Consider the following 230,332-nt stretch of genomic DNA (forward strand, 5'->3'; position numbering starts at 1 on the left):
AGTACTACTGTTGGTGGTAAATAAAGTATTCTGCATACAATTTTGTTTGTTTCTTAATATCTAATCTTGTTTTTCTTTAGTGTTCAGTATTGCTAGCTATAACTCTCTATTATCCAGAATATTTGAGTATCTGGCAGGCTCCCAGTCCCAAGAGCTGCCAGATATGAAAGAGTTTACTGTATTAACATTCTGCATCTACTTAGCATCTGCCATCTGAGGAACTCCAAGCACTTTATAACCATCAGTAACTCCTTGGCATGAATGTAATCCCTATTCTACAGGCAATGAAACAGACAGAATTTAATTTACTTGCTGAAGACTATACAGGAAAAAATCAAAATTCCCTCTCAGGAGTTCTTAACTCTCAGGCTCACTCAGTTCACTAAACACCACTACTTGTACTGTTATAAATCATGAACCTCTTAAAACCTGCCAGATGCCAATAATATCCTAATGCTGAATATCATCCTGCCTAAAATTGGTTCATGAAAATCAGGATCTTTATGATTATCGAAACTTTCAGAACTCTTTTGGATGAATTACAATCTAGAATATTTTCCTACACATGATTCTCAAAGCACAGGCAGAACAACTGACTGGTTAAAGCAGGGGATTGGGAGTCACCAGGACCCCTGAGCTCTATTTCCAATTTACCTGTGACTTGCTTGTAAGGCAAACTGAAGCAAACTACTTAGGTCCACATTTTTCAAAGTGGCCTCTAGTTTTTAATACCTGTCTAGAATTCAGCTGGAATTGTATGCAGCCAGCCTTCTGAAAAAAAAAAAAGCCACAATTTATGTGTCTAAAGCTGAACAGCAAAAAGCAAGGCACCTAAAACTATTTTTAGAAATGTGGGTCTTACTGAAGCAACGAAAACACAACCTTGCATGTCAGTAGAGCTGCTGTGATGAGACCTTTGGCCCACTGTGGCATGGAAGGGGTAAATAAATCCCTACTATGGCTGTTCAGGATGCAGCCAATAGAAAAGAGGCTGTGAGGAGCGGCCAACTGGTACCCAGAAGGCCCATATAAAAATAGCTGAAGGTCAGAGTAGGGTCAGTTACTCCCTAGAGCTAAAGGAGGAAGACCTAAGGGCCTTGCTGCTGGATGGAAGGTAGCTCTGTAGACAAAGCAGTGCTAGGCAGGAGCAAAAGAGAAATTCTGGCTGGCTGCTAGAACTAGTATGCTGTGGCCCTGAGGTAAGGGTGAACTTGATGCTGTGGATGGATGAAAGTGACCCAGGGAAATATACTGAGGAGTTGGAGGGGATGCAGCATGTGGTTGCCATCTATGGGGGTCCTACATTGGGAGCCAGAATCCTGAGTGGTCTAAAACCTGCCACTCACGAATGGGAAAGTGGCTGGATGATTGACTAGAGTTGCCACTGGAGAGGTGGTTGGATGGTAGACTGCAGGGCCTCTGGAAGCAGGAAAGCACAGATTATGATATGGCACCAGGGTTGTGTTGTGAAGAACATACAGCAGCCCTGAGAGTGACCTGGGTCCAAGAGCAGATGTGATGGTGGGTGAGGCACATGCAGAAAAGGGCAGAGCTAATATTTAAGAAAGAGTCTAGTTTTAAGTTAAAGATTATTTTTTGTTTTGACAAGCAGGGAGAATCCCTTTTCAACCTCTTAAGTGGATGGGGGAAAAAAATAAAACTACTGGCTAAAACCCATAAGGTCTCACACCTCCTACAAATGTACCCAAAATGTGGTTTAGACTGACTTTTTAATGCTGAAAGGAAGAGTTCACAACTAGAAACAGATACTTTTACACCCACAAATCCTTGTCCATATCTGTCATAAAATTATGAGCTCTGATCTTTGTAGACCCTGAGCCAAGAAAAATACCATCCTATCCAAATATCTCCAAGGAGAGAATCTTGAATCCCTTACAGTGCCATCATGCTATCCCAAGTTCTACCTACCCTTTTGGAAGCCTTGGTTCATCTTGTTAGGCTAATGGTACCCTTGAGCTAACCGTTTGGTTTGCGTAGCTGACTACAGCTCCCAACAGCTACTGGGACTTCTCATCAATTGCAGATTACTACTTCTACTAGGATAAAGTTCATTTTAAAGACCTCCTCAATGACAGCTGGGAGTTGTATTCAACTCTATGATTAACAGTCTCCTCTCTGGAAGGAGACACCATAGAGTGGTCAAGAACTTTGTTAGGTGCCCAGCATTCAACCTAATTCTGAGGGGAAGGGAAGTGGTGCTGAGATGTCAAATTATTACAAATATTAAAAATAAAAATGGGTAATTTTAGTTACAATTGAATTTAGAACCCCTTTAAGGAAAACTACACTTTTGAAAAGAGTGCAGGAATTTTCTACAACTTCATTCCACCGTGGGATTAATTTTTCTCTTATCCCTCATTCAGTTTGTAAAACAAAAAGGTACTGAGAAGATGTCAATCCACCAAACTAACCCTCAAGTAAAACTCTTTATCTCTAGTTCTTGAATGTGCGGGAGAGGTGAGTGTTTGAAAGGCAAAATAGGCACACCAAAACAACACTTATTACAGACACCTTAATGCCATGCTCATGCATTTGAGATCAACATATTCAGCTTTCATTTGTGCCTAGCTAACTGCATAATGTTCTATGACATACATTTGACCCTGCTGATATTAGTGCTTTTTTAAGTGCATGGTCATCTATTAATCTCCATGTCAGAAAATTCATCATTGTTATTTGAATTCAATTGATTGCCATTTTAAAAGTATGTTTTTGGGTTGTTTTTAAACTCCTTTATTCACTACACTTCCATAATTGCATTGTGAACATCTATTAATAGATTTAAAAATAATATGGACATACATAAAAAGCAGTTAAGCATAAACTTCAGGTTGAACCTCTCTAATCTGATACACTGAGGGCCTTACCAATGCTGGACAAGTGAATTTGCTGGACCATGGGAGGACAATATTGTTTAATAGCATTACCAACACTTCCACTACTTACCGAGCAATTAAAAGATATTTAGGGGTAAATTACAGCTAAATAACAGCACAAAACACTGAGCCAGGACTGATGGCTATAAATTTTTATGGGACTGCAGGAAACTTGGCCACACCTGCGATAGTGGTCATCCGGCTAACTAAAATCCTGCCAGATTATGGATGTTGCTGAACAAGAGAGTTCTGGATTAGAGAGGCCCAAACTGTCTTACATTCTTAGAGTGGCTTTCATTCAGTAGAATTTCAAGGTGCTTAACAATCTAGAGCTCGGTTTTTCAATAGCCTATGGAAATTAGGTACCCACTCATTTTGAAAGTAAATAGGCGTTGAGTGCCTAACATTCTTGGCTCATCTGATTAATTCTAACTTGTCAACATGACTCTGGGAGCCATTAATGCCCATGTATAGAGAACTAGAGAAAACTGCACAGTTCTCATGGAGAACTGGAGATTTTGATGGAAATGATTACACAAGTGATGGTAGCAGGGAGTCTCATTCCCCAAAGACACAGAATAGGAGCCAAATGAGAGAATAAATCATTTGCTCATTAATCTTGTGTGCTATATACAACTGTGTGTGAAGAGCAGCAAGGATCATCCTATGGCCTAAGTATAACAAAGATGAAAATAAGCCATCTGCCAGAATTGGTGTGTGAACAGCAGCATATTCACTTCTTCCTCAGTCAAACTTCCACTGGTGTCAAACTGGAACAAGCAACTAGGTAGGCTAACCTGGAAGCGGGTGGAGGTGAGAAGAAAACAACAAATGTGGTTAGTGGTGAGAAATTTCATCTCCTTTTCTCCGTTGAAACAGACATTTGGAACCCCATGCGGTATCTTTGGGGAACACTGCATAAAATTTAATATGATCTGTACAATTCTGTTCTACTCCTGAGGGTGTGGGTAGGTTGGGGTTGATGGGTACTGCTGCTCCTCCAGGAGTTGAAAATAATGGGGGTGATGATGGAGGGGTGATGAACCCATGACTTCTTTACAATCCCAGAGAAATATCATCCTCTCTGGTGGCCTGCATGCAGTGGTTCAGCCTGGATTTCCCAGAGATTAGGAAAGAAAGGGCTTTTGATATAAAAGAATGAGTGTGAAATGATGCACGGAAAAAAGTGTATTACCATTCTATTGATGGACAGGGTGGAGCCTGCAATCTGGGGATAATCAAAGAGGGCCTGATCTGCAGTAGGGGCTGACCCATATAAACAGGAAGTAGAGCAAGAGACAGGAAGCTAGAGTAGATGTTGAGCTGCCTGAAGCAGGTGGTAGTTGTACTTACTAGTATTAGGAAACAATCTGAACCTGACAAACCAAGGACTTTGACAAGGACTATAAGTTTGGGAGTCCCATGCTAAGGTCCTGATGAATTATCTGTTGCAGCAATTTTTGTTCTGAAACTTGATTGTAAATGTGTGTTGGCTTCTCCTTGTCCGGGGTGGTTAAAGTGAATCAGCTGTTACTCCACATGGGGAAACCAGCTAAAGTGAGGCAGTACCTGCAGTGCCACACTGGACTGCAGAGAGGTTCTGAGCATCAACCTACACCTTTGCACTAAGCTTGAATTAATTTGTGGGTTTTCCTTTGAGCCAAACAATGGACAGGCCTGTGGGTTCTAGAGGGAAAACCGTAACATCTGCTAAATGGTTGAAAAGACTGGCACTTTCTAGACATCTGGAGTTGAGGTGACCTCCGGTAAACATGTTAGAACTTGTATTGTCTTTTGTTTTCTGTTATTTTGTCTTTAAAATAAAGTTACTCTACTGTGAGCTGTGGGGGTCACTGGTAAAAATGCTCTTTGGAGAGAGAGCACAGCTGTGCTGCAGGCACCCTGGCTTGCTGGGGAATGGTGTGCATGGCAGGTGGCTGTGCAGCCTTAAACCTTCTCTCCTCCTTCAGAAGGAGTGGGACAAGGGTCCATACCTGGAGACAAGCGAGGGCTGGAGACCTGCTGACACCCCTCAAGAGGAAATGTATATAGTAACCCTGAAACTGGGACACTTCCTTCTATGGTAATACAATTCTGTAATTAAATGGGATGTTTAAGGAGAGTGTGAGATTTCCTGGCTGGTCTAGCTGGTGCAACTCACTTCACCAGAGATGAGCACCTCTGAAAGAAGTAAATCTACAAGTGCCCAACCTAGTCCAGGACTTGTATATAACACATCAGGTTCTCTAGAGGGATCTAGGAAAAACTCCAAGCCACACAGGCTCCTGCAGTCTGAGGCTAATCCTTGAATTCAGGTTCATGTTTTGAAATTAACATTGCCCTGTGGGAATCTCAGACTGTGCCATATTTGCAAGAAGAATGAAGTGGTAGGGTGATCCAGAACATAGTTTATTAAATAGTGAAGCAAGCAGACAGGATTATGGCTTACCTAGTATCTGACACATCTCTTGACCTCTCTGCTTTCTAGCAGCTAGACCACAATATTCTGTGTACAGGATTATGATTTCAGAATGGGTCAACAGAAATATTGAAAACACTGTCGCTGTTCTAAGCTTATAGCCATGGCATTTGTCTCTGCTGTTGAAGCAAGCAATCATATGCATTACCCTGTCTCTTCAGAATGAAATTCTTTAACCACCAAGAAAATTGAAAATTCAATAAGGCTTTTGCTTCAGTCAATATTTCCTCCTCAGCCAGAAGAGGGAAACAGTCAGAAATTAAAATCATAAGTGAAAAGCCCCTTCCTCTCCAGGGTAAGAGGAACAGAGAGCACATTACCAAAAATCTTTTTCCAGATCAGTGAAAATGCACTTTTGTTCCATAATATGAACTTTAACTTGACTGGGATGAGAGAGGAAACACTTCTCAGCTTCCCTAAGCTTCCTATTAACGTGGTAAAAAGATCTGCTGTGGGGGTGGCAGTGAGTGTGCACAGCCTTGTAGATTTCTGTTGCAGATCTGCCTTTAGTCTCTTGAATGTTAATTTTTTTACTTTTCTGGAATTCCTGTTAAACAGTAGGACTCTTCCAAATGCTCCGGCCAAAGCTAAACTAAAAAGACAGACCATTCCAATTCTCCACAAGGCTCAAATAATTGCTACAGTGATCTCTGTAAGCAAGGAGAAGCTCGTACTCCACACTGGACAGTCCTAAAGCATAAAACAAACATGATATCTACACTAGGGGGCACTTTGAAGCTGCTGCTTCACATCATTGTCTGTAGCAGCCATCATTTGACACAAATTACATATCCCAGCATGCTTGAATCATGATGGAGCATTGCCTGTAGTTTCTGCAAGGCAATGAAGATGAGGGCATTAATGGGCTATTCTATTCCATTTTGTGTAAATAAGATGACATTTGGGCTTTGGACAAGTTACCAATACAGCCAACAGTTTGGCATAGTTCCTCAACAGGATATTGACTAAGATCTCTTGAGCAATCTGAGCCTCCACGATGGTCCAGACAGACTTTCACTTGTCCAGCGTTCTATGATAAATAACATGTAGGGCCTCTTGGGCACATCTAAGGTCACACAGTACCACGGGAGAAATAAAATAGATCCAGCTCCATAATTTAAAAAACACAGGTCTGCTGAGGCAGGATTTCCATGGCTTCATAGATGATCCACAGGAAGGGGCAATTCTCACTCTAATGTGGCATACATGCCAACTGTGGGGACCCAAAAGTCTTGGGCCCCACCAAGCTTTGCTAGAGGCAACCGTTCCTATTGCCCCTGCATAGATACAGCTCTAAAAGCTTCACTAAAAGTTTTGACCTACTTAAAAAAATGCCCTGGATTTTTCTGCAAAATGCATTGATAGGAAATAATTAATAGATTATGTGTAAGGCCCCAAAATAGAAACTGCTGTTGTAGCAAGCCTGTTGTTGCATAATGTTAGCATTATTTGCCTAAGCATGGCAATACTGCAGCATCCTGTTTTCTGAACAATCCCAGGTGTCAGCAAATGAACAAAAAGGGTAATTCTTGAGTAATCCATCCTCTGTTAGCCAGGCCCACTTCTGGCAGTCCGATTTAGGTTCACGTGGAGCATGGGGTTATGTTCTCAATCATCTTGGCTAATAATGATATCTTCATGTGTAACCCTTCTGCCAGGTGGAGCCAGCAGCAGCCTATAGGTTCTTCACTATCCATCCTACACAGAACTGGCTCATACCTCAACTCAGTAACCTGGGAAATTCATACACCATCCCTGGGTGCTTCTGGGAGGCAGTGCTTCTCCACTTGCAAGCTGTAACAAAGTGGGATTTGTGGGGATTTTATTCCTTGTTATGTTGCATGCATTTCCTACTGTAGTAATGCCATGTGTGTGCCTCAGTTTCCCTAGGTACAGCATCAGTGAACAGTTGAAGATGGGAGTTTCGGTGCGATGACTTCTCACATGTAAGCAATGGTCCTCCATGACCTTTGTAACGTAGGGAACCAGGTGATGCTTTTTCCCTGGGAAACAGGACGAAGGTGGGAGGAAGGGCCTGGCTGCTTTGAATTTGAACTGGGCATTTGGAGAAGGGGCCAGTCTCTAACTTGAGAGGGAGGAAGGAGAGCCAGGGCCCCAGCTTGGGACCCCCAAACTCCATGACACAAGCACGGAGTTTCTTTCTTTCCTGAGGAAAGAAAAGAAACCCTTAATAAAAGGGAGGGAAGTAACTTGACATTAATTTGGGAAAACACCAGAGTTAATAAACAAAAATTATGAACAAGTGTCCCACCTACTTGAGATGGGAATGTCCTTTTCTGCTCAGGTTCTTAAGTACTGCACTCTAAATGTCCCCTTCACATAACAAACCATTCCCTGTACTCCATTCACAGTTGTTGACCTGCTCTGCCCAAGGACCAGAGGTGGATCCACAGAGTTTACCTCCCATCCTGAGTTGGGGTGGTGGGGAGAGGCAAAGAGGCATCTTATTCATTCCACTGGTCACTTGCTATTCTCCTGCTCAAGGCCACCACCCCACTGGCCATTCATCTCACCTCCCTGCTGCTGTCCTCCTGGCTGTCCATTATGCCTCTGTGCTGCTGCAGTGCTAGCTTCTCATCGTATCTCCCTGTTGCTCTGTCACCATCCACTGTCATACACTTCTTGGCTGCGACTCCATTAATCTCAAATTTATTTCAGGTCCCAGCAATTTCAACTCTTAGCAAGCAGGGTAGAAGAAACACAACTCCAACACAATTATCATAAGAGGCACTTAATGATGTCTATTTAGCTCTGCTCTTTAGATTGAGTGGGAGAGAACAGGTCAAACCAAGCCTGGGGAGAGCATATAGACTCCTGACCAGAATAACTTCCTTCACCTCATGTTTCTTAAAGCATTGAAAAATCAAGGCCCTGCATTAACAAGATTCTTACTGCTGTGAGTCCTTTCATTTGGAATAATTTAGCACAGTCGCACTCTTTCTGGATTTCCCCAAAATTATAAACACTGGTAACATCTTTTAGCTATCCCAAATATCATTCCACCTAAGCAAAACAGGAGCAAACTTCATTTACATAGACACATCCAGGGTCTCCCCCCACGACCCGCTAGATGTGAGAGATGCATTCTTTTAGATCCCGCTTATACATGGATGTATTTAATTCTTCTCTGAACCCAGTTATGCTTCTGGCCCTCACAAAATCCACTGGCAACAAGTTGCACATATTGATTGAGCATTGTATGAAGAAGTACTTCCTTACATTAGTTTTTTTAAAATCTGCTCCTATTAATTTAATTGGGTGACTCTGGGTTCTTGTATTCTGTGAAGGGGTAAACAACAACTCCCTATTCACATTTAGCTAGCTGTCCCTTTTCTAAGATGAACTGTGCCAATCTTTTTAATCTCTCCTCATATGGAAGCTGCTCCATACTCCAGATTTTTGTTGCCTTTCTCTGTACCTTTTCCATTTCTAATATATCTTCATAAAAGGTGGGGTGACCAGAATTACAAACAGTACTCAAGTTATGAGATAATGGATTTATGTAGTAACAGAGAGGAAGCCGTGCTAGTCTATATACTACCAAACCAAAAAAGCAGTCAAGTAGCACTTTAAACACTAACAAAATACTTGGCTTACTCTAATTCTTGACTCCCCGCCACTTTTGCCCCTCTACTCTCTGATTTGCTCACCTTGATAATTTTTTTCTGATTTGTTAACCTTGATTACTATTTTTGGTTCTCTGTGCCTTAAATATTGAGTCTGTTCTGGTATGGCTGTGGTCTGAAGAAGTGGGTCTCTCCCACGAGAGCTCACCTAATTATTTTGTTAGTCTTTAAAGTGCTACTTTACTGCTTTTTCTTTGTTTGGACTTATGTGGTGTCATATTTTCTGTCTTACTATCTATTCCTTTCCTAATATTTGCTGCATATTGAACAAACCTTTTCAGAGAACAAGCCACAATTCCATGATTTGTGAGTGGTAACAGCTAATTTAGAACACATCGCTAAGTATAATTGGGATTATTTCCAATGTCCTTTATTTTGTACTTATCCACACTGACTTCATTTGCCATTTTGTTGCTTAGTCACCCAATTTTGTGAAATATTTTGTAATTTTTGTCAGTTCTGAACTTACTGAATAATTCAGTATCACCTGCAACTTTGTCACCTCATTGTTTAACCCCTTTTCCAAATCATGTGTGAATACGTTGAACAGCACAGGTCTTAATATAGAACCTAGTGGGACCCCCAATTTACCCTTTTCCATTGTGAAAACTCATAATGTATTCCCACCCTGTTTCCTATCATTTTAAATCCTTTATTAAAAATAAATCACTAAAATTGATGACAGACATCAAAGAAAAGGTAAAAATGTCTCAACAGTTTGGTTTACAGTTGTTCCCCGATTACTCTTGATCAGCCTCAAGCAGTTTTGTGATCACCATCCTCCTGTGTGCTTAAGTAGGGCTGACCTAGGAGAGCCCTTAAAAATAAGGATGAGTGACCCAGAGGAGATGAAGAACAGCAGACTGCAAAAAGGGGACTTTGAGAAGGTGTTTGTAAGGGAGAATCCTAGTACAGTCAGGTTAAAAAGAGCTGTATTGCCTCTACCAACACTGCTCCTGTCTCTGCTGCCTATGCCTTTAGCCAGTTAGACAACTTGACTATGGATGCCTCTGCCCAGATCCTGATGTGGTTTTGCAGTGATTGTGGCCTGAATTTCCCACTTACAAAAATCCAGGCTGAGGGGAATGATCTAATGTGAAAGGTGCCTGCTTGTGGAAAGTCTCAGAACAGCTTGGAGAGCTATAGGAGGATAGGCTGAGGAGCATCTGTGCCCCCAAGGAATTCCTTGAGTGTATTCATGCTGCCCTGGCTATGTATACCCCCAGTTGCGCTACAAAGGTGTCTGCAAGAGAGACCTCAGAGAGGTAGACATCGAGCTGGACAACTGGGAAGAACTAGCAGACGACCGCAGCAGATGGAGGCAGGGGTTACACAAGGGCCTTCAGAAGGGCGAGATAAGGATCAGACAGCTAGCAGAGGAGAAGCGAGCGCACAGAAAGCACACTAAGGACTTGCCAGACACCCACCACATCTGCAAGAGATGCAGCAAGGACTGTCACTCTCGTGTGGGTCTTCATAATCACAGTAGACGCTGTAAATGAAGTCCTAAATTGAAACTATAAAGGGCGCGATCCCTAGTCTACGTAGACTGAAGGATGCCTACTACCTGGCTATGAGAGATGAGGACTCTCACCCCACAGTGGTGCAGAAGTTGTATACCTCCAAGGCTGAGAGGTTTGCAGCCACCACTCCCAAGAGGAAATGGCATAGTGGTGGTTGAAAACTCTCTTCTAAGGGGTAGAGAATTTCTTAACAGCTGACCTTTCAAGCGCAGGCATGCATACACAGAACCTCCTGCTTTCTAGGACATAGGAATCAGATTAGTCTTAAGAAGGCCATTTTATTAACAAAACAGAGATACTTGCTTCCTAGGTGTTGCAGAACAACTAAAAAAGCTAGATTAAGTGCAGAGAATTGTTTCATTGGGATTCAGTTTAGAAGTTAGTGTATGTGACAGAGATAGCAGTGTGCGCACACACACAAATCAGCAAGAGAAGCTCCACAAACCAAACTCTCAAAAAAAAATCGGTTTGACTAAATGTAGCCTTTCTCTCACATATCTATTATTTTAAGATTATCACTGGAAATTCCCTGCCTGGTTCCAGGCTTAATCCATCTTTCCTAGATCACATTGGCTCACATAACAGAAAGCAGCAGGCAGACTACAGCTCAATTCAAAAATCACATTCTCTTCCCATTGGCTCTCCTGGCTGCTTGCCAACACTTTCTGGAGATTCTCAGGGTTTAACTCCTAGAGCCAGTTTAGTTAACTGAATAGCTGGTATGACTAGAAAAAGGAAGTACCCCTCCCGCTTCTCATGCCTTGTGAGGAGGGCTTTAAACTAGGTGCAGTGTGGTAGGTGACCAAAGCCCACGGGTAAGTCATAAACATGGAGATGTGGGCAAAGGGTCAGAATAGGTGCAATTAATTGCATGGAGCAAGATACCTCAAGAGATATAATCAGAGCATGAGGAGAAGACAGTATGCAGGGAACATGAAGTCAAGACGTAGGAGGAGATCTTGAGGCTCACAGGGCAGCAGACAGAGCAGGTGAAGCACATGGTAGAAGCACAGGAGAAGCATCTGGAACACAGCCTCCCTGCTCCCTTGCCCTCCTCACCAAGTTCCATAGCCTGTTCTCCCAGGGGTCCTAGAATGTGTGTGTGTGTGTCGGGGATAGATGGGGAAGGGGAGGGAGAGTCAAGGGCAGCCTGGCACTCAAGTCCCAGTGATGTCACCTGGAACAGAATGCTATCAAGTATGTGATTGCTGAACAAGGAGATTTTAATATATCACTTGTCCTTGTTCCTCATGCCCTGAAATCCTTTTCTGTCTGTGCTCCTTGTGTTTTCCGAGTAAAAATGCACAATTTCTCAAGAAGGTCTCTCTTGCTTGTGTTATATGGTTTGTGGAGGGGCAGCTTACAGGCATTCACAAAACTGGCTTTCATAGCTTCTCTGATTCAGTGTCCCTTAATATGCTCTCTTTGTAGCTCTGTTCGACTGCTCATAATTAGCAGCTAGGTGATCTGCCTTGGTCCCCTCCCCTGGCACAAAACTGTCTCTCTTACTTTCACAGGTACTATGGAGCACACAGCACGTTGTCACAACAAACGGAGTGTTGCTTCTGATGACCTCTAACATAGTCAATAAACTACAAAACCTTCCTTTTAAACACCCAAAAGCACATTCTACCACCATTCTGGTCTTGCTCAGCCTGTAGCTGAACTGCTGCCCAGGCTGCCTGAGTTGACAGCTTCATGAGCCACAAGAAAAAGGGAGTAAGGTGGGCCTCCAAGGATAACTATTGGCAATAGTAATTTTCCAGTCTGGGAAGAAAGTTCTATCTTGCATAACATCTGACTAAATGTTTCCTTTCTACTTACAAATCTGTAAACCCAGTTGATATTGTGGCCTGAATACTTACTGGATTCATTAAGCCTGTTCAGGTTTAAACATCTGTCTCTCTGCTCTGGCCAGAGAAAAGAAAGACCCTCTCAGCAGGGAACTGCTTTAGTTCAAAAGATCCCGCTCTCTTCCCATTGGCCTACTTGGATTCTTGCTAACAGAGAACAATTCTTCTCTCTGGGCTTAACATTTGACAAGCATTCATTCAGGAGAGGGCAGGAGGCTGGGGATGTCAGGGGCTCAGAACAGGAGGCTTGTGGAGAGGAGTTCATGAAGGACAGTGGGGCTGAGCCCCATGAGATTCATATCAGGGCTGCTTTCTTTTTCCCTTCATGTCCCAGTCAGGGAGTGAAAGAAAAGTACACTGTTCACCTGCCCTTCCTGGCCTGAGGGAGTGAGAGGAATGCACTCTTTTCCCTTGCTCGCTGACAGAAATAATAGAGCAAAGCAGCATTCCCACTATGAACCTTGGGGTGGGGTGAGGGAGACCTTCAGCCCTCACACCCTCCCTAAAGGGTGCTCGGGGGCTTTGGGCAGTCCCAAACCAGTGGAGGCACCTCCTTGCCAGCCCCTTTCAACTGCCTGGAAGCCCTATGAGCCAGATTAGAAGAGCATTTCTTTTTCTTGCAGTTCAGCATCCCAGCTGTCTGGCTCCTTCTTGACAGAGCAGTGCACCAGGGCATATTGGCTTCCTTTCACTTCTGCTCATGGTGCCCCCTTTTGGTGGGCCACCCACAGTAGGGGCCCTCACCACCCACCCCAGAGGCCAGCCTTGCAAAGAGATATTATTAAGGGTACAAGATCAAACCATACCTCTATGTAGAAAACTTAGGAAGTACAGCAAGAGAGGAGATCAACCAGGAGATACTGAATGATCTAAAAATCAAAAGAGTCCTGCACAAAATGGAAAATAGGTCAAATTACAAAGGAGATAGCATAAAGGTAACTCTGACTATTTAAGGCACTTAAGGGCAATTCAGCATATAAAGGTAATGAATATAAAACAACACAAGTATGTAAGGGCAAAATTAGAAAGGTGAAGGCACAACATGAACTCAAACTTGCTACGGACATAAAGGCTGAAAAGAAAACACTTTACAAATATATTAGAAGCAAGAGGGAGACAAAGGAGAGGGTAGGCCCCTTACTCAATGAAGAGGAAAATAACAGAAAATCTGGAAAAGCAGAGGTGCTTAACGACTTCTTTGCTTTTGCTTTCGCCAAGAAGGTTGGGGGTGATTGGACATATAACATAGAGAATACTAGAGAAAATGAGGTAGGTTCAGCATTTAAAATAGGAAAAGGACAAGTTAAAATTACTTAGAAAAGCTAGATGTCTTCAAGTCACCAGGGCCTGATCAAATGCATTCTAGAATAGTCAAGGAGTCGGTTGAGGAGGTATCTGAGCCATAAGCCTGGCTGGAATGGCCCCCTCCAGGGCTACTGTGGATGGGGACTACTCCAGCCCAGCTGGAGCACTCCTTCCATTGACTGACTGGAGTAACCCCTGCCCGTGGTGGGTGGGGAGGCTGTTCCAGCCTCTACTGGTTAACCATAACCCTTTGGGTATGGCTTACCAGTTAACTGGTTAAATGTTACATCCCTAGCACTCAGTTAACACTAAAAGGAATAACTCAAAATAGCTTCATTTTAAATGAAACACAGACCTTCTGCAGGTGGTTAGAATGACCCTTTTCTAAATTTTAGAGCATGAGACTTAGTGAAACAACTATTCTAGAAATGTAGCCCATTCTCAGGACTCTCTTTTGCATTTATGTGGAAGTAAAGAGCAAGTGGCGTTTTCTCCTGCCTTGTGGTTTATTTGTATGAAACAGTTATCCTCTAACTTTCTGGGCTGCTATATTAACCAAGTTAAAATTGTTCTGCAATCATTAAATGCTGAGACGTGACTTTATGCATTGTTGAGGGAAGGGAAAGAAGTTTTTTGTTTTTTTTTTTAAGCGTTTGCCTGCTTTGCAATCACACACTGCTGATACTACTGTGAGTCATCTATCATTACTGTGCTATAAGTGACCATGCTGACATGAAGCAATCTTGGTTTGTTGTTTTGTTTTGTTTTGTTTTTTTGTGCAGCTCCTTCAGCAAGGACCAATGTTGAGGTCAATTATTTCATGATAATGGCAACTCTGCCAGATATTTGTGCCTCATCGAACAATCACGTTGTTATGGCAACTAGGGTTCTATAAATGATCTGAAAACCAGTCTGATTCACAAGTGTTGGGTGCAGTATGTGGAAAACACTGTTTTCCTTCTTTAAAATTTCACTTGTATTCACAAATGCACCCAATAATTAGCAACAATGTAATCCAAATGTGGCAACCATATTCATTTGCACAGTAAACATTCTTTGGGGGTAAATCCTCTCATTGGCACTTATCACAAGTAAATGGGCTTGATACTGGAGGCCCCAAAAAAGAGAAGGAATGCTCGAGTGGCAGCTGAGCCACACTGGCCGTTATTTTAGCTTCATCAGCATTTGGTTAGTTGATACCCCATCTTATGAAGCTATATATGCTATCTGCCTACTGCCAAATCCACTGGCTCCTGTCTTCACCCATCTTGAGGCCCCATCTGCAGCTATGTTCTGCATAATGCAGGCAGAATACACAAGACTCCTAAAATCTTGTCCTGTCTGTGCAATTGAAGCAGACTGGCTGTGTGGTGGGGCAAGGCTGTTTGTGGCTGTGGAGCAGCAGGAAGGATGGTCCCCTTTAATATTAACAGAAGAGGGACTGGAAAGCTCCAGGGATTGGTTATAGGGCACAGACAGGAAGAGAAAGGACAAAGGCTACTGTAATCTCACCTGGTGAGATTTTAAAATTTAAAAACCATATCTGCTCTCCGTTATAAATGGAGACATACTGACTTTTAAAAAGTCCAGTCTTCCTTTGCTCAAGTTAGATTGACACAGTACAGAAAAACTGACTCTAAGCCTAGCAGTGAAGGAGGGAAAATACATATCTGATTGTTGCAATATACTCTCAGATATCAACTCCTCCTGTATTACCAGTTCAATGATAAATCATAATAGATCAGATTTACTGGCCATATTACATAAAAACAAAATCACAGAAATATGATACTCTGGGATGATATCTTTATTCTGTAACAGGTTTGTTGGGGGATGTTCTGTATAAAGTACATACTTCCTTTCAATAGATGACAAAAAGAAATCTTAAGATTAAAAAGCTCCCTACCAATCCCTACTACTACATTGTACACTTCTAGATATTTTAGGAAATGTGCAAACCATATTTGTCATTAATATATTCTATATCAATTATCTACTTGCACACTGCTCCTGCACAGGTGAATTTGAGACTTGAGTTTCCTCAGTAGATTCTGTCTTTGTTGCCCTTTGTAAATTTACTGTAATTATTCTGTATAAAATGAGGCAGGCCCTCTCTCATACCAAATGAGGGTTATGAAAAAAACCTGCTGCATTCTCGTGTATATTATATCCTATAGCCCGCAGGTCGTACTCACTGCAGCATCTTTTTGCTTATACAAATTTAGAAGATTAAATTGCACATAAATAATGGAAACAACTATGTATTTGCACTACAGTATGGTTTATTTAGGACTTAGAAGTGACTTTGCAGCAAAAAATACTGTCCAACCCAAAGAGGGAGATCCTGCAATCTGGAAATGCTGTTGTGCCACTCATTTTTCTCACACTAAAAATCACCCAGGGCAGCTGTTGGGGGAGCTGTGTGTGCATTTGTGAAGGATTGGACCCTTGTGATTTTGATGAACTTGGTACATGCTTCAGTATATGTTAAGCCAGAGTTGCACTGCTCTCTGGGTGACTTACTGCCTCAATGAAAAAGTACAGTCGAAACAAACCCCAGTACTCTAAAAAATGGATGTGATGAGACTTTCATAAGCATATTAATCAGCCAAAATCTGTGCTAATTTTTTACTGATCTTTAGATGAGATCATTTGCATTTTTAAGGTAACATCAGTGGTTTGCAACAACTGGTTGTGAACATTCTATGTCAATCTACTTATTTTTCCTGCTCTAAAAATCAATTATTTTCTTCATATAGTGTGAGGGGTCTATTCTTTAAACATGTGAAAGTTTATTGAAATGATTAACTACTGTTGATGGGATTTAGACATATGAAATGTCTCAAGTTTGGATGAGAGGGAAAATATCCCTTCAATTTCCAACTTCAAAGATTGGAAAAGGCATAATTTTGAGGTCATTATGTGAACAATGAAAGCTTATCAAAGTTATTATATAGAATCTTAAGTTCTTTGCTTCTCAGGTTAGAAGGGGTTGTAGTGTTGTGCAAATGGTTTACTTATTTCTAGATGGAAGAGAGCCTGGAGTGCAATGTACCACTCCAGTGGTGCCCTATACAGGATAACTTGTATATAAAAGGGCAGTACGAAAGATGCCTGTACTGTTTACTTGCTTGCATACCATTGCTATAGCTTAGCCTGGCTCAAGGGAAAACCCTACATGAAGAACAGAATAATATCCTCTTACCTATGGCCACAAAACACAGAGGAGGAGAAAAATAACCTTGTGTGTTTTGTAGAAAATTAATCTGGCCCTGGCCCCTTCCTGGATCTCTCTCTCTCTGTTATAAAGATAAGTAATGGTCATTGGCACAACTTGCTTACTTGTCTTTTAGAACTGGTTCATAAAATTGTAAGGAGAATGTATAATAGGGGAATTCTATGACATGGCCAAAAAAGCATCTTCATTCTATCTACATTTCCAACAGTACTCTTAAAAATCATACTACTTCATATTCAACCACTAGATTAAATCTCAAGTGATAACGTGTACCAGAAATGATGTTTTAAGCTTTTGCAAATAGTAGTCTGAGCTGTCCTACATTAAGGAATTATTTGGAACTTAGGTTATGCACTCTATTAATACTCATATATGCACAGAATTGTTGGAGAATTAACTAAGTGCTGTTTAACTTAACTAATTGTTGCAGAATTGGGCCTTCAATGATCAGCTGCTGCAGAGAACCTAAGAACCATACCAATGCCTGTCTCCTGTCCTGTCCAGTTATGAAGTTATCCTCAATCTTGGATGACATGTAAGACACAGGAGCAGTCCAAACTGCATCGACAGTCAAAGTATGTAAAAGCAAATGGGTAGACGGAGCACTGTCTTGTACAGCTGAGATCTTACTCTGGTAAACTGGTGGTACAACTCCCAACTTTGTGGAGCACTAGCATTTTGCCAAAACGTTGAGGTACACTGTATTGGCTAAACATGTTTATCCAACAAAACATCACTGGATTGTCAGTATGAAGGGAAAAAACCTCCTTTCTTTATCTAGAGATTTATATTGTCACCACTGTAGCACTTGAACTCTTCATCACTTGGGATCCTGGTAAGCATGACCTGTCATTCAGCAGACCCTAAAAGAACACATCACAGAAGACTTCCAGACCAAATAAATTACACAAACAGTTCTGAAGACTTGCAGTCTGTCTGAACAATAACATTCCAGCATTCATACTTTCATTTTTCTGTTGTAATTTACTTCTGACAGCCCAACACTTAAAAAATATTACACTGTGACTAATGCTTCATTTTGAAAAGACAGCCATCCTAAAGAACCCCAGCAGATTTTGTTGCTTATTTTATTTGACCTGACTAAACTAGTTTCCTATGCTGAAATATCATAGTCTATGTTGGGAGTTACAGATTGGGCTATGTCAGGAAGCACAATATGTGAAGTGTGGGCGAGTGAGGGTACTTAAAGCTGTCAAGGAGAATCAATTATAGGAATTCTTGAATTGTGCATTGGATAAAAACAGATGACATAGATTTACACGTGCAAGTATGATGTCAGCTTTTTAATTTAAATCCAAAAAATTCCATAATATTCCTGACCATTTGGCACTAAATACTATAAATTGCCTAGGATAGTGGTTTTTGTACATATGAGGTACCGCAGTAATCTGCTTTTCATTTTGGTGTGCAGGAAAACTGTTCAAAGAAAGAAGAGAAACATTCCCAGTCTGAGAACAAAGTATCTTCTGCATAGAACTCACACAGATGTGGTCCCTAGGGAGAGACTGACACTATGTCTACACTCGCGCCCTTCTACGAAGGGGCCTGGTAATCAGGGTAATGAGAGATTATTAATGAAGTGCTGCAAATTCATTAGGCAAGTTCTCCCCTGTGACAACTTCATAGTGTCAGACTTTGAAGTGCTGGTATGCTGCGTAGCTGCAGGCATTTCAGAGTGCTCGTGCTACTTCGAAGTCTCTTTACTCCTGACATTGATGATGAAATCTACCACCAAATTTCCAGTGCCAGTGCAGCCACTGCTCGAGAGTGTTCCTTGCCAGAACTGGACTAATTTCCCACCTTCACACTCATCCTTCGTAGGTACCCAAGGGGAGAGTTTACTTGACAGAACATTCAATGTCTATCTGTAGAAATCAGCTTAAAACCCAATTACAAGTTCCAGTAACTTTTTCATGGTAGAAATGACTGGGAAGTTGAGACTTGACATAAATGAGCTCTTATTTTTTTTGATCCACAGCTCTGAATTCCTTGTTTTCAGATTTTAAAAACCCATTCATAGATGTGTGATCAGTTTTAAAAGACAAGGAATAAATGACATTATGTTACTATGGTTCTGTTCCTCAGCCACTCTCTAAATCTGACTAGGTTTTTAAAGAACAATCAAAACTTGAAGGCGAGATGAAAATATTTCCCAATCAATCAGATGCTTAGTTTCAGTGATGTTTTGTCTTCAGCTCTTCTGCAAAAAACATTATATTTTGTCCCAGCCTAGTTCCAAAATGACCACTTCTGTTTTTTTCAAACTATTTCTTTGCCCAAGGTTCAGAAAAGGGCAACAAAAATAATTAGTGGTTGGAACAGGTGCCATATGTGATAGGGTTAGGTCAGAAAGCTAATTCAGGGAGAGAGAGGCAATACCTGGCAAAGGAACAGAAGAATACATCAGGGCAGTGAGGAACAGCTGAGCTGGGGAGGCAGCCAAGGAGGGGCTCCTACAAATCAATAAGAGCCAGCTGAGCCCACGTGAGGCTGCCCTAGGACTGTTTAAAAGGCCTCCCCTCAGGGGAACAAGGGGAGGAGGGAAGAGGAGATTGGAGTGGTGAGAATGAGCTAGAGAACATAAGAAGAACATTCTAGGTGCCAGAGACAGCAGGGGAAGGGAGGAGTCCCTACAAGGAGAGTTTGGGGACCTTCCCCTCCTCAGGCAACTGGGGCAGTGTGGGGGCTACCCACCAGCCCCTTCAGCCTAGGGATCCTGAGGCTATATGTGGGATGCAGAGCAGGCAAGGGGTTTGGAGCCCAGGAACAAGGCTGACTCTACCACACATATGCAGAAAGATTAAAAAGGCTGGGACTTTTCAGCTTAGGAAAAAAAGGAGTTGAAGGGGGGATATGATAGAGGTCTATAAAATCATGACTGGTGTGAATAAGGAAAAGTTGTTTGTTTTTTCCCATAAGAACTAGTGGTCACCAAATGAAATTAATGGGTAACAGGTTTAATACTAACAAAAGGAAATTTTGCTGCATGCAGTGCACAGTAGGCCTGAGGATGTTGTGAAGACTAGGAATTTATTCATGGCTCAAAAAAGAACTAGATACATTCATGGAGGTTAGCCAGGATGGGTAGGAATGTTGCCTCTATTGTCTGTTTCTTAGAGGCTGGAAAATGGATGATAGGAGAGGGACCACTTTGATTATTACCTGTTCTGTTTACGCCCTCTGGGGCATTTGGCATTGGCTTTTGTCACAAGATAGGATACTGGGCTAGATGGACCTTTGGTCTGACCCAGTATGGCTGTTTTTTTGTTATATAATGCAACTTAGCCAGAGCAACAGCAACAATCAATTTTACATCTAGTTCCAGAAACATCTTAGCAACAAACAGATTTGGACTCTAAAGAGTCATATTGGTGTAGCAATGTGTATATAAATGCTGTTACCCCATCTAGCTATTTCCCAAATTAAACCACATCACTATACCTTTCTGGAGATCAGCCAAAGACAGAATCACACATCTCTCTCCCATTCATCAATATTAGAAAAGATATGCATTGTTTGGCACATCTCTGTCTCTGGCTGATGTCCAAAATGGATTAATCAGGGAAAAGCATACCACCTTCATTAACACATTTGTGGGATTTTCTGAGCATCCCTCTTGCTGTTAATTAAGTACAAGGAAGAAAGTCAAACTCCTACATTAGAAGCAGGACATAGCTGGCCAAAGTATGACAAGTTTACAAGAATCCTTATGGATCAAAATTGGCATCTGTGGACACAAGCCTCCCACAAGCTAGAAGAGGGATCAGGAGCCCCTGGCACGAGTGCCAAGGGTGGCACATGCGCTGATTTTCATCAGCACTTGAGGCAGGTGCTCAGCCCCACCCATCCTCCCCCATGCAGTCAGGAGCTTGGTCAAAGCAATGCCACCTGTGGATTAACAAAAGACCCACTAATGCTCCCAACCACAAACTAAATGATAAAGCTCGTCATCTTCACTTATGTATTAAGGAAGCTGTTGGAAGTAGGACTATTAGTGATTTTTACAAGGAACACCAGCATGGGGACCATACATACAGGTTAAAAGGTCAACGTTATGCACTCTCCCTTGGAAAAGTTGCTGATCCCTGGGCTAGAACAATAAGGGCAATGACTGTTAAATTGAGCTCTATCAAAGTGTTCTCTCTGTAGTATTTTGGTTTAAAGCAAGGAAAGGATCTACACAGGAAATAAAATACCCATTAGTTTGCAAACTGCATTTGTTCTACGAAAACAAAAGTGCCAGTTAGAATTAAAACTCTACCAATAAGTTTTAATTGTGCTGGCATTTAAAATTTGGCTGCTTTCGTTTTTATGATGTACACTGCTTGGTGAAGTCCTTCTGTTTAAATACTCTAAAGAGAACTTTACAATTGGTATCTTCACTTAGATCTTGCTTTCAAGATAACTGGATTTAACCATCTTTTAAAAATATTAATATAATAACTGAACTTAAGCTTTCTACATTTCTAGATAAAAGTAAACTAAAATTATTTTTATCCATTAGTGCAAGTTCATACTTCTACATTAGTTTTGCCTTTCAATGTCATTTTAATATTCCCCTTCTTTCCATGCATGTTTTCTCTGCCAAGCAGTCCTTTGGTCACGCTTTTCCTTTTAATAAAATAAAGCTATTTTGTCTTAAATGCCTCTGATACCCTGCCAATTCTGTTTTAATTAAGCCTTCTGTCATTTGTTGCTCTGCAACATATGATTCTCATTGTGTCATGACAGATCTAGTATTTAGCTGTTACACAGGATGTTAACGTGAACACATCGATATTCATGTCTTTTGATAGATCGTGAGGCTTAATAAATCACTTTTGCCAAGCCATTGGTGTTCTTGTCATAGCATAAAACAAGCTAGTGGATGACGTATGTAAAATGTAGCTTGTTTGTATCTGGTTTTCATTTTATAAATCAAACATTCTTCCAGTGGACTACTTGTTTAAGTATAAATATTAAGAAAATAAATCATTCTTACATTTCAATAGGCATGGGACTAGCTGCGTCTCTACCACTTTCTGGTTCCTTTGTGCACCAACTTAATCTGGCCTCTTGTCATTACCTGTGTCAAGGTAGAATTTAAGTGATTCTTAAAGCAGGACCCGAGTACGCTTCCATCTGTATATCAATCATGTAGACTGCAGGCCTCCTCTTTAGAAACCTGTACCCAATTATGTTGACCAACAACCTTTAAAAACTAAGTCTATTTTTATTTAGTATTTAGAACAAAGTGTTCAAGAAAAAAGATTAAAGAAAAGTAGACTTTATACTTTTAAAATCTAATTTTAAGCTTTACTACAAGTTATGTTAGGTAGACTTTCCTCTTATGTAACAGGAATGGAACCGAACAAATTTACTTTCTCATAGCCAGATCAAATCTTGCTGGCTTCTGTCAGACTCACCCTGTTAAAACTGGCTTAGATGCTCTCCACAACACCAGACTGGAACCGTTAAGGGTACTCCTTTTGCAACTGTCTTTTAATGACCCTTAAGTGTAACTTGTTAGATGACCATTAGAAAGGGCCTCTCCCCCGTTTCTCTAGGTGGGTAGGCTCTGCTATCCAGACAAACGTGTAGACCGGGGTGGGCAACCAAAATACCAAGAAGAGCCATTTTTCCCAATTTGGTAAAAATATCAAAGAGCCACAATGCATGTGAATACGAAATGGTCCTTAATAAATATTGTCAAACTATACTGTTTGTAACCCTAACTTAAGAACAGTGCACACACAATGATTTGGAATGAATACATGTGTACTGCAGAACATTCACAAACTTTTTACATATCCTATTTCCTCACGCTTTGTGTGTGTTTGTACCACTGTCTTCCTGACTTTCACTCCTCAACCTTCTCTTCTTCTGGAGAACACTAGGGGGAGTTATCTAACATTTTGAGATCACATATTGTTTGCTATTTAGACATGAGTTGTTCATTTTTGGGCTTTTAGATGTTCGCTGTTTACTGAAAATAATCAGGAGGGTGTTTTTACTTTGCAATTATAGCACTGACAGCCACAAAGGCGTACTTAAAGAGCCGCATGTGGCTCTGGAGCCACAGTTTGCAGACTCCGGTCTAGGCTGAAATATCTACTCCCAGTTATGGGACAAAGACACCATGCTAATGACAAATGCAGAAAAAGTAATGAAATAATCAAAGACCACCACCATATTTGTCAGTGAGTGTATGACCTTTATTGCAATGGGGGTGACACTCCATCGTGAGCCAAAAATGATTAAAGGGCAATTCAGTCACATTTAGTTCACCTGTTGGGTAACTAGTTATTTTTCAGCTAGAGACTAAGAATCAAGCAACCACTCAGATACTATGGCCTCAAATGTGCAGCATTCAGTTTGGAGAAAGAAGCCACAAGGTCTGTCTACATTTGGGAGTAAATTTGAATTTATTTAGGCTACAGTTACACTAGTGAGTTTTACCAACAAACACTGCGACACTAGAATGGGACCTGCTTTGACAGTTTACAAGCATGTGGTAATTGCTCTTTGGACGTTTGAAACGCCAGTAGGAAATCAGTCTGGAGTGGGCAAATCTACAGTGGGGGCTGCTGTTATCCAGGTAGCCAAGGTGATCAATAACCTTCTCCTGCAAAAGACAGTGACTATGGGGAATGTGCAGGATATAGTGGTCGGATTTGCTGCCATGAGGTTCCCTATCTGTGGTGGGGCCATAGATGGAATGTACATCCCCATCCTGGCACCAGACCACTTGGAATGAGAACACATAAACTGCAAGGGATACTTCACCATGGTATTGAAGGCGTTGCCAGATCACAAAGGTTGTTTCACCAACATCAACACAGGATGGTGGGAAAAGGTGCATGACACACATCTTTAGGAATTGTGGTCTGTTTAGAAAGCTATAGAGTGCCACTTTCTTCCAGTCCAGAATATTACAATTGGTGACATAGAAATGCCCATAGTGATTCTTGGTGACTGTGCTTAGCCCTCATTCCTTTGGCTGATGAAGCCACACACAGGCACACTGGACTGCAATAACAAGCTATTTAACTACACGATGAGCAGGTGCAGATTGGTGGTAAAATGTGACTGGCCATTTAAAAGCCAGGTTCAGGAGCCTTTTGACGCGCTTAGACCTCAGTGAAGACAACATTCTCCTTGTCATAGGGACTTCTTGTATGTCTCATAATATCTGTGAGGCAAAGGGGGAAAATTTCATGCCAGTGTGGAAGGCAGATGCAGATCCTATTCAACCTACTTATAAATGATCTGGAAAAAGGGGTAAACAGTGAGGTGGCGAAATTTGCTGACGATACGAAACTGTTCAAAATAGCTAAGAACAACGCAGACTGTGAAGAGCTTCAAAAAGATCTCACAAAATTAAGTGACTGGGCAACAAAATGGCAAATGAATTTTAGTGTTGATAAATATAAAGTAATGCACATTGGAAAAAATAATCCTAACTATACACACAAAATGATGGAGATTAATTTAGCTCTAACAACTAAAGAGAGAGATCTCGGAGTCATTGCAGATTAATGTGCTGCAGCAGTCAAAAAGGCAAACACAATGCTAAGAATCATTAAAAAGGGATAAAACTAAAACAGAGACTATCTTGTTGCCTCTATATCATGGTATGCCCACATCTTGAATATTGCATACAGATGTGGTTGCCTCATCTCAAAAAAGATATATTGGCATTGGAAAAGATTCAGAAAAGGGCAACAAAATGATTAGAGGTTCGGAACAGGTGCCATGTAAAGAAAAATTAAAATATTTGATGTATTGCATTGATCGTGTTATGTGTGTGGTCTGTATTTACTTCAGATTCTTTTAAAAAGAGAAGATTTTTATGGAAGTATGAGAATCCAAGCAAACTTTAAAATGTGTATTATTTACTGATAGGCTTTAATGGTCTACTGTATCAATGTAGGATAAAAACCTGGCTCTGCTAGAGTCCACTAGGTTTTGCCATTGACTCCAACAAGACCAGGATTTCACCCATACCATTTAGGCATATACAATTTGTTGCATGGTGAAGCAATGAAGAAGTTGTAGATTTGAGTGTGCTGTATAGTACACTTTTATATTAAAGTAATATCTGTTTTATCCAAAGGATGGAACTTACAGTATAAACACAATTACAGTGGCTCATTGATGCAGTCACGGGTCTTTACTTAGGCAAAACTACTGAACAGTTGTGTAATTTTTAAGGTGAACAGAAATGTTTTAAAGAAAAATCTACACAATCATACTTTACTATAAACAGCCAGAGGGCCAAATAGATATTACCAGTAGGCAATATTGAATTAATCTGCCATTCATCCTTTATTAGCCTACCAAGCTTTTGACACAGTTTCTTAAAATGCATTGGACAGGTGCACAGTTGTCTATCAAAGATGATATATCCTTATACAGAAGTCAGATTTTACACTGTAGTAAATCAGTAGTTGCTTAGCAGTTCTGACTTGTAACTATATGGTACATCATACGCATTAAAAAATTAATGCAGTGCAGACAGAGCTCCTCTTCCAAAATTGTATAAGAGCTAATTATTTATTATTATTAAAAGTACAAACACTCACTACCTGATCCACAAAGGAAAATAATTGAGACTATTTAAGCTATAGGGGCTTACATCCAATTCAGATTTAATCTACAACAGAATGATATGTGTACATGTCAATCCACTGATCACAATAAATACTGAGCAGAGGGCTCTTCATAAACGTGCAAGTAAAAGTCCTCTTTACGGTAAGTTTGTCAACAGTGCATCTAATTCCTTCCCTTCCCACCTGATAGCGAGAATCTCTGAGGGGTAACAGTACTTCCTCTATGCTACCACAGCCATCCATCACACCACTCTCAGTTTGGATTGGTAACTAGCTGTAATCATCATAAACTTAACAGAAAGAATTTCCCCATGTCCAAGCAATTTTAGACCAGGTACAAAAAATGGAAATATTTTTAGGAAAAAGAAATAACATCATAAATTTAGAAAACACAGCAATAGTGTGTATTTGTATAAATGGGATATAACACTCCTTTCTCTTTATAAATTCCTGACAAAGTATAAATTTTTTAAAAAGATATTTGGAAATACATTGAATGTTCTCAGAATGTCTGATAATTTACATTTTGCATATACGTAATTTCACGGAAATTCAGCAACAAAAATATAATTAATTTATATTTACTTAGTATTTTACATTCTGAAAAACTGAACTGCATCACAGCTATAGGCACACAGAATGTTTGGAATGCAGCCATCTCAGCACACTACCTAACAGCATGAGGAAGGAAAATTTTGGCCAAGGAAATCGAGGAAAACCCCTACTCTTTTCACAAGGCATGCTAAACAGATGGTAACCAATATAGTGCATGGTGAGATGCATGGTGAGATGTCAAAAAGTAAAGCTGTATACTGGGACCTACTGCAGAAGAAAAACTAACAGTGATTTATTCTGTTAAGTCTCTGAGTGACCTCTTAATTAAATTAATAGTTGGGAATAAGTATTTTGTTCTGTATCCTTGCAGCGGTTCTGCTGTTGAGCATTTAAATTAAACGAGACTAGGTACAATTTGGCCCTAAAGAAGGAATCAGTGTACTACCACTGCCCTTGCACCATGTAATTTAAAACTCTGTAGAACTATGAAGGAATCAATCCTTTAGTTATGAGGATGTACAACGATACCACCTTCAAAACCAAAAATAAAGCACACTTTATTCTTTCATGTAGAGGCAGTCTGGTTTGTCCAATATACAGGGCAGAGGAGTATTGCTGGCACATGATGACGTATCACATTAGTGCATGTGCAGGTGAATAAGCCCCTGATGTGGTTATGTCCTATGATGGAGTCAACAGGGTAGATATGTAGACAGAGTTGGTACCAGTGTTTGTTGCAGGGAGTGATTTCTGAGCTAGTGTTTCTTTTATGTAGTGTGTTGGTAGTTTTTGCTTCAGATTAGGGGTTGTCTGTGAGGACTGGTCTGCCTCCCAAGGTCTGTGTGAGCAAGTGATCGTCACTTAGGCCAGGTTGTAGATTCTTGATGATATGTTGCAGAAGTTTCAGCTGGGGGCTATAGGTAACCACAGTGACATTCTGTTGCTTTGCTGGGTCTGTCCTATGGTAAGTGGCTTGCTCACCTGCACATCTACTAAAGCAATGTATGATACCATATGCCAGCAATGCACATTGTACAAATCTGACTGTCTCTATTCAAAAGAATTAATGGACACAAATCAGACATCAAAAAAGGTAGCATATAAAAACCAGTAAAAGAGCACTTTAACCTCCTTGGACACACAGTAACAAACTTAAAAGTTGCCATACTTGAACAAAGAAACCTTCAAAAGAAGATTGCAGTGTGAAACTACTGGGTTGGAATTCATATGCAAAACTGATATTAGAATGGGTCTGAAAAGGGACAGGGAATGCCTAGCTCATTACAAAAAGTATTTTTCCCCTTTAGGTATTTTCACCTTCTCACCAACTGTTGGGAGTGAATCATATCCAACCTGATTAAATTAGCCTTATAGGCACTGCTGTAACACCCCCATCTCTTTATAAATCCCTACCAAACTGAAGCTTCCACTTCTTGCGTCTAACCAAGTAAGCTGAAGCCCTCAAACTTATGCCTTAATAAATTTGTTAGTCTTTATGGTGCCACAGGATTCCTAGCTGGTTTTACTGAAACAGACTAACATAGCTACCTCTCTGAAAGTTGTACATATACAACATTACTTCCAGATGGCTAATGGCAGCAAAAAGGGCCAGATTCAACACCTCTAGGGTTTCTCTTTACAAATAACTAAATCAGCTAAGAACTTTGGGAAACTAAATATGTCTGCCCTACATCCTCTTAAGAGGAAGAATTTCCCCACGTGCAAGCACTTTGAGACCACATAGAAACAATGGAAATCTTTTTTAGAGAAATGAAATGCCATCATTAACTAGGAAAACATGGCAATAATGTGTGTTTGTATAAAGAAAAATGTGCAAGTACAATTTCTCCTCTTTACAGTAAGTCTGTCCAACAGTAAATCTAATTCCTTTCCTTCCTACTTGATGGTAAGACTTTCTGAGGGGAAACAGTGCCTTCTCTGTACTACTTCAGCCATTCAGCAAACCACACTGGGTTTGGATCAGTAACTAGCTGCAATCCCAGTATGTCTTTGCGGGTCTATCTCTAGTCCCAAACAAGCTGTTTATCTGGTCTAGCCTAGAGCATCACAAGTGGTTAAAGTCATCTGTGTGGGGTTTTATTTTGTGAGGGTGGGGGAGGTCTATCACACCACAGGAATAGCAGTTTTGACAACACACATGCTTGAAGTGCATCATACAAAAATTCTCTCTATAATATTCTTGCCAGCTCTGACACCACTTTAGTGACTAGACCTACCTCCTGACCCATTTTAGTAAAAACTCAGCTTTACTAAGGTCCCAGAGAGAAAGGTGCCTCACCAGAATCCCCTCAACTCTGATGCTGTTATCCGCCTGTCTCTCACAGCAAAGTCCCAATTGCTTGGAAGCTCAGAGCGAAGAGAGCCCCATAGCTTCTTTAGAAGCTCACTACTTCTTCTCCCTCCACCCCCCAAATCCAACTTCGTGTACAGTGATGGTGACTTTCCAAGTATCACCAGAAAAAACTGTGACTAAGGAGACTATGCAATTAGAGCTCTCTGTGGCAGCACTTTTCCTATTTCACCTATACGCCGTGTCTACACTAACCCCAAACTTCGAAATGGCCACGCAAATGGCCATTTCGAAGTTTACTAATGAAGCGCTGAAATGCATATGCAGCACTTCATTAGCATGCGGGCGGCCGCGGCACTTCAAAATTGATGCGCCTCGCGGCTCGTCCCAACAGGGCTCCTTTTCGAAAGGACCCCGCCTAGTTCAAAGTCCCCTACTTCGAAGTAGGCGGGGTCCTTTCGAAAAGGAGCCCTGTCGGGATGAGCAGCGCAGCTGCGAGGCGCGTCAATTTTGAAGTGCCGCGGCCGCCCGCATGCTAATGAAGCGCTGAATATGCATTTCAGCGCTTCATTAGTAAACTTCGAAATGGCCATTTGCGCAGCCATTTCGAAGTTTGGGGCTAGTGTAGACGTAGCCATAGAGTGATTAGAATTCTTTTTTCCCTCTGAAGTTTCTGGCTATTAGGTTTACAAAGATATAGAAATATACATGACAGGCATATTATCTGCAAATAGTTTCCTGAAATAAGATTTAACTTTCTACTGCCCCTTAAGTAAAACAATGCTGGCTATCAGTTATTTTTAGTTCTTCCTCTGAAACACAACATTCTTGTTACAGGCAGCTTTTGAGTCTGCAAGAGCATCTACAACAATTTTAATAAACAGATATTTTGATTTAAATATTCCCTTGTAGGGATGAAAATATAAAAATCACAACAGTAAGGTAATTAATGAGATCTGGAAGGTAGAACTGACCAGTATAGGTTTACTGTTCAAGCTGAGTTTACTACCAATAACTCAGAAGTGCGAATGGTAGAAAACAAATTAGATTTAGATTAGATTTTAAAATTTTCAGTTTCAGTAGCTTGACATGAACCTAGACGTAGAATTAAATTATCTGTAGTGATTATCTTAATGGCATTGTTATAATTCTCCCAGGGGAAGGAGGGGAGTAAATCACTAGAGGAACTGTGTAAAAACACAGAGAAATGTTCTCTTTAGAAGAGCATTTAGGATGTATATAGATCGCTTAATCTAGAGAGTTCAAAGCAATTTACAAAAATTTAGCCTTGCGACTCCCTAATGAAATTGCATGTAAGTAAAATGACTTGCACATAGTCATGGAAAAACCACCACTCCTGTATTTTGCTGGGTTGATCCCCAGACAACGTTACTATAAGTGAAGTGGTTGATGGATGGTAAGACAAGGTGCTTTGTGGGAATCTACACAGCAATATGATAATTTTAGAGTTGGGCAGCTGCACGATCCAAGAATTGGCCAATTGACCAGTCAATGTCAAAATAAACCTCTTTCAAATAATTAATTACAAGAGGCAGAGTGTTAGCTACAGATGGATATTATGATAATTACAGTAAACAAGATACTTAACTGTTGAGTTATTTTAATTCAGATATTGTGAAACACAATCCAATTTTTAAAAATGATGGAATGGTACCATGATACAATCAAAAAGACATGCTGCTGCCTACATCACTGCATTCTTGCTGGAATATTTGATGGTCCAAAAGGTGGTCAATGTTTCCTGTAAGCTAAGCACTTGGTCTACCCAGGAGAGACTCACCTGCTGCCCAGATTTGCAGAGTGCCCACAGGATGTATGGTGCACATGCCTTGATGTACATAACATTTATTATGCTCATGGACCAAAAAAAAATGTAGTGGGAACACTGGTCAACTGACATAATTTCACTAGTCACCTGACCCTGTTGTCATGCACAGATTTTTTTTAAGGAATGCCACCACACTGCATCCTGCCACGATGCTACTGATGCTGCAGCACCCTCACTCTGCAAAGCAAATGCTGGGACGTTGTCAAAGGGGCCTGTTACCTTGGCCTCAGGACTTCACACCCACTGTCCCAACTGACATGGCCCTGCAGCAACATCTTTACACGAGCTTGGCCCCCTCGGCAGAGCACCCCAAAGAAGACTGGGAGAGCCCTCACGCTGCACTGCAGTATTTCCACGCCACCTAGAGAGTGACATTATTGAACGTCACGTCGCTGTGAGGGGGACCACATGTCCTCCCCTCCCCCCCGTATTTCTTCTACGCGCCACCGTCAGCTGGTGGCGTTGTCTCAGCGCTACCCCCTCATGCCAACACTAGCGGGGCCCAAGCAGGCCTTACATGCTGGGGTGAGTGGAGGGCGGCCTCCTCTGGCGACCACGTGGCTAGAGTCCGCCTCCAGCAAAGCCCAGTCCCGCTCTCCTCGGGGGAAAGGGAGCTGAAGATGAAGCGCGCGACCAGAGACCGTTAGAACCGTTAAAGCGCCCCTCCCCCCCGCCTCCTTGCGACGAGCGAACACCAGTCTAACAACCAAGTCCCACAACAGGCAGGGGCTGGGTTAACGCACAAACGTGCTCTACGGGAAGCACTGACGTCACCAGAAAGCACACTGGGGATTGGCTAAGATTGGACGTCTGTCTCACGTCACCGGAAATGATGATGCTGGGGCCGCTACCCTCGGCTCCGTTCAAACCTGGATGGCGGCAAAGCGGAGCGGTGGTGGGTACACTGGCCTCGGTGGACCGGGGGGCTGCTGTGAACGTGTGAGGTCTGGGCGAGCTGGGTTGTGCGTCTGGAGGGAGGTGCTCGATTCTTCCCCGCTGACTTTCCTGGGCTGTCCCTGGACCAGGGGCACTATTCCCTTTTCCTTCAGCGGCGGGAAGGCTCTTCCCCTTCCCCCCCGCGCCCCAGCTAGTCTCCATCTGTAGTTGTTGGGTGTCATTTTGGAGGGCCCCTTCCCCGCCTCGTGTTAGGGAATTGGAGGTCGAGCCCACGTCCCTTCCTTCGGCGGGAGCTGAGCTCTTCGTAGGGAGGGGTCAGCCTACCCCCAGCTCCTCTTTCTTGACAGCGGGGTGTCAAGTTCCCGCCTAAGTTCCCCCTCATTAGAGGATAGGGTCAGCCCCTTCCATGATGCTCCAGTGTCTCGTGAAGAAACTGGACCCTGTCTGCAGGTTGGTCAGGCCTCCAACATCCATTATGTTCTTCTGTTGGATGAAGAGGGTCAAGTCCCCATTATTCCTCTCCTTGTGATCCTACCTCACCCTTCAGGCAGAGGGTCGCCAGACCTCCCCCCACCACACACAGTGAGAGAGGTGGCAGCATTCAGCGTCTCCTTTGGGAGCAGAAGGCTTGGTGGTGATAGATGTGCTGGAGCTCCCTTTACTAGATAGCTGTATGGTCCTGAAACCATTTGGTTGTGAAATATTGCAGTGAGTGCAGTAGGCTAGCTGACACGTGGTAATCAAGCTGGTGGAGTAGATCCTCAGTTATGAACACGGGCATTACACACTGACCAGTCACCTCACCCCTCATTTGGAACCAGAAATACACAACCTGGCAGAAGCAGAAAAAAATAAAATGCCAAATACTGTACAGTACTGTATTAAACATAAACCACACCTCCTCGTGCCAAAAAAAAAGACACAAATTTTAAGGAGAATTTTTCTTCTGAACAGTAAAGTTTCAATGCTATATTAAGTCAGTGTTGACAGCTGTAATTTTTTGAAAGAACAACCATAATTTTTTGTTCAGAGTAACAAACCATTTCCATTCCTGAGGGGTTTGGAACTCTGAGGTTCTACTGTACTGCTAACCAAAAGGTTTCCTTGTCTCCTTCACTCTGTGAGGTGAGAATTTTTAATCTGTTTTAAGGATTTTGATTCACAGTTCTCATAAGTGGAGTGGGAGTTGTGCATCTAATTTTCCTAAGCAGCTTTGGAAATGTCCCCTTGTGGTTAAAGGCACAGTTTGTTTACAGATCCTGTTTCCATATGAAACCCTTATTCTTATGAGGAAAATTTAGATTAACTCAATCTGAGAAGTATTCTTTTTACTCAGTGGCTCTATTCTGCATGTTTGTATGATCTTTCTTGCTATATCTCTTCTAAAGCTAGTCAGTAACACTTTATGTGTACGAGGTGTGTGCTATGCTTAAAAATTAGGTCAACATAGCTATATCATTTGCATTGTGAAAAAATATTCTCCATTGTGTGATCTAGTTAGGTTGACTTAACCTCCATGGGGAGAAGAATTAATTACATAGATGGAAAATCACCTTCTATCAATGTAAGAAGAGTCTATGCCAGGGATGGGTAACCAGGAATAGTCGGTAGGCTGCATGAGTGGCCCTCCTTCAACTCAGTGGGCCTCAGCAGCTCTCCACCAGTGGCCCCTCTGTATGCTCCTCCTCCATGCACCTCTCATGCACTGTCCCACTTCCCTGCTCCTCACTGTCTTTCCCAGCACTTTCAGAGCATGTGAATCACCTGATTCTTGCTCTGTCCCTTTTCCTCCCTCTCCCTCCGAGAGCTGGAAAGTGACAAATAAGTGGCACCGTTTTGAAAGTGCTGGGAGGGAGAGGGGCGGCTTAGGAAGTGCAGGGCTCTGGTGCCCAAGAGGAATGTGGTGGAGGGGAGCAGCTGGTGGCCCGTGGGCCATAGGTGGAACCCCAATGGGGCACAGGTGTGCAATACTGGTCTTTGCTACCATGCTATAGCAATAGATCACAGTTGCAGCCCTGTAGCTGTGCCACTGTACTATAAATGTTCATGAATAACTCTGTGTGACAATAGTCTCATTTAGGTCAATGTTGCTGACATTTTTGTGTGTGGTATTTTGCACAATGACAAGGGAAATAAACATTAAAAATAGTAAGAAAATATGACTGTAGAACTGCAAAAGTTGGTGGATACATCTGCACTAGGAGATTAGGTCAAATTTATTAAGGTTGAGCTTTTAGCACCCAGTTTTGTAAAGTCGAGGGTGCATGGCACATGAAATGAAAGCAGTGCCTGCCCATTAGGGTGGGCAGCTTTGACTTTGTCGGCAATGTGCTCTGTGTATGTATCTACAATTCCTGCTGCCCTCTTGCATTATAGATTAAGCTCTCAGTGTCTGGTGGGACAAAAAAGTGCCACGGGTGGTTTTGGATTTGTGTCATCGGCCTCCATAGTGTGCTGTGTCCTCTTCCTCCCTTTGGAAAGCAATGGCAAAAACTGTTTTCATACCCATTTTTTTTACTGGGTACCCGTGCAGATGCCATTGCAAGGCTACCATGGACCCCGACCAGTTTCAAACTATTGTGGCAAATATTGTGAGCGCCCCATTATGCTGAGGTATGTGCAGAGCCTAAGCAGCCTTCAGAGTGATGAAGGTTCTGAGGAAGACATGGACATACACAGATATGAAATACTGGTGAGGAGGAAAGGGAAGACTCTTCCTCCCACAACACGCATTCTGGGGCACTTAGGGGAGGAGGGTATAGAACATGGTTAGGCAGGCATGTGGTTCAGCATGGGCTTCAGCGGTACTCCCTGCTTCTGTATCAGGCACTGCAGGTGCTCTGTTTCCTGCACCATGAGCTTCAGCATCTCTTCCTTGGTCTGGATGTCATACACTCTGAGTGCTCTTCTATCCTCTCAGTCTGCCCTCCTCTCCTCCAGTGTGGTTCTCCTCCCTGCATTTAACTGTTTCTTGCTGTGAGGGCAGCTTGCCTGTGCTCCAGGAATATATCTTCACTTGTTTGTTTTTGCCTTCTGCTCTGTGCCAGTGTAACAGCTGGAGGGGGTGGGGTGCAGTCATCAAGGAGCCCATTGCACCTACTGCAGCAAACCGTAAGTGAAGTCCAGATATTAGGTGATACATTTACTGTAAATGAGATAAGTTTTCCAACACCCCAAGTAATTTCATGAAAGAGCATATCTGGGAACCAATAGGGATGTGTTATGTACAAAGACAGATTTTTGCTTTTCGGCATCTTCTGTACAGCAGGTACTAAACAGAGATCTTAAGGGACCTGCTTCCAGTCACAGTGAGGCACAGAGGGGGGTGCTTTCAAGCCATGTGCAGGACCGTGGATTCCAAAAGCAGGAGTAGGGTTTGGGACCAAGTGCATTAGTTGAAAGTACTTTTAACTAATTATTTAAGAGATTAATTTCAAGTTAACTTTAGTCCTCACCACTGACTCATTTTTTATATTTTGTAATCTTCAACTCATGGATAATGAAAATAAATTCGTTACTTTCCTTTTTTTAAATATGGTTCCGCTTTTTGATTCTCAGACCCTAATATGATGTTCAGGTTCACAAAAGTACATCACAATGGTGAGAGGTAGTTTTGGAGATCTTGCCATTGAAAATGGAACTGCAGACTTCAGAGTTCAAACTCTGGCACTGCAGTGTATTTCTGCTGTGTCTTTGGTGAAATCACTGCTGTGTCTCACATATTTGATCTATGAAAATAAGGGTAGTGTCTTCTGGACTTCATATTGGTATTGTGAGTATTAATTACATAAGGTCTGAAAAGTGACTTGAACATTATAAAAGCTAAGGGTTATTGCTAGTAAACAGTCTCATTTAAAAAAATACATTCTTTTAACTGAAACAACACAATCACACATTTCTGTTGACATTATGAATCTTGGACTTACTGCTGATTGACTGTTTTTGGCAAATAGGTTGTTCACTAAAAATGCAAATCTGGATTGATTGAACCTGTTCATGAATTCAGGTCAAATTCAGGAAATTGTTTCAGTCAAAAATGAGGGGAATAATTTCTGATAAAATTGAAATGTTTCTTTTGACAGCTTGGAAATCAGACATTTTGATTTTTTTTTTTCAAATGACATTTTGTTGATACGTTTAGCTAGATTTAACTAGCTCCCTGCAAAAAAATTTAGTGTTGAGTCCAAAATAAAACTTTTTCAGTTTTTTATTTAGGCAAGGAGAAAAAATTGCTTCAGGTCAATCTGGACATTTTTCTTCAGATTTTTCTGTTTGGCCACAGGACTGAAAAATATAAATTACAGGTTGAACCTGCTTAGTCTGGCACACTCTGGTCTGGCAACAGTTGTGTTCTGGCATGATTTTGGTTAGCTGGCTGTCCACTTATGGGTGTGGCCAAATTTCCTGCAGTCCCATAAAGTTTGTTTACAACCATGGCTCTCAGAGTTCTGTGTTATTATTTAGCTCTAATTTACCCCTATGTGTCTTCTAAGAGTCTGGTAAGCAGTAGAAGCATTGATAACGTTGCTAAACAATATTGACCTCCTGTGGTTTGGCAAATTCTATGGTTTGGCATTGGTCAAGTCCTGAGGGTGTTGCACTAGAGGGATTCAGCTTGTATTTGCCTTGCCCTATGTACAGCTCTCTACTGCTGCCCATAGCTATAGTAGCTCAGAACCTTCCTTATAAAATATATTAGCAATAATGAGATCCCTAGTACACTTCATGGAGTCTTTTTCCCTAATTAGTTTTTAATATTTCTACAAAATTTAAATTTTGGCTTAAACTATCTGAGATTTCTTTTAAATATTCTTCAAAATATTTCCCCTTGACAACTCTTCCAACTTGCTTTCTAGGATGTGTGTTCCTGGTTAAACTGTGAAGATGTTGAAGTTTAAATATGCCATACGTAGTCTGACAGAGCCAGCCTCCATGGAGCCCATAGGCAGCCGTGCTTCTCGGCTGAACCTGCTCTTTCAGGTATAGGAAGCTGTCCTCAGACCTGATGAGCTGAATTTTGTTTGTGTCTATATTCGCTGTATAAAATGTTTTGTATTGTGTGGGTACACGAGCTTAGACCAGCTTACTTTTTGGAGGGTGGGAGAGAGCTTCTTGCTAGAAACTCAAAGTCTGCACCTAATCTGCATAAAGTGTAGATGATTGCAGCTGACGAACTGTTAATATGGAGCTGTTGCTCACATGACAGATTTCAGATTAAGATGGTGCATCTGACACTGTGTGGACTCTCCTGAGGTGAAGATGCAGCCTTGCATGCTGGGACCTCTAGTCATTTCAGGCTTTTCATGTGCATTTGAAGATGAGGGTGTTCATAAGCATCATTTGACTAACTAGCTGCACTTTGAGCACCTCTTTTTCCCAGATTCAAACAGTATTTCCATCAGGTAACACTTGATATGGTGATTGCCTAGATATCTCAGAAACACACAGTAAAATCCATGGGCTGCTATAAAAATAGGATAACTCCAATCAAAAGATTTCGAAGGACCTAGAAAAAGAGCACAAATGATATGATTTGGCCTTTTTGTTGCCTTTGGGATTTTCTTCAAGGGGAAGAAAAAAAAGTAAAACATTTATAATAGTGATTAGTGATGCACACAATGATTTGATATATTTAAAACGAATCTCTAAAATATTATTTGTTTAGTTTCTGAATCAGTGATTTTTTGTTAAGGATAATATATAATCTCTCCCTATACATATGTTATTGATTTGAGGCTTTTCATTATTGTCTCAGACTCCATCTGCTGTTGCTTTTTTTCAGGGGAAGCCACCCTTTGTGACTCAACAGCAGATGTCTCCTCTCTCCCGGGAAGGCATCCTTGATTCCCTATTCGTTCTTTTTGAAGAATGCAGCAATCCCAATTTAATGAAAATTAAACATGTGGGCAACTTTGTAAGAAAGTGTAAGTTTTCTGAGATTAATTCTAGAATTAATTTAATGGCTAGTGAGTAAAAGTATGGGCATTTAAATGGGAAACTTAAATGCATAAAGTACTCATACTGCTGTCTTTGATTTGATCCTATAATTGACTTTGGGCAGATTCTTGCATTTAGGTGGAACTCTACTGAACTTACCAGAGCTCCATAAATATGCAAAGAGCCACTTGCAGTCAGCTGAAGAATTTTAAATGCATCTTTTATAATGTGATATGTAGTAATGATGCTGCAGTTATGGTTGAGGAGACACTTGTATTCTAAGCCCCTCAGAGTACTGCATACAATCCCATTCTGGATATGAACCACTGACAATTGTGAAGAGATTGGAAGGAATTTGAGAACGTGAATAATTAAAGGCTTGAAAAGAAATGAGTTTAGAAGAAGGATAAATATTTAATTACTTCATCATATTTTGATATTTTAGATACTATGTACATTAGACTGTTTTATCCAGTATTTGATGAACTAGAACACTCAGATAACTGACATAACTCTCAAACCCCGAGTCATGACACTTCTTCCACTTACTCTGCTGGACAGCAGAACTGAGCCATGAGCAATGCCCCACCTCTTGGCTAGCCTGCTCTATGTCCTCTGCAATGCATGTGTGTGCATTTGGCTGGCTCCTCTCCTCTCCTGCCCAGTGTCCGCTGCTCAGAGTGGCTGCCTGTGCGGTGCAGCCATGTGCAAGCCCTGTTGCCATTTTCAAGTGGCTCTATGCTGTCCCCACCAACAAGGTAGGGACAGTGGTTGAGCTGGCGCTAGTGTGAGGGGGAGCTGAACTTTGTTACTGAGGGGCCCAGTGACTCCCACCTGTGCCTCCCCGCAGCTGCTTGCTATTAACTGGAATATTTGAACATCCTGACAACCTCCTGGTCCCAGTGTTGCTAGATATGAAAGAATTTACTGTATTATGCAAGGTGTAGGTGTGTGGGTGAGTATGTAGATATATCAAAATGTAGGTATATGCCGCGGCTGGCAATAATTTTTAAGCTGGGGGGGGGGGGGCACTCCAAGAATTTGGTAAGTGCTCAAAGGCTGCACTCTTCCATGATATTAATGGAGGAGATGCAGGGTCTGGAATCGAGATTGGGTGCAGAAGAGAGCTTGGGGTAAAGGATTGGGGTACAGAAGAAGGTGTGTGGGGTCTGGGAGGTGGCATATGTGAAGAAGGGGCTTGTGACCTGGGGTGGAAGGAGGAGTGCAGGGTCTGGAATTTGGTTGTGACCTGGAGAAACGGCATAGAAGGGAATGCACGGTTTGGGAGTGGGTTGTGACCTGGGGTAGTTGTTCAGGAAGGGCTGCAGAGATTTGGATTATGACTGGGGATAGGGGATGGGGTGCAAGGTCTGGGAGGAGTTATGGCTGCAGGAACAGGAGTGGAAAGGGTTTGGGTTTGTGTGGGGTAGAGGTAGAGGAGGGAGACAAAGTGTTGAGTGCTGGGGGAAAGGGAAGGACTGGGGTTCCAGAGGCAGGCTCCAGCCAGGAGACACTTGGGTGGTTCACAACAGCAGTCCAGCTGGTTCCTCAGCCAGGGTCCCTACCTTCCATGCCCCTGCTCTGGCTGCAGGGACTATGTGTGGCTGACTGAATACTGAGCACCCAGAGTGGGGAGGGAGAATTCATGCACTGCTTATCCTGCAAACAGGCAGCTTCCTTTGGCTGGAAACCAGCCAATGGGAGCTGCAAAATTTTGTTGGGGGCAGGGGCAGCATGCAAAGAGTCTCCTTTGCCTCCTCTCAGACTGGCAGCTTCAGAGAGCTGCTCTGAGGACAGAGCTGGTGCGAGGCAGGTAGGGAGCCTCCTGGCTCCTGCAGGCTGGCTCTGGAGGCTTAGTGTATTTTCCCTTCCCTGCTATATACTTTACGCAGCAGTTTGGCATCTAAGAAATTTTTTTTTTGTCAGAGTAAACCCATGTGTTGATATTCTAAAAAGAACAGCATTACAGTCCTCTAGTATTTCTTTGATTTATTTGCATAACATTCAGTTAAACAGAGGTTTATAAAACTAACTAAAATAATTTAATTAATAACTTTCATTCCATTTTTATCTATATGAAGATAAACCTCTATTGTTTGAAGAGATTTAAAATGATGAAGAGAGAGGAATTGATTTTCATGATCCAAAAAAGTATAACAAGGAATAACGTCATAAACTGAGCAAAGCAACATTTTGGAAAACTATCAATAAAACTTGCCAGTCATTTCTGCCAGATTATAGAATATGTCTCTTAGGGAAAATTGTGAGGAAGTGATGAAAACCCTGCCATTTGGCTTCTGAACCTAGACTGGACAAAGCACTCTTAACACAGTTAGAGATTAATCTTATACTGGTTGAGGATGGTTGAGATCGTTTAATAGGCCTTCATTTCTGATTTGCATGTTGCCATGAAAGGGGCTGAGTTATGTTTGCTGTGCAAACTAGTTTTGGATTTCCTGATGCTCTAAAACCTCAGTCATAACTTTGCATGAATATTTTTAATAATGAATTATGTTTTAGTATATGTAACGAGTGAATTATAAAGTGATGTAATAGTTTTTGAGGGCTGGGAGCTAAAGGACTGTTTCTTACTTTTCTGAAATGTCACTTGCCTAACGTAAAATAACTTCCCTTTTGTGCAGATTCAGAGATTATAGCTGAGTTACGAGAACTGCTGCCCAGTGTGAAGGATTTTGAAGTTAAAAATCTGGTGGGAAGTGGTCATTTTGCAGAAGTACATGTGGTGAGAGAGAAGGTGACTGGTGATGTCTATGCCATGAAAGTGATGAGCAAGGAGTCCTTGTTGGCACAAGAACATGTATGTGTATTCATCTATTGTGTAGTCTTTTAATTATGTTGTTAGACCTACAAGAGGTGACCTAGTGGCCATAACCATTTTCTTTCCTTTACTATTAAACTTTGATTAAAAACTCTGAGGGGAAAAATAACAAGCATTCCTGTAGCATCTTAAAGACCAACAAATGTATACAGTCATGAGCTTTCATGGGTAAGACCCAGTTCCTTAGGTGAGTGGAGTATACATGAAGGCTCTGTGTACACTAGAGAGTTTTGTTGACAAAACCTGCGGACTGTCCACATTCCCAAGACATTCTGTTAGGATGTTCCAGTGGGCCTTCTGTCAACAGACAGGGCTTCCAGGACACCAGTAAGCCCTGTCTGCTGTGCTTCCAGTTGGCCATTTTGGTGAGAGAGCGATGGGGCAGTCTGGCCATTTTCTGTCAACAGAGCGGATCGCTCTTTTGATCCACTTTGAAGTCTGGTCACAATTTGTCAACAGAAGTTTTGTCAGAAGATATCTTCCGACAGTAACTTCTGTTGACACATTGCTCTAGTGTAGACATAGCCTCCAAATCCAAGGTTTATGTAGCAGGGAGGGAAGGGAGGCGGAGGAAGGAGGGGGAAAAAAAAGTGTTGGGGGGATTCCCTGTCATCAGTAGGACCAGCAGCCGAAGCAAATTAAGTTAAGTAGGATGTGTCCCATTACAGAGAACATCAGAGGTGGGGAAATTACCATCATAATGCATAAGATAGTCAAGATCTCTATTAAGACCTAATTTAAATGCGTGAAATTTGAAAATAAATTCCAATTCAGATGTCTCCCTCTGTAATCTTGTGGTCAAATGTTGGATTTCCAGGAAGTGGAATACATGTAAACCTATAGGGGAACACTTTAACATCCCTGGACATCCAGTAATGGAATTAAAGGTAGCCGTTCTTCTATAAAAGAATTTTGCCATTAATCCTATGTAACTTAGTTTGCTTCATCTAGTGGTCCTACTAGTGACAGTTAACTCTCCCTGCATTTTTTTCCCATCTTTCCTTCCCTCCCTCCCTGCTATATAAATCCTGGATTCTAAGTGTCTACTCCAGTCATTTGAGGAAATGGGTCTTACCCTCAGAAGCTCATGACCTAACAAATTTGTTAGCTTTTAGGGTGCTTCAGGACTGCTTGTTGTTTATGAAGCTATTGACTAACAAAGCTACCCCTCTACGATTATTTACCATGATGGGAAAAGTGTGTGTAACTTGGAGTAAAATGATATAATAAAGAATTACACTAATATTTAAACAGTAAATTCTCTCTCATGGTGTGCAGAGAGGTTTGAGATTAGCTAGATTGATGGAAATCTTGTTGAATGAATTGCATTGAAAATAGCATTGCCATTTAATGTTTCACTCTGTATTTATTGCATAATCAATTGTGGGATGCTTGGTCTTAATGTGCTAGCATGTGTTCTTGTTCTTGTCTGATTTTGTTTTTCCTCAACCGGTGGTATTAGTTACTATTTTTATTATGGAAGTACCTAAAAGTTCCAAATGTATTGGCTGGTGAGGCTTGGGCTCTGTTTTATTAGATATTGTGCAAGCATGTAATGAGAGATGGTGTTGCCTCGGAGAGTGTCCTATAAATGAACAAGGCAATGAAGTGTAGGAAGGGAAATAGAGGTACAGAGGGGTGAAATGACTTTTCCGTATCACACAGCAGGTTAGTGGCAGATGTTGGTTTGTAAGTAATTTTTGAACAAATGGCACATTATAAGTTTATGAAAATGATGGATGTTTTTATGGACCTAGGGAATTCTAATCTATTCTTCTACTTTTTATTAGGAACTAAAGTAATCCATTTCCTTATTTGTAGGTGTCATTTTTTGAGGAAGAACGCAGTATATTATCTCGAAGTACCAGTATGTGGATCCCACAGTTACATTGTGCATTTCAGGACAAAAAAAATCTCTACTTGGTAATTCTAGATTTTTTTCTCTTCTGTGGTGCTTTAGTTTGAACTTTTTTATGTTTTTATTAAGCAACATTGTGGTGGCTGGAAGTTGTCTTTCCTTATGTAAATTCTCCTACACTATAAGCAGGCTTGATAGAATAGGATTTTATATAATTTTAATAGATAATTATGATTTTTAATTTTAAACGTATTTTCTACTTTTACCAACTTGCTTTTTGGGTCCTAAGCATTTTTAAAAGCTTTTTATTGATGTATATTTTTGCAGTTGTGGGGAATTATACAGCATCAGACAATGGGGTGCACCAGACATTAATTATTAATGAAGAGAAACTAAGATTTGAAAAGTTAAAGATTTACAAAAGTTAAAATAGAAACTGTCGATATTGTATGTCAAAATTTTAGCCTTAAACTTTAATCAACGTTTTTCTTTCTTGGCCTAGCTGCAAATTTCAGTTATATTTTTCCATAAATGTATGTATGGTGAAATTAATGTTTATCTATATTTACTGATGAAATATAATTCTTGTAAGTCTAGCTATAAGATTAACTGGCCACTATAGGATTTAAGGGTTTAATGGGATGTCTTTTTGTATATCTGAACTACAACCATGTCTCTAAAATTTAATGCAGGTTATGGAATATCAGCCTGGAGGAGACTTATTGTCACTCTTAAACCGGTATGAAGACCAAATAGATGAAAGTACGGTGCAGTTTTATTTAGCAGAGCTAGTTTTGGCCATTCACAGTGTCCATCAGATGGGCTATGTACACCGGTAGGTGGGAATATCTTTGAAATATACTTCTGATTTTGTCAGTATATTTCTGGAATGAGTATTGTAGTGGCAAACTCCAAATCTTCTGTAACATCTGTTTCAAGGACTTTCATACATGTTAGGAAAAAATTACAAACTAAGGCTGTGCCTACACTGCCATTCCCTTTCAGAAGATGCATGTAATCTTCCTAATTTTCTTCAGGAAGAAGGGTGCTTTCAAAAGTGGGGCTTCCTTTTGAAGGAACCCTGTCTACATGGCTATTTTGCATTTAGAAAACAGCACTTTCGATGTGGTGAATGGCAACCATTATGCAAATGATGCATTGAATATTCAGACCTGTGCTTCATTAGCATATTTGATCCACTGCATTTACATGCATCTTCTGAAAGGGAATGGCAGTGTGGATGCAACCTAATTGTATTCCAGCAGTAGTTGTCTCTGAAGACATTAAGTTTAATGTAAATTCTTAAACTAAATATGAAAGGATGGCCATAGATAAGTTGGGAAACTCAGTTATATTGTTCTGTTCTGTAGAAATATGAAGACATTCTGTAGCACTTGAGTTTGGATATTTTGGCTTCACATAATAAAATAAACTATCTGAACTGTTTAGAGATTATTGAAATGAGGTGAGTGTTGGGGATAAACAAGGCCAATACAGTATGTTAGAGTACTTGAGCGAATGTGTGTATTACAAGACTTTCTAAGGAAATCACCACCATTTTACTTGGATGTCATTCCAATTTGATACTCACCCCAACTATTCAGCCATTTGGACTTATTACATGTCTCAGCCCACAATAGCTGCTGAGTGTAGGACAGCAGGATACGGAGTTTTAACATCTGGAAAACTATTTGGCTTTGGATGGAGTTTGAAAGAGCACAAAATAAATTGGTACTATGGTTTTGGGTTGAGGTCAGTGTTTCCTGTAAGTTGTGTGCTTGTGTGGCTGCTCAGGAGGAATTAAAATGCCACCTAGCTGATTATCAGAGCACCCACAGCTAGGTTTTGTGTTTCTGTAGGTGGTGCACATTTGTCATGTCTCGATACACATAAAATTTATTCCACACATGGATGGAAAAGATTAGTGGGCACATTTGTTGAGATCCATATAATGTTCAATTGCCATTCGAGTTCAACGCACTGATGTGTCATGAAATGGCAATGCAACACCATTTCTTCTTTGAGATCTTCTGTCTGCTGGGAGAAATGTATTTGTGGGTTCTGCTACCCCCCGTTGGGGAAAACTCACTAGCTGACTGCCTAAAACGCAAGCCGTAAGTGGAGTAATAGCTGGAAGTCTGGACTGCACAGAATTCCTATGTTAGTTTATGAAGAACAATGTGCAATTGAGGAGACAGAGACTGAGTAGTAAGGAGATGTTATGTAAAAGTGACAGCAGGGAACAGCTACTGAGTGGCAGAGAGAGATTATTGATTGTGTTGTGCTTGCTTACAGAGATATAAAACCAGAGAATGTTCTCATTGACCGACTAGGACACATTAAACTTGTGGATTTTGGGTCCTCTGCTAAAATGACAGCGAACAAAACGGTAATAAAGTGTATATAAACTTTGTGTGTCTTGTTTGGATAGTTCATCCAAAAATGAAAACCAATTTCATGTCCATTCCTGACTGTTGATACTTTATTCTTTTGTTTTTTTCCCATTGATACTCCATATGAATGATCATATTTTTTGTCTTTGACTCTGTTCCATAGCTGTAGGTGGGTCTGTAAGCTTATTAGTTTATACAGGTTTTCAGTTGTAGACAGGGAAAGACGAGTCTTTTACAGTGCTTCCATTCTCATGATATAAAGGCTGTGTTACAATATGAATTCATACTTTAAAAGATCTTTGTTGCTATTGATTTTCCTTCATTTTTCTCTAAAAAGCCCTTTTATCTGGTACTTCACCAACCCGCAAGCTCAAAAGCGGCATTTCTGACCTGCATAGAAAGTCCACTTTGTAAGTGTAGTTAGTGTGGGGTTGGTTGGGGGCTGGAGTGTGGGAGAGTGCTGTGGGGTGAGCTCTGTGAGCGAGTTTGTGTCCAGAAGGTAGCTCGGGGCATGTGTTGGGGTATAGGAGAATATCAGGGTGCCGGATTGGGGGGGCACTCACCTCCAGGCACCCCCGCAAACGGTTTTCCATCCCTGCTGTTGCTGGTGGAGGGGTGGCCAGGCAGCTCTGTAGGCACACTGCTTGCATTCCCCCTCCTCGAGTGCTGACTCTGCAGCTCCAGGCCAGTTGCTAGGAATTGTCGCCAATAGGAGCTGTGAGGGGCAGCGTGCCTCCTTGCAGCAGAGCTGCCTGGCTGTGCTTCCATCAGAAACAAGCTACTGCTGGCAGGGCCTGCCAGAGATGAGCACTCATCCCCCATCAGTACGATTGCTCAGAGCTCCAGTATAAGGAGGGAGAAAATCCAGTTGAGGGCCTTTGGGTTAAGATTAGAGGCAGAAGTAAGAGAGGTGATATTGTAGTTGGTGTCTGCTATACACCGCTAGATCAGGGAGATGAAGTAGATGAGAATTTCTTCAGTCAGCTAAGTGAAGCTTCCAAATCACAGGCCCTGTTTCTCATGGAAGACTTTAATCATCCAGACATTTGTTGGGAGACCAATACAGCAGCACACAGATAATCCAGGAAGTTTTTGGAGAATGTTGGGGATAACTTCTTGGTACAAGTGCTGAAGGAACCAACCAGGGGCCATGCACAACTTGACCTGCTGCTCACAAACAGGGAAGAACTAGTAGAGAAAATAGAAGTGGGTGGAAACCTGGGCTGCAGCGACCATGAGATCGTAGATTTCAGGATCCGGACAAAAGGAAGAAGGGTGAGCAGTAACATACAGACCCTTGATTTCAAAAGAACAGACTTAAACTCCCTGAGAACTGATGAGCAAGATCCCTCGGGAAACCAAGACAAAGGGGAAAAGAGTTCAAGCGAACTGGCAGTATTTTAAAGAAGTCTCACTGAAGGCACAGGAACAAACCATCCCGCTGCAGAGTAAGAAACACAAACATGGTAGACAACCAGCTTGGCTTAATGGGGAAATCCTTAGTCAGCTTAAACTCAGAAAGGATGCATACAAAAAATGGAAACGTGGACAGTTGACTAAGGAGGCGTATAAACATACAGCTGGAGAATGCCGGCGAGTAATCAGGAAAGCAAAAGTACATTTGGAACTGCAGCTGGCAAGGGATGTGAAGAGTGACAAGAAGGGTTTCTACAGGCATGTTAACAATAAACAGGTTATCAGCGAAAGTGTGGGGCCATTACCTAGTGACAGATGATGAAGGAAAAGCTAAAGTACTCAATGCTTTGTTTGCTTCAGTCTTCACGGACAAAGTCAACTCCCACATGATGATCCTAGACAATGCAGTATTGGAAAGCGGAGGGCAGCCATCTGTGGGGAAGGAACAAGTTCTGAGCTATCTAGAAAAACTAGATGTACACAAATCCATGAGTCTGGATTTAATGCATCCAAGGGTACTGAGGGAATTGGCAGATGTCATTGCTGAACATTTGGCCGTTATTTTTGAAGACTCTTGGAGATCGAGAGAGATCCCGGATGACTGGAAAAAGACAAACGTAGTGCCCATGTTTATAAAAGGAAAGGAGGACAATCCAGGGAACTATAGACTGGTCAGCCTTACCTCAATCCCTGGAAAAATAATGAAGGGGATCCTCAAGGAATCCATTCTGGGGCACTTGGAAGAGGGGAAAGTGATCAAAAGTAGCCAACATGGATTCACCGGAGCAAGTCCTGCCTGACCAATCTGATTAGCTTCTATGACAAGGTTCTGTGGACATGGGGAAGTCAGTGGATGTGATATACCTTGATTTCAGCAAAGCTTTTGATGTGGTCTCCCACAACATTCTAGTCCATAAGTTAAGGAAATATGGTTTGGATCCTTGGACTATAAGATAGATAGAAAGCTGGCTTGAAGGTTGGGCCCAATGGGTAGTGGTCAATGGCTTAATGTCTGGGTGGCGGTCGGTTTCAAGTGGAGTGCCGCAAGGCTCAGTTCTGGGGCCAGTGTTGTTCAACATCTTTATTCATGACCTTGATGAGGGACTGGATTGCACCCTCAGCAAGTTTGCAGATGACACAAAACTAGGGGGAGAGGTAGATACGTTGGAGGGTAGAAAGAGAATCCAGAGTGACCTGGATAAATTGGACGACTGGGCCAAAAGAAATCTGATGCGGTTCAACAAGGAGAAGTGTAGAGTCCTGCACCTGGGGTGGAAGAATCCCAAGAATTGTTATAGGCTGGGGACCAACTGGCTCAGCAGCAGTATGACGGAAAGGGACCTAGGGGTTATGGTGGATGAAAGGCTGGCTATGAGTAAACAGTGTGCTGCTGTAGCCAAAATGCTAACGGCATACTAGGGTGTATTAGGAGGAGCATTTCGAGCAGATCTAGAGAAATAGTTATTCCCCTCTATTCGGCGCTGGTGAGGCCGCATCTGGAATATTGTGTCCAGTTTTGGGCCTCCCAGTATAAAAAGGATGTGGATGTGCTGGAGCAGGTTCAGCAGAGGGCAACAAAAATGATTAAGGAGCTGGAGCACAAGACCTATGAGGATAGGTGGAGGGATTTGGGCTTGTATAGTATAGAAGAGAAGACTTAGGGGTGATTTAATAGCAGCCTTCAACTTCCTGAAAGGGAGCTCTAAAGAAGAGGGTGAGAAACTGTTCTCAGTGGAGTCAGATGGCAGAACAAGGAGTAATGGTCTGAAGTTGAAGAGGGAGAGGCATAGGTTAGATATTAGGAAAAACTACTTCACCAGGAGTGTGGTGAAGCATTGGAATGTGTTGCCTAGAGAGGTGGTGGATTTGCCATCCCTTGAGGTTTTCAAGTCCCAGCTTGGCAAGGGGATGACTTAGTGGGGTTGATCCTGCTTGAAGCAGGGGGCTGGACTAGGTGACCTTCTGAGGTCCCTTCCAGCCCAATCATTCTATGAGGTCAGCAACCCCTGGCATGTGTGCCAAGAGTGGCATGTGAGCTGATTTGCATTGGCACTAAAGGCAGGAGCTCAGCCCTCCCTCTTTCCCACATGCAGCCAGGAGCTTGCTCAAAGCCATGCTGCCTGTGGATTAGCAAAAGATCAGTGAATGCTATCAACCACCACCACCTAAATGATAAAGATCTGCATCTTATTTTATTAATGAAGCTGTTGTAAGTAGTACTGTTTGTGACTTTACAAAATGTCGCTAGCACTCAGACTGTATGTAGAAGTCAAAATGTCAGATTTTGGTACTCCACATCAGAAAAGTCGCTGACTGCTGCTCTATGCTATTATCTAAATTACTGATCAAGATTTTGAACACAATAGGTCCCAGAACTGATCTCAGAGCAACCCCACTCTATATACTCTTCCAGTGTGACTGTGAACCATTGATAATTCCTCTCAGAGAATGGTTAGCCAACAAAGTTATGTACCTACCTAATAGTAGCTCCATCTCAGTTGTATTTCCCTAGTTTGTGAAGGAGAAGGGCACACAAAACTATCAAAAGCTTTACTAAATTCTAGATACATCAGATCTATCTCTTCTCCCCATCCACAAGGCTTGTTACCCTGTTTAAAAAAAAGCTGTCAGGGTGGTTGACAAGATATGTTCTTTCATGTTGCCTGTAACTTACCACCTTATTTTCTTCCAGTTGTTTGCAAACTGATCCCTTAATTATTTTTCATTATCTTTCCTGATATGTTAAGCTAACTGGTCTATAATTTCCTGGATTGTCCTTTTTTCCCCTTTTTACAGATGGGCACTATAGGTGTCCTTTTCCAGTCTTCTGGGATCTCTTCTGTTTTCCATGACTTTTCATAAATGATAGCTCAGATAACTCCTCTATCAGCTCCTGGAGGATTCTAGGATAAATTTCATCAGGCTCTGGTGACTTAAAGACATCTAACTTCTTAAAGTAATTTTTAACTTGTTCTTTCCTTATTTTAGCTTCTACACGTACCTCCTTTTCACGGGCATTCGCTATTTTAGGTGTCCAATCACCACCAACTGTCAGTGAAAACCGTGACGAAGAAGTCATTAAGCACCTCTGTTATTTCCACATGATCTGTTACTGTTTCTCCCTCTTCATTGAGTAGCAGACCTACCTGGTCCTTGGTTTTTCTCTTGCCTTGAATGTGTTTATACAATGTTTTCTTATTATCCTTTATGTGTCTAGTTATATTAAGGTGAAGGCACAAAAGGAGCTTCCTAATTTTGCCCTTACCTACATATTTATTTCTTTATATCATCCTTTTTAATTTGGCCTAGTTCCCACTTTTTGTTGGACTCTTTTATATTTAGATCTTTCAGGATCTCCTGATGAAGCCAGTGTTGTCTCTTGACATACTGCCTATCTTTCCTATGCAGTGGAATAGATTGCTCTTGTGTCCTTAATAATGCCTTTTTGAAAAACTGCCAAATGTCTCCAGTTGCTTTTCCTCTCAGGCTTGCTTCTCAAGGCATCTTACCTACCAGCTCCCTGAGTTTGCTAATGGCTGCCTTCTTGAAATCCATTATCTTTATTTTTCTGTTTTCCCTCCTACCATTTCTTAGAATCATGAACTCTAGTATTTCATATCACATGCACCCGAGCTGCCTTCCATTTTCAGATTCTCAGCTAGTTCCTTTCTGTTTGTCAAAGTCAAATCTAGAAAAGCCTTCTCCTCTTATAAGTTTTTTCCACCTTCTGGAATTAAAAAAATTGTTTCCAGTACATTCCAAGAACTTGTTGGATAATATGTGTTATTTTCCATAGGTTATTGAAGTCTCATCACCACCAAGAATCTAAGCGCCTTTTCTGCAGCAACACTTTGACTAAGCAACATACTTAAAAGTGTGCAGAACTTCAGCACCTATATAGTCCAGTTAATTTCATTTAAAGTATTTAAGTACATGTAAGTCTTGCTGAATCAGGGCTAAATGTATTCAAAGTGTGCATGAGAGTAGAATATCTTACACTCTAGTGATACTCCAGTTTTAAAAATAGTCATATTGCAATAGTCTAGCTTCAGAGTCTAAACACATTTCTTTCTAAGTGAATAAAACCTTGCTTAGGTTTAGCTGGCTTTTACAGGCTGTTTCTAAATTGAAAATACTGTGTACATCTTAAGAAAAGAGAATTTGAAATTTAAAATATTTAGAAGCTCTGTTTATAAATAGAGTATACATTTGTGACTAGAGTCTGCTTCTGTTGGTTTTATTTGGAATTTATATAACAAATAATAATATCTTTATTTTGACCTTCCCTTGTATATGCTACTCTTTTATCTTCCCAGTCTTTGCTTTCTCAGAGCCCCAGTACTTTATTACCTTTTTATGTTCACGCTTTTCTCCTTTCTTAGGTCTTCTATTTCTTTAACCTCCTTGCTACTGTGTAGCTCTCCCCCTGCTATTTTGTTTCATCCTTATGCCAGCAGCAGTGTGAAAATCACTGTAATTCTGATTCCTGAAGAATCTTGTCAGAGCACTTCCAAGACCAGGTTTCCAGTAAGTTTTAGTTTGCTGGTAGCATACACAGAATGGAATGGTAGGGGAGAATCAGGGATGTAGTGTAGGGCAGGGAAGTCATGCTGAGAAATGGTGATCCCTAAAGTTCACTTGTATATGAGAATGTAGCTATACACTTCTATTAATATAAGTGAAAGTTTTGTTGCTGGGCCATGCATACCACTTGAAACATCAAAGGCTAGTTATGTGGTACTTCATGCTCTTTAGAATGCAGCATTCTAAGTCTTGGTTACTACAGTTGCACATTGCTTGTAAAAACAATTAGCTCTTGTAATTTATTAGCTTGGTCCATGTGGTGAATATTTTTACTGAAAGATATTAATGTTCAGTTTTCCTACCACTGTAACTGCTATATTAATTACCGTGCTCTCTGATTTTTTTTCTGGGAAAGCTCCTACTTTATAAATATGCTTTTAAAAAGTGGTGTCAAACTGAATACCTCTCTTCTTTATAAACTAGAAACAAATATATATTTCAGTGCCAGGAAAATAGTCAAGGGCGAGACTTGTAACTTTATATGCAATGTGTTTATTTACAGGTGAATGCTAGGCTGCCTGTTGGCACCCCAGACTATATGGCACCAGAGATGCTAGCTGTTCTGAATGGGGATGGTAAATCTTCATGTGGCCCAGAGTGTGATTGGTGGTCTTTGGGAATCATAGCTTATGATATGATTTATGGAAAAACTCCATTCACAGAGGGGACAGCAACAAAAACATTTAATAACATCATGAACTTCCAGGTAGACAGTCCGTTCCTGTATTTCAGTATAAAGAAGTCCAGAAATAAAATCTGTCTTTTTCTACAGTTGAAAAGAGTAGTTTCTCAATGTCTGTTATTTTGTCACATTCTAAGAGTTCTATGAAATATGAATTGAAAATGTTTCCCATATTCCCCTTGAATGTATGCCCATAATTTAACTACCAAGTTATTTCTAAAAATAAGTATGTGCAATGGTGCATCTGTGCATCAGTTAACGTTAGTGTCTGTGTCATGCCATGGTACTGTTGAGATCTTTGATGCACAGTGAAGCTGACACAAAGGCACTATTAGCAAAATACAGTTTGAACTCCCTAGTCTGGCACTCCCAGGACCTGACAGGAGCCAAATGAGAGAATTTGCTGCATCATGGGAGGTCAATATTATCTAATAGCATTCCACTGCATATTGGGCCCTTGGAAGACACATAGGGGTAAATTACAGACCAATGACAGTGCAGAACACTGGGAGCAAGGACTGGTGGCTGTAAACCAACTTTATGGGACCCTGGGAAACTTACCTACACCCATGATAAGTGGTAGTTTGGCTAACTAAAATCATGATCGATTATGGATGTTGCCAGACTAGAGAGGGTCAACCTGTTTTTTCATTTCCATTTTGAACCTTAAAGCATTGGCTTATCTCAGGGTAAGGTTTGAACCTAACAGCTTCAAATTGTGTTTTCCTATGGAACAAATAATTATTTTTATTTCAAATGCAGCGGTTCCTGAAGTTCCCAGAAGATGTGAAAGTCAGTAATGAATTTCTTGATCTGGTCCAGAGTCTGCTGTGTGGGCTGAAGGAGAGGCTAGATTATGAGGGTCTCTGCTGCCATCCATTCTTCTCTAAAATTGACTGGAAAAACATCCATAATAGTAAGCAGAAAAACATCATATTACAAATAAGTCCTTGATAACGTGACTATGAGTAAAATGAGTATTTGCTGAGTGGCTGAAGTGACTAATCTTTGAAAAGAAGAGGTTCTGCATTATGGCAGCAGAAATGTTCTGAGGAGTGATTTCTGCTTTAAGACCAGCATGTGTTAAAACAGTACATTAAAATTTTGGCGGTGAAAATTTGAGTAAAGAATGATAAAAAATACAAGTGTATTCCTGTAACCCTGTACAACTCCTGTCTGCCTGTTCCTTTAATTTGTTTTTGTTTTGTTGCATCTCCATTTCTCTCCTCTTACCACCTCATGATTCAATTTGTTGTATGTGAATCATGCTCCTTTTACTTTCTGAATGTAGTGACCTATGTCCAGGACTCAAGGGCTGCTATAGGAATAGTTTATGCTACTTGAAATTTAATTAAGTAGAAGAGGAATTCACAAAACTTTTCATAATATGTCTAATATGAATATCTAATTAGAGATTTTCTTGTGGACACTGCTGTTCACAATTGTGCAGGCTGCCTTCTGCCACTGGTGATAGAACAAACATCTGTGTGGCAAATAGTTTTCCTTGTAAATAATGGCTGTAATTAGTTGGTTACTCTGATTGTTAAGCATGACAGTAGTAATCTACATTTTGTGATTATTATTAGGCTCAGACGATTATTTGTTCCCTTATTTGATGGATTCTCAGGCTGAATATTGACTTCTTTCCAGCTTCAAGAATCCTAAACTTTTAGAATAGCCATTCTATCAAAACTGTTGGTTGTTATCGTTTTAATATTTCAGTGTTTGGTGCAGATTTTAGCTCACTCTTCATATTTCTTTTGCACAATCTCTTTTAGCTTACCAGATTTTGTTTTCAAGGTTCCTATGTTGATTGAGTTCAGACTTTATTCTTTTCAACAGTACTGTGGATGCTGTGGAAGACAGTGAGTTGGAATCTATTCCAGAGCCATCCTGGCAATCTGCTTGTGTGGCATTCTGAAAACTGCCCAAGTTAGTTGGTGTTGTCTTGCCATTTCACAGGAGAACAATGATGCTCACTAACTATTCACTTGTTGGGCAGTCTTGGAGTCCCCTTGAATGTCCAAATAGCTATGTGGTAAAAAGTGGCGGGAGAGAAAAGAACTGCACGCCCCATCCCCACCTTCAGGTTCTGTCAGCTGTAACTCTCCAGAAGATTGTTCCCTATTCTATTTACATACAGACCTAACCACAAAAAGCTAAACACAGTTGTGACCTCTATAGCCTAAATTATGATTACTCATATGTAGGAAGGAAGCCAGACCACATGTAAAATCTGTAATTGGTACAAAACACAGCAGTACCACTTTTTTTTAGCAACAGAGTGAATATATCATGCTGGTGTCCTTGCTCTCTTTACTTGTTCCCCATTATCTAAGTTGGTCCAGGTCAATGTTTGTCTTACTATTTAGAGCCATCAAAAGTTTTCTTCCTCAAAGATTGCTGCTCTCTCCAGCTCCTTGACATTTCATGGCATTTGTATTCAACTGGAGCAATGAAACTGTCAACCAGGAGTGGTAACAGCAACGAAGGGTCCTGTGGCACCTTATAGACTAACAGAAAAGTTTTGAGCATGAGCTTTTGTGAGCACAGACTCACTTCATCAGATGCCCAGGAGTGGGATACTTCTGAGAGAAGGAGGTGCAACTTTTACAGGAATTAAGCATAGTGTATGGAACTTGCTCCCATGAGTTACTGACAATGAACCTAACCACGTTCACAATAAAATGTAAAACTTGTTCCGTTGTCATGTATTTCACTAAAGGAGTTCTATATGCACACTTACACAGACAGTCACGTATAAAGCAATACAGCTATTTTTCTTTCAGAATGAGAAGGAAGAAAGAGATACTGTTAGTATTTGAGAGGTACTCCATCATTGTTGTAATGGACTATGTAAGTGTCTGGAAAATCAGCCTAAATCTCTCTCTTTTTAACTTAGACTTTGTGCTAAAACACAAAGACCAAAAGACCAAGAACATCCTTTAACTTTTTGTTGTTATGGGAACTTATAAAACAATTGTTGGTTTTGTATTTAAACCATATCTTCTCTTCCCCAAAGAGAGTCACTGCTATAAAGCTTCCTACCTCCTTGGGTTCAGGCAGCAGGAATCTGAAGCTGGCTCCTAACTATAGAAGCAGAATGCAGCTCTTTAAGTCCCCAGGTCAGCCAGTTGTTTGAAAAAGATTTTTGTAGATAGTTTGCACCTTCCTAGGAGCATACTGGTAAAACGTAATAGAGGCTCTGTGCCCTGTAGTTATTTACTTCTGCTCTTTGCTGAAGTTTAATTCTACAGAAATTTGCCTCTGTATTTCATGTACTGCAAAAGGCTTGGCCTGTATATTTAGTATTTTATATATTACATTGGAAGCCAGAATAATTATAATTATACTTTCAGTTAAGTAATACTAATAATTTAGACTGGAAAATTGCTCTTGAAAGTAAGAAACAGAGGAAACTGGGTATGATGTGTTGCCTGCTTACTAGTCAAAAGATTGCAAGTCATCCAGTAAGATTTTCATAACTGAATGTTCATGGTATTTTAAAGTCAGTAAATAACATTATTTCGATCCTTGCATCATCTTTTGAAAGAGCGGTGGCTGTGTGGATGCTCTCTACTGACAGAGCGGATCAGTGTTTCAATCCACTTTTTTGTGTGTGGGTGCACTCTTTCAAAAGAAGTTCTTCCGGAACAGAACGTTTTTCAAAAAAAGATGGCTGTAGTGTAGATGCGGCCATAGTGATTCTCTCCCGTGCATTGCTCTTTCTTTCTTAGCAGAGAAGGGGAAAGTAATGCTCATATCAGAGGATTCTGTAAGGACTGGAGTAGCATTTGAATTTGGAAAATTGAAAAGCAGAGGAAACTGAAGCAATTACTTTGAACTTTCAGAAGTACCCTTTTGATGAAAGATTATTTAATAAGCTGGATGAAATGCTTAAGGATAGCAAGTGGAAAGTGAGTTCTAGAGAAGATTAGTGGACAGCAGAATGCAGAACCAGGGAAAATGTGGCTGTGAGAGGAAATGTGAAAACTGCTGAAAAGACAAATATCTTCCTGCTTCTCTTTGCTTGCAGACTGCATGATATTGAGGTATTTATGTAATGTAATTTCTTAGGAAATGGGAGTCTTGGGAACAATTGAGCGGCATAAGTGACTTAAAGTTGTGCATCTCTACAATATGATAGTCAACTGTGCAAGACATAGATTATGGGAATGTTTCTTAAAAATTAAATCTGGACAGGTGACTGTCGGGAATTTGTTAAACTTGTAAGGCTTTTTAAGTTCACTTCAAGTACTCCAGAATTCATCTAATTTTTAAATCATCATATCCCCCAGAATGGCTTATTGACAACTTTCCAGAAAAATGGTAATTGTTCCAAAATATATATAACATTTTTTGTTGGGGGAAGTTACAAGGGGGTTAAAAGGGCTATTTCTGCCTTTATCTGATTAAGTAGTAAATTGAGAAAAGAGAGATTCTTAAGTTGAATACATGGGCAAAAATGGACTGTTGTCTTTATCAGTTATGGACAGAGATGTGTCCTTCAGAAAATTGATGTTTCTTAGAGGCAATTTCACAAGGGCTCATAAAAATTTAGATCATGGAATGTCTACTTCCATCTCTTTTCTGCATCGTCTCTCAGACAAAAGATGGCTTTTTCACATCTAAAATAGAAGGATCTGCTGAACATTTTCTAATATGGCATAAGTAGTATGACACAAACCCTTCTATTTGTCTGCTGCTATATTGATGAGAGAGAAAAAGCTCATGTGCAAATGTTTTAGAATGGGTTTAAGGACTAATTAAGTCTTTTTATCATCTGTTGTAGTGTCTTGATTTTATAAATTTACTCACTTTTTGTCACATGGTACATAGTTCTCAAATTATTTGCATTTTTATGTTGCATGGTACGTAAGAATATAAGAACGTCCATACTGGATGCGACCAAAGGTCCGTCTGGTCCAGTATGCTATCTTCCAACAGTGGCCAGTGCCTGATGCCCCAATGGGAGTGAACAGAACTGGTAACCATCAAGTGATCTCTTTCCTGTCATCAATTCTAGCCTCTCTCAAACAGAAGCTAGGGACACTACATGGTTTGTAGCTATTACTGTACCTATTACATTTTGTATTATTTCACTAAGAAGTTGCTGGGATTCAGGAAAAAAAATGTGTACTTTGCTTCCTTTTTCCTTTTCCATCCACCACTAGTTTCACAGGCAGTTTAGGAAGCCGATACAAGTTTTGGAGAGGGCTCTGCTGTTAGCTGAAATAAGTATATCTTGGGAAGTTCTCTGCCTTCGAGGGCTTGTCTACAGTGGGGGTTTTTGCAGAAAAACAACCGTTCTATCCACACTGCAAAGCTTATTATTCTGGAATAACAGGGCCTTTAACTTGAAATAGTAACTCCACCAAAATGGATGACTTTTGCTGACCCCTCCTTTCAATTTAAAAATTGACTCAATGTGTACAGTAAACTCTCTTTCAACTGGTGTTGAATTAACTGGTACTCTCAAACAACTGGACTGCCATCAGGTGCTATCCCGGTGCCTAGGCTTCCTCTTCCAGGTGGCTGTGCTACTCGCAGGCAACGAAGAGATCCCTTCCTGCTCCACGTCATTAATTTTATTTTCCCTTAAGAAGGGGGTGGTACTGGGATGTGGGTGGTGAGATAAGAGGAAGCTGTTGAGAGGACACTGCTCATCAACCCTCCGTGGGTCAGGGCTGCAGAGGCTCCAGAGCTACTCGGCAACCTTTGGTGTGGGATGCAGAGGAGAGTGTCCCTCTGCTGCACACCAGTCTGCACACCACGAGTGCAGCGGGATGCTGGAGCATGAGGAGCCAGGGCCTTCCCACACCTACCCATGTGCCAGTGTGGGCTGGGACTGCTGAGCCCCGGCGGGGAGTGCAGCGAGACAGTGGCTGGAACATGGAGATCTAGCCCCTTCCCTCCACACGGCAGCATGTGTCAGGGCCTGAGTTGCTGAGCCCTGGCAGAGAGTGCGGTGTGGGTTGTGCATGTGGTGGCGCCTCTCTGGGGACAAGGGATCCCTCTCTATTATCTGGAATATTTTCATATCCAGCAACCTCCCAGGCTGCCAGATATGTACTAAGCAGAGGTAATTAGAAATTAATTGGCCTCCGGGGAGGCATCAAATAATTGCTCTTATTTCAAAATTGGGTTGTTTAGTGTGAATGCTCAATTTCAAAATGCTCCTGCAGTGTAAACACTTTTTTAAGAAATAGCTTATTTAGATATATACCCTGCAGTGTAGACAAAACCCAAGATTCAAAAGTAGCTTCTTGTACATGTAATGAGTATTGTTTATGTCTGGGATAGGCTTATTGTCTATTACAACACTTTGCAGTTAGCCTGTTGTAAATAAAATATTCTTAAAGATATGATTTGGTGCTGATGCTGTCCTTTGATAGGTCTTCCATAAATATTACTAGAAGCACAGGAGACAAACGCTCAATCCACTTGCCATTGGAAAGGGGGTCATGTAAATTTTTGACCCCAGGAAGAATAAATAGATTTTATCATAGAATGAGAAAAGATATATCTCTGTTCTTTAGTTTATCTTAGGGTGTGTTGATTTAAATCAAGGTACCAAAAAAACTAAAAGACTGACTTTGCTTAGAATGCACTTAATTTTGGAGTAAGCCCCCACTGAACTCACCAGAAGTCTGTTTTTTAAAAAAGAATGCATAAAACAGAATGGGATTCCCTTGGAAAAGCTGAGTTATGCTGAAGAAAAATAGGGAATAGATTTATGGCATCACCATTATGGTCTGTGACTGTGATGTTCCAAAACATGGTGCATGCATTATGTAATACAAAAAAGAAAATGACAGTCAGTGTCAACTGGCAGCTCTAGATTTCTCTGCAGCTTTTTGTATTGTATACTTGAGTGATAGATTCTAAACCTAGTTAACTCCTTAAAAAAACCGTAAGGATTAGCAGAGATACACTTTTTTTTTTTTTCTGGCAACAGCCAACACAGCAAACAGCTTGGGAATTTACTTGTCAAATTACACTTATCCTAAAAGGCTTAGAGAGAGTCTTGAAGACTGATGCATTGTAAAGTGAATTATTTAAGTTACTAACCAGTTGATTCACTCACCCATATCCACATCTTCATCGACATCATATCTCCCAACAACCAGTTTTCCTTATGATGTTTCATACTTGCAAGTAGGCCCTGCCTCTTCTCCTTTCACTGCTTACACTTGACGCATTTTCCTTTTTTTACCAAGAGAACAAATTTCTTCAAAATATTCCGAGATAGGATCTCTCTTATGCCTAGAGAGCATGAGAGATTCTGGGACCGTGTTTCTGTGGCTAAAGTATGTGTAGGGGGGAAACATAGGAAGCTGTGTGTGTGCTGAATGTCTTCCCTTTTTCTTTCCAGTTCACTCTTCTTTTCTGTGCTGCCTCTGTTCTTTCCTATCTATTGTCTTTGTCTTCAAAACAATATCTTAACTAACTCTTCTGCTGTACTTGACCACACTCCATCTAAGCAAAAAAACAAAAAACAATCCTATCCAGCTTGTGTCTTGGCACATGTTACCTTTTAGACTGCTGTGAAACAGAAATTGAAAGCCCAGAACTTTCAAGAAGCAAGAGCTAGAAGTTAAGATGGACAGACTAGAGCTAGTAATTCATTTTTATGTGGCTGTAAGTGTATTTTTAGCATATTTATGAGGAGATTTAATTGTAACTTATTTTTAAATGAGAAATTTAGTATTGATTGTTTTATTTGAATCTGATTTTAAAATAAAAAATAATTTTTAAATTTTTTTAAAATCGATTTTTATCCACCCTGGTTTCTCTAAATCTCCACATCCAGTAAAGTCTTTCATTGTTCTAGAAAAGTGGTATCACAGAGAAATACAGTATTCAATCTGTAAAGTTATATGAAAATAATTTGAAATGATGGAGTTGATTGTATTATTCATTGAACTAGTCAAAATACACATACTAACATAGAGGGGCAGCCATGTTAGTCTGTAGCTATACGAATAATAAGCAGTCATGTAACACCTTCAAGACACACAAGTGTATTAGGTCTTGAGCTTTCTTGGTTAAGACTCACTCACTCACGAAAGCTCATGACCTAATACATTTATTAGTTTTGAAGGTGTCACATGACTGCTTGTTACATACTAACACATTACATTTTTTTTCATTTATCATAAAGACTAGATAATCTCGTATATAGACTAGATCATTTATTGCATTGCTATTTTAAAATTATCAATATCTGACATCCCCTTGCCTCCAGAAATCATTCTTTAGAACAGATGGATGAGGCTTATCTCCTTCCTCTGTAAGGGGAGTATCTGAGTAAGCAATTGATTCTTATATAATGTGCAGTTCTCTAGAAGTTATTTAAATAAGAAACAGAGCACATGCAGTCACTTGCTGCAGATCCATATATCAGTTTTTGTAAGATGGAAGTATCAGGATTAAAATTTCCTGTTCATAGCATAGTTTTGTATCCTTTTGAATAAGCCTGGAGAGGGAGAAAAGTGTGACTCTGAAACAGACCTTTAGTTTTGCCAGACACATGGCATTGATTTGCTCTTCAGTTCCCAAAGTCTTACTACGACCTCCTCTAAATGGCTCCTCTTTTTAAAGAAGCTTCTGAAAATTGCCTCGAAGTATGACCACACTTACATCTTTGTATTTGCTAGTCTTCATTTTGTTATTTTGAGGTTACCATAATTATAGAGGGATGGGAATTCTCTGGCTTTAAACAAGGAATAATTGGCCAGTCCTGGTTACCTAATGACCATTTCATAGACATGGACAGTAGCCAATATTCCCTCTAATATTTTCCACCAATGAGCAGAATAAATTTTGTTGTGTGCACTGAGGCACATATAAATGTGCACCAACCACCAATAGAAACACGTGCTGCTGGCTATGGGAGTCTGTAGGCTCTCTGCTCATCAAATGGACGACATTTGAATCTCTCCTGGACGGCTGCCCAAGTGCTCAGTTTACAGGGATCCCTGATGGTAACCCTTGTTAACCTACTAAATCACTCCCTTTCCTCAGCTTGTTATATAAGCAAGGGAATGTCTTAATCTCAGGAATAAAGGAATCTAAAGACGTTACCAGGTAATTAGCAGAGCTAACCAAGCAAAGTGGTTCTATCATACCACCTCTTTCTGAGTGTGTCCCTTTTCATTCCTGAGAGTTTGTTCTAAACCAGAGTGGTCTGAAACCTACCTCTGACGAACTTAATTTTTCCCCTTTCTGTTACTGTCGGTAGTTCTGATCTACTTCCAGCCAGAAAGTGCATTAGTTGAATGACAGTTTCTCTTTTTCTTGACATTGTTTCTTGATAGTAGTATTGTAACAAGGTTAGAAAGAAGAGCTTCTCAACTGTGTTAGGTTAGTAAAGCTCTTCTCACATGAATGCTTCTGAAGAAGGTGCAAAACAAAGGGCAAATTCAGATTTCTTTCCTTTCAGCTAGCTTTTTCTGTCTCTCCCCTTTGTGCAGAGCTTTTATTAAATACTAGAATAAATTGCAGCAGAAAATGTGATATTAGAATTAACTTTCTCTTTCTGAAAGTCTTATTTACTTTCCATCTTTAGCTTTCTTCAATTATATGAAGATGTTGCTACTTGGTATTACGGTTCCTGCTTGCTGCTGTTCTTTCACTGAACTATTTATTTTTTAACTCTGTCCTGATTTTAAGCATGTTTAAATTAGCTCTTCTGCTGTAGTCTGAGTGGGGCATTTTGGAAGATCTTCGATAACTGGGAGAGGAAAGTTTCTCGCCTTTAATTGTAGCTGCCTGAAGATGGTTCCTCTCTAAATTTTCACTATTTTCTCATGATAGGTGAGACTCTAGCTCACTTTTTGTTTCTAGGGCTACGTCTACACTATGAGATAAATTCGAATTTAGGGCCGTTAGCTCGATATTACCATGTGACTGTCTTTACCATTAGCTCGATTTAGGGAGCACTAATATCAATATCATATCATCATCGAATAGTAACAGAGAGAAAGCCGTGCTAGTCTATATACTGTCAAAACAAAAGAGCAGTAAAGTTGCACTTTAAAGACTAACAAAATAATTTACTAGATGAGCTTTCGTGGGACAGACCCATTTCTTCTGAAGAAGTGGGTCTGTCCCACAAAAGCTCACCTAATAATTTATTTAGTTAGTCTTTAAAGTGCTACTTGACTGCTTTTTTGTTTTGATAATATTGTTGGTACCTGATGGGTATAGCATCAATCTCGAATTCACAAGTTTGATTAAAGACCAGTGTGGAAGTGCCACGTATGTAACCCACAATGCCCCACAGTGCTCTGCTCTGGCCGCTGCTCTCCAGGTGCGCAGGAATTAGGTAACAGGAAGACCATGAATTTCAAATTGGGACCAGGAAGCCTGTAGCTGTGGGGTCATGTTTGTATAAGAGCCTGAGAAGTATCTTTCTTTCTCCGCTTTAAGTGCTGTGAGTGCATCTAACCATTACAAATAACTCCAACATGGAGTTTGTGATTCTGTCTCTACACTTAGTATTTCTTCTGTGCTGCCTGGTGCCAGCCACTGCCCCACAGCACTACATGGCAGCAAGGCTTTTGTGGGGGTTGTGCTTGCATAAGAGGCTGAGAAACTTCTCAACAGTTTATATTTGTTGATGCCCCTTCACTCATCCACAGACACCACACAGTCAGGGTCTTTTCCGTGCTCAACCACATCACGTGGCTAGCCCCCAATCCAATAGAAGGACGTGCCTGCCATATGGTGCTTACCATGCTTCCAGGAAGCGCCATGTGCTGGCTTGCATGTGGTTAGGGCTCCAACAGCAGGAAAGAATTTGCAGCCACTGGGGAGAATTCTCCCCGATGGCTAAGATTTTCAGGGCCTTTCTGCTGCATGGGGGGGCACTACTTCAACTGCACCCCACCCACTGAAATCTCTGCTGCCCCAACAAGGACCCAGGGGACTAGCTGCCACTGGGGGGAAGACTTCCCCAGCGGCTAAGATTTTCAGGGGCTTTCTGCTGCTAGGAGGACTACTTCAGCTGGCCAGATACAATCAAGGGAGGGTGGACAGTCAGTGGATGGCCAGTTGAGAAGACACACACTCGCTGATTTTTATAATGTCCTTGATAATTCTGTTACAGAAGAAAAAGGTGTCTGTTAACTTTGCCATGTTTGTTGATGCCCTACTTTTCCTTCCTTCTGTTCAACTGGAAAAATGGACATTTGCATTGCCCTCATTCCCCTCCAGCGGTAAGCCACGTGGGAAGATGATGTCAAATACCAGCAAACATACACTGAATGCTACGGGGATGAGGGAGCTGTGGGGTAGGTTCCCACAATGCACTGCTGCAACAGTTGATGTTTGCTGATTGATTGTGGCAACAATAAATGGACTTGTGAGGAGCTCATGGGGAAGGTGAGGATAGTCAAATTCCAATTTATAAAATCCAGCATTACTAAATTGATATTAATAAATTGGAATTTATCTCATAGTGAAGATGGAGCCTACCTTAAAGAAATCTGTTAAATATTAAACAAGTGAGTCATATAAAGTTATCCACCAAGGGTGGGAGAACCTTTTTTGGATGGAGGCCACAGACCCAGCCACACACAAGTAAAAAGCAAAAAACAAAACAAAAAAAAACCCCAAATCAACAACCTTACTGGCCCCCAGTTTCTCAGTTACTGAGAAACAGGACAAAAATTCCCAAAACCTTAGTTTGACCTGGCTTTTGACTGAGAAACAAAACACCCCAAATAAAGACATAAAATAAAATCTCATAGGCCTGGTCCCCACTCTCACAACTCAGGGTGCTGGGGCTCCCCTTGTACTCCTGTGGGATGTTGGGGAGTGGGGGGAGGCAACTGAAGCCTGGATCTTTCCCCAGCAGTGGCGCAAGCTGATGCTTGTGTTCCAGCCCTGTGATGGTGTAGATGGGTGCTGAGGCTTAGCACTTCCCCCGAAGCAAGACCCGTTGCATTGAGTTAGGGAGCGCTGAGGACTGGAGGCTTTCTGTGGGGCTGGAGTGCCATCTCACCTGCTTTTAGGAAGAGGAGGCCCTGAGCCTTGCTGTAGCCAGATCAAGATAAACTTGGGGAGGGGGGCTGGATCTGGCCCATGGGTTTGTATGTTCTTCACCCCTTTTATAGACCTTCCTTTTCTGTTAAGATATGTTTTTGGCTACACTTAGAAGAGGAGATCTAGACTTCATCATATCAAATATATAGTCTTGTATTTCTATATTGGTCTATTTCATCAATACAATCTCTTTTTAAATCTTAGCTGGGAAGGAAAAACTTTTTAAAGGGGGTCCAACAGCCTTTTTGTTCTGGGTGCTGAGGATACAATGACCTGTGTTTCTTTTCCTCTGCCACTCTCTAACTCTTAACTTTGCAAAGCATTTTGGGATGTAATTTGTATGCAAAACGTAATACTTAATGAAGTTGTATTGTACTCTATTGTGCCTTTGTTTGTGTGAGTGAGAGCATGGGGCAGAAGAGCCACAAATGGATGGTCTATTAAGAGAATTCACCTGTAATACAATTCGCATCCTATTGAATGTTTGCAAGTTTTTAAACCAATAAAGGCTATGTCTACACGTGAAGCCAACATCGAAATAGCTTATTTCAATGTAGCAGCATCGAAATAGGCTATTTCGATGAGTAACGTCTACACGTCCTCCAGGGCTGGCAACGTCGATGTTCAACTTCGACGTTGCGCGGCACCACATCAAAATAGGCGCTGCGAAGGAACGTCTACACGCCAAAGTAGCACACATCGAAATAAGGGTGCCAGGCACAGCTGCAGACAGGGTCACAGGGCGGACTCAACAGCAAGCCGCTCCCTTAAAGGGCCCCTCCCAGACACAGTTGCACTAAACACCACAAGATACACAGAGCCGACAACTGGTTGCAGACCCTGTGCCTGCAGCATGGATCCCCAGCTGCCGCAGCAGCAGCCAGAAGCCCTGGGCTAAAGGCTGCTGCCCACGGTGACCATAGAGCCCCGCAGGGGCTGGAGAGAGAGCATCTCTCAACCGCTCAGCTGATGGCCGCCATGGCGGACCCCGCTATTTCGAAGTTGCGGGACGCGCAACGACTACACGGTCCCTACTTTGACGTTGAACGTCGAAGTAGGGCGCTATTCCTATCCCCTCATGGGGTTAGCGACTTCGACGTCTCACCGCCTAACGTTGAAGTTAACTTCGAAATAGCGCCCGGCGCGTGTAGCCGTGATGGGCGCTATTTCGAAGTTAGTGCCGCTACTTCGAAGTAGCGTGCACGTGTAGACACGGCTAAAGTATCAGGACCTACTTGATATTGACAAAGAGGATTTGAATGCTCCAGAGACTGAGAGGTAATATAATTTCCTTATTAATGCATGTTTTTATTTTTGGACTGGGATGAATGAAAAACTCAATGCACTTGAAATTTGGTATGTGACCGGCAGCTTGCCTGCTTGGTGAAGCTTCCTTCCTTTCCTCAATTTGGAAGCTGTGTCAGCATGGCTCCCTGGAGATCTTCTAATGGAGCGTGCATGTTTTGTTGCAGTTTCCTGACTTAAGAATTTTGCTTATTAATGCTGGTCTTGTGCTAGCTTGGTGTTGGTCTGCTGTTAGCTTATAAACAAATTTGTGTAGAAAATTAAGAGTTAAAAATTGGCCTGTGAAAGAATTTGGCAACCTAGAGGGAGCTAGCAAGCTCTAGCAGTGACTCATTCTGCTTGTGTCAGTCAGATAAGCATCAGCATCTGTCACGAATGCAGGCAGGTAGGGTTAAACTTAGAGCATGCACAGAGTGAGGAGCAGGGAGCCTGCACTGCAGGGGCTGTAATGTTTGTTCCCCGTTCTTCAGTTCTCATCAGCCCTTCAGCTACAGGAGCTCTATACTGGATCCATGGTAACGGTTTTACCACACAACATTTCCATCAGTTTGTAACAATGGGCTGTGTTCTAGTTGCGGACTGAAGAGCTGTCTGCTTCACAGAGCCAAAAAGAGCTTGGTAGATTTGCAGGGAGTGAGGACCTGAATGATGAAATTAAAAAAATAATCCTGGGAGGAAACATGCTTTTATGAGGTAGGAATTGCACAGCAAGCTTTTACATTAATTCTTTTCACACATGCAGCCAGCTCACCAGGGATCTGGAGTATTGGGCATCATTTAGAAGAACTTATTCATTTGTTTCATTGCTTTAATTAAACTGTAGCAAATGGGCTGAAATTAAACAACTGGTTAATAAGTTATTTCATTTTTAAAAATGCTGTCATTGGTATCTCCATATAAAACTGATTGTACCAGAGCCAGACTGCAGTGGTATCCCACCAAGAGTTCCACATCCTAAGCAAGCTGTCTTCTGGAAAGAAATTTTTATTTATTTTTCTCTCTCCTCCAAGTGGGAGAGGGGTAATATTGGGTACTGGGGTTTAATAGCTGCAGCATGTTGAAATCTTCCAGGAACAAGATACATTTACTAATAGTAACAAGAACCAGAAATCTGCCTGCTGGTAGGGGTGATAGGCAGAAAATAGTCCTTAGGTGACTATCAAGGTAGCGGACTATTCTCATCAATAGTTTACTCCATTAATTGGGTGGTTTAGAGACATCTTTATTTTTCTAGAAAAATCAGGAACTAATAACCTGTAAATATTAGCCCAAATATTTTCTTAACCTGACGTCTTTGGTTTGACTCAAAATACCAGTTTAACCAGCATGGGAGACATTGTGCCTGCAGAATGGTAGCCATGTTGGTAGTTGAAGGGTTAATCTCTTGTTGCTGTAATACGATTTGAGAGCAGCAGCTCAGTCTGCTTGTGTTAGCAAGATTAAAAGCAGGAGCTGCAGTGCCATTGCAAGCACTGAATGAATGGGACTGTTTCAGGGCAAACTGTAGCTGAAATTTGCCTTTTCTCCCTGTTTTTTCTACCAGCTCCTCCTCCCTTCATTCCTACCCTCAGGTCTGATGATGACACCTCAAATTTTGATGAACCAGAGAAGAATTCGCGGGTTTTATCCTCTCCGCGGCAGTTGAACCCAGCCAGCTTCTCAGGAGCAGATTTGCCATTCGTGGGGTTTTCCTTCATCAAAGCTCTGGCGATCCTCAGATCAGAGTAAGTAGGAATTACTGTCTAAGTGAACAGGAACAGTAGAAGAAAATCAGGGTTTGTAGTGGGGAACGGGTGGGGGAGGGGGAAAGCTGCTTTTAAGTGGCCTGCACTCTGCTTTAGGGAAGCTGACAGGTTTAGGATCTATCTGTTGCTGCTGCAGTTCTGTATATTTAATGTTGCTCTCTGGCTTAGAATGGAAAATAAGAAGGCTGGTTCTGAAACTGACATTGCTAAAATTGTGATTTGGTTACTTTAGTAGTGGTTGCTGTTCTCTGGAGAGGAATGTGTGGTTTGATTTCTGTTTTTGCAGGTCTCTGGAAGAAGGAATATCCTGTGGAGTTCAGAGGCTGAACTGGGGTGTATTCTGTTAAGTCAGAAATGCAGAGGCCGGATGTCACAAAACTAGGGGTGGGTGTGAGGCTGAATCAGTGATCCAGTGATGGAGCTCCACTAATCCAGAAGTGTGTGCTGATGGGTCAGTGAACTATAGAGCTTCACTGAACTGCCAGTGTGTATTGCTTGGTGAAGTTTAACACTGAGACCAGGTATTGCTGTGCCTGGGAAGTGTTATGGATCAGAGTGCCACAGAGACAGTGCAAGGGGCGAGGAACTGAGATCCGTAATGATTAGTCTTCGTTTGGAAAGGAGTTAGGATTTCAGAGAGAACTGCCACAGGAAAAGGAAGGATGTAAATGGCATGGTGTGAATCTCTTTGACCTGGTGAGTCCTTGGTTCCTGGTGTTACAGCTAATGAGGAATTCATTAGTTCAGCTCATCAGATCCTTACTCCTGTATCAGAAGGCCACACAGAAATGCAATTCATCTAGCTGGCTTGGTGACTCAACATGCTATCTTTTAATTTCAACGATTCCTTTTGTTGCTGATATTTAGTCCCCATCAGGGACTAAACCACATTTCGAGTGTCTGTCATATTGGCTGTGATAGTAGCTCTTGGTGCTGCGTAAGTGGCTTGGAACCAAGTGTGGAACCAAATTTGGTGATATTCTTGGCTCTTGTCCATATTTTGAGTCAAGGTTATATGATGTCTACACCTGTGTTCTCTCTTTTTTTTTTTTCCATTCATGAGCTAAATAAATTTTGCTATATGCACCAAGGCCTGTGTGGATTTGTACCCCCAATAGAAACACATGCTGTCATCTGTGGATGGCTGTGGGCACTCTGCTAATCAGCTGGGTGGCGCCAGAATCTCTCCTGGCTGGCCATCCAAGCGCTCACTTTATGGAGAACACTAATCTACACCATTGATCGAGAGGGGAGACTCAGACCATCTTTAGTGACCGTACATCCTCACAGGTGTTGCCTTCATGGTTGGGAAAGAGAAGGCAGAGGTTAAAATAATGGTTGTAAGGTGAGATGTTTGGCTTTTAGTGAGCTGTCAATGGAAGTAGTTTTGGAGTTGGTAAATTTCAGCTGTGGGTACTTGGGTTTAAAATCTACCTTGAATTATAAGTGAAATGACTTATGGTGTCATCCTACTCCCTAGTGGACTGTTCTCCACATAACAAAACCAGAATACCATTTGTGTAATTGTCAGTAGAGGGCCAGAACTTGCTCTAGATTTATGGCTAGAGGAGAGGGTTTAAGGTTTAGTCTCAGGTGCACTGGCATATCTGATAACTGTGGAGGTATTACAAGTTGAAATAGTATACATTGTCAAAAATATATTGGCACTGATTAGTGGGAGGTGGTGTGCATAACAGTGAAGGATAACTGCTGAAATTTTGTTTGGGTTCCGGTAGTAGAATAGTGAAGGTACAGCAAAAGAGTCAAGTTTAATATGTTTGGACGAATAATGGGTAAAGTCATACAGAACCTCCTGGTGCAGCCAGGTTTCCTGTAGGTTGATGCATAAAATAAATCAGATATTAGATTCCTTTCGGAAGACAAAGATTATAAGATGATTCTGCTTATTTTATAGTCTGAACTTTATTTTAGAACTAGATTTTCATAAACTTATTCTGGATTTACCTTTTGGGAGTAAGCAACTGCATTTTGTTTTGAAAAACAGCTGCTAAATATTTCAAGGAATATAGGGAAATTCAGATACATGGGAATTTGAACTCGTATTTAAACGAGTGCAGAGACTAGTGATCTCCTCAGTCTGATTGCTAGGGTTGGGAATGAAGAGGATTTCTTCTTTATAAATTGTGTAATGTCCTTCATGTGCTAAATCCTTTAGTGAATAGATAAGTCACAATACCTGCCCTAGGAAGCTTAATCTAATTTTAGGCAGGTGAGAGTAAATGAGAACAAAAAATAGAAGGTAGGACTTAAAAATCCTTGCTCACAGTACGTGGGGTGCTTTCTCTAACATAGGTGAGGTCCTAACTCATTAATGCAGAGTGGAAGGTTTTATTTAAAAATGAATTGTAGTTCTTGTACTAAGTGATGCAGAGCTGGTTTTCTGTTTCTGCAGACTAATACTCCAATGCCTTTATTGCTGCTCACAGTTTTGTTCAGCAGCAGCAGTAGATTGTAATTAACAAGGTGTCTCTTAGTTTCACTATATCTGGAATGTTTCAGGTTAGATGTTTCTAACCTGAAACATAAGGAAATATTATTGTCATTGTACAAGGCACTGGTAAGACCATGTCAAATATTGTGTACAGATCTGGTCACTCATGGTGAAGACAGATGAATTCAAAACAAAATGGGTGCATAGAAGGGTTACTAGGATGGTTAGGGCAAAGGAGAGCCCATCTTACCAGAGGAATGTAAAAGAGCTGGGTTTGCTTAGACTAGGAAAATGAAAACTGAGCAGTGGTATGTTTGTGCTCTGTAAATACGTTGAAAGGTAAACAATAGGGAGGGAATAGAGCTCCAGTATTTAAGCTAAATAAAATAAAAAACAAACAAACAAACAAACCCATAGATGATCTAAATTTTCAGCCTAAATTTATCCCGGGGGAAAGTTTCTAAGTGTAAGAGGAGAAAAATTCTGGCACGTCTTTCCCAGGAATAGTGGGGACAAACAGTTTCGCTAATTTTAATATGGAGCATGATAACTTTATGAATGTGATTATATGTAATAGCAGGAACTGGGCTTGATGACCCAGGTCATTCCTTCCAATCCTATGTTCCCATCAGAATCTAGTATGCAGTAGCTAAACTGTCAAGTATCATGTACTTTCACATTGCTGCTGGTGCTTGAGGGCAAAGTCTTGAGCAGCAGCCGTGCAGATAGACACTTGCATTATTCACAGGTAAAAGAGACACCCAATAAAGGATGAAAGCAGGGCTAGAGCAGACTGCTCTTTATTCTTTTTTACCCTATGTCTTGCCCTCTGGAGTCTATAACAGACGCTGGAGGAGTGTGATGAGGACTAGTTCTTCAAATTTATCAGAAACTTAGTAGGTAGAATCAGGGCTGATTATAAAATAAGGAATTCTCTGATTTGGTTCATGTAAATATCTCAGCAACTACCTCCTTCCCAGCAATGGGATTGGGAGTGGAACTGACCTTGTCACATGTATTTTACTTCAAGACTTAACTGATGAGGACTTCTTCCATAGTTTGATTTTTTTTCTGTTAGCTTGAATCTAATGCCTGGTAGGTCTCTATTCCAGCCCTTGTGAAGAGTGAAAAAAGGAAAGGGAGAATAAGGTTCCAATTATATTCTGCTGTTTCAGTTTACTGCATTAATATCTTGATGGTATCAAACTGTTTGTTTTTATTGTGCTTTAGGATGAAGCAGGCATTTAAGAGGGAGCAGAAAAGGCTGGTAGAAGAGTTGAGATGGGAATGAAGTTAGGGAACAGAGCATAATAAGGATAAGATTTATAGAACTTTGCAAATCTGTGGATATTACACCTTATTTTTGTGCATATGGATGTGGATACAAATTTTGTATTTATGCAGGACACTAATGATTTGATCATAGATTCTGTGACTTTAATTGATCTTGATTTCTTCAGCCCGTACATGGCAAGATTTGGGCTTCTGTGATTTATTATTGCCCACATCCTGTCCATGACTTTTACTAAAATATCTATGACACAGTCTTAGCCTTAAGTATGAGAGATGGGAGGAGGGGGAGTATGGTTATGTGCAAGAGCCAGGATTAGGACAAATGATACCAGCAGTTAGTAGAAGGAAGAGGCACTGAGGAGTTGGAGGCTTATGAGTTTGGGGGAAAAAGTGAAGTAGGAAGATAGGAACATATGTAAAGATACCGTTAATGATAAAGCCTGAGCTGTGAACTTGCCATTTCCTTTTGGTTAACCTCTAGCTTTTTCTGTAGCAAGTCTTACTTGGAAAAATTAGAACAGTAGGAGCCCTTTGACTTCCATCACTTCTGCACCATTCCGTACAGTCCTTCTGTGAGAGGCAGTAGCTCTACTATCAGTGAATTACTAGGTAATCAGCATTAAGCCAATAGATTTAAATGCATAACTCAGGGAAGTAATTTTCCTCTTGAAAACAGATTAGCACATCTAGAGTAGTTAGCATTTGATATTACAGAATTGTCCAAGACCTGAAGATTTTTTTTATATTTCCCCTTCATTCCTGTTTTTTATTTACATGAGTTGATTCCCTTTTATTAATCATTTCTTCATACCTCAGAAGAAATTGCAGACACTGTAATGCTGAGAAGAGTGACCTGTGGTTTAATGGTTAATTTAATTAAATATTCTGAGATGTTACCATGTGAGTGATATGTTTGCATGGTAACTTTTGCTGTCAGACTGTGTGTGTGATTTCTGAGATAACTCTGAGTGAGGGGATACATAACAATGACGCTACAAAAGACATCTCACATCTTGTCATGAAATCCCTTTGTGAGTTTGAATCTCTGTGATAAGGATTCTGTTAGATTTTAAGCTTCCAATTCTCTTGATTACTCTCTCTTCTTGAGACATAAAAAGATGGTAGGAGTACTTTTGAGAAAGTCAGAGTATGGTTTGAATGAAAGGGGGAATTAGCTGATGCACTCTGCTAAACTTAAGTACATGCCTAATGAATATGTAGTGTATAGGGACCTGCTTGGTATTGGGTTGAGAGACACTGATTTTCATAGTAAGAACAAAAAATCCTCACAGTTAGCACACATATATTTAAGGGATATTTTTTATTTTTAATAGGAGAGAAAAATTGCAATCTATTTCTTTCCAAACCCTCCATCATACCTGAGGAGCTACTTTCTCCAGAGCCAGTTAGTGACATTCCAAACTTTGGTCAATGGGGATCATTAAAGAATAGCTGTATACATCATTCCGTTGCTGTGGGATATACTTTCTTGCTGGGTCCCATGCTGTTGTTCCCTATATTGTAGTGCACCTAGATGGTTCAGCTGGCTCTCCAAGCAAAATATTTGAAATGCAAAATGGTCTGGACAGTGCTATGAGCAGAAGATTAAAGGGTGATGGCTATTATTATTATTAAACTATGATTATTTTGAAAAAATGTCTTTTGCTGCAATGTTAATGCTCGCAAAAGTTCATTTTGGTATTAGAGAACTAGTCAAAATTATCATTATCCATTTGCTGTCATTGTATATTTATCTGAGTTATATTTTGAAGCAGATTCCTTTGCATCTTGTTTAGCTAATGTGAGCTTTTAATTTTTATTTCTAGGTTTTTCTCTCATCTAGCAATTTTTAGCGTTATTTGTATGCCTGTGATGGGATTTAATAAGTATTTTTCTCAAATGGCTGCTTTTTCTCTGGAGGCGTATAGCAATGCTTTGATATATTAACTTTTAAAGCAGACGATCTGTGGGATTGGGTTGGTTAGACCAGTTAACCAATTTAAGACGTGTTTAACCAGTGCATTCACTTTTTAGATGTATTCTTCTAATAAATCCTCATTATATCAGGTCATTCTTCTAATATCCCTCTTTCTTTGTTAGTTTTTTAAAATTTCCTTAGTTATATTAGGTGTTTCTATGCAGGTTGGGAGTGGTGGGTTTTGCTATACTTAATACAGGTTGAATCTCTCTGGTCTGGCACCCTTGGGACCTGACTGGTGCCAAACCAGAAAATTTGCTGAACCATGGCAGGTCAATATTGTCTGGCAGCATTACCAGCATGTTCACTGCTTACTGGGCTGTTGTAATACATTTAGGGGTAAGTTAGATCTAAATAACAGCACAGAAGACCGAGAGCCAGGACTGGTGGCCGTAAACAAACTTTATGGTATTGTGGGAAACTTGGCCACACCCATGATAAGCAGTATTACAACTAACTAAAATCTTACTGGACCATGGATGTTCCCAGACCAGAGAGTGCCAGACTAGAAAGGTTCAGTGTGTATTGCATCGCCAAATGGCTTCAGAAGTTGGCGCTCCTTAAGATCTTTGTTCCATACATGTTGTACAGCACAGTTTTATAAAGTCCATTTCTTTCTTGTGTGTGACTAATATGCTCTGTGTATATTTGGACTTGGGAGTAAATTTTCTCAGAAAATGGTGGTGGTAAAATCAAACTTTCCTTGGTGTGGGAAGAGACAGTGCTACTGTGTGTGGGTGTGTAGCTATGTGCAAAGACCTGCTCAAAGCTCATTTCTCTCAAGGGGGATAACTGGCTGCGTACCAAAGATGTGGCCAGGAGAAGCCGGCAAGCAATGTGTGGGCAGACTGCATGTTCTTTTATTAGCACCTTCATTGTACTTTTAAAATTGCAACTAACAGAGAGCTCTAAGCTGCTTCTGTTCAAACTGGTTCCCTCATTAACTGCTTAACTACCTTGTTCGAATCTCATTTTGCTGCAGGGAGTTGTTTCTGTTGAATGTGATTTTTCTAATTTTTTTTTTGTATAATTTGAGATGTGTACTTAAATCAGATGTTTTAACTATTATCTGCTTAAGATTACAAAACATTCGAAAACATATGGTCCAAATCAGTTTCTTATATTGCTTTTCTAGAATCTGTTTAAGCCAAAGACTCCTAACCTTTTTGTTGTTTTTGTTTTTGTTTTTGTTTTGTTGTGACCCACTTTGAAAATACTTCAGGCTGTAATGACTGCCCCCACTCCAAAAGTAGTGACCCCATCATATCACCATTACTTCTACGCTACTGCTGGCAGCAACACTATCTTTTGTAGCTGGGTGCCTGACTCTAAAGGCAGCAATGTCACCAATAGAAGTACAGATGCAAGGGTGGCATGGCGTGGTATTGCCACTTTTCTGCATTGCAGCTGGCAGTGGCACTGCCTTCAGAGCTGGGTGCCAGCCAATAGCCACCGCTCTCCAGTTGCCCAGCTCTGGATGCGGGTCAGAAGGAAGGGTGGCAATGTCATGACCTGCCCCCACACAATAAGCTTGCAGCCCCCTTTAGTGTTGAGATCCCCAGTTTGAGAAATGCTGGTTTAAACTAACATGAATGGTTGCGTTTATAAGGGTAAGGACCCACAGGGGGAATGCTAAAAATGTAAATACATTCCTCAATTCCCTCGAGTCAAATTTCAGTGAATGATACTATTAAACAGATTTTTTTTTCTTGCAACACAGCTTAGAGGTGGAACTTTGAGATCTAGAAATGTGGCTAATTGTTTTAGTGCTGATGAAATAGAGAGAGAATGCATAGAGCTAGACTGGGAGAATGTTTTAGTAAAATATTTGGAAAATAGAGAACAAGTTAACAAGCAGGCACTTCAGTTCACTGTGGTTCAGAGTTTGGCACAGTTGAGCTTTCAGTTGTTTTTCTAGTACTGTCTGCTTTTGTTTTTTAAATCTGTTTAATAGTTACAAATATATACAAGAAGTATCTAAAATGCTTTCTGTGTCATGTTGTTTGATGTTATGACTTAAAATTTACTGTGTAAATGAAAATACTAATCTTGTAACCAGCAAAGGAGCTGACATGGTGGTTAGTAAAGACTCAGTGTTGATTGACCTAATCTTGTAATTGTTTCACCATAAAGTTTGCCTTATCTTTCGTCCACATTTAGTTCAGTATAGCTACCCAATGATCTGATATGGGTTAAGTGAAGAGTCCTGTGTAATTTTGTCTATATTTACATATTTTTGTCTTTGTTCTTTTAGTTCAGTTCTCTCGGGGTTGGACTCTCCAGTTAAGATCAGCTCCATGGAAAAGAAACTCCTTCTAAAGAGCAAAGAACTGCAGGACACCCAGGACAAGTGTCACAAGGTATTTATTTATGTGAGTGGCCTCCCTCATTGCTCCAGGAATCTACAGCCAATGTATACCAAGGGATCTGTCAGATGCTGCTGATCATCCAGATCTGTGGTGAGCAAAGTTCTTTTCCTGCAGTGAAGTGACTTCCTATTCAGTACAGAAGAAGATGAATTTAGGCCATGCCTTTGCTGTATATGTGGTAAACTTAACAAGAGGAGGCTCTGGATTTTAAACAGCTTTTGTCACACCATGACACAGATGACTGCTTCTTCCAGCATGTGGTGTTTACTCCTCATCGATTGCAGAGTTACAGCATTTCTGTTCTGAATGATACAAAGTCTCTCTTCCTAGTCCTTCAGCTTCTACTTGTGTAACTGTTGCCATTTCATTGATTGTGGTGATCATCTTTTAACAGTTGTTTGAGTCAAGAGAACTCCCTGGAGTCTATAAACACTTAAGTATTGTTTGAGACTTTTATGAGAGTGCAATTATTTGTCTCCCTGCTTTGTGCTGGATTTGACCATTTATTTCTTCAAGGAAATGGGGGGGAACCATCCTCTGGTCCAACATGGATTTGGGATAAAGCTAAAGTGACCCATCTCTGCAAAATCAAGTGAAAAATGATTGTGGCTTCTTTGCTAACTGGGGTTCGAAGAATGACTGAATATGAACAAGCAGCTTGAATGAATGGGGTGACTTAGACTTACTACCTGTCCTTGTGAAGAACTGTGCATTTCCAGGAGCAGAGACAATGGTATTGGAATTTAAATAGCATCTGGAGAATTATAACTAGGAGTCTCTTAGAGACTGAATTTCATCACATGTGGTGCATTGAAATTAGCAACTGAAAGAGCCTTTGAAATGTTTTTTAACCTTTCAATGTTTGTTGCAGATGGAGCAGGAAATGACACGATTGCACCGGAGGGTGTCAGAGGTGGAGGCTGTACTTAGCCAAAAGGAGGTGGAACTGAAAGCCTCTGAGACCCAGCGATCCCTCCTGGAGCAGGACCTGGCAACCTACATCACAGAATGCAGTGTGAGCCTTTCCCCTAGTCCCTTTCCCCCTGAGAGTGCCTTTTCTGAAGGTTCCTTTTCCATGATGGTCTCAATGGTGCATATTCAGTGTGGAACAGGAATGGTTGTCTATTGAAATAGGAGCAATACATTGTTTGCAGAGTATTGAAGTTCTGTTAGATATGGATTTGTTCTCACTCTGTTCATTGGCATATGGTGCTTATAACATCATTCGGTAGTAACGATTAAAGAGGTACAACTGTTGCCTTGCTCACAGTGAGGTGTACACTCTCATTCTCTGCTTATTTTAGTAGGTATACTGTATCACTTTTGGATTCTGATTTTGACAGATTTCAGAATGAAAGCAAGGTAGGGCCTACTCAGTACTTGGAAAACTTCGACGAACATGAAAGATATTTCAGGACTTGCTGGTATTGATTCAATAATGTAACATTCTAAGTTTCTACCCCTCTAATTCCCCAGTGTACTGATAGCAGTGTGATTGTGGCAAGTGCTGTTTTTCAGATGGGGTATGAAAACTAAGGCCTTTAAAGACAGGTATTCAAAATCCTTTATCATTTTTACAGGAGTAGGAATGTATGTCTTACTGTCTTGGCAAAATTCCAGTGAGGTTGTTTACCCTTTGCCTACTTAAACAGCTTCTGTATTTTCAGTTGGATTTGGTATTCTTCATTCTTCCTTCCCCTCTTGCACCAAAATCCAGGTCTCTCTCTATGTAGCATGCCACGACAGTGCTCCATCAGTGGCTGCTTTACAGTGGAGTGTGAAGCATTTCCTGTAGAGGTGTAAATTCGTTTATCTAAGTGGAAGCGCGGACATGAATTTATTTGGATAAGTGGGGTGCTTTCAGTGCAGTAGTGCACAGCAGGAGGGGCATGGGAAGCAGTGTTGAACCATCTGGATATGCTAGGTTCTACTGTGTAAACAACATTAAAACATTTTGGATCCTTCTGGGATGAAAGATATACACATTAAGTGGCTGACGAGCGGTGCAGGGCAATAATTTTTTATGTCAGGGGAGCCATGCCAAGATTTTGGTCCGTGGTCAAGGGCTATACTTTTCTGTGGAGGACATGCAGGATCTGAGATGGACGTGAGGTGCAAAAAGGAGTTTGGGGGTAGGGGACTAGGGTGCAGGAAAGGGTTTGGGTTCTTAGATACAGGTTGGGTGAGGAAAGGGGTTGGACCTGGGGCAAGGTATTGGGTTGCAGGGTCTGGGAAGAGGGTATGGGTGCAGGAGAGAATTCTGGCCTGGAGGGATGTAGGAGGGGTTCAAGAGTCTGAGAGGGATTTGGAGTGTGGGAGGGGGTGAGGTACCAAAGGCAGGCAGGCTTTGTTGGGGAGGTGCTTATCTAAGCAGCTCTCCTCTAAAAGCACTCTCAGGCAGGCTTCCCTGCCTGCCGGCAGCCCCAGACTGTTCAAATTGTTTGGTTGTTCCGTGTGGCTCTCCGCTGTCTGGTGGGAGGGCTTTGTTCACTGATCCCACCCCCAGCAAAATCTCTCTGCTCCTACTGGCTGGGTTTTGTCCAATAGGAGCTGAGAGATTTTGCTGGAGTGTAGACAGTGAGCAGAGCCATGTACACATGCACCTTGTAGCACAGAGAGCCACAGGGAGGGAGCAGCCATTTGCTTTAAGCGGTGCTGCTCTGTGCCGCAGACTGAGCAGCAGGCTGTATCTTGCCCACCCCGGTCTAACTTGATGTTTGTAAGCAAAGGTTTTTCCCAAACCTTGAAACAATAGTGCTGCCCTTTTATCTTTAGAGTTTAAAAAAAGGACATAATTGAGTTCAACAGTGGAGTGTGGGGGAATTAGCAAGTCACGGTAGTAATAGTAGCAACAAATGAGCACTAGAGATGTGAAAAATAATGGATAATTAGTTTCACTAAGACGTATTACTCACTGTGTGTGTTTTTTGACTCCACACCTGGCCTACAGTAGTAGGGTTTGAACTAAGATCTCTTTGCAATAGATTGTATTTGTAAGTGTACTGTTTTTTATCAGCTGGAAAAATCAAAGTTCAACAGCAGTGAATCTGTGTTTCCCTCATTGGTGTCTCAATGTATGTTGTCTCACAGCAATTGAGGAGAATCTTTTTACTCCGTTAGCTGAGGATATTTCTTGTTGATTAGCTTGCAAAAGATTTATGCATTGAGCATTTTGCTTTTTGCAGAGCTTAAAGCGAAGTCTGGAACAGGCACGGATGGAGGTGTCTCAGGAGGATGATAAGGCACTACAACTTCTTCATGATATCAGAGAGCAGAGCCGAAAACTGCAGGAGATCAAAGAACAGGTACAACTGCTTCTTGGGAGCAGAATGGCTGACAGTAGAACTGCACTGCTTGAGTTACCTTGTTCTGATGCCAGGAATGTTTTGCGTATTGGTGGGGATACCAAGGCTCCCTGTGTGCATGTGGTGGGTTGGAAGAGTTCCTTAAAGAAAGTAACTAACAACAAATATGGACACGTATGCGCTTGTAAGCCGTCTTCTTTACGTGCAGTCCATCAAGTTGGTCAAATTAATTCTTTGCCTAAAACCAAACAAATTAGAAAGTTGCAATATTTTGGGAAGCTGCCATGTTGGAAAGCTCCATTCATCAAGTGCTTTCTCATGTCCATTCATTGTAGGAGTGTGTGTTTGCCACAGTGCAAAATGGCTGGAAGATTGTCCCTCAGCTGTGTCCAGAGTGGAGTGACATGCACATACCACACCATACAGGGTGCTGCTGGACCTCCTCCACCTTTAGTTCCTTCTTGCTGCCAGTGATGGTGCTTGGAACTGCAGTGATACAGCTGCAACTATTGTGTCTTTTTTGTCTTAATTAGTTGTTTATCTGTGAATAGATTTCTTCTGTTATGGCAATCATTCATAGATTAGCAAAGTTTGTAAGTCCCTTCGCAATGTTGCCTTGGGATGGGGCATGCCCTGGTAACCCAGCTTTAAGTTGTGTGTTAGATATTGCAGACCTATGCCCATCAGCAACCAACATAACTGTTTATGGTGCTTGGGGAAGCACACATTAGTGACACATGCCACATTTACAAATCCTTTAGGTTACAAACTAAACATGACAGAGATGTTCCTTTAAAGCTCTCCTGGTAGAATTGGCCCTTGTCTCAGCATATGATCAATGCTCAGATTTGGTGCTGAGTACTAGTATTTCAGTGTGCAGTGCACCATTAGTACTGTCTAGAAGCACTAGTTCCTGTCCTTGGCTCTGGCTAAGAAACCTGGGAAAGTGCATAGAGGCAGATCTCCAAGCTCACTGAAAGAGAATGCAAGCAGGGGAGCTAGCGCAGACCCTGCTTTGATAACCCCATCGATCTCCAAGGTCCCATCTCAGATTGAGTGTTGTAGTCCACTCTGCTCTCCACCACCTACCTCCGCATTCTGTTGACCCCCAGAGGCTTTTCAAGCAGCCCAGGACATTCTGTCAATGCCAATACTGCCAACTCTAGTGGTAGTTGGGCCCTGACATAGGGGAAGGCCCATGCACAGTTCATCATGGTCCCTTCATAGTCAGCATTCCTTCTCACCAGAAGCCAGCCCCTTGTGATAACAGCCAGGAGGCCCGAAGCACCAGCCTCCTCAAAATGTATTTCAGGAGAGTATAGGGTTTTTTTGTGATCCTGCTCTGATTCCCAGTAGAAATGGTTCAGTGCATCGCACTGGTTGCCTGTCTGCACCTGGTGCAGATTCTCCAATCGACATTGGTCATTGATATGCTGGTCTAGATTCTTATCTGCATTGTTTGGGTCAGTCTGTATCAGGAGTGGTTGATAACACTCTGAAAGCAGTTTTGCTTACCCCTCTCTTGGTCTCTGGGCAGCATCTGATCCACAAGCTTCACCACAGAGCCCTGCTCCTTGCTGCTGGATCAAGCCCTAATACCAGAGTTGCAACCATTGTTGATGATGCAACAGAAGGGCTGCAAGTGATGCCATGGCCTCTTGTTCCCTGGCCTGTTCAGTGGTGCCCATGGAACGCCAAATGCCTCACTCAGTAGCCAGAGCATTGGAGACACTATCAGCACCCTTGTCCAAGCAGCCCAGAGTTCTGGAGAGTTCACCACCTCGCCTATCGAGAAGTGAAGAGATCAGGCTCTTGTCCCCCTGGTGCACAAAGAGGTTCCATTGGTGCAAGCATCCTCCTCTGCATCCCCAGATGAGGCCATTGTGGGGGCTCCACCTGTAGTTCTATAGGATGATGCAAGGGCCAATCAGGACTTTTTGAAAAGGATGGCCTTTAGCCTAGATTGCCAGACAGAGGAGCTGGAGGAGCCTCTGGGCACCTTCTTTGGGATACTTTGGGAAATTCTGAGTAATAATTGTCAATGAAAGTGACCCAGTGGTCAGAACAGCACTCTAGAGCCGTGTCTACACGTGCACGCTACTTCGAAGTAGCAGCACTAACTTTGAAATAGCGCCCGTCATGGCTACACGCGTCGGGCGCTATTTCGAAGTTAACTTCGACGTTAGGCGGCGAGACGTCGAAGTTGCTATCCTCATCAGGAGATGGGGATAGCGCCCTACTTCAATGTTCAACGTTGAAGTAGGGACCATGTAGTCATTGCGCGTCCCACAACTTCGAAATAGTGGGGTCCACCATGGCGGCCATCAGCTGAGGGGTTGAGACACGCTCTCTCTCGAGCCTCTGCGGGGCTCTATGGTCACCGTGGGCAGCAGCCCTTAGCCCAGGGCTTCTGGCTGCTGCTGCGGCAGCTGGGGATCCATGCTGCAGGCACAGGGTCTGCAACCAGTTGTCGGCTCTGTGTGTCTTGTGGTGTTTAGTGCAACTGTGTCTGGGAGGGGCCCTTTAAGGGAGCGGCTTGCTGTTGAGTCCGCCCTGTGATCCTGTCTGCAGCTGTGCCTGGCACCCTTATTTCGATGTGCTACTTTGGCGTGTGGACGTTCCCTCGCAGCGCCTATTTCGATGTGGTGCTGCGCAACGTCGAAGTTGAACATCAACGTTGCCAGCCCTGGAGGACGTGTAGATGTTATACATCGAAATAGCCTATTTCGATGTTGCTACATCGAAATAAGCTATTTCGATGTAGGCTTCACGTGTAGACGTAGCATAGGTGGCAGATGCGGTGGACTGTGTGGCTCATACCATGCCAACAGCTGTGTCCATGTTTCGGGCATCTTGGCTGTTCCTTTCAGCTCTCTCCATGGAGGCACAGCAGTCAATTCAAGATTTCCCCTTTAATGGGAATGCCTTATTTGCGGAGCAGATAAACACAGAGCTGCATGGGTTGAAGGACTCCCATACAACCCTAAAGACTCTGGGCTTGTACATCCCTGGGCCTGCACATAGAAAGTTCAAACTTCAGCCTTCTCAACTCCACAGATCCTATTCTTGCCACAAGCTTGTGCAAGGTGAATACAGGGGATATAAGATGAGGCCAAGTAAACAGTCCCAGCAAATGCCACTTGTGAGGATCCACCTTTTGACTTCCCTGGATCTTCCCCCATTTTATTTGCCCATCATTTACGCTATTTCCTCCCTGCCTGACACTCTATAACTATGGACTGATGGGTACTAAGTATGGTGCAGCATGGCTATGACCTTCAACTAACCTTTCCCCCCAACATGCACATGCACAAAGCCCCCCACACCATTCCTCTTCAAGTGCCCCTCTCACGAGAATCTGTTTGTGCAAGAAGTCAAGGCGTTAATATTTTATGAAACTCAAGTTCTGCATTATCTCCCCGGCCCCTCTCATCCACTCTCTGGATTTGGGAGGTTGGTATGTTGCCCTTGATCACAAGTCTGTGAGGTTCCATATCTTGATTTTCCCAGCTCCCCCCACACTCCACAAAGGGCACAATTGCTTTCTATGACTTATGGTCAGTACCTACCATTATCAGCTTGTGGTCTTCCCATTTGTCCTTGCCAGACCTCACCAAATATATGTCAATAATAGTGGCTTATCTCCACCAGAACATATCCTTATCTTGGCAATTGTCTTCTCAGAGGTAACTCTAAGTCCAAGGTCCAAAGGGGAGTTGATTGCTCCTTCACACATCATCAGCTCAGCCTGTTGATAAACAACAACAAAAAAAATCAAAATTCGTACCTGACTAGAGGATCAAATACCTCAATGAAGTGATTGACTTGACCTCGGCTATGGTGTTGCTACTGCCAGAGAGGTTCTGTTTGAGGACAGATCTCATTACGCAGATCTTTGCCTCTGCTGACCACTGCCATAATCTATCTCTGTCTTGTTGGGCATATGGCAGCCACGGCAGACTCAGGCTGTAACCTCTCCAGCAATGCCTGGCATTGGTCTTCTCATCCTCCAGGCATTGCCTGGATTGAGTCATGACTATTCCATTTGAGGTTTTCTGCTTGCTCTCTTTGTGGACGAATGGAAGAAACAGCATGGCAGGCATCTTGTTTCAGGACACGTCACATTTAGCTGAGTTGGTGTAGGATGCCTTGGATCTGGTCTGGGGCACCCCTCCCAGCATCCTTCAGGATGTGTGGTCCATGGAGGATATGGTGTGTCGCATAAATCTCAAGGAGCTCAGGCCAGCATACAGAGCATGTGAGGTCTTCCAGCCTTATCTGGCAGAGCATCCAGGTTCTGATGGATAACATGGCCATGATGCTCTACATCAACGGGCAGGGAGGAGCTTGCTCATCAGCACTCCATCTCTGGGACTTCTGTATCCTCCATGACATTCATCTGGAAACATGTCACCTCCCAAAGGCCAGGAACTCATTAGTCAACAGACTGAGCAGTTCTCAGCATGAATGGTATTCTCATGAACCTGGCAGTGCCCTCGCCATGTTAACCTGACCTCCTGTCCCATGTTCATGGTCACCTCCTGCAGCCCAATTTAGCATCCTTCCACCTCCTGGTGTGAGTGCTGCATGGCTGAATTTGGCAGAATGATTCCTGCTCCAAAGAAGAGCAGTTAGTCCTCCTGGAAAGCCAAAAGCTTTCAACCAGGCTAATGTATGTAGCAAAGTGGACTAGATTTTTGGTTTGGGCTCCAGAGAAGGGGATCTCCCACTGAGGCCCTCTGATAGACTAATTTGTACTACCTGATCCACTTGAAGTATCAGGGTATGGTGCACACTTTAATCAAAGTTCCTTTGGCAGTGATCTTGGCCTTCCATTTAAAGCCAGTCACTGTTCTCCCATATCATGGTGGTCAGGTTCTTAAAGGGCCTTGAGAGGTTCTTTCCATGTTCTGCAATGGCATCTTTACCTGGTCCTCTCCAGGCTTATGGAACCATGCTCCCTTTCACATCTATCATGTTTGATTTGGCAGAGTTGTGTTGCAATCTGCATGTCCTTAAACTCCTATCTGCCTTTAAGTGTACAGCTTGGAGTCACCTATGTTGAATGGACACAAAGACGAAAATACAGTTACCTGTTTCTGTAACTGGTATTCTTTGAGATGTGTTGATCGTGTCCATTCAATATCCTGCCCTTCTTTCCCACTGTTGGAGTTTTGGGCAAGAAGGAACTGACGGTGGTGGTGAGGATCTGGCAGCACCCTGTATATCATGGCATGTGCATTCCACTCCAGGGGCCTCTGGAACCATTCCTGTATGCTAAGAGAAAATCTTCCAGCACTGGTGCATGTGGCAAGCACACACACTTACTTTGAGAAGGCATGAACAACACATCTTGAAATACATGCTACACAAACAGGTAACTATCTTTTTAAGCAGTCAAGTTACATACGTTAACAGAGGTTAGCGTTGCTCTCACTTAGAGATCATCAGTCCTCACATGGAAGTTCTGAATTGTGAGAGAACCACATTAATCCATATCTTGTTTTTATTTGACTATTTTGAATGGCTACTTATCTTTGCATGCAGCTGTTTTTTCAGACCTATGTCACTGAACTGTTTTTTCCCCTCAACTTAGCTTCTTTTTTTTAAGTGGAAAAGATATTTGTTCAGATAATTTTTTCCTTCAGAAGAGTGGTAGAAGAATCATTATACTGTGAACTTTGTTTCACTGAAGATAGAGACAGAACTTAAATGAAAAATATACAAAAATATAACAATGTTTAAAAATAGCCAACAACACAGTATCTATTAAATTCTATGGTGTAATGGAAACACATATTGAGGAAAAAGAATTGAAATGTCTGTGGAGTTCAAACAATAGTTGGCAATCATCTACTGCTTTTCATCTTCAAAGCTCTTTACAAATATTAATTGACTAAAGTCTTTGTGTGTTAGACTTGTATGCACATAGCCCTTGGTAATAGCTTTTGTCTTGAGACGTATGCAAAGTTTCATGAAGTGCAGATACAACCATCAGGGTGTCGCAAAAATGTATATACATCTTCAGTATTCGTTTTTCTTGTTGTTTTGGAAAATGCCAGTGTTCTAAGGCTAGCTGCTTTGAGTGCTGTTGCTGCTTTAGTAGATTTTTAGACGTATTTGTTATATGTAGAATATTTTGTGTGATTATTAGGTTTTGAAAATGTACAATCTTATTTGTCAGAGGGTAGAAGTAAGAATTTTAATAAAACTTGTATGCTATCATGATTTGAACATAGTATCTTGTAACATAGACTTTGGCTAAGATTCATGAGAATGTTAAGGTGCAGTTTAGGTCACCAGAGGAAATGGTGTTCAAGAACCTACTACAGGGATCCTCTGAGTTATCTTAAGCTCAGGTTCTAGAGTGCTGCATAAACACATGGTAGTTTCTACTCACTCATACCAGTTGGTCAATTTTGGCAAATAAAAGATCTTGGAGACTTCTTTCAGGAAAAGGATATTAGGGTCTGAGGCTACATCTACACTTACTGGGAATGTCGACAGTTGCTACACAGTTTTAAGTATGGTAATTGCTTACTTAAAATTGATTTTGTTCCCTGTCCTCACCGCAGAATGTTGACAGGCATGCTCCTCATGCTGACATTCCTTAATTCTTGCAGCTTGCAAGGAGATCCAAGTGCTACATTGATCCTGCAACATGCAAAATGATGCCCTGGAAAATTGAACCTAAGTGTTCGATCTTCCACAGAGACTGGGAATGGCTCGCAGCTTACAAAGGCAGTTTCTCTGCTCTGGGTGCTAATATCTCCCCATTAGACTCTGACAGTGGACCATTCCCCCCGTCTGATCTGACTTTTTTTTCCCTCTTTTGATACATGCTACTGATGATGGGCCATTTCCAACTTGATTGAATAGACCTTGTCAGCTCTGGCCCTCCCTCTTACTGGGACCCCGCTCTTTAAAAACCCCTCTGAAACCACCCCCCCACTCATGCATCTGATGAAGCAGGTCTTTGCCCATGAAAGCTTATGCTCCAAAATATCTGTTAGTCTATAAGGTGCCACAAGACTTCTTGTTGATCTTCCACAGTTAATGTAGACCTAGTCTGACACAGGCAATGAAAAAGCTGCAGGGAAAACCCTAAAAAAAGCCATTCTTGGGGAGAATCCTGTTTTGCTCATGTTATTTAAATTACCAACAATAGCAAATCCCACAAGGAGAATAAAGTTCAGATATTAGATATTTCAGGGTAATGTCATAAATTCAATATTAATTTGGGTGCAACATACAAAGAAAGCATTATTATTTGTAGCTTGACATCTAGGCATTATTTGACTTTGTATATTTTTGCGTGACAGTTTTTAATCTCTGATTAGCCTTTATTTCAGCTTTTCTGTGTTCAGTTGCACACTGTTGGATGCATTAGGTTAAGATGTGGAAGTCATGAGGGGCTGTCTGTTTATATAGCTTGGATATCCAGAAGCAAGTAAAACTGAAATTTTATTTAACCATCCCATATTGATTAACTTTCTCAATGGCATGTGAAGTCTTGCTTGTACTTCCTTCATTAACTGATTGTTGCCCTAGAAATTGAGCATTTTGGGATGTGCTGTCGCAAATCGTATCTGAGCAGAGCGCACGCTTCTTCCAAGTGTTCTGCATTTGAACCCAGGAAAAAACTAAGGTGGATTGATTTAAATCAAGGCAGTTTAAATCACCAAGAAAAAAATCATTATTTAAATCAAGTTTCCCGCTGATACTACGTCTCACGTTTCTTAAATAATTGTGCAAATTTGATCACTAAAACATGTTCATTTACAGCTCAGTAAAGCATTTTACAGTATCTAGGAGGGTATACTTTGTGTAGTTTTTTTAAGATAACTTGTTTTTTTTTATTAATTTAGGATATATACTTAAAACTCATTAGCTGTCTGCAGCTCCAGTTGCAGTAGCAGTGCATAAGGAATGATGTACTTGACTTAAATTCTTGTACTCCAGGTGGAGCATAGGTCACCTACACAAGTCTCTTCCACTTCACTCTGTCTCAGGACAAAACTTCTAGCTGATCCCAGGAGTATCTCAGTTGTTGTCGTTCAGTCTCAGTAGATCTCCATATTGTCTTAGGTCTTCCTCTTTTACTTTTTCCTCATGGGTTCCATTGGAAAGCTTGGTGGACTATGCTGGATGATGGTTTTCTGAGAGTGTGGACTTGCTGTCTCCACTTTTTTCTCTTGATTTGAATGTCAAGAGATTCTTGTCCTGCTCTGTTCCAAAACTCCTCATTTGTGACGAAGTCTTGCCATTTGATGTGAAGGATGTACCTCAGGCATCTCTTTATGAATGTCTGTAGCTTGTGAATTGAAGGCTTTTTAGTACTCAAGGTCTCACATCCATACAAGAGTGCACTCTTCACATTTGTATTGAAGAGACGCAGTTTCGTCTTTGCAGATACTATTTGTGAACTCCATATGGCACAAAGAGTTTTGAATGCAGCTGTTGCTTTCCCTGTTCTAGTACTGATATCCGTGTCTGTTCCTACATTTCTGCCTATAATACTCCACAGGTGGGTGAGTGGCTCCACATCTTCCAGGTCATGCTCACCTAAAGTGGTGATGATGTTGGACTGGTTGATCCTCATTTTCTTGCTCTTATTCTTGTTCATGCTCAGTCCAGTCATTGAGGCAGCTTTGTTTAGTGTTGTGACTTCCATGCATTCATGTCAGCCTGTAAGGGTGGGCAGCATCATCAGCAAAATCAATGTCTTCCAGCTGTTTGAGAAGTGTCCACTGAATGCCCTGTTGATGGCAACCTGTTGTCCTGCTCATAATCCAGTCCATTGCGATCAAGAACAGGAAAGGTGACAATAGGCATCTTTGAAGCAGGTGAAACCTTCATCTACTCAGGACATGAAGAAGAGGGCACAATACAGATGCAAGGTGTGGGCTTTGTGTTCTCAAGAGAAGCATCTGGTGCTTTAATGGAATGGACAGGAATATCACCACACCTCATCACAGCCAGATTCTACACCAAAGTGCAGAAGGTACTGATTGTGCAATGTGATGCACCAACCAATGAAGCAGCTGAGGAATGTAAAACAAACTTCTGTGAGAAACTACAAAGTGCTGTGAACCAGAAAGCAAGGAAGGATGTCTTCATTTTGATGGGTGACCTCAGTACGAAAATTGGAGGTATAAATACAGGCAGAGAACAGAGCATGAGAAAAGAAGGCCTAAGCAACATGACTGAAAATGGAGAATGCTTCCATGACTTTTGTTCCTTCAATGGTTTGGTGATATGTGGTAGTGTTTTTCCACACAAAATGATCCATAAGGTCACCTGGGTTTCACCAGACCACCAATCAGAAAACCAGATTGATCACATCTGCATCATCAGTTCTTTCTGTAGATTGATATGAGACATACGTGCTAGAAGAGGAGCAGATGTATGTTCAGACCACCGTTTGGTCACGATGACACTCAAGTTCAACCTCAAGAGGTATAGCACAAAAGCGACCATGGTGGGATTGAGAAAATCCCCTGTAATGGTGCTGGTGAGGTGCTCTGTATATGACCGTGTCAACCTTTCTAGGCTCTGACTCAGATCCTCCTCTCCCTGTCCACCCTTCCTGTTACCAAAGTGAGTATGTTCCTTTGCCTGTTGGGTCATATGGTGGTGTGCACATATGTGGCTCCATTCGCCAGGCTATGCCAACATCCCCTCTAGTTGTGGCTGGCACCCATGTATCATTCTGGTCAGGACAACAAGGACATAGTCATCACAGTGCCCCGACATATCTGCAATGCTCTTGGTTGGTGGGTAGACCCACAGAAGATGCTGGTAGGCACCCTTTTCATGTCCTGTGACTACCATATCTATGGTACCAGACACATCCTATCTATGATGGTAGTCTTACTGAATGATTAAAATGATGTATTTTGCTTGCTACTGGTACTTTATTTAAAATATGTTTAGCTACATCACTGCTGCTAAAAGTACGAATAGATGATGCTGAGTTGTTGCAGATAGACAGTCTCTTATGCATAAATAGATCCTAAAATAAAATTCAAAAATGATTTTGAATAGTCGTTCTTCTCAGTTATTCTTATTCTATTGTTCAGTTAATCATTTACTTTTTTCAGAAAGGATGCAGATATAGTTCCAAATGAGCAAAAAAGGTAAGACTGACTGCACATAGAGTGCACTTAATTTTGGAGAGAGCCCCATTGAACTATCATTTCTGGGTTTTTTTTGGGAAAACAAGTATAGGATGAGGTTCCCTTGGAAAATCTAAATTATGCTGAAGTAAGATAGGGAATAGGTTTATGGCACCACTATTGTTCTGTGGCTATGATGTTCCAAAATAAGAGGCATGTATTATGTAATATAAAATGAGAAAACACCAGCCAGTGGCAATGGACACATCTAGGTTTCTCTTATTGCAGCTGTATTGTATACTTGGAAGATAGATTCCAAATCTTTTTACTCAAACAAGTCATAAAGATTAGCTAAGTTGAACTTTTTTCCCCTAGGAACATCCAACGTAGCAAACAGCTTGGAAATTTACTTGTTAAATCACACTTGTAGTAAAAAGCATAAAAAGTCTCGAAGAATGATGCATTACAAAGTGGATTATTGAAATTACTAATCAGTTGATCCGCATTGTTCTTCAGACCTCTTCATTCACATAATTTTCTTCCAATAAGGTTTTTCTTACGATGTTTCATTCTTGCAGTTAGGCCCTGCCTCCTCTTCTGCACTGGTTACATTTGACACTATTTTCCCTTTTTTACCCGGGAAGCACATTTATTCCAAGACAGGGTCTCTTTCTTGTGCTCAGAAGACATGAGTTTTTCTGTGGCAAAAGTGTGAGGGGTGTGTGTGTGTGGAATGGAGTGGAAGGGGTGTATATGAAGCTCTATGTGTGATGAATGTCTTTCCTTTTTCTTTTCAGTCCCCTCCACTCTTCCTTTCAATGCTACTTCTGTCTTTTCTTATATATTGTCTTTCTGTCTTTAAGCCAAAATCTTAAAACTTAATTTGCTGCTATGTTTGGCTCAGGTCCACCACCGCATAAGCACAGGACAAAACAAATCTTACTCAGCTTGTCTTTCTTTGTACATGTTACATTGAGTCTACAGAAAAACAGAAATTAAAAGCCTGGAACTTACAAGTAGCAACAGCTGGTAGTTGAGCTGGACAGACTATAGCCATTAATTCATTTTTATGAGACTTACAAGTGTAGTGTAGCATGTCTGTGATGAGATATAATTGTAAATGTTATTTTTAAATGAGAAATTTGGTACTGATGACTTTTGAAAAATTGAAAAACCCTGGTTTACAGAAAAATTGGATTTTATAATTTTTTAAAATGATTGATTTGTATCTATCTGGGGAAAAAGTAAAGGCACTGGATGATAAGGCACAGTTCGACAGAGTGAAATGAATCATAGTGTGTATATGAATTGTAAGAAAATAACATAGTCCGTTATGTCCTTTCTCCCATTCCCTTGTTTATATTGTGTACTTGTCTAGAATGCTCTTAGGGTGCGCATGCTCCCCATCCATCATGTAGGAGTATGTGTATATAGCTATAGACAGATAGATATAAATAAAATGAAGCTTTTTAAGAAAGGGACAATATTTGCTTTTCTGTAAGTATGTGTATGTATAAAGAACTATACAAATGCTTAATATTTAATAACAATGAATACTTACGGTTCCTCTGCTGAAGATTTCATTGGTCAGCTCAGGATCTATTGTCACTGCTTTTCACCTTGGATGCTTGCACTGATTGGACCAATCTATCAAAATGTTCTTTTTGTTCTTTCATTTTTAGGTGTTGTATTTTCCAGAATTTTTATTCCAAATCCTTTATTGTTGTTTAATGAAGAAGTGAATTACCTAAAATACTGATCTGACTCCTAGGGTTTATCCTCCAAAGGACTTTTACTTTAGGTTTAATATGTTTCTTTCCCAAGCTATCAAAAGAAACCAATAATGTGTTGGTTGGAGGCCACAACACATTTTTAGCTCCTCTTCTCCCACCTCTTTGTAGTACTTCTCATGTGATCATTCTTAATAACTTTGAGAGAATGTAACTGGATGTTTGACTGAGGCACAACTCTCAGACCCATATCTCTGTAAAAAACACTAACCTTCAGGGAGAGAAATAACATGCAAGTACTTTAACATTTGTTTAAAAAAATACAAACAAAATAACAAAAACAAAAAAACCCGAAGACCGTGAACATCTTTCTGCAGTGGAATTCCATCAAAAGGGATTTTTTAGTTACATTTCATATCTTCTCTGAGGTAATGTCTGGAAAATGACTTCATGGCTCTTTGTCATGAAAGATACAAGCCAGAAAGGAATGGATATTGTATTCTGCCTTGGCTCTCACCCTTTTACTTGGGGGTCATCCTCTCTTTTCATACTGGATCTACTTTCCGACTCTTCCATAGAGGTACTATCAGACTGGTTGCCACTTTTTGTTTCCTCTGTGGTGTCCAAAATGTAACATACCTTTTCCTCCCACAGGAGTATCAAGCCCAGGTGGAAGAGATGAGGTTAATGATGAATCAGTTAGAAGAAGATCTTATTTCAGCTCGTAGACGTAGTGATCTCTATGAATCAGAGTTGAGAGAGTCCCGATTGGCAGCTGAAGAATTCAAACGTAAAGCTACTGAAAGTCATAACAAACTACAGAAGGTAGTGAAGACTTCTTGAGTGAGATAGTATGCTCCTAGTTTCTAGTGTGTGTGTGGTTTTTTTTCTGGGGTTTATAAATGAGTTGCATTCAAGTCCATTGAAATTTGATACAGGTTGCATTGTTGGAAGCCATTTTGTATTAGAAGCATACAGGTTAAACCTCTCTAATTCGCTCCCTTGGGACTTGACTGGTGCCTGATGAGAGAATTTGCTAGACCATGGAAGGTCATGTTGTCTTGTGGTATTACCAACACTTCCACTGCTCACTGGGCTCCTAAAAGACATTCAGAGATAAATTACAGTGAAATCACAGCACAGACCACTGAGAGCCAAGACTGGTGGCTGTGAACGAATTTTATGGGACTGCAGGAAACTTGGCCACACCCATGATAAGTGGTCATCTAGCTAACTAACATCATTCCAGATTATGGATGTTGCCAGATGAGAGAGTTCTGGATTAGAGAGGTTCAGCTGGTAGTTGGAACAATTTAATTTATTCCATGTAAAGCTGTATACATTTAAACTGGCTGAGATCATGATTATAGGTGACATCCAAGATCCTAAGCCTCCTTCATTTATAAATTTTTATATTTTTAATTCATAGGCTAAAGACCATGGGAAAACTGAACTTGGAGAGCTGTATTCCAAACTGGAGAAGGTATGCTTCTTTAGTGTCAGTAGAGTTGTCTGCCTGATTCTTTCCAAGTATGTTATTGTGCTGAAGCCCCAAAATATTCATGGATAGTCAGTGTAGGAACAGACTTTTGTTCCTTTTCTTTGTGGACTGTTTTGTGTCATTTGGTTTAAAGCTGGGTTTGGTTAGTCCGTTTTCAACTGAATTTATAGGCTACATCTACACTACAGCAATTGTCGACAGAAGTCACTGTCAAAAGAGATCTACCAGCAAAATGTCTGCTGACAGATTGCATTTACACACAAAAGCAGATAGAAAGAACAATCCACTTTGTCTACGGAGAGCAGCCAGACTGGCCGTCCCTCTCTCGACAGAATGGCTGACCAGAAACTCTGCAAACAGGGCTGTCCAGTGAACCAAAAGCTCTGTCGACAAAAGGGCCCCAAAGCATCTACACTGCACTTTTATCAACAGAACTGTTATTCCACAACGCAGAGAGGGATAACGCTGTTGGGGGGAGAGTGCTCTGTTTTGTCGAGACTCAACAAAATGCCTTTTGTGTGTAGACGCTCTGAGTTTTGTCAACAAAGCTCTAGTGCAGACATGGCCATACAGTAGCTATGCCAAGACAAGCTATTATGTGCAATCTGTACTGGTGGTGGGTTAAAAGAAAAACATCTTGGCTACATCTACACTAGAAGCATCCGTCTACAGAAGTTACAGTCTGAAGAGATGTTCTGAGAAAACTTATGTGGACATATTGCGTCTACACATAGAAGTGGATCTTTTGATCTGCTCTTTGGACAAAAGGGCCCCTTGGAGTGTCTGCATGTTTTTTTTGTCAAGTTTGTTGACAAAACACATTTGTATATAGATGCTCTGTGAGTTTTGTCTACAAAACTCTCTAATGTGGATGTAGCCCTTGTTTATTATTATGAGGGAAGAATGGAAAATTAAAGTATGATTATTTTGAAAAATTAATGTATTTAGCTCTGCAGTCTTTGTCAAAGTGATTTATTTAGTAGCAGAATGGTAATGATTTAGAGGAAATGGAAATGGTTTAGAGGAAATCAGGAGAAGAAATGTGTTGGATCTTATGCAAGGTTGGAATTATAGGGAGAGAAAAAGATTCTGGGAAATGAGATTCCAGTAAATAAACAAACAAATAAATAAATAAATCATGAACATGGCAGACATTCATTTTTTTTTCTTCCTTATATTTTAACTAGACCAATGTAGAGCAGCAGACCAAAATCCAGGAGCTGCAGGAGAAACTGGCAAAGGTAAAGGACATGGACAAGTGAGATCCAGTGGATATAATGTACTGTATATTTTCAGGAAACCCCATTGGACAAGGTCCCTAATCACAGGCTCTTGAGTAAAGTAAGCTTTCATGGAATAAGAGGGACGGTCTCTCATGGCTTGGTAACTGGTTATAAGATAGTAAACCAGGGGTTTAACAAATTAACAAAAGGTTAATTTTCAGAATGGAGGGAGGTAAATAGTGGTGTCCCTCAGGAGCCTGTATTGGGACCAATAGTCAACATATTCATAAAAGATTTGGAGACAGGTGTAATTGGTGGTGCTAAAATTTGCAGATGATATAAAATTGCTCAAGATAGTTATCTCATCAACAGACTATGAAGAGCTTCAAAGATATTTCCCAAAATTGTTGACTGAGCAACAAAATGATGGATGAAATTCAGTGTTGATAAGTGCAAAGTAATGCATATTGGAGAATATAATCACAACTATACTTCTTCATCGAGTGTCCCCGTGGGTGCTCCACAATAGGTGTCGGGCTCGCCCGGCACTGCAGATTGGAAATCTTCCAGCAGTTTCTCCTGGATCGCGCATGTGCTGGCGCGCGCTGCTCCCTTCCGCATCCCCAGCCACGTGTGCGATCTGGTCCCCGCCAGTTCCTTCTCAACCGCCATCAGCTGCAGACGGAATCCGCTCAGGCTACGGCCAGAGTCAGATTAGACAGTGTTTCTACGTGTAAATTGTTGTTTCTTTTTTAAAAAAAAAAAAAGGAAGAGAGGACAAAGAGAATATCCAAAAAAAAAAAAAGAGAGAGAGAGAGAGAGGAGCGGAGAAGAAGAGTGGACGTGAAGGCCAGTAGGCCACCCGTTGCCTTGCAGGCCGGGGTCCGCGATTCGGGGAAACAGGCACAGATTAGGTGCTAGGTACCCTATTAACAGTAAAAGACTCACCGCGATGGCTTCTTCAGGCTTTAAAAAGTGTGAGTCCTGCCATGAAGCTATGCCGGCATCCGATGCCTGGGGGAATCACATGTTACCCAGAAGTGTTCCCACTGTGCTAAGCTCACAGCCAGGGCCAGGAAAGACAGAGAAATGCGTCTTAAAATGCTCTTGTTTGATAAGGCCCTCCAGCCAGATGTGCTGGAGAGGCAATCAGAAGGACCCTCGGGGTTCCACAAGAGGAAGGCAGCTTCTCTGACCCCCTCGGTGCATTAATGGAGGAAGCTCTCCCCAGCTCGATCCCTGCCGGCAGTTTCAGCGAGCTGGACGGGCAGAGCACACAGCCCCCAGCCGCATGCTCAGGCAAGCGGCACCGTGGCAGCGCACGTGGCAGAGTCTGAGCCTCCGATTATGAAACAGCCGGCACGCGCGGTGCCTAGAGCGTCGGCCAGGCAAGCTCCGGAACCGGCGACACCGTCACAGGTAGCACCGACCCCTGCGGCACCAACGGTGCAGGGCCAACAGGCACGGAGCCTGCAGGCACAGGAGGACGTTATACACACGGCACCGCAGCTGAGCGGGCCGAGCGCAGCGCCGACAGCGGGGCCGAGATCCCTGGCGCGGGAGGGGGCGGTGCCAGCCCTGCAGGGGAGGAGAAAGGCAAAAGCAAAAGCCCGGCACCGCAGCCCTTCTCCGGACAGGGCTGCGCTGCTGCTAACAACAAGCCCTCCCCCTGTGCTACACACACCGCCCAAAAGGCTTGGGTCTCCACCGGCCTATCCAGAACCTCCTTCTCCGTTCCTCCAACCAATGTCACCATGGCTTGGGCCACCTTCACCCTTTCTGGGATTGGATCCACTGGAGTACTATCACAAACCAGTGTCACCGCTATCTGTGTCATCGCGGAGGTCTTGCTCTCCCAGACATCGGGGGTACACACCCCGAGAGTGGTCCAGGTCTCCATCCCCGGGCCCGTGCCCGTGCTGCCATGGTCATTCTTATCATGCTGGACACAGACACCCCAAACCTACACCCAGGGGCAGGTTCCCCCCGGCCATCCAATACCCCCGTGGACACTCCCGTTCGGGGACGGAAACTCAGTTATCTCAGGGGGAGTTAATTTTAGAACCCCGAGACTTTCCTTCGCAATCCTCCAGCGAGCAGGTGTACCATCGCCCACAGGAACCTGAGAGTTCGAGGGAGGTTTACCCTAGTGGTTCCTCCTCATCCTCCCCAGATGAGGCCATGGCCCCCGGGGATGTCGCTCCCCCGGATGACCTTAAACAGTTTCAGGAGCTGTTTAAAAGGGTGGCTTTCACGCAAGGCATTCAAACGGCAGAAGTGCAAGAGAAACATCACAAACTCCTGAAAAATTTGAGACCCCCAGCTTCATCCAAAATTGCTATCCCCCTGGACGAAGCCATTATGGAGTCAGCCACTACCGTATGGCAGACTCCGGCCTCTGTTCCGCCTATAAACAAGAGAGCGGATAAGAAGTACTTTGTCCTGGCAAAGGGCATGGAGTTCCTCTTCAGTGACCCACAACCGAACTCATTGGTGGTCGAATCGTCCCAGCAGAGGTCAAATACTTCTTAGCACAAATCGGGAGGATCGGACAAAGATGCCAAGAAGCTAGAGCTGTTTGGCAGGAAGGTATATTCCTCTTCCACCCTGCTATTGAGAGTGACAAATTATGTGGCACACCTAGCGAACCATAACTGTGATAATTACTCCAGGCTTACTTCTCTCATGGATTCACTTCCGGAAGATAAGAAGCCAGTGTTAAAGGCAATTGTGCAAGAGGGCTACGCAGCTTCGAGGACGGGAGTCCAGATCGCCCTGGATGTGGCAGATACGGTGGCACGCTCAATGGCTACAGCAGTGGTCATGCGTAGAGAATCCTGGCTCCAGACATTGGACATCCCGAGGGATCTACAGGTGAAGATTGTGGATCTTCCCTTCGACACGCAAAAGTTGTTTGCAGACTCAACCAACTCGGTCCTCCACTCCAGTAAGGACTCGAGAGCTACACTTAGAACCCCGGGTATTTATACCCCTCCATACAGGAAGAAAAGATACTACCCTCAGCAAAGACGCTACCCATACCAACCACAGCATGCTCAGTATCAACGGGGCTATGACCAAGGGCGACATCATCATCAGCAACAGTACAGAACTCCCAGGCGACGTTCCCAACAAAGCCGTAAACCCTCGGGACAGGCCCAAAGGCAACAAGTTTGACGGGCATGTCGAGGGCTGCACTATCACTACCATCGCGCAATGCCACTCTCATCTCATGTTCCATCATCGCCTCAGACCGTTTCACTCCCAATGGCAAAAGATCACTGCAGACAAATGGGTGCTGGAGATCATAGCCACGGGTTACGCGATCCCCTTCCAGTCGCTCCCACCGACGAAGCCTCCCTCCAGGCCCCACCTCCGGGATGCTACCTATGAGGCGAGGCTCAAACAGGAGGTGGACTACCTTATGTTCATGGGGGCGGTGGAAAGAGTGCCGGAACAATTCCAGGGGAAAGGGTTTTATTCATGCTACTTCCTCACAGAGAAGAAAACAGGAGGCTGGAGGCCCATCTTAGATCTTCGGGGCCTCAACCGCTACTTGTGCAAGCAACGTTTTCAGATGATTACAGTCACCTCCATACTCACGGCACTGGACGATGGAGATTGGTTTGCAGCCCTCAACTTACAAGATGCTTACTTTCATATAACGATCCACCTGGCACACAGGCGCTTCCTCTGCTTCATGGTCAGCAAGGAACACTTCCAGTACAGGGTTCTTCCGTTCGGCCTCTCCTTGGCCCCCAGAGTCTTTACCAAAACCTTGGCAGTGGTGTCAGCCTACCTACACAGACAGGGGGTATTCATATTTCCATACCTGGACGACTGCCTATTGAAAGGGACCTCGAAGGCAGAGGTCCTATGCATGATCTGCGTCACAGCAGACACGTTTTCTTTGCTGGGCCTAGTCATCAACCTCGCGAAGTCAAAGACCGACCCCACACAGGACATAGAGTTCATAGGGGCACGCTTAAACTCTATCACAGCAAGGGTGTACCTAGCCGATGCCCGCTTTCGCGCCATCAGTTCCCTGGTGCAAGTCATTACGTACAGCCCCGCGGTGCCGGTCTTAACGTGCTTACAGCTGCTGGGCCATATGGCGGCAGCAACATTTGTGGTACAGAATGCCAGATTGCACGTGTGAAGCCTGCAGCATTGGCTGGCGACCGTCTACAAACCGGCATCCCACAGTGTTCACAGGGCGGTGTCGCCCATGGCAGAGGTACGCAGATCCCTGGCGTGGTGGGTAAATCCCAAGAACTTGCTAGCAGGGGTGCCCTTTCACCAACCACAAATTTCTATTTTTCTTACTACCGACGCCTCCCACATAGGGTGGGGAGCACACATCGGCGACAAGGTGACGCAAGGGCTACGGTCCCCTGCGGAACAGTCACTGCACATAAACATACTGGAGCTCAGAGCAGTGTTCAACGCCTGCAAGCATTTCCGAGACCACATATATGGCAAAGTAGTCGGGATCAATACAGACAATACCTCCACTATGTTTTACATAAATCGACAAGGAGGAGCCCGATCCTGTGCCCTATGTGCGGAAGCAGTCCGACTGTGGAACTGGTGCATTGCCAACAACATAACGTTGAAAGCCTTGTACTTGCTGGGCGCTCGCAACGTGAAAGCAGATCAGCTGAGCAGGCGCTTCGCACTCATGCATGAATGGCAGATCCGCTCTGATCTGTTACGACCGATCTTTCATACATGGGGGTTTCCCCAGATCGATCTGTTTGCCACCCAGCACAACAAGAAGTGTCCCCAGTACTGCGCCAGGGCAGGAGTGGGGCGGGGGTCCCTGGGGGACGCATTCATGATTCCATGGAAGGGCCCCCTACTTTACGCGTTCCCCCCCACAGCGCTTATCCACAAGGTCTTGCAGAAGGCCAGAAGGGAGAGAGCTCGCATGATACTAGTAGTCCCAATGTGGGATCGGCAGCAATGGTTTCCCTTGCTTCTGCGCATGTTGGACTGCCCACCGCTCCCTCTACCGGTGGCGCCGGACCTACTCACGCAGGCCCAGGGGTCCATAGTGCACCTGAACCCTCAGAGTCTGCGCCTACAAGCATGGCTAATCCATGGCTCAGCTCCCTAGAAAGTACATGCACGGAGGGAGTACAACTCCTGGAAAGTAGCCGAAGGACCTCCACCAGGAAGACTTATAAGCAGAAATGGACTTGATTCACAGCCTGGTGTTCCGCCAAGCAGTTAGCTCCCCTTGACGTTCCTATACCAATAATACTTGAATACTTATTGGACCTCAAGAGGGGCGTACTTTCCTTATCCTCGCTAAAAGTCCACCTCGCCGCTATATCAGCCTTTCGGCATACAGAGGAGGGGCCCACGATATTTGCCCATCCTATCGTTACCAGGTTCTTGAAGGGGTTGGTAAACCGGTACCCCCCTCGGAAACCGCTTCCACCATCGTGGAACCTGGACTTGGTGCTCAGCACGCGCACGGGTCCACCTTTTGAACCATTAACCACGGTTCCCCTACGTCTCCTTACGATAAAAACAACCTTCTCCTTGCAATTACGTCAGCTCGCAGGGTGAGTGAGCTCGCAGCAGTTATGGCAACGCCACCCTGCACAGTATTCTCAAAGGAGGCGGTAACCTTACGGCTGCACCCAGCCTTTGTTCCAAAAGTTTCTTCAGAGTTCCATCTTAACGAACCAATAGTTTTACCCTTGTTTTACCCGAAGCCTCACAGCCCTGGGAAAGAGGCACGCCTACGCCTCCTGGACGTGAGGAGGGCATTGGCCTTGTACATAGACAGAACTAAATCCTTCTGGAAAATGGACAGGCTTCTAGTGTCTCTCGCTCCCAGGTCAAAAGGGAAAGGCCTCTCTTCACAGAGAATTTCAAAGCACATTGTGTCCTGTATAAAAATGTGCTACGAGCTTTGAAAGACTCCTTTGCTGGCCCCGCCTAGGGCTCACTCCACCAGGGCGGTGGCGGCGTCAACAGCCTTCTTCAAGGGCATCGCGTTGAAAGACATCTGTAGAGCGGCGACCTGGTCATCTTACGACACCTTCGCCAAGCATTATGCCCTACATTGGGTATTCCAAGAGGATACCCGTCTGTCGACAGCAGTCCTTTCGGGGGCAAGCTGCACATAAACCGATTACCCACCTTCTTTCTTGGGTTACTGCTGGGTAGTCACCTATTGTGGAGCACCCACGGGGACACTCGATGAAGAAAGAGAAGTTACTCACTGTAGTAACGATGGTTCTTCGAGATGTGTCCCCGTGGTTGCTCCACCACCCGCCCATTCTCCCCGCTTCGGATCTCTGTTTAGTGTCTTTCAGGAGCATCCGAGGCAGTTGGTCAAGGAACTGGCGGGGACCAGATCACGCACGTGGCCGGGGACGCGCAAGGGAGTGGCGTGCGCCGGCGCGTGCGCGATCCAGGAGAAACTGCTGGAAGATTTCCGATCTGCGGCGCCGGGCGAGCCCAACACCTATTGTGGAGCACCCACAGGGACACATCTCGAAGAACCATCGTTACTACGGTGAGTAACTTCTCTATATAAAATGAAGGGGTGTAAATTAGCTGTTACATTCAAGAGAGATCTTGGAGTCATGGTGGATAGTTCTCTGAAAACATCCACTCAATGTGCAGCAGCAGTCAAAAAAGCAAACAGAATGTTGGGAATCATTATGAAAGGTATACATAATAAGATAGAAAATATCTTATGCCCTTTTTTGTAAATCCAAGGTATGCTTGCATCTTAAATACTCTATGATAAGCTAAACAGTAACAAGTCTCCAGGACCAGATGGCATTCATCCAAGGGTTCTGAAAGAACTCAGATGTGAAATTGCAGAACTATTGATGGTGGTTTGTGACCTATCCTTTAAATCAGCTTCAGTACCCAATGACTAGAAGACAGCTAATATAATGCCAATATTTAAAAAGGCTCTAGAGGAGACCCTGGCAATTACAGACCGGTAAGTCTAACGTCAGTACTGGGCAAATTAGTAGAAACAATAGTAAAGAATAAAATTGTCAGACATGTAGAAGAACATGAATTGTTGGGCAAAAGTCAGCATGGTTTCTGTAGAGGGAAGTCGTGTCTTACTAATCTATTAGAGTTCTTTGAAGAGGTTAACAAACATGCAGACGGGGGGGATCCAGTGGACATAATATACTTAGATTTCCAGAAAGCCTTTGACAAGGTCCGTCACCAAAGGCTCTTACGTAAATAAGGTGGTCATGGGATAGGAGGAAAGATCCTTTCATGGATTGGAAACTGGTTAAAAGACAGGAAACAAAGGGTTAGAATAAATGGTAAATTTTCACAATGGAGGCGGGTAACTAGTGGTGTTCCCCAAGGGTCAGTCCTGGGACCAATCCTGTTCAACTTGTTCATCAATGATCTAGAGAAAGGGGTAAGCAGTGAGGTGGCAAAGTTTGCAGATGATACCAAGCTGTTCAGGATAGTCAAAACCAAAGTAGATTGTGAGGAACTTCAAAAAGATCTCAGCAAACTGAGTGATTGGGCAGCAAAATGGCAAATGAAATTTAATGTGGGTAAGTGTAAGGTAATGCACATTGGGAAAAATAACCCTAATTATACATACAATGTGATGGGGTCAAATTTAGATACAACAGATCAGGAAAGGGATCTTGGAATTATAGTCGATAGTTCTCTGAAAACATCCACGCGTTGTGCGGCGGCAGTCAGTAAAGCAAATAGGATGTTAGGAATTATTTAAAAAGGGATAGAAAATAAGACGAAGAATATCATACTTCCCCTATATAAAACTATGGTACGCCCACATCTTGAGTACTGCGTGCAGATGTGGTCTCCTCACCTCAAAAAAGATACTGGCGTTAGAAAAAGTTCAGAAAAGGGCAACTAAAATGATTAAGGGTTTGGAAAGGGTCCCATATGAGGAGAGGCTAGAGAGACTGGGACTTTTCAGTCTAGAAAAGAGGAGATTGAGGGGCGATATGAGAGAGGTATATAAAATCATGAATGGTGTGGAGAAAGTGAATATTGAAAAGTTATTTACTTGTTTCCATAATATAAGAACTAGAGGACACCAAATGAAATTAATGGGTAGTAGGTGCAAAACTAATAAAAGAAATTTTTTCTGCACACAGCGCACAGTCAACCTGTGGAATTCCTTGCTGGAGGAGGCTGTGAAGGCCAGCACTCTAACAGAGTTTAAAATAGAGCTTGATAAATTTTTGGAGGTTAAGTCCCTAAATGGCTATTAGCCAAGGGTAAAGTATGGTGCCCCTAGCCTTCAGTCAAAGGCTGGAGACAGATGGCAGGAGACAAATTGCTTGATCATTGTCTTCGGTTCACCTCCTCTGGGACACCTGGCAGTGGCCACTGTCGGCAGACAGGATACTGGGCTGGATGGACCTTTGGTCTGCCCCAGTATGGCTGTTCTTATGCAGATGTGGTTGCCTCACCCCAACAAAGATATATTTGAATTGGAAAAGCTTCAGAAAAGGGTGACAAAAATTATTAGGAATTTGGAACAGCTTCTATATTAGTAGAGATTAAGAATGGAACTTTTCAGCTTGGAGAAGAGATGACTAAGTTGAGATATGATGGTGGTCTGTACAATCATGACTAGTGCAGAGAAAGTAAATAAGAAAGTTATTTACTCCTTCCCTTAACACAAAAACTAGGGGGTCACCAAATGAAATTAATAGGCAGCAGGATTAAAACTAACAAAAAGAAGTATTTGTTCAAAACAATGCATAGTCAACCTGTGAAACTCCCTACCATAAAACTTTTTGAAGGTCAGGACTTTAATGGGGTCAAAAAAAACCCAAAAACACAAATTCATGGTGTTTGTTATAAGTTCATCAAGGTCTATTAGCCAGGATGGGCAGGGATGGTGTCCCTAGCTGCTCTTTGTCAGAGCTGTGGTGGATCACATGATGATTACCTCTGGGGTCCTTAGCATTGGCAACTGTTGGAAGACAGGATACTGGGCTAGATGGGTTTTTGGTCTGATCCAGTATGGATGTGCTTACATTCCAAGTGATTTGCTTGGGTCTATAGAGAGAGGGAGGGACATTAGCAGAGATGAGACTTAGATCTCTGGAATTTCTTGTTCTGTCTCTGACCTCGTATAGCCATTCTAATATTCTAAAGGCAAGGGTGGGGCTGGTGAATTTTTCACAAGGCTTTCCAGCAAAAGCCAATGCAGGCAGGAGGTGTACTCTATTTTTAAGTCAAGAATAGAATTAGTCACAGCAAGAGGGGAGGGATGTCAGAGGGAGAAAGTGGGGGTGGAAACTGGTATCTGAAATCAGACTTCTCAATATGCTTTCTTCTCTTGCAATGTGTCAACAGTGTTTATTTTTACAAACGAAGCTGAGTCAGACCAGGAATAGTGAATAGAAATTCTAATTTAAAAGGCCAGCATGGGCGTACAACATGTAACATGCTATCCTAACCTTTTATTTCTGGAGACCTGGGTTCATGTCTTGCTAGTTTAATAGTGAAATATATTTTGGTATTGACTTACACTCCCAGCATGCTTTGGTATTATTAATCATAAAACTGCTTCTCAATTAGCAATTTCTACTCTGTCGATAGATCAAACGGTGGCATGCAGGAGAGTGGACTAAATGAGCCATTGAGGTCCCTTCCAGTTCTCTGATTCTATGATGAGGTGTAATGACAGGAATAGGGTATATAAGCAACTGGAGCACGTATACATAATACTTACATTGATGTAATCAGTGCTTGCAGACTCACTTTAATGGGCACTGAAATACCAGTGCACCCCAAAGCTATATATAGGAAAACATTGTACCATCTAATATATTGCTAATGGTGGTTCTTTTGGGGGAGCACAGAGAGCTACCCACTTCATGTCTGTCTCGGAGTATCTCAAACCCACCTCCCTCAACTCGTCTGCTGAATGTTTTGTCTTTCCAGAGCTGGGGCTTCATTAAGGATAATGAATCTGCAGTGTGAACATTGAGGTCAAAACAGTATGAGGTTGTCGCCTTCATCTCAGTCCTTCAGACACACCACCAGTTTTCATCACTACTGTCTTGTTCCAAGAAACAATGTGACTCAACACACTGTTCTCTGAGCACTTTAACAGGAATACATGCATGAATTTTGTCTCAATGGATTAGGCTGAGTTTGTGGACTAGGCTTGAGTGCCAGTGCAAGCAGAGCTGTAGGGTTATTTGTACAAGAAGACAGACCTGCAGTTCTCCTTCACTCATGCTCTTTCCAACATTTGCAACAACAGGTGTGAAGCTTGGAACAGAAGGTTCAAACTTGAATTCAAAGAGTTTAAGGCCAAAAGGGACCACCAGATCATCTAGCCTGACCACTGTCTCAGGCCACTAAACTCCAACCAGCCAGTATAACGTCAGACATCAACCAGAATTAGACCAAAGTATTTTTTCCCATGCTGCACCAGTGAAAATACCCTGAATGCTGTGGGGCCGAGGGAACTGTGGGATAGGTTCCCAGAATGCAGTGCTGCAAGTCACTGTTTGGCATTTGAGTGTGGCAGCAATAAGACAACTTTGTGGGGAGGTGAGGATGCTCCAATTTGAATTTTTAAAACACAGTATTACAAAGTCAATTTTAATAAATTCAAATTTTTCGTGGTGTACATGTAGCCTAAATTCCCTTAGATGATTGGATATTTTGCTAATTCTAAGCTGCCTAGCCAGGCTTTTATAAATGTTTTATTCAGAATGCTAAACCTCTGAGGTTACCATCACACTCTCCCTACATCTGTTACTATGAAGACTTTTGTGTTTGTGACTATACACGTTTACTTTTTTTCCTTTTGGTTTAGGCTGTGAAAGCCAGCTCTGAGGCAACTGAACTTCTTCAGAATATCCGCCAGGCAAAGGAGAGAGCAGAGAAAGAGTTGGAGAAATTACAGAATCGGGAAGATTCTAATGAAGGCATGAAAAAGAAATTGCTTGAAGCAGAGGTAAATAGAGGATTTCTGGCTACACTGGACTAGTCCAATTGGATGTAACTGGGCTTAGAAAACTCTGCCTGGAAAACCTCTTCATCCAGTGATCCATATAACAGCTTGTCAGAGAAGAGAGATTGGAAAATAGTAGTTGATTTTTTATTCCTTTATAAATGTATTTCTCTGAAGAATGCTTAATGGGAGCTTTTTTGGTGCTATTTTCTATCTGGTTTCAAGATGAATATGTGCCTAGGGCAAATCATTGGGAGTGGGGATGATTTTGGATGCAGAAGAGGATCACATACTGATGACTTCAGCTGAGTTTTCCTAATGTCTGCTCAATGCTATCTGATAATCAAAACTTGTTCAGCCTTAAATGGTAGTTCATAATTGCTCTGCAGGAACGGCGTCATTCTCTGGAGAATCAAGTGAAGCGATTAGAGACTGTAGAACGCAGAGAAAATCGACTAAAGGAAGATATTCAAACTAAATCTCAGCAGATTCAACAGATGGCAGACAAAATTCTGGTGAGCAGGGATGAAAATGAAAGATAAAGGGAAGAGAAAGCCACAGGAAGAGAGGACATAATGACATGAAATAGGGTGGGGATTATTGATTAAGAGAACTGAATGTTTGAAATAACTTCAGTGCAAAAGTCTTCTGTCTGCAATGTTAGTTATAAATTAACTCTTGACACCTGTGGATCTATGCCCTCTTACCAAATGACTTTTTTAAAAATCCCAGTTGTCACAAGAGGAAATTTTTAACCTCAGTTTTATTAACTCGTTGATATGCAATTCATTTCCTAATGACGGTTTCAAAAGCATAACCTTCTGAATGCCAGTGCAGGGTTGTGTAACAATGGCATCTTTATTATTTAGCTTTTAAATCCTTTGCAATTTAATCGGCGTTTTAATCTATCCCACATGCTTGTATTTTGTGGAAGAATGCAGTTAATCATCAGAACGGTTTTTCTCTTAAAATATTTGTCAGAGATCCATTTTTACCCACATACCTTCCCCAGTATAGTTGACAATTTCTTGTTTTTCTTTTCATTGTTAGATCTATTAAGTCTTTTTGGTTAATTTAGTCTAAAAGAAACACCTCCCTGGGGGGGAAGCCATATAATGAGGCAGATAGACAAATGTGCGCTTCTCTGACAAGTTTCCTTCTACAAATACCCATTTAAACAGTGGATTTCCTTCTGCAGCATAGGATGTAGGACCCAGACTTGTCAATAACAAGGAAATGGGAACACTCCACACTTAGTGGGACTGCTTGGGGCAACCTACTTGGGAATACTCCTCACCCAGTGAGACTGCTTCCAGAGACCAAATATATGTTGCACACATCTTTCCTAATTGTTGAGTTTATCAACTATCTTTTCTTAAGTTATCGGTTTGCAGTGCCTGAAAGAGACCCAAAAGATATATTGAAAAATAAAAATTATTTCCCACTAAAGGAGGATGGAATGGCAAACCTGACTCCTTTTTTGGGAAATGAGATCAGGGTAGTACATGTTTTGCCTTCCCTTAATAGCCAGCCTTATCATTCCAGCATTGAGTTTAAAACAGCAGTGCTATTCTGAAAGATGGGTAATTAGAAAAATGTGGGGTTGAAGGAAAAAGGTCTCATTTGGTGTCATTTGTTGTTTTTAGCATGAATGGAGGTCAGATGAGAGTGTAATCTAGAAAAGAGAGAGAGATGGATCGTCCTCCCCTCCCACTCTTTCTCTCTTTTGGCTACTGCCAGGCAAACTAACAGGTTAACAGGTAGTACAAAAGAGAAATATCCCCTGTAGCCCAGGGAGAATGTAGAACCTTATCTGAAGTTGATGGGTGATCCATAATTGTTCTGAGAAATAGCTGCATTAATGGATTTCAGATTCAGAACACTTGAGGCATATAAAGATGCTAGAACGAGTCCTTTTGCAGTATTCTATCTTTTAGCATCAGGGTGTTGGAAGTGGAAAAAAACACTGCTTGCCAGGGTACAAAGCTAGCTTTGTGTGTAGAGACCATGTACTACTTTGTGAATTGTTGTATAATCTTTTTGTGTCTACTGAGGCATTTTTGTTTGAATATGATTTATTGTTTATAAAATGGAAGAAAGTACAGAAATGTCATTTTACTATTCCCTGGGTCTTGTTTTGGGTCTGTAGTATGTCCATAGTTACACAGAATGTTGGAGACCATAATGCCAATATGTAACACTAAGACAAGCAGATCTGATATTGTAGGTGGTCTCTTCCTTAGGTCCTTCCTGTTCTGAATCGGAGCGATAATTCTCTTTGTGGGGCTAAGGAGAAAATGAATTTGGTTTTTGCTGATTGAAGATAGAAGGGGGTTTGTTGTTACAGTATCTGGAGATTTTGCTCTGCAGTTTGGTGAGATCTAGTCTCTTCTGAGGAAGGTGTTCCCTCCTCTCCCCATCAGTTTTTTTCTTTAACCATAAATGCCTTGTTTTTCTCCTGGCGACAAAACAACTGACAAAAGACATGCATCTGAGGATAGCTTAGATGTGGACAGTTTTCTTCTGTTGGCAGGTCCCTGTAGTGGACAAGGGCCTTTTCTCTGATTTCTGCCACAGTAGCAAAGCGTATGGGGGGTTGAGCTGAGTCAGTTATATATCTATCTGAATACTCCTTAATCCCATGAGACAGCTGTTGAGCACTTGGGGTATTTTTACAAGGATTCTGATGAACTTTTCTTGGCTACATTTACATGAGAGGCTTTATCTGGAAAAACTGGGCTTTTGTTGGAAAAACCTGCAGAGCATCTACATGCAAAATGTGCTTCAACAAAACTAGGCCCATCTGCTGGCAGCGTTGTACCTCTCCCTATTCAGGTATATCACCTCTCTCTCTACAATGTTCTGTTGAAAAAACAGCCTTGTGGCTGCTCCTTAGCCCTTTACTTGACAGATAGGGTTTCCAGTTCACACGGCAACCCTGTTTGCAGAGCTTCCGGTCAGCTGATCTGTCAAGAATGGCCTGGGCAGTCTGGCTGCTCTCTGTTGACAGAGCAGATTGCTCTTTCAGTCTGCTTTCATGTGTAGACTCAATCTGTTGGCAGTAGTTTTGCAGGGAAATCCCTTCCAACGTTCACTTCTATCAACAGATGCTTCTTGTGTAGATGTAGCCCTTGAGAGCAATGGGGAGACGAGGATGGGGTTTAGATGTGGGAACAGGTATGACCTCTGTTTCTTCTGGTTTTGTAAAAAGAGGAGAGAGTTAGGTGGTGAGCTGTCAGAAGAAATGGATGACGACTTCCTCTGAAGGAATTAACTCTCCTAGTTGTACTTGATGAGGCCTGCTGGTCTGTCTATAGATGAAGAGAGTTATAGCATGGAAATGCCGAGTTCTGAATCATAAAAAAATTAAGGTCAGTTTATCCTTTGCTGCTTGGGAGTATGGATGGTTGTTCTCAGTGGCTATGATGAACAAAATGCAGGCGTTGTGTAGGGGGAGCTGAATAGGAAATGCTCGAGAACATTATCTGTAATACGAACCTACATTTCTGTGCCCACACTGCAAAGAGCAACTTCAGGAGCTGACAGAAGTTCTCCTCCAGCATTATTAGCCTGGGGTGGTAACTTTGAAGATGCTGCTGAGCTGGTTGTGTGGGTCACTATTACAACCTCTACTGTATGGCCCAATGTGAAAGCTGAATCAGCCTCTTGGTACTAGAAGAGCTTTTCCAACCGGGGGGGCAGAGGGGAAATAAAGTACTGTCCCTTCCATGTGGCAGTTCAGGGTACTAAATGTTGCAGGAGCTCTATTTTTGTAGCCTAGTTGTGTAGCAGTTGATGCTGTGTCTGGATCAAAGGAACCTTTTTGGCTCCCAAGGTGGTTTCCTGAGATAAGAGAAAAGGGGATCAGGGAGAGAAAATGCATATATGTCAACTTCAGAAATGTCAGCAAATTTTTCTCTGCTGCATAGATTGGATGGAAGGCAGGCAGGAGTTCTGGAGGGATCACAAAACTTGGAGCTTGGCTAAGAGCCAATCAACCCAGGTTCCAGGACTTGATAGGTCTGGATCTGCCTCCTGTGCTCAGAAACTGTTGGAATGGCAAGCCTGGGTGTGAAGGAGAATAATATTCTCTGCAGTCCCAACTACTGAGGGCAAGCATCAAGAAAGGAGACTATATTTACCATAAAGACCAGCTACAGAGAACAAAAAATGCCCCTCTCTGCCATACTGTGAAACATAGGGCTACTTTTATTCAGAGCTGTACTTTGTGTGACTTATGTTTCTTCATCCTTGTGAGCAACTCAGGGAAGAAAAAAACCAAAACCAAAACAAACAAGCAATCAAAAAACATTGTTGCCACCTAATAGAAATCATATAAGACACTTCTCACCTTTAAAGCAATTTATAAATATTTTTCCTGGCACCAGCCATGGAGGGAGGATAGAATCAAGATCTAAATTGGTATCAGGATCTCTTGATGATTACCTGTTCTGTTCATTCCCTCTGGGACACCTGATATTGGTCACTGTTTGAAGACAGAATACTGGGCTTAATAGACCTTTGGTCTGCCCCAGTATGGCTATCCTTATGTTCTAAGTGATTAGTCGAGGGCTAGAGAGGAGGGGCAGAAGACATTACAAGGAATAAAATTAAATACTCAACACTTATATTTCCCTCATTATCAGATATCCATGCATATATTTGAAACCTTCACTAGTGAATCTGATGCAAAGGAAGTTAAAGTGATTAGCAAGATGAATGAGTTTCTGTTTACAGTTTCAAGAATCCCATCACAAATGTATGAGGTATTTCTAGCTGCTCATTGTCACAAATTATTCTGGCTATGTTTTGAGGAATAGCTTAATTATTTTGAACAAAGTTTGGAAGGGGCAGTACTGACTCAAGAAGCAGATCTTGGTGCTGCCAGAATCGACTAATTTTTTTCAACATTTAACTACCCTTTTTATTATACTACCTAACACCAGAATAGGGCAACTAGCGATTTATTTATAAGTTTACTGCTGGTGAAATATGCTTTCATAATGGTATCTTATACAGCTGAGATCCAATGTGTCATAGAATTACATTAGAAAGCCTTAAAACTCGATGGAATGAGCATTTTGTATATGAACAGTGTATATGTATTATACATTCTATGCATTATATTTCTGTCTACATCTGACTTAAATCTTTGCTGTGCTCAGGAGCTGGAGGAGAAGCACCGTGAGGCTCAGCTGTCAGCACAGCATCTGGAATTACAGCTGAAACAGAAAGAGCAGTTCTATGAGGAAAAAATCAAAGTAAATATTCCTTTCCATTACCTTCACAGTTCCTTTTTTAGGTTCATTTAGCTCTAGATAATCCCTAAACAGCTGCTTGTCTTCTGTAAATGGAATGAAATCTGAATAATTCTGCCTACATGTGCCCATCATGCGCTTTCACCTTTTGAGTGCGACAGTGTTATCCATGTAGGTTTTGGAAGTGAGAGCTATAAGAATCCATGTGACTGTTAAAGGACCATTCTTTTAGAACAGGTGATTATTATTCAGTACTGGTGGGCAATGAGACCTTCAAAAAAGTTTTTAATTCTTTCTGTTGATCGTACTTTGATCTGAAGAGCATTAAAATGACCAACCCTGGAAGTTTTAAATTTAGCAAACACAAAAACACTTTTGAAATTCCACCTTTTGGGGATGTAACATCTACCAGTGAGTCCAGGGATCCACCCACTCTGAATTTTTCTCTTCGCTAGGATATTTTAAGATTTGTAACAAACAGTTGAAAACATGGTTATAGTAGACACCACCTAAAATTAGGAAAGCCATAGAGAGAGACAGGATTATTTAGTAGACTTCAGAACTTATCTAAAAATCCTAGTTTTTCATTCAGCAGAAGTATTCTTTAAGGATCTCTATGCCTTCCAAGTATGAATATTTCCTACTCTTTATCATTATGATTTATTACATTTATATAGCACTGTAAATTTACACAGCATTTACAAATGGAACAATGTGTTCAGTGGCCCAGAAAATTAAGACTGAACTTCAAACAGCTGTCCGGGAGAGAGTGTCTATGGTTGTGTTAAAAAGAGAGGAGGAATTTCTTGAAAGAAAATACTGAATGGTGGAGGGCCCATGGCAAATTAGAACAACCATAATTTCCAAGGAGTGGAGGGGATCATGATAGCAAGCATGAAGCCAAGAGCTGGATGTTAGAAAGGAGAACAAAGAAATGGTAAGGTAAAATGATTGAAAAGCATATAGAGAATGGGAGGAACAGTAGAGGGAAAGAAGAGCCGTAGTATAAATTGGACAAGATTATGTGGGCTTTGTGAATGAGACGGGATGCCACTGAAGGGGTCTAGGAGACGGAAAGCATATATTTGGAGCAGAAATAATAGCAATAGGAGGAAATACTATAATGAGAATCTGGAAATGGGTAGGAAGAGAGAGAGGTTGAATTTTATGGGCATGGTAGGTACTAAAGATACCAGAGTTAGCAGCAGACCTAGTGAACAGAGAAAGATTATGCAAGAAGATAGTGGAAAGGGAGTAGAATGTGGAACAGATTCAGTTCTGGAGATGGGGAGAGAGAGAGTTTGAAATGGTGGTTCTTCCAAGAGGAGATGTTTGAGGAGTCTTAGAGTAGAAAGGACAGACGAATTAGAACGGTTGGCTGTCTAAGTCCAATCGTTGCTGTAACAGCAGTCCATAAAATCCAGTCCTCTCGGTCCTTTCATGGCTAGGTTACTGGTTTGAATCCAGATCAGTAATCTCTGAAATTTATTGTAGTATGAGAGCTCATTATGTATTTTGCTATTTGGTTTATTTAAAATCATCCCTCCAAAGCTGTGGATGTATATGATGGGTATTGATTAAAAAAAAAAATCTCTGCAACCGCTAAAAGGAGTTTCAGTCCACTGCTTAGTGAACAAGTTTTGGTATCTTTCAGGTTGCCACCTTACCTGGCACCCTTGTTTTATGTTTCAGCGGAGATGCAAAGGATTAAAGTAGTTCTGGAGGGTGAATTGCCCTCTCACACCTACATGTGGTTCTTACAGGTCAGAGTTAAGACACATCAGTGAAGTAATGAAAGGCAGTGTACATAGCCACTTTCCTGTGCCATATTTATTTTGTGGCGAGAGGAATTAATTTTCCCTGTATGTCCAGCTGGCATATTTTATGAGTGCTTATAATGAAAGACTGCTTAAATAACCCCAATAATTCTTTTTATTCATTTAAACTTAACTTTTTCACATAGCTGAGCACACTCCTTAAAGCTTGATGTCCCAGGCACTTCCTGAATCTAGCTTACCCATCGAGTTTTCCTTAGGAAGTGATTAAGTCCCTTCACTGAATGTATCCTTTTCCTGGCTCTCTTTCTGACTGCCCTTTGGTTAAGAAACAGGTTCAAAGTGAGAAAACTTGTTTCATTTGCTTTAGGTGCTAGATGCTCAGATGAAGAAAGATCTTGCTGATAAGGAAGTGCTTGAGAATATGGTGCGAAGACATGAAGAAGAAGCGCGTGAGAAATGCAAAATTCTGGCTGAGCAGAAGGCGGTAGGTGCAAATGAACCAGAAATGAAACATTTTCAAAGTAGACATTTTAAACCTCTGACCCAGTGATGTTCTTAAAATAGTCTCCAGAATTTACTTGGAGCAAAAATAATAGTAATAGTAGGAAAAGTTATAATGAGAATTTGGAAATGCTGGGGGGGAGAGAGAGAGAGAGAGAGGTTGACTATTATAGGCATAGGCAGTACTAAAGATACTGGAATTAACGGTGGAGCTAGTGAACAAAGAAAGATTAGGAAGGAAGATATAAGGAAAGGAGTAGAATGAGGGATGCTGCTGCATCTTGTAGCTGGAGACTTCCTGGGGAATACAGGGAAGTATGTTCGTGTAAAGGGTTTTTCTAGTTTGATAGCTATCCTTTTAATTCATGGTGCTGAAAGAGTCATCCAGGCCTACCTTGCAGTCCAGTTCACAGTTAACATGGGAGCTTCCTGCTCTTGATCTGTAAGAGTCTGGAAAGCAATTACATTTGTCACACCAATCTGTAAAATCTAAATAGGTGATTGCTTCTCTGTTTTCTTGTTCACGCAGTCTGATGCTTTGTTTCTGAACAGTTTCTAGAAGTGATTTTTAAATGCCCTCATGCTGAAGTCACTACGTTTTGTTACATGATCTCAAAGACTGACTGCTCTTTTTCAGATGATCAGTGCCATGGATTCAAAGATTAGGTCACTGGAGCAGAGAATAGTGGAATTGTCTGAGGCTAATAAGCTGGCAGCAAATAGTAGCCTTTTTACACAGAGAAACATGTAAGTAAAGGAACTGCTATCACTCTTGCATTTACAAAAACAAAACTAACCCCATGGTCAAAGCGATTGCTTGTGCTTGATCTTCAAAGTAATAGGGTACAGTATCAGCCACAATGATTTTATATATAAATGCTGGCTGCAGAAGGGCAGGAGAATCCCTGCTATATGGCTTTTAACATTGGTTCCTCTTCAAATCTTCCTGTCAATGGCCAGTCTAGCCTTTTTAGGGACCTTACTTTAACATCCATGGCAACTCCCACAGGGTTTTCAATTGAGACCTTTTCAGTAACTACGACATCAGCAGCTGTCCTAGAGGTAACTCCTTGTTTTAAAAAATGAATAATAAAATCCTGAGTCTCTTGTTGCTGTTTTCTCAAATCTCTGATTCAATCTAAGAACTGGATTTTGATTCAGATTATAATTTAGGTGCTTTATTTTCTCATGAAGAAAACTATTTTCTTTTATTTTTCCTAAGTGATTTTAACCTCTTTTAATGAGATTCTACTTTAAAGGGTAGGAAAGAGTATAAGATACTAAATATCCTGTACGTAGACAAAAGCAGAGTTAATGTGAGATATTAGACTTATCAAAGTTTGGCTGTCTGGTGAAATATGTGCAGACCATCAGTTGCATAGTGGAATGCTGGGTAGTATACCTATGGATAGCAGTTTTTAGAGCTAGCTGTAAAAGCAAATGGAATCTAGCAAAGATGAATTTTGGCATAGAATCTCTTCAAACTCTTATTATACCAACAGAGATGTAAAGTCATGAATTTTTCTTAAATTTCTAATTTCTGTCAAGCTCTTCAACCTGAACAGGCTGAAATAATCAACCAAATTAATTGTTAAATATATTTGAGTTTCTTTATGCAGGTGATTATACTCTTGTTATATGCACCCTATTTAATTATCCAACAAGTTTGCAGAGGATGATAAAATATAACTTGTCATTAATCTGAAGGATACAGAAGTCACCTATCACTAGTCTTGAACTGAGTATAGTAGTAGATTTCATTTATCTTGAAACACTGTTCTTGTTAAGTAAAAGAAAAAAAAGTTTACCAGAATCCAAAAGGGGTATTCTATCAGTTGAAATGGTAACTTGAGAACCAGCATGGTTATCGTATATTAGACGAAAGCTCCATGTTCATCATGCTGTAATGGTTTCTTCCTTGATCATTTGCCAGTGTATCAGAGTTGGAGAAATTTTAGACACTTTGGAAGTCTTATGGATATTAAATCATAAGATAGATTGGTGGCTGGATGCTACAAGGATGGGCATAATTTAATAATAAAATCTACTGCTGTAAGCACAGTTAGCAGGACTAAATGCATTCTGTGGAAGGAATTCACCAGACTAAAATCAAAAAGCAGAGGAAGAAATATAATGACTTAAAAGAATTCAGCTGATAGTGACTTTTGTCAAATATTCATGTTGCGAAGGAGTGGTAAACAAATTGCTTTGGCAAGTCAGTAATGGTGCAGCAAATTTGGAGTCAGTCGTGTTATTCATTAGGACAAGTTAAGTCTTTGTAAGCAGAAACTGTATATCTTACAGATAAAACTAGCAAATATCGCATTACTCCAACCTGCGAAAAGGCATGTAAATCTTTGAGTGAACCATATTTGAATCCATTAAAGTGAGCATTCTCAATATGGACAATTAGTGCCTTCAAGGAACTGTGGAGTTCTGCTAGCCTTTGTTCTATCAGTAGCTAAAAAGCTAATGAATAGTTCTGAAGGAGACAGAATCATTTCTCATTCTACTGTTTCTCAGGCTACTTGGACAGTTACAGCTACCAGTAAGCAGTTGAGGGAGGTTAAAAAGGGGAAAAGGTAATTTTGTTTTTATTGAAGCACAAGACTGTGACTCAGAAGACTTGGGTTCTATTTCTAGCTCTGCTATGTGATCCTGGCAAGCCCATGTAATTTTTCTGGTAGGGCGATAATACCTATTTCAGTGTTTTTTTTTTTCTGCATGTGTTCATTTATATCTGTAAACCTGAAGGGAAGAAATTATACACTTACAAAGTTGTCAGATGTATTACACTAAAACTGTAGGAAGCCACCACTAATTCAGAAAGACCTTTTCTACTGTTTTTCAAATTAGGGCATCTAATTATCAAGCCTTCAGTGTAAAATAGATCATTGCTTGTCGCTGATATTATCATATTTTGAATTTTTTGAGAGAATAAGGCTGTGTCTACAGGACAGCCTAACCTCAAAATAAGCTATGCAGTAGCACCCACCGTATAGTCATAGCCCAAGTAACTGTGTGTTCATTGCATACATGAGAGTTTAAGTCAGGGCAAAAGACTGCCAAAGTGTTATGCAGATTGGAGTCCTAGCAAGTTTCCAAGGTTTGGAGCTAATCTGCATGCAATGAAGCGAGTTATAGTTCCTTTGATCTTTAATTTGGAAGTCTAATGTATAGATGTTACTGCTCGCAGCATTCACTTTGCCACTTTTTCCCCAAATGGAATAACGAATGATAAGGAAAAGGGTGACAGCTTAGAATGAATTGTTCATCATGCATGTAGGTTTCCAAGATTTGGTGTTCACCTTTCTCCATGTACACACAAACAGCACGCAAAACCTTATTTTTCCCATAGAGGTGATGTGAAATTTAAAATAGGAAGAGCTAATTTTGATGTGATCCCATTCTGCATAGTATGGAACTTTTATGGCAATGAAACTACATGATCTAACTATAACTTGATTATGCCTTTTCTTGTTTGTTTTCCTATCAGGAAAGCCCAGGAGGAGATGATCTCAGAGCTCAGACAGCAGAAGTTCTACTTGGAAACACAGGCTGGGAAGTTGGAGGCACAGAACCGAAAACTAGAAGAACAATTAGAAAAGATCAGTCTTCAGGACCATACTGACAAGAATCGTCTGTTGGAATTAGAGACTAGATTGCGAGAGGTGAAAATTTAATCCTTTGCAGTCTGATGTGGTTGGGCATATCCCATTCCAAGGAGTACAGTGAGATTTAGAATGTGGTAGTGTTTTCAGGACTTCAGGGACAAAGATGAACTGAATGACTCAATTTTGCTTCATTTTCTGTAACAGTAGAAGCATACTGCTTCCTGAAAGGTGTTGAGCCTGACTATTTTGGGTTTTTGTTTCTTTGACTGGCTAAATCTGAGTTTCTAGATCAGCTTGCTTTCTTAGAACCAAATTTATCTTTTGTATAACATCATTTAATAGTGTCCAGGTATAATGGTGATGGCCATAGTATATATGTTTAGTTAGGTAATTTATTTCTTTTCATTTGCAGACTTGAAGATTTAGGTTTTTATAGTATTCTCAAATAAAAAGGACAGACAGGTAGAAATAGGTTGGAACCCCTCATATTCCCAGGTTAACTTCCATTTTCCTTCCATGCAGTGCTTTTTATAATTCTAAATGAAGACAGAGAGCTCCAGTTTGCTTAAGAGGTTTGGCATGACCAGTGTAATATTTTTAATGCTAGACATTAGTGCAAAGTCTTCTGGCAGGCCTTTCTTTTAGGGATTAGCAATATTATGGGGAGATTCACTTGCAGTAATGTAAGGACAAGTATCATAGTGGTAGCTGTGTTATTCTGTATCTGCAAAACCAACAAGAAGTCCTGTGGCAAAGACCCACTGCATCTAAGTGGGTCTTTGCCCACAAAAGCTTATGCTCCAATAAATCTGCTAGTCTATAAGGTGCCGCAGGACTTGTTGCCGTAATATCATAAGGGCCATGTCTACACTAGCCAAAAACTTCGAAATGGCCGTTTTGAAGTTTACTAATGAAGCGCTGAAATATATATTCAGCGCCTCATTAGAATGTGGGCAGATGCGGCACTTCGAAATTGACGCAGCTCGTCCAGACGAGGCTCCTTTTCAAAAGGACCCCAGCTACTTCGAAGTCCCCTTATTCCTATGAGCAAATAGGAATAAGGGGACTTCGAAGTAGCCGGGGTCCTTTAGAAAAGGAGCCCCGTCTGGACGAGTTGCATCAATTTCGAAGTGCCATGGCTGCCCGCATTCTAATGAGGTGATGAATATGTATTTCAGCGCTTCATTAGTAAACTTCAGAATGGCCATTTGCATGGCAATTTCGAAGTTTTTGGCTAGTGTAGACGTAGCCAAGGAGTCATTCATCTTAAAGAAAGTATTTTAGCTTAAAGGTGATGTTCGGAAGAAGGACTTAGAAATGAACTATCAGCAGGAAACTAAAATGGAAGTTTTTCTTTAAATTATTTACCATGATAAATAGGATATGCCATGATGTTGCATCACTGCAGCAAATAGGTCTTTCTGTAACAAGAGTCTAAAGGGAAGTTGACATATGAATGTAATTGAACAGTATATAAAGACACTTTTATATATTCAAAGTAATATCAGTAGTTTCTTCTTACAGATCCTCAACAGCAAGATATTGGCTTTCAGCTATAGAAGCTAATCACACAAATTATACGTTGACTTTCGTATTCTCACAATTATTTAAATCCGCTTTTGATATGTATTTACATCGCAGCCGACATTACTCTTGTATCTTAGTTTTAATTTCTCAATGTAATATAGTTTTATATTTGAAACTTTTCAAACCAAATGAGTGTTTTCAAGTGATGGGTGAAGCAGTATCTCATGGATACATATTCTTGGGCCTGATTTTTAACTAAGCTATCCATATCTGACATTACACTGGAGAGTTGTCATGCAAAGAGTGCAGTTCTTGGTAGGCCTCTAGTTTGCACTACACAAATATAACAGCTGTGCTCTCCATTTCCTTAATAGTAAGTCATATTGAGCTGCTGCTGTTTGTTTCCAGGTTAGCTTAGAGCATGAAGAACAAAAGCTGGAATTGAAACGGCAATTAACAGAATTGCAGTTGACTCTCCAGGAAAGAGAATCTCAGATTTCAGGGCTTCAAGCTGCACGATCAGCCCTAGAAAATCAGCTCCGTGAGGCTAAAACTGAATTAGAGGAGACTACAGCTGAGGCAGAGGAGGAGATTCAAGCTCTCACGGTGAGTTCTATACTTCTGGATTAGTATTGATTGGACAGAATGTTCGATGCAGCTACGTAATAAGTGTCTAATTTAAATTTTGTTTTTAATTTTGCAATGCAACATATGAAATGCCCTTGGATTGAGGAAGGAGAAGGGACAGCTAAATGTCAGAGTTCTTTGTCTCTCAAAATATACATATGCTTGTTGTTTGTTTTCCAGTTGTGCGAAAGCAGATAGGTTCTCACAAGAACATCATTAATTTACTTGATAAGCTTAAAGCCCCACATTAAATTATTCGAATTGTGTAGGACTTTGACTTTCTTCTCTTTTTTTTGTTTTTAAATTCATGTGTGACCTTTGAAAGTAGTTCTCTTTCAAAAGGAATGTGATCACAAATGTTTTGATATTTTCTCTATAATGAGTTAGCTAACCCTGCTCTCCTTTTAAAGAAATCAATTAAATACAGTTGTTGCTTCTCTAATTTTATTCCAAAGTCTGTTCCATAAAGAATTGCTACTTTTATATCTCTTGTATGGTGTATAAATGACATAAAATTCAGTTGGGGGAAAAAGATTTTCCATGCCCAGTGAACAGAACACTAAATTGTATGCTTATGGTTGCTATTTTGAATACAAAAAGATGCTTTTATACTGTTGGATTTTAAATAATGTTTGCTTTGCGAAGGCTTGCTATTGCTGTGGGAGGCAAAGAAATAACTGACCTCTTACTTGAGCTGCTGGCTATCACTCATCAAAGCATCAGTCTTCAATGACCTTCAAATCCAGTTATTTTAGAGTACTGGAAATAGGTTGTTGCCCCAATAGAATCAGGTGAAAAAGAATCTCATTTGCATCCTTATCCCTGCTGTTATCACAATCGGATAGGATGGGGGTTCAGCTGAAGACTGGTGTGTATATGCCAATGCTGTTGGATATCCCAGGGGTGAGGAGGAGATCATTCACTCAGAATTGTTCTAAACTGGTATATGCTGAGTAATATATATTAGGAAAATACAATAGCAATATGAGTGACTTAGAGTAATTGAATAGGGTACATCAGCAGTTCATCTCAAATACAAAGCAGTTTTATTTGCTCTAAAGTAAGAGGGTCCCACTGAAATTTGAAAACTTGGAAGAGTTGTTAGCTACCATGCCCACCAAATGGTAATGTATTTGATATTTCTTTCTACCAAGCCATCAAAACAAGGAATATGTGTGGTCTGTACTTGCTCAGGCAGGTATGACCACACCTGTTCTGCTGAAATGGTAGTACTTTTGTGGCAGCTTTTGTAAGATTCCAGTCTGGCTCCACCATGTCTCTAGGGGGCTGGGATATTATTTGTTTTGAGGGTCTTTTTGCATTGCCTGTTCTGGTCAGATTACTTGCTGAACAACTTTTCCTGTTGAGTCTGTAGGCTGTAAGGAAAATGTCTTGAATAAAGAAAGGGGTATGATGTGCTAGTGCACTAGCCTTTTATCAGTTAAGGTTTGACCTTGCATATGACATTAGTTACAAGTTAAATCAGTTTGACAGTCTGAGTGAATCTTGAGAGAGGCCATGAGGCTGAATCATGAACTTTGCTTTATCATGCTTTGCTTGTTAATAAGGAAGTAAAATGATGCATGCATTATTTCATTTCTAAAAATGCTTTGCAGCTTTTAATACTTTGGACTCCATTTTCCAAAGAAATCATTATTTAGTCACTGTCTGGGAGAGGCTTAAGACTAAACAGGAGTTCCTCAGGTTAGAGTTGAAGCAGATTGGCAGAGCTGTCAGTGGAAGCTTACATGGTGTTTCTTTGTAGACTTTTCTTTGCAAGTATTAAAATATATGTAGTATATTAAAAACATGTTACATGTTGTATTAATCGAGGTGTGGAAGTAAAAACAAACTACTCAAATTATCTTAAAAGAGATGAAGGTACAGACGTAACATTTAAATGGTCACTTACCGTGGAGACCATTTAAGACAGAATGTTTTGCATCATCCAGTTTGTAAGTCTGTTGTACATTTTGCCAAAGTAGTTCAGAGTCAGGAGCATGAGTGTGGTTTGATTAAGTAGGATGTGACTTAATCAGTCCTTGCCACTGCAGAATGCTTTCATAGCCTGCAACATCTGTCTTCCAAACTTTGCTTGCTGGTAGATTGTTCTGCAGTTTATTTAGCAACAGCTGTTGGATTCTAATTCTAATGTATGAAAAATTGATGATTAACTTCTTACCTCCTTTAGGCACATAGAGATGAAATCCAGCGTAAATTTGAAGCCCTTCGTAATAGCTGCACAGTGAGTATTAAATACAGATCATTGAGTTATTTTGAAATTAAGGATAGAGAAAGAAAGAAAAACTCATTTACTCCTTGATGACAATTGTTCCTGACATAGGCTTTTGACTTCAAGGAGTTAGCAGGAGTTAGACTGATTGGATTTGATTTCTTTTAGGCCTCAAATAAACCTCAATTTAGAGGTTTTATTCTGATTCAAAATTGACACTGTTCTTCATCTTTTGGAGAAGGAAGTCAATTCAGATATCTCATGGCAGTGCAGCTAGTAAGAATGGTGTAGCAGCTGCAAAAATTATATGGGATATAGATTTTTTCCTTTCATAAGGGAAGGGAAAAGTCTATGGCTATGTCTATGCAGCAGGTGCTATTTTGAGATACAAAAGTATCCTGAAATAGCTGCCTGTGTTTATGCAACATGCCTGTTGTTTTGAAACAGTTTCGAGATAAAGGGTGTGCTACTCTGGCATCCCTGTAAAGCTCTTCAGAAGAGAAGTACAGGAATGCCTCAAAAAAGGGCTTTATTTTGACATGTGATGCCATTTAGGCAGTGACACATGCTGAAATAGCCTATTTTGAAATCTACTCGAAATAAGCTACCCAATTTGCATAGCACAAATTGCGTGTCTTATTTCAAGATTAGGGTGCTGTGTAGACATAGCGTACCTGTCCAAATCCTGAGCTATGTTGTAGATCTAGGTCAGAGTGAAGGAGCTATTTCACCACTGGAGGTTTTAAAGAGGGCTTCTGAATAAATCCATCTTTGCATAATATCTTGTTCAAAAGAGAACTCAATTCTTAACTTATCTGTTCTGTTACTTGAGAGATCTTTTGACATGTTTTTCATTCATTTCATTCATATGGGACAGATGTCCGAGATTTTGTGTTCTTTATCAACAGATGTTTTCCCAGATCTGCCACTTATTGCTTATTTCTTTGTGATGGTGTGTGGACCATGATGACATCATCTTTCGATCATATACAAATTCTTGAAGTGTGAAACATTGACCACCACCTTTTGTGTAAGAATTGGATGAAGGTCTCTTTTAGTCTTTCTAATCCAGCCTCCATAAAATGGACCTAATTCCTTCTTTGCCCTCTTAAGGGTGTTCCCCTCCTATCCTCTGTGGCTTCTCTACAACGTTAATTTTCCACCATGCATTGATTGCATAGTCATATGTTCTGTAGGAAAGTGCAAGACCGAAAATGGCTTCTTTCAAGAACATTGTTCAGGATAAATTTATTTCTGTAGCCTTTCAAATTTGTAGTTCTTTTTCCTTTGGGCCAGGACGTATTTTCTACTCTTGTCTTGCTGTACACTGATTTGAAGAAAGGAGTATTTAACTAAGACTTAGAGAGGTGTTAGAATCTCCATCCTTACAGGTTTGCAAGTCTTGGCTTGACAAAGACCTGGCTGGGATGATTTAATTAGGGCTGATCCTGCTTGAGGCAGGGGGCTGGACTCATGACCTCCTGAGGTTCCCTCCAGCCCTAGGATTCTATGATTCTGAGGCATAGATTTAATGTTATGTGGCTTAATCTGAATTTCTTTAAGGAAATGTTATCTGTACTTTTTATCCTCTCCATCAAGGAGCTAAAAGGTCCACATGTGTACTTCTATCTATCCGTGCTTATCCCCACAGTTGTTTTTTCTGCTTCAGTGATTGATACTTCTTTTCTTTCCTTAGTTTTCTGTCTTGCTGTCAGCACAGAATAGCAGCTTTCTGTGCAAGTGATCAATACAGATGTTTGGATTTGGCCATCTTCAAAGATCACATAATATGTGGATACTCCCCAAAATTCTCTTCACAGTGTGCTAATTTACAATAGTCAAAATCCATTATTTGGCTGAGCTATCAGTTTGTAAGAATGGCAACACCCTCCAACAGTGAGGACTGGCACGAAGGAATGCCATACATGTCATTTGGTTTCAAAAACAGTATGAGATTAGAGATGCCACATTAAGAGATTTGCCAGTGTAATGTTCAATTTAGATTCTTTAGAAGGATCATTCATGCAGCAGCCAATCCTCATCAATAAGAAATTAATCAAACAGCAACTGAGTTTGTAGTGAATGAATGAGAAATTCCAACACCATATTCAGTTTTCAACATGAGAAATGAAAAGTATAATTCTCAAGACTCCTCTCAATAGTCCATGGGCATAAACACTCATTTTATGTTGCAAGACATCTAGCAGCCTACCGTCTTGTCTTAATCAAAATTGAGGAAATGACAGCACAATCTTGTATTCACCATGGAGAGATCAGTATTGCCCTGAAAATCTGGGGATATCCACTTGATATCCTTGGGTATCTACATCCATGGATGTGGGGAGGCCAATATCTTCAGATCATTTTTGCAGTTGTGGCTGCAGATACTAATTTTGTATCTGCACAGATCTCTAGAGATGAGTTCATGCTTCTATCTCTGGTGCTTCAACACCATGTTCATCCAGTAATTACCATGATGATGCAGGCTTAACTTTTTAGTGGACATCCAAGATTATGACTGGTTCAGAATTTGTGCTGAACTAAAAACAAGAAGACCTGTCAAGATACTAATTCAGACACATTCCTTTTCATTCAGCCCTATTAAAGATTAATGGCTCTACTCATAATGGGTGTTCTTTGATAATATTCCTTCAAGAAAATTCACTCTTAATGTACACATTGACAGCACAGTGCTTCAAACTTTGTAATGGCCATTGCATTTGTTTTACATTATTTAGAAATTCAGAGCAATATAAATATGAAAATAAAATTAATTATACAGAAAATGCATTACTGAAGACTGTCTTTGATAATGTGGAAAGAAATGACCCCTGCTTGGCTAGCTCTTTGGAAATCTGGGCTTCTGGACACAAAGCAAACTCACACTTCTAATGTATATTTATTTATGCCCTTAGTCCACTCATCTCTCACCAGTCAAGTCAGTTTTAAAATTACCATAGGTTGGGATGCATGCATAGGTGATGTGTGACTATTACAAGCCTTTGGTCCTGCTGGAAGTACCCCTGCTTTGTGCTTGGACTATATGTTCAATTGATCTCTACTAGATTCAGGCTTGAGTTAATCAGTTTACTTCAGTATCTCTCTTCCCATTCCCATCAGGAACATAAACAAATCTTAGCCTTTTCTCACCCAGTCTCACAGTCTTATAAGAAGTAACATAATCACAATAAACATTGCTTCACCTCTCCCACCTCCAGTCATATCTGATTACATCCATAGTTTATCCAACAAGTCTGCTGAGAGGAAAAGTCTGATTGTGCTCTTCCAAAGATTCAGTACATAAAACATTCATAACTTCACTTTTGAATCATATTTCATAAGAAATATTTTCAAGACAGTGGGAAGGATTCTATTAATAAAACACATTTAACTAAATAGTGAAGTTTATATTTTTCTTTCTCTTAATTATGTATTACTGATGGATTTAAAATTTTTTGGACAACAAAAACAATTATGTTGGCCTCAGCAATAATGTATGCATTTCATAAACACATTTCAGTAGAGTAAAAAAATATTGTGAAAACTTAGAAAAAAAATTACGCCTCTAAAAATTACTGTGAAATTCTTCATATATATCAACATCTGAACCTTCAGGCTCTTTCAACTATAAGCTTTTCTTATTTATTACAGGTTGAACCTCTCTAATCTGGAACTCTCTCGTCTGGCAAACTCTGTAATCTGGCAGGATTTTAGTTAGCTAAATGACCACTTATGGGTGTGGCCAAGTTTCCTGTAGTCCCATAAAGCTTGTTTACAGCCACCAGGCCTGGCTCTCAGTGCTCTATGCTGTTATTTCACTGTAATTTACCACCAAATATCTTCTAAGAGCCCAGTAAGCAGTGGAAGTGTTGGTAATGTGCTAGAAAATATTGACCTCCTGTTGTCCGTCAAATTCTATCACCCAGCACAGGTCAGGTCCCAAGGGTCCCGGATGAGAAAGCTTCAACCTGTACTTTGGTTAGGGGAATGGAAGATCTTGACATTAATTGGGTGCAGGATCTCCATTTATCCTGTGAATAAAATCAGGTCTACTTTCCTCTCTCCAAAATAGTACCTATGGTTTTTTTTATCATCACCTCCTCCTGTTGTTGGTAGCCTTGCTAGGACTTAATCCTGCAAACACGTGTGAACAGATCAGACACTTTCAACACACAGATCCTGCAAACCCTTTAGGCACTTGTATAACTTTACTCACATGTAGTTCTGTTTGCTTCAACTAGAAGTCTTGATTCTGAACTAGCTCAGGTGGGCGTATGCATATGAGTAAAGTTACATACTTGCTTCAGATTTTGCAGAGTCATGTCTGACAAATGCCAGGCACCTCTTTGGTGCCATATAATATTCACTCCATAGCAAGGAAGCCGCCTGTCCTAAAATGAAGGATTGTAACATGAGGTTAATGCCCAGGCAAAATCTGTAGTGTGACTGAGTTAAATGCATTAAAAAAAAAAAAATCTGTCAATTGCTTGGCTGTGTTGTAACCCAGCCCTCATTTTGTAGAAAATTGTGGGTAAGGGTCAGTTGTAGCCCATGTTGGGCCTTGTTTTGGAGGACCTTTGAAGGTCTCTGCAAACTGTTGTGCTGAAGGAAGGGCTTCATCTTGGGCACCATGTGCAGAGGATGAGGCTCATGGTTGGGGGAGGCAGCCCAATTGCTGGCACCTGGTTAAGCACAAGGATTCACTATACAAGAATATGCAAAGAAAGGAATTACCAGGCATGCTCGCTGCCTCCCCGCTCCTAAACCAAAAAAGAGAAACAAAACAAAATTTGGTTACTATAGAGAGAAGAGAAACACAGGCACCACCATGGCCATATCCCAGTCCCAAGATAAGTGGTGAGTTTCTAGGAGGTAGGACAAACTATCTGTGCTCCTAAAATGTGGCTCAGTCATAGCAAAGGCAAGTGGAGAAAGGGGGAGATAGCAGCAGCAGCAGCAGCAGCAGCATCTTTTTCCTAGCCTCTGAAACCACTTGCCAGGGCTGAGATCTATCATGTTCTGCTAGTATGTGTACTGTAGGACCTCTGGTATAGCCTTTAATCTTCAGGTCTTTCCTACTGGGGCAGCATTACTGATGGTGAAGGGGAGGATCTCGGGTCCAAGGCTGTGTATTTTTGTGCATGGGGGGTGATCCTGTGCTTGCCTTGCTTCCCCATTAATTCAGAATTTGGGGGGTGGGGGGTCAGGGGAGGGATTCTTCATTCTTCTATTTGCCTTTTCATGCTAGCTGTAAGGTGACTGTTTGGAGGAAGATGAGTAGAGCAGAACTTTAGGGGGAAAAACTATACACATTAGTTTGGAAATTCCAAGTTGATTGTGCGTAAAATCTTTACTACCTCCAAACAGAATCTGTTGAGGTCACCCTAAAAAAATCTCAATTCTTTATTTCTTCATTCAACCTCCTCCCTGCACTTTCTTTTGGAGCCTGTAAAAATGGCTGAGGCATCTTGATGGAGATTTGAAGAAGTTTACAGTCTGCAGCTGATAATATCCTGATTCTGCTTTCTAGGCATAATTTACCTGTGGTATTGAATTTTGGAGAAAGTGGCTTGAGGTTTGTATGGCCGTGTCAGATTTGTAAATCTAAACATCGCTATCCTTAGACAGTATCATCTAAGCCACCTGATTTTTGATCCATCCCTGACAATTTTGTAGGCTGGTTATGGTACCTATGAGTCTATGTGAAATATCATATTACTGCAGCACTTGGCATTTGTGTGTTTTGAGGGGAAACTGTCCTGATACTGGTCACTTCCTTGAAGAGATGTTGTTTTCTGGTTACTCTGTATGGCATTGAGAAGGTATGTGTAGTTCAAATACAAGATTAACATGGTCCAGTTAATCATGTCTCAATTTTCAGAATTACAAACATGGTGATGATGTACGTTGTTTCTGGCTAGAATTGTTTTTTTGCCTTCAGATGTTCCGAGGATGGTGATAGAGTGGCATAGCTAAGTTTACTTGGTGTCCTGCAAGTGCGTTTCTATGCTTTCTAGTATTATTTAATGAAATAGATAAACGTTAACTTTGAAATTTGAAGTTTTCTTTTACATATGGGTATTAAAGGACACCAGTATGTACTCTTAAGAGCTCTTCCTTTAATTGCTGTTTGCAAATCTAGTTCCCGTGTAACAGTTTTTTGCCTGGGAATTTCCTGAATTTTACAGTCACTTCAAGAATTTTCTCAATTACAAAACTTCAGTGGAGGTTGCAAGGTTTCTTGACTTGGACTTCTCTTTTTATCAGACTGTCCCTCTGTTGTCTCCACACATAGAATCATAGACTTGTACAACTGGAAGAAGCCTTGAGAGGTCATCTAGTCCAGGCCCCTGCACTTAAGGCAGCATTAATTATTATATAGACCATCCCTAGCAGGAGTTTGGCTAACCTGCTCTTATAGTATCTCCATCTGTGGAGATTTTTAACGTCCCAGTGCTTAACCACCCTGACAGGAATTTTTAACTAATCTCCAATCTAAACCATATGATTTCCTTCTTCGTGGTTTCCAGGTTTCACGACTGGCTTCCACGTTGCTGTGTGGCCATGTCTCATCTATTATTCCAGATCTGGGTTGTGCCCCGAGTGGTTGCCCTCATGGTACTGCTGTATAGATTTTATAAAGTCCATATTGGGCCCATAACATACTTGGAAGATGGTTTTAATTATTAAATCTGTCTGCAAATCTCCCCTTCCTTCATACCATCTGTGGAGGGAGAAACCCTAGTCAGAGAGAGCATTCCTTGCCAAAACCAACAGATTAAAATAAATTTGAAATATGTAGGCCAAGCCATTTTGGAGTTAGGATGAGCCAAAATAATGTTCAGCAAGTGAGAGCACATTATTTCTTCCATTTTTGAACCCTTCATCTCTCAAGTACTTTGGCTGATTTGTCTTATACTTTCTAAAAATGTTCTTCTCTGGAATAAGATCACCAGCTTCTGGCAGATTTGGTTTAGTTTTGGTGAGGCTTAGGGAAGTGAGTCCAAATCAGGCTTATGATTGAAGATTCGCTTTTACCCTAAATGTATGAGGCTATCATCTTGAAATTTTGTCAGTCTGAACAACAATTAAGTTGTTTCAAGTGCTACTCCAACCATTGAGTTATCCTGCCAATTTTTGCAGTTTTACACTCACTCTTTCCTGTATTTTAAACACTTGTAAATGAAATTGATTGTATAACAGCGGTGATGAAACTGACAAGACTTGTCTTCATTTCTTTGGTCTGAAATGGAACAGAAATCTCAAGTTGTCACACTTGCAAACAGAAGTGTTGGCAGTTTTTTTTGGTTGCTTGTTTTAAATTTTATTTCTAAGTTGTTTTTCCCTTTAACAATGTAGGGCCTGATATCTTTATGATGCAGTCTTGGTACCAAAATAATTTACATGATGTATAGGTGATACAGGACAATATGTTTAATTTCAGTAGAGCAGTAGGTGTATTCCAATAATAACTACACTACTGAAAATGTGAGTTGGTGGTGTTTCATTTTAGGGTATGAATCACCTTATAAGCTGATCTAAAACAACTGGTGGACAAAGCCCCTATTCATGTTGTAGTGAATAGATTAAGTCCATCTTTTTGCCAACAGTGTAAAAGGCAAGTACTGTTGGCTTAGATCTAAAAGAGGCATGGTGAAAGGCTGCAATGGGTATTCTTTAGCGCCTGTAGTCAAAAAGAAATGGTTGCATTCTCCTCAGAAAAGGTGAAAGGAGCTGCACACTCTGTCACAGATACTGAGGTCCTTGACTGTTGTACGGAAGCCAGATCATTTAAGTCTAAACATGTACCCAGATTATGTTCTGGGATCTTAAGTTTTTCTTTTAAGAAAGAGTTTTATTACTTTGGAATACAGTAACATTTTTACATATGTGCTGAAATGCCTGCCTCTTGAGCTATTTGTGGCATTTTAACACAAACTATGCTAAATGACGTTTTGTGGTTCTTTAAGTTCTGTTAAACTGTTTTAAGATGAGGTAAGAGGTATATTTTGAGGTATGAAATTCTCCCCTCTCCTCATTGCACTGGTCTTGTAGAATAGGTAGAGGAGGAATTTTTTTTTGTGCTTATCACTCCTTGAGCTTTTCTTAGGGGTTTCCACTCACAGAAACTGGAGGGTTGTGTGAAAATACCCCATTTTTGTTAATATGTTCTAAAAATGTTGAGTTAGCTTTAAAAGCCAAACTTTGCAGAGTGGGATGCTAATCTAGTTTAGTAAATGGGCAGCCCTGCTTCACAAAGGCAAGGATTTGCCATTATACAAGGTTGAATCCTGGATTTTCATTGATGGCACTACTGAATTTTCCACTATAATCAGTGGTACTGTCAACTTTTTCTGTTGTCATATTTATCATGTTACCATCCATAGTTCTGTTGTCCTAAATACTACCTTTTTCTTCATAAGTTATAACTTTTCATTGCTACTTAGGATTTTAGTTAAAGTAAAATAAGTAATTTCTAAATAGCTTTCCTAATAGTATCACTTATAGCACATCTCATATAGGAATCTTAAAAATTGTATTTTATAACGTCTCTGTGGGAAGTATTATCTTCATTTTAGAGATGGGGAAGCTGAGGTGAACAGGAAGAGTGCCTTGCACATCAAACTTGTGAGCAAGTGAACTCCTCGCTCACAAGCTGACATTCTAACCTCTAGAAATTGCCACTAAATTAATCATGAGTTGTATCGCAACATGTCTATATCTGTTTAGGTTAAATCAGAATTAATGTATCTCAGGCAGCTGTCTGGAAGAGGTGAGAGAGACTGCCCATGCTAAGATCATGCTCAAATGTAACAGCTGCAGTTACAAATTGAGCTCATGCTTGAATTGGCAAAAAAAGGTCTGTTTGCTCGGCCAGGTGTGGCTGTAGAAGTGGAAAATATCCTTTCACAGAATTCTGCCCACTGACACAACCCAACTCTTTTGCTCTTTTTAGGTGATTACAGACTTGGAAGAACAGCTGAACCAGCTGAGTGAAGACAATGCAGAACTGAACAATCAGAATTTCTTCTTGTCAAAGCAGCTTGATGAGGCCTCTGGGGCCAGCGATGAGATAGTACAGCTACGAAGTGAAGTTGACCACCTCCGTCGAGAAATCACCGAGAGAGAGATGCAACTCACCAGTCAGAAACAAGTGAGAGTTGTGAAATTATGTTTAAAATCTCTTCAGGACGCTGTCTCCTTGCAAGACTTGGACTAGCCTGATATTCTTTCTGATTTGGAAATGCAACAGAGGGTGTTTATAGCTTTTATAGCAACTTTACTCTACAATGGCTGCTCTGGGAGGCAGTGTGAGAATACATTGCAATCTTTGGTGTGTTCCTTTCTGGCTCACTGCAGCACTGACAGAGAATGGTACTTCTTAGCTGCTCATTTTTGCTTACAGCTAAAGCCATTATAAGGTGTCACTGACATTAAAGGCAACCAGGGTTAAATTAAAAAAGATACAGGCCTTGAAATAAATGAAATGTGATTTACCAGTTCATGCTGTGGATTTGCATATACTGTCATTGAAATGTTAAAGTTGCATCTTAAAAAGTGCATGTTTGATGTGGGCAGTGAGAGTTAATGGGAGGATTTATTTTTAGACCATGGAGGCCTTGAAAACAACATGCACAATGCTGGAAGAGCAGGTGATGGACTTGGAGGCCCTGAATGATGAACTGCTAGAGAAAGAACGTCAGTGGGAAGCATGGAGAAGCGTTCTAGGGGATGAGAAGTCCCAGTTCGAATGTCGTGTGCGAGAGTTACAGAGAATGTTGGATACAGAGAAACAGAGCCGGTATGGCTTTTCTCTTTGTTAATCTTTGTGTAAAAGTGCTCTGTAGAATATAGTTCAATATATACATATAGAATGGGAGACCAAAATCTTCACACAATATGCATTTCTATGAGGTAAATCCGTAAGGTGGATATTTAAACTGATAAATATGACTCTGGTGATATCGATTCCATTTCATTCCTGTACAAGGGCACTGAATACAAAAAATAGTATTTCTAACTGTAGCTTGTATACTGTCTTTCAAGCTAAACCTGGTCTGTGCCATGATATGGTAAACTCAACTTTCATTCTAATTCCTTGTCTGATTACCTTGAGTTCACAAGCGATAGTTCCATCAGGGGATGAGAACAGGACTGTGTAATGTGGAAGCATCACATTAAGTTGATGGTTTCTGTGAACTAACATTTTGCTTTTGAGCTAAGCTTCTGAAGTGTCTTGAGGTCCTGGCATCTTAGGAAGAGGTCAGTCCCACAGAGGAAATGATAGGTACTGTTTTTTCTATTTATACAGGGTGCGAGCAGACCAGCGTATTACTGAATCCCGGCAGGTGGTAGAATTAGCTGTTAAAGAACACAAGGCGGAGATTCTTGCTCTCCAGCAAGCACTGAAGGATCAAAAACTCAAAGCTGAGAGTCTTTCTGACAAGGTCAGTATTATGGTCACCTTTATCTTCTATATATTCACCAAAGAAAAATGTCTCAATTCAGGTGTTTAGGATAAAAATGTAATTTTGAGCTGAACAGTCTCTTTCAGTTGTAGGGTAAATTTTACAACAAGGCAGGCCTTTTCTTGAAGATGCAATCCTGAAGGCCTATATCCTAGCTTTCAAATCAGATAAATCTAACACAAAGGGCAGATAATGATGTTCTGGGTGTTAGTGAACTCTGTAACTGACATAATATTCATATTTGAGCATCAGCAACTAAAACCCATTTGTCTGGATTTTTAAAAAAATCAGATCATATTTTTCATTCTAGCCCAGGGAAGGGAAACTGGCAATAGAGCGTGGGCTGTACGAGTGGCCCTCCTCCATCTCAATGGGCTGCAGCAGCCTGCAGCCCACTGGGGTTCCACCTGTAGACCTGTGGCCCCCTGTATCTCCCTCTCCGCCAGTAGCTCTCGTAAACTGGGGCACTGGAACCCTGTACTTATTTGCTCCTCCCCCTCCCTCCCAGCATTTTCAGAGCATGTGAATCACTTTATTTGTGCTCAGTCCCCACTCCTCACCCTTCCTCACAGAGCTGGAATGCTGTGAACAGCTGATTTCCAGCATTCCAGCTATGCATGGGAGGGGGAAGATGGGGAAGAAATGCGAATCAGGCAATTTGCAGCTCCTCTGAAAGTGCTGGGAGGGAAGGGAAGGAGTTGGGAGTGTGGGGCTCCAGTGCCCCGGTGCACAAGAGGCACATGGGAGAAAGAGGCAGTTTGGGGTCCATGGGCTGCAAGTGGAGCCCTAGTAGGCTGCATGTGACCAGCAAGTTGCCCTCCTCTTTTCTAACCTTTTATGTGTGGTGAATTTGCATATTAAATATTATATTTGTCAGCATCTCTGACCATGTCTGTGTGTCCCAACTAGCTCAATGACCTGGAGAAGAAGCATGCAATGCTGGAGATGAATGCACGCAGTTTACAACAGAAGCTTGAGACAGAACGTGAGCTCAAACAGAGGCTTCTGGAAGAGGTAAGGGCTATCCTGTGAGGGGATTTCCTGTTTTAAAAATTTCAGTGGAAGTCCCCACTATGCAAAACCACAAAAATAGTTAGACTAGGTTTAAATGAAGCCATAACAGTCAGAGTTAATGCTAAAGAACCAGAATTCTCCTTTATCCTTCCTTAGTGTTACTGTGTAGAATAGATAGTAAATCAAAATTATGTGGTAGTTTACATTTTGCAGAAGGGTAATTATCTCAGAGATGGTAACTCCTCATCTATCACAGTTAAGGTGTTTTTGGGTTTGCCTTGTCATAGTTTGAGTTTTTATGGCTCTGCATGCTGTGGTTGTTTGTAAGGAAAGATGTCTTGAAGGTTCCAGAAGATGGGAAGCTTACGTGATTCACACCATCTCCGTCTGCCACAGATTTGAGACAGAGACTTGAGCACTTGTAATTAATTTAATCTCACAGATTAAGCAAAGATGCAGATACTTTCCTTTGTTTCTAAGAATGGTATTTTTTTCCCCGACAGGGAAATATTTTTAGGTAATTTTTTAAGTCAGTGTGAAAGGTCTGGAAAAATGGCATCCAGAAATTCTTGATGATGCTGTCTTCCTCACTAATTTAGGTAGCAGATACAGGATTTCCAAAAACAAAACAAAGCAAATTGCTGCTCTGTACGTGTGTGTAAACACATATAAAATAAAAATGTAGCATTTATGGCCTCATGCAAATCACTCATATTCTGCCAGATGATATGGTGTTTTGGGAAGAAGGAAAGATTCTGGAATTATATAAATAAGATAAATTAATGTTTGCGCTATAAAATAAATGGATGTTTAATTTCAAGTTCTAGAAAAATGCTTATTTTTGCATTTAAAAGCTTGCTTAAAATTGTTTTTGGTCTTTGTTTTCCCATTAATAGCAGGCAAAGCTGCAGCAGCAAATGGATCTGCAAAAAAACCACATCTTCCGCCTGACACAAGGCCTGCAAGAAGCTCTGGATCGAGCAGATCTTTTGAAGACCGAAAGGAGTGACCTAGAGTACCAACTGGAAAACATTCAGGTGAGGATCAATAAGTGGAAAACAAAAGGGATACTGGGGTAAATATCAAATGAGATGTTTTCAGTATATAGCCTGTTGTTGTGTACCATTTCCTTCTAGTGGATAAAGTCAGTACTGCTAGAATGTTTAACTTTCTGCTTGGTCTTTCATACTGTCTTATGTTTGATAGTTCTGTGCTGTTTCTCTGTTCCTGAGGTTGATTTTCTGTTTTCAGGTTCTCTATTCCCATGAAAAGGTGAAAATGGAGGGCACTATTTCTCAGCAAACTAAACTCATTGACTTCCTGCAAGCAAAGATGGACCAGCCAGCCAAAAAGAAAAAGGTGGGTTATAAAGGTTTGGGAGGCCAGAATTCAGAAATCTGGCCATGGAGTTAAATATGTGAAGTCTTCGTGATTTAATTATTTACTGTGTATTCAAAACATATTTTATTTTTATCCTTACTACATAAAACAAACACAACCCAGTTTAAGGAACAATATAAATGACTGACCAAAGCTTTATCAGGCAACATGTCCTTATTGTGGTCTTTCAGTATTTCTGTTTCCAAAAACATGCAAAGTTGCAATCCAGTAATTACATGTCTGCAGCAGGTGGGGAAATATGATCCTTTCCCATTTTCTTAATGAAAATGTACAAACAAGCTTGAAAAAGGGTAAGTATGTGTGAATGTTTTAGAATCAGGAAAGGTTGATCATTTACTTACAGCATAGGCTAGGTAGTTAGAAGTCCTATTCCCAGCTTTGCCCTGGTTTGCTGTGTGATTAAATTAAGCAATTTAATCTATAACGGCTTGCTAAATGTTATAATGTTGATTTATGTCAGGGATGTTGAGGCTCAATTCGCTAATTTTAACAAAAAGCGAGAGCCTCTGTTAGGTGTTATACAAAATAAAAAGTGTCAGTGGTATTATGCAAGCAATGCACATTGCTTTTAAATTAAAATAAACAAAGTCCTCAACATTTTTCTCTTCATCTCCAATTAAAAGCCTATCCTTTTGTGCATCATAATTACCGCTGGGCCCTCTGGCCTGCAATTAGTTTCCCTTTGCCTAGTTTAAATCATCTCTTACTAGGAGTTAGGAGTTGTCTGTGTGTTTCTGTTGCTAGGGCCTGTTTAGTCGGCGGAAAGAGGACCCTTCTTTACCCACACAGGTTCCCCTGCAGTACAATGAGCTGAAAGTGGCACTGGAGAAGGAGAAGGCTCGTTCTGCTGAGCTGGAGGAGGCTCTACAGAAAACACGCATTGAACTCAGATCTGCTCGAGAAGAAGGTAGGGGGGGAGGGTAACAGAAAAGTTGAATCTGGAGAAGAGGGACATTTTGGCCCCAAAACTTGCCTTAAATTGTGCGTCTCTTTAACAGTCATATTACGGTCTAATTCCTATTTTGTCTGCTGCTTTGAAGATGCATTAGAGCTATTCATTTTCTGCACATTGTAACCCTTGAATGGTTACACAGAACCAGTGCTGGGAATTAAACTCATACTGGAGGAGTTAACAAGTTGTATTTGTCTCTGTAGCGGCCCACCGGAAAATAGCAGACCACCCTCATCCATCCACTCCTGCCACAGCCAGACAGCAGATCATCATGTCTGCCATAGTTCGCTCTCCAGAGCATCAGCCAACTCCCATCAGCCTGCTTGCTCCACCCTCAAGTCGCAGAAAAGAGTCCTCCACACCAGAGGGTAAGTCTCAAAGGGAGTATGAAGCTGCCTTTTCCTATTCAGAATAGTCATTCTCCTTTCAAAATCCATCTTTCTCTCTTCATGCAGGTGTGTATAATGACATGCACAAGGATTGTCGAGCTCTAGGTAGCTGATCTGGAAACCAGTGTGAGGGGAATTGGAGCCTAGTCTTTGAGGGAGGAGGGTTCAGTTGCCTATTTGTGAAGGATACATTTTTGTAAAAACTCCTGTCAGTAGTCATGATCATCTCTTCTTGCTCTTGTTCTGTAGTCTAAAGCTCTGCTTGAATGACATTCACTGCTTATTTTATAAAACCTCATTTGAAGGCTTTCTGTCCACTTGAGTTTTTTAATCGACTGAGCTGAAAGAAATCTAGTTTTTGATAGAATATCTTCTGAATAGTACAGCTGGAATTAAACATTTTGGATAGCTTTTTCTGCTTCCTTGTTGATGGCAAGTAGATGTTTTTAGCAAGGAATAAATTTCCTAGGAGACAGTGAAACTGGCTAGACTCAAAGAGCTGTGAAATACACAAAGTAAACATACTAAGAAAAATGCGTTTTGCTAACATCTGTGTGTCTTGAATCTCAATAAAGACTGACAATAAAAAGTTCCAAAAAATTCCATTCCAGTCTTATTGTTGTTCTATGTTGTGCTTCATAGTTGCAATGTTCTTAATTAAATAGGGGTCGTGCAGAGGATATGCTGTCTTGCATCAGCACAAAATTGTGCTTTTGTAGGCTTTTGCTCTTCAGACTACACTTTACTTTCTCAACTACAATTCTGCATTGATCAAGAGGGAGTGTGGATGTTTCCTCCATTTTTGGCATGTCTTTACTTGTCTAAGCTGCAACATCATTCAGCTGAGCAGAAAATTCTGTATAAAGAGAAAGGAATGGCAGTAGTATGAGGGAGACATGACGTGTGCATGGAAAGGTAGGTATTGGGTGAGAGAAGAAGTTGGATCCTTATTAGTAAGGAATGAGGAAAGACATGCATGTTGTTGGAAAATGTGGGGTCAGAGTCGTCAGCACTGAAAGGATGTAATTGAAGATTAAAGGCTGTGCCCACGTATGTTGAGAGAAGTGATACTAGCAGTCTTGGCTAGGCCATGACAATGGGGACTGAGCCTCAAACCTATGAATCTAAAATCATCAGCCTGTAGTGCCTGAGTTAAAAGACCCCAATTGGTTAGCCCAGTGATTGTCATACATTCAAATTCAAAAAGCAATGGAGGTGGAGAGAACACCATGATTTGTAAACATGGATTCCATGTACACAGGGAGAGAAGCCCTCAAGGATGGGCATGGAGAGGATGGGAAGACATAAGCAGCAGGGAAAGGACTTAACATTAGAAGTGAGATTTTGGTCGCTGCCAGTGAAATGTTTCGCCAGGTGCTAGGATGTGCTCATTGGTCAGCATTAAAAGTTGGGAAAATCTGTTCTAGGTGGTATGAAGTTGGTATGGGGAAAGCATGTGCAGTATCTAGCATAGATGGAGAGAGAGAAGCTTTGGTGAAGGGCTTGTCTGTTGGTAGTAAAGAGATCAGTTTAGTACACGATGGCTATGTCTAAACTAGAATGATCCGTCAACAGAAATTACTGTCAGAAGAGATCTTTGAACAAAACTTCTGTTGACAGATTGTGGCCAGGCTGCCAAGAACACTGAAAGAGCAAACCACTCTGTCAAGAGAGAGTAGCTGGACTGTCTGGCAACTCTCTCGACAGAATGGTGAACTGGAAGCACAGCAAACAGAGCTGCCCAGTATCCTGGAAGCCCCGTCTGTTGGAAGAGGGCCACCCCCCTGTAAAGTTCAGACTGGCTTTCTGTCGACAGAGGCATTCTGCCTTATGGGGGAGCAGCAGAATGCTGTCGACAGAAGTGCTGCGTTCTGTCAATTTATTGTTGACAGACTGCCTTGGGAATGTGGACACTCCATGGGTTTGTTGGAAAAACACCAATTTTGTTGACAAAACTGTCTAGTGTAGACATAGCCTGTGAGAACTGAAGCTAAATGACGACCTGGTATGTGGCTGCATTGATTGTAATAACCTTAATGTACTAGGTAGAGTTTTAGCTCTTTCAGCTCTGCAGTCAGTTCTTGAGCCATGTTGACTATACGGGGTATGCAGTACACAAGGTGGTTACTAAGATGTTACGATAGGACGAGATTCGCAGAGTGAAAGTAGGGAAATGTGTTCTGTTTTCACAACCAAGGGTTTATGGTTAATTTTTGCTATTTTGGCTTTATTTTATATGCAGAGCTTAAAATGCTGAAACCTACTGTAAAGTTATTTTTCAAAGAGTCATAGCTTCCAAAACCAGAATGATTCTTTGTGACTATCTAGTCTGACCTCATGAATAACACAGGTCAGAGAACTTTCCCAAAATAATTCCTTGGGCATATCCTTAGAAAAAATCCTGTCTTGATTTTAAAACTATCGGCAATGCAGAATCCACCATGACCTTGGTAAGACATTACACTGGTTAATTACCCTCACTTTTAAAAATGTACACTCTGTTTCTAGCAATTTCTGAAATTGTTTAGCTTCAACCTCCAGCCATTGGATCATGTTATACCTTTTTTCTATACCTGTGACATTTTCCATCCTTCCAGAGTTCAGTCGGCGTCTGAAAGAGCGAATGCATCACAATATCCCTCACCGTTTCAATGTGGGGCTAAACATGAGGGCAACAAAATGTGCAGTGTGTCTGGATACTGTGCACTTTGGACGTCAAGCATCTAAGTGTCTTGGTAAGAACAGGGCGTGTGTGATGGAGAGCAACTGAATGCTAGAATGGAAGGTTAACATGTCAAATAATTCTGCACAGACTCCTATGTCCTTGTTCAGTGAATATAGTTACTGTCTCCACCAGCAGCCTGGATTAAGTTTACTGAGTATTGGTGAAAAGAAATTATTCTCTGTCTGGGAAGACAGGTGACTGATTCCCTGTCCAAAACTGTATCTACACTACAGAGTTCTGTCAACAGAAGTCAGTGTTGACAAATATTTCCCAACAGAACTGCTGTCTACAGAACACATCCACACCTAGTAGGGGCTCCCCCGTTGACACACACTGTCAACAGAGAGCGGCCAGACTGCCCAGCCTTCTGTCAACAGAACAACCAACTGAAAGCTCTGCAAACAGGGCTGCCCAGTGAACTGGAAGCCCTCTCTATTGACAGAGGGCCCCCGGAGCATCTACACTATTTTTCTGTTGACAGAATCTGTCTGCAGAGGCGCTATACCTCCAACTTTCAAGACAGAACTAAGCTGGGAAAAAGGTTGCATTCTGTTGACAGATTCTTGACACAGCACATTTGTAGTGTGGACATTCCCTGGTTTTGTTGACAGAAGGCCTCTTCTATCGACAAAACTTTGTAGCGTAAACGCAGCTCTAGCTAGCACATAGATCTTTTGTGCATATTGTCTTGCTAAAAACCTCTGGGAATTGGGACAGTATTTAGACTACCAGGGAAAGTATATTGTTTTCTGGATTGGCACTGCCTTTGAGAACTGGATAGATCACTGCAACTTCTTTCTTGGTCCGTGAAAATATTTGATAACACATTTCACCTCATCAGAGACTTTATCATCTAGTATTTTCTCCTTGCCAACAAAGACTGGCAGCATCTAATTGTGATGACCCAAAAAGTAACTGGAGGGTATATGCCACTTCTGAAAACATCAGGTGGCTGAACTGAATGTGAAATGATAGGAGAGAGGGGGACTGCTGGGTGACTGGTGGGAAGCTGAACAGACTGGGCAGTGTTTTCTGGTGTGTGTCCTTATAAAGTTTTACTTTCTCAGAATGCCAGGTGATGTGTCACCCAAAGTGCTCAACATGCTTACCAGCTACTTGTGGACTGCCTACAGAATATGCCACACACTTTTCTGAAGCTTTTTGTCGTGACAAATTGAACTCCCCAGGACTGCAGTTGAAAGAGCCAAGCAGCAGTTTACGTCTGGAAGGATGGATGAAGGTGCCAAGGTATAAACATGCGTCTGTGCCAGAGGTGGTGGTGGCAATTATGGAGCTGTGCTGTAAATCATCCCAGATTGTGGGGCGGTTTCTCTGAATTCTCTCTATTTGCCATTGCAATCTTTTGTTACCAGTGAAATTTATCTCCTGAGGATTAGCTCACCACTCTAATTCAAAATGTTGGTGGAAGCTCTGATGTTCTTTTGTGCTTGCTGTGTTTAGGAATAATAAGCGTGGACAGCAGGGTTGGGACAGGAAATTCATTGTCCTGGAAGGAACTAAAGTGCTAATTTATGATGCTGAAGTAAGAGAAGGTAACTTCACACCTCCAACAAACTAGATTTGTCTTTTCTGTTCGCTGACATTCTTTATATAAAGGGATCTAATGAATATATTAACATTAACATTCAGCTCTGAAGAAGTGTGTCTGTCCCACAAAAGCTCATCACCTAATAAATTATTGTTAGTCTTTTAAGTGCTACATGACAGCTGTTTTGTTTTGTTAGAATACAGACTAACACGGCCACCTCTCTGTTACATATCTGTAATAAGGCAATTGTTTTTCCTCCTTTAGTATTTTGTTAACCTTACATTTGTTAAATATTGGAATTCATCTTGTGCTCCATTTGTGAAAAATCCAGTGCTCTACCCACTTCCTTCCTCAAGTTCATTATTTTCCCACTACTTTCTTGTTTCTTTGTGACATGTTTTCATTTGTTCTTCATGTTCTTTCCCCTTCTTCCAAAAGCTGGTCAGCGGCCTGTGGAGGAGTTTGAGCTGTGCCTTCCTGATGGAGATGTGACTGTTCATGGAGCTGTAGGAGCTACTGAACTTACAAATACAGCAAAGACAGGTGAGAATCAGTGCAGCTGAGGTAGAATGGATTTCAACTGATCTATAAGTATGGGTTGGCATCCACCAGCAGTTAAGTGTGGTAGAACAGATCTCATTCTGTAGTTAACTTTTTAAACTGCTGTTCTATAACATCCCAGATCTTTCTGAGGTTCCCCTGTTTCAGTTAGGTATGCCTCATGAATAGTTCAGACATCTAACTTTGGACCCACAAAGTTGAATGCTTCTCTATGGCTGAGCTGTGGATGAGGCACTCTTTCATTCAAATAGAGATAAACCTTAGAGAGTCTTTATAAAATATTGTAAAGCGTCTTTAAACATAGTTCATATAAACTTCTTCGTTCTGTGCCCTTCAGCAGTCTAAATTTTCAAAGTGCATGTCTTGCTTGTGTTCTAGCAATAAACCATTAACTAAAAGTAATATGAGGCACATGGAATCGGATATTCTCTAAGCAGTAATACTTATACTGTACTGATTGTATATAGGGAATTGAACTGACTGAAAAAATCATATATCTCTTGAGTGTAATATTATAGGGCGCAGAAATCAGCTATCAAAAGTTAGGAACATCACTGTTTCTTTAAACAGGCTATTGAATAATAGTCAAAAAGGAAACTGTCTTCCTGTGTTGTATAAGCCAGTATTACAGACATGAAAGAGATCATTTAGTGACTTCTTTCGGGAAGCATACATTGTGGAAGAGTGTTGGAAAAAAACTAGCAGGGATTGCACAGACATGGGACCTTTTTTTTAAAAAAATGAACTTCTCTGTTGTAGCTGACATTTCTCTTCCTCTCTGAATAAAGGGTGAGAGTTAATCTGTACTTAGACAGAAGGATGGAAACCACATGCATAGCACTTTTTACTTTTTTAAGCTTTAATAGCTGGTGTAGAGAAACTGGAATGGAAAACCCTTTCTTTATTGATAGTATAAATTGTATCAGTAAAAATCCTGTTATGGTGACATCTTCTCTGACAAAGATGAAGGATGCTAATTTCAGCCAGGTGAAATTGTTCCAACTGCTAACCCCCATTTTGTTTTTTCTCTGAAACCTCTTAGATGTGCCATATATACTAAAGGTGGAGTCTCATCCACACACTACATGCTGGCCTGGCAGGACACTATATTTATTAGCACCTGCTTTCCCTGATAAGCAGCGCTGGGTCTCTGCTTTGGAGTCAATAGTGGCAGGAGGGAGAGTTTCCAGGGAAAAAGCTGAAGCTGATGCAGTAAGTACAAATAGATTATCTAATAATAAAATCTTGGAGGGAACCACTTTGAAATGTTCTTTCTTAGTATTTGACCCCGGACAGAGTCCGAGCTGCCAGGGCCATGGAGCCACCAGTGGCCCCAGGTGGAGCTCTGGATGCTAGATCTTGCTGCTGGGGTTGTCATCAGCTTCACACCCTCGGCAGGTGGGGCTCCATCTGGGGCCATTGGTGGCTCCTCGCCCGGGGCCACTGGCAGGTCCACACCCCTGGCTGGAAGGGTTCCCTGCCCCTAGCCAGTGGGGCTGCCTGCCAAGAGTGGCTGAGCCCCCAACACCTAACAACCTCTATGGCTGGTTCTCCCTGGTCCAGCAATATCTGTGGTCCTACTGGACCAGAGTGTCCCAGACAAGAGAGGTTCAACCTGTACTAATGTGACTGTCTTAGTGCCTCCCTTCTGGATGTGTTCAAATAGAGAGACGTTCATGGCTTGTTTTCTCACTTTCATAATAGCTGTGTCTTGCTATGTCACAGCTTATTCACCTTTGTGGTGAGATCCCAACAGCTTTGACACACGTTTCATGTTGCAGAAGAACACTTTTTCCACTGCAGAATGCTGTGTATGAGCAGATGTTTACAGTTCAAATAGTAATACGTTGTTTAGTGTTGGTTATAATCAAGGTAGCACACGTCTGGAGGCAGTAACATTCTATATCAGGGTATAAGGAAACTGCAGATTTCAGTAAGTCAGTGCTAAGCGTGGTCTAAATGTTGGATTTGTGCTTGCCTGGTTAATCATATTGAATTTTCTTTTTGTCGCATACAGAAGCTGCTTGGAAATTCTCTGTTGAAGCTGGAGGGGGAAGACCGTCTGGATATAAATTGCACAATGCCCTTCAGTGACCAGGTGATGACATTTGTGCACAATGCTCAGACTGGACTTTGTGTACCTTGCATGAATGAAGTATGTGTATCCAGACTTTTAAATAGGAACATGATGCCTTTTGTACCTGGTGGTTGGATTCCTTCTGCTCTTGGCTGATATTGTGCATGAGTTAAATTTAGTGTTTAAGCTTTCTTGTGTTGTTATACAGTGCTGATTATTCAATTTTTGTCTTTATAGGTGGTACTTGTTGGTACAGAGGAAGGTCTCTATGCCCTGAATGTGTTGAAAAATTCCTTAACACACATTCCAGGGCTTGGTGCTGTTTTCCAAATTCACCTCATAAAGGATTTGGATAAGCTGCTCATGATAGCAGGTATGATGGTAGGAAGATGGCAGCTTCTGGCTTTTGTGGAAGTGTTCCTATAAATATTCTAGATTGTGAAGGTTAAAGGGAAACTTCCACAGCACAGTGTCGGTGGGACTTGCTTTCCCTGGGTTCCTCTCTACTTTTTATGGATAGCTTTTCTGTGGTGGTTGATCAGAGTGTCATCTCATGTACGCTAATGAATGAAGTAATGTTCACAGTATTCCTGCACAATGACAATGAGCTCTGTTTTTTACAGATGGGAGACCGACCAACAGAGACCAAATTGTTGAAACCTGAATTTCTTAATCTATATTTAGCACCTAAATGAAGGTGTTCTTATTATAAGAGATGCTGATTTAGTGCTGTCTTTGGAATCAGCCGTAAATATTTGTTGATTCCCATGCCTTTCCTGAACTATTTTGGCTGGCTATTGAGGGGAGAGGAGCCATGCTTTCCAGCAGCTCTCGTAGGCTCAGACAGTGCCAGTCAAGATCCTGTCCTGCTGTTTCTGGGACTCCCACAGTTTAGAAGGGAAGCAGGCAATGGAATAATGAAAGCAGCTCTTTTTAACTTCCCCTCCTCTGCAGCAGCAGAAATCTGCTGAGTACTGGAAGCAGAGAGGACGCAGCAGATGCCTGGAGTGTCTCCAGCACACCGTGGAGTTAGTCTGGAGGCTGCCTGGGAACTGACATTTGTGAGGGGGTCTTTTATTGCCTCCCTGAAGTAATTCTCAATCAGTGACACTCTGTTTTTAACAGTTTCCCTAATGGGCCACAGGCTGGGCATCACGGTCCTAGGATCTGCAGCACTATGACCGTGTAATACTCAGAAGTCCCACAGTGCTATTCTGCATGATATAACTAATAGGAACAATATGCTTTGCCAGTGGTGCTTAGCTCTTGGTCCTGCTCATTGATTAAAAGGACTAGATAGCACAAGTCAATAGCTAAACTTCCTGTGTAATGTTTGTAGGGAATTAATAAAAATGCTTCACACATTTGTGGTTTCATGTTAAGATGCTCTACTTTTTAAACAGTATTCAATTTGTTGAAAAGAAAGTAAAAGCAGACACCCAAAATTACACCCAATGTGATTTTGAAAAGCCAATATTACTGAAACCTCAGGATTCCAGCATGGGTCAAAATGATTCTTAACTGAAGCACCATGGGTGCATCTACACTTGCATTCCTATTTCAAAAGAGGTATGCAAATGAGGTAAATTGAAAAAGGCAAATGAGGTATAAATTTGCATATTTGCACCTTATTTGCATATTGTAATTTCGAAAGAGCTTCTTTCAAAAGAAGAAAGCCAGTGTAGACGCTGCTCTTTCGAAAGTAAACCCATCTTCAAAAGAATCCTTCTTCCCATTAAATAAAGGGAAGAAGGATTCTTTCGAAGATGGGCTTACTTTCAAAAGAGCAGCATCTACACCAAAGTTCTTCTTTCAAAAGAAGCTCTTTTGAAATTAGAATATGCAAATGAGGTGTCAGATATGCAATTTTATACCTCATTTGCATTTTCCATTTATCTCATTTGCATACCTCTTTCTAAAGTGGAATGCAAGTGTAGACGCACCCCATGATGCTCCACTACAAACTTGTGTTGGCAGGAATGATAGCACATGCCTTTCAATTGAAAACCAGGGGCCTTCCTGGCTAATCCCGGCACTGCCTTCCTTGGGTCAGATACTAAAATTGCTTGGCTAAAACCAGCAACAATAACCATTCAAGGAGACAATGCTGGTACTCCCAGATGTATTTATTACTTGTTTTTAAAGTCCTCTTTCACATGGAATTATTTTTACATGTACAGTGTTCTGTAGCTGTTACCACAGTAACAGTCCATAATGAGAAGCTACTGCTTATGTAACAGATCGGTTCTTACTGTGAAGAGTGAAATTCTCCTCTTGCTTGACTTACGTGACACTGGAAAAAAGTAACTGTTTCTGTCCTCAGGAGAAGAAAGGGCCCTGTGTCTTGTTGATGTAAAGAAAGTAAAGCAGTCTCTAGCACAGTCTCACCTCCCAGCCCAGCCAGATATCTCACCAAACATCTTTGAGGCTGTCAAAGGGTGTCACCTTTTTGCTGCTGGCAAGGTAAGATATAGCTCTTTTGTGCCATAGGTTGCCTCTTAGTTTATCTATGGCTCCTAGGCACAGTGAGACAGGAGAAGGGCTTGCCAGGTTTAATCTTCATCAAATCTGCACAGCCAGGAGCTACATTCTTTTTTTTTTTTGTCTTTTTCTCCAAATAGAGTGAGAAGAGGTATGGGGGAGGGGAAGAAGCCTGAAGGGTCCATATGCACAGCCAACTAGTAAATCGATGATGGAACATGCCGACTTGTTCTATGATACAGACTGTGAGATAAACCTAACATAAGTGACTGACAGAGGAGCTTTGTGTGACTTGAAAGCTATTCTCTTTCAACAACAGAAGTTGGTCTAGTAAAAACATTACCTCATCCTACTTGTCTCTTTGACTGTAGACATTTGCTCTCCATTTTTAGACTTTTATGATTGAGTTTATTTCTCTGTCTTTGCTCTTGAATGCAGGGTTGATCTGGGTTCATTATCTCTCTTAGTAGAAACATCACTCTGTTAAAAGCTTGCTGTTGTTTTAATAAATTAGCTTCAACTATAAAAGAAATCAGAGAAGCAGTTTGGACGTATACTGTCTTTTCAGAGTGTGAAAAAGCTTTTCATTGTTTCACTCATCTGCAGTTGCGCTACACTGTTCTATTATAAATATTACTTGCTCATGTCTGCCAACATCGGGGTCCCTTCCGCCAAAGAGAAGTGTTTCCTGTGTTCAAAATATTTGCTATAGCTTCAATGTTAACGTCTACGTGTCTGTCTCTAACCATATGTTTAACCTTCTCTGTAGGTTGAGAACAGTCTCTGCATCTGTGCAGCCATGCCCAACAAAGTGGTTGTTTTGCGTTATAATGAGAGTCTCAGCAAGTTCTGCATTAGGAAGGCAAGTTAATTGACTTTTCTCAGTAGCTCACACATTTGTAACAATCAGACAGATTTTGCTTATTAGCTAAAATCACACTACATTGTAATCTCCTCCAGCTAAAATCAAAGCTGCTATCAATTGTGGGTTTAAATGCAATAACACGCACGTGGAGCCTATGCTAGTTGGCTTAGGTTAAGAGGCTGGTTAATTGCAGTGTAGGCATTCAGGCTCCATCAAGGGGCCAGACCTAGAGCCCTATGAGGTGGGAAGGTCCCCAAGCTCAAGCTGTAGCCGCAAGTCCCAGTGTCTACACTACAGTTAAACATTCTCATAACCTGAGCACCTGTCTTTCTTTAACAAGAGCCTGAGCCTGTTTTCCTGTAACAAGAGGCAGAAGGTGTTCAGAGCAGCAGAGCAGATCTGTGATTCAGTGCTGTGGGCCTAGCAATAATCATGGCCTTGCTCCCTCACTCAAAGTATGATTTCTCCATAATAATTTAGAAATGTTCCTTGGTCGTTTAGGATGATGACCTTTGTGAAATGCTGAGTTTTAACCTCTCCTCTTAATGGGGCTTATTAAGTAACTTTATAAGACGCAATGAATGCTCTTAATTCTCCTATTGTCCTACTGAAAATACCTTGCTGTACCAAATGGAAATTAACCAATTATATCAAAAGTATATCCCCTCTTCTCCTATAGTAGCCCTGATAGCTATTGTTCTTTGAATACGCCTCAGTAGGATCTTTCTAATCTTCTGCATGTGAGCACCATATATTTTTTTCTTTTAAGTTACAGTGCCCTTTTGGGGCCATGCATGCTTCATGTATGAAGACATAATATCTCCAGCCTTTAAGGATGAAACTCTCACAATCGTCCCATAATTGTGTCTTACTACCCATGGTAGTGAGATGAAACCAAGCAAGTGTCCAATCCACTGGAGTCTTGAAAGAACCTACCTGGTTCTTTTATAACCAAAAAAAAAAATTTTTTTCTGTCATTTAAAGTAGGTTCAGAAAATAAATTTGATTGCCCATACCTCAGTGTATCTCTTGCCTTTAAGACCTGAAGATGCTCAATTTATAGTGCCTCTCTCTAGTTGAGAGTACAGTATGTGGTAGCCTGAATGGATGCAAATATCTTGACTGAGGTATCTGAAGTTGTACTAACATGTTACACCATATATAAAAAAGGATCACTTATTTACTCTGAATCTCCTTTTCAAATCTCTCTCATCCTCCCCACTCCCAGAATGGGGCCTCACAGTGAACACCAAAGCATGCTGCCAAGAGCATTAGTCTAATCTGTAGCTGACAGCTGCAAAGTCTGGCTGAAAAAAACCAATGCAACCTTTTGGCTTTTCACAGATGCAAAAGTTAATGTGGCTGTAACTGTTGCTGCCTGAACTCCTAAAGGTAACTGGAGATCAGCCAGAACCGGAGTGTGCACACCTGTCTTGTAAATAGTCAGCAGAACCCCTGTAAGGAAGAAAACTCATAGATATAGTAGGCAAATTAATATTAGCTCTGCCAGCAAGAGCACTGTTCTATCTGCTGGAGATTACAGTCTCACTGTCTGCAGTTAAACCATTCAGCTCTTTATACAGAGAGAAATATTGCCATTCAGAACTCTGTCATAAGAGAAGTGTTTGAACAAATACAGGGGAACTAAGAGATGATGGTGAACACTTGTTGCTGAGTATGATCATCTTCCATGGGAACTGTGGATCTTCAGGTGGCTGATGAGGTCTATCTTTGAACCACAAGTTCTATTATAGTGAGGACAGATGTTTTGAGGTACAGAAGGAGGCTGTTGACCACAACTGGAAGCCAGGTCTCTCCTTCCTCCTGCACCTCTTGCCCTCCTTGGCTGCTTGGCAGGCAAGTTCAAAATGCAAAAACAAAACTAAAGGAACAGAAATGTTGAATAAGAATCATCTAGTTTCATGCTATTGTGCTTTGTTCTTCTCTTCCAGGAGATTGAAACTTCAGAGCCCTGTAGCTGTATCCATTTGACCAATTACAGCATCATCATTGGAACCAATAAGTTCTATGAAATTGAGATGAAGCAGTATACCCTGGAAGGTAGGAGTCATTTCCTGCCATACATAGACAGCTCTGCAAATGTTCCTTACTTGTCTACCTAAATGGGAGCAGAGGGTATGAATTTACAGAAAAGCTGGTGCTGACATGGCTGTTCCTTTCTGCTCCTCTACAGAGTTCCTCGATAAGAATGACCACTCTTTGGCCTCTGCTGTGTTTGCTTCTTCCACCAATAGCTTCCCAATCAGTATCATACAGGTGAACCCCACAGGGCAGAGGGAGGAGTACCTGCTTTGTTTCCACGGCAAGTGTATTATATGTCTGCTGGTTTAGCTTTATCACCTGCACAGCATTTTGGGTATTGTGGTGATATAACATCAATGCTTTCACAATATGCCATCTCTAGCATTAGAGGGAAGGATGTTGGACTCTAGGTCATATGAATTTTAAAATATAAAGTAGGTGGACTTTAACAGGGCAAGACACTGACCCGGTCTGTTAAAATATGTTGGCCAGATTCCTTTTGAGTTGTGTTAAGATCTCTATGCCTATCAGTCAAGTCTTCTTTGAGTATCCTCTGTATATCCCCCACTCATGTGATGCTCTGACCAGCACAGCCTGAACTGGTAGAACTTTAGCTAGCAGTAATCATTGGAATGCTCACGTGCCTCCCTTGCCCATCACCTCAGTGAACATTTATACTTGCAATGCTCAAAGGGCTCTCCAGCTACCTAAATTACCTCCACCTGCAACCAGGTTGAACACATGAGGAACTGCTCTGGGGTGCTCCTGCAGCCACTGTTTATTAGCTAGTAAATAATTTTATTGTTATAGTTAGTTAGTGGTCTGCTAGCTAGTTAATAGTGAAGTTGGTTGTAATTCTGCATTTCAGAAGTGTCAGAGCCAAAGACTAAAAAGCCCTATTTTAAAAGGCTTGTATCACATCCAGTCGTGTTTGCGGCATCTGACGTGCATGCTAGACACTTGGCATCTCAGGGGGAGGGATGCTCACCTACAAAATGCGGGTTTGCGTGACTTGCCCATCAAGAGCAAAAGCAAGCAGGCATGACAGGCTTGGGAAGATTTTATTATAAGAATTGTCAGCAAACCATCTGTAACTGGGCAAGTACAAGGCTTGAACAAATCTGAGGCTAGTGTTGGCTCTGAGTGAGCCTGGAGAAAAGGAGGACAAACTGTCCGTCTCACTACCCTGTTCTAAAGGATCTGAAGAGGCAAATAACTGTGGTGTCGCTCTGTTTCCAGAGTAAATCCACAGCAAAAGGGCTACAGCTGCTGTGGTAAGCATGAACACCCCAGCTTTGTCTGTCAGCCTCTTTGCAGAGAGCTAAGCCCAAGAGAGAACCATCTGACCAGAGGTATTCAGGGAACCTACTTGGGGTAAAAATACTCTTCTTCAGACTCTATCATATTGGCTCTATATGAGCACCATGCCCCCTTTTATTCCCTCACCTTGGAGCTGTGTGACGTTCACTGAGGGGAGAGGGAGGGTAGCGCATGAGGGCTCCAGGGACTATTGCTTGCTAGAATTCTACCTGTTCAAACAGCATCTGTCAGATCATCCCATAAGGTCTGAATTCAGAGTCCTTTTGAAGAACTACAGAAACAGGGAAGTAACTTTCATTGACACACCAGTGCTGGAGAGAATACAATGTGATCTTTTAAATGTATGTTCAGTGCAAATTGATGTTTAACCATTCTGATTAAACATTTCAGGCTTTCTGATTTAAACAAGAGGATTCCTTATGTGATGCAGTGACTTCCATAGAAAAATTGTGTCTTTAGTCTCAGGAGAGCAACAAAGGGTTATAAGATATTTTTTAATTTAATTGGTTTGTTGACTCTTTGTCCAATGCCCTAGAAGTTCTTAAAGCATCTTTAATGCCAACAGGAGTAATTCTCCAGGTATTTAAAATAACTGCCTGCTTGGGCAGCAGCCATGCATTTATGACTAATATTTCTGTGTTCTACCTATTTGGAGATGCTGGGTTCCTTGACATCTAAGGGATAATGACTTTACCTTACTTAGTATAAAGGAGACACAACTGGCAACAACTGGGCTATTGAAATTATTCCAGCACCAGCAATATTTGTAAGCATTCTGTCAATGAGAGTAATTTAATTCTGGATCCTGTAGAAATGACCAGCTGCAAAAGTTGGCCCTCTCATTTCTGTTATTAGAACATCTTTCCTTGCCTTCCTCCCTTTTTAAAAAAAAATGCAGCCACATGCAAATGAGACTTGTGATTTGTTCTCTGCAGAGTTTGGCGTCTTTGTGGATTCCTATGGCAGGCGCAGTCGGACAGAGGATCTGAAGTGGAGTCGCTTGCCTTTGGCTTTCGGTATGTGTTTAGTGACATTTACCAGTTTCGTATTGGGTCCACCTCGTTCCAGTGTTCTAAAACATTCAGCATCCTGGGGGTTACCACAGCCAGGAAACAGCCCCAGTGGGAACTAAGTTCACACTAAGCTATGGGTGTGCAGCTTCCCATTAAACTCCACACAGGCTATTAAGGTCCATGAAGGGGCGCAGGGCTGCCCCAGGGACAGAAGCCTCTCCCCAAGTCTGAAGCTGTCGCAGCTGGTTGGGCGGTGACTCTCCCTGCTGGCTCCAGTAGTGAGCAGCCCCGAGGCCCTACCCCAAAGGCCACAGCTCCAGCCGAGAGGTGTTACCCCCTCTTGTATCCCCCTGCCTGGAGCTCATCTTGCATTCCAAATCCACCTCAGAGCACTCACACTCTCCTGTACACAACCTACTACTTTAACCCACACCACTCTCCTATATTCCAAATCCCTTGGCCTCACCCCCTCAGCCTGGAACTCCTTCCTGTACCCCAAACCCTTCATCCCCAGAACCCTTGCCCCAACTCTGAATCCCTCAACCCTGGCCCCACCCAGAACCCTGACAGCCTTGCACCCAACCCCCTGCACCAGGACTGAACCCCCCTCCCTCACTCAGAACCCCTTGGCTCCACTCCCACCACTTGAATTTTGCTATGTGTGCCAATATGTAACACATCACCTTCACACTGGTGCAGATGACAAAGTTCATTCCCTACAGTGGTACGAAAAATTGGAGGAAGCCCAGGTGGGAAGGATTCTCTTCAGATTGTATTTTCTCATGGTTACATTTATTTAGGTTTATACTTGCTTGTATCAGCTTCTCTGAAGAATAAGAGGAAAACCATCTCTAAGGCCGTGTCTGCACTAGCCCCAAACTTCGAAATGGCCATGCAAATGGCCATTTCGAAGTTTACTAATGAAGCGCTGAAATGCATATTCAGCGCTTCATTAGCATGCGGGTGGCCGCGGCGCTTGGAAATTGATGCGGCTCGCCCAGACGGGGCTCCTTTTCGAAAGGACCCCACCTACTTCGAAGTCCCCTTATTCCCATCTGCTCATTTCAGCGCTTCATTAGTAAACTTCGAAATGGCCATTTGCATGGCCACTTCGAAGTTTGGGGCTAGTGTAGACACGGCCTAAGTGATACGTTTGATTAAGATTCCAAACCTGACAGTGGGTAAACTGGCCCCTGGAACTTTCGGTGATGCTTGGATGTCTCTGAAATATTTAACAACCTGTTCAATCAAAATGAAACCATAGGGTCTTTTGCAGTTTCTAATAGATTTTTGTTCCAGTTACTAGTATATTTTAAAATCCCTTTTCTCTGATGTTTTGACTGATATAATGGTATGGGAGCAAATAGCTGTAAAAAGATATTGCTCATTTAAGCTAGTTTCTTCCCTTTTAGCAATACAGTATATAGCAGAAGATGCATGTGCTTAGTCTTCCCTATAGACTGCTGGAGGGCAGGAAAATGTTACCTTCATCCTGCAAGTTTCCTGACAAATTTTCAGTAATGTAGAATCTGTGCCTGGTGTTCTTTCTCTGCTGCAGCCTACAGAGAGCCCTATCTGTTTGTGACCCATTTCAGTTCTCTTGAAGTGATTGAGATTCAGGCTCGTGCATCTCTAGGGTAAGTCACGCTCCACTCAACACTTTTCAGAAAAGAACTCTGATTTGCTGCAGGGGTGTTTTCCAAGAGGAATGTTCAACAACCAGAATATAAAGATTTTTTTCTTCCCCCTTCACTCAGCACTCCTGCACGAGCCCACTTGGATATCCCTAATCCTCGGTATCTGGGGCCAGCAATTTCATCTGGAGCAATTTACCTTGCCTCCTCCTATCAGGACAAATTAAGAGTGATCTGCTGTAAGGGAAACCTGGTGAAGGAGTCCAACAACGAACACCACAGAGGAACTTCTGCTACACGCAGGTATGAGTTCCTGTGCTATATTCAGTCCCATTCCTTGTTCTATGTAGGCAGCATTAATTCTAGAACCGTTTCTCCAGTATTTGTTGCATGACAACCTCATTTTGCTCTCATGGAGAGCTTCCCTCATAAATACTTTCAAAGCAAAACAGGCAGATTTAGTAATGCTAACAATATTGTTGTGAAAGACGAGGGCAAATGATGAAGAATCTCTGCATGCATCCATGTGTGAGATTCTTTCTGAAATTAATTTGTGTTCAAAACAAATTTTGCAACAACATGGCAAATTTTCTAATCATTCTAGGAAGAGTTATTACCAGCTAAGTACATTTGCAGATACCCAAATTTCTGCAGAACAAGAATTTCTGGCATATTTTGGAGTGCTTCAGAAATTAAAAGAATTTATTTGAGAACAAATAGATAATTAAGCTGTGATGATTTCCATCAAGATTATGGGGAAGGCCTTCTATGAGCAAGCCCAGGGTCATAGCCTTCCTCACTGAAGAGTATTTTGTATGGAAATAGGTTATAGTCAGCTGCCCAGAGATCCAGAGTTGGTCTCTAGATTAGGACTGGATGAATTAGAGATTAATTTTTTTCCACAAGTAAATGGGGGACTTTGTTTTTTTAACATGACTAAGAAAACCTTCACAAATGTTCTGTTTTAGAACAGCAATTAAATTAGATGTTTAAACATTGATACACTAAATTATTTTTAAATGTTTCTTGAATTAAATTCTTGCCCCCTAACCATGGAATTATTCCTTAGCTAAAGCAGCTGGGACTGCCATAACAGTATTTGGACCAGAAATGATATTTTACTATCATGCTGATGCAGCCATAACTTGAAAATCTAGTGCTAACATTGATTATTGCCATGAAAAGGAAACGCAAGTGATTTCAAATGGTCCTTAAAAGTCAGACTCTTTAAATATAAATATTTAAATATTTTACAAATATTGTATGTCTGAATGTGATTGTGAAGGAGACTATATTAAGTGATGTGATCTCATTGTGTTAAGCAGAACGGGGCCAAATTGGACCGGTAAGTGAATATTGTGATTGCCAGTGCTAGATTGTATAGTGGAAAGTGTTACCCGTAAAATAAGAGAATTATTAGGTAACCTCTGTTCTCCCATCCTCTTAGCAGAATGTTTATCTAGACATCTTGTAACCTGTGCTGTGTGTATAAATTTTATGAACTGTAAATTAATTTTTAATGCATGTTCATATAGGAAAAGCCTACTATTACACTCCTTAGGAAAATCAATAGTTCCTGTAGCTGCTATATGGACTCAATTTGCATTGAATATTCTGAAAGAAACTGAAATGTCTACGTTAGACACCAATAAAGCTATGTGGTCTCCTGGTGCAGAGATTTCTGCAGCAATGATACTTATATTTACCTTCAGAAAGAGGGCAAAATTCTCTTCTGCAATAGTTGATTTCTGGCTACAGCCTGTTTAAAGCAAGACTTGTCTACCTCCTCTCATGAATTATCATTTAGGCCTCTTAGAACACCATGTTAGAGAAAAACTCCTGGTAAGAGACTCCCTGTCTGTAATAACAACATTCCATCCAGCCAGGACTTGTCTGGTGGGTGGTAACAAACCTTTGCAGTTGGTGCTATTATATCCACAGAGCATACAGCTTGGAACCTAGGAGTGTGGCTTTTCTGAACAGTACAAGGAATGGTTAGCATTTTTCAGCATGTCCAGCTAGCTCTGGATGTGCTTTCATTTGAACAATGTGTAGTGATGGGGTGGGGGAAGCTATGCCCTTGCTAACAAAAATGTAACTTTAAGATTTTTGTCGCTCAGCTGCCCACGCCCATTGTTTTTGAATGACAGTAGTCCTAATAAGAGAGGTCCCCCCACATATAATGAGCACATAACAAAGCGGGTAGCATCAAGCCCAGGACCACCAGAAGGTCCAAGCCACCCTCGCGAACCAAGCACACCACATCGGTATCGAGAGGGAAGGACGGAGCTGCGCAGGGACAAGTCTCCTGGGCGCCCACTGGAGAGAGAGAAATCTCCAGGCAGGCTTCTGAGCACCCGCAGAGAAAGGTCCCCTGGACGATTGTTTGAAGAGAGCAGCAGGGGGCGAACACCCGTGGGAGGTGCAAGAACTCCACTCTCACAAGTCAATAAGGTAAGCTGGAGCTCTGTCAAACATCTCACCATTATCAGGAAAGTATCTGAATCTCCCACTGGGTAGTGGCTGTTTCTACAGAGAAAACCTGTGTGGGAGAGGGGCTTCAGCGTACACCTAGTTTAAAATATATGTGCAGTCACAGTACATTGCAACATATGCCATCTCTTCCACAGAGAATATCCCTCCCTACCTCAGTGCTAGTTTCATGCCATTGCTGAGGCAGCTGGTACAACACAGTGTGTTCAGATGTCTGTTCCACTGTAGGTAGTGTATGTCTGTGAATGAAGAGGTATCTCTACCCCAGGGGAAATCTGGTTCACACGGAAATGGGAGGAAGATTTATTTGGAGAAGTTGCTCACTAAATCCCAGGTAAAGATGGTGGCCTTCGTTGGTGGTAAGGGAAACGCCACACAGCATTTTCATCTAAACAAGGAGACAAATGGTACTTGGTAAAGGTGCTTCTGCCATCTGCTGAAAGCAGTGCTGCTTGTCTGAGCTGGGCTACATATAGGAGAACAGGAATGGTTTACTGAATCTTGTATAAATTGTCATTTTATTTCCCTGCTAGGTCTGGGACCAATCGTCAGTATAAGTCTCAGCTAGATGAACTTACTCCTCATCGTGATCTGCAGGAAAAACAAAGGAAATGGACTGAGCGTATGCACTCCATGTCTCTGCTGCCCGTTTACCAAAACAACCTTACTGGGCCAGAACTGACTACATCAGGAGACACATGACTCTAACAAGGGTTGTTTGCCTCTCAGTTTATTTCCCTGCACCTTCCTGCAGTCATACTTTTTGCACTTTGTACTACTGTTACTCTTTCGAGCAGTTCATAAACTTTTGTACTCTAGCTTTAGTCCTTAATAGTTCATCAAAGAAATCAAATGGGACGAGGATCCCAACCCAAATCTTAATATGGTTAGCACCATTTACCAGGTAATGAATCACAGTTTTGAAAAAGATGCTGGAGTTCGTGATGGCCTTGTAAATGGAAAGGCTGTGGTGAGTCAGTTGCAATAGACAGCATCACTGGATATTCTCTACAGAACTCTAGAGAATTAATTTGGGTCTGTTTGTTCCCCTCCCGCATTCAAAGCTCGTTCTCTTTTGTTCTCACTAAAATTGCCCCAGTGCAGCTTTGTTCAGCTGGATGAGGAGGAGGGCAGATCCCTTGATTAGATGGTCACAGTCCCCCTTGCCCTAAAATAAAGTGCATTGTCTCTGACACACTGGGATTCGAGACTCTTGACCCAGGTTTTCTGCATGGCAATTCACTGCATGCTACTGCACCATCACTGGCTGCTCTCTCCTTTTAGGTTGCTGTGCTAAATATTGTAGTGTACCTCACTTGTAAATTGACTGAAGTCTTTAGATTCCGCTGCAAAATAACCGCCATGATTTACTGGAGAATTTGGCACAGAAGAGAGTTACAATCCTTATTATATGACAAGAGAACTACAATCACAATCCCTCACCTTCACATCACCCCAGCATTGGACAGGATCCCATTCAGAAATTGCATCAGAATTTTTATAGTCCTCATTTTCCATAAAGGCCGCTCCTCAAAGTGGCTGTCAGGTTGCCCCACTCCCCCCTGAACATCAGAGGAAAGCAGGAGAAAGCAAGTGTACAGAATGGTCATCTCTCACAACAAAATTCGTCTTTCCAGCTATGGTTGTATCTTGTTGTACAGTAAGACTCAATAGTCACGGCACTAGAGGAGACTTGCAATAAACAGCTTTGGCGGTTACCAAACACCTCCCCTCTGCTTTTGCCTCTAACCTCAAGCCCTTTACTGCTTCATATTCTCCAATGCCATGAACATTATCCCCTGTAAAGGAGCCAGAGAGCATATAATTTTCAAGGCAGGTTTTGACCATTTAGTCTGCTTCAGTGACATGCTGAGTGAACAGCCATGTTCTCTATAAATTGAAAAGCAAAACTTCCTCCAGTTCTCTCATTGATCAAGCCTTTTATCTTCTGCTTCTCCCTTGCCAGCCAGTGCTAACCTGTCCTAGACACCCATAAACCTCCAAATGCCTTGTCAGTGCCCTTTGGCAAGTTTCATAGATATTGTGTTCTGTTCTCTTGTCTGCTGGGTTATTTTAGACCAGATTTGGCAGGAAATGTGCTGAAATTTGTCTGTTGGTCTCAGTATTTGAAAGGTCACAGAGATCAGTCTTTAAATCTTTGCATCTCATGGAAGAAATTCATGACCTGAGAAATGAGCTTGTCAGGTCCTGAAAGTGTGTATCTTGTGTCTTGTTTGTGAAATGCTTCCTGCAATAGAAATAGCTCAAAGGACTGTACATATTTACAAGAAACTTTATATTCGTAACAAAAGGGAATTGAATTGGTTTCTACTTTTTTATTGTAAACTGTGCATTTTTCAACACTAGCTTTTTGTTTTAATGGTGGTTGTGGACAGCCATCTTCAGACATTGGAGGGGCCTCAGCTTAATCCTCCCTGATCCCATGAAGAAATATTGTAACATTAAATTGCAATTGAAAGCTTGTTAGCATAAATGAGGTTTTAGTATATAAAAGTATAGGATTCTTCTTCATTACCTTTTATTATTGACAAGGGAGGGAACCAGAGATACAGTTCAAACTCCACCTGGAAAATACTGAACTTTGTTGTTGAACAATAACCAAATAAAACAATTAACTATATTGACTAGCATGGTGAAATGACCTTTTCCTTCTGTGTAGGAGTGCCACTCAGCCATTCTACCAGGTCAGCCAATCTGGAGAGCTGTGTAATTGTCCCAAGTGTAAGCTTACCAAAGAGCTCACCTTCAGTATATTCTGCCTTTTAGCAGACCTTTTCCCCTGAGCAAGTAGCATATGTGCTATAAGAAAGTTAAAACATTCATTTGAACTGAAAAGAGGTGTATCTGTCCAGAATTTTAACTAGCAGTGCTGAGCCCTTAGATACACACCGATAGTGGTAGAGATGCATGTTGAGTAGCTGGAAGAAGAATCTGGCCCCAGGCAAATAATCCAGACACGAAACTTCAGCTAGGAATAAGCCCTTTGAATTGCCAACAGCATCGCCTGCTGCTGCTCTACTGCAGCAATGTTTTAATAGGAAGGAAGTTAGTTATTCATCCCACCATCTTAATATTCTGGTGCTGTAATGCCTGAGAGCTGCAATTTTTTAAAAGCCTACACAAATATAATTCAGATTGTACTCAATCTGCCAAGTTACTGTACATCTTAATAAGTTACATCTGGTGGGAAAACTCTTGATCAGACTTAAATGTAAATACAACTATTTTTAACTAAACAATTTTTACAGGGTCTGGAGAATTCTTTCACAGGAAGAGTTTTTAATATTCACTCAGCTGCCTGCAGTAACTTATTTTATTTCTGTCCTACTGTTTAGCATTTTTGTGCACATAAATATCCCAACCTCCCCATGAAGGTTTTTCTTGGCAGGCGTGTGGGAGATTTATTAACAGCTACTCTTACAATTTGGTCGACACAACATTTTTCATGGAAATGTTCTGCATACAGCCAAACTGCTTGATTTATCTATTGTGCCTACTATCTGATGTATCTGATGAAATGCTAACTTGTTAAATGTTACTTTATTTCTATTTTAATGTGCACAAAGAATACATATTTAAAACTCATTGTTTCATTCGTATGATGCATGATCAGAATTGTAACAAAACTAAAATAGTCCAGAAACTGGTGAAGTAAAATATTTATTAAGCCTTTTGACTACTATGAACACTCCACACATATCACCTTGACCATTTTTTTTGTGCTGAAATGTACTAGAGAAAAAATATTGTCTACTGCAAAATTGTTAACATTTCACTCATGTGAAGCAAAGGTAAGGAGAAATACTCCACCTACTGAAACTGTAATCTCGTAACAACATCCAAGAATTAGAAACAGAACCTGGCTTATAAAGTAGCAGCTACATGATCACGCTTTGCACCCAGCTTTTCCCTTTGGATGGATTTGCTTCAGGGGGGGGTACAGAAAATATGCAGAATACACTCACTTTTTAGAAGAATCCAACCCATAAATGCCTGCAGGGCTGGCTATAGTTCACTGGGGCACATTGTACAAAACTATTTTAGAGCATGCTGTTGCTTTATGAAATGTCAAAACTGAAAATGTAGTGTGTCACTAGAGCGTCCAGCTTCAGTACATAGACTGAATTAGATATAAACATCGGGCTCGGCTAGAGTACAGGAGTCTTTGTGGAACATGGCGCAAAGTTAGCTATGTTAACCTCCAACCTGCTAGTGTGGAGCCAAAGGGTCCAAACTATAAAGTTAACCAGATACCAAAATGCTGTCAAAAACACCTTTATGCTAAACAGATGTATGGGCTTTGAGCTGAGGCCATTTTATAAGGTTTGCTGCAAACCCAGTCCATGAGCATGGCTGGCTTGCTTTTACTTAGAGAACATATATGGCCACCCACTGACAAACATGGAAGCTGTGGTAACTGCATGATTTTTTTTTTCTGGTGCACTGTGGCCTTAGCCATGGGTATGCCCAGAGGTGGATGCAGGTACAAATTTTGGTGCTATCTATGTACCAGCTCTTTGCAAGCGACCCTATAGTTTGTAACGTATCGGTCTGTTTGCCTAACATGATGCATGCCCCTGGATTCTGCTGGATGCCATGGGTCAAGACAGGACTTAGGTAGTGACTGGAGCTTTACACTTTGTGGATGTGGGGTTGACATACATCCTCCAGTAGCACAGTACAGCTTCCTACACAATAGTCTCCCCCCAAAAAGGAGGCATATATAAAACTGGTAATGCCAGTCATTGGCAAAAATGGTATGGCATGTTTCCCCAGCAGTGTGTAAGACCTGCCCAAGCTTTGATGTGCTGAACAGAGCAAATCCAAAATACGGCACAAAACTTCTTGGGAGCCCACATGGAGAAAAGGCGTCTGAGGCAGTGCTTGTCCAGGTGTGCTGATGTGTTGGAGGCCAGCAGCAAAAGCTTTGTGACGCAATGGTGGGCCAGCAGGAGCACCATTATAAAGAAGGCTACAAGTACCATGTTTGTTGTTAACTGGTCTGTCTGACCAAATTAAAAGAAATTTGTGCTCAGCTGCCACTGTTCACCACATGCCAAGGCTCCTGGAAAGGCTTCAAGGACGTGAACCAGGTGTGGTTGTAATTGGCAAAGACATAAATGTAAGGCCAGCTGTATTGCATCAGCCCAAAGCCCCATCTAGCTCAGTGGCCTGGCTTCTGACACGGATGTTGTGAACAGAACAAGTGAGCTCTTGCCTGTCATCCATTTCCAGTCTGACAAACGAGGGGTAGGGGACACCATTCCTACCCAGCCTGGCTAATAGCCATTGATGGAGCGAACATCCATGAAGTAAGTCACTAGTTCTTTGCTGACCCCTGTTAAAGTCCTAGTCTTTGCAACATCCTCTGGTAAGGAGTCCCACAGGGCTATCATGTGCTTTATGAAGACCTTTGTTAGTTTTCAAACCTGCTACAAGTTAATTTCATTTGATAACTAAGCCCCCCCTGCCCCCAACCCTGCTCGCACATTGTGGGAACAAATAACTTTGCCTTATTCATGTTTCTACACATCATGATTTTTTTTTACTAGCCCACCATCAGTCTCTGCTTTCCTAAACTAAAAACGTCCCAGTCTTTTTTACTTGCTTCATATGGCACCCATTCCAAGTCCCCGCATCACTTTTGTTGTCCTATTCTGAACCTTTTCCCATGCCTACACATATAGAGAGAGAGATATGCTGAGATGACTAATGCTCATAACTTATTCCATAGGTGTAATTTGAATGCATGTCTTAATGTCCCCTGCCTTTGAATCTTTCGCTTATCAATTTATTTTAATTTTTTGTAACTGAAGAACACTGCAGGGTCACTTCAGCGATGTCTTTTTAACGCCCCTTGTTCAACTCATGAGGCTTTGGTCTCATGTCACCACTTCTCCACACACTAATCACTTGCTCCTGTGCTAGCAGCAGCCTGCTTTTTTTTTTTTTATTTGCCTTAAAACCAACCCAGGTAGGGTCCCCTACTAAATACTCTGTCACCTTCAACATCCTCATGGGGTGGGGGAGTGTCCCCCAGGGCTGCGCTTCTACACCTTGTAGAACATCTTCTGGACTCCAAATCATGTGACTTTATCCTAATGAGGTGCCAGAAATTTGCATCCATGCCTCATTAGCATATTTTGGCCTGTTTATGTGTAGAAACAGCCCAAGGGATTAGGTGTTTCAAATGACAAAGTACTACTTTTCCTTTTTTCCCACAACACATGACAGTTTAAGTAAGTTAATGCTGATTTTACATGAGCTCACACCTCAAGTTTTTGATGTGGTAATTTCCTTACTTTTGAGACAGGGTTTCTGATGCAGGGAGATGAAATAAAAGCCAGAGCTATACTTTAAGGATCTGCTAGAATTTTAGCTGAGCTATTCTGAGCTGCTGGAGTGGATACTGAGTTCTGTTTTCTTGCTGTTCAGAGCCCTCCGCTTACCTAGACTTCCTGTTGGTACACATTTGCAAGTATTTCAATATGCAGGCTGTGACCGGTATAATCTCTCAGACATTCTCTCTGATGCCTCAGAGTTGCCATTAATGATAAAGACAAAATCAGTTTTCTTTGCTGCCACGTATAAGTCCAATAAATGGACATTGTTCAAACTGCTTCAAATGTGAGAGCCTGAGACAAAGACAAAAAAAGTAGTTTCCCAGAAGTGAAATCCTTGAGTTTTCCAATTGCCACAGATCCCAAACAGTTTGGTATATTCCACCAACCTTAAAATGTATTATTCGCTATTAGTTTGTGATGTGTGTGGAAACTGGGTTTCACAAAAGTAAAACAGCTACCACTTTAACCAGGGAGAGAAAGTGGCTGGATAGGAAATATTTTTCCTGAAAATGCTTTATTTTTGACAGGATCAAACCATGACAAGAATTCCATGTTTTCAGAACACTGAATAGGAAAGAGGGTTTTCAAAGAGAACCTAACAACAATGTACCCTCAAGCACTCAAAATATTGTACCAAAACAACCAAACAGTTCAGAAGACTGGAAATGAGTTTTTTACCATTGACTGTTTCACACCCAAGTGATCACCGAATGATCTTGTCATCTCTTTTTTGTAATATGCATCCCTGCATAGTAGGGCATGAACTGAGGTCACAATTGGCAATCTGGGTGGCACTTGGGGTACCCAGGAGTGGACAGGAAGACAATGCCCAAGTTGATCCCTCCAGGTCAGACCTGAGACCATGCTGGGGGAGAATTTTGTGTTGCTCTTATTTTGGGGGATCAAACACACCATCAGTCTCTTCTGACAGCAACCTGGCATCTTTTGTCAGAGCTACATTCATTTACAAAATACAAATAATGGCAGAAATTGTTGGAAGGCCTTGCTGCAGAGATCACAATGAACCTAAGCTGCCAGAGTGAAATGCAAATACAGATACAGGGCCAATTCAAATCTTGCCATGTTAGTGCAGTGCCACTTTACAGGGGATCCCAACAGCGGAGTTTGGGTCTCTCTATCATTCACTGGACAGTTTTTACAGCACCTTGGATTCCCTTTACCGTTAATCTGATACTACAGAATTAGTCATTTTGATAAACTGGTCGGTTTCCTTGTGGGAACCCAGTCCTGTTTAAGTCAGTCCTTATCAACAAGAGAATCACAAGTCTGTTACAAGAACAGATTATTACAGGATGCATTGTGTGTTCTACACAAAAGCCAATCATTAAAATAACTGTCTTTACCAGCAATTGCATTAGGAAAAAGCTATTTCTGAGTTCTCAGAAACAATACTAGAATGGCCCTCAGACTGGAAAACGTATGGCACCTCTGCCTAAAAAACAACACAAGAAAATTGAGAGTGATGATGGCAGCACCTCTGGCTTTACCCAACGAAGAGTGCCAGTCTTTGCATCTATTCATGCCAGGAAATGGGCTATTGTGGAGGTCAGTGGTAATATAATTGTCTAATTGAGCCTTATGACAAAACACAGCCACCATAATCAGTAAGGATGCTACACAACTTAGAATATTTTCCACAGCCTGTGTTGCTCATGAACATCCTCTGAGCTGTCATGATCCCTGTGTCTCCCAGCCTGATTACACTGAACATTCTTAAATGATGGTTTTGGAGCAGAAAAAAATGGCAGCACCACAAGTCATCTATTTGGTCCTAGCTGAGTCTGAAAGTTCTTTGACTGATTGCTCATGTCCATTCCAGTCGTTGGAAGCTTTTTGCCCCAGCCAGTAGCCATAGGATCAGTGCGGCACCCCCTGGAGCGGTGCCTATAAGGCAACCAATATATGCCCCACCTTACCCTCACTCCCACCCCACCCCCCAGCTCAGATCCTCCTTACCTTTCTGCCAGTCCCTGGAACTCTTGCTTTCTCTGCTCAATTCTTTAGCTAGTAGCCTATTGTAGTGTAAATAGTTCTTGAAGAAGTGTAAATAATTTTAATACTTAATAGTCTGAGTCATTTAACTAATAGCTGAGGCAGGGCTTTCTGTCCCCCTCAGCACTGGGGAATGCCCGGCTCCCCAGGCTTTAAGACTTGTTCGAAATGCAGCAAATGTATTCCCAAAAGTGAACCCCATTCAGCCTGTTTGATTTGCATGGGGGAAGGACCCTTGCGTGATAGCTGTCCTGTTTGTAAGGCCTTTAAGCCCAGAACTTTGAAAGATAGGGCCCAATGCCTTAAAGTCCTCTCAATGGAGTCTCCAACAGGAGCGGCAAGTGGGGCCTCCTCGGTGCAAAGCGCACCAGCACCATCAACCTCGGTGCTGCCTAAGGTCTCCCGGCACTGAGCGCATGTGGAGGCACCGTCCCCTTCTCGGTGCCATAGGAGTCACTCTCCAGTCCTGATGAAGAGGCGGCACGAGAGGCATTGCTCACTGAAGTGGAAAGTGGGGCAGGCTCAAGTCCAAGGCTGTGGCACGCATGGCTGAAGGGCCAGAGGCATGTCCATTGAAGCTGGTGCAGAGCAGGAGCCCAGAGGCGCTGGACTTGCCCTCAACTCCAGAGGCAGTATGAGCAGCACAAGGACTTCTGCAGATGACAGGGCTGGGTCCTTACCCATTGATGGAGGACAGGCACCATAGCACTGAAACGAAGCATTTGGGGTTCATGGACGTAACACTGGCACCAACCCCTGCGCTCACGTTGATGCTGGCACCAACCCCGTATTTGGTGCTGAGCACTTGGCACCGACCCAGCAGACTGTGAGCTAGTTTCCAATGCCCTATACTCGGGCACCCTCCTCGGAGTGAATGACACTGTGCCAAATCCAATGGCTCTGCTGGGGTCATCTGCTTTTGAATCAGCATCGGAGTAGGACTTCTTTTACTTGAGCTCCGAACAGAACAGGAGCTTGAGAAGGTCACCCCATAGTCCTCCAAGGCACCGTAGTCATTGCTTGGACAATACGAGTTAGCTGCCAGCTTCACAGGTAACTCAGCAGTGGCCCTTTTGGACATGTGGGCATTTCACAAGGCACAGGGCCAGACCGTTGGAGTCCCTTTAGCAGTGCCAGGGGCCCCACCAATCGCACACTTGGAACCATTGGCACCACTGGGTGCCCCACCACCAGACCTTTGGTGCTGGCACCATCCATAATTGCACCTGTGGTGTCAATGGGGCAGGCACAAGCCCAGGCACTGACAAGTGCAGGGAGTGGTAATAGCGCTGTTTGTGCCACCTGTTGTGAGGTTTTCTGGCCAGCCGGTGCCTATGCCAGCTCCACCTACAATGTCCCCTAGTTTGTCCATAATTTCCATGGGGGCCAGTGCCTGAACAGGTCTGTACTGCCCTTCCCCTCCAAATGGAGGCACAAGGGCTATCATCTTCTTCCCCCTGGATAAGGCAGTGGAGGGCTCATCAGCCCCACCTATATTGGAGTATGGCAGGGCTTTTGAACCGCTCCTTAGGAAAATGGCCCAAAACTTGGGGATGCAAGCGGAGGTGGTCCAGGATGAAATGGACCCTGTCATGGACATTTTGTCCTCTGCAGGCCCCACCAAAGTGGCTCTGCCAATAATCAAAACAATTACCACTATTGCTAGAACAGTTTGGCAGACCCCTGGTTCCACCCTTCCTACGGCTCATAGGTCTGAGACACAATACTTTGTCCCGTCCCAGGTCAATGAACATTTGTTCATGCACCCCCCATCTGACTCCCTGGAACTGGAGAGCACCAAGGTTTCCAGGGTCCCTCCCTGAAAAATAGAGAAGCTAAACACTTGAACCTCTATGGGAGGAAGGTATATTCAATGGGAGGGTTGCAGTTAAAAACTGCTAGCCAGCAGGTATGCTTATAATACAGTCAGCACCCTGTCTAGGTTCTCTGAGATGGTGCCGCCCGAAGGCAAACAAGACTTCACAGTCGTGGTGGGGGAGAACAAACTGGTTTCAAGGGCAGCCCGGCAGGCAGCATTGGATGCTGTGGACGGTGCCATGAGGGTTATGGCCTCTGGAATGGCAATGCACGGCGGAGGCTTGGTTGCAGGTTTCTGGCCTACCTCATGAGGTTCAGCACATGATCCAGGACCTCCCCTTTGATGGCCATAGCCTGTTTTCAGAGAAGACAGATAAAAGATTGCAGTCTTCAGACCAACAACCTCAAGGCGACCAAAAAAGGCCCATAGGGACTGAAGCCTCAGTTTTCATGGCACAGTCAGGAGCATCGAGTCGATCTCACCCACCCCAGCATCCCCGCTGTTTTCGTTTCTCCTATCCCCTTTTTACCATACATGGTGCAGCATCACCACAGACCCGTGGGTCTGGTGTATGATAGAGGGGATGTGCTATATAGTTCTCTTTGTACCCCCCGCCTTTCCAACTCCCTTCCCCGTCCCTCTTCAAGGACCCCTCTCACAAGATCCTGTTACAGCAGGAGTTGCAATCTCTCCTGGGTTATGGGGCCATAGAATAAGTTCCTCCCAGGTTCAGGGGACAGGGGTTTTATTCCTGGTACTTCCTAATTCTGAAACTAAAGAGGGGCTTGAGACCCATCCTGGAGGTCTCAATGAGTTCATGAAGAGATAAAATTTCATATGATATCCCTGGGTCTCATACTTCTGATGCTGGAACGGGGGGATTGGTTCATTGCTCTCTATTTACAGGACGCATGTTTCAATCTGCCCTCTTCAGAGGAGGTTTCTCAGGTTCATGACAAATGGGAACCATTATCAGTTTACAGATTTGCCTTTCGGTCTGTCTGCAGCCCCAAGGGTCTTCACCAAATGCATGGCGGTAATAGCAGTCCACCTACTCAGACAAGGGGTGCAGCTGTTCCAGTCCCTGGACAACTGGCCAGTCAAGGGTCGTTCTATGGGGCAGGTGATTCAACATGTACAGTTGATCTGTCAAACCTTTGTAAGCCTTGGTCTCTTGATCAACAAGGCGAAGTCGGTGTTGGTCCTGCCTCAGTCAACAGAGTTTGTGGGGGCACAACTGGATGCCAGGTGTACTGGGGCATTCCTGCCGGACGACAGAGTCAGGTCCATAGGGGCCATCATCCAAGACACCCTTGCAGTTCCCACCATGATAGCCAGGTGCTGCCTGCATTTGCTGAGTCACGTGGCAGCATGCACCTTCGTGGTACAGCACACCAGGTTAAGAATGTGCCCTCTACAGCTATGGCTGTCATCTGTGTATCACCCTGTAAGAGACAGTTTAGACTTGGTGATTACAGTGCCAACACGGACTTTGTCAGCCCTGCACTGCTGGTTGGACAGGGACGTCATCCTCACAGGAGTCCCCTTTGCTCCCCAGCAGCCCTCACTTTCCCTAGTAACGGACACTTCAGACTGGGGACGGGGAGCGCACCTGGGTCAGCTACAAACCTAGAGTCTTTGGAGTGTGTCAGACCCTTGGCTCCACATAAATGCGAGGGAGCTCAGGGCCATCAGACTAGCACGTGTGACTTTCCAGGCCAATCTGACAGGACATTACGTGTCAGTCAGTACAGACAACACAACAGCCAAGTACTGTATCAATAAACGGGGGGCGCACACTCCTCTCCCCTGTGTCACGAGGCCATGAGGCTCTGGGACTTCTGTCTACAGCACATCATCAGGCTGCAGGCCCTTTACCTGCCAGGTGTGCACAATTCACTGGCAGACCAACTCAGCAGGTCCTTCACAGATCACGAGTGGTCTCTCCACCCGGAGGTCGTGCATTCTATTTTCTGGAAGTGGGGGTATCCCCAGCTGGACCAGCTCACCCCCCACCTCAATGCAAAACGTGGGACGTTTTGCTCCTACCGCAATCAGAGCCCCGGGGTCCTAGGCAGACGCCTGCAGTGTCCCCTGGTCAGGCAGGCTGATGTATACGTTTCCTCCGATTCTGCTAGTTCACCAGATCCTCCTCAGGACTTGCTCAGAAGGGGCTTTGATCATCTTGTTGGCACAGGCCTGGGTTCATCAGCACTGGTACTCAACCCTCCTGCACCTGTCGATCCAGAAGCCATTGATGTTGCCAATCCGGACGGACCTGCTGACGCAGCAACGGGGGAGACTGCAACAGCCCAATCTCCAGTCGCTGCACCTCACAGCTTGGATGCTCCATGGCTGAGGGACCAGCAGGTGGCCTGTTCAGATCCCATACAGGATGTATTGTTAAATAGTAGAAAACCCTCCATAAAGGTGACTTATTTGGCTAAGTGGAAAAGGTTTTCGGTGTGGATCTCTCACAGAAGGCTATCCCCTTGATTTTAGATTACTTTGTCGCTCTCTTCGGTTAGGGTGCACTGAGCTGCTATTTCAGCCTTTCACCCAGGTCATGGAACGTCCTCTCTGTTCTCAGACCCCGTAGTCAAAAGGGTTTCTGAAAGGTTTAGAAAGAATCAAGCCCCAGGTTTGGGCATCACTGCCCCCGTGGGACCTCAATTTTGTGTTAGCCAAGTTTATGGGGGGTCCTCTTTGAACCCCTGGCTACCTGCTCCCTGCTGTTTCTGACTTACAAAACAGCGTTTTTGGTGGCAGTTGCCTCAGCCAGGAGGGTATCTGAGCTGAGGGCACTTTCAGTGGACTCCCTTGTACACAGTGCTTCACAACGTTATGGTTAGGCTGAGACCTCACTCCGTGTTTTTACTAAGGTGGTCTCCACGTTTCATGTTAACCAAGACATTTCCCGGCCGGTATTTTACCCAAAGCCCCATGCCTCCCCAAGGGAGCAATGTTTACATACCTTGGATGTCAGAAGGGTGCTGGCCTTCTATAAGGGTAGGACTAGCCCCTTTAGAAGAACACAGCATCTTTTTGTGGCAGTTGCTGATAGGATGAAGGGCCTTCCGGTCTGCTCCCAGTGGATTTCCTCCAAGACAGTGACATGCATCAAGGAGCATTACAAGCTCACGGGGGTTCCTCCCCATCTGGTTAGGGCACACTCCACAAGAGCGCAGGCATCGTATGTGGCATATTTGGCGCAGGTGCCTATCCAGGACATCTGTAGGGTGGACACCTGGTCCTGAATTCATACGTTTACATCACATTATGCTTTGATGCAGCAAGCGCAGGAAGATGCAGTGGGCAGGGCTGCCCTGCAGTCCGTTCGGGGCTCCAACCCCACCTCCTAGGCATTGGCTTGTATTCACCCAACTTGGAATGGACATGAGCAATCACTCAAAGAAGAAAAGACAGTTACCTGTTCTGTAACTGGTGTTCTTCAAACTGTGTTCCTCATGTCCATTCGAAAACCCTCCCGCCTTCCCCACTGTCGGAGTAACTGGCAAGAAGGAACTGAGTGGGAGCCGGGGTCAGGGCAATGCATATATTGGTCACAATATCAACACCACTCCAGGGGGCACTGCACTGACTGTATGGCAACTGACTGGGGCAAAAAGCTTCTGGGGACTGTGTGTGCGCCACCCAACTTGGAATGGACATGAGCAACACATTTCGAAGAACACCAGTTACAGAACAGGTAACTGTCTTTTTCCAGGTGGGACTGGGAGAACAAGGCAAATATGAAACAAATGTGAGTCTTTAAAACTGCATGAAATCAGAGTCTCTTAACAATAGCATAGACCATACAAGTTTTGGTTTAGCAAAGAATTTGTTCCCTCTGGCACTTCATCACCCCAGGATACCTGGTCACTGCATGCAGGACTAATCATATTGGCTTGTACAACAACGTAGTCACATATTTTTTCTTGTAACGATGGGTGGCACTAAGCACCATCACTCCATCCTAGAGAGGATGGAAAACAAATTAGCATAATGTAACGGTTAACCAAATGCAACTGCTATGATAAGGGCAAGGAAGACTCCTTTACCTTGATGGAAAGTGCATAGAGGTGGTTCAGCATGACGTGATTGGGCTCAGGAAGCAGAGCAGGGTCGCACTGAAAAGCATATCACAGAGCACGGGAGACTAAATTATGGTATACTGTCTCTCACTGTCAACAAATCTCCCCCTCAAAATTCCATTAAAATCAATGATCACTTAAAGTGGACCAAGTGTACAGAGGGAGTTACCTTTCCACCACCTAGGCTTGGGCCTTTTATGATTTCTTACAGGACTGCTATGTTCTCAGAACTTGCAGTGAGCAGAGTAAGTCTTACAGGTGGGAAAACAGTGTTAATGTTCTTCCAGTTTTGAAAAAGAATCATTTAAGAAGATAACTGCAAATAGATCAGTTTGGACAAGGTAATAAAGACTTCATGCACTAGGAGACACGTCCGAATTTTGAGTTGGTTATAAATGGTTCCAGTGCAAGCCTAACCTCTTTAATACCTGATCCAAAATTAAAAAGGTGGTCTACTCACAGAAATGCCAGTGTCCTTATTCAGGATCACCTGCAGCAGGTGTGGTGGAAGAATGGGTGGAGTCTTGAAGCGTTCCTCTGGTTTACAAACATAGGGATCCTGATGGTAGGGTCCTGGTGGGGAACTTGATAGCTCTGCTAGGGAGATGTTAAATATTTAACCTTAGAGAAGATAAACTCTTTAAAGATACATTAAGCTGCAGTAGTAATTTCACTTCCATAAACATGTACAACAGACGCTAACTGCACTATACAGTAAATGCTCCAGGAATTATAGAGATGCCCCACTTCCTGTACATTCTACATGAAGTTCTGTGGGACATTTTCTGCTGGGCCAGAAACAAACGAAAAACCACCACTACCCAGGACGAGACAGTTGCAGGCTGCAGCTACATGCCACGATAGGCAGTGCTGTCATGTCATTTCACTCATGTCTCCCACAATTTGTATGAAAGCTCTGACCCCTGGGTTATTGAGTAAAAGGGAGCTGCCACTTCTGCTTCTCCTCCTGAGTTGTGCATGGAGCCTGACCTCGCAGATGCACTCTAAGGCAGTGGCTCTCAACATTTCCAGACTTACTGTACCCCTTTCAGGAGTTTCGCATACCCCAAATTTCACCTCACTCAAAAACTACTTGCTTGCAAAATCTGACACACACATATGGAAGTGTCACAGCACCATGTTACTGAAACACAACTGTCTAATTTTTACCAGAGACTCAGAAGGGTAGCCATGCTACTCCGTAGCTTCTAGGAAGTGGGTCTTATCTACAAAAGCTCATTACCTAATAACCCTGTTAGTCTTTAAGGTGCTTTAGGACTGCTTGTCTTTTTTACCACAAAATTATAAAATCAATTGGCATATACATATTGCACTTACACTTCAGTGTATAGAGAAGTATAAACAAGCTATTGTCTGTATGAAAATTTAGTTTGTATTGGCCTCACTTATGCCTTTTGTGCAGCTTATTGTAAAATTAGGCCAATATCTAGATGAGTTAATGTACCCCCTGGAAGACCCTCATGTAACCACAGCTACAAACACCCCTGCTTGAGAATCACTGCTCTAAGGCAGGCCTCCAGGGAGATAGGTGATGAGACCCTACTTTGTGAATGCTGCCCGAGCTCCTGCGAGGAGTTAACCCTCAAGCTGCTGGGTGGGGTCAGGACTAGGTCAGCTGTGTGCATGCCCATCATTGGAAACGTAGGCACTGCTGTGACTTTACCACTGGGAACACAGTAATCTAGGCAATATGGACGCTTACAGGATTAGGTGGCATCTATCCTGTGAGTACTACGGGGTCTTAAACATTGGGGATAGGTGCCTAAATCTCCAAATCCAGGAGCATGGCAGAAGCAACACCTTGTACCCTTTAGTTTAGAGACCCCTCCTGCTGAGGTGAGGAAGAGATTGGCTCCAGACTGGTTTTTGTCCAAGCCCTCTCCTACTGGAAGAGGCTTTCCTGGGGGACATGTTATGGGATCCTTGAAATGTGTAAAATGCTAAGACCAAGCAAGAAAGGAATATATTTCTGTACCAGTGCTCCAATATGCAGCGAATTTGTGGTCATGTCAGTCCCAAGATGTTAGAGAATGTCTACTGGTCAGAGAGAGACAACAGAGCACTTCTTCAGGTCTGGGAAAGGTACTCCCAGGACAGGGGTGAGCAATCATTTTGGATGGGGGGGGGGGGGCACGCCAATAATTTGGTGAACAGTCAAGGGCTGCTCTCTGCCATGATATTAATGGAGGAGGTGCAATGTCTGGGATGGAGGTTGGGCGCAGAAGGGAGCTCAGGGCAAGGGACTGGGGTGCAGATCTAGGAGGGAATTTGGGTGAAAGAGGGGGTTGTGGCCTGGGGCAGGGGTGCAGGAGGGGAAATCAGCCAGTGGGAGCTGCAAGATTTTGCTGGGGATGTTCAGGGCAGCCACACAAAGCCTCTACCCCAAGGCTCACAGCCGTCACAAACAGCACCTCTGAGTGGAGTATGCAGGGAGCCTGACTGGGGCTGTTGCTGGGCCCGCAGGCTGGATCCAGACCACAGGCTATATTTTACCCAGCTTTGTCCCAGCATCACAGCAAAATGCAAGATGGAACAAACTGGTATAAGCAGGTAGCACATACTATAAGGGACTGTTCAAGGTAGGCATCTTTCCCAGACTGAAAAGAGTGTGCGCTGTGGAGCTTGTCTGTCACTACCAGAAGGCGTTCCACTAAACCATATTACCTCACCTTCCGTGTCTCTAATGCTCCAAAAGACTTTTACAATTGTAATGCACTCTACCACCTTCTCTGCTCTCAAGTGCAGCTGGCGATCCTTCCCCGCCCTTCAGTCTGATTATCTTCTAACACTACAAGAGATCAGTATGTTCCTCATGAGGACTTTATTCCACTGTTAACCAAAGGAAAATGAAAAGTGACATCTTTGGAAGGGCAGTGAGAACAAGTAGTGTAAGGGAGGGGCTCTCACTGTTCCTCAATTTAGCACAGCTCAACTAGACTGCAACAACATCAGTCCATGCTTCAATGACAAGTACCATCATTATTTATATTATTATTTATGGACAACTTCCAGTTTGTGCAAAATCAGTTCCATGAATGAGAACAAGCAGTTTCTTTGGTATTCAAACTGACTGGAACAGAAAGTCAGGCTAAATTCTTGTCATCTTTGAATTTTAAAAACCAATAAAGAGACAGGCTGCAAAACCTTGCTTCAGATACAACTTTCAGGAATGACGAACTTCTGGGTATGCTAGCTCTCATGGGCCACTGAATTTAGTTCCGATGTTTTTCCTTTCTTCATCCCCTTGTTGATGACAGAATTGTTTAGTATAGATGAAAGGGGCAAAGCTTGCAAACAGAAACAAAAATCTTCCAATTAGCCAAAATATGGCCATGGCATTCTCCACAAGCGCACAAACTTCCTGAGAAGGGGCTCTCAGACAAGTCAGTCTCCAAGACCTTCAAACAGCTGTCAGGGCAGTCAAGCTCAGTTATCTTTTTTGAGGTAGCTATGGAGTCATGAGGTAGTGGTCTGAAATCACCATTTAAATGGCAAGAACTCACTACTGATCTATTTGGAGTTTGACCAGTGACCTATAATCTGCTAAAATCTCTTCACTCATTGCAGTTTCTCTCCTTGTACATTTCACAATCCCTGCACATATCCCCAACTGAACATGCATGTTAAGTGAGATTCTCCTCGTTTAGGGATTTAACCCGAAATCAGGAACTAAATATACAGGGTAATTACATAACTTCAAGTTTGTGGTACAGGATTACAAACGGATTCATACCAGACATCTCTGAACACTTCTGGGAGTCCACCATTAAAGCATCAAATACTTCAAAGTCAGTTTTCTTCACCTGAATGATGTTATTAACAGTACCAAGTTGGCTGGTTACTACTGGCTGGCAAGAAACAGAGGCAAAAGTCACAATTCAGAAGGTATGCAGGGTTATTTATATTCTACAGATTTGAAAATCCAATGTCCCACAGTCCTCATCACCTAATTCTTATTTAGCCTCTGATTTAGAAGGCAGACGTCATTACTAGTTTCAGATTGGTAGTGACTGACCCCAGATGGGGCCAGAAATATTTCACTAGCTCAAACAGCTAATTGCTAGTGTCAGCAACATCCCTTTCTTTTAAGTTAATGTGGAAGCCAACTAATTTCTCCCATTCATGTGCATGAAGCATCTTGTACACCTCGAAGATCACAGAAAAACATTACCTCTGAAGGATCATGCGTCCATTGACCATCCACATAGAACTTGTACTGGTGCTCTCCTTCCGGCAAATCCACGATTGCTACAAAGTTATTATGGCTGTGATTTCAGAGAAACACACAAACAATATTACACTTTTATTCAGAAAAGCCTGACCATCCACAGACTTGATACAATTATTGTAGCAAAGAATACAAAGATCACAAACAAAATCTTTCAGGAAGTTCCTGAAGGTAACGACCCTTTTGGGAGAGCTTTGAGGTAACCCAGTGCAACAACCGGCACATATGGAAATAAGATTAAGCTAATAAATTATCTCCTCAGAAACAACTGAGTCCCATCTCTTGATATGCACAACTACACGCTTCACATTAATGCTGATTTCCAGAAACTCCAGGTATCTGTGAGTAAAGGGTTAATGTTAAGTTTCTGAAACACCATTCTTCTCACGTCACCCAGCATAAGGGCACGTGAGTTTTGGCTCATCAGCCAAAGCTTCACATACAGATCAGCTCTCTCCAACATAGCTTTGCTTTTCAAGTATCTTCCTTAACAAATCTCACCCTTTAAGTGATGGAACAAGAACTGCGAAAATGAAACCAGTAACTGACCTACTTCCAGAAAAATGGCTTTGAGTAGACCCAGTTTGATCAGACCCTGTGCTACAAGCTTCTTGCTGTTTTCAGCTTTTCCTAGTACCACAGACAGAAGCCATGCCAAAAAAACAAGTGCCAATCTGAAGTGGGTCTTACCCACGAAACCTCATTACCTAAAAAAGAAAACTGTTAGTCTTTTAAGGTGACACAGGACTGCTTGATTTTTGTGAGGCTACAGACTAACACAGCTACCCCTCTGAGACTAAGTGCAAATGGATCATGTAACACTAATAGTCCTGCCTTCCTCCTTTCTTGCTCCGGAAGGGGGCAAAATATGTAGAGTAAAGTTCCAACCCGAGAAGTTGTTTTTGCAATTTGAGTTTGGAAGAAGTGTCTGTTTGAAAGGGACTTTGTAAGAATGCACTCGATTGATTCTAGTGACTGCCCATTACCAGTTAAAGAGGCACATAGGTCTCATTTTTGTAACCATTACATCGACTTGAAACAAGCCTACTTTTCTCTGCACTCCCTATCATTATATGTACCATTGCTGAGAGAGATCTAAGGTGTCAGACAAGAAATCTGAGACTATCCTGAAACTCTACTGACCACCATGCCGAAACTACCCACTCGCCTGTTGACACTCTTCTTGGAATCCTTCCACCACCTCCCCCTGAAACACTGCACCATGGTTCAACTCATTTGCCTCTCATAATTCCATCCTGGCATGGGTCTTGGGCCTTCCTTCCCACTACATTTCCCACTCAATCTGTCCAGTCTGAAAATTACCCAAGTATTGATGCTCCATTGGTCCCTTTTCCCTACACCTGTCTCCTTAAGCACCATGGAAGGCCCATCTCAAACCAACTCACCAAGCCATCACTCTTTATTCAACTCCCTTATAACAAACAACTTAGGGCAATGTAGCTAAATTATGGATTTCCTGGGTTTCCGGTCTTCAATACTTAACTCCAGGCAGTGAACTCTGTGTATGTCTTTTCCACAGTGCCAAGCAAATAACTTTTCCATGGCACAATTTTCACCTCCAGCAGTAAACGTCCCACCAATCAAATACTGACAGCATGTTATACAATGGTTCCCCTCAAGAGCTCTCAAAGCTAACAGAGGTATGCAATAATCTAAGCATAACACAACCACAACCCAAACTGTTTCCAGCTTTAAATAAATTGTCAGTGTATACAATGAAAAGTTTGTTACCTTCTTGTAAGAGGAAGTTTACTCCAATTGTTGAAGGAACCTGACAGATAAACCTCTTTCCCTCCCCCAGTCCAACGAAAGACTGTTGGTCGATCTTGAACTGGGGCTTTTTCGCTCACTTCCAGATCTTGCCTCCAAGCTAGAAATTCCTCTCTCTCTTGTGGAGCCTAGAATCACAAAACTTTACTCAACAGAAGTTCTACGTTGGCTCCTTTGCCCTGTGAAAGGAGAGGTAAGCTTAGAGAAAGGTAACATTTGACTAAAGGTATCCTCAACCCTATGCGTGTTCTTCGGTATTACCATAAAGTAGAAACAAATGCAGGTAGTAACTCATATAGAATCATATAATATTAGAACTGGAAAGAACTTTGAGAAGTCATTGAGTGCAGTCCCCTGCACTCATGGCAGGACCAAGCACCATCTACACCAGGAGTCAGCAACCCCCAGCATGGGTACCAAGAGTGGCATGCAAGACGATTATCATCGGCACACGATATGGGAGCTCAGCCCCACCCATCCTCCCCCTGCAGCCGTAAGCTTGCTTAAAGCCATGCTGCCTGCGGATTAACAAATGATCAGCTAATGTTACCAACCACCACCTGAACAGTAAAGCTCTACACCTTAATCTATTAAGGAAACTGTTGTAATTATGACTATTAGTGACTTTAAGTAACATTGGCACTCGGACTGTACACAGAGGTCAAAAGGTCAAATTTCAGCACTCCGCCTTGGAAAGACTGCTGACCCCAATTTAGACCATCCCTGGCACGTGTTTGCACTTAAAAATCTCCAGTGATGGAGATTCCGCAAACTCCACAGGCAATTTGAGTGCTTAACCATCCTGACAGTTGTGATTTTTTTTTTCCTAATGTCCAACCTAAACCTCTCTTGCTACAATTTAAGCCCACTGATTCTTGTCCCATCCTCAGAGGTTAAGGAGAATGATTTTTTCCCCTCCTCCTTGTAGCAGCCTTTTAGGTACTTGAAGCTGTTATGTCTTCTTTCAGTCTTCTTTTCTCTAGATTGAAAAAAAATGGGTTTGTTTAATCTTTCCTCATCGGTCATGTTTTCTTGACCTTCGATCATTTTAGTTGCCCTTCTTTGGATCTTCTCCAATTTCTCCACATCTTTCCTGAAATGTGGTGTCCAGAACTGAACACACTAGTTAAGTTGAGGTCTAATCAGTGCAGAATATACCAGAAGAATTACTTCACGTGTCATACCTAAAACACTCATGTTAATGCTTCCCAGAATGAGGTTTGTTTTTTTGCAGTCGTGTCACACTGTTAACTCGTATTTGGCTTGTGGTCTACTACGATGCCCTAGATTCCTTTCTGCAGTACTCTCTCAAGCGTGAAACTGATTGTTCCTCCCTAAGTGGAGTACTCTGTATTGTCCTTATTGAATTTCATCCTATTTATCTCAGATCATTTCTCAGGTTTGTCCAGGTAATTCTCAATTTTAATCCTATTTTCCAAAACATTTGCAATCTCACCCAGGTTCTTATCCTCCACAAACTTTGTAAGAATACTTTCTATACTATTATCTAAATCATAGATGAAGATATCGAACAAAACCACTCCCAAAATTGATCCCCATGGAACCCCACATGTTATGCCCCGTCAGTATGACTGTGAATCACTGGTAACTTCTCTGGAAATTGTTATCCAACCAGTTATGCCCCCAATTTACACTAACCCCATCTAGGTTGAATTTGTTAGACCTAGAAGAATGCCTTCTACAGAGAACAGCTGCCACTGGACCACAAGAAGGTTGTTACTATCTGCAGGGTACAGAGCTTAGTGCAACGTATGATCACTTAAGTTGGAAGATAGCGAACTAAACATTCTTACTGCACCCAACAAGGATGACAAACCAGAATTAGGATTATTAGAAATTAATGGTAAATGGGGAATTGTGGCAGAACTTTTGAAATGGAAAGCGAATCATCATTTGGACTGTTACTTAGTATGGTGGTTGAAAAAGCATAAAAGGAGCTCAAAAGAAAAGATAAGTGGTACAATTAATATTCAGTACAAGGCCAAGACTTAGAGCCAATCATCTTATTAGTTTGCCTACAATTTTTGTTAGTTAAAAATACAGTACTTCATTCACCGAAACCTATTCAAAGGTCAGAAAAAATAAGGTTTTTCTTCACTTAAAAAAGAGTGAGAAAGTCAGTGATACATCCAGGTTTTAGTACAGAAAACTGGCTAAAATATCACTTATTTTATGACTTCCAAAAACAAATTTTAATAGAATTTCTATAGGTAGTACAGGAATCAGGGGTTATGAAAAAAGAGGAACACTAGCTTATGATACCTTCATTTCCTCAGCATGGAACAAATCTGCATCTTCAGGACTATCCATCAAGATTTTTGGTCTATCACTTTCTTTTGTACTAATGGCCCCACCAGAATTATCTCTTCGGGGCGTCTTATGGCCCCCATGACGCTCCATTCCAGATCGCTCACTACTTGTGTTCCCCATTTTAAGACCCTGAAAAGAAAAAAAATCAGTTGACACACAGACATTGTGAAATTTGAGCTCTGCCATTTTGCTTTTAAAAGAGACTACAGAAACAAACCCATGGCAAAAAAGGGATAAATCAGACACAAACAATATAAAGACAGCCATAAAAACCAGCAGGAAGATATTCTTACTCCCTTCATGCGTAAGCAGTGCTGACAACAAATACAGCAATTAGTAGACTTCAACAGCTTAATTTATACTTTAAGTGACACTAGAGGAATGGAATATCCAGATACCCACTTACCCAATTCCTCACCCTTAGTAGACATTAAGTGTGAGATTAGGAATAAGACCTTTGTCTTCCAAGTCAGTCTCAGAGGAAAATAAAAATGAAATCTCTGCAACTTGAGCTAAAGGAAGATTTCTGTTAGTTGTGTTAATGAATCTATAGGTTGGCTTTTGCATAGAAAAACCAATATAAGTACACATGTACAACGGTACGAGCTACAGACAATGGTGAAAAGAACCCCACACATATATGCAAATATTGGTGTGAGAAAGAAATTGTCAGGGCCCAAAACCACCCACAAAAATATAAGTCACTGACTTAAAATTTTCTTCAAATATAGCTAGTGCAGTTTTCTGAAAGATCTACTTACTGCATAGAATGTTTATAAGGGTAATAAGCTATTTTTGAAATTGAGGGAGACAGATGATAAAAGCTGGTGTGTTTGCCTAAACAAAAGTTATTTTGTTTGATGAGTTTTACTGGCGTAACTGAGAAAAAGAGGGAAGGAGACCATTTCACCCTCCATTAACTCACAAGCTTCATGAACTACTGTGACTATTTTTTTAAACTTCTCATTCCATGTGTAACAAGTTTCAAGTCCATTAACCCTCAGGCCAGGTTTGATGGATCCCAAAACATACAAAGCCAGCCCTAGATCTGGGGTAAAATTTTCCTAAGTGCTTTGATGACTTCCATGCCATCAACTTTCAATGAGACTAAGGCCCCTAAGTGCTTAAGGCTGGGTGCACACAAAGGGGCTTAAACATGAGGCATGAAGAGAGCTAAAAGCCATAACTCCTGGATTAGGTGCCTATGCTGTCTTTACAATGAAGGGGGAGATAGTGGCTCAATTCAAAGCACCTGCATTAGTAAATAGGACATATTGAGGAGAAGAGTGTGTCCAAAGCCCCACCTTAGTCAGGGTTACAGGGAAGCTCCTATTTCTATTTGCTAGCCACATTTTTGCACATCGGAATGGTAAACTTAAATGCCTTCTACTATATTGCACAAGTCCACACTTTTCTATTGCTGGAAGAAAATATGAGAGTCTACACTTAACCCTCAATTTAAGTCACTAACAGTTATTCAGTGAGTCAAGTTTTCTCTTCTTATGAAAATTTACATCTGAAAGTTTTCATCAACACTTTCTTGCTATGCTGTTTTAAGAATCTCTTCCAATCTTCCCTTTTAGTAATCCCATGAAGTTACAATATCCAGACTCAAATCTCTCTGATAAAAATTCCAAAATCTGCCAACTCATCAATCCAATTATCAATTGTAACAATGGTAGGAACCCATTCCATAGCATCTATCCCTCTCAATACACAGAAACAAACAATGAAGTTCTATAAGCAAATTAAATACTTGATAATTCCTATTAACCTGTGTAAAACATGAATGTTGTCACCTTAGGACAACCCTGCTAAGTCATTAACTTATTTCAAGTTTACTTTTTATTTCACAATAGCCAATCATTTCTGCATATCAAGTGTTCATTGTTTTTTTTTCCTAAAGCTCCAGGAATAAATGTTGGTGAATCCCAAGCAGAATACAGCTAGAAGATGTCAGTTAATTATCCCACATGTCACTTTGTTAGTATAACATTAATACATTAATATAAAGTCCAGAATTGCTAAAGATATGTATTACGATGAATTAAAACAAAACAGAACACCAACAATCTCATTTAAGATAACACTCAAAGATAATTTCATCTAGGCCAGATAGATGTATTAATAGGAATGCTGTATGTGTAACACAGGTCACAAATGTACTGCTTTATTCTGTGCTGGTGAGGGCTCAGCAGGTGTATTGTGTACTGTTTGGGTGCCCCCATCTAAAATAGATGGGGAGGTACTGGGGGGAGTCTAGAAGACAGCAGCAACACAATGATAAAATATTTCAGAAACCTGGCCTAAGAATAAGACTAAAAGGTTTAAATACACATGGTGTATTCTTGAGAAAAGAATGAAGGAGATCTAATATAGCAGTCTTCAGATATGTTAGGACTGTTATAAAGAGGGTGTGATCAGTTGTTCTCCATGTCTACTGAAAGTGGATCAAGACATTCTCAGCCTATTCTACAGCAGTAGTCTCTTTTTTACACCCAAGTTCAGTTTTTGAATTTAAAGGCAACCCAGGATCTACACCACCACTTTCCCAAAGTCCCATACAGTTCATGCCGTCCCCATTCTCTCCTTTGTTTGTTCTCTCCTTATCCTCACTCACTTTCACTGGGCTGGGATTCAGGGATTTGCAGTGTGGGAGGGGCTCCAGGTTAAGCCTGAGGTAGGAGAAGGTGAAGGATGGTAGCTCTGGGAGGGAGCTAGATGCAGAAGGGACTTGGGGCCCAGGAAAGCGTACGGGTGGAGGGCTCCAGGAAGCACTTATCTCAGCAAGCTCTTTGGTTTGCAGTGCAATGGGGCTGCTGCTAAGGCAAGTTCCGTCCTCAAAGGCAAAGCCTGGAGCGGCACAAGCTCTGCTGCAGTTAAGAGCTGCAGCTGGGATTATGGTGCGTATTTTCAAGCAGAAAAGTATGAAATTCTGGGGTTCAAACTTCGGGGGGGGGGGGGGCTGTGCTTTCCAACCCCCCACCAGAGAAGGAAACGTGCTTCCCTCTTGACCTGCTCCACGTCCCTTTGACTATTGCGAGTTCGTGCCAGCCCTGAGGGGTGTGGTTACGTGACTAACAGGCGAGAGCCACGGACTTCTGCGGTTGCCAACTCTCCCGTACAGGACAGACCACCCACCGTTTGTAGCAACGGTGTCCGGTCCGGGAGAGTTGGCAAACTCAAGGTGAGGCAGAGACAGTCCCACCCCACCTTCTCCAGAGCTGACTTAGCACGGGGAAAGGGGCACCGTCCTCTGCCTCCAAGAGGCTCCGACCCCAGGCGTCGCTAGGACCGGCACCCACAGGCGTCGGGGGCACCGCTTGTGAAGGCGGGGCAGGAGAGACCGGGCCGCTCCCTATCCTCTCAGCGCCGCCCCCCGCCTTCTCCTCGCCGCTTTCCAAGGGCCTCCAGTCCGGGGCGGGGCCTCGCTGCCCACCACCTCAAGGTCACAGGCACCTCCTCCCACGGCCCCCGCCCCGGGACACAACCACGCCGCTTCCCAACGACACCCAGCGGGCAGGGCTAGGGGGAGGAGACCCGCACCTGACCTGCTGCCGCCTCCGAGTCTTCCTCAGAAAGCCCTTCGGAATCCCGCTCAGTCCGCCTCCCTGCTGCTCTGCTTCTGCTTCTGCTTCTGCTTCTGCTTCCGCTTCCGGCGCCTGCCGCGCGCAACCCCCTCTCCCGGCCCCCCCGCGCTTCCGCTCCGTCTGTTGCCTCCCCACGCCGAGCCGCGCGCGACCCGCCTCCCCGGGAGGTGCACTTCCGGTCACTAGAGCCACGGCCTTCCCCGGAACTTCCGGTCAGCGCGGCGCGTCTTGCCACTGGGCTTCCGGTTGCGGGCGTCGCTCTGTGCGCGCGTGGGGGGCGGAGATCCAGACGACCTGCCGCGGGGAGCATCCCCAGGCTCTGCCGTTCCGGGGCGCCCCCTACTGGGAGCCTCGGAGGCCGCTCGGACCGTGCCCCGTGCCGGGACACGGCGAGTGGCCACGTGGAAGAGAGCACGAGGGGGCTGATCCCTCAGACTCTGCCCGCTCCCCCCCGCAGCCCTGCCTGCAGTCTGCACCGGCTCCCCGTGTTGCCATTTCGATGGCCAGCTGTAGGCTCCAGGGTTAACGCAGCCCTGTGGGGGCAGTGACTTCCTCGTGAGGCATGGGGCCTGGCTGGCATTACATCTGTGAATGGCGTTTTATGCAGGGCCGTCCAGGTATTAATAAATCTTCTTCCCACTTCCTGACTGGCTTAGCAGTACCCAGGGTTCCTATGTGCCAGAGTATCATTTTCCCTAAATGCTGCATTTGGATCCCCGTTCTCTCACAGCTGTTAAGGCTGGAGATGTGGGTGGCAGCAGATTATCTGAAATAATCCCAAAAGCATCTGGCAGGGCTTGTCCACCCACTCGCTTATTTCAGCAATAGAGTTTTTGCTCTTATAAATACAGTCTCTGTGAATTTTGCCTACCTGCCCAACCCACTCTGCAACAGTGATGGAAGGAGCTTGTATGACACAGGGTACAGTATATAATCCCATCTCTACTGTCACCCCTTCCAGTGTCAGCTTCCTGTGCTGGTGCAAAAGGGAGCTGGGTGTGCTCCAACTTTGTCCAGACCTTTCTCATGTGAGTCCACTCACTTTAACATTCCTTTTCTCGTTGCTAAAGCAGGCTTAAAGCAGAATAGGAACTAATTTAAATTCTTGCTTAACTGATTCCTGTGGTCATAGGGTCACAAATATATTCCTTTTAAAATGTAATCAGTATCAAGATCTGAAAATGCCAGTTATAACTGAAAATGTTCCTGGTGAGAAGTCTTCCAAAGTTGCTTCATTGGAAGGAAGATCAGGGGTTTTCTCTAAGGCCAAAAAAGCTATGAAGTCAGATTCTCTAGGGAATGAAGGCAGCTTTGTGCTGATCTGGTGGTGCACAGCAGACCTGCTCTAAATCCAGTTTACATGATCATGGATGCTTAACACCTGTATTGGGGGAATTCAGAATGGCACAGAGAATGCTGTAGCCACTCTTATACACCCGTTCTTGGCTTTTGGCTTCAGGGTATGCCCAGGAAAATGGGGACATGGCTCAGGCATCCTGAGAGACTTCTGAAGTGGTTCACGTGGAAAGATAGTGTCAACAAAGAGAAACTCAGGCTGAGAGGCACTGCCCACATGCCTCACAAACACGAGTCACTTGAAATCTAAATCAATGGCTATAATGATGTTAACATTTGGAAAACGAAACTTTATTTGATTTTACACCTATTTAATTTTTTACCTCCTTGAGTACATGATCCATCAGGTTCCTCCAGGTCAGGGCCATGCAAGATTAATAGGGCCAATGCTCAATTAGTTTTATGTACAGAAATACCTGAATCAAACCCCCATCCTCAAGAAGCCCCAGAGTTTGGATCCAGATCTGAATTTTCAGGCCTAACCTCCACAACTGTCATTATTGGCCATCTCAGAAGAGGCCCTGAAGATTAAATTCCCACTCTCAGCCAGTTCTTCCAGGTCATTATTATGGGCCAGTGGTGGGAACATATGGAGAAGCCTGCATAGATGCTGCATGTTCCGTATCCTGAGCATAAACAGAGGACAGTTTTCTCCAGGGTTCCTTATAGCAGCACTAACATTCCATAAAGACATTACCAAAAATTGTAGGCTACTGGTCTGTCACACTTTCTTCTTTGCCTTTCCAAACCTTAACTTAATTAAACTGTCCTGTGACTTTTTACACTCCATAGCTGTTCCTGTTCCCTCACTAAATTTTTCTTCATCAATCAATTTAACTCTTCTGTTTGCTGCCAAGCAGGAAAAAAAAAACTTCTTTGGGAAATATGTAGCAACTTAAACATTTGATCATGTGCTTGTTCAAGCCTCATATGGTTAGAGCATCATTTGGGTGATATTATGTTGTATGTTTCTGGCTGGGTCTGAATGAGACTTCCTGCCTATTCCATATGCTGACTTTCAAAGTATTCAAACCCTCCATACTTTGGACTGCATGATCTTAAAGCAGGTGTGATTAAAAGCATTTGAAGTCCTATTTACACAGAGGTCAGAGGGGTTTGGGAAGACCAGCATGCAGTCATCCTGTCTTTTGAAGCAAGGTCCATGAATTTTAAGAGGTGATTTTTCAAAGGTTTTCTTGTCTCTATAGGGAGGGGAAGAGAGCTGCTAAATTATCGATCATTAGACAGACATTCGAGATCTAGAATGCTTGCAAGTCGCAAAAGATGATTCCTTCAACCAAGGAGGGATTGAAACTTCTGAGAACTGAATACAGGTGAGAAAACTGCTTAAGCAAAACTCTTTCATGTAGGAAGCCAAGGAAAGTCTTCGTCTTGTACTTCTGTGGAAAGTCCTAACTGAGGGAAAATCAGCCATGACTAGAGAGAAGGAAGGTTGGTGAGAGAAGCCATCTTGAACAAAGCCTGTACCTTGTTAGATTAAGTTTTAGAGACATGATTTAACTTTGATTTGATTTCTCACTTTATTTCTTTACCTGGAATCAGTTAACCTATGTCCTATTGGTGATACATGTGTGTCATTTTTACTATAAACTAGCTTAGTGCTGTGCTTGAAGTCAAGGATGTATTTACAGCAGTGAAGTTATTAAACTATAATGTTACTATTTCTCCAATGGTCCAGGAAAGGCCTGCACACCATTTTTGTGGGGAGGGAGGAGTTTGAGACTGGGAGCATATTGGGGTCAGCCTGCAAGTAATAACAACAGTTGGTGGAAGCCAGGTTGGGGCTTTTGTGCTGTGTCAGCAGGCTCCTGGGGTCAGAGGCTATGGCTACACTACAGCACTCTGTCAACAGAAGTCACAGTCAGGAGAGTTTTCCCAACAAAACTTCTGTTTCCAGAGTGCGGCCACACACAAAAGCCATCAGGAGAGCACTCAGCTCTGTCGACAAAGCAGCCAGACTGCCCAGCTGCTCTCTCAACAAAACAGGCACTGGGAAGCACAGCAGACAGGGCTGCCCATTGTTGTGAATGTCCTGTCTGTTGAGAAGGGCCTCCCCCTCCCCCGCACCCAAGCAGCCATGTAGCTTTTTTTGTGGACAGAATCTGTTGACAGCAGCGTTCGGCAGCATGCTGCCAGCCAAAGTGCTGTTTTTTGTCAAGATACTGTCGACAAAATGAATTTTGTATGTGCACACTTCACGAGTTTTGTTGACAAAACTAGGGTTTTTCTGGCAAAACTTGCTAGTGTCACCATAGCCAGAGTGGCTGATCCAGAGATATACAGCCCACAGACGCTCGTGCTGTGACCTCTGTTCTTCCTAGGCTAGCCAGGATCAATGGCCAAGTGGTAATGAGAGCCCTACACATATTTAGCCCAGAGAAAGTGAGTTAAAAATGTCTTGAGTTCTTATTCTGGCTTTGATACCAACTCCTTATATCACCTTGAAGAAGAGTTTATGTTGTGCTCCCCTTACTTTGCGCATCTGTAAAATAGGGATAGTTGTAAATCAGACAAATATAGGGCAGGAAGGGACCTCAAGAGGTCATGTAGTCCATCCGCCTGCAGTGAGGCAGTGTTAAGTATGCGTAGGCTGTCCTTTACATAGGATGATACTTAGTAAATATAGGTGAATATTGCACAAAATTCCTTTAAATATAAATTTAGGTTTTAAAATGTATTTGCTCCATATATGTTCAAGTCCCTTAGTGTTCACTGTTCATGACCATGTATGATTTCTCAAGTGCTTATGGAAAGCAAACGTTAAGCTTGGAAATGCAAATACGTATAGAGAACTAATTTTAAATAACTTGCCATGAGTGATCACATCAGAAACTGTATCGTAACAGTGATACGTGTCCAATCAAGGTACAGAAATAAAACCATGTGATCTAGGTGACCAGTCACAATTAAGCAACATAGTCTTGATTTTAAATGGCAAATCACAAGGTGAAAGAAATGGTGAAAAAGTCCACTGAATAATTTTGCATAACAAAGCCATTTGAGAAAACCATAATCTGCTTACAGCCATCCCTCAAGATGCAGAAAGCAAAATTAGTTGAATAAGTTATTAAATATTATTCACTCAGCTCTTTACCACCTTGTAAATTATGTGTGAGGTTCAGTTTATAAAGCATACCACGATAAAGTGCTACACTTTCTTTAAGTGTCATTAGCAAAAAGGAGGCAAATCTGTTTCCCTTTACTACCAGATGTAGCCTAGTTGAAGTTAAGGGGAATATTCAGATGAATAAAGCAAGCAGAATATAACCCTACTATTAACACTGATAAGACATGTTACATTCAGATTTTTTTAAAGACATTTGTTTATTGTCCAATATAATGATGTCATCATTAGTGCTGGCTGGGAACTTCCTGACAGAGTTTCACCAGAAAATGCCAATTTATTAACCTGAGATGTTTTTCAGAAACCTCTGTGGTTTGATAACTTTCATTGAGCCTCAGGAAGGGTTTCAATGCAAAGCTATGGCCCCCAGCTCTAAGCAGTCCATCCAGAGCCCCTGGGCTTCATGGGTCTGCAGCTGAGGGAAAACCTGTCCAGGTTAGAGCTTTTAGAGCAGCCGGGTTCCCTGCCATGGAGTATGAGCCTAGGCAGAAGCCTGCTCACAATGGATTCAATAGGTGGCTCTAGTGTCTCTGCATGTATGCTCCTAGCTAGAACAGCAGTAGTGAAACTGACATGAATATCCATTTCAGTCAGCAACTGCTGGGGCATCTGGTAGCAAATTTTGTTTTGGAACCATTTTTTAGTTCCCATGAACTGGGCTGGAGAGTCCAAACAGCTGTGTAAAACTAGCAATGTGGACACTGCCCTTAAGTGTGCTAGCCCGAGCCAAGCTAACATGAGTCTATGTGTACTAGGAAGCTCACTCCCAGCTGCACTGAAGCTGTACCCTCAGAGGTTCCCAGAGCTTAGGTTCCTGAAGAGCTACACAGCAATTTTACAGCTCTGCTGTCTGAGTCACAGGAGAGCACGTCAGCTGACCTGGACAGCCACAGTTGTTAAATTGCATTGTAGACACAGCCTAAGCAGCCTGCTGTCTAGTGGAAGCTTTTGCCCTGTACACCCGGGCTCCCCTCTTGTGCCTGGGAAGAGTTACACACCTAATGAAGGATTTTCAGAAGGGGCAAGTGGCCTCCAGAGCTACATGTAGACACAGGATGAGCATAAGGGCAAGGAAGCTGCCTGCAGGTATCTCACATAGCCCCGGTGGGAGGACCTGGGGAGTCCCCGTCCACCCACATGGTGGGAGGATATGGGGACAGGCAAAGGCCAGAGATGCACATTGTCAACACGTCAGCCATCAGAATTGATGCTGCTGCAGCTTTTAGTTCTCCATTAACATGGGTATGTGCATTTGACTGGTCATTCTTAAAGTGATCCTTTGAAGCCCTCAGGGTGTTCCAGTGCATGAAGTGTGGAGCTCTTTGATATCCCAGCACTGCGGGACTTCATCTTTGCCTTGTTCTTCTGGTATTAATTTGCAGCTCATCTAACGAAATATATAAAAGAAGTTGTTTAAACATTCGTCTGACACACTTTGTATGGCAGAGCAGAACTGCCTCTTATATTTAGAAGCCCTGCTCTAGAGTTACGTATCAGGCTACAGGCATGCTGCTGTTTTGCAGAATGCAGCTGTCCTGTAAGAAGTGAAAGATCCGAATCTGATCCAGGAGCTGAGGCCAGCAATTTAATGTTTCCATCTGTCTCTGCCTGTAACACTTGCAGAGAGGGCTTGCCTTCAAGACACCACAAGTGCCTGAAGAATGCAAAAAGGGTTAAAAAAAAAATCCCGTCTGGGACAGTTTTGCCAGGCAAAAGATGTTGTTGTCCTGCCACAGCTGTGGCGATGGCGCATCTGTACTGGCATCTCTTGTTCCTTGGATTTCCTACAGCTCTGGGCTTTCAGTGACACCATTTTACAGTGCAAACCCGCTGGGCTCTGTTTCTCCTTCCACTGTGCAGGGTCCAATGCACATTCATAATGGGTCCAACCCAGCAGGCCCTGACTCAGAGAAAAGCCCCACTGTAAAACGAGAGGGGCAGATTCAGGGTCTGAGAATGGCTCTGGGAGCCAGCAGTCCTAGCTGTGCCATTGACTCCCTTTGTAGCCTTCAGCAAGTCACTTCACATCCTATTGTCTCACTTTACTGTCTGTAAAATGGGGAATCACTTTTCTGCATCACAACAAGCTTGTGGCGCTTACTTAGTTAACGGATGTAAAACACCACATAAGAGCGAAGCGTTATTTCTACTGGCCCAAACCTGGTTTTCTTATTCAGTCTTTGTGGGGGTAAATCTTCCTTTGATTTCAGTGGCAGTTGAAGAACTGAGTAAGCAGGACAAGCTCCCACCCACACGATAGGAAAACTAAGCTCTAATATTGCACTTGTCATCTGCAAAGCACCAAGATTCTGTTCTGAGAAAGACCAATATTGAAAATTACACAGGGTGATATTGTGACTTACACTTTCAAGCAAAATCCATAGCGTGTTCAAATTAAAAAAAATAAAAATAAATCAATGGCATAACATCTTGTTTGTATATAAGACTTTTCATCAGGAGCTCTCAAAGCACTTTGTACAGGAGGTAAGCACCATTAGACCTGCAATGGAGGCACAGAGAGCTCAAGTGACAGGGCAATGTCACACCCAGGATTAGAACTCAGCTCAGTCCCAGCCCAGTGCACTTGTTACTAGGAAACGCTACCTCCCTGATGAAGGCAGGCTAAGAGGTAATCCAAAGATAAGTACACTGTTGTTACAGGATTTCTTGTGCCTCAGTAAGGTGGACTTTATGTGACAAAGTCAACAAGAATTTCTGATAAACATAACTTATTACAGATGCAATCTGTGTTGACCTGATCCTAATTAGCTTCCATCCAGTGTTCCCAGAAGAACTAGAGATCTTTCTACTAAAATGATCATCCATGAAATAGTTAATGTTGACAGCTAAATGGGCTAATTAGACTTCAGCATTACCATTGCCCTGGGATACATGGGGACAGGAATTCACATGCCCTTAGAGCCATAGCACTCAAGTCTGCTCTTGGTACAACAGGGCCAACCCAGATCAGCTCCACTGGTGCCATCTCCCTTGAAGTCACCAATAGCTCTGTTGCTCAGTATAGAACCTCTGGTTGTTTAAGGTGGTGTAGCAGGATCAGCACCCCTCCTGGGCCCCATACCTCTGTTCTGGCTACAATCTCACAGTATGGGGCCCACTTGTCCTTGCTGGGGCTCAAGCTTTGATCCCTTGGCTTGGAGTGCAGCAGCTAGCCATTTTGTATGCAGTCTTGCTCGGGGCCACCGTCTTGCCACACTTGGCAAAACAGGCACCGAGCTCCAAACTTTGCTCTTGCTTATGCCAGTGTGAACCAGGAATAACTCCTCTCAATTCAGTAGATTTACTCAGAATTTATACTAGAACAGGGGTGGCCAACCAGTTAGAGCCAGAGAGCCAAAACAGCACTGGCTAGAGTACAAAGAGCCAAGTGTTACACGTTTCTTCTCTATAGCTCTCTCTCTATATGTACACATATAGAATACGTATCTAGATAAAATACGTACATAATACATGGCTCAATGTCCTCCCCCTCCCCCAGAGCCAGGCGCTCCTAGCCCCAGCTCTAACCCAATCTCCCTCCCCTCCCCCACAGGCAGGCACCCCCAGTCCCTCCCCCACTCTAACCCAATGCATGGGACTCACTGGCGCCACAGCCATGCACTTCTGCCTCCAGGCCCTGGGGTGCATGCATAAAGTGGCAATGAGCAGTCCAGGCCCACTGATCAGAATAGGAGCCGTGTTTCATTGATCAACAAGCAACATTGGCCACCGCTGTACTAGAATGACAGAGCAGAGTTCAACCCTACCTGGCTAGGCATGGTGCTGATCTTTCCCTGGACTGTTTTATACAGCAGTACAGGTAATTAAAACATGTAAGTTTTAATTTGCAAGTTCACTGCACTGTAAATTTGCAGTGAAAACAGAACCTCTTCACTCTAGACTGGGTGAGCAGCGCTGAGTAAGCCAGGCTGTCCTTCGTTCTTGGTCTGGTTTCTTTTAATCTGAAATCTCACTTCTCCAAGGTGGTTTGAAAAAGACAAACTAATAATTAAAATAACATAAAATAAAAAGGAACCTTAAGAAAGACACTTTGCACACACCACTGTGAACATGATTAGTTAAAAGGAATTTTATTCTGCCTCTCGATGACAATTTTGTTACATCCGGTAATAATGCAAGCTACAAAACATTTGAAATCAGTGAAACGGTATCCAAAGATCATTAAGAAATGCTCAGAGTGGGGCACTTCCTGGGATCATTGACATCAGTGGCCAACCTACACCTAACTGCGAAAATTTAGCAGTGTAAATTTTGAGTGAATCAATTGACTTGGATGGAATGACTCAAGATCATACTAGTGTCATTAAGATCAGAAATTACATCATTGACTTCAATGAATAAACACAATTTGGCCATCACAAAGGCACAAACAATCCCAATAAACAATTCTCGTAAAAACCTAACCTCAGTGCTCAGAAAATACACTGTTGTTGGATACATGCTTTGACAGGCACAGGTTTTTGAAGATTATTCTTTTGCAGTAGCATGGTGGTACTCAGTCTGGGTATGAGTCTCTTCTTATTTACACCTATTTTTACACAGGTAAAATCCTACGTATTTCAGTAGAGTCACTCCTGATTTACACCATTGTGAATCAAAGAAGGGGTGTAAATTTAAGTTTTAATAGTAACTGAAGGCAACGGACCTATGAGGAGTCAACGACTTAACCCCAGGAGAGGATGTGGCCCTCCATGTTAATCTTTATTACACTTCATCCTCCTTGAGCACTGAGTGTTTTGGTTACAAAAACAAAATTTGTCCTCTTAAGTTTTCATCTAAGAAACTGAAGTTGTATTGTCCTGGGTTGTGGTGTTTGTTTAGGGGCAGACCCTGTTCCCTGTAGGGTATGTTGACACAGCTCACAGCCTCTTCCCTAGGCATCAGACTCCAAGCTCTAGGCCAAGCTGCAACTTCAAACCACTATCTACACTGCTCTGTTTATAATGCTAGCGCGAGCTGAGCTAGCCCAAATGCGTTGACCCTGGGGTGTGTAGCCGTACGCACACCTATGTTGATGTATCTCACTCTGTGAGCAACCCGTTGTCCAGTGTTACGCTGTGTCCCTCAGGGTGGCAGGATCTCTCTCGTCATGTGCTCTGACAAACTTCTAACTCCCTTAGACAAAGGGTTAATGGGCACAACACAGACATCAAAACACTCCAGATCCACAAACCAGTTAGTGAACATTTTAACAGAATGGGGCATTCTATTAATGACCCTTGCTCTGGCTTATTTATACCTGGCCCTGCAGATTTCCAAGACTAGCATCTGATGAAGTGAGTCTGTGCTCACGAAAGCTCATGCTCAAAACTTTTCTGTTAGTCGATAAGGTGCCACAGGACCCTTCGTTGCTGTTACAGATCCAGACTAACATGGCTACCCCCCCAATAAAGGTATGTGTGTTACTGAAAAAGAATTTTCGCACCATTCTTCAAAGGGAAGCAGCTGAACTGGCTTTTATATTCAAATTCAGCACATTAACACATGGTTTAAACCGGGACAGGAACTTTGAGTCACTGTAGGGGCTTGTCTGCATACTTGGCTTAATCTAATTCTTAACCTCCCCCCCCACCCCTCCACTCTCTGATTTGCTCACCTTGATTATCTTTTTCTGATTTGTCCTCCTTGCTTACTGTTTTTGGTTCTCTGTGCCTTAAATATTGTCTCTGGTCTGGTCTGGCTATGGTCTGAAGAAGTGGGTCTGTCCCACGAAAGCTCACCTAATAAACTATTTTGCTAGTCTTTAAAGTGCTACTTGGCTGCTTTTTGTTTTTTTTAGTAGGATGAGTTGTGAGTCAAACACAAACACGAATGAAAGTGGGGCACAACGCAATGTTCTGGATTGACTTGCTAGAAACACAATGAAAGTGGGCTGGCAAGCACATTGACTGAAAGGCAGCTACTGTGCCAGACCAAAATGAGAAAATGTTGTGGTAGATACAGTGCAGAAAAGTTTGCAGGGGATAATATGTTTGGTGCCCATCCAAAGTGGGCCAGTACCGGGGACTCAACCAGACAAGACGACAGATGCGAGAGGCTGTTCGGAGAACATGCACATAGACTCACAATATGGGACAAGAGATTCTCTTACTGATCAAGTGACTGCAGCCTTCAGATGGGGTGGGGGAAAAAGAAAAAAAAACAAGGTGAAAGATTGAAAAGCTCAGGGTGACTCAGAAGGGAAGACCTGCAAATTCAGAGTGACTCTGTAGCAGATAAAAACTGACCATAAATTCATCATTTAGCATGATTATATGCTGAGGCAATTTTAAAATATTATACAAATCTTTCAGGGCCCAATCCAAAGCCTCCCAGTGTCAGTAGGAGTTGTACTACTAGCTTCACCGGGTTTTGGAGAAGGCCACGGATTACGTGCTGTAAACAGTATACACGAGTTGGTTTTGTGTCACTAAGTTCAGCCAGTGAACAGCCATGGATCCAGGGCACGTTCTACATAAGAGAGAAAGTAAAGTCGGTCACTAAAGGCCAAGCACCCCTAGTGCATTAGAACAGGAGGGTGTGCGTTGCTCTATACCGAAACTCTTTTATAAATAAATAACTTCGCACATCTGGTCACACCGCTTTGATGCACTAACTTTGGACTATTAGTTCATCCATCAGCAACTTGCCTCTAGAGGGGGACTTGGAGGGTCAAATCTAACAGTCTGGAATGAAGGATCTTTTTCCCCCTTCTTCACACATTTCCTTCCCAGAGGTTTTAGATGATGATAATCCTTCAGACTGAATCCTGGTCTTCAGAAAACATGCTGCAACGGCACAAAAATAAGTATTTTTGAGAGAAAGAGAGAGAGAGATCGAGATCTGAGTTTAAATTATTCATACTGCAGACCTAATGGATGCATTATTTAATGGCGTTTGTTCCTATTAAGCAAACCTCCCAGGGGATTAGTGGGTCAATACCTTTTGAATCAAAGCATTATGTTTCCATTGGCATCAGTCTACTCTCAGTCAGGCCTGAATTTTTAATCAGGGTTACCTAAATCAGTGTGGGCTTGGCACACCTGACTGCCAGGAAACACTCTAATGTCTGTGAAAGGGTCAGTCAATGTTTTCAAAAAAGCAAGAGGAGCTTTTCCTCCTTAAACTGTAAAAATCAACCAGGCAAGAACATGGTTTGCCTGGTGACACCAATGTCTGAGATTGTGGCAATGCATTCTGGGTTGTTAAGGTTCTTACTCATGGCCTGATCATCCCTCAAGTGGGCCATAGATAGGGGAGGAAAACCCAGAGGCTACATCTACACTATATACAGCAATCCAGCAACAGAAGTTACTGTCAGAAGATAGCTTTCGACAAAACTTCTGTCAACAGATCGCAGCCACGCATGAAAGCAGATTGCTCCATCGTTCCGCTCTGTCGACAGAGAGTGACAAGACTGCCTGGCCGCTCTGTCGACAGAGCGGCCAACCAGAAGCACAGCACACAGGGCTGCCTGGTGACCCGGAAGCCCTGTCTGTCAACAGAAGGCCCCCAGAGCATCCACACAGCCTTTTTTGTTGACAGAGTCCGTCGAGAAAGACGTTCTGCCTCATGGGGGAGAGGCAGAAGGCTGTCGACGAAAGTGCTGAGATCTTCGCAAGAACGCATTTTTAGTGTGGACACTGTGAGTTTTGTTGACAAAACTCACAGGTAGATGTAGCCAGAGAGTCTTCCCAATTCTTGTTTTGGGGGCAGGGCCTGCCCACCCCCCTTGAGACGTAGCCAGCGTATCCCTCAGAGCTCACGGATCCTCAAAGAGTTATTCTGAAATCATGTGACGTGCTGGAGGCACTGGAATACTCAAGGGTGATCCATTGTCCGTTGCTCTCCCTCCCTCTTCTCTGGACAATTTCCATAATGTCTCCCTGGAGTAGCTGCTCCAGGAGCTCCTGAAAGCACATTCCAAGCATGGAAGAGGGAGCTGCTCGAAAGAGCAGATGCTGCCTCAGACTGTATTTACTCTTTAGCAAATTTACAGCTGGGCACAGAGCAGGACTATATCCAGTCCTCAATGGAAAGGGAAAAATCCAGTGCAGGGGTTCCTCACCATGCAGAGGTCTCAGGGAAGCCATGAGGCTACCAATTTTTATTCAGGTCTTATGCAGGGAAATCTACTGAGGCTGGAGACAAGGCCACCCAAGAAAGGACTTAGAGGTTTCTCTGCAATTCTCAGGACCAGCCGAAATATTAAGGACACCCAGGCTTGCCCTAAGTTTTGTTGGGGTGCCCAAACTGTGCCCCATCAAAGGGGATTCACTGCCAAATCGCCAAGAGCTAGGGTTGCCTGTAGTTTATGGAAAACAGAGAAGGTTACAGCCAGCTTCCTCTTCTATAGCGAGATGCAGGCTGCAGAATACCCAGGTTTGGGCATTCCGGCTACATCAGCTACTTCATTAATAAACAGACGGGAAGCTGCAGGCCATACTGTAGGATGTCTGTCTATCTGTCACCATCCTTTAAGCCTGCTCTAAAACTGGAAGCTCTAGGGGGAAAGGACCATCTTTTTGTTCTGCATTTGTCCAGTGCCTAGCACAGAGGGGGTCTGGCTCATGGCTATAGAAATGCAGATAATTTGTCAAACTTTGAAGACACCGGCCTAGGTGTTTTCTCTGTCCTCCTGTCAGAATGCTGGTAGCACTAAATAGCTCCAACCTTTACTTGCAACAGGGCTGTTTGGTTTATAAATGCCTTTAACACAGAATCCTAGGGCTGGAAGGAACCTCAGGTGGTCATCAAGTCCACTTGCCTGCCCAAAGCAGGACCAACCTCAACTAAATCATCCCAGCCAGGACTTTGTCAAGCTGGGACTTAAAAACCTCTAGGGATAAAGATTCCACCACATCTCTAGGTAGCACATTCCAGTGCTTCACCACCCTCCTGGGGAAATAGTTTTTCCTCATATCCAGCACAATGACTCTGTGCTGGGAGAAGGTATTTGTGGAGGGACAGACATGCAGTTAACATGGTGGTGACACTAGTGTTGGAGGAGGTCGTATGGTTAAGCTGCCTCAGAACAGACTAGTCTGTGAAAAGATTTGGGTTCTGTTCCCACCTCTGCCGGAGACTTGCTGTGTGACGTCAAGTCATCTTGTGGCTCCTTGATTTATCCTATCTGGCACATGGTGAATATTATAATTTCGAGACTCCCAGGGTCACTAAGGGTATGTTTACAGAGCCCGTGGCAGTGAGCTCGCAGCTCGGGTCAAGAGACTTGTACAAACAGGATGCAAGCTCGCGCCCTAAAAATATCTGTAGCGACAACATTTTCAAGTTGTTGAGCCTGAGTGCCAGCCTCAGCAGCACCTTTCAAGCGCTGGCCGTTTGGCTATTCCTGGAGTGCTGGTGTGAGCACAGAAAACCCAAAGTCTGCCAGCCTGGGGTGGGAGCTTTCCGGCCACGGGCTGTGTGGACATACCCTGTAAATCTTCATATCCTCGTGACTTTGAGGGACGTTGAGATCCGGGGGTGGCAAATGCTATGGAAGTAGAAAGTATCATCTTGACATATCTTTTCCTTCTCAAGAGTCACTGAAAATTAGCAGGAAAAGTGATTTGTGTACACTGTGCCTGGCAAATCACATAATTGCTTCATCCTGTTCCTTCCAGCAGGGACAGCCCCATGCCAAGTCACAGTATCTGTGGGTTACCTAAGGCCCTGCAAATGTTAAAAAGAAAAGGAAAGCTTGATTGTTGCTATATTTTCCCTGTGAGCCAGGGGAGGGGATTACTTCCTAATAGCTCCCTGGGACTTGCCTGGGATGAAGCTCCATCTAAACGGAGATTAAAGGGGCAGCTGAAAGGTCGCACTCCTCTGCATGAATGTTAACATATCCCAACAGTTGGGTTGAAATTCCAAAGGAGCTGAATACAGCCTGCCCTCCTCATGTGCGCACCCACAAGATGGTAACCTGACCCAGCCTTTGGCAGTTCCGTTCGTGACAAATTGGGAGGATGAGCTGTTGATGTGAATGAAGCGAGCGCCAAGTGCCTCTCTTTTGGCAGGAACACCTTGCATCCCTTCCTTTAGTATTTTGGCCATCCCTCCTCACCCTCAGGCCATCTGGATTTCACAGGCAGGACCATACAGCTGGGCGAGTGTTTTTACTTTGCTGTAGCAGTGCGTTCTGGTTCCCCACATTTCGAGTCAGCTCTCTCCAATGTATTTTGACTACAGAGTCTCTTAGGAGACCCAGGCCAAAGAAATGGGTTTTTAGCTAATATGTTTCGGTGCTTAATGGTACAGAAAAATAAATGGGCTCTCTAAGTCTGCTCCAAACAGCACTCTCCTCAGCACTTGCACACAGCGTAGAGTCAAAGGGAAGTGGTTTTAAAAATAAGGACTTTAAAAGGTTGGGGCAGGGGGGAAATCACAGCCTACTCATGGAGTTGGGAGTAAATGGAGCCGGCTGCAGGGAATGGGATGGGCGTGGAGGCTCCCCTTGCAAACAGAATAAATATGACAAAAATGCTTTTAAAAAACAAGCCCTTGGGAAGCTGGGGCATCCCTCGTTTGACTGCTGTGAGCTGTGCTCCAAGTCTGTGTCCTTGCTGCAGCTAGTGAGCTGGGAATGACTGCACTGCTTCTCCCCCGGCAGCAGAAACAGAACTGTAAGACCCTCTGCTCCACAGATCCAGGTCTTTGTCACTTGCACCAAAGGAGAATCCCTCTGTGCTACAGCTAGGGCAGAGATCAGAGCTTTGCTAGTCTGTACTCACCAGCAGGGGACATGGGGCCTCACTCAAAGTTGGTGGAAAGATTCATTGACTTTAATGGACACGAGCTCAAACCCATTCTGGTGTACTAATGGCCTAATCCAGGGAGGCACAAAGCTGGGGGGCAGCTTCCTGGGGGTGGTGGGGGGGCGGGGCGCAGCACTATCGGCTGCTGGGTCTCAGGCTCAGCCATCTCATTAAAAACAGTGAATGATGTGACTGTTTTTGTGTGTGCATTCACATTTACATACCGATTCAGAAAGGTTGTACATTCTACAGACATCATCTTACACGTGCCAAAAGCTTTTTTTAAATATGTATCTATGTAGAAAAACATAACCAACATTTCCATCAGGGTGAATTACATTAGACAGGCTAATTGCAGGGACAAAAAGTGGGGCCTGGTAAAAAAAACTTTGCTCACTCCTTGCCTAAGGCAGGGTGAGGGGTGCGTCTCTCTATGCGGCTTAGTCTTAGTGGGCATTGACTTCTGCAGGGCAAACAAACACTTAGGCTTTGTCAGATAAAATGCATTTAGCTTCACACTTAGGGCTAAATTCAGTGGTAAGGTAAGCAGTGGCTTAAGTTACATTTTAGCAAGTCAGTAGCATGCCGGCGGAGGGAAGTGGTAGAGTATGCAAGGAGAGGGGCAAGATATATAGGAAGGAAGAGCCTGCTTTACCTTACAGCCTTTGTTGGGAATAGCCCCAGTTCAGCAGTCAATGTGGTTTGACAAGCCCTGGTGCCAAAGCATGGATGAGAACATGCCAAAGTTTGCAGCAGCTGAGATCATCAAGTCTTGCCCTTGCACAGTTAGTTAAACTGGTGACAATGTTGATCAGGCAAATAAAGAAACAAGACTCAAAATCTCATCTGGCCTGATTCCCAGCTAGCATAACTTGGAGGAAGCTCCAGGTTTCAATGGGGCTGTAGGAACATAGACCATATAATCAGACTGGCCCAGTACCCTGTCTTCTAAGAGTGGCCAATGCCAGGTGCAAAGTGATCCATCCCTTGTCGCCCACTCCCAGCTTCCGACAAACAGAGGCTAGATCTAGGCATTTAATTCCTGCACATCCTGGCTAATAGCCATTGATGGACCTATCCTCGCTCAACTTTTCTAACCCTGTTCAACTTGGCCTTCAGAACACTGTGCTGATTTACACCAGCTGGGGATTGGGGCAAACGAGCTCTTCAACCTTTGCTGGAGTTGCCCCAGTGAACTGAGAAACTAAATCCCTCCACGGGAAACAGACTCTTTAAATCAAACATGAACCTTTTCCATCAGAGGCTGGCGCTGCTAAGTCTGGATGCTGCTAATGATTTGGGCTCTAAACACTTTGTGGGTTTGTTGCATTTTGAAACATTTCCATGCAAAATTTAAAGATGAAGTTAAGCATGTCTGATTCAACATTTGCTAGCTGTGAAATCTGACAACACAGTGGAAGTCAGAGGCGACTGGTGCAGGGATTCCCGGGGGTGGGTCGGGGATGCACTGGCCTCCTGCCCCTCCCCATGCCTCTCCCCAGGCTCCTCCCCCTGCTCCATCCCTTCTCTGCCCCTGCCCCGCCAGTTCTGAGGAGTGGGGGGCAGGACCCCCGCACTTATCACAAGTGGCACAGTGCCGATGGAGAATGCAGGGTGGGAGTGGAGCTCTGAGTCTGAACCTCCAAACTGGGGGGGGGGGCCTCCCAGTGTCCCATTACCTAGGATGTTTAGAAACACCAGACTCCTTTCCCCAGGCTCTGCCACATCCTGTTTGTCCAGTGCCAATTCCCAACCTTGAATGGATGTTTCCCACGTGTCCATGTGATGGGGTGTCCACTCCACACGCAGTGCGAGCAGCTAAAACAGGCCCAGTAGCCTGCCGACTGCAGCTGGAGGGGAGCCAGGGACTGGCAAGGCCGAATTGCTGCGGGAGGAGCCGGGCCAGGCGCATACAGAGGGGCAGTTGGTGGCAGGAGGAGGCCGCAAGGAGGAGCTGTGCTGTTACTCCCTAGAGGGGAGGGGCATTGGCACGGCACAAGGAGGAGGGGTAGGGTGGGTGTGAGCCTTGGATCCTGCTTTGCCCTGTGGACTCCAGCGAGAGGCTGAGGGTGAAGTTGCCATGGGCAGCGGAGGTAACCCAGAGGTCGGCCAGACGAGAGGCAGAGCCCTGCCTATCCGCAGATGCCTGCTTCATAGCCGGGGACAGCGGAGCGGATACCCATGCAGGGCTCTTCCCCCCCGGGGGAGACAGGAGGGAGCACCAGGGGAAGCCCCTGCACTGCTGGCAGAGAAAGGGTGTAGCAAGCTCCATCCTGAATCTCCCAGCAGGAGGGGCCAGGTGCCTGCCTGCCCGCCCACTCCCCTCTCTGCCCCCGCCTGGTGAGCTCTGACCTGCAGAGCCCCAGGCCAGGGTCCCTGCTGTGCCTTATGCCCCCTCCCTGCACAACCCTACTCCGTCTCCACTCACCCATGCTCCCTCCCCTCCCGCTGCAAGTAAAATCCGGACTGCGGATCACAGCCCGCCAGTCGGATCAGGAGTCAAGCCCAACAGATGTGGATCCACACTGGTGTATCTGTGCAGGGCTCTAACCGCAGGGCAGAACGAAGGAAAGAACCCAGGGAAACAGCAACGAGGTTGGATCTTGAGCAGATAACGGTGGCTGGGCACAGCATTCCTGAGCTGCAGCCCGTGGCAGTGGAGGGGCCCAAGTTCCCCCTACCTCCCACTGGGCAAGACGGGGCCATGGAACAGAAGACGGACTCGGACAGCTGATCCAGTGGGCTGGGACAACTTGTAATGGGAGGACTACGTGATCTGGCCAGGGGGACCAAACGATGAAGAGGGAATAATCTGAATCCAGAGAGAGCCTGTGGAGCAAGCAACCGAAGGAGGAAGCCTCAGAACGGTTGAGAACTAGTCCCCAGGCAAGCCACCAAAGGAGGGGCCCCAGCCGCGAGTAGGGAACCCCATCAGGGCCCCCTGCAGAGAAAGCGCTACCCTCACAGACAGGAGAACAACTCTGGCTCTGAGTGCCAGCTGAGCTCAATACCCACCTCCTGGGGAACCTTTACCATGAAAGCCGACTTGAAACATTTCGCACCATACTTGGCTCAGCCTCCCTCCTGCTCTAACCCTCCGACTGGTTCCTTGGGGCTTGGAGGGATTGAACGGTACCATTCAGGCTATGCCCAGAAGGGCAGCGTTCCTCTAAGGGTAGGAGCTCACTGAGGTATAAAGAGCTCTTCTTCCTTCTGAATCCACCAGTCCCCCTGATCTATTTTCAGTCTGCTGCAGAGCAGCCCTTTGGCAGCCCCTGTGATACGCAGGCAGCTGCTGGGCCCTGCACATGCACTAGTTCTTCCCAGCGTTTGTCTGATCTTTGAGCTCATCCGCAGGAGTGGGAGAGACTGGTCACACAGAGCAGGACCCTGGGGGCTAGTGGCAGCCTTACTCCGTAGGCCCTGCTCCTCAGCAGACCCTCAATCCGGCACAAAGGACGGCACACTGCTGTGCTCCTCACATCCAGACACTGGAGCTGTGGCCAGCCCAAGTCCTTCTCTGTTCACCCCACAGTTCAGAAGTGCCAGATTCGGCTGGTACGATCCAGGGGAATCCCCAGACCATCCACTAAATCTGCTTCCCAGCTGAAGTGAAGGCAGGCCCTGGCGTTAACAGAAATACAATTCTTGTCATTGTTTTGTATTAGGGTGGAAATTCCCTCCCCACCGACCCCCCACCACTCCCATCTTTACCCCAACATCCCAACCCTGCACTACTAGAGTTTTGCAGCCAGCTGCGGTGTGTACTGCTGGTGCCTTCCTACAACTCTGATCCAGCTGCTGGCCAGAGGGCTTATGAACGAAGCCTCATGGAGCTGGGTGTACTTCAAAGGGGGTTAGGGGCCGCTGAAAATCCCAAGCATAAAGTTCAAGTCACTAGGTGGTTTTAACCCAAAGCATTCTGAAAGAACTTAAGCATAAAGGGGGCTAAGCTGCTGCCAATATCAGGGACTCATTAGATCGGAGACTGGACCAGAGTGTAGCAAATATTGCCTGTATCCTTAAAAAAAGCTGGCCAGGGTGATCCTGGGCATTACAGATCAGTGAAGGCAAGACCAGGTAAGTTGGATGAAGCAGTAATTAAAGCATTTTCAAGCACTGAGCTGAACATAAAAATCGGCCTGGCTTCTGCAGAGAACAGTCCTGGCACTCGAATCTGTTCACATTCTTTGCAGGAGTCAGAAGAAGAGTGGGAAGGAGAAGAGGCAGACAGAACGTATTGCAGTTTTATTAACGGCCAGCTGGAGCCACCTGCAAACAAGTGGTCATGTGAGGTGAGGTAAAGTTCAGTCAAAGGTTAGAAGTTGGCTGCAAGACAATAAACAAAGAGGAGTAATTTTGCTAGAGGTTGGGGTGGGCAGCAGTGTGAACAGTCACTGCAGGCCTGTGGACAAAATGGGAGGTGGGGCTTCAAGTGAAAGGGGCGGGGCATAGGGCAGTCATCCCTCTGCTCCCCCCGCCTTCATGCCACATGCAGCTCTCTGCAGTGCTTGAAAGGGGCCTGGAGCTTCAACACCTGCTGCCACCGAAGTAACAGCAGTGGCTGCTGGAGCTCCGGGCCCCTTTGAAATGCCAGGCCCTTTTGCCCCCACATCAGTGGCCTGGGGAAAGGCCAAAGGATCTATAATGATACTTGCATTGAAGCACAAGACTCCTCTGTGTTTAGGCGGCTAACATTCAGCTTTATTGAATTCAATGAGGCAACAGAGGAGCCAAACTGGACACTAGTAAAACCAGGTCCAGCAAGGCTGCTTGATGCAGCTCACTCTAGTATTCTATACCCTTCCACAAACAAGTCCAGTGTCAGAGGCAATTAGTTAGAGAATCGTAAATCACTTCTCCAAGGGAAACCGTCATCAGCAAAGAGAAACAGGTACCAGGGAGCTGGAGCCTTAACTCCACACAGTTCATTAACGCATTCCATAGAGCTCATCCTTCCTGCTACTCCCAAGCAGGTCAAGGAAAGGGCAGGCTCTTGTGTGCATGCAGAAGTAAGGGATGTGAAATGGCTTCTTATACAAAATGGTTTCCATACTTGGCATTAAATGTCTGCAAGAGTTATCTGGAAAGGAGATGAACCATACAGGGCCAAATTTATCATTGATCAAAATCAGTTAGGCTTGAGTCACATCCTGCACAGAATGAGCCACTGAATGGGGAGCTGGCAAGGCCTGACAATAGGATAACATGACAGCAGGTGAAATTCAGTGTTGGTAAACACAGGTTAATGCACACGGATAGGTACAAGTTCAGCTACTTGTTCATGCTGCTGTATTAACTGTGCCCTGTGAGAAAAACCATATATGTTGTAATCCAGGGGTCAGCAATGCCAAGCACGGGCACCAAGAGTGGCGCACGATCTGATTTTCACCAGCACGCGAGACAGGAGCTTGGCCGTGACCCTCCCCCACAGCAGACGGGAGCTTCAGCCTGTGGATGAACGAAGACCAGCTAATGCCACCAACCACCACCTCACCAGTAAAGCTCTGCACCTTCATGTGTTTATGAATGAAGCTGTTGTAAGTAGGACTATTAGTGACTTTAAAAAGTATCACTGGCACTTGGACCATGCGTAGAGGTCAAAAGGTCAAATTTCGGCGCTCCGCCTTGGAAAGGTTGCTGACCCCTGGAGTGCATATCTAAAGGAATATGTCCATCCAGCAGTCATCAAATAAAGTAAACACCAGTCTACTGTGCACCCATGCAAAGGGGCCGTAAGGCCAGTATAAAAGCCACTCTTCCACACAGGTTCTTTTCCATAGCTAGTGTAAACAAGCTCTGTTGTAAATGACAACCAGGCCCCAGCTGCTTGGCTGGCTTGAGAGTGAGACAGATAATATGGAGATTATTATAATGCCATGACGTAGCTCAGTGTTAACTGTCTGTGGAAATACTGAGGGCAGCCTCTTCTAGAGAGGTGTTAGTGTTAAATAGAAATGGTCCAAAGAGAAGCAACAAGAATGAGTAGATACAAGGGAACACTTCTGTGGGAGAGAGACTAGAATCATAGAATTCTAGAGCACTAGAACCAGAAGGGGCCCCAAGAGGTCGAGTCCAGCCCTCTGCCCTCACAGCAGGGCCAAGAACCATGTAGACCAGCCCGATAGATGTCTATCTAACCTGCTCTTAAATATGTCCAGTGATGGAAATTCCACAACCTCCCTTGGCAATTTATTCCAGTGTTTAACCACCCTGACAGTTCGGAAGTTTTTCCTAATGTCCACCCTAAGCCTCCCTTGCAGCAGGTTAAGCCCATTGCTCTTTGTCCTATCCACAGAGGCCAGGAAGCAATTTTCTCCCTCCTCTTTTAGGTACTTGTAAACCGCTGTCATGTCCCCTCCTGGTCTTCCCTTCTCTAAACTAAACAAGCCCAGTTCTTCAGCCTCCCCTTATAGCTTACAGAGGTTCTCAGACTAGGACGTGAAGACTGGGAAGTGAAGAGGAGGATATCAGAAAAGGTCATTTGGGTGCTTATTATACAAAGAGTTGAGCTGTCGCCTCAGGCAAAAGATTCCTCAGTGATGAGAGTGAGGAGAGGGAAAAGAAACAGAGGGGCGGGGCAGTTAGCGAGAAGAGGGAACCCGGTGAACCCTACCGCCTTAGTCTGTGAACCGATCAGATTTCAAGCAAAGCAAGGCCAGCTGGGAGATTCTGGACATGAGATCTCCAAGGAATCTCTCGTTTTGACTCAGTAAAAGAACCAATACTGTGGCATGCTGCTAAAGACACTGAGCTACTGGAGTTCTCTCCTTCCCGTGAGCTCTGTTGTTACATCCTTAACCTCTTGGCACTTTTCATAAACACAGGTGTGCTGTCTTCAGTCCCGTAGGTAATTACAATTTGTTTCCTTAGCTTCTCTTTGCAGTCATTTTGCTGGGTGAAACGGTTGTGCACTCTTAAATGGCCACTGCATTGCACGCCCAAGAGACAGCTGCATTTCAGCGGTGACCAATGTGCTCTCCCTTTACAGGTTTTATACGAGCTTGTAAAGCACGTTGGATGTGTTAGGGAAGGAAGGGGCTCTGGAGAAGTTAAATAGTCAGAAATAGATTTAACAGGGTGGATTGTACACTGCTAAAGAGAAAATAACATATTACTGCACAGCTTGAAGAGACTATATTGTCCTAATTATTTCTGTTATGTTGTCATTACACAATTGTCCTCTGCTTGGGTAAATCACATTAGTGACAAAAGTGTTCCTCCACTAGGGCTACAAGGCACCACTGCCTATCCCAACATTAACCTCCTGAAAAATTCTCCTCTTTTTAATTATCTTGTAGCCAATTTGTACAAGGCTACAAAACAGGTGGTTGCTTTTTTGGCACACTTATTACTAATCGATAGCAAAAAAGGAAACAGTAATCACATCTCTGCTCCTGTTTCTCAAATGTTATAATATACCCAGTGTCTCTTTTCTGATCCTGAGATTTGGTATTTGAGGAGCGCCAACCACTTCATTTTACAAATTGGGAAACTGAGGCACGGAGCAATAAGTGACTTCCTCAAGGGACACAGTGAGTTGTGAAGGTTGGCAGAAACCCCAGTATGCCTATCCCCAGTCCTCTGCTCTACCCACCAGACAACACTACCTTCTTTACTTCTAAATAAGTAGTGCAAAAATAGCATTTTAGTTGATGAGTGATCCCTTGAATTATAATATGAAAATTGTGATGCATGTCAATCTCTTATAATGAAGCTCCCATCCAAGGAATAGCTACTTGTATTGGAAATGACCAATCTTTGCTTACCGTTGTGAAGCGAACTACACAATAGATCCCAATAATCAGAAGGCCAATAATGATTGATGCAACAGCAACCCAGAGCGCATTGCGACCCAGTCTTCTTGATCCTTCTATGTCTCCTTGACTATAACTATTTAAAGCCTGCAGAACAGAAACAGAGTTTGTGACTATTTTTAGACAACTCAATTCTCTCCTCAATTCCACCAACTTCTGTGAAGTTTCGCTCCCAGCCTGTGGGACTTCAGAATACGGAACACTGTGTTTAGAACACACATTTCCACTCCGAGAGGTTCAGTGTAACTTGGGATTCTGGTTTCTGATTTCTATTTTCACAGATTTTCAGAGCTTATTCTTGGCAACCTTATGTCTCGATTTTGCAACTCTAAGGTCTTTGTCAACACAAAAATTAATGAGGATAAGAAAGCATGTGAATTTAAACTGGATTACTTATTGCCAATTAACTTGATGTTTTTTTAGAATAAGGGTGCCTTATTCCAAATTGATTTAATCGATTTTGGCACCCACTCATGGAGTTAATCAAGCAGAGTTAAGCAGTAACGTCTAGTTCAGAATCACTCCCCAGACAGACAAGTCTTCACTTCAGTAAGTAGCTCCACCAATGTCATCAGGATAAGGATTGCTGAATCGGCTCTCATCACACTCATTTCCATGTGTTACTGAGTTGCACCATCCTTGAAAACCCTTTTGTGAAAAAAACTTTACTGGAATTGTGATTTACATTTGAGCATAAATGGATTGTTTATTAGCAATGACATATCCCCTAAAGCTAAAAGAAAACCAACCCATCTCATGTCTTGTTTACTCCTGTTGTATTAATTTAAATTGAATAAATAGCTCCAAAGACTCTAAGGTGTTAACGTAACCCTGTCACTGTTCAGACATGTACAGTTTTAAGCAAGGTATCTCAGCCTGCTTAGTACCACAGCAAACACCTGTAAAATCCTTGTCACCCTTTTACAGAGAGACAGAAAAAGAAAGGAAAACCCAATTCAAGCATTTGAAGTGTAAAGCATTAAGGAAGGCATTCATTTTAACTGTGCCCCTTGTTCCCATTTCCTTTCTCTGGAGAGAGGGTTTGGAATGAACTCTCACCCACCCACTGCTACATCCCATATTCTTGGGAGGTATTAAAGATGACAACAACAGGTCTCTTGGGGAAAAGGGAAGTACATTGAAATGGACTGGAGCCATTGTTGTTGTTAGAATCTAATGCTGTTTCTGAAACTGACAAGGCACACAACAGGGGAAAGAAATGAACAGCAAAGACAGACGAAACACAGCTTCTTTCTCTGGTGCTGACCAGCGTTCCCTGTAAGCTGAGCATTTGGGCATCCACCCAGCAGAGATTCAGGTGCCGCCCAGCTGATTAACAGAGTGCCCACACCCAGCATCATGTGTTTCAGCTGGTGGTGCAGAGTCACAGATCCCTTGGTGCATATAAGAAAATGTATTCTGCCCATGGCTGGGAAAATTAAAGGGAACACGGGTGTTGATTTTCACTTGCAGCCTCACTGGTGGGAAATCACAGGCCCAGCACCTGGTCTTATTAGCCACTCTGAGCTTGCAAATGGGGGCCAGCAGGAGGTGATTTGGGGCAACACATGCAGCTTCCAGCCTCCTTGCTCACAGGCTTGCAGCAGTGTTGCAAAACACACAGATTTGGCTGGCAGAAGGAAAAAGGAGAGGGCTAGGAAACAGAAGAAATAAGGTGGAGGAGGAAAAGGACACACACGGTGTGTGGACGGGTATATGACAAAGTCTTGCATCCCAGCAGGCAGTCAGGCTTTAGCTGGGCTGGTGGAGGTGGCAATGCCATCTGGGTCCTCTCCTCTTGGCTGTGTCTGGTTGGGCCATCCTTCAGGATCAGAATGCCAAAAGTCCAGGGTCCCCAAGAGATGGTGGGCAGGGCAACTGTGAGGCTGAAGCCTGCTCCTTCTCCTTCTCTTTGCCGTCAGCCAGACAGTGTTTGCTTCCAGCAATACTCTTCCCTCAAGGCTGCTGCTTCTGTCTGTCAGGACCCCAAAGGAGGGGGTGATGGGAGAATTAGCCTCTCCACTCATTACTGCATTCACCAAAGACCTAATTTCTGATACATCATACTAGGTTCACCAATTTCCAGTCCCACGTGGTTGATCAGGCACAATTGTAACCGTCCTTGAGTTTTATCAGTAGGTTTTTTTGTTTGGACTAACCCAGTCTTTTTGCCTCCTTTTTGCACCTTTTTCTCAACAACGTTTACTATTACAGGCTATTGTGAGACTTACTTGTGATGTGACCAACAACTGAAATGCAGAAAGCATGAACAGGAAGAGACATTGAGTGTTACTTCTAGCAAGCAGCATGAACGCGCATAGACATGGGCAATAAGGGCCCAGGGTTTGCACCCAGTTTTCCCATACCCAGGGACTGATCCTGTGGCTGACCCCCTCTGCCCTGGCTCCTGGCATCCGGGCAGCCCTGCGAGGTCCCACCAGCTCCACTGAAACTCACTGTCCTCGCAGGCTCATTGCCCGCCAACCCCAACCTTGTACTCATGGGATCCACAGCCCATCAGCTCTGCCAGCCCTAGGTTCAGGCCACTAGCCTGGGAGGCTACATCCCTGGCCTTGGCTCAGGGTGCAGTTGTTGCCGGCAGCTGTGGCTCCTCGGTGCGCAGTGAAGGACTAGGGTTGCCAACTCTCCCAGACCTTCTGGACTAGATGCCATAGCCATGCATGGAGGCCGGTTGGCAGGCTCACTGGTTGGGGGCAGGCAAAGGCGCAACTGCTCCAGGGCCAGCCCATTCAAAAGGGCCCAGGGCTCCCAGCCGCCACTGCAGTTACTGCGACAGCAATAGTGGACAGAGCCCCAGACCCTTTAAATCACCACCCGAGCCCCATGGGCGTGCTCTCGGCAGTGCTAGGGGCTGGCTTGGGGCTGTGCAGCATGCTCCGGGTAGTGCTATGGGCTGGTTGCTCCTCCCCCTTTACCCAAGGCCCCGCCACACCAAGGAGCATAGAGCCTGGCTCCACCCACCTTGCCCAGGGGCCCGGCATTCGGTCAGCCCCCCACAACCCTGCCGGTTGGTCTGGTCTGGGAGAGTTGGCAATTGTTGAAAATGCATGAAACAGATGTAAGATGTGTGTGTGGGGGGGCATGTAACGCAGTGCCCCCCACTCTAAAAATTGTTCCAGAGCCACTGTGAACAGGAGGTGAACTTGTCTGAAATGAACCACGTCAATTTCTCACTTTTTTCAGGTGTTCATTTTTCAAAGCCAAACCCTGAAGCATTAATTGGATCACAATAATAGGAAGCTATTGGTAGGGTTTTGGCCGTTTAGGTTTCTGTAAAGCGCGGCTCATTATTAATGATTAACATAATTCCAATCCATGGTACTGTGAAAATTATGCCTTAATACTAGTCTATTTATATTACACACACACACACACACACACACACACACACACACACACACAGAGTTATATAAAACACACATATACAGTGCCACTTAACTATAACAGCTGCTGTGTAGATAACGTGGAAAGTCCAGTTATGCCTATTTTTCCCCATGGAAAGCTCACACACTGTAAAATTTCCATTAAAATGCTTTCATTTCTGTGTGTTTTGTGACCCCCCCCAGCCAGTATTTTTACCTTATTTGAGGTTATTCTGACACGGGATTTGAAAGCAGTCAGACCGAGGGAAAACCAGGTGCTCTTTTTGTAGTTTGAAAATTCTCCTAATGCTCTTTGCCGTGTTCTTGTTCCAAAGGGTCCACCTGGGAGGCATCAGATGGATGTTTACTTGCAAGAGCTCAGGGACACCTAGTACCTGGGGTCAAATCTGAGACACTGACCAGCGAATAGAATAATTCATTAGCTGGAAAATTAGGAACTCCAGACTCCAGCCCTTTTCCTAAAGATTGTTACATTCAGGGCAGTCCTTTGGAAGCTCATTGTGTAGCTGAGGCGTGTACAAAGTGTGCCTGGCTCCACTACAGCGCCTTCAAGCCCCCACCCACACACGTTCCCACCACAGGAAAGTTTCATCAACACATCAGGTAGGAAAGCTGACTGCTGAGCACCAGAGTGAGATTTCCTGTTTTATGCACAACAAATACAAGGCCGTGATCTGGGCACTCTTCTGTGCCCAGTGACAGCTGGGTCCAGCGGTGCCGACAGCCACCGCAGGCCTCGGGGCACGGTGGGAGTGGGCCTGGCTCCACGCCGCGAGAAGGGGCAGTGCCTATGGGGGAAGGGGTGGGGCTTATACCCATCAGTAGGCCTGCTTGGATCACAGTGGGGACCCCATGGAATTTTAGGATCTTTGCCAAAGCCCCATGGGGCACTAGAAAGGGTCCTGAACGGGCTTTGGAGAAGACCTCCAGTGAAGATGCTATTTGTTGAACCAGAAATTTGTGAAGTACTGCTGTTTCTGTGGACTGCGTATGACTGAAAAGAGGGCTGGAGCTGGGATAGCCACAGAACACATTGGGTTTTGTGGTCAGAGATGAGATGTCCCTATCCCGCCAGAGGATTAGGCATCTCAAAGTTTATTTTCTTTTTCTTAAGATGGTGGTGACCACAGGTAAGGCCAGGTCATGTACTGGGCATTTACCATTTTCAAAGGTCCGCATTTCTTTTAAGGTTAACTTAACTTTGAATTTTCCATTTTTTGCATTTTTTGTTTTTAAATTATTTAAATAAATGATATGTAGTCTTGGTCTTAAGTCAGCTTTAACTTGCCTGTCAATGTGACAGTGTCAGAAAACATTTCCATGATGAACCGTAACACATTTATTAGGTAGTTTGTCTGCTGTTCCATACAAAGACTCTCAGACCACTGAAGTGCAATTAGAACTGGGAAGATACCAAATATTACTGCATAATCTTTGCTCCCCAAGGGCCCAATGTTGACTCTTGGATCAATTTAGCAGCAGTCAGCATTCAGCCTCAGACACAGAGCAACATAATTAGGGGCTATCATCTGCCAGACACATATATGCTCTGTAAGTGAACAGAACAAACTTTAGGGGCCAAATTCATCAATGATGTAATGCCTCTGAATTCAACTAGGAAGGGGAATGAGGAATTTGACTTTATGGAGCAGACTGTGGTTGGCCTTGTGTAGGTGTATCAGCACTAGTGAGAGTGTAAGGAAAACAACTGTGTGGGCAGGGGATTCTCCATTTTGTGGCAAATTTTGCAAGTTCATTTTCTCTTTTTCATGCCAGAACAGTATGGGGGGGGAACTATTCTTCTCACGCTGTGTCAATCCAAACATTTCATTCCGATTGGACTTTTTAAAAGAAATACAATACATTCAGAAAGCAATGAAAAGTCAAAGCATTCCACTCCAGAAACATCAAGCCGGATCCTGGAAATATTAGCTGAATGCTGCACTGGGTTTTTAAAATGAAACTTTGCCTAAATCACCACTTCCCCAGGAAACATTTCACTTTCAATGAACTGATGTTTTCTAGCAGTAAAACATGCAACGGTAAAGTTTCCAAGCAGCTCTTCTGTGGGGCCTTCTTCCTTGTATATAGGTAGGAGGAGTGGATGCCATTCAGACCCTCATGCTCCCTTAGTTCCTGATCCAGTCATCTTACTCATATCAGATAGGACATTCACTACGCACTGGGTAGTCCTGATTTCCATGGGTGACAGAACCAAGCCCTGAAAGAAAGTGGCAGACTGTCCCATCTCTAAGCCCTTTGCACTACCCAGCAGCACTGGCTCATTGGGAAAAGTCACACCCCAAACTCTCCAGGGGTATAATCATGACTCTGTTCCTCCCCACAACCTAAGCCCTAGTCACTTCTCTCCCCCTCAGGTCACGACACATCTGGGTGTTCCCACAATACGTGTAATGCCCTCCAGTGCAAGATGCGCCTTAAAGCCACAGCCCTGTGAGTTCACATCTTCCCTGGCTGGCAGCCTCAAAAGCCCCCATAGAAAAAGTTCAGTTTACTCAGCAAGAGTGGCTTAATTTTTCCAACCGCTTCAGATGTTCTCAGCAGTTCTAACAACAGCTGGAAACCCACTCTGTCTTCTGCAGGAGCAAGAGTCAAATCTGATGTTTGGAAACACCCCGTGAGACACACCATGCTGGGAACTTGCCTTCAACTAATACAAACCAGCTCAATTATCACTTTGGCAGAAAAGCAGCAATATGTCATGAGACTTGGCTATTGTGCCCAAGAAGGGAAATGGCCAGTGTATCCGTCTTTAAAGCAGCAGAGGTGTCTCTTGTTTGGCGCTCCGCTGAGAGGTCTCTCTCTTATTATGTCATGGCGGTCCAAATCTTGCTTACCTCCTCAAGAAGTTACTTTCATGATTTCTGCAGGACTACCTGCATGAGCAGAGGATGCAGAGTTTTGCTCACTATGCTATTTACAAGGATGGCAGGGAAGACAAGGGAAGGTAAAATGAAACAAGGAACTAAACCTGTCACTCTTTTATATTATCAGAATAAATCTCAGGTTCACTCAAATTACACTTCTGAGGCTAAATTAAAAGCGGTTTACATGGAAAGGAAGATTTTAGGGTTGGTGCAAAGGACTGGGAGTAGTGGGTGCTGAGTTCTATTTTGGACTCTGCCAATGACTATGGGAATACTCTTGGGTAATTCACTTAATGTCTTGCATCCATCAGCAGTGTTAACCTAATAATGTTTACTTCCTTACCTCTCAAAGGTGAGGCTTAGTGTCTTCATGCTTTTAAAGTGCAGATGCTATAGAAGTGCAAATCATGATGAAAACACAATGGTTATTATCATCAAAGTTGCCATGCTGGATTTTGGCAGCTGCTTGCAAGAAAGGCCCCAGTTCTGAAGGGGAAAACTTCATCCTGTTCTTAAAGTAGTTTGTTACTTCCAGGGTACTTATTTCCAGCTGAACACGATGCAGGCCGAAGTGAAGTTTTCGGCAAGGCAGGGAGCTACATGCTGCAGCACAAAGGAGAGATTCATGGTGACGTGCGTGGGTGCTGGATGAATAAATAATTCATATTTAAGTAATGCCATTTGAATAGTGTTATTTTAATAAAAAAAAAATCTATGGGTGAGGAGAAGGCAATTAGCACGGCGGGGCAAGATTTAAGAGAGCCAAGCTGGCGAGAAGCTCACATTAAACAGCATTAAGTAGGTATCATTCCAGGATAAAATGGATAGAAAGGAGACACAAATCTAAAGCCCCTAGAAATCAATGCCATTCCTTCTACTGACTTCAAAGAGCTTTGCGTCAGCCCTTAGTTCTCCCCTTCAGATGCTGGGGACCTCAACCAAATCTTATTTCTAGAGCCAACCACAATGTCCTGGGTAATATGTCCCTCTGCATTTAACCTTTTAGTTTTTATTTCAATAGCAAATTGCAGCCACTTTCAGTCTAATTCCCTATGAGAGCTCTCAAATGCCTCCTCTCTTGTTCACTTTGCAGTCACAAATGAATTAGAGGCCTCAGCAGCTCTGCTTGTGTGGGCCAGGGCTACTCAATCTATTTATTCAACAAGGCTAGGGCTACACTGTAGTTGTAACTTGGAATAACTTATGCAATCTGTGCAATGCAAATTGCATAAGGTATTTCAAGTTACCTTCTTTGGATCTCAGTATTGTCAAGCGGCACTGAAGTTCGAAATAAGGGGTCACTTCGAGGTGTCCGCTACCCCTCTCGTGACAAGGGGTAACGGAAATGGAATACTGCACTTGAAATAGAACGGCATTTAGCCTCAGAGCTGCTATTTCAGGATACATTGGCGTCCCAAAACAGCAACAGTTTTCTAGCCATAGCCCAAGAGTTTTCTCTTCCATGACTGCTGCACTCACGGGCGTAGAAGTTAACGGGACAGGACCCTAAGGTTTCACGTCATTTTAAGTTGTTTATATTCTCAAGCATTTCCAGTGTACAGCGCTTGCTCCTACTTCCTTAGGCCAGCAGTGTCCAATAGAAACTCAAGGATAGGCACACATGTGGTTTGGCTTTCCATATTCGCCAAAGCACCGCACAAGCCCAGCTCTAATGGAATGCCTACTCCCTCCGCCAGAGACAGGCGCCCCCCACGCAAACTGAATGCTGGAGACGCACTAGAGCTGCTGCTAGGGCCTGGAGCCACATGAGCCCTGCCAGAGATGGAGCTGCAGGAGCCGACACTGTGGCTACCTCCTTGTCACACCAAGCGGTGGGTCACATGTGCGGAGCGGGTGGAAGGCACTCCAAGTGTGCGGCTCTGAGCCACATTTAAAGGCTCCAAGTGCTGCATGTGGCTCGAGAGCCATATTCACCACACTACCATGTCCTGTTCGCCACTTGTGGCACATGGCGAACGCATTGGACGTCACGGCCTTAGACTGAAATCTACCTGATCCTTGCCAAATAAAATGCACTAGAGAACCTTCAGCATTTTACAGATGGCAAATGCCGTAGAAGTCAGCCTCCCTGCTACACTTAGCAGCCTCAGCTGACTCACAGTCTGTGCTCCCTTTAGGCCAGATCATCAGAGCCCTTCTCTGGCTTTGCAGGAAAACAAGACTCCTTGTGCTTCCTGCTCAGATGGTGACTCCTGGCTGAGAGGAGGGAGCAAGACATACCGGCCCAGTGCTACCTACCATCAACGAATGGACAGGGAAGGCGCAGAGAGGACCCAGAAGGGAGAGGAGAGCTGGCTTCTTCTTTCCATCTTGTTCCATATTAGCCAGTGGGGCAGTGCACACTGGGATTAGTAAGCTACTCTTACTCTTACACAGGGATGGACTGACAATATTGTTTAAGAAAAACATCTCTGGTGGATATTGCAAGCAGCAGGAGCAGAGGTGCCTCTGTACAGCTCCTAAGCATTGCTAGTTATTTAGATAAATTAAAGTAGCAACCCTCCCACGCCACCTCTACAAGGCTCTAGACCAGGGGTGGCCAACCAGGTAGCAACTAAGAGCCAAAATAGCTGGGGATAGAGTGCCAAGAGCCACGTATTATATATTTATTTTATATAGCTATGTATACACAGATATATAATACATAGAGAGTGAGAGAGCGAACGAGAGAGAGAGAAAAATAAATAGATAATATGGGGCTCAATGCCTTCCCCCTCCCCCAGAGCCAGGCACCCCACCCCCACTCTGACCTAATCCCCTTCCAGGCACCTCCAGCCTCCCTGCCCTCCCCATCCCCCAGAGCTAGGCATTCCCAACTCCCACCGCTCTAATCTAATCCCCCAGAGCCAGGCACTCCCAGCCTCAACGCTGGCGACTCACTGGAACTGCCGCCATGCACTTCTTCCTCCAAGCGCTGGGGCAGGCTGTGTGCACACAGCAGTGGTAACCACTCCTGGCACACAGCTCTGAGCAGGAGCCACATTTCTTAGCTCAAAGAACCGTGGCTTGCACACCCCTGCTCTAGACACCCTGGTGCATAATTAGCTATTAGCTACTTTTTAAACAAAATGTCCTTTTGGTGTTCCCAAGTAAACCTTCCAAGCCTGTTTGAAGGGTGCATCCTGTCCAATTAATACTACCAGCTCCCGGCAGAGAGCCAGGACAGCGAGCAGTCTTTAAATCGTGACTTGAGGACATCAGTAATGCAGCCAGAGGTGATGGGTCTATTAAAAGAGCGGAGGGGGCACAGGACTCTGCAGCCTGCAAGGTGCTGGAGGTCAAACCAGAGGATCATGATGGTCTCTTCTGACCGATCTTACAAACTCCAAGCTGATGAGCAGTCGGTCTTGAGATGCCACTGCAAACATGAAACGACACAGAGGGCACTGTGTTGCCTCACTGGCCACTAAAACAAAAGAGCTGAAGAGGAGTTACCAGCCATGGACTATGAACCTGCTGAAGCCAACAGGTGGCTCACAAGTGATTACAATGGGAACAGATGCAGGCACAAGGTTAGTAACCGCGCCTTTGGACCAGGTGATTGTCTTCAGGACAGGTCTCTAAAAGAAGAGGTGCAGAATCTGGTCCAAGCTCAAGTGTACAGAGAACAGCAAGGTAGAAAGCTGAGGAGGGAGATACTCGCGAACTTTCCAATTCTGTGGAGCCTTTCATCCAAGGAGCTCCCACACACCAACTAATTGAAAACCTAATACCTCTAAGAGGCTGATAAAGAATACACAGAACTCACTTCATCCAGCATTATAAAATAGCTAAACATGGGGTGGAACATGTCAGCAGTTTAACACTGCACAACGCCATGACACAATAGCTTTAAGCACAAGGGAAAGAAGAATACAATATCCAAACAGTATTGCAGAGGAATACAGGCAGGGAGAAGGTAGTCACCCAGTATGAAGCTTGGCCTGGACCTTGTAGTAAACTCTTCTACTTACACAAAACAGCATCAAATAATCTTTAATGACCTCGGATCTTTAGTTTTACACTTACAGCTTACCCATAGACAGCAACACCAACACTATAGTACCACAAGTGCCTTCTCTGGGACACATTGAGACTGTGTAGCAATGAATTCTATACAGGAGGCAAGGAATCAGGAGGAGAAAAAATACTTAAGCGGAGTGGAAAGGACCATTCAGAAATACTCAAGGAAATAAGATGTAAAATGGATAAGGCTGGAGCCCCCGGTGATGAAAAGGGGCGGGAAGAGAACAGGTCAGCAAAAGCAATGGAGGAAAAAAGGAACAGGAATCTATTATAGTGCATTAACTGTATAGGGAATAACATGTGAAACAGCAGAAAATAGAGAATAAATCTGTCATTTGGTCCTGCCAGTAAGTTAGCTGATATCTTTGGCACAGAATCATTTTGGTTGTCAGCATCAGAGAAGCATGCTGGAAAAACAAGACAAATAGATACCGGAGTAATGGGGAACATACCCGCTCCTCTAGAAGTTAGTGGGAGCTTTGTGGTTAACATAAGAATGGCCATACTAGGTCAGACCAAAGGTCCATCTAGCCCAGTATCCTGTCTTCCAACAGTGGCTGAGGCCAGGTGCTTCAGAGTGAATGAACATTGGTTTCAACAGGATCAGGATCAGGCCTGTTATGGATCCTGGAAATGAGTGTACATTGTATGTATCGTTTACTATAGCTATTCTGAAGCCTTTTCTGAAATAGCACATTATTTGATTATCTCTGCAATGTGTATAGGTGGGTTTCTGTGGAAAAAAATGTTAACACACCACATGGGATTCTGAGAAGCTTTTGTGAGGTGTAGGAGATGACTATCAGGAGAGGTGACAGTGTGAGCACAAAGGGTTCCAATGCAGAACGTGGCGTCTGGTTGGGCGGGGTGGTTTTGGGAGCTGAAGCTCTGTGGGGCTCTGTCAAATGCAGTATGGTCAGGGCAGGTCATCTTTGTAAAAAAAATTAGAGGTTCTGGCCAGTGGTGATGTGACAACAAAGGATTTTCACACAGTATTAAAGGGCTTTTTTCCCCTCCAGGGAGTGGGTGGTTAAAAGTTGCAAGGACCGTTCAGCTTTCAGGAAGTGCCCTTCCGACAACTGTCTTTACATCGCCCATGGAGAAATGTGAGCCTGTCAATGAAAGCCTTCTTGATCTTAAACTGGTACATGGCTGAGGGCATCTCCATACAGGGTTAAGCATGCTGTGAAGATCACCATGGGAGTCAATAAACCACATCCAACTGTTAGCAGAGTCAGACCCTCTGACTTTAGCGAATGTACTATGTGAGTTTATGGCAAACAGATGTTCATGAATCAACACAGTGAATTATTATTTTATATTTAATACCCAGAACATCCATAGACATAAAGGGCATTGCATAGCATCATAGCTTGGTCTTCATAAGTCAAGAAGGAGATTATGGATATGTCAAAAACAAAGAAAATATCTACCTTGTGTAATATGACTACAGCAAATGCCTTTCACCTCTTGGTGCTTAAGACCACCTTAGAAAATCTGTTTTAACTAATTATCAAATTTAACAATCAAAATGTGATTTCTGATTAGTTTTAGATGAAGGTATTTTGAGTCCCTGTGTAAAAAGAGATATACATATTTACTAAGGTTTACAGCCTCACTGGCAAAAGGAGATGCAATGTACAACACGTCCTTTCAGTTCCATTAAATACATATTTATAGTTTACTGATCACATATATATTAATGATAATAACTAGCTAAGGTTTACCCACGTAGCCCCACAGTAAGAGGGTGTCTTGCGTTGCTAAGGGACTTGTAAGTTTTCATAAGGGTCGCAAAAGTAAGGGTTTTCAGGATCAGCCCTTTGTGTCTCAGTGTCCTCAGTGCATTAATTTTCATGCATTATAGCCAAAATTTTAAGTTATTACTGCTTTGCATTACAGCTAAAAGAAAAAAATCACATGTCTATTCAGTTTGACCCGCTGAACAGAAAACACAGCTGTTCCTTTGCCAGTCAGAATGCTGCTTTGCCACGGTCATTATCATATACAAAGATATGCTAGAGGAAATGGCTGCAATACTGAATTAGTTGGTTTAACAAAGTCAATTGGAGTAAAACTTTGTGACCGATATAACAGAACACAGAAGACTTTATTTGAATCATTGGCCTCTGTTTTATGTCTGCTAAGAGTTTCAGATCTCATGTATCTGGCAGGGGAACGTGATGTTGCAACACTGGCACTCTTATTTCCTTCATGGTTTTGACTCAATAAGGCTCTTAAACACATACCTAACACTGAAACCAACAAAAGTGCTGTTGACACTGGTGGGCCTGTTTGTGCTCAGGTACCCGACTGACTCAGGACTGTATGTTTACTAGGGTTGCCAACAAAACTGAAGAAAGAAACTGCTTCAGAACTGAACATTTCGTCGCTTCCTCAAGCATCTGCAAATTTCCACCAACTTTCTATCACATGTGAGCAGCACCATAAACCAGTTTCCTTGTGGTGTTGCTGATATCAGCGTCTGGAAACAAAGCAGCTGGGTAAAGTCTAACCCCAGGTAGGAATGCAAGGATGGTGGTAGGACAGGAGGATCACTTGGAAGAACCTGACATTGGTACACCATCTCCACTACAAAGTACATCTGCCCTCACATTGTCAAGTAAGGCAGCAGCCTTGGAGTCCTTCTGGCCTCTTCGTTACCAACGGCTGCCCAAAAAGCATGGTGGCAAGGCCACCCACTTCCACCTGTGACTGGCCCAAAGATGCATCTCCCTTCCTATCAGACACAAGTCAGGCTGCAGAGATTCAGATGTGATGCCAACAGGTGAAACTAAACCTGAGACCCCTGAAGCTTAGTGCCTGAGCCTCTCCTGCTTGAGCTAAGGCTGTACAGGAGACTCACTCTGCCTCTCTGTAAGTGGGCTAAGAGCCACCATATGGGACAGTAAACCACACCCAGCAGGTGTGTGGTTACATATGCATTTTGACCCCCCGAAGCTGGTACACTACGACTTCTATCTAGAAATGAAACCACATCCCCCAAAATGCTCCAAGTACCACAAAACAGCCCTTCTCCTTACGAACCCAGGTGCCCACAAAAATGCCTTTTGCTCTCAGCCTCCTTGGCTCCCCAGTGAATCTTGAGTCCAGTGCAAGCTCTCTGTCCCGACCTGCCAAGTCCTCCAGAGGACTGGCCCTAGCCACCAGAGAGATTACTGCTTCCCCTCTCACCTAGGCCTGCCACAAGTGGCATTCCACCAAACCCACGGAGATGGGAGTGCAGGAGAGAAAGTGTGGCTCCACTCACAAGCCAGAGAGCTGCGCAGGTGAGACGGGGAAGGAAGTTTTTGCTGTATTTTATCCCACACACTCCTCATGGCCAGGCGCATCCCTATCAGGCTGGGTACGGGGGAGTATTTCAATGGAAAGGAAAGACTGTCCTGTCCTGTGGCTCTCGGGTGCAGGCGCACACCGGCTGTACTCTTTGGCTCGGAGGTGGCTTACACTGAGGTCACACAGGTGTGTGACCTGCTTTGCCCCCTGCAGCTGTTGTAAAGCGGCACCGTGGCAGGGAATATGTCAGAGCAAAGCTCGAGTCGGTCCAGGTCGTCCCTGAGTTTTTGCAGCGCTGGGGGCAGGGGAAAGGGCAGAAGAAGTTCACCCCCCGACACACTTTGCCGGGCGGGCTGAGCGCGGGCAGCACAGCCGCTGGCTGGGGAATCGCCTCTACTTATGAACGGCGGGTCCGGGCCAAAACGGAGGAGCCGCCGGCAGCTGGAACAGGCCCTTGCACCGCCTCTGGGGCCCGCTGCAAAGTCTGCAGTGAGCTGGGCTGGGGAGTCCAGGCGCCGCCCTGTGCCTGCGGCAGCGGGGAGCCTCCGAAACCCTCTCCGCGCAAGGCGCCGAGGGGGGAAAGGCGCACACGCCCGGGGAGCGGGAGGAGGGAGCTCCCCGGGACGGGACCGGACGGGACGGGACAACCCAGCTCTCCGACGCCCGGGCGGGGGGCTCTGGAGCGAGAGTCCGGCTGCGGGCCAAGCAGGGCCGGGCCGGCTCTCCCCGGGCAGCGCAGCGCAGGGGTCTCCGCCGGCCACTCACCATGATGGAGAAGACGAAGGCCACGATGTTGATGGGGTAGGCGGGGCAGAAGCAGGAGAAGATGCTGAGCGCCAGGTAGTTCTTGGGCCGGGGCTCGGCCCGCGGCGGCTCATCCTGCTGGCTGGGCTCGGGGCCGCCGTCCAGGGCCCGCTTGGCGTCCGCGTGGGCGGCGAGCTCCGCCATGGGCCGCGGCTCGGCGGTGTGCGCGGCGGGCTGGGCCGGCGGGGCTGAAATCCCGGCGCAGGGCTCAGGGGAGCCGTGACCTCAGCCCTCCTCGCTCCTCCGCCCCCTGCCGCAGGGACGGCGGCCAAGCAGCCCGCCCGAGCCGGCTCAGCCCTGCCCCAGGCGCGCAGCGCAGGGCGGCTCCTGCCGGGGGCGCCCAAGCGCGGGGCCGGCTCTGCGGGACGGGAGTGGCCGCGCCCCGACGGCAGCGGCTGGGGAGCCGGGCGCGGCGCCGCGGCGCTGCCTGCAGGCGAGCGGGGGTGGAGCAGCCGGGCGAAGCCGCCCCCACGTCGGAGCGGCCGGACTGGGTCAGAGCCGGGCGAGGGCGGGGGCGGTTCGATGGCGCTCGGCGCCCGGGGCCCGGAGCAAGTCTCGCTCCCCAGCCGGCCCAGGGCACCTCGTGGCTCCGCCCGCCCGCCCAGCCTGGCTCGGGGGCTGAGACAGGGTGTCAGTGGGGTCCCCCCACACGCGCAGCCGGAGCTATGGGGCAGCCTGCTGCGCTCTGCTGGGCCACGGCAGCGGGAGGTGGGGGCCCTGGGGCCGGGTGTTTTATGTGCCCCCCCCCCCTCGCGGGAAGCAGGAGGCGGCAGGTGGGGAGCTGGGTGCTGGAGCAGGCGGGGAGCTGGGCAGTGGGTCACTGGCCTCCCCCCACTGCTGTGACAGGGGAGCAGACCCCCTCTGCCTCCCTGCCAGGCCCTCGAGGTATTCTCCTCCAGGGCCCATTCTTGGGACAACAGGGGCAGCTGCCACTGGCCCTGCTGTAACAACGCTTCCAGCAGCTGCTGCTCAGAGAAGGTGCCAGAGCCAGAGCTGTGGGGAAATCGGCCCCCACCCAAAGGCTTAGGCTGAGCTCAGCGCCTGAGAGGCCGGCTTAAACCCCGCACGTTTAACTTCCCGGCCACAGCTTTAGCCTCACTGATTGCAACGGTGATGGATGTTCCTCGCATCCGGGTGAGGAACTGGACATTTGTGACTCTTTGCCTCGGTGCTGCTGGCAGCCCTGAGGGCCACGCTTGGAGTGTGGCTTTCCAGAGCAACTTTCTATCCATTTGACTCTGTCTCTTTGTGGGCGAGTCGAATAATTAAGATGAGCCAAAACAGTAACAGTTTGTTCATAGCAACGAAGCCTTTGCCCAAGGCAGGGCTTGAACCCTGGGAAAACCAGGGCTTTATCTCTGTGGCACAGCCACCTTCAATGCACGAAGCTCAACAGACTGACTGTTCCTGCTGACTGCTGTAGTCACATCCACACATGGGAGCTATCCTATTTTGCTTCTGGGGTGGAATATCTTCTTTCTTCATTACAAATAAATGACCTTTCTGAACGCAAGGCCCGTTTCCAACACCCGTAATGGTTTTCAGGGTGATGAGAGGAGAGACGGGAAATTTCATCCATGCTTCATTTCCAGAACTGAGTCCTCCCTTCACTCAGTATGGGTCCATTTACTCAAGCCTCTAATATCCGAACTCTGCCACATTTTCCAAATCCTTTCCACATCTCCCCTGTGCCTCACGCTGAGGGACAAGGTGGGGATCTGGGTAACAGAGGAGAGACCCCTCAACAGGAGGGTGACATGGAGAATGGCAGCAAGAGGGAGCCTTCTGCATCCAGGCCATCACAGGAGTGAATCAATCAGGAACACACATACACACCCCCGCCCCACTGGCAGGAGTGTGAGGAAGAGTTGGAGCCCCTAATTGCAGGGGAGGTCACCCCACTGCTGAATGACTGCTGCCCTCTTGTTTCTCCAGAGAGATTCCATATCCCCTCTGCTAGCTGGGTAGCCAGGGGGGTACAGTATCAGAGTGCCTCAGAGCAGCCCAGGGAGGCATTCTACAGCTGGGGAGCAGAGGCAGAGAGAAACTCTCACAGGGCATCTGTGACAGAGCAGTCTGGTCCGTAGGATGAGGTGGGAGCTGTCACAGCAGCCACCCCAGCTGTTGTGAACAGGAGGAGGGAAGATTACCTGCGGCCAGGGCCAGGCCAGGGGTTGCACACAGCACTGGCTGCAGAAGCACCTAGCTTCTCCACAGCACGCCAGGAGGGCATCAGAGCAGAGCAGTCTGCCATGCCCACCACCCACCTCGTGAGTGGGGCAGGGGAAGTGACCCCCCCAGCTGCTGCCATACACAACTCCTAGCCCCAGGTAATCCTCCAACCCCCTTGCTGGGGGAGGGGGGCACAGAAGTGGGGCAAGTCATTGGGTGTGGTTGCTCCAGGTCTTGGGGTAGGGTTGCCCCAGGCCCCCCCCAGATGGACCAGGTGACAGAGCAGAGACTTGAACCCAGGGCTCCCCAGGTCCGGGATCGTGACCTAGTGCAGAGCCCCAGCCACTGAGGAAAAGGCTTCTTGTAAGGCAATCGGAAGGTGGTTTGCTGGGGCAGCCCTGTTTATAAAGAGCTGCTCCAGAGAGCAATAGGCAGCTGGGCCCTAACCAGTCAAGGTGCAAGGGGTGGTGGGGAAGCGGCAGTGGAAGGGAGAGGAGGAGGGCAGGACAAGGCTACTGCCATAGGGTCCTTGGGCTGAAGTCGGATCCCTACTCTTCCCATGGCATTGCACCTTGCCAATTGGAGTGTGGCTTTGACAGACTGCAGCTTGCCCTGAGGTGAGGGGCTAGGCCTTGGCTGTAGTTGGCCACAGGGGCAGGTGTGATACTGAGGACTGCTGATATTCCCAGAAGGAGTTGTGAGACCAGAGTAGTGGACACCGCAGGAAGACACCATCCTGAGGAGGAGGCTGTGGTCCTGGGGATGACATGAGTCCAAAGCCAGAGGGTGGAGGGAGTGAAGTCATGCGAGATGAGACACCAGCCAGAAGAGAGTGCCCTGCTGAGAGCCAGAGTAGTTCTGCGTGTGACCAGCAGGAGAGCCGCGTGACTCCTTACAAACATCAACAATGTAAGTTGGCCTCTACAGTCAGGTGCAGAAATAAAGCCCCAGTGTTAGTGCTTGACCGCGCCCAGCAACAATCTGTTTGCACATTAAAATTACAGCAGTCCTTAGGTGCGGTTAAAGCTTTATACACCCCAAATGTTTGAGGAGTCCTTGCTAGCCTTCGGCACAAGCCATGGGTGCATTTCAGCCTAATAACCAGCTAAGGAGTCAAAAGAATCCAGTTATACACCTAATTCTTGCTAGAAGAATCTATGGACAAGTGGAGAGCTCTCAGAGTTGTAACATCCAAGAAATGCACCAAATGAAACCTGATTCTCCCTCTTTTTGGATTTTCTACAGCACTCACCACTGGGTTATCTTAGGCCTTGATCTTGCAAGATGCTCTGTCTGAATGGACACCCCTGCTCCCCGAGTCCACAAACAACAATTTGCAAGATCAAAAGTTCCAGCAGGTCTCACCTGTTGCAACTTTTGGACCAGCAAATGAAGGACGGGAAGGATAGCCATCAACTAGCAGGAGTTAGCTGCTCTTGGTGCAGGAAGTTGAGGGAATCTGCTCTCCTTCTGAAGCATCTCAAAACATTGGTGGTAATAAGGGTTTTACCTTTTCATCAGTTAATCTCAAAGCAGCTTAAATTTTTTTTAATTATCTTCATTTAAAATGACTGGGAAACTGAGGCACAGGGTGACCAAAAGCCAGTGTTTTCAAGTTGGGCTTTGATGTCTACGTGCTTTGGCTTTACACAACCTCAAACACTTCAGGCCAGATTTTTAAAGGTATGTGGGTATCTAATGATACATATAAGCAGTGCTTTTTTTGTGCTGGTACTTGCCAGTACTGAATACTGGCACCTTGGCAGCCCCAGCCATGGGATTGGCTGGAGGTTGGGGGTGGGAGTTGGCTGAGTACCAGCACCTCTCCCTAACACAAAAAAGCACTGCATACAAGCACATACTGGGATTTTCAAAAGCACCAAGGCACTTAAAAGGAGTTTGTCTGGATCTTTAGGTACTGTGAGCCGATGCCCAGGTGCCAGCTAAAGGTCTGGTGGGGCAAAGGGGGTGATGCCACACCAGCAGCTACGCTAAGCAGCCAGGGAAGGCTGGGTTTTTTGGTTTGTGTTTAGTTCGGGTACAGCAGCAAGAGGAAAATTACACTTAGAGAGGCTTTAACAGTTACTTTTTATTTATACAAAGGTAGAAACAATTTAACTAATACAAATGATTAAAGTACAAGTTAGTACTCGTGGTTTTTAAAGGGGAAACAACACAATTTAACTTAAGAAAAGTTTTAGACAAACTAGCTAGCTTAAACTAATACAATTAATGTGTACACAAGAAAGGCACGTTGCAGGTGTGATTTTCACGCCTGCCTCTTAGACCTCGTGGAACCAGAGTCTTTCCCTCAATTCCTATAGGAAAGAAGTGTAATACAGATGTAATTCTTACCCCTGCCTCCTAGATCCGGTGTCACCCAGAATCTTTCTCTCAATCCCTCGGGAAGAAGTAGATATGAACCAGGCGTCCCCAGTCTCAGGAGTTAATTCCAGACCTGGCCAGCAGGTGTAGGTGATTGAAACTCAAAGGGGGGTGGGCTGCCAAACTCCTTTATACCCCTTTTGTCACGTAGGCTTCTTCCTGGTCTCAAGTGGCCAATCAGGAGGAATGTGTTTTGAACCCCAGGTTTCCCAGGGAAGGTGCAAGGCTCAATTTGCACCTGTGAATTGTGGACAATTGGGCACCTTTGGAGGTGATGGGCGGGGGTTCCCCGTTCTTCCTGGGGAAGTGATCAGGCGTGTCAATCACCAAGATCAGCCAGAAGGGCGGCCATTAGCTAGCCCATTCACTGTCTGGTTTTTGTGTATAGTAGAGAGGCTGGGCGAGACAGCACACCTGCGTTCCCAGGACATCAAAGGCTACCTGTCTCCCCTGCTTGTTTCTCTCTCTGTCTCTCCCAGTGGCGGGGGAGCGGGGGAGAGGAAGAAAAGGCCAAATGTGGGGGTTCATGTCTGGCTACAGGTTCCTAATTATTTTTTAAATAAAATCTGTCCTTTGGGCCAGATTTGAGTATCTGCAGTTCCCATTTACATTAGGCGGAGTGGAACACTTGTGAAAATCAGATTGCAACAGGAGCAGCTCACTGTCAGACCATTCCCTCTTGCTAGGACACAATGTTGAAGGTGTTATTTCAGTGTAAGGCTCCATACAGTTCTGGGTCTGCAGTGGACCCCAGCTTGTTTGACTGACCACATCCTTCTGCCAGGTCATCTTTCAAGTTCAGTCCTCTTTTATGGTAACAAAAGTCCAAACAGATGAACCCCCAAAGTTTAATGGCCTTTGTACTTATCTTGTGTCCTTCTTTGTCAGTCTTTGTCTCTTTTATCTTGGGGCTTTTGTTACTCCTCTTGCTGGGGGAGAAGAGGCCCAATGCTAGGCATTAAGGATTGCTGCTTACACTTGTTGCCCTACTTTAGGGGCATAAATATGATGGTTTATATAATCTGCTCATCAGTTAATCTGATTAGACGATGATAAGGGTCTTGTCCCAAAATCATGCTACATGGAGCTTTTGCAAGAACACCCGAGGGCAAGGACACTTATGCCAAGAGCAAAAAATGTAGCCTTAATTCCCTTATCTCAATAACAGTCTTTGTCAGCATCACAGAAGAAATATCACCATTTGAGGTAAATGAAGCACCTTTTTTTTTTTTAAACTATAAAGCTTCCTGGATTACCATACTCACACCCTCCCTTGGTGACCTGGTGGCAACAGACCAAAGGCCCAGCCTCACTGCTGACACACCAAAGAGGCCAAAGGTCCAGGTTTGAGCAGCAGATGAAGAATTGAGGTGCAGTGAGGGAGCTGGAAAGCTATAGAAAGCTCAGGAGGAACTAATTAAGAACCTAAGAACTAACTAAACATGAGGGTTTGCTCCTTTAAAAGAGCCCAAGCATTGCATGCCCACTCTCCATTTCTTCACTCCCATCATATCCAGGTACCCCTATTCTACAGGCTGGCATCATTAATCTCTATGAACATAACTGGCGTAGCCTTACGTCTGCTATTTCTGGCCTGAGCCGGTTTGGTGGTGGTCATTTGCACGCTCTCTCTGGTGTAGCTGTTAAGTTTAGAGAGGGCACTCAGCCAGCCGCTGAGCTATGCCAAAGGCCACAAACAGGAGGGCGCTAACTTGCTGGAGCTCATCGTACAGGACGCGGCTTGTAGGTTCCTCACATGACTGCCAAAATACTCTAGTACAAATGCAGCATAATAAACACACCCTGCCCACAGGAGAGAGGATGATAACCAGGCAAGCAGGCTTGCTCTATGGGTGACTCAATCTGTGGGCTGCTCCCCACTTTTCCTGTTCATCAGCGGCTCTCAGGGGGCTGTAGATGCTACCACTGCTACCCTGAAGCTCTGCCTCCTTAGGTGGCATCTTCTCAGTCCTCCAGCAACCTCCTGACTCCAAAGTCTTCCCCGATTGGCTTCAGGCCGGTCTCTATGAAACCTGTCCCCACCAGCTGTAGCCTAGTGGGCTAATTAGGCCCTCAGGATTCTGTTAACCCTTTATATGCCAGTATGAGGTTGTAGTGTGGTGGTCACCCCTGCCAGGCAATCCCTGTGTATGGTAATTCTCCATTTACATTTTGAGGCCATCCAGTTAGCTGGCTTTTAATCCATTGTGTGTGCCAGGTTAATTTGAAGATCTCTCCCTTTAAATGAAAATGTCACACGTTATCAAGTCAGAGACCTTACAAAAGTCTAAGTCTATTACATCAGCACAATTACCTTTCTGAACTAAACCTGTAATCTCATAAAAATATATCAAGTTCGTTTGACAGGATCTATTTTCCATAAACTCATATTGATTGGCATTTATTATCCTACCCTCCTGTAATTCTTTATTAATCAAGTCCCTATAGTAGATGCTCCATTATCTTGCCTAGGATCAATGTCAGACGGACAGGCCTGTAATTACCTAGGTCGTCTAATTTACCCTTTTACAATATTGGGCCAACATACTCCATGTGATGGCCTGGTGATGCAGCAAGGCTTAAAAGACACATCTGACACTTAATTCACAGGGTACTGGAACTAAGTAAGTCTACCACGCAACTCAGATTTATGGAACTGGTCACACTGACTTCAGTAGGCCAAAATGGGTAAGTGTGGACATACTGATATAAATAAAGCTTTCTGGCTTCAGTTTTAACCACTTCATACTCCCCTTCAGGGCCACTCACCTCATAATTTGACTGGATAGCAGACGTATCCTTGAGATTACTACATCTCCTGTGGCAAGATCCAGACGGCTATCAGCACACAGCGAAAATGTCAGTTGCTTCATCTAGTGCTTGATAGGTGACACGGCCGCTAGGGCAGAGAACCCACACAACTTCCTGCACCCGACTGCAGCTCTTAGCAAGGGCTTGTGCATTGTGGGGTATTTCGTATTTTTCCATCTTTCTCATCCCAGCACCAGGACCATACACAGGAGTCAAAAGGTCAAATTTCGGCACACCAGCCCCTGCCAAATTTCGGAATGGTTGCCAACCCCTAGTATAGAGACTAAGCATCTCTCAAGCTTCATCTTAGGATCCTGGAATAAAATACATGTGGAAGGACAACCTGCTGATCTATCAGAATGTCATAAGAAACGATTGCAGAGAGCTAGGAAACAGCAGTAATTACTCCAGTTAATTTACTTGCCAATTTTCCCATTAGTATGCTGGCGCTGGCTTTCTGTAGCTGCAAAATGACTGATTTGGCCTCAAGAGACTGCTAATGAAGAATAATAGCATTTTGGCAAATATTATTAGCCCACCATTCTGAACAGAATGCAATCGGGTTAGTTTCCTCCAAAGGGGAGAAGACAAAGAAATACAAACGTAGAGCTGTGGGCACAGAATGTAATTACTAAATGTGAAGGAAAATAAAAGGTCGCTGTATGCTAGTTGTCAACATTGAGGTACTTACTGCTGGTGGTATCACTGTTACTGACGTTGTGGCCCCGCCCAGCCCTCAGCCATTTTGGTGCTGTACTACTGTAATGGCCTAGCAGTCTGAAAGCACCGTGTGCCATGGCTACACCATCGCTCTTTAAAGCCTGGCTCTCCATTGACTTCCGTGGTAAGTGAGGCCACTGAGCAGGTCTCTGGAAGGGATCCGCACCCTCCAACAGCCATGAGGCCTTTCATCCTTGAGCACTTTTCCTGAGAGCCCTTGGGCCTGTTTGTGATGAAGGGCCCTATCCTGCATTTGTAACTCAGGTGTAGCTTTCATTGTAGGGTGACCACACTGACCTATGGCAAATACAGGACACCAGCCTCTGGGGATGGGGACGGGGCTGCTGTCCCATGTCAGGGCTCCTTGGCAATGGGGTCTGCTGCTCCAGGGTGAGGCACCGGGGATGGGGGCTCTGCAGCCTCCAATGAGCGGCACCAGGGATGAACTGGAGTGGAGGATGGGGGCTCCAGACCCCTCTGGTGGGGGCAGTTCCAAAGCCTCCTGGTGTGAGGGGGACAGAGGTAATGAGGCAGGAGCTGCCTCCCTGAGGTGTAGGAGGCCAGGGAACGAGGCAACCGACCCATGAAGGGGCTCCCTGGCAGTGGGAGCTGCCTCCCCTAAGTGTAGGGCACCAGGGAATGAGGCAGCTGTCCCATTGTGGAGTTTGCCGGTAGTGGGGCCTGTCACTGTGGGGTGCCAGGGAATGGGGCAGCTGCCCCTCAGAGGAGCTCCCCTGCAGCAGGAGCTGCTGCCACACAGTGCAGAGCTCTGGGGAACAGGGCAGGCACCCAGTGGAGGAGCTCCCTGGCTGGAGAGGCTGTCACCCCAAGACACAGGGTTCCAGGAAACAGGAGCCCCGCAAAATACAGGACAATTTGTCTATTTTCTTTAAAAAGTCAGGACGCCTGTGAGCCAGCTTATAAAAGGGACTGTCCTGGGGAAAATGGGATGGACATTCACCCTCTTTCACTGGGAATTTTGTCTGAGTCAGATTGGAAGGGTCAGGTCTTAAGGAACTCCCCCAACCCCTCTTATACACTTCAGAAAGGAGAGAGAAGCAGAGACTCCATTTCGCCATTGCTGGAGTGGGGGAAATGTTGTCTGAGGAGGCCAAAAGGGCAAACACCTTTCTTGTGTGCACCTCATGGGCTCTTTGATGTCCAAGCAGAGCAGGAAGTGCCTTGGTTTTTAAAGCTCCATGTGAAAAAGAGAGAATAAACAAGTCGTGCATGGGATGGGGGGGAGGTTTTTACAGGGCGGGCTGGAAACATGTAGCCCCCAAATCAGTAAGGGACGTAGGCATATGCCTGCCTGGAAGCATATCGGAAAAGCCCACTTTGAAGTGGGATGCATAACTAAGGTGATCAGGGCCTGATCACCTTGCAGGATTGGGCCTTATTTTTGCACGTGCAAGTGAGGTATCGAGCCACCTACCTGCCCAACTAGCTCACACAAATGCAGTTTGAACATTAACTCCTCATGGCATGAAGACTAAAAGTGGAAAAGGGGAATTTACCAGAAAGCATGCATTGCCTCTAAGAGCACAGAGGCAGGCAGAGGAGTGGGGGTGGATTGTAAGCAGGTGCAGTTGGAGGCTGGGGTTTCAGAAATACAACCTGGCAAGATGGATGCTCCTTTTCTGCTTCTGAAAAGCGTTTAAGGCTTGTGGAGCACAGGAGTTTGTTGGGGGATATTAATGGGCTGGAAAGGCAGACAGAGCATGGCAGCTGTATCACAATATTGATGGAATTTCAGATTATGTGGGGCAATTTGTAAGATGTCTCCACTTGTCGTAATGAGTGAGATCCCAGGGTTTTGTGAAAGAAAAGTTCTAGTACACGGCAGTAACTCTCTCTGAATTCAGATGGCTTTCGCCCCCACCAGGTGCGTTAGAAAGCAAGCTGGGCAGCCCTTTAGGAGGAAATTGATGAATATTTAAATACCAGTGAATTGTCTCCACTTACTGAGGAAGACAGAGAGCAAGAAAGAGCGAGCGAAATACAATTACTCACTTATATTCCCTTGACTGAGGTTATGCAGGCAGTTTATCCTGACACTCTGGGAAATCTCCTGATCGGGACACTGCCATGGAGCGTGGGGGGCCCCAGGCCCTGCAGCCCATCTGCAGTCAGATGTGTTTCTCATTCCACAGGGAGAACAGAAGCTTTATCAGGTGACAGGGACACAACGTAGAACAGACTTGCCAGCACAGAAAACCACAAGCTGTCAGTAGAATCCATTGTGGGGAGAAGGGACCCAAAGGGGGTCCTTGAGCTGGGCCCTGGCTCTTCTTTCTTCCTCTCAAGTCAGCTCAGACTCCCCAGCTCCACTGCCCAATTCCAATTCAAACCAGCCAGGTCCCTCCTCCCTCCTTTGTCCTGTTTCCTGGGGCAAAAAGGTGTCACCTGGTTGCCTAGGTTACAAATGGCATGGAGGCTCATTGCATACATGCGCGAAGTCATCACACTGAAACTCCCATCACCAACGATGCATTGATGCTGTGCCTAGGGAAACTGAGGCACCCACCTGGTGTTACTGCAGGACTGTAGGAAACGCATGCAACCTAACCAGGGAATAAAATCCTCACATGCCACACTTCATCAGAGATGCCTATTGCAAGAGGAAGTATGGACAGAATATGGGTAAGAATTTCAGGAACTGCTTGCAGAGCTCACCAACCATTGTATCCTGAGACCCAGGTAGGCTAGCCTACAACACAGGTCTGAGTAGCCACATCTCACCAGTGTCACTAAATTCCTGCAAAAGACAGACCTAAAAGTGCTACTTGACTGCTTTTTGTTTTGATAGTGTATAGACTAGCACAGCTTCCTCTCTGTTACCTAAAAGAGTGTGCATCATGTAATCCAATTGTATTATTAAGCCTAGATAACAAGATTAGAGCTAAAATATCTGCATGAGACTTTAATTCCTATTTTATCATGGATCATTCACAGGCATTGTTTTTTGGGAAAATCAGCTTAACAATAGCGTTGGGCAGCCCGACTGTTGCCAAGAATTCCACATCTGGCAGTCTTTGTCTTGTATTTGATGTGAGCAGAGTCTTGGAGAATTTTTTCGTTGCTAGAGAAATTTAATTTGGGACCGCTTCTTTGAATAAACTTTTCTATACTGCCTGAAATGCCTCAATCTGTCTCAGACGTTGAAGGTTCTTATTTGGCCCCCCATTGCTATAAGATCAGAGAAGCTTTCATATACTTATGTATCGAAATTGTGCTGTTGGCAGATAATAGTTTGTTATTTTGGATCACGCACAATCTGTGTCATTCTATCAGCTGTTGGAGGGATATGGCTCAATATCTCTGCCCCTCCTTGGCACTGCTCAGTTTAAAGTCCTGCCTTTGGGGGAATCAAGCTTTTTTCCCCCTCTCTTCAGATGCCCTGTTTGATTGGTCCCTTCTCAAGGCTTTCATCATTTTAGGCTCAAAACTCACTGCACTTTGCTTCTGGCTGAGTCAGAGACCGTGATCTGGATCTCAACGAACTCAAACCAGGTGTCTGGATCCAACAGCACCCAAACTTCAGGGCTGCACTAAATCCAAATCTTGGGATTTCAGTTTTGCAAAAGGCACCTTTCTTTAGAGTGGGGTGGATCCAAGCCCTGCTCCTCCGTTTTGGCATGTTTGAATTCAGGATTTTGTGGCTTGAGCTCACCTTTAATAATTCATGAGTTTCTGAGCCTTTGGAATTTCCCATTCTGGCTAAGCTTGCAGGGAGAAATGGAGAGCAGAGAGAGAGAGAATGATGGAAGGCTGGACCCTCACCTTGACTGCACAGAGTTCTTTCTAACATAAATCGTGCCTCTGGTACTACAGGAGGATCGCACCCAGCTCTTGCTCCCCTCTCTCCTCCATTCAGATTGCAGCTGTACAGCTCATTTTCCTAGTCTGGTGTAGTGACCATGTCCCCTCTTTGGCATCTCTCTGCTTGCTTCTCCGTCTCATTTGCCTCTAACACGAGCCTCTTGTACTCATTTTCAAGGCCTCGCACAGTCAAACCTCATTCTGGCCATCACCACTCATTCATCCACAAGCTGCCAGTGCTCACCTTTGATTGGTCCAGCCAGCCAGCCTCCATTGCTCTCGTTACATTTTCAAACAAGCCCCTTTGTGCTTTTTTTCAGTGCTGCCCCTTGCATGCTGGGGGGAGTGCCCAAGGAACATCTGGTAAGCCACCGCCTTAGCTCAGTTCAAATACCTCCTCAAAGCGCTTCTATGCCCTCATACCCACAAACAACCTGGCAACAGATAGACTGTTGGTATGCAGAGGTCACAGCCTACAATAGGTCCTGATATTGTTTCATTGATTACTTACATCCCCCCCCCGCAGCTATCTCCATCCGTTGTCTCTTGTCTGACACTTAAGAGTATAAATTCCCTGGGCCAGGGACTAGCTTTTTGCTTTGTATTTGTACAGGCCCTCGCACAATGGTTCCAAGATATGACTGTCATAGGAATAATGACAAAGGCTCCTTATGAGTAAGAAAACTCCACTGGGGACTCAAACAGATGTTGCTGACTTACGTGTAGACACCAGGGGATGTGTTACCATCACCTTGAGGTGAAATGTCTTGGGATATTTTATGAGTAAATTAGATTAGGGAACTGCAAGTGCCAATTCAAAGGCTCCAGGAAGAATATTATAGTTTTAAGAAGCTCAAAGAAAAAGAAATATTATATATTCCAATTCATCACGCTGGCATTAACTGCCTGTTCACTGGAAAGTTTCTGGGAGATAATGGTTATCCAGTTGATTGTAAATGCTTTGGTGCTTTCCCAGCGCATATGCCAGTGATGCTAATGTTTGTACAGCAAAGCTTGTGGAAAGCAGCAGCCTGCCCGGGGCAGGCTGAAAGCATTAAGCTCCCTTGTGCATTAAAAAGAATTAGAGAGGAGAGAACTGTGGAGACTACAGTGGCTGCGTGATCGTAGCTTGCTCTGGGAGATGCTGAAAAATCAGCGGAAGTGTACTTGGCCTAGACTATTAGGCGATGAAGACTACGCTGAAAGCTATTGCACAGATGATGTTTCCTAGATCTGAAGTACAGTTTTAGGCTGTCAGGGCTCTTGCCCCACTCTGGCACCCTGAGTGCAGAAAGTGTGGGGGCCCATAAAAACTTAAAACACCTTGCGTATACACAGGCTTTATTTCAAGAACTTCCCAAGGTCACTGCTCCCCTGGACCCTGCAGGTTAGAGTTGCTTCCACCCTAGTCTCAGAAAACCCCTTTAACCGAGCAGACACACCAGGGAACGTCTCCCTATAGGGTAAACGTCAGCGCCATTCTTCCCTTACAGTGGGCTTGAGAACAAAGAGAGCTGTAACTTGTTAGCTAGCCTCACCTGAGGCACATACTCCGACAGACCTCACTGATGACACAGGGATTAGATCAGTTGCTTAAACACAAGGTGATATATTCAGAAAGCAAGAGAAAATAAATTATGGGGTTGCAGCACAGAGCATCCTTTTCTGGGATTCAGCTTAAAAGTTACAGGGGGAAAAAAATCAAGTCATTAACCAAAGCAACAGTCCACACCAAATTCAAAACAACCATAATCTGATCGCATCTAAGTACACATTTATCTACAGCTGATTATGAGATCATTAGGATATTTATTGGATTCATTCCAATAAATCATATCTCTGTCTTCCCTCTGCATCAGCCAGCAGACAAAAGATCCCTTAAACTGCAATTGTTTTCAGTTCAGAAAAGTTTCTCTTCCTCAAATTGGCTTACCTGACCACTCCTTGCTGAGAGCCCCGTTAACCCTTTTACAGGCATTCATTCATGACATAGGTATTGATGTCACAGAGGATAAATGATCTGTGTACAGGTTGAACCTCTCTAATCTGGAACTGTAATCTGGGAACATCCAAAATCCAGTGTGATTTTCATTAGTCTGATGACCACTTATCATGGGTGTGGCCAAGTTTCCCCTGCTCTCATAAAGTTTGTTTCCAGCCACCAGTCCTGTCTCTTAGTGTTCTGCGTTGTTATTTAGCTCCAATTTACCCCCTTGATGTTTTGTAAGTGCCCAGTAAGCAGTGGAAGTGTTGGTAATGTGCTAGACCATATTGACCTCCCAGGGTCTGGCAAATTCTCTTATTCAGCACCAGTCACATCAACCTGTACTTGCAAACCAACACATTTTATTTCTGGTAGGACCCTTGTCCTGGAAGTAACCGTGGCATCCCTGTCATTCTCATGTGGATGCACAGGCCGTCCCATCATGAGCTGAAGTCCTAGGCTGTGGCTTCCCTTACACAGTCCAGGGTCCCTGATGAGGTGTCACTTTGGTACATGCTGCTTCATATTCAAACCTGGAAGCAAGCAAGTGCCCAGGTGAAAGCTGAAGCTCCCCTCGGCAGTCACACCCAACCCTTTTAAATTATTATTGACATTGAAAGAACCAAAAGAGATGTCTCTACGAGGCTCTAGCTGATGATGTGTGTAAATAATATTACATCCAAACCCCTGAAGCATTAAAATAATTATTCAGCCAAAGCATCTTCTCGCCACCAGCAAGAGAGCTCCTCTCCCCTCCATCAATCTATGGAGCTCTCTCAGATTTGCTAGCCTGCCTGAAGGGTCACAATAGCTAGGCAATTGCAGACCAAGATGAAGAGCAAGTTTCAGAGTCCTGGAGTCCTGATAGAGAACGTGCTGCCAGCTACTCCCTCTGTTTTGCCAGGCAGGGATCCAACTCATGTGCTCTGCTGACTGCAGCTGTGGTAGTATAGCCAGGGACTGGGACAAGCCTGCAGGGAGGTGGGTCCTAGGCCTTTTAGGCTTGTAGAGTGTGACATTGCTATTTGTATGCTCTCACCACATTCACACTGTGTTAATGCGGCTAGACTGGCACCTGCCACTTGCTTGACTGGGTATGGTCAAAATGCATCATTGTAGCATGAAATGTGACCACTGAAATACAATAATCTGAGTGCTCCATGATGCCCATGTGCAATGTGGTAAATTCTTCATGGGGAACATGCACACTAATTAGCCATTGCTTGGAAGGGAACATCTCCTTATTACGTTCTGTTGCAG

General features: G+C 43.3%; 3 protein-coding genes and 1 long non-coding RNA gene across 10 annotated transcripts; 1 reads left to right on the top strand and 3 right to left on the bottom strand.

Annotated features, from left to right (window-relative positions):
• The first annotated feature begins 36,050 nt into the window (after window positions 1-36,050).
• CIT (citron rho-interacting serine/threonine kinase) lies at window positions 36,051-152,083 on the top strand. Of its 2 annotated transcripts, XM_075013019.1 has the most exons (47): window positions 36,051-36,146; window positions 36,949-37,090; window positions 39,746-39,921; window positions 41,764-41,865; window positions 42,493-42,635; window positions 44,096-44,189; window positions 50,696-50,899; window positions 51,638-51,791; window positions 65,775-65,955; window positions 73,954-74,059; window positions 74,940-75,083; window positions 77,254-77,373; window positions 89,876-90,046; window positions 90,651-90,704; window positions 91,910-91,963; window positions 102,768-102,908; window positions 103,295-103,420; window positions 108,071-108,166; window positions 110,309-110,425; window positions 111,080-111,189; window positions 113,939-114,113; window positions 115,992-116,189; window positions 118,402-118,455; window positions 127,400-127,597; window positions 128,052-128,245; window positions 128,756-128,891; window positions 129,822-129,926; window positions 130,823-130,963; window positions 131,178-131,285; window positions 132,072-132,234; window positions 132,483-132,647; window positions 135,266-135,403; window positions 136,461-136,641; window positions 136,855-136,946; window positions 137,381-137,485; window positions 138,546-138,715; window positions 139,521-139,601; window positions 139,818-139,953; window positions 141,904-142,043; window positions 142,831-142,923; window positions 144,879-144,987; window positions 145,121-145,249; window positions 147,225-147,305; window positions 148,861-148,939; window positions 149,060-149,239; window positions 151,087-151,390; window positions 151,963-152,083. In XM_075013019.1, the coding sequence occupies exons 1-47, from the start codon at window positions 36,051-36,053 to the stop codon at window positions 151,984-151,986; spliced, it is 6,210 nt and encodes a 2,069-aa protein (XP_074869120.1). In that variant the 3' UTR covers window positions 151,987-152,083. The 2 variants fall into 2 exon arrangements, with proteins under 2 accessions (XP_074869120.1, XP_074869121.1); XM_075013020.1 differs by lacking the exon at window positions 103,295-103,420.
• Window positions 50,781-80,991, bottom strand: LOC142022799 (uncharacterized). Its single transcript, XR_012648045.1, has 3 exons — window positions 80,943-80,991; window positions 57,963-58,081; window positions 50,781-51,771 (listed from the first exon to the last, which is right to left on the bottom strand). It is a non-coding gene; the product is annotated as an uncharacterized LOC142022799 (long non-coding RNA).
• Window positions 142,427-177,744, bottom strand: PRKAB1 (protein kinase AMP-activated non-catalytic subunit beta 1). 5 transcript variants are annotated; one of them, XM_075013025.1, is made up of 9 exons: window positions 177,643-177,744; window positions 174,044-174,220; window positions 171,722-171,888; window positions 169,913-170,006; window positions 169,475-169,589; window positions 166,181-166,317; window positions 165,688-165,756; window positions 165,502-165,602; window positions 142,427-142,581 (listed from the first exon to the last, which is right to left on the bottom strand). In XM_075013025.1, the coding sequence occupies exons 2-8, from the start codon at window positions 174,209-174,211 to the stop codon at window positions 165,525-165,527; spliced, it is 828 nt and encodes a 275-aa protein (XP_074869126.1). In that variant the 5' UTR covers window positions 174,212-174,220; window positions 177,643-177,744; the 3' UTR covers window positions 142,427-142,581; window positions 165,502-165,524. The 5 variants fall into 5 exon arrangements, with proteins under 5 accessions (XP_074869126.1, XP_074869124.1, XP_074869127.1 ...); XM_075013023.1 differs by lacking the exon at window positions 142,427-142,581 and adding an exon at window positions 151,677-152,020; XM_075013026.1 differs by lacking the exon at window positions 142,427-142,581 and having other exon boundaries at window positions 159,727-165,602; window positions 166,181-166,314.
• Window positions 177,745-186,248: 8,504 nt separating this feature from the next.
• TMEM233 (transmembrane protein 233) lies at window positions 186,249-215,576 on the bottom strand. Of its 2 annotated transcripts, XR_012648042.1 has the most exons (4): window positions 215,140-215,576; window positions 200,712-200,846; window positions 188,833-188,970; window positions 186,249-188,653 (listed from the first exon to the last, which is right to left on the bottom strand). XR_012648042.1 is itself a non-coding variant. In XM_075012976.1 (3 exons), exons 1-3 carry the CDS (start codon window positions 215,320-215,322, stop codon window positions 188,959-188,961), a joined length of 330 nt encoding a protein of 109 aa, XP_074869077.1. In that variant the 5' UTR covers window positions 215,323-215,576; the 3' UTR covers window positions 186,249-188,958. The 2 variants fall into 2 exon arrangements, 1 of the variants encoding a protein (XP_074869077.1); XM_075012976.1 differs by having other exon boundaries at window positions 186,249-188,970.
• Window positions 215,577-230,332: the final 14,756 nt, after the last annotated feature.

The sequence above is a fragment of the Carettochelys insculpta genome, chromosome 18, assembly GCF_033958435.1.
Source record: "Carettochelys insculpta isolate YL-2023 chromosome 18, ASM3395843v1, whole genome shotgun sequence".
Lineage (NCBI taxonomy): Eukaryota > Metazoa > Chordata > Testudines > Carettochelyidae > Carettochelys > Carettochelys insculpta.

Excerpts from the sequence above, each read along its gene's own strand:
- CIT (XM_075013019.1), top strand. The coding sequence starts at position 36,051 with ATGTTGAAGTTTAAATATGCCATACGTAGTCTGACAGAGCCAGCCTCC. Across the intron at positions 37,091-39,745 it reads GGGCAACTTTGTAAGAAAGT|ATTCAGAGATTATAGCTGAG; the intron begins GTAAGTTTTCTG and ends CCTTTTGTGCAG. Across the intron at positions 118,456-127,399 it reads CCCTTCGTAATAGCTGCACA|GTGATTACAGACTTGGAAGA; the intron begins GTGAGTATTAAA and ends TGCTCTTTTTAG.
- PRKAB1 (XM_075013025.1), bottom strand. The coding sequence starts at position 174,211 with ATGGGGAACACAAGTAGTGAGCGATCTGGAATGGAGCGTCATGGGGGC. Across the intron at positions 171,889-174,043 it reads TCCATGCTGAGGAAATGAAG|GCTCCACAAGAGAGAGAGGA; the intron begins GTATCATAAGCT and ends TTGTGATTCTAG. Across the intron at positions 166,318-169,474 it reads GAAGTGTTCAGAGATGTCTG|CAGAGCTATCAAGTTCCCCA; the intron begins GTATGAATCCGT and ends ACATCTCCCTAG.
- TMEM233 (XM_075012976.1), bottom strand. The coding sequence starts at position 215,322 with ATGGCGGAGCTCGCCGCCCACGCGGACGCCAAGCGGGCCCTGGACGGC. Across the intron at positions 200,847-215,139 it reads CCTTCGTCTTCTCCATCATG|GCTTTAAATAGTTATAGTCA; the intron begins GTGAGTGGCCGG and ends TCTGTTCTGCAG.